General features: G+C 56.6%; 10 protein-coding genes and 3 long non-coding RNA genes across 31 annotated transcripts; 5 read left to right on the top strand and 8 right to left on the bottom strand.

The window, feature by feature from the left end:
- Nucleotides 1-3,933: 3,933 nt before the first annotated feature.
- LOC125183981 (uncharacterized) lies at nt 3,934-6,660 on the bottom strand. The gene is made up of 3 exons (XR_007166923.2): nt 6,371-6,660; nt 5,282-5,392; nt 3,934-4,150 (listed from the first exon to the last, which is right to left on the bottom strand). It is a non-coding gene; the product is annotated as an uncharacterized lncRNA (long non-coding RNA).
- Nucleotides 6,661-25,187: 18,527 nt separating this feature from the next.
- WSCD2 (WSC domain containing 2) lies at nt 25,188-39,611 on the top strand. Its single transcript, XM_066978942.1, has 8 exons — nt 25,188-25,866; nt 29,942-30,056; nt 31,300-31,484; nt 31,930-32,051; nt 32,649-32,823; nt 33,823-33,987; nt 35,327-35,527; nt 37,225-39,611. The coding sequence occupies exons 1-8, from the start codon at nt 25,503-25,505 to the stop codon at nt 37,575-37,577; spliced, it is 1,680 nt and encodes a 559-aa protein (XP_066835043.1). The 5' UTR covers nt 25,188-25,502; the 3' UTR covers nt 37,578-39,611.
- A 3,758-nt stretch (nt 39,612-43,369) lies between these two features.
- On the bottom strand, nt 43,370-52,919 carry CMKLR1 (chemerin chemokine-like receptor 1). Of its 7 annotated transcripts, XM_066978945.1 has the most exons (4): nt 52,549-52,916; nt 50,557-50,766; nt 45,378-45,454; nt 43,370-45,235 (listed from the first exon to the last, which is right to left on the bottom strand). In XM_066978945.1, exon 4 carries the CDS (start codon nt 45,182-45,184, stop codon nt 44,099-44,101), a length of 1,086 nt encoding a protein of 361 aa, XP_066835046.1. In that variant the 5' UTR covers nt 45,185-45,235; nt 45,378-45,454; nt 50,557-50,766; nt 52,549-52,916; the 3' UTR covers nt 43,370-44,098. The 7 variants fall into 7 exon arrangements, with proteins under 7 accessions (XP_066835046.1, XP_066835044.1, XP_066835047.1 ...); XM_066978943.1 differs by lacking the exon at nt 50,557-50,766 and having other exon boundaries at nt 45,319-45,454; nt 52,549-52,919; XM_066978946.1 differs by lacking the exon at nt 50,557-50,766.
- A 20,490-nt stretch (nt 52,920-73,409) lies between these two features.
- Nucleotides 73,410-76,469, top strand: FICD (FIC domain protein adenylyltransferase). Its single transcript, XM_066979087.1, has 2 exons — nt 73,410-73,650; nt 75,221-76,469. Exons 1-2 carry the CDS (start codon nt 73,458-73,460, stop codon nt 76,294-76,296), a joined length of 1,269 nt encoding a protein of 422 aa, XP_066835188.1. The 5' UTR covers nt 73,410-73,457; the 3' UTR covers nt 76,297-76,469.
- Nucleotides 76,470-78,792: 2,323 nt separating this feature from the next.
- On the bottom strand, nt 78,793-93,111 carry SART3 (spliceosome associated factor 3, U4/U6 recycling protein). 2 transcript variants are annotated; one of them, XM_048073866.2, is made up of 19 exons: nt 92,864-93,111; nt 92,062-92,188; nt 90,951-91,055; nt 89,731-89,915; nt 88,647-88,752; nt 87,772-87,896; nt 87,315-87,470; nt 86,873-87,011; nt 86,382-86,489; nt 85,895-85,972; nt 85,635-85,693; nt 84,408-84,517; nt 84,012-84,124; nt 83,517-83,593; nt 82,961-83,129; nt 81,796-82,244; nt 81,156-81,308; nt 80,380-80,567; nt 78,793-79,844 (listed from the first exon to the last, which is right to left on the bottom strand). In XM_048073866.2, the coding sequence occupies exons 1-19, from the start codon at nt 93,062-93,064 to the stop codon at nt 79,664-79,666; spliced, it is 2,829 nt and encodes a 942-aa protein (XP_047929823.2). In that variant the 5' UTR covers nt 93,065-93,111; the 3' UTR covers nt 78,793-79,663. The 2 variants fall into 2 exon arrangements, with proteins under 2 accessions (XP_047929823.2, XP_066835187.1); XM_066979086.1 differs by having other exon boundaries at nt 81,796-82,247; nt 92,864-93,109.
- A 178-nt stretch (nt 93,112-93,289) lies between these two features.
- On the top strand, nt 93,290-95,910 carry ISCU (iron-sulfur cluster assembly enzyme). The gene is made up of 5 exons (XM_048073867.2): nt 93,290-93,441; nt 94,021-94,134; nt 94,395-94,505; nt 94,881-94,959; nt 95,364-95,910. The coding sequence occupies exons 1-5, from the start codon at nt 93,358-93,360 to the stop codon at nt 95,453-95,455; spliced, it is 480 nt and encodes a 159-aa protein (XP_047929824.1). The 5' UTR covers nt 93,290-93,357; the 3' UTR covers nt 95,456-95,910.
- A 1,873-nt stretch (nt 95,911-97,783) lies between these two features.
- On the bottom strand, nt 97,784-100,762 carry TMEM119 (transmembrane protein 119). Of its 3 annotated transcripts, none has more exons than XM_066979088.1 (2): nt 100,547-100,762; nt 97,784-99,176 (listed from the first exon to the last, which is right to left on the bottom strand). In XM_066979088.1, the coding sequence occupies exons 1-2, from the start codon at nt 100,745-100,747 to the stop codon at nt 98,379-98,381; spliced, it is 999 nt and encodes a 332-aa protein (XP_066835189.1). In that variant the 5' UTR covers nt 100,748-100,762; the 3' UTR covers nt 97,784-98,378. The 3 variants fall into 3 exon arrangements, with proteins under 3 accessions (XP_066835189.1, XP_066835190.1, XP_066835191.1); XM_066979089.1 differs by having other exon boundaries at nt 97,784-99,138; nt 100,547-100,681; XM_066979090.1 differs by lacking the exon at nt 100,547-100,762 and adding an exon at nt 99,244-99,767 and having other exon boundaries at nt 97,784-99,138.
- A 3,295-nt stretch (nt 100,763-104,057) lies between these two features.
- SELPLG (selectin P ligand) lies at nt 104,058-106,698 on the bottom strand. Its single transcript, XM_048074011.2, has 2 exons — nt 105,914-106,698; nt 104,058-105,307 (listed from the first exon to the last, which is right to left on the bottom strand). Exons 1-2 carry the CDS (start codon nt 106,137-106,139, stop codon nt 104,139-104,141), a joined length of 1,395 nt encoding a protein of 464 aa, XP_047929968.2. The 5' UTR covers nt 106,140-106,698; the 3' UTR covers nt 104,058-104,138.
- Nucleotides 106,699-109,601: 2,903 nt separating this feature from the next.
- On the bottom strand, nt 109,602-158,641 carry CORO1C (coronin 1C). Of its 4 annotated transcripts, none has more exons than XM_013173223.3 (11): nt 155,867-156,020; nt 133,482-133,681; nt 123,928-124,050; nt 117,948-118,077; nt 115,754-115,935; nt 115,078-115,197; nt 114,419-114,523; nt 112,816-112,961; nt 111,573-111,630; nt 111,240-111,485; nt 109,602-110,453 (listed from the first exon to the last, which is right to left on the bottom strand). In XM_013173223.3, exons 2-11 carry the CDS (start codon nt 133,674-133,676, stop codon nt 110,334-110,336), a joined length of 1,425 nt encoding a protein of 474 aa, XP_013028677.3. In that variant the 5' UTR covers nt 133,677-133,681; nt 155,867-156,020; the 3' UTR covers nt 109,602-110,333. The 4 variants fall into 4 exon arrangements, with proteins under 4 accessions (XP_013028677.3, XP_066835186.1, XP_066835184.1 ...); XM_066979085.1 differs by lacking the exon at nt 155,867-156,020 and adding an exon at nt 149,351-149,484; XM_066979083.1 differs by lacking the exons at nt 109,602-110,453; nt 111,240-111,485; nt 111,573-111,630; ... (5 more) ...; nt 123,928-124,050; nt 133,482-133,681 and adding an exon at nt 149,556-150,800 and having other exon boundaries at nt 155,867-158,641.
- Nucleotides 122,859-123,921, bottom strand: LOC136786562 (uncharacterized). The gene is made up of 2 exons (XR_010825558.1): nt 123,121-123,921; nt 122,859-123,029 (listed from the first exon to the last, which is right to left on the bottom strand). It is a non-coding gene; the product is annotated as an uncharacterized lncRNA (long non-coding RNA).
- Nucleotides 124,173-130,396, top strand: LOC136786561 (uncharacterized). Its single transcript, XR_010825557.1, has 2 exons — nt 124,173-127,196; nt 127,894-130,396. It is a non-coding gene; the product is annotated as an uncharacterized lncRNA (long non-coding RNA).
- A 5,920-nt stretch (nt 158,642-164,561) lies between the features above and the next one.
- On the bottom strand, nt 164,562-197,077 carry SSH1 (slingshot protein phosphatase 1). Of its 4 annotated transcripts, XM_066979079.1 has the most exons (15): nt 196,900-197,077; nt 193,316-193,356; nt 180,231-180,334; nt 178,406-178,470; nt 177,674-177,795; nt 175,464-175,532; nt 174,972-175,037; nt 173,485-173,679; nt 173,138-173,231; nt 171,589-171,717; nt 170,414-170,460; nt 169,004-169,150; nt 168,118-168,318; nt 166,535-167,156; nt 164,562-166,075 (listed from the first exon to the last, which is right to left on the bottom strand). In XM_066979079.1, exons 1-15 carry the CDS (start codon nt 196,963-196,965, stop codon nt 164,798-164,800), a joined length of 3,246 nt encoding a protein of 1,081 aa, XP_066835180.1. In that variant the 5' UTR covers nt 196,966-197,077; the 3' UTR covers nt 164,562-164,797. The 4 variants fall into 4 exon arrangements, with proteins under 4 accessions (XP_066835180.1, XP_066835182.1, XP_066835181.1 ...); XM_066979081.1 differs by lacking the exons at nt 193,316-193,356; nt 196,900-197,077 and adding an exon at nt 192,460-192,628; XM_066979080.1 differs by lacking the exons at nt 193,316-193,356; nt 196,900-197,077 and adding an exon at nt 183,039-192,432.
- An 839-nt stretch (nt 197,078-197,916) lies between these two features.
- On the top strand, nt 197,917-208,185 carry DAO (D-amino acid oxidase). Of its 4 annotated transcripts, none has more exons than XM_048073862.2 (11): nt 197,917-199,958; nt 200,554-200,758; nt 200,934-201,048; nt 201,418-201,494; nt 201,853-201,918; nt 202,188-202,242; nt 202,622-202,726; nt 202,803-202,885; nt 204,089-204,206; nt 204,401-204,499; nt 205,925-208,185. In XM_048073862.2, the coding sequence occupies exons 2-11, from the start codon at nt 200,565-200,567 to the stop codon at nt 206,054-206,056; spliced, it is 1,044 nt and encodes a 347-aa protein (XP_047929819.2). In that variant the 5' UTR covers nt 197,917-199,958; nt 200,554-200,564; the 3' UTR covers nt 206,057-208,185. The 4 variants fall into 4 exon arrangements, with proteins under 4 accessions (XP_047929819.2, XP_066835293.1, XP_047929820.2 ...); XM_066979192.1 differs by lacking the exon at nt 205,925-208,185 and adding an exon at nt 205,270-205,888; XM_048073863.2 differs by lacking the exon at nt 204,401-204,499.
- The last annotated feature ends 2,076 nt before the right edge of the window (nt 208,186-210,261 follow it).

Here is a 210,261-nt window from a genome sequence, read left to right as displayed (position 1 = left end):
AGAGCTCTCTGCAACCACCTCTCCGGCACCAACCACCCCCTTCCTTGCCTTTCCTCCTCGTGTATTTAATTTATTTTAGGACCCCTATGACTGTGGGGCAGTCCCCAAACAGCAGGAATTGCCTCGCTCCCCTGAAAAAGCCTCTCCACGGCAATTCCATGCATCGTTGAGCTCTTTATGGGGCATCCTTGTCCTCCTGTGCAGCGTGCTTCCTTTCTGCTTTTAGGATGCAGGTGCGGGGTGTAACCGAGAGCACTGACTCCTCAATGCCCTTAACCACGGGGGGCTGGCGGGGGGCTGCCCTCTGCTCACACCTCATGAAGGGAGAGGGTGCTTTGAAAAGGGACTCTGCCTTCCCTTCGTGCATTAGGCTCTTCATGGGTAAGTGCCACATCCTGGAGGCCCCGAGCTGTGTCGCCCTCCGAACAGGCTCTGCAGAGGATCCGGGTGAAGCAACCCCTATTTTTGGGGTCGTTTCCCTGTGCTGGAAGCAATGCAGGGTGCTCACGGTGCCCTGCAGCAGGGGTTTGGCTGCAGGATGCTGCGTGATCCCTTCTGGTGGGCACAGCTCCCTCCCGAGTCGTGATGGGGAGACGTCTGCCCGGGGACAAAAGCACCTTGAAAAAATAAAACAAAACTCTAAGCACTTCATCCAACCCAGCTGTGCACAGCCAAGCCCCCTCCGTGTGTGCAGAACTATTAAATTAGGGTTGCTTTTACTGGGGTAGCTTCCTCCCGTGTCCCGTAGCGACGTGCTCTGCTTTGCCTTCAGACAACCGCTGCTCAAGTCATCCGTCAGCACCCGTGACATGAAGCGCAGCTTGCTGCTCCCCTTCGCCGTATTGTGCAAACCGCCCTCCTCGTCTCCACTGCCACCTTCCTCTGAGTTTTTCCGATCGTGATTTCTGCCCTGAATGACTTCTTCTCGTTGTAAATAGAGCATGCACATATGGATTGGGAATGGTGTATTAAAAAAAAAAAAAAAAAAAAGCCTCTTCTACCGCTGTTTGCATTCCAACTCGCATGCAGTGATTTTACAGCAAAATATCAGTTTACAAATATTAACGAAAAGAGAAAAATGTTACACAGGAACTAGAAATACTCCAGTCTTCCGCTGCATGCAGCACAACATCCTCTCTTGATGTGGTATCTAATAAAGTGAGACTATTGGAAAAGAAAAAAAGCAAAGTTTCTTGGCTTCTTTTTGCTCCCCGTGGGTGTAGGAACCGCGGTTCGGGGCCTGGCTGGGGTGGTCGGGGGGGGTCAGGAGGTGGCGTCGGGTTATGCTGGGTGAGGAGCAGCGCAGCAGGGCGGGGGGCTCACAGCATTTCCCGGCTTGGCTTTGCCCTCTGGTACCCCAAAAGTGCAGTGGGGCTGCTGTGGGGTTTGGGGAGACTGGGTTAAAAGCCGGGGCGACCGGCGGGCATCGCTCCATCGTGTGAGGCTGAGACACCCGTGGGCTCTCCCCGTGCCTCGGTGGGTGCTGGTGCCATGGGTGCTGCCTGTGAGCGGCACCCACCCTCTGCCCGCTGTGCTACCCCAGCATTTTTATTTTTATTTTTTTTCTATTTTTTTGGCATTTTTAGGCTCAGTTTCCAGCAGCCCGAACCATGCAGGGCCCAGGGGTGGGCACGCCGGTGCGCTGGCAGCCCGTGGGGTGGCGGCGAGCCAGGGCCCTCTGCGGGGACCATGCCCCAGCCCTGGGCAGGGGGACGTGGGGTGGTCCCCATGGGGGCACCCAGCTCCTCCGGGCACCCAAAAAGGGGCTCGGGGGGACGGAACCGGGCCCTGGTGGCCATGCCCAGAGCCAGCAGCAGGTGTCACTGCTGCTCCGTGCACGGCACGGGGCTGCTTGCCCGGGTAGTGCCCCCTTCCCCTTTTATTTTCTGCCTAAAAGCCAGCAGCAGGGAGCAGAAAGGCAAATATTTATATTTATATTATTTATATTTATATTTATATTTATATTTATATTTATATTTATATTTATATTTATATTTATATTTATATTTATATTTATATTTTTTATATTTACGTTTACGTTTATGTTTATATTTATATTTATATTTATATTTATATTTATATCTATATCTATATCTATATCTATATCTATATCTATATCTATATCTATATCTATAATGTGTTTTTTATTTAACATTGCCTCGGGGTGCTGGCTGCATGAGCAGCTCCTAATGAGGACCCCGAGCTCTCCCACTGCCCTGGGGTTCCTCGTGGTCTCATGCACGCCGGCAGGAAAACTGTCTGAGGTTCCCCCCTCTTCGGGGGCAAACTCCGAGGGAAAAGGGGAAAAATGGCATTAGCTCCCGGTGAGCCGCAGGAGTTGCCCTGTCTTTGTGAGACGGGGAGCACGGAGCCCTCCAGCTGCCCAAAAAGCTGGAATCGGGTTATTTTCCAGCAACCCCGGGGCTGTCAGCGTGTGGCTGTGGCGGGACGAAGAGCAAAGCTCCGTCCCCGTGACCGCTGTGCAGCGGGGCCCGCGGAGTTCCCCTTTTTCTCTTGCTTGTTCTCTTCCAAACCTCCAGCGGCAGGAAACAGGCAGCCCTTTGTCGTCCGAAAACCAGTTCCTGGAGATGTCTATCAGCCCCTTTTGGGGGCCGTAGCTCGTAGCTTCCTTTTTCTATCTTTGGTTTTCCAGCTCGAGAACTTTGTGCTTTCTCCTCCCCGTGCTCGCCCGCCGTGCATCGCAGCCGTGCCTTGGCCACCCCGTGTTCCCCCCCCCGGTGGGCACCCAGCGAGGGTCCCCGCGCCCTGGCACTGGGATCCCGCCTGTGCTCCCCCACCAGCTGTGAAGTCCTGAACGGGAAGGGCTTCAAAACAGAGGGAGACACATCTAGGGGGTAAAAGAGGGTTCTTTGTCCCCCCTGACTGATATTTCTGGTCCCGTTTTCTTCTCAGCCTCTCTGAAAAGGAAGCCCTTGGGTTGCGAATCGTGCTCGCTCGGGACCATTATTTGCATGTCCTGCTTTTGTAGGCAGCTTGGCCGTTTTAATTACGTCGCAGGACATCCGAATGGTTCTGCTGCTCCAACGAGCTTCCTTGCGTGCTAATTAGATTTAGGCCCTCGGTGCGATCGATAGATTCTCATCTCCGTACTGGCCGAGCCAGTCATGACCAGTAATTTACAGCTCTACTTGTTCCGAAATCAATACCGATTTGCTCCTCATTGAGAGGGCAGTAAAGCACGGGTGACAGCAGGCGCACTAAGCACTTGGCGTGGAAGAGGCTCCCTGGCTGGTCTTGGAGAGCAAACCGGGCTCTTGCCCTTCTGCTGCAGCAGGCGGTGGGTGCCCTGCATTATTTTCTCGGGGGGTCACGAGCAGCAAGCAAGGACGAGGTGGTGGGAGCCACGCAGAGCTGAGGACGCCCCCACGGCTCCCCTGGGGTTTGTGCGGAGAGGTCCCCAGGGTCCCTGCTTGCTGCAGGGCGATTCCTGGGCGTCCCAGCTCCCTCCCTTCAGCACACGGGGCTGCGATCCTCCCAGGGCCGGTCGTGTCTCACCCCTGTCCCCAGCCTTCCCGTGGACAGGATTGCCTTCTTCCCAGGAACAACAACAAAAAAAGAAAATAAATAAAAGCAAACTTTTACTATGTAACGCTCCACTTAAAAATAGAGAAGCTACAATAAATAAATCCCTTTTCTATCCACTTTCAAGCCCAGCTTTTCAAAATCCCGCAGCTAGAAATCTCTTTATCTCGTAGGGCACAGCTAACGATGTAATTATGAGCTAGGATCAATGGCTTTCATGCCATCGGTGCCGAGCCTAAAAATAAACCGCCGCTCTTTCACTTGGATGCACAGAGCTGTGGCTAGCACCTCCCCCGGGCTGCTGGCCCAACGCGGGGCCATTGATGAGTGGCTTTGGGGTTGGAGAAATCTGCCAGGGGCTCGGAGAGAGCAGAAAGCCTGAAGGAGGAACTCTGCACCTCCACAGCCCATCAGCATTTTATTCTCTTAAATCTAGCTCCGTTACCCATGTGCTCAGTGACGGGTTGAGCCCTGCGGGTCCTTGCATATGGCTCGGTGCTGACGGTTTCTTCTGGTGCTGGCGGTTTCTTCTGCTCTTGTTCCCCGGGGTGGTGCTGGCCCCGAGCAGGAGAGGCTGGGGAAGGTGCCGGGCGGGAAGCGGCAGCACCTGCAAAATACGGGGACACAATTTAGCAGCTGCGTGAGTTCTGGGGGCTTTCTTGGGAAAACAAAAATCCCGAGAATAAATATCATCCCCATTTTATTGCATGCTGCGTAATGGGAATATAACTTATTGCCATCGGAGAGCGGAGCGTTTGGCAGCCGCCATAAATCCCCAGTTCCAATTGACTCTGCTTGCACTTAAACAAAAGTGAAGGATGTACAGGCGAGCAGCAAGCACAATGGGAGCAGGGAGAGGAGTCCTTTGATTAATCACGGTTTGAATATTAACTGGGCGTAATGCTGATTTTCTTGTACAGAGGCCCCACAACGTGTACCTGTCTGCGGCTTACAGCTAACAAATGTGCTAAGCCCCGCTGTGTTTCAGCTGGGGGGGGGGATTTGGGGGGCTGGTCCTCCCCCGGGGTGGGCTGGTGATGCCCACGTCACCAAATTGCTGGGCAAAAGTGGCATTTAATTAGAAACATGCGTGCAGGTCTGGTCTTCCTCGCTGCGTGGGTCCTGGACAGCATCAGCCCTGGGCTCAGCAGCTCTGCCTGCTCGCAGGACACGGGCTTGGGCGAGCTGGTCGTCCCCGCGGTGCCACCTGCACCACAGCCACCTGGGTTCGGGTTTGGGTTCGATTCCAGCCCAGATTAAAAGGCCCTCCGAGCTCGAGCCAGGTTTGGGGGGCAGCAGCCAGCTGCAGGTGGGGCTGGCTTGGCAGGAAGCAAGCGAGCGGGTAAGGGAAAATTCTGACGGGGAAACCTTTGTAAGGCTAAAATTGAGGCCACAAGAGGAACTTGCGGCTGTGCTGAGTCAGAGGTGGTAAATTGCACCTTTGTGTGCTCCTGGTGGAGTTGAAGTTAGCTGAGAGCAGCTTGTTACGGATGGTGGGCCTCAAAGGAGGGGTGACGGGAGCTGAGCATCAGCGGGACCTCGTGGGGGCTGTGTTGGGGCACCACCGCTACGGGGGCACACGCAGAGCTGCTGTGTGTGCGCAGCCCAAGGGGCCGGCAGTGCACGGGGGGGGCCTTTCGGATGCTTTTTGGGGATGTTGGGAGATGAATGAGAGCAACTGGGGTCGGGCAGACGTCTCTGGAGCGAGCGCGGCGATGCACGGAGCAGGATGTGGCACCTGGGGCCGGTTGGAAACCGGAGCTGAGCGGGTTCTCTGGCTCCGTCAGGGATGTGGAGATAACCGGAGTCTCCTTACTGCTGGCAGCGCTGTGATAAATCCTTCCAGAAACTGTCAAAGCCAAAAAAAAAAAAAAAAAAGGCTCGTCTCGATGACACCAAACCCGGAGAAGAAGAAAAGCTCCGGCTGATGAAAAGCTGAAAGAAGGGATTGTTGCCGGGTCAAAGGGAACTGCCACGGAGGTGAAGCTCTGGGGTTTATAGGCAGGGTGGGCTGGAGCCGAGAGCCTAAGAAATTCACGGGTGTCTCTGTGGCTTGGCTTTGTCCCTGGGACCAGGGTCAGCATGATTAATTAAAGGGCAGCCAGGCAGGGCTGAATAGCCGATTGTTATCTACCTGATAAGAGCCCTGCCATGGAAACCCTGATTGCTGCAGAAAAGCTCTCCGCAGCCTCCGTGAATCGCTTCGGGGTGGTTTGTCCAGCAGGCTAACAAGGAGTGTGCCCCTGTTAAATCCGGAAGGTTCAGAGGTGCCACACGGATGCCGCCTGCCCTGGGGGGCAGCCGGGACCCCTGGGGCAGGATCCGGCCCGGAGCACGCAGTGCCGGGGGCAGCGGGGACATTGGTGCTGCCACCTGCCCCCCCCAGGGCTCGTGCTCATTTAAAAAGGTGCCGTCCACCACCCCGGCACCCTGCCGCGGAGCTCTGCCACCCCAATAGATGGGGTCGGGGTGGGGGGCGTCGTGCTGTGGTGCTGCAGCAAAGCCGCCCGCTGGGCACGGGGACACGGCCCAGGAGGGGTCACCCGCAGCTGGGACGGGGACCAGAGGGACCCCTTCAAGGAGGCGTTGGCACAGGCCGAGCCTCGGCCTTGCTGCGCTCCCAAAGGCCAGGATTTTGCTCCAGGCTCGGCCAGCAGATGGACTCGAATCGTTTCCAGGGCCTGGGGGCTTTGCTCCTGCCCCGTGCTGCGTGGCGAGGCTGGGACCCACGCTGGTTTAGGGCCGTCCTGGAGGCTGAGGAGGCTCTTCCCACCCGACCTGCGGATCTGTATCTGTTATCCCCACAGGGCACATCCTTACCACCCACCAGGACAAGAGACAAAGCCAAGTGATGCTCGTGTGCTGCTGGAGGTGGCGGTGTGCGGGACGTGCTCCTTGCACGGGGCCGCTCGCTCGGGCGCGCGCTGCGGACAAGGAGGTCTGGTCCCTTCCTCGCCCCCCCCCTCCGCCTCTGCCCATCTGCCCGTGCTGCTAGGAGAAAGGGAGCAACAATACGAGCGTGCCAGATTGTTCCTCGGTGAATGGCCCGAGCCGAACCGTCTGGAACAACGTCTGGAAAAAAAAGGAACAACGTTTCCCACAGCAGCGGCTTTTAAATATTAGTGCATACGGAGCCAAGTGTGAATAATTCATTCGAAGGGAGACATGAGCTCAGTTTTCTTATGCAACGGGCGGACAAAGAGGTGGAGTTTGTTCAGGGCAGGGAGAGCTGGCAGCGGGGGGTGGCACGGTCCTGAGCCCCCAGCTCACCCGGATCACTGATTTGGGAAATTCCTTCCCCTGCCGGCCACGGCAGCGCAGCCTGGCCCCAAAAAAACGCGGTGGTGTCTGCCCTTCGTTTGGCTGCCCTGAATTTGGAATTTGCTGACCCGCAGACACGCTGGGTGTCGCTCCCGCTGGGAAGGAGACGCGCGAAGAAAAGTGCAGGAACCCTGTGCCAAAGGAAAAGCAAAGCAAAAGGGACAAGAGCAGCCTCCGAGGAGGTCCCAGACCCGGAGGAAGGTGGCTGGATGGGGAGCAGGCTGCCCCGGCTGGCCGCTGCACGGTCCCCGGGGTTACTGATTGCTTCCGTTTTACAGCCGGTGTCGACGTGATAATATTTGGCAGCAACATTAACACTGAAATACGAGCTGCGCCTGGGCCTTTTTATATTTAATCGTTTGAAAAATGACCCGGGGAAGGCGCTTGTGCCCTGGCGATCTGCATAATTGGCTGGCGGCGCTGCCGGCGGCGCGGGGAGGTGCTCGGGGGGACGCCACGGGGGACGGCATCGGCCACCCCATGTCCCCCCGTGCCCCTGTCCTGCAGCCTCAGGGTGAGCCAGTGCTGTGAGGTCCTGTGCCCTCGTTAGGTGGGGCTGGCAGCATCCTGCACGGGGCAAAGGGAGCAAGTAGGACACGGCTCGAGCGCTGCCGGCACGGGGCTCTGTTAGTCGTCAGGCTGCAGGGAGAAGGTCAGCGGGTCACCGCGGCCACCCTGCCCACATGCCCACCCTGTGTACCCAGCATGACCAAAGCAAAGCGGTCCCTAAAGCATCCCCTGTGCCCCCAGGCACCCGGCAGAGCAGCCCCTGTGCCCTGACAGCCCTTGCACCTCGCTGCTGGTGCCACTGGCAGCGCAGCTCCCTCCGTCCACTTCATCTTAATTTTGCCTCCAAGATCTCCAATTCACGGTGGTTTTATTTTGCTTGCTCAGAAAACATCGCAGCATAAATCAGAAGCCGGCCAGCCCTCCGCTTGCTGCTCCCCACTGAGCTTTTTTTTTTAGGCTGCTGCTGTTTGGAGGGGCTGGGGGGTGGCACGGTGGCAGTGAGGAGTTTCCCTGGTGTCACCGGTGGGTTTGGAGCAGCCCTGGCTGACCGTGCCCACTGCTGGCAGACCCTCGTCTCGACTGATTTCCAAGCCTTGTGTGCCATCCATCGTGGCAGCATCCCAATAAATCCCGGTGGATGGCTGGCACAGCCGCTAGCAGCACTGGGGCGGTGATGCGGTGCATGCTGAGATGCCACCAAGGCCACCTTGACCTCCGGGCTGCCGCTGGCGATGTCCCAGCTCTGTCCTTCTCTGCAGGTCCTCGCTGCTGGGGGGAGGTCGGGCTCTTTCCGTGTGGGTTTGGTTGCTGGCCGCTTGCTGCTCCAGGGCAGTTCTGGACACAAGGGAGGAGACCAGCGGCGCGGTGCAAACCCGGAGCCGTGCCGCAGCCCGTGGAGAGGTCAGTCCTCGCCTGCCTGGGAACGCAGTGACCTAAAAACCAAACACCAGGGAGTTTGTGACACCAGCTAGAGCGGGAAGGCGCGCGTCAGCACCAGGGGAGTGCATCAGCGCGGAAAAGGGCATTTTTAATGTCGCTCTTGTCTTTTTTTTTTTTTTCCCCAGCTTTTAATTATTATTTGCTAGGCAGATGCTTATCGGGGTGAGGTGCAGCTGCTGCCCTGGATCTGTTACAGCTGGGCTCAGGGCACGGCTCTGGGAAACTCCAAAAAAACCTCGGCTGCGTCCGGCCACGCTCGCTGGCTCCGTCAGCGAAGGGGCCGTGCTGCAGCTGAATAATTCAGCTCTCTGCAGCGGCTCCGGGCCCGCCGAGCGCGCGGCACCGCTGGAGAATGCCAACGAGGCGGGAGCTGCAGAGCAGCAGCAGCCAGCCGCAGTTTGCACCCAGAAAGCCAAAAATTGAATTATTCCCCCCCCAACCTCCCCAACCTATGCCTGCAACTCGCCTGGGCCAGGATGCGGTGCTGGCACAGCAAATCCGCTCCTCGCTGCCCGCCGGGAGGTGGGGGGGGGACACGAGGAGGTTTTGGGGAGTACCTCGAGGGCTGGCAGGTCCCCAGGCGCCTGTCACCGCAGTCCAAGATGTCCCCGCGAGGCTGGAGGAGGACTGGGGACAGGCTGGGTGCTCCCTGCAGCATCCCCGTGTACCTGTGCTGCCTGCTGGGCGGCGGCTTTGTGTCCCTTTTTGCTGGGACAAGGGGCAGCTGGGGACATCCCCGCAGGGGGGACGCTCGTGGCATTGCAGGTCTGCTTCTGGGGCTGCTTCGTGCCCCCCCATTTCACGGTGCTCCCCCATTCGGCACCGAAAGCTCCAGGGGTGGCAGGCTCATGAATAACAGGCTGGGATGGGAGGAGACAGAAAGCCTTCCTGGCCCTTGAGGGTTTCTTTCTGCGGGGTCCCGGCTCCCCGTGTCCCTGTGTCCCCTATGGGCACCGAACGCTGCCCACCGCCCCGCCACCAAGCCCCTGCAGCAGCTGGCGGGTTGCGCTCCCTTTCCTGGATTAACCGTAGGAAATAATTTATGGAGACTCATTAACCTAACGGTGGAGGCTTTTGATAAACTGCTTAGCTGGGCTGCGAGGAACACGGGCTTAATAAGTGCACGAAAAAAGGGAGGTCGGGACCCACAAGTGGTACCCAAGCGCAAAGGATGCTCTGCGCAGGGGGACCCCCCCTGGGCATTTTGGGGTGTCCCTGGGGTGTGTTTTCCACCTCCCAGAGCCCCTGCTCCCCTAACGGGGACCCGGGCAGGGGCAGCACCTTGGCATCATCCTGGCATCATCCTGGAATCCTCTTGGCCATCATATTCCCGCATCCCCAGGGTGACCCCGCTGCCTGCTCCCCATCCCTAATGACGTCTCGCTCTAATTACCACCAGGGCTGTTCCAGCAGGATGCGAACGCCCTCAGCTCGCTTCTCACCTCCCCGCCAGTGCCGCAGCCTCCCCGCGGGCTCGCGAGGCTGCCGGAGGCTCGGCGGTGCCACGAGGAATTCGGAGAGCTTCCTTCGCCGGGTGAAGCAGAAATGAGGCTGGGGAGAAGGACGGCCGCGCACGTACAGGAATTGTGCCAGCCTAGCAGGTTTGGGCAAGGAGCTCTGAACATGCTCAGGGAAGAGAAACGCTGGTGGCGGCAGTGTTTATGTCTTTTTGCTACTTTTATGTCTGAATCGGAATTAACTTTTGAGCCGGAAAGGCGCTAACCTCTGATAATGAAGCCCCAAATGCGTCGGTCCCAATGTTAGGTGTCACCCACACACACGTGCTTGGTCCCCAGCCCTATTATTTTAAATTGATGCAATTATTCATCGTGCAGAGTAATATATTTTTTGTCCTCCGGTGCCCAGCAGACCTTAAAGCAGAACAAATGCTTTAATAAAACCGAGCTGGTGCTTCCTGGAAGCCGGAGCGCCGGGTTATTAAGAACTGCAGTGCGAGGAGCAGGTTTGGGGCTCTTTAATAAATTATTGCCTGATATTTCTTTGTTGCAGCCTATCTGTACGATCAGCAAACGTTTTCTGTTCACTGGTTTACTTTGTTTATTTCTTAATTAGGTTTAACGCCGCCTGTCTTGTGGCTAGGAAATAATTGTTTGATTAATGTGCCGGGGATTTACGTTTTCATTAAGCCCCCGGATGGGTCCTGCACCAATTAGCTGCACCGCACCACGCAGATCCGGGACATCAGAGCTACGGTTTTAGCCCGTTAGGTACTCACGGCGATATTGATGGGTGATAATGGAGAGCGGGCAGGAAATCCACCTCTGGGCTGAGCGGGGGCACGGGGGAGAGCCCCACGGCTCCTCCGGCTCCCTTTTGGCTCCGAGCAGTGATTAAATGGCTTTAATTGATTCCTTCAATTTGGGCGCCCGCGTTTGGCCGCTGCGGTGAGCTTGCGGTGAGACCGGGAGATGTTTCCAGCCGGGGCGGGCGATCGCGGTGAGACGTGCCAAAAGGAGAGCGCCGTGCCTTCCCGGGGGAGGGCTGGGACCTGCCTCTGCTCCCAGAGATTCGGGGCTTTTAATTAGCAATTAGTAACGAGGGTGAGGTTAACGCCTTCCTTTTGATAGGAATGAGCTGCCCGAGGCAGCAAGGTGACTTCTGCTGTGGGGGCTCCCATCGCTCTGTGGGATGGGGATGGGATGGGGACGGGAATGGGATAGGGATGGGGAGGGGATAGGGAGGGAGACGGGAATGGGGGGGATAGGGGTGGGGATGGGACGGGGGTGGGGATGGGGATGGGATAGGGATGGGGATGGGATAGGGGTGGGAATGGGGATGGGAGGGGACGGAATGGGATAGGGATGGGGATGGGATAGGGGTGGGAATGGGGATGGGATGGGGACGGAATGGGATAGGGATGGGGAGGGGGTAGGGAGGGAGACGGGAATGGGATAGGGGTGGGGATGGGACAGGGGTGGGGATGGGGATGGGATGGGGACGGAATGGGATAGGGATGGGGATGGGATAGGGGTGGGAATGGGGGGGATAGGGATGGGATGACAAATAGGGATGGGGACGAGATGGGAACAGATGGGGATGGGACAAGGACAGCAAAAGGACTGAGAATGGGAACGGGGACAAGGTCAGGCAGAGGAGCAGGGCTGAGGACAGAGAGGGGACAGGGACTCTGCCAGGTGCCTCCTCCCGAGGGCTGGTAGGCAGATCAGCTGCTGGCCCCGAAGGAGACGAAACAGCTGCGTCAGACAGCTACAAACGGGGCTGGAGAAGCTTTTTTTACTGGGGCAGAGCGGGGCTGACAGAGACCCCCCCTCTCCTGTTCCTCCTGGTGACGTGCCAGCCCCCAGGCTGTGCCCCTGGCACTGCTTCCCAGCCCGTACCACCGCGGGCGCCGAGCTGCTGGGTCTGCGCTCACCCCGATCGTGGCTCCTTTGCGCTGGGCTCTGCTCACAAAAAGTAGGACACAGCCACACACGTGTCTGCTCGCGAGCCGCAATAATCTCCGGGGCCAGGCGGCTGGGGGCTGGCAGCAGCTTCCCCGGGGCCAGCTCATCCCAGGGGCTGGGGACTCCCCCAGGACCACCGGGACGGGGGCTCCCCGCGAACGCGTTTCCATCCAGGTCTCTCCTTCCTTCCCCACGAGCCCTCTTTCCACCCATGGGAAGCCAGGGATGCAAAACACCCCCTCCCTTCCTCTCCTCTCCCCCCCCTTTTTTTTTTTTTGTATTAAACCGCTGATTAATTCCCTCTTACTGGAGGGGAGAAGCCGCTCCAGATGACGGCGTGCTCGTGGCTCATCTGTAACGCACAAACGAGGAAACGTAAACGGCAGAGAGAAATAACACCGGCGGGTTATGCAGCGGGGGGAAGCTCCAGCGTGTCCAGGACACAGAAATACGGTGGCAGCACCTAGAGAAAACCCGCGGGTGAGGCAGTCGCCGTCCTGAGTGCGCCTGCAGGTGCTGCCCAGCTCCGCCGGTGAGCCTCGTGGGGCCGTGGTGCTGTGCCAGGACAGGATCAGGATCAGGATCAAGATCAGGATCAGGACCAGAACCCGGACCAGGACCAGAACCAGGACCAGGAACGGGACCAGGACCAGGACCAGAATCGGGACCAGGACCAGGACCAGGACCAGGAACGGGACCAGAACCAGGATCAGGACCTGGACCAGAACCAGGACCAAGAGTGGGACCAGGAGCAGGACCAGGACCAGAACCAGGACCAGGAACAGGACTGGGACCAGGACCAGGAACAGGACTGGGACCAGGACCAGGACTAGGACCAAGACCAGAACCAGGACCAGGACCAGAATAGAACCTGGACCAGGACCAGAACCAGGACCAGGAACGGGACCAGGACCAGAACCAGGATCAGGACCAGAACCAGGATCAGGATCAGGATCAGGACCAGGACCAGGACTTGTGTAGATCCAAGCAGTTTGCAGCAGACAGCCCCAGGGCATCGCTGCTTTGGGAACAGGACGGCACCAGCAAGGCGGCTCGTGGCTCCGGCAGAAGGAGGGAAGCTCGGGGCTGAAGCTGCCGTCATCCAGGAGCTGCTTTTGCGATTCCTGCCGAAAAGCAGCTCCTTCGTGTTTTTACCAAGTGGAATTTTCCTGGCAGTTAATTTGCAATGTACCGCCGGCCTTTCTCACACCAGGGAATGGCTGAAACAGTCATTCCTTTAATACAGGAACAAGCAGACCCAGCCTTTATGGACTTTATTCTCCCTTCAACGCATTAACATTAACAGGAATTAGCTGCAGAAGTCTCCCTGGCGTCATTTGGAGGAGGGCAGCCCTTGTCGAGCGCTGCTTCAGGGCCACAGCTCCCAGCCAAGTGCCTAATAATAATAATAATAAAAATAATAATAATAATGATGATGTGCCTGCCTTTGAGGTAAGGGGAATGGCCCAGGACAGCACGGGCCAGGCTTGTTTCTTTTGCAAGGAGCCAGGAGAGGAAATTTTGCCCCGCAGGGAAGCCATGGCCCGACACACACAAGGACAAGGTCTGGGACGGTCGCATCGCCCACGAGCCGTACCCCACAGCCCCTTTTCTCCAAGGCTTCATCCCGTGATCTGGACGGGTCTGGGATCGCTCCTGCACAGACCCATTTCCCCTCACAGAGGGCGTTCGGCCCTCATGCTCTAAGCCGCCCTCTGCCCGCCGCAGAGGATGGTGAAACAGGGTGACGATGGGGATTTCTGGAGGCTTCCACGGAGGCTTTGTGCATCTTTGGTGCAAACGGGGCTCGGGGAGGGCAAGGAGCTTTGGCGCCGCAGCGCCTGGCTCGGCCCGGCAGCAGGCAGCTCAGGCAGCATCGAGCACCGAAGGAAGGTGCCGAAATCCCGCAGCAAAGCCACGTTTAGCAATTCAGCCTCCAGATCTGCTCCTCCACTCAAGCACCGGGATGCGCGCACGTGCAGGTGGTTTCTCCGTTCTTCCTAACCGCCGAGGAAGGGGTGGGGAAAGGACGTGGGACCCCGTGCGGGTCTGGTCCAGCGGGGCAGGACCAAGTCGTGCCCACGGTGATGCCCGGGAGCACCCACGGCCTCCAGCTGAGCCCCCACTGCTTTGGGAAGAACTAAAGGGTCACCAAGCGTTGCGAGCAGCCTCCCAGCCCTGCTGTACACCCGCCCCATCCGTGAGTTACTGCCCGCGGGGCTGCCCTGTGCCCGAGCCGGGCTGGGTGCTGCCGTGGGGCAGGGGGCAGCACCCTGGCTGTCCCCCCCGCGGGGACCTTCCCCATCCGTCGCTGTCCCACAGGGGTTTGATCACTCGTAGCCTGTGCCCGGGACACGCAGCGCCCTGATTTATTGCCTCACTGTGGAGAAACTGCTCGCTGGGAGCCCTCATGCACCACTCGTGCCTGCGGTGCTCAGGGCCTTAAATACAAATCCAGAGCCAGCAATTAGCGGAAGAAATACGGAATTAATCTTGTGCTGAAGTTTATCGGGTGGACCCGCTGCGGTGGGTTGCAGCAAGGAGAAGGGCAGAGGCTGCTCTCGAGGTCCCCGCGATGCTCACAGAGCCTCAGGACGCCCCAGAAGGATTTTCGCCTGCACCGGCCCCAAACCTTCAAACTCTGGGCCCAAAATCACCGCAGGGCTGGGGGCAGCCCCATCGATCCTGAAACACCCCAGGTCCCAGGGCACGGCAAGATCCAGGCAGATATGAAACGGTTGCAGATGTGGAGCTGCTGCCCACCCTCTGGCACGACCCCATCGGTCCCCTTGGCCCCCTCCGTCCCCTGGTGTCCCGAGCTGTCCCCTGTCCCCTCGTCCCCAGCCGTCCCCTCCTGCTGGCCCACCCCGGCGGAGCGGCGGCTCCTCATGATGTGTTTGTAGGGCAGGCTGATTTATGCCCTGCTCCCCCAGGACCCACTGACAAATGAGATGTTGTGTTTCAGGAGTTTATCCTGGGGAGCAAATAAATAAACAGAGAAACGGAAACCTCATGAATTTTTTAAGGAGCTTATCAAAATCTTTTCTTCTTCCCTTTTCCCTAAGGCAGGATGGCTGAAAGGGGAGCCAGCCCCTCGCTCTGCCTTCTCTGCACTCCTTTTCCCTTCAATCTCTTAATCGTCTTGCTTCCAGCTCTAATCCACATCGTTGCCTCTTACTTAATTATTTTTTTTTTATTCCCCCCACTCCAAATAATCACAAAAAAAATGCCAACATATGGGAGGCCGCGTTCGCCCTGGCCACGCCGCGTGCCTGTGTGGAAGGCTGTCTCACCCGTACAGCATCCCTCTTCCTTTTTTTTCCTTCTTCTTCCCCAAATTCCCCCCCAGTTCATGGCCAGGGGGCACTTCTTGCGCTCGCAGGCAGCCCACGCTGCCGCACTGCGAAGGACAGGAGATCCCATCACTCCCGGGAGGCTCCCATCCCCATCACTGGCATCCTGATGAGTTAATTAAGAAAAAGCAGGGCACGAGAGGTGCGAGCCCGTGGGGACAGCTCCTGGAAGATGCAGTCTCCGGGAGAGATGCTCATGGGTCCCAGGGGGGCTGCTTCCCAGGGGGCCGGGAGATGCTGGTGCTGGGGACGGTCCCCGGGGAGCCTCAGCTGCAGGATGCAGGGCTTGGGGTGCTCAGCTCGTGCCCACCTCTAACAGAACCCCCAAATTTCCCCCAAATTTTGGCATGCCCAGCCCCCCCCCAGTTCAGCTCCTTCGGCTTGCTACTGCTGAAGTCGTAACGATGCGAGATGGGAATGGAGAAGAAGAAGAGGAGGACGGGCATCTGCACTGCCGGCAGAAGCTCATTAGTTCGCGGCGCCTGGTTTTTCCAGGCTCTGTTTTTTTTTTTTCTGGCCCCCATCGCTCAGGTTGGCCGGAGCGGGGACAGGCACTGGGAGCTCGAGATCTGCTGGGTGTTGACTTTTCATCAGCTGCTCCCCGATAACGTGGCCCCGCTCCCCCCCGGCGTCTGGCAGGGACACCTCGGGGACAGCAGTGATTTCGGGGACATTTCCTACTCCCTGGTGCAGGCGTCCTTAGCAAGGATGTAAGGAGCGGGTGACTCAAACGGGTCGCCACCACCTTTGTGACCCCCTTATGGCATCACTGGAGGCTCCGGACTCATCCTCGGGAGGAAGGCAGAGCCCCCCCTGCCCCTCTCCAGCCCCAGCAGCCTTGGGTTTGGGCGTCCCCGGCCCCTCTGTGCTTCTGCTGTGCCACCGGGGAAGCGTTTGCTGCTCAAAACGCTGACATTTCGAAACACAAAAGGCCCGAACGTGGTGGCGGCTTCAAAACCAAACTTGTTTTTCTATATCCCGGCTCATTAGAGGCACAGAGCAAGAAGGCAACGAGCGAGCCATTTAAATTGGAGATTCTGACCTTTACGCTTAAGATCTTTTCAGACATCCTGTTTACAGCTTTTTTTTGTGTGTGTGTGTGTGCAGGCACTTGATAATCCTCAAAATGAGATTTTACGCAGCCTTTTTCGCTATTATAATGCACCACATCCTCTTTTTTTTTCCCCACTGAGGAGCCACCCCCCCCCCGAGAGCTTCTGGGCAGGGCCACTGGTCAGCGCCGCAGCCCGCGGCCGTGGTGGGGACCCTGGTGGCCTGGCCGGGTGCCCCCCCCCGTCCCTGTGCTCACGCAATGGAAGGTGTGGGCTCTGCTCCCCTCGATAAGGCTGTTTGTAGACACCTCAGCGGTTCCTTTTGGCTGCAAACCCTACGTCAAGGGGTATTTGGTGACATTGGTACTTGGGGACACTTCAGGGCAAGGTCAGACGTCCCCTGGCAATAGCCTAGGGGTGGAAAAAGCCCTTAAAAAACACCTGTGGAACGGGGCCAAGCCTCACCAGGAGCAGCTCGGAGACCCAGAGTGTGATCTGGAGTCACTTCGTTTATATCTGGAGTCACTTCATTTACATCCTCGGGGAAACTCCGCGTTTCAGCCTGGCCTCCCCAGCCCAGCATCCCCGGTGGCTCTCGGTGCAGGCCCAGAAATAAAAAAGAAAAAAAAAAAAAAAAAAAGAAAAACGAAACTCTTTGAGAGCTATTTTTTTTTGCGAGTGCTATTTTAAACCGCGGCCTCTGAGTTTTCCCACACGCCCGCCGACACGGCTGCGCTCGGCTCGCCTGCCGGGGCTGACCAAACGCCCATTTGGCCGCCCTGCGCAAGCTGCTGAACCCCACGGGGCCGCGCTTCTCCGGCCGCTTCCCTCACCGCAGCCCCCCGCAGCACCGAGCCATGCAGGGCGCGCACTGTGCATCCCAGTGGGAGACCTGGAATTGAAGAGAGGAGCTGCGGGATGGAGGCCCGGGCGTTACACCGCGCCGGAGCGGGGTGCTGGCCCCACGGGACGGGGGGCACGGCTGCCCCCTGAGCCCCCAGCCTTGGCTGCAGGGAGGGAGGCAGCGCCGGCGGGGTGTTTGCACGGGCAGAGCGAGCAGCCCGGTGCCGGGGAGATTAAAAATAGCGAGCGCAGCTCCGCAGCCCGCTGCATGGAGCCGAAGCAGCTCTCGCCAGGCTGGTTTCCTATGGAAACGCCGCCGCCGTCCCTGCCTGCGCCTGCCTGGGGCAGCTTCGGATGCTCCCTCGCACATGGATGCTCCCGCAGCCAGCAAGGAGGGAGCTGAGGCTGCAGTTTCCCTCTGTGGGGACGTCGCCAGGATCCGGCCCTCTCCCCGCTGCCGCTCGCCTGGAGCTCGAGGCCTCCTCGCCGCCGGCTCGGAGACCTCGTGGGGTGCCCTGAGCGCCCCGAGCCCCCGGCGTGGGGTCCACCGGCAGGACAAACCCCCTCCTCGGCCCCCGTACCCCTGCGTGAGACAAAGGCACTTTGCAGAAGAAGGGGCCGTGTCGCCGAGGGTCCCTGCCCGAGCGGCGCTGAGGCACAGGTACGTGCTCTGGATCCTTGTCTCCTCGCATCCTGGCTCTGAGGGGTGCCCGGGGGGCGGTTGGAGCAGCGGGGGCCGGAGGCAGTCCCCGGGGCTTCCAGCCGCCTGCGCCCCAAAAACTCCCCTGCACCCCAAAAACTCCCCTGCACCGGCACGGCTGGAAGTTGCTGAGAGAAGCGGGGGGGGGCAAAAAAATCCCCTCTTGTATCTGATGCCCGGAATTCTTCCTGCTTGAGGGAACTTTCCCATTGTATCATTTTATCCTTTTATTTTTATTTTTTAAAAAAATTTAAATTTTTTTTTTTATTGCTCTGGCCCCCAGGAAAAGAGTAAATACCTCCCCCCCCCGCCTCCACCACCACCCCCAGAGCTGGGGCTGACCCCGGCAAGGCGGGGGGGGGGAACCTGGGGGGGCGCAGCGCTGCGCTCGGAGCCCCGGCACCACCCGGAGAGGCGGGGGGGGGCCCTCGGTCGGGGCCTCCCGTAGCCACGGGGACTCCCCCCCTTCTCTCGCCAACCCCCCCCCCCAGCTCCTCCGGGTGGGGGCCGGGCACGGAGGGGAAGGAGTTAAGCGGCAGGGCCCCGGCGGAACCGGGCAGCGCCGTTAAAATCCCGGCGGCGGGGAGCGGCTGCGGGCAGAGCGCGGCGGCTGCCGCCGGGCCGCATCCCGCATCCCTCCCGCATCCCTCCCGCATCCCTCCCGCATCCCGCATCCCGCATCCCTCCCGCATCCTCCATCCCGGCCCCGAGCATGGCGTGGCCCCGGGGGGCCGAGCCGCAGCCGGTGCCCGGCGTCCCCCCCCCGGCCCCGCGGGCGGCGAGCGCACGGAGCGGGGGCGGCAGCGGGCGGGGAGGCCGCCGCCAGCAGGTAGGGGGGGGGCTGCGGCTGGGGGGGGGGGGCGAGATGCAAAAGGTGGTGGTGGGGGGAGGTCTGGGGGGTCCGGGGTTTGGGGGGTCGGGGGTTTGGGGGGGTCGGGGGGTTTGGGGTCGGGGGGTTTGGGGTGGGGATTTTGCGCTGCGGGGCCGGGAGGAAGGGGTTACCCCCCCCCCATTTAAAAAAGGAATAAAAATCGTCAAAAAAGCATAAAGCGCAACAAATGAACTCGGGGAGGGGGGGGGCGCTGTGCTTTCCCCCACCCCAGTGCTGGTGGGAACCCCCCCCCCCGCAGCGACCTCCTGGGGTCCCCGCGGAGATGCGCTCTGCGGGTGCGTGGAAGTTGTGGGGGGCTCTGGGGGGGGGGGGTGCTTCTCGGCGGGGGCAGGGGGCGTCCCGCTGCTGGGGCGAGGGGCTCCTGGCCCCCCAAGACGCGGGGGGCAGGCGGGGAGATGCTCTCCTCCTCCCCAGACTTCGTGCAGAAGCGTCCTCGGCAGGGGAAACTGGCAGATGGCGATCCTTTCCAACCAGCCTCCCCCGTTCGTTTTCTTCCTCCGGCATCCGCGCTGGCAACTTATCGGAATATTTTAATATAAAGTTAGAAAAAAAAAAAATAACAACCACAAAAAAAAAAAATAATAACGCGCGTGCATGTAAAAGCAGGAGGCGATTGGAAAGCGCGTGAAGGTTACCTTGAGCCGAGGGTTACAGGCGCCCGCCCCTGCCTCCCAAAAAAGCAGAATTAAATAAAGTTTCTCAGCAATTTGGAGCTGGGGAGCATGCTCTGGTAATGGGGTCCGGCCCTGGGGTGCCCCCCTGGACCCCCCCATTCGCACCCTGCCGTGCCGTGACCTCCTGCTGCTGGAGAGGTGGTGGACACGGGGCTGGCCCTTTTGGGTCCAGCACCAAAAACCATTTTTCTTGTCCCAGAGACAAAAACCTCGTCCTTAGCAGAGCCCCCCCCCTTGGCAGAGACTCTAACGCCAGCCCAGGCAGGATGGGGAGCAGGGGCTGACCCTCTCCACCATGGTCCTGGGCATTTTGGGGGGACCTAGGGGGCTAGGAACTGAAGCCACGGGGTAACTGGGTGTAGTGGGAGCTGCTGGATATATGCAGAGGAGCAGAGAGCGCGGCGTAATATGGCCAAGTGCAGCCGAACGAAGGCAGCCCCAGATGCAGTGCAACATTTTGGCACCGCACGCTGGTGTTCGCTTAATTTTTAAATATATTCCCTCCTGCCTTGCTGCTTCGCCGTTCTGGGCTGTGCTGCTGGTGCGTTGCAGAGCAGCAGGAGGGATTTTTCTTCCCGTTTCTGTCCTTGGATGTTCTCCCCGGCGCTGCGGGCTGCAGAGACGGGGGCTCTGCCATGAGGGGGTTTCTAAGGCGAGCTGAAATACGCGGGCTCTGCAGCGGCGGTGGGAGCTGGGGGGAGCCAGCAGCCGTGCAACGCCTCCACCCCGTGGGGACAAGTCGCTGTCCCCTGACCCGCCACCCGCTCCCAGCCCCATCCCCTCTGCCGGGCTCCCGCAGCCTGCAGCGTTCAGGGAAAATGCAGATTTCTTCCCAAAGTGTGCCTCCAGCCCCTGTGCAGCGGGATGTGAGAGTGATGGGTGTGCAGAAAAAGAAAGAACTCAGCCCCTCGGGAGTGGAGGCTTTGAAACGAGGGCTGCAAGAGCTAATCTTTCTCGCTGTATTAATTCGAGCAGGCTGCAGAAGGCATTGTCTGCTGCTCGAGGAGCTGGTTTTCTTAATTGCCCCAGTGATGTGAATAATCCCAGATTACCGAGGGCTGAGCAAAGGCCCCGCAGCAGAGACCTGGAGGAGCAGAGCGTGGGCTTCACGGGCAAATCCGGTTTGTCCCCTCTCCACAGGGGGTGCTGGCGGGGATTAACCAGGGACCGGCCACGCTGGGCCCTCCGGCAGCACCCACGGGGGGTGTTTTGGGGCTGAGGCACCTCTGGGGGGGACACACACCCGCCAGCCCTGCATGGTGACCCCACGGACCTGGCCGTGAGCTTGGTGGGATTTAGGCTGATCTGTGCACCACGACGGGTGGGCCTGGTGGTGCTGCTAGCAGGGGGCACCTGGGTCACCCTCTGAGGTTTTTCCTGGGGGGGGTCTGGCTTTGTCACCTGGTGTCGTCATCTCATCATCGCCCCTAAACCTCAGCACAAAGGTCTGGCTGCAGGATCCCTTCCTGATCACCAAGCTCAAGCGAGGAAACCCCCAGCACTGCAGCTCCCTGGGGGGCGATGAGCCCGGGGTCTGCGGGTGCCGGTGGCGATGGCTCGGGGCCGCTCTGCTGCTGCAGCACTGCACCGAGGCCGGCCCCTGTACCCCAAATCCCGTCCCCCGGGGCGAGCAGCGTGGCTAGGGGCGGAGGTGGCCCTGGGGATGCTTCGCTGCCCGGGATGCAGCCGGTCTCACGGGGGCAGAGGCACCAGCGAAGGCGGCCGCTGCCGAGCGCCCGTCCCCTCCGGTGCGTGTCTTGGCTCACCAAGGCTCGTTGAAAACCGTAACTGGATTTTGCAGACCGGGCATAAAAGACCTAGCACATAATGCGTATTAAAACTCATTAGGTTAAGCCAATTTCCAGATGCGGTGTCATTTGAATGAAGTTAAATCACCTTTTTTTCACAGGGCTTAAGTGTCGAAAGGGTGCCGGGGGCAAGGATGGCTTTTTTTTTTTTTTTTTTTGTGGTTTTGGGGACTGAAAGGAGGGGGAGGGAGGGAGCACAGGCCGGGAGCAGCGATTCACGTGGCCGGGATGGAGGCGACCTCTCCAAAGCGCTGGTGGGTGCTGTGGGCAGCACCAGCCCGGCCCTGTCTGCATCCAGGAAAACTGTAAGGAAACCGTGCAGATCAGCGAGGCGGTTGCAGGCGACTGAGGCGCGGAGATCCCGTTCTGGCCTCGCAAGGGAAAAACATGGCAATAATGGCAAAACCGAGGTTTGGCAGCTTTGCATGGGGGTGACGCTGATGCTGGGCCCAGGGTGCTCAGGGAGGGATGCTCCTTCCCCGAACCCACTCGGGTGCTGTGGAAGGAAACCCAAGTGCCCATTTGGAGCATCGCCCCCCCTCTCCCCAGTCCCCACATCCTCACCGTGCCCGGAGCTCTGGCACGCACGGCTGTTCTAAAAAGCGTGTGCTTTTTAAATGATTCACGGCTTAAAACATTTGTCTTTACGAGGCGCTTTCCCACTTGCAAGGGGAATTCATCGTACAGGAGGATGCAACGGGCTTTGATGTGATTGCGTGCGGAGGAACAGAGCCAGGCAAAAACCCCAACCTCGGCTGCTCCGCTTGGGCCATGGTGAAGCAAACGAGCAGGGAAGCAAACGAACCTCCGAGCCGCTTGGTGTGGGGCTGTTTGGAGTCCCTGCCTCTGCCCTGCCCCACAGAAAACCCTGCCAGCCCCTGGGGACCGGCATCCCCTGCATGGGGCTCGGGGCGTTCGGGGGAATTTGCAGCCCCAGCTGGAAACGAGGCTGGTGCACGGCGGGGTTTCGGCGCAGGGAGCCGGTAGGAGGCTGTGCAATTAGCACGGCACTGTTTCGGGGATCTCGAGGCCTTTTGCAAATGTTAATCAAGCCGTTCTGGGCACGGTGTCCCTGCGGAGGAGAGGAGCTGCAATACGGGTTGCCTCCCAAGCTCGGAGCTTCGTGCCCAGCCGGGCTTGTGGCACAATTTCCCCTCGCCTCGGTCAAGTGCTGAGGTGGTCAGCAAATCTCCTCCGGAGCAGTTAGAAAGTGGTTCCTGCCCGTGAGCAATACAGTCAGCTGCCCGATTTCAGCTCTAACCCTCCATCGACTCCCTGCCAAGAGGAAGATTTGCAAACCTTCAAACGTGTTTGGAAATCCTGCAAAAAAAAATAAATTAAATCTATCAGCAGACAGCCAAATCCTGCTCTGGATTTACAAATCAGGCCGATACATCCCAGGTAGCTTTTCCCTTTGCATGTCTCGGGGTCCTGGCCCACAGAAGGGGCTGCAGAGCCCACTTGGGCTGACCCCAAACCCTGCGTCGTGCTCACGGGGCAGAGCCACCGACCACGGCAGCGCTCCGTGGCTGCGCCGTGCACACATGCAAACCTTCCCTGCGCCCCCCTCCCGGCAGGGGCCTGTGCAGGCACATTTCTCAGCGGGATTAAGGCAGGGAGCAGCTGAATTCGTCAGGTTTGCTTCGGTCTGAAGGCAGCCGCCTGCTCGGTGCGCCCAGCTTGCCCCCGGCAGAGGCAGTTTTTGGGTGCTGGGTGCCGCAGGAAGAAGCACCCACGGGTGCTGCGAGCCATCGGCGTGGCCGCAGCAGGGCTGCAGGAACCTCAGCTGTTACCAGCCCCGTTCCGCTCAGCTTCCTTCCCAGCAGCAACGTTATTTAAATTCAGCCGAACGCATCTCATTTTCTGCTCCTGGTGAGCGGGACGAGCGTATGCCGCGCGGGGAGCGCGGGCGGCGGCAGGTTCCCCGGGGAGCTCGCGTTGCCCCACTCCTGCCGGGGCACCGAGGGGCACGACGTCCCCGTGCTGAGAAGCCACGAGGTCCCCCCACCCTGCTGGGGGCTTCTGGGGGACACCAGCTCCAGGGACCTGCTCTGGGTCCTGCTCCCCGTGTGGGACCGTGCCGCGTGGGTGCGTTGGTGCCTGCGCCACCGAGCACGTCGCCCTGCCCTGCCTGCCGGCCTCATCCCTCGCTATTTTAAAGCCCTATTCTTTCCCCCGTCCCGCTGATAAGAAATGCTAATGACGTGATGAAATTGGATAGTTCAATCGCCTGCTCCTCCTAATGGAACTCTTGTGTTCGTTAATTTGCTGTTTTTAATGGGCTGATTGTTCTCCGGTGCTGGGGGAGCCACGTGAGCACTCGAGCGCGTTTTGCAGTGGTCAGATGTGAGGTGGTGCTTGAAGGCAACTGAACCTCGGTGCTCAATAATTGCAGAGCAATTTGGAGATAAGGCCCAGATGTATAATTTATCGGCGCTCCGTCCACCCCGGTCACGAGCAGCCGCGGAGCACTGCGGGGCCCCGTGCCTCCCCCCCGGGCACCGGCTGCGTGTGGGAAAGGAGCTGTGGGACCGGGAGGATCCCTGCAGCGGGACGGGAGCAGGGCACGGGGTGCTGCCAAGCCAGGATCCACGTTCCCAAGACTTCCCGAAGGTTTCAGCTCTGGCAGGAACACGAGGGTGGAGGTAGGCGAGGATCCAGCCCCCCCCCTCTGCTGCTGCTCCCCAGGCTGGATCCGTCCCCTGGCACCCCGCAGCAGCAGGGACTGGGGGCTGCTGGGCGCCGCGGAAAACAAATTGGTGAGGGCTGGGGGATAAATAGCCCGTGGTGGTGCTGCTGCCCGTCCCCAGCCCGGGGTGGGTGTAGGAACGGGCTTGTTACGGGGCTGCTGGCCCCCAGCCGCGTCCCAAGCCCCCGCCGAGGCAGGATGCGGCCCCATTGCTGGCCCCGTTGGCCGCGCTCGCTGTTTGCAAAGCCCGGCCAGCCAGGGAGCAGTGAGAGGAGCGCATTATCTCCTCCAGACAATTAGCGGAGGCATTAATGGAATATATGCAAATGTGCGGTAATTGACCTGCGACTCCGCAGTTCATGATGGAGAAGGATGAGCTCCAGACGGCTTAATGAGAGCGACTGAAGCCCCTTCCTTCTCTCTGCGTGGTGCTGCCTCGCCATCGCCCGGCACAGCCGAGACGGGGCTGGGGGAGGCAGCGGGGACGGGGATGGGGACATGGGGACCAGGACAGGGACAGCGGAGCACGGAGGTGCCTGCTGATGCAGAAGCCTGGTAGCAAGTAGTCTCCTTGCTCAGCTGCTACTCCGAGTTTACTCAGCCTTTACTTACTGGGGCTGGGGAGGGGTTGGTCTGTGGGGACCCCCAGGGGGCACCCCGCAGAAAGCGGGTTGTTTGGGGGCTGCACAAAATTCACCCAAGAGGTGATTGAATAACTGCTCGGGGAGCCCAAATTAAAATATTTATGTATAATTCATGCCATATGTTCCGCCAATATTTTTTATTTAATCAACTGAAGACAGATGGCAGGAACATAGAGGCCATTAAACTAATGGCACTTTGTCTTCCCATTTATTTTTGCCTCCTTTCCGAAAATAAGACGAGCAAGTGACAGGCAGCAAGGCCCGGGTGTGGGACGGCGGCCACAGGTCGCGGGAACGCTGGCGGTGACACTTCCCGTGGTGACGTTCCCCATGGTGACACCAGGCTTGGCTCGCCCCTGGCCTCTCCGTGGCACGGTGGCTTGGGGTGGGCACAGCAGGAGGATGCTACGGGTGCCCCTGTCCCCAGGGAAGCTGCGGCATCGCTGGTGTAGCCCTGGGAAGGGGGGCAAAACCGCAACCCCACGTGCCCTGAGCCTTCCTGCAGCTCTCCCCTAGCACCCCCTCCGTGACTCACCCCAGCACTGCTGTCCCCAGCCCTGGATGCTGGTGGCTGTCACCGATGTCACCGCGCTGCCAGCTCCCTCATGCCCCCGGCGTCCCTGCAGGAGAGGGTGGCTGGAGCTGCGCCTCTCCGCTGGGCAGCTCCGGTATCAGGATCCGGCCCCGGCGCTGGGGAGGTGGGTTTCCACGGGGTCCTCTAACAAGCGCCTTTCTCTTTGGCTTGCAGGTGGAGCTTTCTTGCCCTGGGACCGAAATGAACGGGGCCACGCTAGGCAAAGGGCCCCAGCTGGCATCGCGGGGCCGGAGACGCGCCCGGGGGCTTCTCACTCCTCGCCCGGAGAGCCGACAGCGCCGCTGCCCCTAGAGATGCTGCCCCCAGCCGCCGAGCAGGGCTGCACCCACTGATCGGTCCCAAAACAGCCTCGACACCCCATGATCATCCCCCCTGTTGCCACGGCCTGGGGGGCTCGGCCGGGAGGGGAATAAAGCGGAGCCCCCCACCCCCCACCCCCAGCGCGCCCCTTTGGGATCCCACGGCGAAGGAGAGCGGCTCCCTGGCTCCCGCCCCGGGGAGGGATGAAGACGCCATGGCCAAATTCCTGGTGAAATTCCAGCGGTATTTTCGGCGGAGACCCGTGCGCTTCTTCACGCTGCTGGCCCTCTACCTGGCGGCCGGCAGCCTGGTTTTCCTGCACGCCGGCTTCACGGGGGAGCCCCGGGTGGCGGGCAGCCCGCGCGGCCCCGCGGCGGGCGAGGGGCAGGAGCTGCCCTACCTGGGGGTGATGCAGCTGAGCCGCGGCTTCCCGGCGGCAGCGGGGGGCCGGCGGCGAGGGCCCTGGTTCAAAAGCACCGCCAAGGAGCCGGCCGAGAGGAGCAAAGCGGGCGACTACGGCGCGGCGCGGAGCCGCGTGCTCAAGGGCAGGAGCGGCCGCGAGAAGGACGAGGACAGAGGTAAGGGCTGGCGGCGGGCGTGGGGCAAGCCTCGAGCTCCAGAGCATTGGTCCCCGAGGTGTTTTGGGCATGCACCCCCTTGGTGAGATGATTCTGAGTGCACGCTGCCAATATACGTGTCAGTATTTGCTTATAAGCTGTGTGCGTGGCATAATGAAATGTTATCTGCCCATATCCTGGGGTCTTGTGCACCCCAGGGCGCGCTCACACTGTTTTGGAGACCCCTGGTGCAGAGGATGATGCTCTCCCTCTCTCCCCCCCCTCCCCAAATACCAGCTGTCCGCCTCCATTTTTCCATTTCCTCCCACCCTCCGGGGCCGTGCCTCGCTGTGACAGCGACACGCACTTTCGGGGCTGCCAGATGGGGAGATGCTGCCGGCGGGGACGGCTCTGGCCGCTCAGCCCCCAGCAGCCGGCGTGCTTTGGAAGCTCAGCAGCAGTCCCCTCGGCCCCGGGGGACGTCCGAGCCCGGAGGTGCGGGGGCTGCGTGCGCCCTGCTCCGCGTGCGGGCAGGGCTCGGCCTCTCGGGCCAGGAGCTCCCTGCCCGCGGTGGGAGTGGGAGCGTTATTAATGAACACGGATAAGCGAATGCAGTAGCTCGCATTGATTTTTAAAATGTCATCTATTTATCCTGAAGGCAGCCCTGTGCAGAGCTCGCCGAGAATCTGCGTGGCCCTAAGCTGTCTGCCGGGGCTTTTCCAAGGCAGCCCGGCTCGTGCACCGTGTACCCGGTGCTGTCCCAGCCGCTGTCCCAATGCTCCTGCAGCTGGCACCCACGGGTGGCAGAGCGAGCGCCCTGCAAACCCCACCAAAACGCAGGGTAAAGCCTTCACCATGCCTCTGTGCTAGGGGTTTGGCAGGCAGCAGCCCCCAGCGTGCTCGCGGCCCCCGGGCCCCCTCTCCGGCAGCTCCGTGCCCCCGCGGCGAAGCAGTACCTCGCCTCCTCAGCCGAGCGTGAGAGCTGCTGCGATGTGCTGTCGGTAATAACGTGGGCTGGGGAGAAGCAGCAACACAGCCTGCTCCAGCACGGTGCACCCGTGACAGCGGCGTAATGGATTGCCTCGGTATTTAGGGCGATTATCCGTGGCGGGGAGCACCGAGCAAAGGCAGGAATGGAGCGGTGACTACTGGAGAGGTGCCCACGTGCCACCGGGCTCTCCTCTGCCCTGCTGGCGCTGGCGTCCTGCCCTGAGCCCCACGGGAGGTGCTGCGGGTGCTGCAGAGCGTGAGAGTGCTGGTGGCTGTGATGCATGTGTCTGGGATGCCCTGGTGCTCCACGTGTCCCCGCTCTCCTGCTGCCCACGGTGTCCCGTTTGCTCGAGCACTTTCGTGTTTCTGGCTGCCCACATGGGAGCCAGGCAAGGCTGCCGTGAGTGTTCGGGTCCTGGGGCTTTTAACGGGGAGGAATATTCACTTCAGGCACTTTCTGGTGCTAAAATGAGACAAGGAGGGGTTCCCCGTGGGTGACATTTCCACCCTGGTGCTCCCATCCCGTTGTGCACGGAGGGGCCGTGGGAGCCCGTCTCTGTGACACGTGTGGCCGCTCTGCCCCGTTGATGTGAAGTGACACTTGGCGAGGCTTCACCAGCTGGTGAAAGGAGCAGAAAGGAGCCGTCAGAGACCACAAAAAAAAAAAAAGCAAAAAAAAAAAAAGCAGTGCTCCCGTCCCTGGCCATACGCACCCTGTCCTCCACCACCAGCCTCCGTCCAAGCAATCCCATGCTGGCCACGGGTGTTGGGGCAGCAGTGGAGCAGGAAGGAGCGGAGGAATTGGGCAGCTCCAGATGTCCCCAAACCCCCACCTCACCTCCTCGTCCTGCCCCGAGGCACCCTTCCTGCAACCGCTGCCATCGCTGCCCGCCTTTTGCCATGCTCACGTCTGCCGGGCTGCGGGACGAGGAGCTCTGGGCTCGTCTCGGTGTACCTGGCTGGGTCCTCACCCATCGCCCGAGCTTTCCCGACAGCAGGCACCATCTGTACCGGTGCCGTGTGAGCGGTTTGGGGGAAAACATCTGCAAACGAGCTTCGCGGGGCTGGGGAACGGCTCAGCGCCGGCTGCGGCAGGCCTTTGATCAGCCAGCTGGAAAATCAAGGGCAGGTATTTGTTTTGAGCGTCGCCCCGCAGCACGGCCCCGAGAAAACGCCTCGGTTCTGCCTTTAACGGGGTAAACGGCACGGAGGGGGGCTAAACGGGCAGGGGAGGAGAGGAGACAGACAGACAGACAGAGGTGCCTGCCAAACTGTGTCCCTGGCTGTGTGCTCCGTGTGCCGCAGGCTGGATTTGGCCTCGTGCATCCCTGGGAACGTGTCCGGGACCGCCGGGGTCTGCGCGCACCCAGCGGGCTCCAAGGCTCCGCGGGGTCCCAGGGGAGCTGCATGCCGGAGCAGGTCGGCCTCACAGCTGGCTCCTCGTCCCCGTAGTGTCCTCGCCTCTCCCTAATTATTCCAGCCGCCTTCCTAATAAGTTGCAGCACGCGTATGTCAAGAGCGATGGATTGGACGTAATGCACATCAGTCGGCGGCTCGGCGGAAATTGCTGGAGTAATCCCGCACCGGTTAGATCTGTCACGGGCAAAAGTAGCTGACCTGCCGAAACCTGCTCAGCGCCGCGGAAATGCCAAGTTGCGCCGAGGGTAATTGGGAGCAGTGAGGGATGGCTGCCTGGTGGCAGCACTTAGCGGGCACGGCGCTCTCCGTCCTCCTCCACGCGAGGGCCAGGCTGGTGGGGAGCCGCGGGGGGGGGTATGGGGCAGGGGGTTTTGGTGCAGAGCCCCCCAGCAGGTGCGGAACGCGAGCAGGAGGTGGGAGGTGTTATCCCACGGGGTGTTTCGGTAGTGAGGTGCCCGGTGTGGAGGTGCAGAGGTGGGAGAAGAGGTGCTCGGTGGGGCGGCACAGCTGGACGGGTGCTCTGCGCTGGGATCTGGGGGCGTCTCCTTTCAACACCCACACAACCATTGCCTCGTTGCAACGCATCTGCCCCACGGAAAATCAGAGCGGGGTGCTAACGAAGGCACCTGATGAGGAAGCCTCACGGGGATTGGGGACGCACTGGCGGCGCTGTCCCGTCCCTAACATGAGCCCACCGTGGCGAAGAGGGGCAGCAGGGGGAAGGACGGCAGCCGAGGACGTGGCCGTGCGCTCTCAGGTTATTGGCAAAGGGTGCATTTGTCAAACGCAGGATTTCCTTGGAACTATTTGTTCAGCTCTGTTCCCTGCCCACCGGCATCTCCGTTTGCTCCCAGCGCAGGCATCCATCAGCTTTTGCTTTGCCGAGCGTTGGCACTGGGCAAACACCGTCTGCAGCGGGGTCTGGGGCAGGGAATGAGCTCCTGGCCGGAGAAAATTTGGTTTATTTTTCCATCCCAGCTCCCGCCGTGTGCCTGGTGGGGCAGAGCTGAGGACATCTTTTATTTTACCACTTCTCACCCCATGACTCTTGCCTCATTTTGGAGCCGCTTTGCTGAGTTTGAAGCAGGAGGACGGGAGGAGGACCGCAGAGGAGAGGACCGAGGCCAGGGCTGCTGGTGGTGGGAAGGCTTCGGTTTTGGGGTTTCTGCAGGGAAAAGGGAGAAAATCCTCGGTGCACAGCCACAGAACCTTTTCTACCCGTATCAGTTGTGTCTCGGCTTTCAGCACCTGTACTGGATGGCTCGCGGTGTTTGCAGGGGGCACTGCGCCCACCACAAGGGGGGGGGTCTCATGCAAAAAAGCAGGGGGCTCAGCTCAGCAGCCTGATTTAGGGCAAAATTAGGCAGGCGCGGGGTGGGAGGGCGGCCTGCTCCCAGTGCTCGGTGCCTCTCCAGCACCCTCTTGGGTTGTCCACGTCCACATCATCCTGGGGACTCCCCTGGTTCCTCCCTGTCCCCCTCCTGCCCCGAGATGCTGGGGCGCTGCAGCCCGTCCTCAGCAGAGGCATGGATAATAATAATAATAATAATGATAATGGTAATGATAATAATAATAATAGTAATAAATAGATAAAAATAATAAAAATAAAAATAAAAATAAAAATAATTAGCCACAGGCTCCGGGCTCGGCCCCGGTGGGCTCTGACCCCCATTTTTCACCCCCCCAGCGAAATACATCGGCTGCTACGTGGACAGCACGCGGCGGCGGACGCTGCGCGGCGTGTCCTTCTTGGACTACAAGAAGATGACAGTCTTCCGTTGCCAGGACAACTGCGCCGAGCGGTAGGGTGGTGGGCGAGCACCGCGCCTCCTCCAGCAGCCCCACACGTCGGGGCTGTTCTCCTCCCACGGCTCCCTGCCCCTCTCCTCTTCCTCCCCCTTTCTTTTCTGTTGATGTGTGTAATTTTGCTTTATTTATTTTATTTTATTTTATTTTATTTTATTTTATTTTATTTTATTTTATTTTATTTTATTTTATTTTATTTTATTTTGAATTTTATTTTATTTTATTATTTTATCCTGTCCTATCCTATTTGAATTTTATTCTATTCTATTTTATTTGAATTCTTCTCTTCTCTTTTCTTTTTCTTTTTCTTTTTCTTTTTCTTTTTCTTTTTCTTTTTCTTTTCTTTTCTTCTCTTTTTCTTTTTCTTTTTCTTTTCTTTTTCTTTTTCTTTTTCTTTTTCTTTTTCTTTTTCTTTTTCTTTTTCTTTTTCTCTTCTCTTTTTCTTTTCTTTTCTTTTCTTTTCTTTTCTTTTCTTTTCTTTTCTTTTCTTTTCTTCTCTTCTCTTTTCTTTTCTTTTCTTTTCTTTTCTTTTCTTCTCTTTTCTTTTCTTTTCTTTTCTTTTCTTTTCTTTTCTTTTCTTTTCTTTTCTTTTCTTTTCTTTTCTTTTCTTTTCTTTTCTTTTCTTTTCTTTTCTCCTATCCTATCCTATCCTATCCTATCCTATCCTATCCTATCCTATCCTATCCTATCTGACTTTTATTCTATTCTATTCTATTCTATTCTATTCTATTCTATTCTATTCTATTCTATTCTATTCTATTCTATTCTATTCTATTCTATTCTATTCTATTCTATTCTATTCTATTCTATTCTATTCTTTTTTAATTTGAGAAACCCCATTTTCCTCCCCAGGAAAAAAAGGGCAGGGGGCTCCGCTCCGTGCCGTTCTCCCACGGGGCAGGGGGTGCAGGGCTCGGATTTGGCACCTCTGGCCGCGCAGGGGGGTGGGGCCCCCCCCAAACTCCATCCTCACCAAACACCAGCCCCAGAGCTCTCCAAGCACACCCGTGGGCAGCAGACACCCCCCCCCCCCCCCCCAAGGAAATTTCCTGCAGCTTCCCCCATTCCCCAGCACCACAAAGGGGGATCTGCCTCCCGCGAGGACCCCCCCCCTGCTACAAAGAGCCATCCCTGGTGGCCGTGTCCCCATCCCCGGGCTCACCCCCCCCCCCGGTGCCACCTCCTGCCCCGTGTCCCCGCGGGGTGCTGAGCCCCTCTCTTCCCCCCCCCCGTACCCAGGGGCTACCTCTACGCGGGGCTGGAGTTCGGCGCCGAGTGCTACTGCGGCCACAAGGTGCAGGCGCCCAACGCCAGCGAGCCTGAGTGCGACATGCCGTGCAAGGGCGAGCGCAGCAGCACCTGCGGCGGGGCCAACCGCCTCTCCGTCTACCGCCTGGAGCTGGCCCAGGAGTCCGCCCGCCGCTGTGAGTCCGCGGTCCCCGAAAATGGGGACCCCCCCCGCCAACCTCGGGACCTCGCCGACCCCACCAGCAGGGTCGCGGCGCCGCTGGAGCGGCGATGCTGTTGGGGGTTGGAAGGATTTGGGAGCCCGGTTAGATATTGGTAGATGAGGGTTTGATCTCTCCCCAAATCTACGTTCCTCTTCCCTTCGCCTCTCAGCCTGCTGTTGGGTGGATTTGGGGGGGGGGGGTTCATTAGCAGGTGTTTAATTGCCAAAGGGCTGCAGCGGCTGCCCACATTGCGACCTCAGGGAAGATCCGTTTAGGGCCAGGCCGTTCTGGTTGTTTTCCCTCTCCAAACATCTCCCAGAGGCAAGCTAGCAAAAAAATAAATAAATAAATAAAAATAAAAATTAGAGAAACTCTAACGAACTGTACCCGAACCATCTCCCCCCCTCTCCCCCGGCAGACGGCAGCGCGGTGTTTCGGGGCTGCTTCCGCCGGCCGGACAACGTCTCCATCGCCCTGCCCGCCAGCCAGCCCATGCCCAACATGTCCGTGGACAAGTGCGTGGATTTCTGCACCGAGAAGGTACCGGGGAGGGGGGGCTGCGCCCGCGTCCAGCACATTTGGGGCTGATTTAGTAAAATCGGGATGCGTACGGATTGGATTTACCGCCCCACTCCCGGGGCTCACCAAAGGCAGCGGGAAGGAGGTTTCCCTCCCACCCTAATGCTTCGCCCGAGACCAGCAGGGATGCGGGAGGGGAAGGCTGGTCCCCGTTTTGCACCAAATCTGCCCAAAGTGACAGTCTGAGCGCGGAGCAGCTCGCCCAGCGTGGGCACCGCGCTGCCGAGGCACGCAGCGGGATGTCCGGCCCTGCCGGGCCGGGAGTGGGCATGGCTGAATTTAATTTATCCATTAAAAAATTAGGCGAATTATCCAGGCAGAGGATGAAAAAGCCCCACAGGTGAGGACCTCCCTTTGCAGCAGGGAAATAAACCGTCCCTGCTTAAATTGCCGCGAGCGGCACCGTGGAATGGGGACAAATCCGGATCCTTTGGGTGCATGCAACCAGCTGCGGGTGCCAACGCCCAGGGAGCACCCAAAGCACCCCGGTGCTGTGCATGGGGCAGGGGGAGGAGGAAGGCAGCAGGGACGGCTCTGCCCGTGTCTCCATCCCCGCAGGAGTACCCGCTATCGGCGCTGGCCGGCACCGCCTGCCTCTGCGGCTTCCCCACCACGCTCTTCACCCTGCACGAGCGCGAGGACGAGCAGCTCTGCGCCCAGAGGTGCCCTGGCGAGGAGTTTGAGAGCTGCGGCACCGCCGAGTTCCTGCTCGTCTACCAGACCCAGGTGCAAGGTGAGGGTTCGGGCGGTTTCGGGGGGCTCGGGGCAGCCCCTGCTTCCCGGCCCCTCCGCGCGGGCGCCCGGCTCCTGCCGCCCCGCGGGCGGCCTGCATAGCTCTTCTTCCATTAGAAATCGCCGTTTATTTTGATTTCCCGGGAAATAAATCCTCCCCTGAATAAACAGCTTTAATTACTGCTTAACTCCGACGCAGGAGATAGCAGTTTGCCATCTGCCTCCAGCGGGATCCCTCCTTGGTCGCGCTTTTTTCTCCTTGGCACCGGCGGCAGCCCGCGAGCTGCGGCGTGCGGCCGGCAGGTGAAGCCGCCGGGGCTTCACAGCCACGAGGGGTGGGGAAAAAAAAGGGGAAAAAAGCCACAAGCAGGCAGAGAGCCCCCCCGGGAGGGCTCCTGTCCCGTGCATCTCACAGCTGGTGGGGCACGGGATGGACATGGAAGCGTGATGTTGGCTGGCACGGGGTGGGGAGATGCTTGGGGAGGGCTCTCGTGGGGCTTTTCTCTGTCTGCCCGCAGGGCTTCTTTATCAGAGATAAAATTAACAAGGTCCAAAACTCGGCTCATTTTGTCTCAGAATGGCTTGTTCTCATTCCCGACATGGTTACTGCTTTTGTGGCCGTGCTGGCAACACTTTTGCGGTCACCGACACCAAAAGCAGCAGCGCTGCGTGGATAACGCGCCCTCATTACCCACTCTCCTAATTAATAAGCATGCAGCTGGTGATGGCACGGCACCCCCTTCCCTCGTCTGAGGTCTCTTTGGGCTGCTCCTGTGTGCCCTGGGCAGGGTACAAGGGTACCTTTCCCTGTCACCACCACCTCACACCCTGCCCTGGCATTTCCTGGGGATACCTGCGATGATCCGAGGCATCCCCATGGCACAAGCAAGCAGCCCCTGCCCGAAATCCTTAAGCGGCCCGGTGCTGTGACCCATTAGCCCTGCCAAAACAACCCCTGCCCCCCAGTGTCACTCTTCCCCCCCCCGTTTTCTCCTTGCAGACAACCGCTGCATGGACAGGAGGTTCCTGCCCACCCGCTCCAAGCAGCTCGTGGCCCTGGCCAGCTTCCCCGGGGCCGGCAACACGTGGGCACGGCACCTGATCGAGCTCGCCACCGGCTTCTACACCGGCAGCTACTACTTCGACGGGTCGCTCTACAACAAGGGTGAGCTGAGCGAGGGGCCGGGTACCGCTGGTGCTGCCCCGTGCCTGTCCCGGGGAGCGGTGGTTCGGGCAGACATAGCCTCCCGTGCTGTGTTTTAGCCTTTGCAAAGAGAGCAGTCTGGGGCAGAACTGCTATTTCTGCCTTGTGTCGGTGTTTTTCAACCCATGGTGGGTGCTGAAATTTTTTAGAGGAGGAATCAAAGTGGCTCTGACCGTGGCAAAAGAGGCAAGGCATTTTTCACCATCAAAAAGGCCGGGTTCTGAGCGGGTTTCCCTGGGAAATGTTAGGGAAAGCTGTTCAGGTCTTAGCTACAAAGTCCTCTTCTTCCAACCCCCCTGACCCATTCCCACCTTTGAGAAAACCCAGGAATAAAGCAGCACGCAGAGGTGGCCTGAGGAGGAAGGAGCCGTGGCATCCGTCCGTCCCTGCTGGGCCCCGGGCAGGGAGGAAACCCCCGGGAGCTGCCCTGCTGCCGCTGCCCAGCGGAGCCGCCCCGAAACGCCTGGGAGCACGAGCTGGGAACCAAAGCAATGCCACGGCCGTCCCCAAGCGCTTCCCTGTAGCTGCTTGGGGGTGGCTCTGCGTGGCTCCGGCCATCCCGGCTGGCAGCTAAAAATAGTGATGTGCCAGGGTGCGCAGGAACACCGACATCCATACTCGTGGGTGTCAGCGGTGCAGAAAGTGCTGAGGAGCCCAGGGGTGGACGGAGGAAGGAGCTGATCTCAGCTGCAGCGCTGTTCACACGTGGCGGGTTGATGCACGTATCCCTTAGATCTGCACCTGGCCTGGGGAACGGCCAGGAGAGGAGTCGGTCTGAAAACAAATGGTCTTGGTTCCCCTAATCCCACCTGAGTGCTGCAGCTCGGGGTGGGCGCAGCGAGCAGGAGGTGCTCGGTCGGGCACCAGCACCCTGAGCTCCCTCGTTGGGCACGAGGGTTGGGTGGGATCCGTCCTCTGCTCCCGTGGCATCTCCCAGGGACGCTTCTGTTCCCGTCGCTGCACCCACGATGGGGCCCAGCCCCGAGGATAAAGTTCAAAAGAAAAAAAATCCCAAGGCAGGCACGAAGCTGTTTCAGCTTCTCCTCCAGCCAGCTCCTCCTGATAACCCACACTGTTACAATGGGGGGGAGGAGGGAGAAACCAGTTCCCTCATTTTATCGTTTTATCCGTATATTTGCCAGCGTGAGTGCACATGTGAAGAGCCTCTGCTGCCTTGTGGGGTGGCTTCTTAATTCCCTTAATTCCCTTCTTAATTTGCTGGGAGAGCTCAAAGGCTGTGGCCAGGGCGAGGATGTAACACCACGCTATTCCTTCTCGCGTGTCTCCTCCATCCCGGCAGGGTTCAAGGGCGAGCGGGACCACTGGCGCAGCGGGAGGACCATCTGCATCAAAACCCACGAGAGCGGCCAGAAGGAGATCGAGTCCTTCGACTCGGCCATCCTGCTCATCCGCAACCCCTACAAGGCGCTGATGGCCGAGTTCAACCGCAAGTACGGGGGGCACATCGGCTTCGCCGCTCACGCCCACTGGAAGGGCAAAGGTAGGGGACGAGCACCAGCAGGACCGCAGCGGGTCCTGGCATGGAAAACCCGAGCGGCGCCACCGCCTGGGGTCCGGGTCTGGGCATCTGCAGGGCGAAATTAAACCCGTAACTCGTTAAGGCAAAATTATGGGGGCACCGGGTGCTGCGCGGCGCTCACCTGCCACCGTCCCCTGGCGCCTTCCCTTCGGCCGAGCCCGGCTGCTCGGGGGAAGGCACCTTCCCCACGCACAGACAGCTTGCGGAGGCTTGTTAATTATAGCAATTTACAAATTGCTGTTGTGGAATTGACTTCATTGGAAAGAGTTAAAATATTTAGCTTGATTGAACATCTGCTACCCTTAATTCAGAGTTTATTTAAGGGGATCTTTCTTTCCGTTGTTGCGGTTATGTGCCTGGATTTCGTTATTGCCATGTGCTCGCTGCTGGCAAAGGCGTTTTCGGCTGCGGGCTGAGCCCCCTCAGCAGCTCAGCACCCAAAGACCCTGCACCCATCCCCACCCAGGAGCTGCCACCCGCTCCTGCCTCCCGCTGTCACCTCTCCCATCGGGGCCGGCTTCGCCCCTGCCGCAGTGGGGTTCAGGGATTGCTGCTGGCTCTTACCCAAACCAAAGGGGACGCACGTTTTAATGTGCAATTAGCCACTGGGTTAATTGCCAGGTTAATTAACCATCGGAACGATTTGCCTGGAAAGATGGAGATTTGCCATCAGTTGGGGTCCTTTATGGGGTAGGGGTTCGCTGGGGAACGTGCGTGCCACCAGCGCGGGGCCGGAGACCTCGCTGCCCCCGGCACGGAAACAAAGCCTGCATGTGGGCATTCCACTTGTGCCAGGTTTGAAGTTAGTGCTTGGTTATTTTGTTAAATAAATCATCCCAAGGGCGAAAGAACAATGAAAAAAGAAGCCTGGGTGATTAAAGGTGGGGTCTGTCACAACACGCAGGGTGCCAGCTCCATGGCCACGATTGCTCCCATCACCGGTCCATGAGCCTAAAGACCCTGCAGGAGCACCCAGCCCCAGCCCATGGGATCCCAGCTCATTTCCCTCTCTAATTTTGGAGCGATTCGATGACGGAAAATGCTGCACCTCCCTCCTGCCTCGCCGGGTGCAGGACGCGGGCAGGTTTTGCCTCCCCCGGCTGCGGCCGTGCCGCGAGCAGGCGGAGGCTGGAGGCTCGGCGAACCCCGCGTTTTGTTCCGTGCCATTAATTTTACCGCGTCCCTGGAGCCGTTCCAAAGCAAAGTTTTATGTGATATGATTACACAAGGTGAATTGTCCTGTATCTGTTTAATGAAACAGATACCGTGTTTAATGATTCTCTGGGGAATTAAATGCAGTTAAGCTATTAATCAGGCATCAGTTTCTTGGGGAGGACAAGATGGAGAGGCAGGTACCCGGAGCTTTTACGCATCGTAAGCGTGCTGCCAGGAGTTGCTGCCTCTTGTCGACGTTTCATTTTCCTTTTTATCCCCCGATTTTCACGCGAGGATCAATTAGCCAGGAACCCGGGGGTAACGGTGATTTCGCAGCCGTCGATGCCCACACCTGCCTCCCCCGTCCCCGGGGATGACAACAGCTCGTGATGTCCCCAGAGGCTGAGCCATCGGAGAGGGGCTCTGCAAAGCCCCTCCAGCGGCCGTGCTGTGACGGGGGGGCATAGGGACACCCCCTGACTGTCCCCGTGCTCCTTTCGCAGAGTGGCCGGAGTTCGTGGCCAACTACGCGCCGTGGTGGGCCACCCACACCCTGGACTGGCTGCGCTACGGCAGGAAGGTGCTGGTGGTGCACTTCGAGGACCTCAAGCGCGACCTCTTCGCCCAGCTGAAGCGCATGGTGGGGCTGCTGGGCATCGCCGCCTGCGAGGACCGGCTGCTCTGCGTCGAGGGCCAGAAGGACGGCAACTTCAAGCGCTCGGGCCTGAGGAAGCTGGAGTACGACCCCTACACGCCCGAGATGAGGAAGATGATCAGCGGCTACATCAAGACGGTGGACGCGGCTCTGAAGCTCCGGAACCTGTCGGGGGTCCCGGAGGACTACTACCCGAGGTGACGGTGCCAACCGGGGGGGGGACCTGTCCCTGCCTGGAGAAGAAAGGCTCCTTTTCCTCTGCCTGCTTCCACCCAGTGGGTGGCTTTCTTTTAATTCTCCATCTGCTGCTATTAGCTGTTAATCAACCCCCTGCATGAGAAACGAACGCTCCCCAGCCATCGCTGAGCTTGCTTGGCCGACGCCTCCACGGAGCTGGGCACCAAGGGGCTGCACGGTGCCCTCCCCACCGCAACTTGTCCCCGTCCCCGCCGTGCAGGTGTCCTGCGCTTGTCCCCTGCCGTGCCAGACATCGGTCAGGACACTGAGGAGTGGGGAAACGTGGCCAGCGTGGGGCTGAGCAGATCCGTCCTGCTCCCACGTCAGCTGCTGCAGCACCCTTAGCAAGGCAACCGGTTCTTCGCGCATGTCCCGGGGGAAGGGGGTCACCGCGTGGATCCTGCACTGCTTGCGCCGTGCCCAAAGTGTCCCCGCGGTGCCTGCTGGCTCTGGGGGCTGTCCCCACACTCCCTGGCCACCCCTGGAAGGCTCCCGCTGGTGGGGATGGAGCCGATCCCAAACGAGGAGGAACGTCCTGATGGCAGGGGACTTGGCACCGTGGGGTGCAGCGGGGCGAGGTGGCCGTGTCCCCTGCTGGGCACCATCCCTGGGCTCTGCAGGGACCCTGCTGGTGCCCCCTGACTGCGGGCACACGTCCGTGGTGCTGGAGATGGGGACGCTGACCCAGGACAGAGGAGCGTGTGAGGCCCTACACGTGCACCTTTTCCTCATTCTAGAAGCTCCCAAGGCAGAAGAGCCCCCAGGAAGGTGTCTGGGGGATGGTGAGCGGATGGGTGCGGGGGAGGGGGACATGTTGTGCTGGGGGGTCTGGGTGCGACCTGGAGCAGGTCCAAGCTGTGACCGTGGGCACGACGGAGACCAAGGTGAGCGGGTGGCACGGAGCTGGGCGCGGGGCAAGCGCAGCCTCCGCTCCTGCCCCAGCTGGGCACGGTGTGAGCCCTCCTGTCCCTGGGAAGGGAGGAAACCAAAGGAGCTCCGTGCACCCCCAGAAGATGCCATTTGCAAATCTGGCTCCATGCAGGGCTGCATGCGGCCCCGGACCCTGCCCCTGCCCAGGCTTCGCCCCACACAGGCGCCCTCCTCCCGGCCCCGAGTCCCTCCAGGCATAGGTGCAAAAGCCATATCTTGTGCGCAGCCTTTTCTACAGTTAGGTCCTTAAGGATTGGCTTGGAACTCTTGATCTTGATAGAAACATGTGCACAGGCCGAAATCTATAGACACCTATCAATCTATATTCAAAGAGAGAGAAGAAAACTCCGCTGGCAAAAGGAGAATTTCAATAAATTATATTTTTCTAACACGCGTGCGGAGCTGACGCCGCCTAAGGGCGCAGGACGGGGTGCCAGGGCTGCGGGGACCCCCCCCCCCGGCTCCACATTTTCGGGTCTCTGGGCAAAGGGAGCCGCTCGCCCACGAATGTATTTTGTAAGGAGCGTGCTGGTTTTACCTCGTCCTTTGCTGGAGGTCTCCAGGAGCCCGGGCGCGCCCGTCCCGGCAGCGGGCACCATCCGGACCTCGCGCTCCTTGGTCCGCGGCGGCCGCGGGGCTGCCTACCTCTGTCCGAACAAATCCTCAGGTCAACCCGGCTATTAAAGGAGTTTTGTTGCTATCCCGCCTCCCCGTGTCTTTGTGGGGCCCCCCGGGGGTGACGCCGGGTCCCAGCCCCACTCTCGTCAGCATTAATTGCGTTAATGACGTTCCCCCATCCGAACCACTGCCAGGCGCCCGGGGCGGCCCCTTCCTGGCAGTTTTATTGCCCCTACAGCATCCTTAAAGGAAGTTTTATTCAGGAGCGTAGTGAGAGCTGATAGATTTACTGCAAACTTTATTTCCATCGCTTCTTATCATTCCTGGGGCTCTATAACAAGAACGGGCTTGGTGGGATTTATTCCTTTTCTCTTGGCCAGCCGCCCTTGTGGCTGGAGTTTCTGAAATACCTTTAGTTTTAGTGGCAGCAACGAAAGCACGTGTGGGACCTCGCTTGCTCTGATGGGCATCATGTGCAAAGAGGACAACTCTCCCATAACCCCATGGAAATAATTAACCCCCCCCCCAAGCAATTAATCTACGAGGCAGAACCATTCAGAGGCTCCGTCTCATGCAGCAAGCGCTCGCTGCTCCTGCTCCCCGGGGCTGGCATGCGACGGCAAAGTTTGCATTGCTGCTGGAAAGAGGAGCCGGCTCCTTCCTGCAGCATCTGCACACACAAAGCTCTCGACATTTTCTAACCACCCTGCTCAGCCGTGCCTGCGTTCCCAGGATGGTTTTTTAAAGCAGCAAATAAATCATCCCAGCCTCGGCGAGCACCCCGCTGCAGGACTGGAGGCTGCCGACGGGTGTCCCCGGCCCCCCCACATCCATCCTGCATTAAAAGCCCCTTTTTTAATGGTATTTTCAGGCTCCATCACCCCCGATGCTCTGCATCCCCTGCACCGCGCCAGCTGGGCTGGATGGGTTACTCAGCAGTTGCCCTGGCAACGGCGTCTGCACCAAAACCGCCCGCATTTCCCCCAATTCTGCGTGGGTTTGGCACTCGGCAGGCTGCTTGTGGGCGGTGGGAGGGGATGGGGATGTGGTGAGATAGGGATGAGATGGGGATGGGGATGGGGATGGGGATGGGGATGGGGATGGGGATGGGGATGGGGATGGGGATGGGGATGGGGATGGGGATGGGATGGGATGGGATGGGATGGGATGGGGATGGGGATGGGGATGGGGATGGGGATGGGATGGGATGGGATGGGATGGGATGGGGATGGGGATGGGGATGGGGATGGGGATGGGATGGGATGGGATGGGATGGGATGGGATGGGGATGGGGATGGGGATGGGGATGGGGATGGGATGGGATGGGGATGGGGATGGGGATGGGGATGGGGATGGGGATGGGGATGGGGATGGGGATGGGATGTGATGGGATGGTGATGAGGATGAGGATGAGGATGGGGATGGGGATGGGGATGGGGATGAGGATGAGGATGAGGATGAGGATGAGGATGGGGATGAGGATGAGGATGAGGATGAGGATGAGGATGAGGATGAGGATGAGGATGAGGATGAGGATGAGGATGGGGAGCAGCTCAATTCCCAGCCACACCAGTGACATCTCCTGGTGATGAACTGGGGACCCCAAGCCAGGCTCCTCTTCCTCCCAAACGAAATTGCACATGAAGCTCATGCTGGTGTTTAAATGAAAGGGGGGGGGCGGAAAAAAAAAAAACACACACACCTTAGCAGCATAATACAGAAGCTGCGACAGCACTTTTACAAAAGCTATAAAATGTATGGGAGATGAGGGTTATAAATCTGAGCAGCAGTAATATTCATCCGCTACAAAGAAAGCATGTTTATTTATCGTTTTTACTATTTTCTGTAAAATTTACAGTTGACAATCTGCCTGAATGCAGCGGAGATAATTTAAACATGGCTCCAGCCCGCCTGGCACTGAGGGAAGGGAAATGATAGCATGTTTATTCTTTTTTTTTTTTTCCTTAAATCCGATCCCAAATAAAGGGTGTGATTTATCGGAGGAGTAAAGCACAGCTTTATTTCAGGGCTGTGACAGCTAATTGAAAAAGAACAGTCATTAAGGACGGTAATGTGTTCCGCAGAAATGATTTCAGTGTATTCTGGAGTAATTTCCCAAACGCTCGTGAGAAATGAGCCCCAGCCCCGCAGTTACGGGGCACTGGCAAGAGGCAGGAATTTGGGGAGGGGGGGGGGGGTGGCGGGTTTGGCACACTGGGATGGTGCTGGGTGCAGCGGCACCGGGCTGGGGGCGCTGAGCCCCACAGAGCATGGGACACCCATGGGTGGGGAGAGCTGGGATGGCTGCGGGTGGAGAACGGGGTCCTGGGGTGGGGATGGGGGTCCTGGGGTGGGGATGGGGGTCCTGGGGTGGGGATGGGGGTCCTGGGGAGGGGAGGGGGTCCTGGGGAGGGGTGAGGGGGTCTGGGAACAGAGCTGGGGGTCCCAGCTCCCAGACCTGCCGCTCTTCTCTCCCAGCCAGCCCTGCATTACCCTAGAACCTTGACCGCAAATGCAGGACAGTGTGGGGGTGCTGGTGGCCCTGGTTCCCAACCCCACCACCATTCCCAGGTGCTATACCCAGGGCACCCCAGTCCCATGTCACCAATTCCACCAGGTCCTACCCAAAAAGGGGTTGCACCCCCCCGGCTGGCTTTTGCACGTTGACCCAGCTGCATTTCACCAGAGGCTCCTGCAATATTCAGAAAGTAGCGGGGCAATATTCGGCTGCAATATTTAGGCAATATCAGGGCAATACTCAGCTGCATTTCTTTGCAACTCGGACAAAAGGGGAGAAAAAAAAAAGGGGGTTTGGAAGTGCCTGCACAGAGTGGTTCTGCTGCTGAAGAGGTTCTGCAGCCAGGCACCAATACATGCTAGGAAGCACCTGAAAAGCTCTGGGCTCCTTCTCCTTCGTGCTCCAAGCTTCAGCGTGTGTTGGGGGTATTTGTATGTAAACCAGGCTTTGTATTAAGTAGGCAAACAACCAGGAAGGCGAGCTCAAATATTAGGTTTCCAAAGCTGTCATTATAACGGTGGTTTAACCCAAGGTTACGTACCGAGTCACCGCTTTTTGGGAAGCTATTGGCTGTAACAACAGATGGGATGGGCTCACAAAATCCAGCCACAAAGATCCGCGAGGAGCATCCCTGCTTGGGGCAGGAGCTGTGCCCGTGGGGACAGGGACGGGGACGGGCTGCGTCCCCCTGTCCTGCACGCACTGACCACGCTGTCTGTCCTGCCTGGCCGCCGTGTGCTGTGCTGGCTGAAGGACAAATCCTCTGCTGCAAACGCCTCCTGCCCTCGATATGTGAGGTTTTCACCCCATCCCATAACCCAAAACCTGGCTGCCTCTGTGAGCACTCGGAGCGTCCCCACGGCTCCGTGCTGCAGCGCCGTGCTTGGGCTTCAGGAATCGTTTTTTGTCTGCTCCCGGTTTGGTCTTTTTCCTTTCGATTTTTAAAGAAAAAAAAAAATTAATCCCCCAGCCTTTGTGTGCCCCTGTGAGCAGACTTGCAGTGGCCACAGCGGGTGATGCGTGGGGAAGCTCCTGGGGGCACCACGAGGGTTGGGACCCCCAGGGGCACCCAAAATGTCCCCTGGTGCCACAGGGGAGTGCCCAAAGCCAGCTTCCCCCCCCCGTCACCTACACAGTGGGGACGTGGTCCTTCCTCGTCCTCCCAGGAGTTACAGGCAATGGGGGTGACATGGAGAAATCAACCCATAAATAAGAGTGACACTGGTGTCACCCGTTTGTCACCATCAAGAAGCCCAGACCATGAATTATCTCCCAAATTAACTGTGCGTGAAATTGGATTGAGGTGCTGCTCGGCCATCCTTTACCGGGATGCTCTGCAAGGACCCACCAGGACTCACAGACCCAGCATCCAAGTGTGCAAAAGGCACAGGGCTCTGAGGCAAAGGGTCATTTTTTCAAAGAAAACTTCAAATGATTTTTTTTCCCCTTTATTTTCTCCCATTTGGTGAGAATCCCCCACCCTGGCAGGTGGCCCCTGGCCAAAAAGCCATGCTGGTTGCCTGGCTCCTCTGGTTAGGGAGAGCCAAACCCTCCTAGGGAGACACATCCCAGGGCCCTGTGGGATGTACACCCTCCTGGACCCTGCACCACTTCCAGCCCCATCCCATTAACCCAGTGGCACCGCTGTGCTGGGCAGACTGGGGCACGGACAGACCTTCCTCACCAGGGCTGCGCGGGTGTCCCACAACGCTCGGTGGGCACTGTGTTTATTCTGGTGCCTCTGCCGGGTACAGAGTGCTCACATCACAGTTAAAAACAAGTTGTGCTAGTACCGATACACCGTAGAACGTTAAAATAAGGATCTATATGCACACACGGGGCATGGGAAGAGTGCCACTGGTTGTCTGCAGTGGTGCCCACCCAGCCACCCCTCCGGGCAGCCGGGCAGTCCTCAGACACGTCCCCCGCCAAGGAATCCAGCTATTTTCCCCCCTTTTTGCTTTTTTTTTCCCCCTTTGTCACAAGTCTGTCCAGCACGTGGGCTCCTCGCGGAGCACCCATAACTCAGCATCTCGGGCCCAAGCGTCACGCGTGGCCTCTGGTCCGTCCACGCGTGGGCACCAGCACAGCCCAGTGCTGACGTCTCCTCCGAGCTGAAAACGTCTCTGAAAACGGAGCGGTGCCCCGGCCGGGGGTCACGGGCCACGCGGTGACACGATAGATAAAAATGTCCTGCAGTGTTTTTTTAAATAGCTGGGACAGCTCGGGGCAATCGGGCAGCACAAAGCGGGGGTCCCCAGTGCCTGGCATCTGCCCGGCAGCACGACCAGTCAAAGAATATGTTGTAGGACAACACCAGACCGTGCTCATCCCACACCAGTGGCCGCTGCAAGGGTGGTCACCATCCTCGTGGTGGGCGTGGGCAAGGCTGGAGGACTGCGGCCCTCCCCCAAGCACCCTAGAGGACTGTCGTCTCCTTCTCGGTCATCGAAGACATCTTGGAGAAGCTCCTGTGGACGATGCTGGAGTGGCCCGTCTCCTCGCTGAGGGCGTTCACCAGTCTGGAAAGGATGGTCACCTTAAACTTCTTGAAGTCCTGGCCCATGAAGACGTAGAGGACGGGGTTCATGCAGCTGTTGGAGGCTGCCAGCGCCGTGGTTATGGGGATGCCGATCTCGAACACGGAGCGCGAGACCATGTCAGGCTCTGTCTCCAGGAGGTTCAGCAGGTGGTAGGGACTCCAGCAGAGGAAGAAGGTGACTATAATGGTGACAATGATCTTGAAGGGCTTTTTGGACTTGGCAAGGCGGTTTCGCCGCAGGTTGAAGACGATGGCGACGTAGCAGAAGGTGATGATGGTGATGGGAAGGATGTACCCCGCGAGGAACCTGGTGATGTTCACCGTCCGGTGCCTCATTAGTGCCAGGGCTTGGTAAGACTTGTTCCTGGACAGGGAAAAGTTGCTAAAACAAATCACAGAGTTGCGGGCTTGTGCCGTGTCTCGGAAGACAAGAGACGGGCAGCTCATAATGATGCCGATGGTCCAGATGATGAGGCAGACCAAATAGGCCAGGTTGGTTGATCGATGGTTTTGGGACCAGACGGGAAAAACCACCGACACGTAGCGATCGAAGCTGATGGTGGTGAGCAGGAGGACGCTGGTGTACATGTTGAGGATGAGGAGGAAAGAGTTCAGCTTGCACATGACTGTCCCAAAGATCCAGTTGTACCGCATGGCCGTGTAGGCGATGTTTATGGGCAGGAAGATGTTGAAGAGGAAGTCGGCGACGGCCAGGTTGAGGAACCAGATGGCGTTGACCGACCTCTTCATCTTCAGGGTTATGATGGCAATGACGAGGCCATTCCCCAGGATGCCCAGCACGCAGGACACGCTGTAGATGACGACGGAGAGGATCCTGGCGATGTCCTTCGGGTCGTGGGATGGGCTGGTCCACACGCTGCTCGACTCATCGTAGGTGTAATCCAGGTAGTCGTTGTAGTTATCAAGGTCGTCGGAGTAATCGGACAGATTGGAGAGCGCCATTATCGGTGCACGGATCGCTGCCAGGTCAGTGCCAGCCTCTTGGGGTGGTTCCTGATGAGCAAACACATGGGGTTAGATCAAATGGCAGGGCCAGGGGAGCCCCGAGGTGGCCCTGCTGCTGTCCCTGCACGGACCTCTCCTGCCGGGAACAGCGGGGTGCTTGGGGAGCCAGGACCAGCAGCTCCCTCCTCACCTGCACCTGCTTCTGTTCGGAGCTGCAATATCACGGCTCGGATCAGACAAAATCTGTTCGCCCTCGGGCGGATGAGGCTGGGGAGGAAGCAGAATTAAAGAATTAAATCCATGAACATGCATGAGGTGGCTGGACTCAAATAGAGTTATTTCTCTGATTAAACCAGTGCCCTGGGTGTTTTAAAACGCTGATTGTGAGCGCACAGAGTGCCTTTTGCCATAATCAAAAGCCGGGCTCCTGCAGTGGGTTAAAGCCAAGCTGGCGAGGGGGACGAGCGCAGGGCAAGTCCCAGCCCCAGACATCATACCTGAGCTCGTCCTTTTGGGAAGAAGAGGGCTCTGTGTCGAACCCGGCTGCACGCTGCTGCGTTCAGGGAGTTTCAGCTCAAAGTCCCCACCGCACCGAGCATCACCCTCCCTGCCGGCACGGCTCTGAAGCCCGCGGTGTGTTTGTACGATAAGCTATTGTTTCTCCCTGGGCTTTTCCTGAGGTTCCTTCCCGTGCGGCCCCGCTGCTCTCTGCCCCTTCCTTCCCTCGCTGCCACTCCCATCGGGGACACGGTGGTTTGGGGAGCAGGGCCTCGAGCCCAGGAGCCCTGGGTGAGCCGAGGGCAGGAGCAGCTTTCGGAGGTCCCATCCCCACCCCCCCCCCACCATGGATTTTGAGGCGAGGAGGATGCTAAAACCCCTCCAGGAGTGATGCAGCTCAACCCCTTTGCTTCGCCCTGCGCCGAGCTCACCGGAGAGGTGCCCAGGGGACAATTCCCTGAGTGGTGCAGAGCCCATGGGTGCACACCCCGAAGGGCATCGCTTGTCCCGCATCCAACGCGGGTTCAGTGACCAGGGAAGTGGCTCTGGAGACGTGCCTGGGCTGGAGGTGCTGCTGGGGCTGCTCCCAGCAACAATTAATGCAGCTCTAGTGCAAAACTCGCCCTCGAGCTTGAGCTGGAAAAGCCTCGCCAGAGCAAACCCTTGATGGCCGAAAGGAGGAATTAAAGCTGATGACCCAGGGGAAGTAACAGGATCAGCAGAACCGGCGGCCGTGCCGCTGACTGGTAGTGCTCCCGGGTAATGAGCCGTGCCAGCCGCCACCTTCATGGCCCAGCGGCTCCCACAGCAGCGCCTTCCCAAAGGCAGGTGGCACGTGTGTCCCCCGCTGGTGGCACAGCTCTGCCCCCGGCCGCAGGGATCCGCTGGACCCCAATTCCCCCGCTGCTCCCAGCCGTGACCCCGTTCCTCCCCCTGGGGGGACCTGGGCAGTGCAGGCCCCCCGGTTGTGCCCACTCATCCATTTTTAACGTAAAAGCTGCTCTTCGCTGTTATTTTATAGTCCCTGAGCCCGGCGAGTGCAATGACATTCAGCTTGACATTTCAGAGCTGTGTTTAATGGATTATTTATTGGAATTGTCTGTTTATTTTGACCCTCCCTGCCCTCTTTCCCTTTTACTGGGTTTTAACGTTTCTAAGGCAGAGGTACGAGGCCGATGATGGGAAGGAAGCCCTCCAGCCCCCCCCAGGTGCAGCAGCGAGAGCCCTGGCATGGAAAGGTGCCCTGAATACAGTCCCCGCGGTAGCGGGTGCATGGCGAGCATCCTGCCCGTGCCAGGTCAGCGAGGGTCACCCAGTCCCACTCCTGCCAGCCTGGCCTCCGAGGCATCAAAGCTCATTTTTTTTCTCCATTTTGCACAAATCCTGCTTCCTCCCACACTCGTCATCCCCTGCCCTCTCGACGTCAGCGTTACCCCGACGCAGAAATGCGCTCCGCCAGCGGGAGCCTGGCTGCTGGCTCCGTGCACCGGGGGTGGGAGCTGGAGACCAACGCAGCCGGAAAAGTCGGCCAGCAAATTCCTACCTGCCCTCCCGCCCCGAAAAGGCAGAGCCCGAGGGGTGGCCGTGTGAACGGTCTTCGTGCCTCACTGCAAGAAAACCCGCAGACTCCGTCTGAGCAAAAACCCCCACGCAACCATGAGAGCGTTTCAATGTTCCTTCTGGGCTGCAAATACCTCGCTTGAGCCAAAACCATGTAACTCCCTGTTCCCTATTCATCTCTGTCCTCCTACCTCACCAGAAACCAGCACAGGATCTACCCAAAATAGCCCGCCAGCACGCAGCCGCCCTCCCCGTGATCCACACAGCTGTGCCGCTCCGGGGACCCCGGGGGCTGAGCTCAGCACCGGGCTGGGATCCCCCCAGGGGCCGCCGGCGTCCCCGGGCGCACGGCGAGGATGAGGTCAGGGCTGTTGTTCTTGGGACGGCAACAGGAAGCGGAGGGAAGAGCAGAAATGTTCAAATCCAGCTTTTCTGGGCGAAAGCGTTTCCGCGGCCGGAGGACGGATGTGACTGGGGAAGGGGGAGCGCGGCCGGATCCCACCGCGGGGCTGCCTCTCGCCGCGGGATGCTCACAAATGATTTTCAGCTGCTGGATGCAGGATGGAAACCAGCCTGGAATCAGCCTTTCCCCTCGCTGCCCTCGCTCCCCGGCCCACGGCAGCCGCGCGGCGACCGGTGCTGAGCTGCAAGGGACGTCCCCGCGTCCCCGGGGAGCCGGACCCAACGTGGGTCGGGGGCGAAGAAGCAGCTCCAACATCGCCCTGCACCTGCCCCACGGCGGTCCCCACAAGCCCTGCATTTCCTCCCGGCAGCTCCCAGACCCGTGCAGGGCACTGCCAGTGCCCAGGGGGGCGAGGAACGAGGGAAGGAACGGGAAAGCATCTCTGGGTGCCCAGCTCCAATTCACATTTCTTTTAGCTGGCAATTGCCATGGCAACAGCTCTGGCACAGAGAGGGATTGTATGACATCCCAGTGCAATGCTCCCAGAGGATGCCCCGGGAAGGATCCCTCATCCTGGGTGCAAGCTGGACACCGACAAAATGCTCAGAAATAGAGAGCTCAGACCATGCCACTGCTAAACCCCCAGAGGGAGGTGACACAGGAGCCGGCCAGGAACCACAAGCTCAAACCCTATTTTTAGATCAGGTGCATGCAGAAAAACTTTCTGGCGTCTCAGCGGGGCACCCTCAGCCCCACAAAATCCCCGCAGCATCACCTCCCGTCCCCATAGCATCACCGTGGGTCCTTGGGGGAGACCCCCGTGCTGCAGCCCCCCCCGAGCACCCCAGCCCCGGCACGGCACAGCCATCCCCGGCTGCTGGGCATCAGCAGGAACAGCAGCCCCTGAGACCAAGGAAGGGGACACAGGGAGCTCCCAGAGGGGAAACTGAGGCACCGAGCCCTGCCCGAGCCCTACCTGCATCCACGGTGCTCGGGTGCATCCCTGCTGCGAGCACCCCTGCCCCGCTCCACCGGGACCCCCGGCTCCTGCCCGCACAGGGCCCCGTGCCGAGGCTCCCTCCCCGGCCGTGCGAGCAGGGGAAAAAAAAAAAGGAATAACTGGAAAAGGCAGCCTTAAAAAGCCGGCTGTGCCCAGGGTGGGACAGAATAACAGCATGAGTCAGTGTTTATCTGGGCAGAGCTGCGCGGGCTGGGTCGGGACGGGACGGGTCAGGTCTCCGTGAGCTGCCCCCGGCTGTGGCACGGGGACCCGGGCAGCGTGCGGGGGTCACCCCGACAGCAAGGGCACCCCGCTCCGGCCAGAAACGGGTGCCTGGCCGCCCAACGCGATGCTCACCCTGGGGTGAAGGTGCTGCCGGAGCCGGGCGAGGAGAGGCAGCCTGCCCTGCACAAAGCGCTGGGGATGCTGCGAGGTGCCCCGGGGGGGGGGGCACGGCCCTGGCCCATCGCTCCCCCCTCCCGCTGTTCTCATGAAGGGCTCAGTGTTACAGAGAGAAAGCAGAAAGCTTGCAATGGCACGGGCAAAGATTTGCTTTAAAAAGGGCAGTTTATGCTCCTGCGCTGCTTGAGCTGCTTCCGAGATAATAAAAGATCTCTCCTCTCCTATTCTTTCTTTTATCTATATATTTTTATATACGTAGGCTGCTATTAATCCTAGGCCCTCCTGGCATTTAGCAGGCAGTAAAAAGGCCAATAAAAATCCCTTTTGCTGCAGGCAGAGCACCGCGGGGGACCCCAGCTCCCTCCAGCCCCGCGGGACGCAGCAGCACCCGGCCTTGGGTGCGGGCCAGAGGGCGAGGGCTGCAAGCTGGGCGATGTGAGAGGCATCCACCCCTCGGGGCACATCTCCCCACACCCTGCAGCTCCCGTCCCTCGGGGCACATCTCCCCATTCCCTGCACGTCGCAGCTCCCCGGCTCCCCGGCACGGTGCCAGCAGCCCAGCTGCACGGCACAGCCGTGGCGGCGGCCGCGGCGCCGCGTCCCCACGGTCCCAGCGTCAGCCCACGCGGGGGCAATAGGGCGTGAAATGGTGTAAAGGCGGGGGATTTGCATCCCACATGAGGGCTGCAGGGCTTGCCCAGGGTGCCCCGTGCATCACCGGGGCTGTTTGGGGACGAAGCCGGCATGGACTTGGGGACACCCTGCCGAGGCTCGCACGGCACCTGCGGAGCTGCCCCAGCTGCTCGCGCCCCTGCTCCCAACCGCTCGGGATTTCAAGGGTGAACAGAGGAAGGAAACCAAGAAAAGGAAACGGTCTGTCCCTCCTGCTGCCAGACAGACAGACGTGGCCGTGCTGGGCTGGGGGGGCTTTCAGGGTCAGGCAGAGCGCAGCTCCCTTGCCCTGCTTGCTCCCCGGAGCAGGAGGGGGGCACCCTGAAAGCCCCCGACGCACAGGAGCACCTCCCCAGTGCACAGCAGCAAAGCAAAGCACCCCGTTCTCCTTGTCCCCCCCAAGGGGATGCTTTAAGATCCCCCCTTCCCCAAATTACATCCATCAGCCCCTTGCTTGAGCCCCTCCACGCAGCTTTCCCACATGCAACGCTCCTTGCTGACGTGCAGGGTGCAGATTTCTTTTCTAAAAAACTTTTTTTTTTTAATGTTTTTGTTTTTAATGGAAAAGCACAAAAAATGAGGGTGGCGGTGACCTCCAGGACCCCAACACACGGCATGCATTGGGACCCCGGAGGTCACCGCCACCCTCTGCCAAGCCAAACCCCAAACCCACTTGATAATAACAGGGAGGAGAAAAGCCTCGGCTGGCTGCGTTGCCCTTGAGAAAGGAAAGATTTTCTGCTGGCTCCAGCAAAACCCTCCCCGCACCCCGAATATTGCTCCGCTCCCGGCACGGGCACCACCTGATGGATATAAAAACCCGGCGGTATTTACCTGAAGCTCCCAGCTCGCTAAGTCCCCGGGGTTTTGCACACGCAGAGGCTGGGTTACATCTCCCTGCTACAGCCCCGCTAGGATCCTGCCAGCAGCCCTGGGCTTTTGTCACTTCACCGCGAGCGGCCGGGGCCGTGGATATTGCTGAGCTTTCTCATCCCGAGGAGGACACGCACGTCTTGCCGACGGGAGAATGAGCAAAACCTCAGCCTGTGGCACAGCAGAACAGACGTTGCCTTGGCACGGAGCTGGCCCGTGCCTGGGAAGGAGGAAGCGATGCTCCGCGGCAGGATGTGGGGACACAGACCCTTGTTTAGAGGCTCTCGTGCACAGCCCAGCTCCCCCCCGTGCCGTGCCCACCCCCGGGTGCCGCTGCCCCTCGTGGGACCCCTCGGGCAGGATTTGGGCATCCCTCGGTGGCTCACAGCTGTGGGCTTGGTGCTCCCGGCAAGCGGCACCAAAGGGTCCCCGTGGGCTGGGCTGGGGCATCCGCACCCGGGCTGTCCGCTGAGCCGCTCCCCTTCGCCCCCAGAGCAGTGGGCATGGAGGAGGGGGACAGCCCAAAAATGTTACTCAGGGTGGACGGGGGACACCCCACCAGCAAGGAAGCCAAAGGGTGCTTTGGCTCCACGCAGAGCAACATCCGTGGCCAGCGCTGCCCCGAGGACACGCAGCAGAGTCACGGCGCGGCACGTGAGCGCGCGCACCCCAGGGCATTGCAGCCACGGGGCCAGGCACGTGTCGGCCCCCGACGCCCCCGGGGTGCGTGGCGGAAGGGGAACTCGTCCCCCTCCTGCTGCTCCGCGCCGCCCCCAGCACCGCGCTGGCCAGGTCCTGGCTGTCCCCAGCTGCTCGTCCAGCTGTGACCCACGCACTGAGGGGGGGGCCGGATCCGGCGGCGCGCTCCCGGGAGCGGATCAGCCCGTCCCGAATTGCTCCGGGATGAGCGGAGGTGCGAGGAGGCGGGGGGGGGGGGTGCCGTGCCTGGGAAAAATGGGGCTTCCCCATTGCCGGCCCCCCCCCCCCCCCAGCAGCTCCACGGCTTTGGGGGGGGGGGGTGTCACTGGGGCTCGTGAAACCATCCAGAAACGGGTGCAGAACTGCAAAGCCACCGCAAGTGTGTGACCTGGGACAGCAGGCGGTGCCCAACGAGAAGTGACACCTCCGGGGGCAGCCAGGGCTCCGTGATGTCCCACGCAGGTGGCGATTTACTCCCCCCCCCCGACCCCAAGTGGCCCGGGACGGGGTCGCACGGCAGGGGCTAAAAAGAGGAATTGGGGCCCTGCCGCGATCCCGGCTTTGCACAACGCCGGGTTACAAAACCGCCCCGCGGCTGAATCAGGAGGAAAATTGCTGATGCGCCCGGATCGGCGGCGCCCGGCCGGAGAAAGGAGAAGAGAGGCGAGGCCCCTGCAAAGCGCCTGGGCAGGGGGGGGGTCCGGCACCGTGAGCGGCTTGTGGCCATCGTGCTGGCGCTGCACTGGAACCGTCCCCGGCCGGGGGCTGGCAGGACCCTCGGGGTGACGGTGGCGAGGCAGAGCCCGGTGGAGCACGGCCCCTTGGCCACCCCAAGGTGCTTGGGCAGCGCAGTGCCCAGAGCAGCAGCAAGCACAATTCGCACCCAGAAGCAGTAAAAATAAATAAATAAAGTGAAACTTGGTCCTGGTGCGGGGGGGGGGGGGGCGCACGGGCTGGTGCTGTCCCGGTCCTCCACCGCAGCCCCATTTCCATGCCAGCAGGACCTGTCCTAACCTCTCCCGTGGCCCGAGACCCCAATTCCCCACCGCAGCCCCCCTCCAGCGACCCCGCCACCGCCCCACGGTGCCGGCACTCGCGCCGCAGGGGGACACCCGCTCGGCCACCGCCTGCCCGTGGGGACAGCACCAGGAGGCTTGGTTGGGAAGGAGCCCCCCAGCCCCGAGGGGTCCGCAGGGGACGGGGCAGGGGGGGGCTCAGCAGGGGCTGCTCCTCTCTTCCCCCTCTTCCCAATACCTGGAGCGGCGCCGCGCTCTCCCTCTGCCGCGGGCCGGGGAGGATGAAGGCGGCGGGTGGGAGCGAGGAAGAGGAGGCCAGAGGATGCTGGCGGTGCCGGGCCACGCGTGTCGCGGGGCACGGTGCCGCTCCCAGCCCGGTTTTAAGGGGAAGGGGAGGGGGAAGCAGCCGCAGCAGCATCCTCGGGGTGTTTCTGGCAGCGCTTTGCTCCGCGAGCAACAGCTGGGAGAGGGTGGGAAAGCTGGCGGGGATCCTGCGGTGAGCCAGCGCTCGGAAGCAGCGCGCTGCTTCCCGTGGGGACCCCTTTCCTGGCCCCCCCCCTCCGGCCGAGCCCTCGTGGTCCTAACGAAGCTCGGGGGCTGCGGGGAGATGCCGGGCGGGACCGGGGGGGCCCCGGCGGGGCCAGGAGGCTGCCAGCTGCCCCCTCCCCACCCCAGGTCCCCCCCCCACCCTCCCCGCCGCCCCCAACTCCTTCCAAGACGTTGAGTCACTTCCCCTGGCGAAATCTGGCTCCCAAACGCCGCCGCCGCTGCTGGGGCTGGTTCATCCCAGGGCTTTTATTACCCCCGGGGCTCAGCAGCTGCTTCCAAGCAGCCCCTCAGTGGTGCCTTTCCTGGGGGGGGGGGGGGGGGGCACACTGCATAGCAAGGCGAAATGGGGGGGGGTTCACCTGCGAGCCTGGCCCCGCTGCCAGCCGGGCGGAGGCTGCGCGGTTTTCCGGGGCTGTCCCTGCCTCGGCGAGGCTGAGCCTCGCAGCACGCCCCCGCGGCCCAGGAGGTTCCAATAACCCCGCTCTTGATGTGGCACCGAGCAGATCCCCCCCTTCCTCCCCGCGGCCCCCGCACCGCTCCGGAGAGGCTCGGCGCCCGGCGCTTCGCGTGCCAGGGATGGCCCCGGCTGTCCCACGCTTACAAAAAACGGCCGCTTCGGGACAAAATCAGTGGTGTCACCTCCTGCCCTGAGCCCTCCCGGCAGGGACACGCCTGGGGATGCTCTCCTCGTGCCCCCCCCCCCCCCGGCAGCTCTCACGTCTCCGAATTAGCCACCGGTGGGTTCCTTCATCAAGCAGCCATACGCCCCCCCCCCCCAAAAAAAATAAATGGGATTTATCATCAGATTGAACTTGAGGGGTGCCCTAGGAGCAGGCAGGGCAGAGGCTGCCTCTGCGGGTGTGCAGAAGGTGATGGGCAGCACCCCGGGGTGCACACCTTCCCCCTGGGATCAGGACCCCAGCGATGCGCCCCCCCCCCCCGCCGGGACCAGCACGTCCCCCTGCCTCCGGGTCCTCTCCCAGGCACCTGCAATTCCCACGGGCAGGCAGGAGGCAGGATGGGATCCGGCTCACACACGGTTATCCCCTGTGCTTAGCAGAACCGCGAAGGTAAAAAAAAAAAAAAGCAAACCCACGCTGACACGGGGCAAAGTCACGCTGATGCGGGGGTAAAGCAGAGGCCCCCGGTGCTTGCTCTGCGGTTTGGGGCTTCCCAGCACCGCAGCGCCGCTCGCTCAGCGAAACGCGGCCGGCGAGGGGCTGGGGAAGGACAGGCAGGCCTGCGGAAACGCCGCGGTGTTACGGGGGCTGCCACGGCTTACAGCCTCGAGGAACCCCCCCGGCCGTGCCGGACGGTGGGAACAGGCCTGAGTCACCTCCGAGCTGCCGCTGTCAGCGACCTGGGAGAGCGGCAGGAGGCTTCCCCTGCCCCCGGGGGCTTTCTGCGTGATCCAGCAGCGCTGTCCCTCGCCCTGGGCAGAAAAGCAGCACAGAGCCCCCCAACACCGGGGCTGGTTTTAGGTGGGGGGACACCACGCAGAGCTCCCCCTCTGATTTCCCATTTTTTTTCCCATTTGGCCCTGACGATGCTCTCAGCTCCCAGCCGGGGCCAAACTTCGCCCTCAGCCCCCTCATCCCTGCTCGTGTCGGGGGCCTGGACCAGGAGAGGTGGGAAACAGCCACAGCACGCGCCCGGGGCTGAGCTGCTCCAAGCGCCGTGAGCGATCAGCCTCTTATCCCTCCTGCAGCCTTCTCCGGAGCCAGCAAGGCTCAGCAGGTGCCTCTGCGCCTGCACGCCGACCCCCAGCAGCTCGGCAGCCCCCCGACATCCCCGCGGGGATCCCCAAAACCTCTCCCCGCACTTCCCACGCGTAACGGCCAGGAGCTCGCCCCGGGACCTGCGGCGGTGACGCGCCACGCTTCCCATGCCCGCCGCGTCCGAGTGGAAGCGAAAACTCCTTGCAAAAATAAAGAAGCCCGCATACAGGATGTCGGAGAGACTGCTCGCTTTCCACGTTTCGCTGATTTGCTACAACCACGGAAAAAAAAAAAAACAAAAAAAAACAGTCCCAGGCTTGTGCAACGCGCGGCTTATAAATAGCAAGGCAGCAGGGAAGCCCGGCAGGGCTCCAGGCGGACCCTGCCCGGCGCTGGAGTCGCGCTCAGGGCGAGGAGGATCACAGGCACAAGCAGAGCCCCCGGGAGGCCAAATCCCCGTGGATTTACCCACGGCTCAGTTATCTGGGGGTGCCGTGGGATGGCAGCTCCCTGGGACGGCACGGCGGCGATGGACGTGCCCGTGCTGGGTGATTTATCGGCGGTCCTGCTTTGTGCGGGGGCTGCCAGGTGCCATTTACAGCTCCCGGCACGGGGACGAGGGATTGCCGGGCACGGGGACTTTGTTCTGGCTCCAAGCCCCAGCACAGGACATCCGTTTCTGCATTATCCTCGTTCCTCAGCCCGCAGCCTCTCTGGCAGGTGATGGACAGGACATCACCCACCGGGGATTTACGGACAGAGGCAGCTCTGCACCAGCCCCTCGTTAGAGGCTCGGGGTGCTCGTTAAGCCCCCCCGTGGGAATTACAGGGTGGTTCAAGCAAGACATGAAGCGGATAGAGCACCCCGAGCCCTGGTGCTCAGCTCCGTGCCTCTGTTCCAGACGTGCACTGCCCCAGCCCTCCGTTAGCTGACATTTAATGAAGTCTTCCACCCACCCTGCTCTGCTTTTGCCCCTTCCCCGCTCTGTTTCAGCTTCCCAGGGGAACGTTCAGGGGGTCTCTCCTCCAGGTTGGGGTTTCAGCACCCCCGGGCTGCCTCCAGCACAGCCGCTGCGAGCCCCCACTCTTCAAAGTCCCCATTTATTTTACAGCCTGAGCAAAATTAAAAGAACGCGTGATTAAAACCGCTTGCGGCAGAAAGCGAGCGCCTGTGCCAGGGGCCGAGGGCGGTTCTGGTTGGATTTTTGTTAATTAAAGGGAAAATAGGCTCGGTTCTTTTTGCACTGAGGGGTTGGAGGAGGACGGGCAGACGCTGGCAGCTCCCCGCGAGCTGGGGCGGCCGTCGCAGCGGGACGTTTCGGGAAGCACCAGCCATGGACACGGGCACTGGGGCAGGACTGGGAAGCACCGGGAAAGCAAGGCTTGGGAAATGGTTTGAACGGTTTTTGGGGGACTGAATCCCACCTTTAGCCCCCGTTGCTGATGCCACATCCAGGCCGCTGCCGACTGCGGCGTCCCTCCGAGGGTTACTGGTGAGCTCCCAGTGCCTCAGCCAATTCACCCGAATTTCCCCTGGGACCCTCCCCACATGTTTCTTTGTGCAAGATTAATGGGGATGATAAAATTACTTTTCCTCCTCGGAACTTCACTACAAATCTGGGATAAAACCCACCTGGCAGTTTCCCGTACACGGGGACTGAAGGTGTTACCGGGCCCCTCACTGAGGGGATGTACGGTCCCAAAACAGTTTTCCCCAGGCAGTTTTCCCATGTGCATCCCAGAAAACAAACAAACAAATAACAAAAAACATGCAAGACCAAGGGTTTATAGAATTAGGGGATTCAGGCAGGTATAGATGTGTTTTGGTCATCTCACAGCAAAGCGAGGAGCAGTGATGTGACGCGGCCGATACCCTAAGACCCTCGGGAAGAACCCAATTATTAAGCCGCCAGCTGGATTTATCTGAATAACACCAAAGGGCTCTGAACTTTACAAATAATGTCAATAATACCTTCCCCTTTAGGAATCTTATTTTTTTTTAAAATCCAGTTTTCCTTGCAATAATTTCTGGGCAACCGCTTTCTGTTGTGGGCTCGCTGCAAGGCGAAGGGGGGAGCGCCACCGAGGGCCCCCCCAAGCAGGGCTCTGCAGACAGGGGCATTTCGGAGCTCGTCCAGCACCAGCAGGTCCCCATCGCATTCCCCATCTCCAACTGCCGGGAAGAGGCACGGATGCCGTTTGGTTTCGGGAAGCCTCGGCCCCGCTGCCAGCTCCCAGCGGCGGTGCCATTTTCAGGCTCATTTCTTCCCGAGCCCTGGGCACGGGTCGGCCCCTGCCCGGGTGATAAAAATAAAAATAAAAAAAAAATAATAAAAATATTCCCGCTGGGGCTGTGCCAGCCACGGGGCTATTTCTGGAGTGCCGTGCCCGGGGTGCCCGCACCCATCGCCGGGCTTCCCACCGCTCTGCTCCCCGGTGCCCGTGGGGCTCCCTGCTCCTGCTGTGTCCCAGCAGGGATCCCGCAGCACCTCCCAGCCCTGCTGAGCCACCATGGGCAGCTTTTCCTGGTCTCCTGTGGGCATTTCACCAGCTCCATCCATCATCCTGTCCACCGGGATCACAACAAGGGACAAGAGGGCCGACAGCCTGAATTCCACCCATACGGTGCAGGCACCGGGATTTATTCCTCTGCCAGGTCCAAGCGTGGCCCTGGCCGCCCAGATCCACTCCTTGACTATGGTGGGAACACGGGGTGCAATCCTGCCCTGGGCAGCTGCCCCCGCTTCCTAGATCCACGCATTATCTGAAAATTATTTAAAAAACGATAATAAATGTTGGAGTATCTAGAAGGGGATTAATTAGTGCTGTTGATGGAAGCCAGATCCAGAATTTGCCTTGGAAAGAAAACAAATCAGAGCCCAAAAGGGAGCACAGGGAGCAAAAGCTGCACCGGAGAGCCGCATGCAAATGTTCCGTGTCACATTATACAGAATTAATGCCTCGGTTTGTCTGCGCAGATGAAAAGGCTTTAACCTAAAGAATCAATTAAGTTTTCTCGCAGACAGCCTAATCTAACCCATGGGGGACTTTGGAGGGAGCGCAGCCCCTCGCCTTCCTTGATGGCAGCCGTAAATCTCCACCTGATCGCAGCACCGAGCCGCGGAGCGGGGCGAGATGTTTGCTGCGGGGCGAGCAGGGTGTAGGACAGGCAGCACCCAGGTGCACGGCGCGGCTCCGACACAAAGCACAACGCCCGTGCCGCCGAGGAGAGGAGATGTGCGCCCACCTTGGCTTTTTCGCATGGGTACCAGTGGCAAAAGGAGGTGGCTGGAGTGGAGCATCCCGGTGCCAGCTTGGCCTGAGGCTCTAGGATCACCTGTCTGGACTGCTCTCAGCCTGCTCGAACATCCAACAGCTTTTTGCTCCTATTTTCTATTCTTGTTTCCCCGCTACGAGCCTTGCAGCCCAGGCGCCCTCCGCCAGGTGGGAAACCGCGGCGTTCGCTCGATGGCGACGAATTCCTGGGAAACGCGCTCCCGGCAGCGCGGAAAACCTCCCTGCCTCTGCTCGTGACGGCAGCCGGGACCTGCCGGCGGTGCCACCCCGTTAATCGGGAGCAAGAGGGACCACGCTGATGGAGCACGGTGTTAATCGGGCCCCGAGCTCCTCCTGCCAGGGAACAAACGAGGTTTGTGCGTCGCAGCCCCTGTTGCAAAATGCGGCTCAGGAGAGCGAGCAGCGCGGGTCCCCGCGGCGGGACGAATCGAGGTCCGCTCCCGTGGCCTGCAGGACGGAAACGTCTCGGTGCACGGCCCGGCTGTCGGGCCCTTCGGTGGTCTCCAGGGACCAGAGGGCGAAAAAGCATCAGGGGAGCGCGGGAGGGAAATGGGGGGGGGGAGATGGAGGAGGGGGAGAGAAGTGGAGGCGCTCGGCCCATCGCCCGGGGAGGGGTGGGACGAGGCAAGATGAGGGTGCTGGGCACCCAGATGAGGCCTGTCGGCCTTGGCAGCGTGCCGGGGGGGGGGGGGGGGGTGGGGGGCAATCAAGTGGTGCTGATTTGCATATTAATGGAATCTCATAAATAATGCATACCCTGCCAAACCGAGCTGGCGATAGCTGCCGGAGCACCGGGAGCACAAACTGCCTATTTACATTACTTCCATTTGCTCTCTCTTTTTTTTTTTTTTTTAACCTTGGAAGAAAGGGCCCTACCCTCAGCCCTCGGGATAACAGGTGTCAAATCCTGCTGGTGAATAATAAATACATGAGCCATCGTCAGCTGGGGCAGAAAAGGGAAGCCCCCTGTATGATTTTACGGCTGGGGCTCACGGCTGCCTGGAAGGGTGGCGGAAAGGCCCCCCCCCCGCCAGCCCGCAGTGCTCAGCACCTCCGCGTCCCCCTGCGGGGCTTTCCCCATGCACAGCAGCCACCGAGCACCCAGGACCAGCTAACGGGCAGCGCTTTTGGGGCTATAGCCAGCACTGAGCAGCTCCGTGCCACGGCCACGCTGCGGCTCTTCATCTCCTTCTGCCATCGGTGCTCTTCTTGCCGCTGGGGTTTCCATGCAGGTGGGCGACGACGGCTCAGCGCAGGGAGGTTTTCCCTCCCAGCCTCTCCACATCCTGCAGGAAACTCACGGCAAATCGCATTTTAGAAACGGATCGCATCGAAAGGTGTCTCGAAATAAGCAGCCCCGTGCAGGGACGCAGGCAGCAGCGGCGCCGCAGGGCAGGAGCCGGAGCGGGGACAGCGCTGGGGCCAGCGCCGCCGGCACCGTCCCTCGTGCTCCCGGGGGACTGGGGAGACCAGCTCTGCTGAGCCTGCATGAACAGAAATACCTGCAGCCGGGTGCCTTCGGGGACCTCGCTTTAAAATAGCACCGAAACCCTCCCGGCCTCATGGAGGCACCGCTTGCCTCCGCGCTGACGTCTACCCTATTGATTATGGACCTTAAAAACAACCGGCGCGAGTGAATTCATCCCCGTTCTTCTGTCCGGGCAGCTTCATAGCAAAACAACGAGCACGCCACCCCCTTGCCGTATCGCCGGGTTTTGGTGCCCAGCCCCAGCCCCCCCGGCACCCAGCGCCGCCCGCTTTGCCAAAAATCCTGCTGCCGTGCCGCTGCGTCGAGCCCGTTTCAAATATTTCCTCTGGGCGAGTGGATCTCAGGCGGGCTGCGCCTGGGCTGTGTTTCTGACGGAAGGAGGTCGGAGCTGAGCGATTCGGATCCTCCCCATCCCCACCAGGCTGTGCTGGAGGGGCCGGCAGTTTAATTGGTGCTAATTTAATTAGGCTCGCCTCTGCTTTATGTCCCGTGACACGGAGACATAACGGAATTATAAAATGCGGTAATTTTACACCAAAAGATTATTAATATTCCGGCACTCGCTAGCAACAGAAAACGAAATGATCAGGCGGGAGCTGCCTCACGTTTGGGTGGATTTCAGAGATTTATGGGTTCGTGGAGCTGCTGGCATGGAAGAGGTTTCCACCCTGTGAGTGCAGGAGTGGGACGAGGGGGACGGGGGGACAGGGGCAGCCCCCGGGGGCTGGGATCCAGTGGTGGGGGCAGCCCTGGCCTCAGCCTTTCCCACGTCGTCCCTTAATCTCCGGCTCCCTCGGAAACCGCCCGACCACGCTCGCGCAATAAAAGAAGAGAAGGAAATTTAATAAGATTTCAAATTGCCTGCTCCCGAATTCAAATCGCTCCATATATTACGCTCCGGAGAACCCCCGCGCTTCCTATCCTCCTCCGGTGCTTTGAGAAAAAAATAATAATAATAAAAAAAAGACTGGTGAAGCTGGAGAGAGTGGGGCTGCCAGCTGCCGGCCCCAGCTGCGCGGGGAGACCTCGTCCTGCCGCACCCCTGCACTGAATTTGCCCCAATCCTTTTAATCCTCGCTAATTATCAGCGAGCTCTGGCCTCCAAAGAGGTGCATTTAGAGCTGGATTTTTCTCCTTTTGGTCCTTTGAGGGCTTCGCGTCGGGCTTTCTGATTGTTTGCTGATTTGAAAAAATGTACGAAGAGTTTTTGGGGGCGTATGGAAATAGCTGGGGAGGGCAGGTAGCGCTCAGAGCCAGGGCTGGGAAAGTTTCGGGAGCAGCCCTCTAAACGAGTCGCTTATCAATTAAACGTGAGATTTTGCCGGGCAAATTAAACCCCGTGCTCTTGTTTAATTAATAGGGCAGCTTTGTATTTGACAAATTAGGGACACTCTTGATGAGCTAATTTGTTAATTAATGGCAGCCTCGAGGCTCTTGTTTCATTAGATGTAGAGCAGCCTTTAATGTGCGGAGCTGCTCAGGACCCCCCCTCTCCTGCACGCCCAGGGGGTGCCTCCTGCCCGTCCCTGGCTGTGTCTGGACCCCACTGGGCTCAAACTGTGCCCAGAACAGCCCCAGCACCACCGCTCGCCTTCCTCGCACCCCGATTTACGGTCAGCTGCTCAGCACCGGGTTATTTCTCCTTCCCCCTCTTCCAGGAGGATTTAAGGCTGCTGTCAGGGCAGAGCGGGACGTGTCCGAGGTGCTGCCCACCATGGGATGGGGCGACCCTGGGGGCGTCCCCGTGGTGCCAGTGCCCGCGTCCTGCTCCCAGTTCGGACCAGTAAGATGGTGTGCTGCTGGGTGAGCATCGCTGGCCTGGAAAGGGTGCTCCAAGCAGAGCCATGGCAAGGGAGGCACCGAGCCGGGACCCAAACCAACGTGGTGGGACCAAAACCTCACCACCAGCAGGACCAGCAACACCAGTAAGAGCCCCGGCAGGACACGTGGGGAAACCCATGGTGTGCCTCCAGCTAGGTGCCTCGCTACGGCTGCTCTTCATACAGCACGGCCCTGCAAATTGCACTTCGCATTAACAAAAAAAGGAGCCTGATTTAGCGAGACTGCAGGATGTACCATTTTCCCCCAAACCTGATTAACAGAGAGCCCGAAGGAGCAGCTCCCTTTTTATTTTTAGATGTCGGTGCCTGCTGCACCAGCCGTCACGTTATCAAGTAAGTATGGGAAGCCAGGCAGCTGCCAGCAGAGAGGCACCCAGGGCCGCTCTTATCTTTGGTTTTAATGGGCTGTCAGTTCTGGGATGTATTTGCTTTCAGCCTTTCAGAGGAACACTAGTTTCTCTTTACGCTGCACAAGTTTGCCAAGTTTCCAGCTTTCACAAACTTCTTTTGCTGTATCAGGCCCGCGGTAACCAGAGAGCACCCCGAGGGAGGGCACAGCCTGTTCGGGCGGAGAAAGCAAGGATAAAAAAAATCAAAAAAAATCACATTAAATGGCAACCGCCTGTTACAGTTTCCACTAATACTTGGCAAAAAAAAATAATGTCCAAGTTCAAGCCAGCCCTGCTCGCATGCCTTTTGGTGGTTTGCTCTCTGTTACTCAGCCAACACTTGCTTCTGCGTGCTGTGGTCAACAGGGAAGGGAAAGCTGGAGCTCGAGCTGGGCAGAAGCACGTTGCCAGAGCTCTTCTCAGCCACACGCTAATTGTGGTTGGAAGGGACCCTGGGGACCTACTCGTCCCAGCTCAACGCAGGGCCAAAGCGTGCCGGATCTGCCCTGCAAGCCCCCCCAGAAGCTCAGCCCCAGGGAACGTTGGCTCCTGGTGGGGCCGGGGCAGGGAAGCCCCCCGGGGGCTCTCTGGGCTCTGTGAAGCCCCCGTGGTGCCGATCCCCCCCCGGTGCCATCCCACGCAGCACGGCGAGCACCTCGAATCCACGCAAGTCACCGCTCGGCCGCCTCTAATAGGGTCGCGTGTTTGGGCACGGAGCGCCGCCGGTTGTTTTTCCCCTCTATTTTCTAACACTCCAGCCTCAGATCAATAAATTAATTCAAAATCATCTAACGAGCACTCAGCCTGTAATTTATTTTTCATAAGTGTTAATCCAATTCCTTCCGAACGTTGTGCCTTTGGGACCCTCACAAATTAGGAAGCCATTCAAGACGCTTCCCCGGCATTACTTAGGCAGAAAACAACATCAGGCTGAAAATAATAATAATGCTGAGCTCTTGCTAAAGATGGTTTTCAGTGCCCCCAAACATGCTTCGTTTTATTTGATCCTCTGCCTTCTCCATTTACTGATGCGCCCGGGGGCCCGTCCCCAAGCAGCTCACTTCAGCCTTTAATAACCGCTATAAAACGAGTCCTGCCAAAAGCCCCGATCTGATGCGGCTTTTATTGTGAGCCAGCATAATACTTATCGGGGGAACAACTCCTGCATTAGCTGTCGCAGGACCATAAAGCACACGCCAGCTTCAATCTAGGGCTTGCGAAGGCTTCTGATTCCTGCTCGCATTGTTGTGGCTCTCGCTTAGGTTTGGAAAGCCAAGCAGACTGCAGGAAATACGAAGGGCCGATTCCAGGCTATTTTAAGCTGAAAAACAAGAAATAGCACAGCTTCTCCGAGGTCTCCAGGAGCCAAGAGCTGCCCAACCTCAGGGCCTCGTTGGGAAAATCAAAATTGGAATGGGAAGGGAGCTTCTGCTGGGCGAGGAGCTGAATCCCCCCCGGCCAGCCAGCCCCACGGCCACGGGAGGACTCCTGAGCCCTCCTCGAGCCCCCTGCACCGTGCTGGTGGCCGTGTGAGCTCAGCACCTCTGCCCTGTGCCAGCTCTGGCCATGCGAACACCAGGAGGGTGCTCAGCTAAGAGCTGAGGGAGCTGAAGCAGAATCGGTGCCATCCTGCCTCCTTGCTGGAGCTGACGCCCGCGATGCGCCTCGCCTTCCGCTTGCTAACGCGGCGTGCTCGGTCTACAAAAGGAAAAAAAAAAAAAAACAAACCTGCAGTAATATTTACAAGGTGATTAGGCACAGGACTGACTTGAACTTTGATGGAATAGTGGAAAAAAGCCAGTTGGGCTGGGAGGGCTTTTCCTGATTTTCCATGGAAATTACAATTGCAACAGGCTGCTGCTGGGCACGCGGGGGGGCTGGGGCCGTCCCTGGGGCTCTCGGAGCCCTGCTTGTGCCCACCCTGAGCCCCCACCCCGACCTCCCACCCCGATCTATCTCCCACCATGAGCCCTCACCCTGACCTCTCGCATCCAAGCTGCCAGTGCTGGTTCTATGCCCACTAACGACGCCGGCGAGCGCCCTCCGGGCTTGGGGAGGTTGGCACCGCTGTGCCAGGAGGGACTGCAAATAAAGGCAGCTGCTGCAGAGGGAATTTAGGGAGCACAATCGAATTCCCCAGGCCCCGAGCCTGAGTCCCTGCCCGCCATTAGCAAGCTCACTGGAACCGCTCAGCTTATCTCTAATTCTATAAAATGACTGCTGGGAGAGGCAGGGCGAGCAGCGTCTTCTTTCCCCACAAAAGAACGGGATTTGAATTTCTGTGCCAAGGGATTAGGGAAAAATTAAAGCTATGCTTGAAAGAAAGGAAGAACAATTGCCTTTTATTTATACTTAGCAGCACTCCTTGTACAAACCCCAGCCAAAATGCAATTTACAACAACACAACCAATTTTACAGCACATAACACCGTGCGCCACGGCGGGTGGAAACGTGGCAAGGAACCTGCTCCAGGCACCACGCCTTGGGTCCCACGAGGGGTGCTGGGGCTCGGCAGGATGTGTCCCTCCGTCCCCAGCGTGGGGAGGTCTTTCCCTCCCCGCTGGGCTGATTTATGGTGTGCCGGGCGGAGGGAGTGCCCCATGCCAGCAGATCGCCGGCCCCGCCATCACCCTGGTTATCCATCAGCCAGCAGCTCGCCGCTCCCCTGTCACGCCGGAGTTATAGAGCTACCCAGCCAAGTCGCGGGGAAATAATTGTTTGTTTGCTGCTCGGCCCTCAGAAATCCAAGGAGAAAACGAGATTTTGCTCGCTTGCTTTAGATCACGGGGTTTTTTTTCTTCCTTGCTGTGCTGATTTCCACGTCCCCACGCCTCCCGTTCGGCAGCTGCGAGCAGCGTTGCAGCGGGCAGCCCTCGGCCAGGGACTCCACACCGGGAGGGCTTTCATGAGCCCGAGGGGGAAATTTCAGCCCCACTGCGGGCCAAAAGCGAGCGATGCTGCCCACGGAGATGCAGATTTGCAAAGCCTCACGGCTTCAAACCTGGATTTAAATAGCGCCTGGACGAGAAACACGCTCCAGACAAATGGAGATGTTCCGCTGGATACGTTTAATCTCATTAACCCAGGAGCTGTTTGTGTGCTGCTGTTCAATCATCGCAGAGCGGGGAACCCACACCCAGCAGCAGTCAGAGGCAGGAGCCAGCGGGGAAGCTGCATTCAGGCACAGCTGAGATCAACCTGTCTGCTTTTACCTCCCCCTGAGCAGCAAAAATGCTGCAAAATAAATTACCCTTAGCAAATTAGTCTTTCTTTGTAACGACGCGAGGAGCTCTCAGGAGTGCCAGGTCCTGGGGCAGGCGATGCTCGGTGCTGCCCCAAAAAGGGATCCGCACGGCCTGGGCTATGGGGGTGGCTGGGGCTTGTGGTGCCGGGCTGGAGCTCACAGTGGCCCCATGCAGAACAAAATGAGATCCGAGGGGCTCCCCCGCAGAAGGCGGCTGCTCTGACATCCTCCTCCCCTCCTGGAGGAGACCAGACGCGAGGGCAGCAGAAGGGGCTGGGAAAGGGGCTTGATTTCGGAGAAGGGGAAGGCAGCAAGTGCAGGGCTGGCTCCAAGAAAGGAGGATTTACAGCCCGCTGCTGAAGCCTTCCGCTCCCGTACCGCGTCTCCGCCCAAGCCCTTTTAATTGAATTGATTTCTTGAGACGAGCAGCTGCCCAAGCCGGGAGACGTATTTACGGCTGGGTCTTGCAGGTGGCAGCTCTAATAAAGGCCAGCGAGGAGGAGGAGTGTGGGATCCCCCCGGAGCCTTGCAGGGATGAAGGCACAGCCCACCGCTGCTACAACTCGCTCTTCTTCCCCAGACACGACTTAGCACCCTCTGTGCCCCCCCAGGCCCTTGCCAACAGCACCTTCCAGCACCCCAGGTCCAAGGATGAGCCTGCCCAGCACTACGGGGCCTTCAGCTCCTCTCTTGGCCACGCTCGGTGGCAGGAGAGCCTCTGGGAGCAGCAGCAGCGCTGCGTGAGCTGCAGGCCCGCCGCTTCTTCATGCCCCCGCCTGATTCCTTATCCAGTCTCTGCATGGCTTGCCACTTTAAAGAAAAAAAAAAAATTAAAAAGCCAACCCCAATCTCTGTTCCAGATGGTCTGGAGGAAAACTCACATCATTTGCCAGCAGCCAGAAAGCTAGGATTTTGCTTTCTCAGTCCTGAATTTCAAGCTCGGAAAGGTCAGACCTCCCATGGAGGCAACTGCAGCGCGCTCTGCGCTTTTCTCATCGCTAGGCTCGCAGGGTCTGCGATTCCAGCGCGTTGCACGAAGCCAAGGCTGCCACGCTTGTCGGATCCACTCCTGGCTGCTGGCTCCTGCCGCTCGCCAAGCGGAGCCCACGCACATGGAGGGACGGGGCCATGGCAGCAGGGCACGCAGGGCCAGCAGCTCTCTGCCCTGTCAGACGCCTTCTCACCGCTCACTTCGCAAGACGTGGAGCCTTTCTCACATCTCTCTCTGCTGCAGGCATCGGAGCACTTCCTTTCCAGTGCTACGTCTGCATCGGGGATTATCCAACCCACCTGTGTGTTCCCCTGCCACCACCCGCTCCGGGCACGGGCGGCTTCCATCTCAACGCCTTGCACGGGAGGTGAAGAGAGGACCGAAAAAAAAAAAATGAGTATGAACAATGCAGCGCAGTTCTGGAGCTGGCTCTGTGGCCCGAGGACAGAAGGCTCAGAAGCAACCCGTGCCACTGGTGCCATGCTGCTGCCCAGGGCCTGGCACCATGGTGCGCTGCAGGGCCCTGCAGGCCCCAGGGATCCCGGGCTCTGGTGTCAAAGAGCTTGCAAAAGAGTGCAAAGATCTGCTCTAATTGCTCGTCCTGGTGAAATAGGGGGAAAATAAACTTTTAGGAATCAAAGGCTAACGCATGGAGCAGATGTGCCAGCAACGATAAGGCGAAGCCGTGCCTTTAGAAACCAAATTTGTGCTTTGCACAGATTAGACATTAAAATGAACTCGCTTAATTTCATGCCATATGCAAATCTTTGCCAGCTGTCAGCTCTGTAATCACTGGAGACTCGATGTAATAACTAAGCAAGAACAAAAATGCAAAGACTGGGTCCTGCAGAAGCCCCTGTATTAGCAGCTCGTGCTCTGGGAAGCCAGGAGCTTGCCTGGCCCGCGGCTGGCGGTCACGTAACCCAAATGTCAGCAGGAGCCTCAATAAACGTCTGCAAGGAAAGTAACTGAAAAAGATGAGGCTACTGCTTACTCCTGACATTCACGGGTTCCCAGACGAGCTACAATTACAGCTTTCTGCGTGATCCGACTCTTACTAATCCGGTGGCTGGGCTGAACGAGTGACCCAGACCTCCGGAGGAGAGGCCGGGCTGTCAGCAGGCACCTCCCCGGCCCACATCCGTCGCTTGGATGTAGGACACGGACATGCCATCAGCCAAGGGCCCACGAAGGCAGAACAAGGAGAAATGTTCCCGTTTCCCTCTGGATAGGAAAGCCCGGAGCGCTGATCCCCACCCAAGCAGAGAGCATCGTCCTGCCTTCCTCCCGGCGCCGAGCCCGGAGGAGCCGCTCTGAGTCATGGCCCAGCCCCGGACGTTTACTGCGACACTCGGCCAGCATCAGCTCGACTGGAGCGCTCCCACAGAGCTCCCAGCTCTTGCCTGAAACCATTTGTTGTACCCAGGAGAAATGGCAAGCTTAGAAGTGCTTCCAGAATGGGCAGACCTCTGAGCAAAGCTCCTAGCTGCAAGGAGCTCGGGTGAGAGCTGCGGAGCCTGGAGGAGGCGAAAGGCAGGCAGCGGAGATTTAACATCCCATCTCCCGAGTAATTAAATCCAGCCACATAAAGTGAAATGTTTAACAACTCCCGACTTTTGTAGAGTGCTGGAGGAACCTGATAAAGACGGAGTTATGCTGCCGGTAATAAACCGGGGCTGCTCTGTGCACCATCACTGGCAGGGGGAGAGGAAAGCTGGGGTTTTAATTCGGAAGAATTTCAGAGGACACATTTTACGAGAGCCGCCAAAGGCCATGAACTACACGTGCTCTGAGCTCTGCCCCACATGCCGGTGGCACAAAGGAGGCTCCAGCCCTTATCCAGCCTCCGCCAGGGGAGGCAGGAGCCTCCTCGAACACACAGGAGGCTGTGTAATAGTCTAGGATCCCTCCCCGGCATCCCTGCGCCCGCTGCAGTTGCCACGGAGACCGAGCATCTCTGCAGGCACCTCTAAGGAAAAACGTCCCCTGCTTGCAGCCACCACCTCGTAGCACACAGCCACCCCCAGACCCGCTGCTCACGGCTTCTGCCTCTCCCCGGCCGAGGCTGCCCAGGGCTGGGCCTCATCCTGCCCCCGGGGCTCTGGCAGGCAGCAGGAGGTCCTGATCCCCCAGGCTGAAGGATGGGGACAGCTACCTCCGAGGGAGAGCCTCCAGCCAGACGATGCTGCTGGCCTCCTCCTCCAGCTGCCAAGAGCCTCCTCCAGCTGAAAATAAATAAATAAATAAATAAATGCAAAACAAATGAGAGACCTTATTTCATTTTATTTATTTATTTTGAAGTCAAGTCCAAGAGCCGGGGGGCATCCAAACCTAGAGGAGCGCCCCCGAGCAGAGGCTGCTGGTGGTCCCCGCTGCCTCCAGCTACGGCCGATGGTGAAAGCCTCTCCCCGGGCACACGCGGGGCTGCCACCCACCTTGTCCTCCCTGCTGTCACGACAGCAAGGAGAAGTGCCACCTCTGAGCCTAGCAAGCCGCTGCCTTGCCCTCCCAGCCTCTGCGGGGCCTCCTGCCGAGCTCTGACAGCTGTCAGCACCTTCGCAGGGGGAGCGAGCTGAGAGCCTCGCAGGGGAAAACAGCTCCTTTTGTGATCAGCTCCCACGAAACACCTACCTCTTGCCTGTTTTAGACCTCCTTGTCCTAGATTGCGAGCCCGGGAGGCAGCGAGCGTGCCGGAGCTGTGGCTGCTGGCTGAGGCGAGTCCCCCAGGAGCAGAGGGCTCCACAGCACGGCTCTCCCCCCTGCTCCACCACGGCGCCTGGAGAGGAGCAGGAGGCTGGTTTCACCCCGCCTGGCTATCGGGCAGCCACATGTCAGTGTGCCACGTCCTGTGTGGGTTCCCTCACCCCCTGGCACTTTGAGGCTGATGGAGGGAGCGGGAGCAGGAGCCCGCAAGGGTTTTGAAGCTAAATCCCTCTCGAGAAGCATCGCCGCTGCGCGTTTTTAGCCAAACACCCCCATCGCTCAGAGAAGTGGGGAAGTAAAGGCGAGATAAGCTGAGATCTCACCCCAGACGGCCTTGTTATCCCAGGAGGGCTCGGCTGGCTCCTGGGACAATTAAACGGATGGAGCTGGGCATACCTGGCGCTTGGCAGGATAAAAGCCCAGAGGGGAGACCGTGGGAGGCAATTTCCCCTCTGATATTGACATGCAAATCATCCCCGCAGTAGCTCACGGGTTTAATATATTTCCAGATTGCCTGGCGTGGAGTCACATTAGTCAAGTATATGTGGCAGTCAGTCCAAAGTGACTCTTCTTATGGAGTCAGCACTTCCACATCAGCCTCAAGGACAGGCTGGAGACGAGCGTGCAGCCACTCGCCTGCGCCTCTGCTCAGCCCCCCCGGGGCAGGGCTCCCACGGATTTTGGGGGCTGCAGGAGCCCCTGGTGAGGGGTGGCGGCAGAAACAGACCGGGGGTCCCAAGGGACGTCCTCAGCCTTGGGAACACGTACGGCTGCGGCTTTCCACACCCGCTGACTCCTACAAACCTGATGTTTCTCACTCAAAGGCGGGGTGGCTACCGCGATCAGGCACCGCCGTGAGAAACAGCGCTCTTCTCTCCCACAAAACGTGTAGGGTTTTTTTCCGAGATTGCTCAGCTCTGCTCCCAGCGCTCCATGGCTCCCAGGACCAGAGGTTCTCCATGGGCAGGACACTGAGGGAAGTGTGCCAGGCGCTCGGCCCAGCAGTGCTCAGCTGCTCGGAGAACTGTGCTGACCACAAGTGCAATAACATAAAGCTCTTCCTCCACGCAGCTGGGACTCCTTATTCCCCTCCTCCCCCTAAAATTTCGTTTCTCATTAGAACCAGACGTTCTGCGTGGGCTTGCTTGGGACCGGCCGGTGGAACCAAGCACGCTGCTCTGCTGGTAACACAGCTCCACACGGCTCCGGCCCGGCCTAGCCGAAATAACCCAGCTCAGCTGCAGTATCGCTTTGAAAGTTTCCCTTTTGTCCATTTATTCCCAGTGCTGCAAACCAATCTGTCTGAGAACCTCGTTCCTCATTATTCGTCAAGAGAGCCAACAAAGCCCTCTGTTTCTGCACCCTCTCGGAGCTTTGTTTTCGGCTGCCTATTCAGGGCTGTGTTTGTGCTCCCTCAGTGCTCACGCTAAGAGCTTTAAATTGTTCACTTAGCCTTGAACCCCCTCGCTCAGTGTCTTTAGTTGCAGCTAGAAGTAATGAGACAATGCAATCTTGCTCTTGCTTTTTGCTTACCCTTCCATCTTCTCTTTAATTAAAAATCCCTTTGGTCTTCGCACTGCTCGCTAGCACTTGGATCCGGGATATGGTTTCCATTTGCCTTGCAAGCGCTGCAGCTGAGAATGTCAAAACCATTTTTCACAAACAACCTTGCTTTGACCCGGGTGACAGCTTTACCACCAGGCATTTGATCTCTTACTTGCCCATCTGTTCATTGATTAAAATCCCACACTCCGATATGCAGCTCTGCCTCCGCAGCCAGCGGCTTCTCCCCACAGCACAGCCCTCGAGCAGACAACGCGCCTGTCCCGGGGAACCTCTCGGAGCAGATCCTGATGTCCTCAGTGTCTTGGTTTAACCCCACAACCTGGGGGAACCGGCTGCTGGCCAGGCTCTGCCACACTGCCCAGGAGCAGGGGAACCAAGGAGGAGAAGGGCAGGCCGAGAGGGAACGAGACCCTGGCAGCCGTGGCCCTTGGGCACGCCACAGCCACATGCTCCCGGCTGGAAAAGAAGGCCTCCATCACACAAGTTTTCTCCTTTTAATGTGTTGCCCACACCGGTACTGCTGCCTGTCACCTGAAGGCACTGGGGAGGCGCAGGGACAGCAGGGATCAGCAGCATGGTCCCCGCAGACACAGTGCTGTGAGCTTCGGGGACATGAGATCCGTGCCGTCAGCAGCAGTGCCACCAGCGACAGATCCCCCAAACCTCCCCAGAGCACAGCACGGCAATTTTACCCCAGGGCGAGCAGTGCCAAAAGGAAGCTAGAGCCTTACTCAGCCTTAAAAATATCTTTTGCGTGATCACTGCCTCTAAAAGCTGAAGGTATCGCGGTCCAGGCGAGAGGCTGCAATGCTGGGAGGCTTCTGCTGAGCAGCGAAATGAGTCGCTGCCACCTACCGGCTCCAGGGATCCCTCTGCTTCCACCTTCACCCAATTCGGCCTCAAAGTTTTAGTAACAACCGGCCACTTATGTGGCTTCTCCTGTGACACAAGGACATCCCAGCGCCCCTCTGCAATGCATAACCCATGGCACCTTCGGAAGAGGCCCAGGGTGCCAGGCAAGCCCTCCTGGCAGCTGCCAGCCTGCCCCAGGGCCCCAGCTCCATCCTTTCAAAGCCCTTACTCTTTCCTACAATCTGCTTTGGGATCTCCCTTTGCTCTCCCTGACAAAATCATAGATAATTGCAATGCACGATGTGCTGGAACAGCAGCCCTCGAGCTGGCCCAGATTGGTGCGGCGGAGATGCCCAGCAGCCGCAAAGAAGGAGCGCTCCCAGCTGCCAAAAGCCGGGACGAGGTGCCAGGCATTTTTTGTCTATCCGGGTCGTTCTCCCCCGATATATCAGGTTTAATTGGTTGTCAGATTCTAAACGGGCTTTGCACCATTTTGAGAAGGAAAGTACCTCATCACTCTGTAATCCTGAAGTTAGGCTTCATTGGCACTGAAGAAAACACACGCTTCTGTTGCAGCTTCCTCTCGGAGGGCAGGTGTATTTGCTCATCCTTCAAATGCTAATTATCCCCCAAACTTATCCTCCAGCGTTAATGGGCTTTGTCAGGCTCCAAATGGCTGGAGGACATGGTAATTGTGCTGCAGGAATCGCCTTGGGCTCCATTTGCTGCTGAGTGATCTCAGAGCCGAGGTGCTGTCAGTGTCTTTTTAGGGATGCTGGTTGAACCAAGTTCATCAAGCTGCTTTTGTCAATCCTGGTAACATCAATAAATGTCTGAAAGAGCACTAGCAGTGGTTTCTACCTTCCCCACCGCTGAAAACAAGCGAGGAAAGGAAGACTGTCTGGCCACCTTGGTGTAACACAGCAGCAGCTCCTGTTCTGAGTTGTTTGCTCGGCACAGGAGCAGCATGAAACTAACCGGGACCAGGCTGTCGCACCCCGTCCTATGCTCGTACTTCAGCACCTGCAGCATGTTCCTTGGCTGCTGGGAACTAAGGCGGCATGCCTTCACCCCTGGAAGTCACCGAGCAAACAGAAGCCACAGACAGAGGCATTAGGGACAGCGTAGTTGTACTGTCCCCAGTAGGGTTTGTTAATTAGTGTTGTGAAAAATGTCCAGTTTCTGCTGTTCCAGTGTTTAATATCCCTTAGCCACTCTTACAATTATTCTCCCTTTGTACCAGTTACAGCCACCCCCCGCTCTCTTCTTTTCCATAAAAAAACAGGACTTGCTTCAAGCTTTCCTCCCGAGCTGTGTTTTGTGGCTCTCCTGGCCCTGTGGCTATTTCCTGCACTTCCTCCCGCCCAGCTCCGTGCCCAAGGCTGGACCCAGCTCTCCCGCAGCCCCAAGCACCGCACCTGCCTTACACCGCACTCACCCACAGCCCCGAGCAGTGCTGCCTTTTGGCACTGCAGCATTAACACATGCTCAGTTCCCGAGTGCTTATAGCCCCAGATACCATCCTGCACGATTTGTCACCCTCCCACAATTCCTTTATATTTATTTTAGGCCCGATATCATCTTCTGTGCACGTCACGCAGGGGAGCGCCAAAAACTCCCAACTCCTGAAAGCTGCATTTACTGTAAACTTTTTTTTTTTTTTTTTTTGCTAAAATCAACCACACAGAGAAAAAACAGCTTAAATTGCCACAGTTTATTTATGATGACATGTCCTGTGAGTATCTGGGGAAAAAAAAAAACATCTATTGTCCTGCTAAGGACTGAAATCAGGGTGAGTTCCCTGCAGCCCCCTGGGACGTCCCCTTTTCCTTCAGCTTTTGCACAACCTCCCTCTGCTCCTGCCCATTTGTGCAGAGGAGCCGTGCAGCCCTGTGTTCCCTACAGGACCCCCAAGACCCCCCCAGGACCTCCCCAGGACCCCCCCGGACCCCGCAGGACCCCCCCGGACCCTCAGGACCCCCTCAAGGCCCCCCAGGACCCCCCCAGGACCCCCCCAGGATCCCCCAGGACCCCCCAGGACCTCCTCAATGCCCCCCAGAACCCCCCCAGGATTCCTCCAGGACCCCTCCAGGACCCCTCCAGGACCCTCAGGACACCCCCAGCCGAGGCGCGGCCTCCGCAGGCCCAGGCCTAGGCCCAGGCCGCAGCCGTCGCCTAGCAACAGAGAGCGGCCTCGTCAGGCCCGCCCCATCCCAAACCTCCCTTCTCATTGGTTACTCCTCCCAAGATTGACGTGCCCCCTGACCAATTACCACCCTCCACGAGCCTCTCCCGTGCCGGCGGGCGCGGCGCTACCCGGAACCAGCCGCAGGAAGCGGAGCGCGGAGAAGGGGCGGGACACGCCCCAGCGAGCACCAATAGGGAGGGAGAACCGGCGCCGCTCAACCAATGACAGAGCCGAAACCGAGAGGGGGCGGGGCTTGGCGGGGGTGGGCTGCCGCCGGGTCCGGGCGGACGCCGCAGGGTCCTAGCGCCCGCCGCCCCGGGATGTGCCGGGCCGCGGCCCGGCGGCGGGCGGCCCCGTGGGGCCCGGCGGGGCGGGCGGCGGTGCTGGCGGCGCTGCTGGGCGGCCTGGCCGTGCTGGCCGCGCTGCCCTTCGTGCGGCGGGGCTGCGCCGGCCTCAGCGTGGCCCCCCGGGGGCTGAGGCTGCTGCCGCCGCTCAGGGCCGAGGCGACCCCCGGTAAGCGCGGCCCGGTGGGGGCCGGTACGGGCGGGGTGCAGCCGGGGGGGGGTGTGGGGGTACGCTGAGGTACCTGGGCTGTCAGCAGCTGGGGATTTTGGGGAAAACATTGGGTGTTTCAGTGAAACGCTTCTGCTATCAGCAGCTGGGGATTTGGGGGAAAACATCGGGTATTTCAGTGAGACACCGGTGCTATCAGCAGCTCGGGGTTTGGGGGAAGACGTTGGGTATCTCACTGAAACACCTCTGCTAGCAGCAGCTTGGGATTTTGGGGAAAACACTGGGTGTTTCACTAAGACACCCATGCTATCAGCAGCTTGGGATTTGGGGGAAGACGTTGGGTATTTCACTAAGACACCTCTGCTATCAGCAGCTCAGGATTTTGGGGAAAATATTGGGTGTTTCACTGAAACACCCGTGTTATCAGCACCTTGGGGATTTGGGGGAAGATATTGGGTGTTCCACCAAAACACCTCTGCTATCAACAGCTTGGGATTTGGGGGAAGACATTGGGTATTTCACTGAGACACCTCTGCTATCAGCAGCTCGGGATTTGGGGGAAAACGTTGGGTATTTCACTGAGACACCTCTGCTATCAGCAGCTCGGGATTTAGGGGAAGACGTTGGGTATTTCACTGAGACACCTCTGCTATCAGCAGCTCGGGATTTGGGGGGAAGACGTTGGGTATTTTACTGAGACATCTCTGCTTTGAGTAGCTGTAATGTTGGGGGTTTCACTGAGACACCTCTGCTATCAGCAGCTTGGGGATTTGGGGGGAAGACGTTGGGTATTTTACTGAGACACCTCTGCTTTGAGTAGCTGTAATGCTGGGGGTTTCACTGAGACACCTCTACTATCAGCAGCTTGGGGATTTGGGGGGAAGACGTTGGGTGTTCCACTGAAACACCTCTGCCATTAGTAGCTTGGGATTTGGGGAAGAAGTTGGGTATTTCACTGGGACACTGGTGCTATCAGCAGCTCAGGGACTTTGGGGGAACACGTTTGGTATTTCACTGAAATGCCTGTGCTATCAGCACCTTGGGATTTGGGGGGAAGAAGTTGGGTGTTTCACTGAGACACCCGTGCTATTAGCAGCTTGGGATTTTGGGGAAGACGTTGGGTATTGCACTGGAACCCCTGTGCCATTAGCAGCTGTAGCGTGGGCTCTGCTTACAGCGAGGGAAGTGGCACGATCACCAGCAGAACGCATCCGGAGCTCTCTGCCCTGCCATGACCACAGGCAGAACATGCTCAGAGCTCTGTGCCCTCCCACGCAGCGCAGCCTGGTCACCGCAGCGAGCTCGGCCACGATGACAGCCCGGTCTGCGTGGGCAGCCTGGTCACAGGCCCTGCCTCGCCACCCGGCCTGCCACGAACGGCTCCGCGGCCGTGCTCGGCCTCTAAACACGGCCTAAAGCTCTCACGTCCGTGGCCGGAACGCACCTTCTCTGCTGCGCTTCCTGCAGACCGGCTTTATTTAATTTTTGTATCAGCAAACACTGATAGTCTCCAGGCTTTCGCCTTAACTCCCTGCCCTGTCACCTAACCGCTCTCCCTGTTGTGTTTCAGAAGTGAAGTTCGAAGCCAAAGCGGCTTTGAAGCAAGCCCTGGAAATGAAGCGCCAAGGAAAGCGAGAGAAAGCTCACAAACTCTTTGTATACGCCCTCAAAATGGACCCCGATTACGTGGACGCCCTGAATGAATTTGGTATCTTTTCTGAAGAGGAAAAAGATATTCTTCGAGCCGACTACCTGTACTCCAAAGCACTCACCATCTCCCCCTGCAACGAGAAGGCTTTGATCAACAGGGACCGGACGCTGCCTTTAGTAGAAGAAATAGACCAGAGGTATTTCAGCATTATTGACAGCAAGGTTAAAAAAGTGATGGCCATCCCGAAAGGCAACTCCGCCCTGCGCCGGGTGATGGAGGAGTCCTACTACCACCACATCTACCACACCGTTGCTATCGAAGGGAACACTCTGACGCTGTCGGAGATACGACACATCATCGAGACCAGGTACGCCGTTCCGGGGAAAAGCTTGGTGGAGCAGAACGAGGTGATCGGCATGCACGCGGCTTTGAAATACGTGAACACCACGCTGGTGTCGCGGATAGGCTCCGTGACCATCGGCGACATCCTGGAGATCCACCGCAGGGTGCTGGGCTACGCCGACCCCGTGGAGGCAGGGCGGTTCAGGACTACGCGGGTGTTTGTAGGGCACCACATACCGCCCCATCCCCAGGACGTGGGGAAGCAGATGCAGGAGTTTGTGCAGTGGATGAACTCCGAGGACGCCATGGGTCTGCACCCCGTGGAATTTGCTGCCTTAGCCCACTACAAGCTGGTTTACATCCATCCTTTCGTGGATGGCAACGGGAGGACCTCCCGGCTGCTGATGAACCTCATCCTGATGCAGGCGGGCTACCCCCCCATCACCATCCGCAAGGAGCAGCGGGCGGAGTATTATCACGTCCTGGAAGTCGCCAACGAGGGCGACGTGAGGCCTTTCATACGCTTCATCGCTCAGTGTACCGAGACCACGCTGGACATGCTGATCATCGCCACCACGGAATACTCCGTGGGCTTACCCGAAGCAGACGGCAGCACTGCGGGATGCAAACAAACCATCCCTGTCAAGACCTGAGTGCTCTGGGCACGCAGGAGCCAGGGAACGTGGGGGAGAACAGAAAGCCATGCCGCTCGGTATCCTTGCTGGGAAGGAACTTGACAGGAGGTGTCGCTCTTTGGCATTTCATTTATTTAAAGTCTCTTCTGTTTGATTAAATTAATATAATTTATTTATGTACGTTACGCCAAGCTGAAATGTGAACTGTCGATGTTGACTGTATGCTATAACCTGTGTGCTACAGTAAGAAGGTGGGGAGAGGTATCACGGGCTCAACAAACTGAAGTAGAAGTAATTCATTTCTCCTTAAAATGAAGCTTTGAGGAGCTGCTTCCATCACAGCCCTTCACCTAATCACTCAACAGCCTTGTCTTACCTGGGCAAGGAGCTGCTAGGCCAGCCAAAGCCTTAACTGAGTTGCTGCTCTCACGTTACCCCTTCCCCGTTGTTCAAAAAACCACCGCCAAACCCTTGCGGTAATAGCGCACTCCCAGCAGTGCCAGTCAGATTCTCCCCCTTCCCTCCTACAGTTTTGTTCTCCTCTTGCTTCAGCCAGACCAGATGAGGAGGAAGGAGGCTTGCTGCAGTTCAGCGACGGCATTTCTGCCCTCCTATTCCTGGTCTCAGCAGCACTTTGCATATTAATTTCGGTTGCCTTTCCTAGGGGGAGCTGCGTGCAACAAGCAGCAGGTGTTTTGTGTGTGATTACAGAGCAGGTGAGTGGAAAGAGACAAGAAACACCGACTTACTTCACTGAACTGCAAGGTGCTTTTGCTGTGCTTTCAACAGAAGTACTAGTTGGTGCCCGGAGGCCCTGCCTCAGATCCCACGTCACCAAGCAGGTTCCCTGGGAAACGGCAGCTGTCTTGGTGTGTTTCTGTTCAGGGTTTGGGAAGAGCTCGCTCCTGCAAGGCTGCGGGCAGAAAAGGTGGTTATGCAGAACCAGAAGGCTGCCTTTATCAGTTGTGCCATTTTGGTAAGAATTCGTTTAGCACCTTTGCCGAGAACTTGAGTTTCCTTAATCTACATACAGAGCTTCTCGCTATAGCTCTATTAATTACCAGGTCGTGTTATTGCTGTGATAAATGCATACAGAATCACAAGGCCTCTCCATACTGCAGCAGCAGTATGTTGCACCCAGAATTGCCACCCAATTCAAAGTGTACCTTATCTTCTGCAGCTTTACAGACGGGAGGAGCTGCCTACGCCCTGCTGCCAGTTGCACAGCAGCCAAATCCCCTGTGTCTTAGATCCCAACACCTCCAAGTTCAGAAAATGTGGATCAGAAAACATGGAAGCAATCCCAATGAGTACTGTAAAGCTTAAGCCCTTTGCAAAGCAGTATGGGTTGTTGTACTGTCCCAGGCCCATTTGTATTTCATCCCTCTAACTCTCTCTTACCTGCAATGTAGTTACAATGTTTTATACAAAAAACAGACAACGGAACAAGATTGGGAGGTACCTGTGTACTGCAGCACCTGCCCGTGCTCATGTACTGATTACTGCTGCCAGGAGAAGCAAACAGTAAGGGAGGAAGGGTGTTCTGTTTTTACAAAACATGCTTATTTTTGTAGTGCAAGGTGAGCATAAAGATATTCTGCACTTTAGAGCTCTGGAAAAAAGATGTTATTTTAGTAACAGATTAATAAAGTATTTTAATATTAAAGTCTGGTTGGACTAGGCTGTTGTCACGCTTTGCTGCTGGCAGCAAAATAAGCAGCGCTCACAGCTCGGTTCCTGGAGCGGCAAGTTACAGGAGCTGTAGGAGCTGTTAGGCAGCGCACATCCTAGCTCCCTCAGCACTGCAGGACTGGAGGACTTTGAAGCAGCAAGTCCAGCTCTAGCAGCCAAAAAAAAAACTTAATTCATCACTCATACATCGTGCCTGATGTCAGGGCGAGGTAAGCATCCTTCCCCACCCCCTAATTAAAGCTTCTTCATCTTAAAATGGCATTAGAGTGACGAAGCAGATGGAGCTACGCTGTTGTTGCATCATTACAGTGCTGAAGGGTTGGCCCACACTTGTTGCAGAGCAGATGCATGCTGTACTGTGCACAGGCTCCACAACAGGAATTTGGGCCCTTGCTCTATTACCCCCAAAGCCATCGCTTTCAAAGCTATGAAGCAGACAAAGTAAAGCTAAAGTAAAGCCAAGTCAAAGGAGCACAGAAAGTAAGCACTGAAAATAGTGTTTATTCGCAGCAGTGCTTGTGTTGTACAAGTGAGCTCAGCCCTGCTGTCCCCCCTCCCATCCCAACCCCAGGTGCTGACTTCGAGTCAGCAGCAGTTTTAGGTAAGCAGTAATATTTCTATCCACACTCGTTACCAGATTATTCTCGAGGCTGAGGTGATTACTGAAGTGGTTCAAGCTACTGACCCTAAATGGGATGAGCTACTTACAGGTACATGACGACACTATCTCAGTGCACCTGAGAGCGGAGGTACATCAGTATTACCTAGCTGCCGTAGGGTAAGTGCAATTCCAACACCCACATTTCAACAAAAGCAAAAGTATTTATAGAAAACCTTTGAGAACTTGAGTTTAATAAACCAGGGAACTTCAGCTTGCACTTCACATTTGTACAAAACCATACAGAAACCACCTGCCAGAGACGTATGAGCTAGCTAGCAAAAAAAAACAAACAAAAATGGTCCTCAGCAAGAGCATGTACAGCTTTCATGGGGAAAAAAACAAACAGAGCTAATATCATCCATGACACTTAAAAATAATTCCAATGTCTTTTACAAATACACAATATAAAAAACAGGTCAACTCGAACAGAACGTCAACTGAATACATATATATGTATATTTGTGTATATACATATACACACAAATGTATAGAAACTCTCCCAATACTAAAATAGGCCATTGTGGTGAAGTTACTAGCATTTGCCATTTAACTCTTAATGGAAGGAGATGAATGTCCGTGCGTGTGAGAGTGTTTTGGTGGAACATGGGTTTGTCGTCAGAGAGAATGACTGCAATCACAATCTGAACTTCTGACCAGTGGAGCTCGACCAGGTTATCGCTAGGCTTTCACATTGCGTCTCGTTCGTTAATGAAAGAGAAATATTTGTAAAGTATTCAGGAAAAAAATGACGTGGCATCCAACCTGTACAGGAAGTATTTCCCCCCTCATTACCCTCAATATGAGGAATCACATAATGCCATTTTACCAGAACATAGTATAGCTCTTTGCTCTTAAAAACAGAGGAAAACGGATTTGTACCATCCTACACTGATCTTAATGAATGCAGTAGTCCAGAACAGTATTTACACGTGATTGTGACTGGCGTTCTCTCCTTGCTAGCATAAGGACACAACATGGCTTCCATAAAGGCATTTCACATTTTACCAGACCAGCTGATTGCAGACTTTTCGCTCACTTGTTCAGTAGCATCTTGGCAAAGTCAGCATTGGACATCTTTTTCGGCTCCTCAGCAGGTTCAGATGAAGTTGCTGGTGAATTCTGGACCATCCCGTTCTCGGCCTTAGCCACAGGATTACTCTGGCGCTGCAACGCACGAGGCATCATTGACAGCTGCGTCCTTCCCTTCCCTCGCCTGGAGAGGGCAAAGTGACACTTATGAATATCCCAATGCTCTTTGAACATACTGTTCTAGCTTAGGAAAAGAAAAAGGGCTTTGTTCACTAAAAGGAACACCCCTTTAAATATTATTCTTGTCATTTGTTTCAGTAGTAAGTAGTGCGAAGCTTTCAGCAGACGACCTTTGAAACAGCACACCTAAGTCCTGACAGAAAACAACCTCCCAACAGCCCCCAGAAATTGAAGCTCTGTGTTTTTATCTACAGAGCACGTACAATGCAACGCCAACTGTAAGCAGCGGGAGCACTTGGAAGGAAAAAAGAACAGCTTCAGTCCAACACCACTGTATATACTCAGTCACTACAAACCTGTTCCTATCGGTAATGTATGGAGAAATCTGCTTTTCCTCAGCAATCCATCGGTTCAAATTTTTTTGATTGAGTACCTTTCAGATCTTCCCTCATCTTCTGGACGATGCTCCCTACATTGTAGCCTACAAATAATCCCAGTGTTTGCTTTTTAAGCAGTGGGAAACACTTGCTAATACTTACGCTCCATAAATCTGCCGTGGTGCCGCAAACTGTGAGGCTCTGCCTGCCTCAGGCTTGTCTGGCAGCTTTCGGAGGGGCGGGTTACTGATCGCCACCTTGATGACGTGATCCTTAATTGTCAGGCCATCCATTTTCAGCACAGCCTGCGAGGCCTGAGCTTCGTTTTCATATTCCACATAGGCCAGGCCCTAAATAAGGGAAGAGGTAACCTAGTTTTAGTCATTCTCTCTCTGCGTGACAGAGTCTCTTATTTAACAAGCACCCATTTATTGCAAAATGGAACTAACAAACCCTGTCAGAGAGGTGTCTCATTTCACACTAGCAAATCCATTACTGCAGCAGGTGTTATGCACAATAGCATGAAGAAACTGAAGATAAAGGAGGATGGGGATCAGTTATACCAGGTGAACCCCAGCCAGCCAGCTAGTTTAGAAACAAGCGTTCTTTGCAGACCTACTGATGCCTCTTTTTACTATGCTGAAAATGCTGCAGGTATCTCTTCCTCCATCCTTTTTATATCACGTTTTTCTTATGTAATTTAATAAGTATTTCAGAAAAAATTTCTTTCCCCTCCTATTTCTTATTTGTTGGCACAAAGACACACCAAGTTACATAAATCCATGCATTTCTACAAGTTTTAATGCAAAGCCAGTTTGGCAACAATAATCAAGTCATTTGCTTTAAGTTACAAAACCTATTTTTTATATCCAAATCTCATGAAGAGTTTCCTGCTGAAGGATTTCATTGAAGTTACCAGTGTGTTAAAGGATGCCTACCTTGGGTTTTCCTGCTCGGTTGGTGACCAGCCTAATGTCTTTCACGTTCCCATGTGCTTTACACACATCTTCCAGCTCTTCCTTAGTGCAGGAAAACGGCAAGCCAGATATAAACAGTTTGTGTTTCTCCAGTGTGGTGCTATACCTGAACACCTGAACAAATAAAAAAGGCTGTTAGTTCTCAAGCCAGTCAGAAACAAAGAGGATTTCAACCTATTATAAAGCACTCAACCTTCTGAGTGAAAAGGTGAGATTAACAAAAAAACACCCACACCATGAAAAAGCCATTAATAATATCTTGAAAGATATTTGCATATAAACACAGTCATCCACCAAGGATGTGCGAGGAATTCTTAAAGTGAAGTTTTTAAACGTTCTCTGTTTCACAATGAAGAGAACCATTGATATATCCATCTTCTTCCTCAAGCGTCGCTATTTGAATACGGAGTTTTTCTGCATATAACCCAATAAAGTAGAAAAGCACAGATTATACAACTTATATCAGGTACACACCATTAACTACGCCAAACTAATACAACATGAATTTGTTAGATGCAGGAACTCAGGAAGCGACACGTCCTGAGAGCTTTCCAATGCAGTCCCACTGTTCAACCCGCTTCTTGAGTGAGTAAAAATTTACCTTAAAGTCCGGATTCTTGTTCTTGTCAACACAAGGAGAAACAAACATCGGTCTTCCCTCCACAACTTTACGATCCAACCCAAGAGCTTGGAGAGCAGATTTCTCATCCTTGAATTCTACGTAGCAGTAGCCCCGGAATGTCCCCTTGTTACTGAATACCGGACGGATCTGCTCTACCTCCCCGCAGCTCTCAAAAAGCTCTTTCAGTTTCACTTCGGGTTCTGCCATGTTATAGGAAAGGTTGCTGACAAAGACGGTAACGTTATCTTTACTGCTGTCGTGCAAAACTTTGGGGATGTCTTTTCGACTGGTAGATGCCTTTTGCTTTTGGTTTGCTGGACGATCCGGCTTTTCAGGTCCACTTCTTCCAAAGAGCCCAGTTTCTAACTCCATGTCTTCTTCTAGAAGTAAACCATCACCGTCTCCCTTGTGTCTCTTGCTGGGCTGCTCTGCTGAGTAAGGAAATTGAAAGCCTTACTAGAACAGTTACACCATTTCATTTCATTCACGACTCAAATTAGACTGCTCTTCGCTACCACCATGGAATCATGAAATGGCAAATAGGAATGAAATGAAAAACACAATGACAGCTTAAAGGCAATAAAGACCTCCCCCACGTTCTTAATAACGAGAAACAGATTACTTGACCAAGACAGCAAGGATTAAAATGGAAGCACTGACAATATTTGGTTTTGTCAGTTACAACTACTGACTCATGCTCTCTTTGTCTAATAGGATCTTTATTAGAAAATAAAAAACCTAAAAGCTCCCCATACTCCCAGTGGCAGCAATCTCAAAATCTTCTGGTACCACCTTCCAAGAGACTACTATAATACCGAATAACCAAATTTAGATTCCTCATGCTTCAGCATCATTTGATGAGTCCGGAAAATTAATTGAAAAGAAAAAAATCACAATATTTCTCTGAAATAAGAAATCTACAAAAAAACCTCTAGAAGTTCTTTTAGGCACATACTTCTGCTAGCAAAAAAACACTTCATCTTGCTTTCATTTTGCAAATACAATGAAGGCCTCTTGGGAGAAAAAGGCCCTGAAAAAAAACAGCAGCTCTGAAGACAGCGAGGGCACTTCATCTGCCTCTAACTGCAGGCAAGCACCTGGTAACCCCTGGTGCCAGAGGACTGACGCTTTTTTTTTTTTTTACCTTCTTCTTCTCGTCCCCATTCACCTTCATCATCATCATCTGCTTTGCGTTTGTCTCCAATTCTATTTTTTTTAGCCTTTTTGGAAGCTTTCTTTTCTGCCCGAGCCTGCTTTCGTTGCTCAGCTTTCTCCTCCTCCTGCTTTGCCAGAGCAGCTTCTTTCTCAGCAACCTAAGAACACGAGATTCTTATTTCAGTGACTGCATGCTGCAGGGCATTCTCATGCACTGTTTCTACAGTACTGAACCTGGAGGGTTTTCTCCTAAGCTATATAAACACAAAACTAATGGAATCACCATTTAAAGCGCATGTCAATTATTTGCTCTTACAGCTTTCCTAGAGCACTCCTGTTACTCTTTTATCATCCAAGTATCAAAAGGTGAAACATAAAAAAGCATTAAAGAAATTAAATTATACTTTTAAACTAAAATCAATAGTTCCGAAGCTTTAAGATGATTTAGGCTTATCTGCACAAACCAGCATTAGAAATTTGACATTCAAGGTTGATCTTAAAATAGGTATTTCCTATAAAATGCTTATAGTTCACAAAGTTCTGACCTTTGCTCTTTGTTCATTAACTCGTGCTAATCTGTTTTCTGTTTTCTGCACAGCTGCATCCCAGTCTTCTAACGTTCCTAGAGGGTTAAGAAATAAAAGCCTTGTATTTTGCCTTCCCATAGTTTGGAAATACAATTCTAGGAAAAAAAGACTCAGTGAAGTCATAGACCTTACTCTTACTATTAGCCATTATACACGAACATTTAATATAAATTAAATGAATGGCCTTCAAAGAAAACAAAATCCAAGCAAAACAAAACCCTCTTTTTATCATACAGTGCCCTCAAAAGGCATGGAAAAAACAAATTTCAGCAGGCTCTAAACCAGGCCTGAAAAGGTGAAGAAAAGAAAATAAAGATCTGCTTGCATATGCTACAGTAGTCAAAAGAAAATGAGCCTGCGCCAGAAGACAAAATACTGGATCAAAGCTCACTCTGTACTAAGGACAGTGAAATGAAACTAGACTGTAAAATGAAACGACTTGCAGTTCGCTACCTTCTATCCTCTCCAGCGTGAGCAGCACCTCGCAGACATGCTCTGGATAGTCACTTGTGCACTGCACGGCTCGATGCAAGGCCTTCCTGCAGTGCTGAGTATCCCCATGGGCTCTACAGCAGGGAAAACACAGCAGTAAGAAGCCAAATCCTCCACATCATGATTACAAAGCAGTACGGTTAATAATATTCTATACAAACACTTCTCCTCTATCCGTAGCTAGCTCACACTAAGCTTTGTTGCTGTATTATTTCTGAAACACTACACGGACCTGCACTAAGAACCTCAAAAGCACATTATGAACTCCTAAGGAGCATACCAACACCGAGCATATCAGCCTTGTGTCACACAGATGAGGACACTTACATTAACTCTCTCACCCAGCCAAGCTCTCACCTTTCCAGGTTGTAATACTCCAGCCACATGTTTGCGTACTTGGCATTCCCTTTAGTCATAATGTTGTCCCAGAGCTCCCTGGCCTTCTGCATGTTGTTACATAAGCGGGCCTGTAAAGCAGCACTCGGCACACTCAGTACAGTTCAGGATTATTTGTTCCAACACCACCATCCCCTGGCATCCCCACCGCTTCTTCCCTCCCCCACACAACTCCAAAGCTTATGCATGCAAACCCAGAGGACAGAAGTGAACACCTAATGTACTCCTATCACTGAGTAACACCTCCCATGCCCACCCGTTGCATCAATCTTGGTTTCTAGCTCCCACAGACGCTTCGTTTTGGTCATTATAAGGCATTTGAGACAATTGCTTTTGAACTTTTCCTTCTGTCATTATTCATTATTGTACCTAACGTGGCAGTTCAACACACAGCTCTCAGTCTAAAACAATTACTTCATTTCTGTTACTAAATGGTAGAGGGTGGAGAAGGGGGAAAGTGGATTAAGAACCTGAGGGAAGTTCACCTGAACTCACTGTAGAGAGGTCTGTGGGTACACGAGACAGCTGACTTACTAAAACTGCTCTAGCATAAGCTGAATCACACCTGAAGCACCTACTTCTCCCTCCAGGAGCACACACAAAGTGAGAAGTAATTAATTCAAATTCTGGGCCAACTTTGGTCAGAATAATTACAAGATTTGAGACTTTGGCAAGCCATCCCATGCATCATACCCAGAGAAGTTATAGCACAAAAGTAATCTTATCCAGGTTCATACGAGCCTGGGGCAAAGGAAGGTTGAGAAATCATCATGGCACCAGCACGCTGATACCTGTACTAGTTTGAAACTAGTCGGTATAGGCAGCACTAAATTAGGTAGAATTCAAAGCAATTTCGAGGCATAAGTACTCAGTTCCATGTCACTGTGGCCAGCCAGCTGCCCAAGTTACTCCCACATCTGTACCACACCGCAGTCACAGCAGTATAGACACGCTAACAGTCCTCACAACCTTCCCTAAGAGAATGCTGTCTCTCCTGAGATGTTTTGCTTCGAGCCTGAAGCTATGCTATGTGCTTGACCAGCCCAGACGCAGAAGAAGAAAGATTTACTCCTTGAAGTTACAGACAAAATGCCGAAGTACAAGAGCACTGCCTCCTGTGTGGCTGGAATGTCTAAAGAGACATTTCCTCTACTCTAGCAATTAAAATACAACAGATAGAAACATCACCTCAACTCTTGCCCAGTTCTGCATGATGGTGCAGGATGGATCTCCACTTTCACTAAAGCCTGGGAATAAAAATAAAGTACTATTTGTGAATGGCTCTTGGAAATAGGGCATTTATTAAACAAGTTTCAGGTCACAGGTGAAGCATTCATCTTTTTCTAAAATGTCTGAGACTCCTGAAGTTAAACATTATACGGAAAACTGCTCTTGTGAAAAAGTTACTCTGAACAAGACAAAGCAATGCACAGGACGATTTCACTTACGCTCTTCGACTTCTTGTTTCAAATACTCCACAGCACGTGCGAATGCAGATCGCAGCTCTTCTAATTCTTTACTTGAGTCTTTAAAAAAGAGAAAGGAAATGAAAATTATTATTTCAAGGTGGTTCTATCTACTAAAGCTTCTTTACTCACACCCCCGATGTTTTTATGTCAGGGGGAAATAAAGCTTGCTACTTCAGTAAAACTCACTACATGCATACCAAAACAAACAAACAAAAAAAAACCACCACCACCAAGTACCTAAAATATAAAACAGGTCGTTTTTGACAGCACAATCTATTTTTTCAGCAAAGAGCTACTCTAAAACAAGTATGTTCTTTTATTTTATACACACTGACAGGCAAGAAAGTAGTATTTGTGAAGAATATGAAACTAGTGTTGATTGTATTTTATTTTTTAATTAAAGTAACACCGCTGTTTCAGACATACACATAAAATTTACATATTTATTCAAACATCTCATACGTACCTTGTGTAAAATCCACTCTTCTTCTTAGGTAATCAAGATATGCCTGCCAGATTTCTACGTAGTCCGTTGCCTGAATAAAGCCTGCATTCAGAGCCTTTTCAAACATTTCTGAAAGAAACAGGAGTGGGTAAAAACCCATAGAAATACGTATTTGCTTTTCATTTCCTGACAAAATTAGCAAGCTACAGCATACAGGGCAAAGAAAACACAAGAAGCCCTAAATATAGTAAACTGGTTAAGGAATTCAATGTAAAAGCCCATTTAATTCAGCAACATTCAAGCAAAGTTGAAATAAAGAGCTTGCTCAGAAGTGAAGCTGCTCAACCCTAACAGCTGTGCCCTAGAAGCACGCTACTGTAAATTTCATCGGCTTTAAGACTGCTGTAGAAGGGTTACACCAAATCCTGCAGGTCGCCACTTGTCACACATCATTCATAGTGCCACAAGAAGCAGTTCTGTAAAGAAGTTTTGCTGAGATAGTATTTCTTTACCAGAAATAATGCAGTGGTCAACTCCGTGCCTCTCCATTGCCAGAAGATAGCGAATCCAGAGCCCAACTGTCCAGGGACAGTTCCTAACAGCGCGGTCGTGAGCAGACAAGACCAATTCTTTCACTCTCAGCTGCCGGTCCTGAAACAATCATACCAAGTTTTAAGTACCTTGGAGCCAGAGAGCCCAAGACAAATTCTGCAGAGAAAATACACAGCTGGGGGAAAAACTGAGCAAACGTTCGCTTGATCAATAAATACACCACTGAAAACAGGACAAAACAAAAGGTGAAGCAGAAATCAGCTTCCGGAGAATTTAAAGACAAAGCGACAGGATTGAGAGAACACTTACCGGTTATTTATCAACCACTAAGGTATTAAAACAAAAGACAAACAACAACAAAAACGGAAAATAGAAACCCAAAAGCTTTTCTGTTTGCCTTACCAAATATTGATTGTAGCGTGCCCAAAGATCTGGTACAAGGCAGTTCTCAGCCAAAGCCCTCTCATAGATCAACTGAATGCGAGCTGGATCACCTGCTTTCATTTCAAAATCGATGTAAGCTTGGTACTCTGCTAGCTTTGGAGTCTCAGCACCCAGCTATAAAACAAATAGGAACAGGAAAAATAAAAATCTGCTCAACAAAGCATGATTCAAACAGCCCAACTGTCACTCTGGGTAGGTCTCAGGCAAAATTTCAAATACGAGCTTGGCCTCTAAATATCAACAGCTTCAAAAGTTTCCAGTACATCTGATTACGAAGTGCCTTGCGTACTGCTCATAGCTGCCGGTCAGCTAACCATGCTCAAGGGAGCTCCCTTATCTCAGAGGCTAGAGAAAAAAAATCACCACAAACCAAATAATTCTTATTTTTACAGGAAGATGAAAGTAACAGCATTACCAGTGCCTCTTCATATGGTTTACACTTCTCCAATTGCTGCAGAGCTTTTTTGTAGTTCTTAATTATTGTTTCTGGTATCGGCTCTTCTGACCATTCCTCGTATTCAGCATATGAGGCCTCCATATCTGTTAAAACAGACACGAAAGCCCATCACTAACGCACTCAATGGACTAAATAATAAGTATGCAGCTTATGTTTGATTCTAATACAGGCATTTCTGTTTGTGTTTACATCTTAACTGTTATACTACTACACCTCTAAAGTGTTCCGATGCTTTATCTTATATAGTGTAATCTGAACACAAGCTCAGGACAAGTTATTTTAGAGCTAATGATTTTGCTTCAGAAAAACAAGAGTCCCAAGATCTTCCAAGAAGAAACCAACCCAGATTCTTTCAATACATAAACGAACAAGTCAAAGAACTGTGCTTAGCTTTCTCCTATAAGGAGACAATGAAGCAAGAAAAGGGACTCAAGGAGTTTAAAGCATGAACCTGATATGGCAGGACTAACAGCCCAGCTGTCAGCATGTATTTATTTACCTACCAACCAAGCTTCTCGTACAGTGAGCTTCACAGCTGAATTCCTAGCTCTGATGGTCATGTTTCATGCTAATTATCTGTACTTTAAATGGCCTAAACGATCGCAAATTATGCGCCGAAGAAACAGATAAACCAAGTTTCAATTAATATTTCTGAATAAAAGGGAAACGCTCATCATTCAAGGGACCCCAAAGGCAGGCAAATGTAACCGAGTAAGGAACGTTCAAATATCCCAGCTGCAATTTGTGGGGCTCTACCAGAGGAATGATCACAACTAATGCCATGCTGTAACACAGTTTCTTCATGCCACCTCCCCAAGTGCAAAGGCTCTCACCTAACAGCGGGATCCCCAGCTGGCGCCTGAACAGCGTGTGGATCCTCTCAAGCTGGCTGCAGAGCATCTGCTGCTGCTCGGGCGACGGAATGCTGCCAGGAGCTGGCTACAAACAAAAGGATTGAAATGTCATCAGTTCCCTCAAGCCTGAGCTGAGGAACACGAGGGGGTATTGTTTATGGGCTGGGGATCTGGGCTCCGAATGACTACGCGAGCCTTGACAAACAGACGTAGCCAACTTGCATTTCAGGTGGCTGCTGTGAAAGCTAAAACTCGGAAACCGCTGGGCTTTGAAGTTGGTTGAATGTAAAAAACGTTCCTCAGTGAAAGCTGACACATACATCGGGAAATCAAAACCTGGGGATAAACAAACAGCGTGCGACCACGCCATTTCACAAACCCACTGGGCTGCCAGAGAGGTTTTCAATAAATCCCTGCTGCTCGCACAGATGATTTAAAACCTCCAGATTCCTTTCCGTTTATTACTGGAAGGGTGTTCTCCCGTTACTCCTGTGTTAAGGCACTTCACTACTGATTAACTTCCATGTCTTAGGTAGTAAGCTGGAAGGAAATGGAAACATTCACGTTCTGGGCATCTTGTAAAGGTATCTTTTGCATACATCAAGCCTGCATGTTCCAGGGGTAATACACTAGAACCCATAAGTTGCAAAAAGGGTGAAACAATGAATGAGCTCAATGCTGAAGTGGAAGACAGCCTAGATATGTAAACACGATCGATTATGGGCAAAAGTATTTAATGGAAAGAATAATAATGCTAATAATGAAGCTGCTTAATAGTAAGGCTAGTTGGTTTAACATTATTCTTGTCGGTTCAAGCTAAAGCATGGAAATTGTGCTTCCAGATGTGAGATTATGATCTTATTTAAGCCCAGACTCATTATTACACCAAGAAATGCAGAGAACGTCTTTCCCAGACCACAGGGCCAGTTTCTACAGGTGAGAAGTAACAGCTGAGCGACACCACAGCCTCTTCCCTCAGCAGCTGATGAAGGGGCAGCACGAGATGACTTCAGAAGCAACACCACAGCTTTTTACTTGCAGCAGCCCAGGGGACTGGCCTTACCTGCGCTGTTTCCAGGATGGCATTCTCAAACTCGCGGTACGCTTCCCACAGAGCCGTTCCTTTTGTCACGTGCAGCCCAACCGCGGTTAACGCTCTCTCAAATATTGAGCGAACCTTCTCGATTCCTCCTTCCTGCCCGATGCCGCCAATTGAGTACTGGGCATACTCTAGCCAAATTTCAGGACCTAAACAAAGTTAGGAGAAACAGATGAGCTAACGACCTTGAAAACCAGAAAGGGATCTCTGCTCCCCAAACACCTAACATTCGCAGCATTAAGTAGACCAGGACACAATTTTCTTTACCACTTTATATAGTAAAGAAAAAATTATTTCAGTCTATGCTCTTGGTTCGATACCAACAGCTACAGTTTATCTTCTGAAAGAAGTCACTCTCGTGGTCCTTACTGACAGCAGATCCAGAGGGCACCTCCTCTCAGTTCCTCACTTTCCTGCTCCTTCTTCCTGAACCAACACCCGGCAGTGCCAGCTATGCTAATGCTGGGACATTTTACATGAATTTTCTGGAAGAGATTCCCCTCTGATGATACCAGTCCTTCTCTGCTCCTTCCAACACCACGTTTTCAGCACCTTGCCACAACACCCAAGGAGCACACAGCGACCCAGTGCTCTGAGTTGCCGTACGGCTGCAGGCAACTCCTGACAAACAGAGACAAGCCACCACGTGCTCCCCTGGCTTTAACAAGGGCGATCGGAGCTTGCTACTGCAGCACGGTGAGGTTCTGCCATGTCAGAGCATTTCAGGAACGCCATCTCCAAGACAGCAACTACGAGCTGTTTTAAGAGCTGTCACATAACGGAAATGACAACAAAGACAGCGCTAACCAACACAGAAGGTAAGGGCAGAAGTGAGCATCTCAACGGCATTCTTTCTCCTCAAAAAAGAGCTGGAGAACGTACTGTGGGTAACGCAGAAAGCATTCCTTAACTAAGCACAATACTTGCTGCTTGTAGATATTAGAAAAGCGCAAAAAATGCATTTAAATTTTTTTTATAATGTTAGCTTAGACTATCTCAGACTGCAGTGGCACTTAAAGCATTGCCTTTAAGCAGCCTATAACTCTAACACTTCAGCACAAAGTAAGGATCACTCCACACTAACATTTTTGACGCAATTTCAGCATTAGAACGAAAGATATTTTCCCAGAAAAAGAAAGCCATAATCTGAACAATACATTTTATAGCACATATTAAGAACTTACAGATGTAGTCTTTCACGGCTCTCTCAAACAGCTCGTAAACTTTCTCTCGCTCCGAGTTTTCAGAAGCCATTTTTATCTCATCCTTCAACCAGTCCAGCCAAATTTCTGAAACCAACGAGTTTAGAACCCATCACTAAGAGCTCAAAAAATGATTTAAATTGTTTGTTCAAGTTTCTGGAGTTTCTAGTAGCAGACTTAAAAACACAGAGAGGGACAATGGGGGAAAAGAAAGCAACTTCAGCCACCACAATTAATTTGAATGAAAAGCTTGGCACAGACCTCTCCAACTGGGTACTAAACAAGCACATTTCTATTTAAAGAAAGCTGAAGTTGCAAGCAGCAATTTGTTGGTAGCTTGCACAGAGGATCGGTGTGCACCAGTAACCAAAGAGCCATCATGTGGCACACCTTCCCTCCCATTTTACAGGAAACAGTAAATGGCTCTAGAGGCTGCTAGTTTCCACACGCATAAAAGGAAACTTTCCCTTGCCAAGGCTAAAAGTACACTGGCGGAACAGCCCCTGTGGTATTTACATTGCCTCTGGGTTTATTATGAATAAAAAGAAATACATGCTTTAAGGGCTACCCACAACTTCTGCCAACACAGTATTTTTTGCTGCTTGCCTGTAAAATTTAATTTTTGGCAGCAGTTTGTCTGGGCTCTGAGTCACGCTCGCTGACTAAACGACTGGAGCCATTTCTGTGCTGCCACCCCCCAGCTGCACATTAGCAGCCCTACACCAAAGGGCTGCACAGGCAAACCTGTCTGCCCCGAGCTACGGCAAGTCCCGTTCCGAACTGGAGCACCAGGGCACGTAAAACATCCCCTCCCACCAGTTCCACCCTACAGCAGCAGCCTCTGGCAGGGCGCAGGGCAGCTGCAAGCACCAAAAACTCGAGTTCCTGCACGCCTTACTGCTCCACACCCCCCAGAGACAGAGCTCAATGCTGGCTATTAACACCAGCTGCGTGCAGAGCTTAGATCTGTTCTTTTAGACCTCAGACTGGAGTCTGAAAGCTAGCACAAACATGTTTTGCTACTGAAACGAGGGCATTTCACACTGGTGATCCCTGACCAGCACCAGCTGCAAGCCGAGAAGACGCTCCATACCTTCAGTCAGCGGAAAGAGCTCGCTCATCTTCTGACGAGCTCTTCGCAGCTTCACCAGCTCTCCCTCCTGCCGGAGCAGCTTTATCAGGTCCAAGTGGCAGTTATAGTCAAAAGCATTGATAGAAAGCTTTAGAGAAAATAAAAAGGGATTTTTTTAAGGCATGATAAAGCATTAGACATACAAAAATCAGAGAACATTTAGCAGAACACCAAACACCCTTTCGCAGCACGTGAATCTGATGAGGACATCAATTCATTCACCCAGTCCAACACCCTCCTCCCAGCGCACAGTTGCCCTAGGCTCCAGTGCTGCCCACAGGACGCTTTCAGGCCACGGACAGTTATAAAAAACACTTCAAACTTAACTAAGCTTTAAAGCTCTGACGGAAAGCCGACTTAGAGCTCTACAGCCTGCTCAGCAGCTCTGGCGCTGAAACCCGGAGCGCGGCAGAAAATTGCTCGGGCGTTGTAAGTTAGGAAGGACCACCCCCCGCGATAAACCTGAGGCGCTTTGGGTGTCCCGAAATCAACGAAAAACAAACGGACCGGTCCCGAAGCCTCCTCAGCGAGCGCCGCCTGCCCGCTGGGGCTCTCCCAGCGGCTCTCTGAGGAAAAATCGCTCCGTGCCCCCCGCCCAGCCCCGCACCACACCGGGGACCCCCAAACCCCCCCCCCCGGGAGAGCACGGCTGAGGCCGGGGACGCCCCGAGCGAGCCCACAGCAACCGCGAGGGGGTCTCTCGGGTCCCTGCGGCCGGGGTCCCCTCCCCTCACGGCTCAGCCCCGGGCCGCCCCCGCCTCACCTGCTCCTCCAGCCGCTGGATCTCGGCCTCGTTCTCCTTCTCCTCATCCTCGCCGTCCCCTGACGAGTCCGAATCGCCCTCATCCTCCGAGTCGCCGCCCGACTCCGGGTCCGCCCCCGGCGGCGGCAACCGCCGCTTCTCCGCCGCCTCCTCCTCCTCCTCAGCCGCTGCCGCCGCCGCCTCGGCTCCCGCCGCCGCCATCTTATGCAGCTCCCCTCGCCGCCCGCCGCGCTCCGCCACCCGCCGGGGCTGGCCGCGCCACGCCTGCCTCAGAGCAGCGCACAGCCGCCGGTCAACCGCCGTGAGGAGGGAGCCGTGCAGCCTCCCGCACCGTTCCCGGATTCTCACCGCTCCGCGGCCGCCCTGCGTTGAGCGGCGCCGGGTTCTGCCCCTCGGAGGCTCGACCGAGGAGCAGGCGGCGCCGCGGGCAGCTCGGGGCCTCGCTGCAGAGGGGTCCTGCGAGGCGGGCCGGGCACGACGCCGCCAGACGCAAGATGGCGGCGCTGGGGAGGGCGGGGGCGGCGCTGCTGCGGAGCGGGCGCGGGGCGGCGGGGCCGGCGCTGGGCTACCACAAAAATGTGAGGGGCCGGGGAGGGTCGGGGGAGGGTTCTGTACCCCGAGTGCCGTGTTTAGTTTTGGGCCCGTTACTACCAGAAGGATATCGAAGCCCTGGAGCGTGTCCAGAGCAGGGCTGGTGCAGGGCCTGGCGCACAAGTCCTGTGAGGAGCGGCTGAGGGAGCTGGGGGTGTTGGGGCTGGGGGAAAGGAGGCTCAGGGCAGACCTTATTGCCCTTTACAGCTACCTGAAAGGAAGGTGTGGGGTGCTGGGGGGTCGGTCTCTTCTCACAGTGATAGGACCAGAGGGAATGGCCTCAGGTTGTGCCAGGGGAGGCTCAGGTGGGAAATAAGAAAACATTTCTCCTCAGAAAGAGTAGTCAGGCATTGGGACGGGTTGCCCAGGGAGGTGGTGGCGTCACCGTCCCCGGGGGTGTTCAAGGAGAGGTCGGACATGGTGCCTGGGGACATGGTTCAGTGGGGGACATTGGGGGTAGGCGGGCAGTTGGACCAGGTAGGTGATCTTGGAGGTTTCTTCCAACCTTTATGGTTCTGTGCCGGTGGTGGCTGTTGGTGACGCGCTGCTCTGCCCTGTCCCGCCAGGTGGTGGACCACTACGAGAACCCCCGCAACGTCGGCTCCCTCGACCGCAACGCCAAGAACGTGGGCACCGGCCTGGTGGGCGCCCCGGCCTGCGGCGACGTCATGAAGCTGCAGGTGAGGGGACCTCGGGGCTTCTGCTGGCACGGGGGGAGCGTGGTAGGGATGCTGGCATGGGGGGAGCGTGGGGACGCTGCGAGGCCCACGCCTGCTGCTGTCTCCCTCCTCTCATCTGCGGCAGTGACGCAGCTTGCCCCTGTCAGCACGTTCAGATCTTAAAACGTCCCCTGGAGTCTGGGCGGGGCTTGTCCCTGCTTACCTGGGCTCTGCCTCGTGGAGCTGAGCCCTCCCCTGCAGCGCCTCCCGTATTCTTCCAGGTCGAAGTGGACGAGAACGGCAGGATTGTCGAAGCCCGCTTCAAGACTTTCGGCTGTGGATCAGCGATTGCTTCCAGTTCACTGGCAACGGAGTGGGTTAAAGGGAAGACGGTAAGGAGCTGGAAGTGGCCGGGGTTGGAAGTGGCACAGTGGAAAGTATTTAAATATTTAAGCTGACTGTTGGGACCGTGGAGGAAACAGTCCCTGCAGTGACGCTGGCACGCTTTGGTTTGTTACCACCACTGCTCTGTCTGAGACAGTCGTTAAATTTGTTACTTGTTAGGTACAGAAGAAAGCAGGTAACGTTGAGAGGCTTTTCTCACGTTAGCGTGCTGTCAGCATCTTTTACTGCCCCTGGCAGTTTGAGGTATTTTTCCATGTCAATCCGGTTGGCTCTGGAGCTTTAAAGCACGCTCGTGGTGAATGCCTTTGTGGTGTGTGTGCGTGCGTGAGGTGACTGCTGACCACACATTTACTGCGTTTCAGGTTGACGAAGCGTTAAAAATCAAGAACACGGATATTGCGAAAGAACTTTGCCTTCCTCCGGTCAAACTGCACTGCTCGAGTAAGTAAAGGGCTGACCTGTGAAAGTTCAAACACGTTTATACTTGAGAGCGAGGCTCCTGGAAGTAGCGCAGAAGCTTCTGCGTGTTCTCCAAATAAAGTTTCTGCACGTGGAGCAGCAAAGATTGGCCTGCAAGAGAACCTCGCTTACGTTCAGACTTTGGTTAAGAATTTTCACATCAATTCCATCTTTTGGTGTCTACGTAGCTCAGAAAATTAGAAATGAGGAGGTTTATATTCTGACACTGTAAGGCACCACGCTCCCAAATTTTGCTAACTGCAGTGACGGTTGCTGCTGGCTGCTCCTGCTTTTAATGCCACTTTTGTTGTAAATGGCATGTTCTTCTTGAAGTATTTGTAAAAAATAAAAAAAAATAAATGTGTTTTCTTTTTTTTTTTTTCTAGTGCTGGCTGAGGATGCCATCAAGGCTGCCTTGGCCGACTACAAGTTGAAGCAGCACCCAAAGAAAGAAGAGTCGGAGCAGAAAGCCAACTAATCCCTGCAGGGACTGCGGAGGTTGTCCTCGTTCCAGTTCAACTTGCCGTGCAATTACTCTAGCTATTAGTAGAATCCCGCGCACTACTAACGAAGCTGTAAGATACGCACAACTCCACGCACAACCTCTCACTGTTCTTGTGTGTACAGCCTCTCGTAGCGCTGGAAGGACTGGAGTTGGGTATTTCAGCGGCCCGTGTCCTGTCCTAACTGGCCTGAAATGTTGAGAGGGAAGGGACTGTTCGGCTGCAGGGAGCTCCAGCGGCCTCTCTGAGAAGAGCAAACCCTGCTGTTGAGGACTGGAAGGGCTGCACTTTGGGGGAAGATGGATGGTTTTGCCTAATGTTTTTCAGAGTTTAGTGGGAAACGTTGCCTCGGTCTTAATGTTTCTGTAAGAAGCGCAGCTCGGTTTGCGTGTCGGTGCAGTACACAAATTTTGGGTGGTTTGTCTGCGGACTGCGGCTGTGTCGGAGTTTTATTTCGCAACCTGCGACCTCTCGCACGCTGTCCCCTGCTTGGGGCTGCTCTCTGGGCGGTGCTGGGGTGCCTCGGCGGGCGCTAGAGGGCACTGACCGCGAGGGGAGCGCGGAGCTCCGGAACAACCCTCGCAGGGCTTCTTCCTGCTCGTTCCCTCCCGGCAGAGGAGCGGGGTTAATTTGGGAGCGTCCGTTCAAAAAACGCTCCGTTAAGAGGGATTAAATGCACCCCGAGGCTCTGAACGCAGGCCGCGAGTAGCGGAGCTGTTCGCCGAAGCCCCAGGGGGAAGCTCCCCGGAAGGTTGGGGGCTCCGGCTGTGCCCCCTGCGTCGCCCCCTCCGCCCCACGCTTCGCAGCTGGCAGCAGAGTTCTTGGCACCGGGTCGAGGGAGGAAGGGGATCCTTTGGATATGCTGCAAGAGGTGGTTCGGGGGGTGATTTCGTGGCAGTTCGTTGCCTGCTGAGGTGGCAGGGGGCTCGCTTCTTCTCTTCAGTCGCGGAAGGAAACTCAAACCCACGGCCTGGCAGACATCTCCCGAGCGCCTCGCTGTGCAGCGTGCGGCCAGGCTGCTCGGGTGGCTTTGCTGGAGGTTGCAGAGAGAGCGTGGGCGACGCTCACCTCAAGGATTTGCGCGCCAAGCACCTGAGCTGGCTCCCTGGAAGCTTGGGGCACGCCAGCACGTGAAAACTAAATGTTTTGTGGCGGCACAGTGTGCGTTACCCTGCCCGCCAGGCCGCCGCGCTCCCCCCGTGCCTTCTGCTGATTGCCGTTTTTTCACGGGAGCGTCGCTGTGGATTTTCCAAAACCAAAAGGAAACGCGCCTGCAAGCTTTGCCCGCTCTTGTCGATTCTTATCCCCCTCTGCACTCCACCTGGCTTTCCCGTGTCTGGACGTGGAAAGTTCCTCAGCTGCATTAAAAACAGCGCCTTTGGAAGTAAGCGCCTCGTTCTGGTCTCTGTCTGCGACTTCATTAGCGCCCTAAATGCAAAGCAGGGCGCGAGTTCCTGCTGCCATGGGCTGCTGCTGGCGAAAGCCGCGGCTTCCGCAGCACCTCGGCTCGGCACCACCTGGGTGCTGCGTGCGGGGCTCCCTTCCCCGGCCCCGTGGCCTTGCTGCTGGGAGAAAGCGGCCGGGGAGCGGGTCGGCGTCCCTGTTTTGGGGAGCCCCCGGGCTCCCCGCAGCTAAGCGGTTGCAGGGACACCTGAGGTGCAGGGTTTTGGGGGGCTGCAGCTGTGGGGGTGCACAGCTGGGGGTCACAGGGGTGTGGGGATGTGGGGATAGCGGGGACGCGTCGTCTTCTGGGTAGGGAAACCTCTCGCCCTCGTGTTTGACTCCACATTGTGGGGTGCTGCGAGGGACGGAGGCGCCCCAGCTGCGGCGGGGACGGCACCGCCGCGCTCTGCCTGCCCCGCTGCGGGTCGGGACGCGCGGCACGGCGGCGGGCACGCGAGCGTGCCTCGAAGCGAGGCGCTGTGACGCCAGGGCACCAGCCCGCCTGCGGCCTCCCCGCGGGCAGGAGCTGCTGCGGGCCGCGAGATAACGGGTTCCGAGAAGGCCGCGCGCCGGCGAGCAGATTTTTGCCGGCGATAACCGCGTCCCCGCTGGCCCCCGGGGTGTCACCAGCCTGCGGGGGCTGCGGCTCCGGGAAGGGCTCCTCTGTAGGGTGCTGAACACAAACGCTTCGCCGTCCGCTCCAGCACGGGGGGCTCCCCGCGGAGCAGGCGCCTCCCAGCCCGTCCCGGCCCCGGGGACAGGGTCCTGGTGTCCCAGCCAGTCCCCGAGCGGGGAAGGACGGCACCGAGCGCGCGGGGAGCCCGCTCCGCCAGCCTCAGAAACACACAGGAGAGGAAACGTGCGTAGGAAATGTCTTTATTAATAGCCGAGGGGGTTAAGAAAGTAAGGCAAAACTCTCCAGCTCCGCTCCGAGCTCCGTTCCCTGTGCTTTGCAAGGGGGCTGTGACATTCAGGGCATAAAAACAAGGACGGGGTCACTGTCACCAAGTCCTCCTCCCTCCTGCTGGCCAGGCACTGTTGGCTTAGGCTTTCCTTCTCCTTTTTCTTGGTGGAGACCTCACCAAAACACCTCCGGGGGGGGCCACGGCACCCCTCCGGTTACCACCAGGCACCGCAGGTGGTGGGCGAAGCCGGCCGGGAGCGGTGTGTGCCCCCCGTCCCGAGGGCTGGGACGGCCCCAGACCCCTGCAGAAGGTCCCAGCGACCGCCAAACCCTTCACCGGGCGCCTGGGGTCGTGGCTCATCCTGGCGGGCGCAGGCACGGGCCGGCGGGCCCCGAGGGAGAGGAGGGAGCGGGGCTTCATCGGGGCTTCGGCGAGCCTCTGCGTACGGGTGGCGAGCGGGACCGGGCGGGAGCCCAGCTCTGAGTCCGTGGCGAGCGAGCCGGCGGCGCGGGCACGGCTCCTCCGGCGCCAGCTCCCTGCGTTGGCCCCGCTAGATGCCGGGGGGGCCGTCCTGGGGCACCCCGGGGGCCTCCTCCGTGCCCCCTGCACCCGGCGCCGCTCCTGCAGCATCTTGATTTTGGGGAGGGGGCTCGGCGGGATGCTCGCCGCCTGCCGGCTCGCTTCCTTCCTCCTCCTTCTCTTCCTCCTCCTCCTCCTTCTTCTCGTGCTCCCCCCGGGCGCTGGCCCCGTTGGCCAGGGGCGTTTTGGGGGGGGATTTGAGGCTCTGGGCGGCGGCGAGGATGTCAGCCTGCAGCTGCCGGCTGCAGTCCAGGGGCTCCTCGGCGCCGGGGTCCGGAGCCTTCTCGGGCACCTCGCTGAAAGCCCGGGTCCCCCCCGCCTTGTCCCGCTGGTCCACGTACTTCTTTTTGGGGAAGGACGAGGGGTAGTAGGCGGAGGCCTTGTGCTTCTGCCTCACGATGACGGCGGCGCAGATGATGAAGAGCAGGACGAAGGCCAGCGAGCCCACCACCACCACCAGCAGCATGTACTCCTTGAAGAAGTCCACCAGCCCGTCCAGGACGTTGCCCGGCGCCGAGCTGTTGGTGACGGCTGTCCCCGCCGCGTCCCCCACCGTGGGGCCGGGCCCCGGCGTCACGGGGCGGGCGGGCGGCGCGGCCGAGACCTCGTCGCCGTCCCCGCTGCCGCCGGCGTCGGGCAGCACTGCGGCGTGCCGGGGCGCCGCTGCGTGCACCGGGGCCACCGCCAGCAGCAGCAGGAGCTGCCACGCCGCCATCGCCCCGGGACTCGTGCTGCAGAAAGCAGGGGGGAGAACGGCAAAAATTAGAGCCTGACGGAGGAAAAAAACATAAATAAATCCCAAATTCTGCCCTGAGCAAAGCCCCCGATGCGCCCACCCTGAGCTGGGCACCCGGTGCCGTCCACAGCGCAGAGGGCCAAGCGTGTGCCTTGCTGCTCCCACACACGGTTATTCACCCGGGTAAAATTCGTTAAGAAAAGCAAAAAAATCAGCGTTGGTTTCCTCGTCCCGCTGACGGCGAGGCCGAGCAGGGGTTTGTGTTTGTTTTGCAATGCCGCGCTGTAAAAATAGCTGGAAACCGGCTGGCTGGGATTGCTCAAGTCCTGGGGACGCTGCGAGCGTGGCGAGGTGACCGGGGCAAGAGCCAAGAGCTGGCTTCCACCAACGGTCGCTTGGCCCATTCGAAAATTCCTGAAAATTGAGGTTTCCAGTGGAAACTCTGACACAAGACGGAGCTGCGGAGGGGCCGGCCCCCGGCGCGAGCGGCGTTTCCCAACGCTCGCCCCGGCTGCAAACCGTTCCCGGCTGGAGCTGGCTATAAATAGGCTGGCGGCTGGAGCTCGCCACGGGGCCACCACGAGTGCCAGGACACGGAGCAGCCCCACGGGGACCCCTAGACCTTCCCCCCCTCTCTCCTTACACCCCCAAATCCCAACCAGCCCCCCAGTTTCTCCCCCCCAAAAAAAAGCCAGCAGCGCCGCAGCCGCAGGACTTGGCTGGCGGACACGCTCCCGCTGCAGAAATCTGGTTTGCATTAGGGCAGAGCGAGCACGGGGCGCGAGGCGGCCCCCGGCCCCGGCTGAGCAGCCTGGCCGCCATCCCCCCGGGCCCCCGGTGGGCATTTGGGGGACGTGGTTTGGGGTCCGGGGCTTGCTCCTTCGTCCCTCTGCCGCCTTCGCCCCGTGGAGGGGCCCCTGGGGGAAGGCGGCGGCGTTGAGGCGCCGTTAGCGAGTGGAGCCGACGCGCAGCCGCTGCCCCGGCCTTGGTGGCAACGAGCAAAGCCCAAATGGATGCCGAGGCCATCCCCACGGCCATCCCCATGGCCATCCCCAGCCCCCCGTCCCCCCCGTCCCCATCCCCGCCATGCGGCCCCATTCCTGGCTTAGCCTGGCCCAGCAAACCCAGCTCCGCTTTCCTCCGCGCAGGAAATTCCAGGTTTGATGTTGTGCAGGCGCGGCATCCTCCGAAGCGTGCACGCACGCTTGTGGCTGCATCCCCGTCCCGCCGAGCCCTCACCGCGGCACCCGAGCCGTGCCAAAAAGTCAGGGTTTGAGCAGAAAAAGGTGGGGGGGGGGGGGGGGGGCGAAAAAGAGCCATGGAGTGCAGGAAAGCGGGAGTTTTGGGGAGAGTGGGCCCCACGCCACGTGCCCGGAGCGAAGAGTGGGGCTTGGGGAGCTCACCTCGCCAGGAGGGTGACGGCAGGACGGGTCTGTCCCACGCACCTCGCCTCTCGCCCCTTTCTGCTGCCTGCCTGGATGGAGCCCTCGTCCCTCTCCCTCCTCCTCCTCCTCCTTCTTTCTCTCCTCCTCCTCCTCCTCCTCCTCCTGCGCCGCAGCCCGGAGCTCACTGGCTGCGAGCGCCGCGGACCAGCTTGTTCTCATTAGGGCCGCTTTGGGGAGGGAGCAGGGGAGGCCGGCGAGGGGCAGGCGGCCCCCAGACCCACCACGGCCCCCTCCAAGGGGGGACAGCCCACAGCTGGGGGCCTCTCAGCATGATGGGGTGCCCCTCTGCATCCCCGCATCCCCACACCGCTTTTTGGGGTGCAGGAGCAGAAAGAGGGGGCAAGGGGAGGGCTTTGTTGCGAGGGCTGGAGGTAAAAGCGTGGCTCCTGCAGAGCCGTGTGTAGCCCCACAACGCAAGGCCCAGCCCCAGCTCCTGGGCCCCAGCACCCCAGCCCGGGGCCAAATCCTGTCCCTGTGCCCAGCTCTGCAAACCCAAACCCCGCCGCAGTGCGGGCTGGTGGGGCGCAGCCACCCCGTCCTGCAAGGCAAGGTCACGCATCTGCCCCGGGAGCAAAAGGGACCCAAAACCCACGTGGGGGCTCTGCCCATCTGCCCCATCGATCCGTCTATTGATCCATCGATTGATGGATCCATCCATCCATCCATCCATCCATCCATCCATCATCCACCCAGCCATTTCCCCATCCACCCGCCCACCCCAGAGCCCTAAAGGTAGGGACAGGGATGAGGATGGGGACAGGGACAGGGATGAGGTGAGGGATGGGGAGGGTTTGGGGCTTCGTTCCCCAGCACTTTAAAGGCCTCACGATGTGGCATGGGGGCAAACAGGGCTTGGGACCAACCCCCCCCCCCTTGGTTTTAGGAGCCTGTTTCCTAAACCCACGGCCTGGAAAAGCTCCTGCACAAGGAACTCATTCTTGGGGTGCAGCAGCGGTGGGGAAAATCACCCCTGTGGGTCCCCGTATGGGGGCACGGGCTCTGGGAGGGGGGGGGGGGGATCACCCCGTCCCCCCACCCTGGCCACGCTCCCCCCGCCGCCCGCGCTGTCTGGGCTGAAATTGCTCAAGACGCTGGCGGCCGCAGTGACCTCATCCCCTTGCTATTCGGCTCCGCGCCTCCCCGGGGACCCTGCCAGAATCCCCCCTAAAAAGCCAGGGCTTGGGGAGAGCGGGCTGGGGGTGGGGGCGGGCGTCCCTGTCCCCATCCCCGTCCCCGTCCCCGGTTCGCGTTTCACCCGGCGTCACCCGGCGCAGCCAGACCCCTCGCTCCCAGAAATAACGCGGCCGTCCGTCTGTCTGCAGCCGGCCAGCTGCTTGCAGCTGCCGGGATGGCTTTTCCCGGCCTTAAATTATCTTAAAAGCTTAGAGGGAAGCGGGGAGAGGAGCGGGGGGACGGAGCCGGGGCCCCTCCGAGCAGCTTGGAGGAGCGTCAGCGGCATCCAGCCCGGCCTCGCCACCATGACAGAGGGGTAACGGTGCCCGGGGAGTGGGGGATTAACAATTTTTGGGGGCGTAACGGCACCCATGGAGCACCAAAACGCCTTCCCCAGCTGTGGGAGACCCCCCAGGGACGGGTGGCAGGGCCACTGCCCCTCGTGTGATGTCTTGATGCTGGGGATATGTGGCCCTCATGGTCCTGGTCCCCTCAGCTCCTTGTCTGGGTCTGGGGTCCCTGTCCCTGGTCCCCGTCCCTGTCCCTGTCCCTGTCCCTGTCCCTGTCCCTGCCCAGCAGCGGGTGCCAGCACCCACCAGCCATTACGGAGCCGTTTTTGCCGCCGGGGAGGGACGCCTCAGCCCCTCGGCGCTGGGCAGGGCCGCGCCGCCCGGGCCCCGCTTTGTAATTTAGGGCAGATGAAAGGGGCGGGGGGGGGAGCCCACAGGGCTCGGCTCTGCGGGGCGCGGGGCACAGCCAGCCTCCAACCCAAACCGGCAATTTGGGAAATTTCGGCCTCGCTCTGCCTGTAATTTGCTTTGCTGGGGCAGCAAAATGCTGGGGTTTGGGGGGGGGGGGGGAGGAGGGCCTTATCCTGCAGGGCTGCACCTCAGCGTGCTCAGCGTCGTGTGTGGCACAGCACAGCCCCGTTCCCCGCACGGCCCCGTACCCCACAGGGCCCTGTCCCCCGCACACGGCCCCGTACCCCGCAGGGCCCCGTCCCCCACCTGCCACCCTCTTGGGGCGGCCCAGAGCGAGCAGGGCCGCGCGTGCCGGCTTCCTGCAGATTCCTGGGCCGTGAGCTGGGCCGTGGCAGCCCGACAGGCCCCGCTGCCGACGCCAAATAGGGCGATCCCCGGCCGCCGGCAGCCGGTCCCGATCCCAATCCCAATCCTAATCCCACTCGGGAGGAAAGGCTCCTCGCCCAAAGCGAGGCACGCCGAGGAGCTCACTGAGGGGGCATCAGGGCGCCGCAGGACCCCCCCGCACCGCCCTCCTCTTCTGGGAGAGGGCTGGGGTGACAGGTCCTCGCGGTCCCCACGTGTGTCCTCGCTGTCTCGGGGACACACAAACCTCAGTGCAAGCAGGACAGCCGTCCCAGCCGGGACGTGACCTCCTGTGACGGGTTTTGGCACGGGGCGGGGGGGGATTTGGGCTCTGTGGAGGTGTGGGGGTGGCAGGGGCGATGCCCACCCTGCGGTGCCACCCTGGTGTAGGGGACCCCACAGGTGACAGTCACCGGTCCCCAAGCGTGGATCAAAATGTGACACCGAGTCCTGAGGAGTGTCACCAGCACAGGACACGAGCAGCGTCCCCCCAGCACGGCGGGGTCCCTCTGAGCGGCTGCGGGGCCGGCCGCACGGGCTCGCCGTAAACATTTACATTCACCGGGGGCCCGGGCCCGGATGGAAAATATTTGAAGCGGAGCGTGAATGTAAACACGCGGGGCCGGGGACACGGCCAGGGCTGCTCTCGAGGCACAGGCGCTGCGATGCGCCTCAGCGCAGCTCGGGGACAGCACCGCGGGGGCCACCAGCACGTGCCGAAACGCTTCGGTGCCCGAGTGTGGGTTGTGAACCACAAGGGTGGTGTAAGCAGGACGGTGGGGTGGGGACGTGGGGACACGGGGACAGCTGGGATGGGGTGGGGACACGGGGACAGCAAGCCTGGGGGGGACAGGGATGGGGACATGGGGACGCAGAGCTGGCAGGGCAGGGACAACCCTGGGCTGTTCCTGCTCCCCGGGGCAGGTCCTGGTGGCATCCCCTCACCCCTCTGTGTGAGACCGCGATCGGGACCATCACACCACGAACGTGCCCACCCCAGCCCCACCGGTGTTTCTGCCACGGCCCCACCACCCTTTCCACTCCTGCCATGAGGCTGGGAACCCGCAGCCGCCGTCCCCAGCTGCTCAGCACCCAGGGAAGGGGGGGTTTCGTTTCTGCTGCCGCCAGGAGAGGATGGAGAACTGAAATTTCGGGAGGGGGATGTGGGCAGGAGCCAAGAGACCACCACGTCCGGGTAGGAGAGGCACTTTAATGGGGTGGCCGAGTCCGTTCCAGGTGGTTCTGCTGTGTGGGGTCACGAAGCCCACGGCTCAGGAGTGCTCCGGCAGGAAGCTGCTGAGCGTCAGGTTGTCGCCATCGGCTTCGGAGCCGCCATCGGCCAGCAGCTTGCGGTGCCGGTGGGGGCCCAGCCGGGGGCCGTTGGCGGCAGCGGGCTCGCCGTCGGGCAGCAGGGAGGAGATGCAAACCATTTCGGTGGGGGTGAGCTGGTGGCGAGCCGTGCGCGCCCGCCGGCAGAGCAGGGCGGCCAGCACCCCCGTGCACACCATGAAGGCGGCGGCCACCAGCGCCAGCAGCAGGATGGCCAGCAGGCACTTGTTCATCAGCGCGCTGTCGTCCCAGGGGATGGCGGGGGCCTCCTCCGCCGCCTTCCCTCCGGGTTTTGAGTCCGAAGGAGCCGTGGTCGCCTCTCCCGGGTGATTCAGCACCGGGGGGTCCCCGGCCTTTTTGTAAATGATGCTGGTGGGAGCAGTGGTGGTGGGGAGAGCTGAGCGTGGCTCCGTGGAGATGTCATCCATGCCACCAGCCAGGCTCCCTGTAGGGATGTCATCCATGCTGCTGGCCGTGGTCCCCGTGGAGGAGATGTCATCCGTGCCAGCAGCCGCGGTCCCCTCCGTGCCAGGCCCCGCAGATGACATGGGCCAGCCGGGGATGGCGGTGCTGTTATTTTGGGGCGCTGCCTCTGTGCTGGGCGCAGAGCTCAGCAGCAAGTCGGGGTCGGGGGAGTCGGTCTCATCCTGCGGATCCGCGGTGGTCAGCACCATCTCCCGGTGCAGGCTGGCGTTGGTGCCCGCTTCCAGCGGCGGCTCCGTGCCCGGCAGCAGCGAGTCGGGCTCGGGGGAATCGGTCTCACCCCAGTCCGCGGGCAGTGTGGTGAGCTCCTGGGGCAGGCTGCTGTTGGTGCTGAGCCCCGGTGGCAGCGTGGAGCCCAGCAGCAAGTCGGGCTCGAGGGATTCGGTCTCGTTGCTGCCGGGCGTCGCGGTGGTGGCGTGGCCGTGCCCCGGCATCGCGGTGGTGCTGGGGGGGGGCTGCCCGTTGTCGGCCCTTCGCCTGCGGGAGGGCAGCAGGGGCTCGGCTGGAGCCTGCTCTGCCGCCCCCCAGACCCACTGCAGGCCCCTCTGCTCCGGGGGCCGGGCCCCGCATGCCCGCAGGGTGCTCAGCACCAGCACCACCAGCACGGCCCAGCCCGGCGCCATGGGACCTGGTGGGGGCGGAAAGACAGAGGGTAGGTGAAACGGGGGCCCCTCCACCTGCGGGAGGCTCTGCCCGCGCGGTTCCGCTTTGAAAAGCAAATTTGCAAAAGGAAGCTGAGAGCCTGGAAATGGGAAACGAGCCGTGATGGAGACGGCTGCTGCGAGACGGGCGGTTGCAGGATGACGCCCCGCGTGGAAATGAAAGCGCGGGGATGTCGCGCACGCTTCGGCTCGACCCCACCCCGGGGTGCCCGTCCTCCCCTCCGCGGGTGGCAGCGGGCCACCATGCTGCCAGCGGGTGCCCCAAAAGCTGGGCCATTCGCTCGGAGCGGAGGCGAAGCCGCCCCAAACCTCCCCACGGGCAGCCTGTCGCTCGCAAGCAGCCCTGGCGGTTGGAGGCCAGGGAGGGCCCCGCACCCAGCCCCAAAAACCGACCGATGCCACCCCGCCATCCTAACCCCCCAGGGACCAGCACGGAGCAGAGAGTGGCACCCCCTGGGGACCCGTGCGCACCCAACGCACCCCCGAGCATCCCCTCAGCACCCGCTCCATCCCCGGGGCCGAGCCCCAGGGGTGCCGGGACCCAGATCTGGCACCCCCCGTCCGCGGCTCACCTCTGCCGGGGGACGCTGTGGGACCCCGAGCTGCAGCACCGGTGGCCGTCACCGCCGAGGGCCCGGCAGCCCCGGTACCGGGAGAAACCGGAGGGGCGTCGCGGGCTGCGCCCCGCCTGCACCTCCCCGCCGGGGCGGGCAGGAAACACGGCTGCGGTTTCAGAGAGCCCTGCGGGGGAAGGACGTCACGCTGCCAGCGGGGGCAGCTGAGGGCTGGGGGCTTCATGCACCCGTTGGGGTGCACCCCTAACTCCTATCCCCCCTGGGGTGACGGTGGAGGGTCCCCTGGGTGCCCCTGTCCTGCTCCTCCAGCTCTGTGTGCCGGGGCTGACGCTGCCCCGAAAGCAGAAGTGGAGGCAAAGGCGGCCCCGGGGGGTGGCAGCAACCTCGGCACGGCGTGGGCATGGCCAAACGGGGGCAAGACACAGCCCCCAAAAGAGGTGACCCCGTAGGAGGACCCCCAACGCGGGAAGCAGCCTTCGCATGTGGCGAGGAAGAAGAGGAGGAGCGCGAGGGCTTGGCGCGAGGCATTTGCAGGGCCCCCCGTGCCCAGGCGCGTCTCCTGGCCCCCCCCCACGGAGCAGCCGTGGGGCACTGTGGCAGCTGGGGCACGGGGCCGCGGGCGTTCCCTGGGCACCCAGGGGTGCAGCAGCTCGGAAGGAACCCGCCCTGACCGCAGGCACCGGCGCAGCAGCAGGCAGGAGCTGCAGCCGCAGGAAGGGTGCTGCAAGATCACATCCGCAGCGAGCGCTCTGCGGCTGCCGCCCGGGGCCGTAAACAACCCCACCGCATCCCCCTGCCCCCGGCACAGCCCTGAGCACCGCGGGGATGTTTGGCTGCGTTCAGCCCCTCTGGAATCCCCCCGGAGCCCAGGGGACTGGGGGCTGGAGGACGGTCCTGGTCCCCTGCAGATCACTCGGGGGGAAAAATCATGGTCCTGGTCCCCTGCAGGGAAAAATCACGCACGGAAAAATCCCGTTGGGCTGCGGATGAGCCTCGCTGGGACAGGTCCAGGGCGTGCACGGGCAGCAAGGGAGCAGCTCCTCAAGAGCATCCCCATCCTGTCCCTACCTGGGCTTCCTCAGGGACCCCCACCACACCTGGACGAGCCCGGGGTTCACTCGCTGGGAAACCTCCAACCTGCTGGGCCGGAGGAGCACAAGGGAGGTGCCGCGGGGGCTGTGCTGCTCGGCCGCAGTCTGACACGCTCGGGTTCCCATCGCCGCGCTTACTGGTGTCACTTATGACACTGGCTGGCCATGAAACCTAAATTGCGGGCGCTAACGAGCCTCACCTACCCCACACAGAGCCCAGAGCAATGACGGGTGTCCTGGGTAGCCAGGGCACAGCTTGTCCCCGTCCCTGTCCCCGTCCCTGTCCCCGTCCCTGTCCCCGTCCCTGTCCCCGTGCCCGGCCGCAGGGCTCGCAGTGGAGCTGAGCAGCATCAACCCCCGCGGCCCCTCCATCTGCCCGGGCCGGGCTCCAGGAGGGGACCTGGGCGCACGTTCAGGCCGTGACGTGTCCCCACTCCTACGCCTTCCTGAGCAGCTGCCGCCGCAGCTCCCGGCCCCGAGAAGGGGCGAGCAGCAGCCGTGCCCCCCGCCAGCCGCCCCGGGCAGCGCCGACCGGAGCCAAAGAACAAGCAAACAGAGGAAGTTTGTAATCAATGACTTTTATCTCTTGAAAATGGAAGCAAATATTTGGACAGATACTATGGCCGCTCTATAAGAGCGCATCTTTCAGGACGTCGCTGGTTCTCTTCTGGGATATCACGGCTACAAAAAGCTTCAGGCACTGACTCGGGCTGAGCCTGGCTAGGCATCATCAGTTCGTTTAAATTAAACACAAGCTACAAACTCCAAACCACGGCGGCGCTTCCTCCGCCCTCCTCAAACCGTCCACCACACCAATCTCATCTGGGCATCTCGATCCGGCAGTTCAGAAACTTTGTTCCCTCCAATTAGAAAATAAAAAAAAAAAAAAAAAAAACCGCAAGGTCCCCGAGCACACAACCCTGAAGTCACACGTACAAAATCAACACAGAGATCACCGTTTTGGGGGAGCAGTACGTTTGGTTTTGTTTTCCAAAAAAAAATAAAAAATAAAAACTAATACAGACAATCTCAGCCATTTACTGCGATACAAAACCAGCACCGAACATTCAAACAACCCGCGGCTGGGCTGGGAACCCAGCACCAGCGCTCATTTCCCCCCCCCTACACCAGCACCCAGACGGGGAAAACGTGCCCCGTCTGCGATGCTCACCACTTAAAACGAAGAAAACCCACTTTTAGGAAGCTTTCGTGCTATGAACTGTTAACACCTTCTCTGTCCTTCGCACCCCCTCCTCGTGCCTCTCCAGCCACTTCGCCCAGCTGCGCGGCCGCACGCCCGGCAGCACCGACAGCCCCTCCAGGGCAGAGGATCCTCGACCTGTAAGTTGTGAACGTGCAAACACTGAAGAAAAAAAGAAAATAAAGACCAAAAACGGGGAATTTGCGGACTTGGAGGCAGCCTAACGGAGAAAGGATGGCTTCGGGCGGGACGAAGGGACGCACCCTGCTCTGCGTGTCGGCTCCAAGCACACACACGTGCACGCACACCACGGTTGCAGGGAGCTGGGCCGAGGACCGGAGCCCAGCTGGGAAGGGTATTTGGGGCTCAGCAGCTGCCAGCTAACTCCTGGACATCGTTCGGACCCCCCCCCCCCCGATAGCTTTATCCAAATCTGGATTTAACAAGGGGTGCCGGCACCTCCCGGGCACTGCTGGCGGGGCTGTCCTGGCGCACGCAGCAAACGAGCGAAGCCCGAGCTTGCTGGAGCAGCCCAGGTCCCATCGCACCTACGTTGACACACAGGGCCGGCAGGGAACGCTCCTGCCCCAGCCCCAGCACCCCCCTTTGGCAGCGCAGACCCCGCACGAGCAGAGGTGGAGAGGAAGGGATCCCGAGATGAGCTCTGTGAGCCCCACACGCCCCCAGGGGCTTTGGGGGGAGGACCCTGAAGGAGCAGGGGAGAGCAGCGCCTCCCCGAGCCGGGGGCACAACCTGCCCCAGCCCCGTCCCCTCCCAAGGGCCGGGACCGCAGGGGGCGAGGGTCACCGAGCTCACCTGGGAACAAACCCTTCCCTGCGAAGTTTGAAGGTCAAGGTGGGGTGATGAGGCGGGGAGGTAAAAAAAAAATAAAATAAAAATAATCGGAAACATTTTGTTTCTGGAGATCCCTGGTGCCAGTCCCCTAGCTACTTCTAAGGGTGCTTTGGAAGCAGAGTCAAAATTTCTAACATCGGTTCTAAAGTCAAAGGCCAAAGAAGTGCAAGCTCAAAGGATTTTAAAAGCTTCTGAAAGCAAATAAGCCCCAGAGGCTGACGGCAGCTGTGGTGCAGCCCCAGGCATTTACAGCGACGCGTACAGCCGCAACGGACACGAGGGAGCACCCGGTCAGAGGGGAGCAGCCCCCTGCTCGCAGCCTCGTGCGTGCCTTTTGCACACCTTGAGCTTTACGCTCCAGGGATAAACGTAACGCAGTCCCTGCAGGGAGTAACTTCCGCCTTAAAACCAAAACCAGCAACTGCAACGTGCCCCCTCGGACAGGGCTGGAGTAATCCAAAACACGGCGTGATTTTACGAGGGGGAGGTGGTGCTCATTGAAAAGTTCTGCAGGGAGTAAGAAGGAGAAGAGGCAGTCTGTGGCATGAATCACTTCATTCAGCACTATATATATATATTTTTTTTTTAAAACCGTTAGACAGCGGTCATCAGAACACATCAGGAAGGCAGGAAAGTCAGCTCGTACGGAACCTCTGAGGGAGCTCAGCAGCAGCCTCGGCCACACTGCAGGGGGAACCGATCTGATTGTTCAAAATTGGAGATTTATACAAAATAGCTTCAGTTTTGATCTCTAAACAGTATAAACACCCACCACACGCACACACGCGCGCACACACACACAGTGCTGTCCCTTTAAATTTTAAAACACAAATACTGCAAAGTGGCAAATAAGAAAAATAAAAAGCAACTTTTTTTTGTTTCGTTTTTTTGGCAACTTTAAAAAATGGTTAAGAACAATGTGGCATTGGTCCCTAAATCTAGAAAAAGGTATTTGGGCACAACATTGAAAGTCATAATGGGTTTGTTTTCAAGAATTCATAACATCTGGAGGAGGAAAAAAAAAAAAAAAAAGACTGTCAAAGTAGCACTTATTCTTTTTGAATTTTTTGACACAGTCACATAAATTCATTAAAACATCAGAAAAAAAATATTTCACTAAAAAGCTTGGCTTTTAATCATCGGCTCTCGTTGACGTGAATTTGGGAGAAGAGGAAAGCTCGTACTGGAATGCTGCACGCTGCTGCTTGCCGAACCGGGGAACTGGAATGTGTCTGGGCTGGCAGCGCCCGCCAGCGCCCGCTCGCCCCGCTCAGTCTGCGATCTTCGCCATCTGCTGCTCCAGCTTGGAAATGCGCTCGTCTTGGTTGGTGATCGTGTCCTTTATGGATTTCAGCTCTTTCAAAATCTCATCCAATTTGGCTTCGTTTTGCTGGAACGGAAGACAAGAGGTGTGTTGGTTACGAGAGCCGTCGGGATCGGTTCTGCGGGAGGGAGTTTTCGAAGCAAGGCACCTCGCCGGGGGGGGACTCCCCAAAGCCATACGGTGCTGGGGCGCATGGGGCAGCGGGGTGAGCGTGCTGAGGGTGCCTGGCACACGCACCAGGACAAATCCTGCTTTTTAGACGCATTTCAGCACTTGCCCGAGCTGCCCTCTCCCTGTCTCCACACATCACTACACCATGCATTAGCTGCCCCCCCAGTCGGGATTCTCTTTAACCTCCTTCTGGACCTGCGTAGCCTGAGGTTAATTTGTCCCACCGGGTTTTGCACACACACAAGAAGGTGCCCAATTCAGGGTCTTACGTTTCTCTGTAACGCATGGCTTTTGCTAACCCCCTGCAGGACGTGGCACGCACAGCCTGCAGAGATGAGCAGCCAGCCGGCTGTTTATACGAGGTGTCTCACGCCCAAACGACCCGGCGTTGTGCAAACCCTTGCTCACAGGAAGCCTCAGGCTGAACAAACACAAGCAGGCGTGTGCCCGGGCCGACATGCCAGGCTTTCCTTTGCACCACAGCTCTCGGCCGCCCTCGGCAGGTAGAGAAACCTGCCCTGCACCTGTAGCACCTCGGCTCCAGGTCACCCACCTGCACCTGGTCCCAGGGCGCTCAAATCGTGCACACTTGAGCTTTGTTACAGCTGTTTCTGAAGATACGGCACCCTGACGATCAAAGTCTCAGGCCACCGTCCCCAAAACCTCAGAGATTTTACTCACAGTGTCTGAGGCATCAGCTGCTTTCTTTGGAGCATTTATGAGATCACTTTTCTTGTTTGCGGCAGGCTTGTTGTCCAGTATATTCTTCTTGACCACCTTGAGATCCCTGTTCTTGCCAGGAATGTACCCATGTTTCAAGGAAATGAGCAGGGGATCGGCGTTCTTCCCCTCAAACCACTCCTCTGCCTCCAGAGCTGCCTCTGGGCCAGCTGTATCAGGGTACAGGTCATCCTGGAAGAGGTCCGACTGCAAGAAGAAACGAACCGGTCAGGTGCTGCGGGGCTGGAAGGCACGAGCGGGCTTCAAACCACGCAAGCAGCGGGCTGTGCTCACCTTTCGAGGGACCGTCATGATGATGGGCTCACATTTCCTCTCGTGAAGCTTGAAGAACCTTTCCAAAAAAAGAGAAAAAAGAAAAGAAGTGTGACTCAGGGAGCAAGGACAGGCACCACGCCATGCAAAGGAAGCCTCGGTTCTGCTGCTCATGCACAGCAGCGTACTGCGAGACAGAGGCAGTGGAAAGTGAGCAATCCTAAGGAGTCACAGCTGGGCTGCGCTAGGACTTGCAGAGCCCTTGCAAGGGCTGGAGAAAACTACCTGTGTGCGTGCAGAGCTCCCTCTTAGGTACTGGGTGACTTCAGAGAGTCGCACTTTGGCCAGAAGGGGCCGTCAGAAAGGCACAGCCCGCTGCTCGGACTGTCGAGACAAGCACCACACAAGTAATGTTCAGGTAACGTGCTAGCCAGCCTGCTGCTCGCGACACACCTCACACCTCAGCTCCACGCTCCGGTCACCCCTTCCAGCCTTCGCCTGCACGGCGCCACGAGCTCCACAGCCCTCAGCTCGGCCACCAGGCGCTGCGGCTGAAAAATTCACGTGCTGCAGGCAGGTGCGAGCCGTACGCCCTTTCTCAGGGGCTCCTGCTCTCGTTAATAACAAGGAGCAGCAGAGGGCTTCAGGGCACCAGCCAGCACATTCCCCACCACCAGCCTGCCAGGAGCCGCCGCAGCGACGGAAGCTGTTCCCTGCGGTGCCTTCCCCTGCTGTGCTTGGCGATTCTGACCTACGCCTGCGCTCTGGGTTCTGCACCACCGCTGTGATTACTGAATTCCTGCCACAGCTTCATCTCCGCTTGCTGTGCACAAGCTGGAGATGGGCGCCGGACTTCAGCCCAGAAGTTTATCAGCGTGACGCTGACAGTGTGCTGTAACCAACCTGGTGCTCAGCATTCTGCAGAGGGTTTATTCCGCTGGCTATCACTGCCCTTTACAACAGACTCGGCCTAAAGCCCGTCACATTTTCAGGCGGTATCACGTTATGCCCAGCAGAAGCGCCCCCCAACAAGCACTACAGAAGCACTGGCGGAGCAGAGGTCTCTCAGGCAGGGTCCCCGTGCCCAGCAGCTCCCGGTTTGCCAGCAGGGAGCGCACACAAGTTTTGCGGAGGGCTCCCAGCCCCTTTGCCACGCGAGGTGCTGGGTGCAGCAGCCTTCACATTCCTGCACGGCTGCACTCAGGGGGAGGCGGGCTGCTAAAATGAGAGCACACATGGGGGCATTCACAGCCTCTGTCCTTACCTGGCAATCTCACACTTGTTCACGTCAAGGCCCCTCTTTGGCATGAACCCCATCCCTCTCTGCGGCTCCTTGCTGCTGAAGGTGTTGAGGTAGTGAACGTAGGGGGATTCGTCCGTGATCTCGAAGTAGCGAATGCTGCTGTCGCCCTGCAAGACACGAACAAGGACCCCTCCGGAGGCTGTGGGGACAGCATCCTGCGCGCCCGCGCACCCATTCCCTGCTGGGCTGGGCAGATACCGCTCTCACCTGACTCCCTCTCCTTCCAGGAATGCCACCACAGAGCAGCACACAGTTTATGTACAGCTTTCTCGTTCCCTAAGCTAAAGCTTCCGCTGCTTACCAGTCTAACGTCTCACCTGCGGCTGCTTGCAGCACGCTGCTGTCCTCTCCAATATCCGTACGGCACGAGCAGGACTGCCATAAAGCAGATCCCTGCTGTCGTCCAAGTACGTTATCAGAACAGCTTCCCAGTGATAGGTATTGTTCTTACACACACTGCGGTGCGACAGCCTGAGCTCGTGCTTCAAGGCTGGGGATGTCAACCTCCACATTTTCTCTCGTGAAAAAGCTAAACTTGCTGCCTCCGTTTCCCCAAAGTAAGGAGAAGATTCCTGCTTTTCAGCAAAGTCAATAAGAGCTTTTTTCTTTTTTTTTTTTCTTTTTTAAAATTTGTTTTAAAACATTTCGAAAAGGAAAAATAAACATATTGGTGCTGAGTGCAATTTAGCAACACGACAGGTGATCATGCACAGAAGATAATTTTAAAAACGGTGCACAAGCAGGAGATTTATAACACTCAGCACTGACAAGGACAGGAAGCTATCTGCACGCCCAGTTAGAACTAGAGTCAGGCAGAAAGGCTATAAAACCAAGTCCTTTGTTTGACTCCAGAGGATCCTACTACGTTACCATCTCTGCAACAGCAGATGAGGTAGCAGAGATACAGAACAAGTATTTCTCATTACAAAGACAGGGTTGTTGAGTTTTCTTTTATGGATCCTCTTTTTTTTTTTTTTTTTTAAAAAAGTACTTGTTCATCTTGTCTTGTCTTTAGCTCCTGGCTGTACCAAGTCCAAAGCCATGGCACTTAGAAGTGGGCACTTCAGAGCACTTAATGCCTACAAATTGCTTTTACAAAGGAGCACACGTGATTGCAGTTTTCTTTTATTTAACCCCACAAAATTCGAGTGAGTGTTGCTACATGCTCCATCATCATCAAGAGCAAGAATAACATCCGCTGAAATGCACCTTCCTCCCACATTAATGCACAACCTTTCAGGTCAACGACAACAAAAGATGTTTTAATGACAGTATATGACTCGCTGCATTAAGAGCAGCTTTACCCGAGTAAATCCATCTCAGAGAAACATCAATTACATACCAGACCTTCACGTCTCTGCATAGTGCTGCAGAGCGAGGATCAAACTGATTTCAGAGCAGCCTGGATTTTTTCAGGTTTGTCCACAACCCTCGCCATCACTGCGGCACTGAATTTCTAGTCCTGCCACTTTCAGTGAGACACTTGGTGAACACGTCCTCGGCACTGTTCACTCCATCAGACTACCTCTAAACAAGCCTAGTCATCCTAAAAGGTTCCCCTTACCTTGCCACACAAGTAAATAATGTTGGTATCCGGGTCGTAGAAGGGCAGCAGGACCCCATTGCTGGTGTCCATCTCATGGAGGGCTATTGGTTCCTCCATGTTTTTCTGGAAACAAAAAAAAAATGAATCTGTTGTTAATGAAGAAAAGAAAATCTCATGTTAACATGAGATCTGTATTATTGACAGCTCTTCGGAGCTAGTGGAACACTCAGCAGTGGCTTCCCCACCCTGAAGGCTCTGTATGTTAGGATAACAAATGCTGTAGATGTTTCACCAGCTCATTCACTCCCCAAGGATGTTTTCATCACAACACACGTTGAAAACAGGACCCCAGGTCACGAAGTCAAGAGAAAGACATGACACAGCCATGCTAGTAGTGAGTGCCTTGTGCCAGTGTGATGAGCTTGCTGCTGTCTTGCTCCGTACGTAAAACGTTTAGAGAGGAAGAAGTGACCTTCGCACAGAATTTCCTTTACTGAGTGAACATCAAGCCCAAATAACATCAAGATGTTGTGGCGCAGGAAGTCTGAGCAGGATCAGACGTAGACAGAAGAGGGAATACCCTCAAGTGTACGAACTAGGAGCGCAGCAGGTGACGGCAGGCCCTGGTTAGCAGCTCAGTGGGCGCTACAACAGGTAGTAGCAGGGCAGGAACCTACCGGATTCCACAGGGCGAGCTGCCGTTCGCTCATGCGGCTGAAGCCGGTTGTGAAGATGTTTCCATCGGCGAGGAAAATGGCTCGCATGGGCCGGGCTCCCTCGTGGGTCTTCTCTTTCTCCTGAAATAGATTTACAAATGAGCCTCTAGCAAGGCACAGAAAGCCCAGGTGGTGGCAACTGCTCTTCTGGCTGCACAGAGTCCCTGGCACATGCCGCTCCTCCACGGAGGATGCTGACTACATGGAACAACATCCAACTATCTTTGCCTGATGCTCGAGGGAAGAAACCAATTATTAAACTACAAAAGTAGTCACAGCTGTTTCATTACAGCTTCACCTGATTCTTACAAGGTTGAAGGAAGACTTCTTTGCAAGCTACAACACATATGCGGGCTGCTAAATCTCCGTTTTGCATACACAACTTTGAAAGCGTAATTATGCAAAAGGATTAGATGTGGAATTACACTCCTGCAGGTTTTAAAACTGAGCCCTAAAATCCTAGTTCAAACACTAATTCCAATAAACCCAGACAAATCCTTCAACTGCTGCTATCCTTTTTGTAATTTCTTCCTCGCTTTGAACAACGTGACTAAACGCGGCACGCACTGGGCTAAAAGGCTCGTTCTTCGTTCGCTCTTGCTAACTCTGCTGTAGGGAAATTACTATGCACACTTACGGCAACAATTTCTTGTTTCCTGGGGTCAATAATTCGAACTTTTTTGTCTTTGGAAGCTGTACAGATTAGGCTGCCGTTGCGATTCCAGCTCACGTTGTAAATCACATCCACGTGCATGTCGTCCAGGTTTATGAGGGCTTCGCCTGTCCCCACGTTCCAGATGATGATTGCGTTATCGCAACCTGGAAGAGAAAACAGCAGTTCAAAATCACAGCCGTGGTGTAAAGAGAAAAAAAGCCAGCAGCAGAGAAGGAGGACTAAAACCTGCTGCAGCTCCAATGCCTCAGGCACTGTCTCTTAAACACGCAGTTATGTATGCAGAGCCCCAGGCAGGGCTTCCTTGCTCAAATGCGGGCTCAGAGTGGGGACAAAGCACCCAGAGAGGCACAAAACTCCTTCCTTGAAAGAGTGGAGCACCTCTCAGCGGTGCTGTAGCTGTCCCAAACAAGGGCAGCTTTTGAGGGAGTAGCCCAGGGCTACTACTGGGAGAGCCCAGGGCTCCCTGCGGGGAGCACAACGCAGCAGAGACGCCTGCGGAGCCTGCACGGAGAGGAGATGCAGGTGGGCTCCGCACGCAGGTGGCCCAGGGCTGGCAGCGCAGGGGAGGGCTGAAAACATCAGGGCAAGAGCAGTGCAGCAACTTGAGAAGGCTCTGGGGCAGCGTGAGAGGTCCCCAGCGGAGAAGAAGCTGAAGGTAAGGCAGGAGAGGCAGCGATGCAGCTGAAGGAGGTCCGCGAAAGCGTGCCCAGGACACCTCTGCTGCCGTCCTCGCGCGTTTTGTGCAGGAGCTCTCGGGTCTCAGCTCAGCTGCAGGACCGCAGAGTAAGAAAGCCGAGGGCAAAGAGGCAATGTTCTCACACCTCCGCACATCGAGTACTGGCTGACAGTCACTGTCTTCTCGGGTTACAGAGATTTGTAGCAGGAAGAGTAAGAGTGGCTTTAATGGAAAATCAGGGAAGCGGCAGCATCAGTAGGGGAAACGGCAGAACAAAGGTATAAGAAGAATGGCAGACATCAAAAAGCCGAGGTCAGCAGATTCACAAGGACTGCAACCATTAGGCGGGCGGTTCTGCTCAAGGACCAAACAGCAAAGAGACAAAGAATAAAGCCTCAAACAAGACGGCAGCAAAATAAAAGAGAGGACTGGAGCCGGAAGTTCACCGGGGAAGGGAACAAAGCCCAGTGCTGAGCTATCCAGCTTCCCTAATGCTCAAGGAGGGGTGAAAACACGCCGAGGCAAAGATAATGATCACCGTGCGCTCCCAAACAGCCCAAGGGACATCCAACATCAGTTTGTCGCCACCAAGAGGAACCCTGGGGACCACAATGACCTGACGGCACCTCGCTCTGGACACACAGGCCTGGACACACACATCCTGCTGCTTGTGAGTACAGCAGTCTGAAAAAGCTGCCTAGGAAAAACAAGCCCCTCCTCTTGTATGTTCTCACACTGAGTTTCATTAATTTCACTGCCACAAGGTCTGCAATCAAAGCATTTTTGGGGAAACCAGATCAAAAGCCAACCAGCACCTCAGGGGGCATTTACACCCCCCCAAAACCCCACAGAGCTCAGCTGACAGTCAGGCCGGAACGATTTGCTTCTTTTATTAGGCTCCAACCTAAAGGTCATGCCATGAAAGCCTCGGAGTGAGCTAATGGATAATGACTTTTCCATTTTATTTCCATAATGATTTGACTGTTTTTCAGTGGTCAAAAGAATCTCACTGCATAGACCGTACCGGTCAAGGAGACAATTTGGAAAATGCTGAAAGCTTGGGGATGGACCACCGGGACACCTTGCAGAGACCAGCGAAAAGGAGAAACACTTGGGGCTTTTATAAATAAAACGAAAACATGAAAACAGGGATGAGGGGAGCGCATGTGTAAACGGCTATCAGCTGACGAAGCTTGCAGATCAAATACAGTCTGGGACGATTTCCATACAGTAATTCATGCCTTCAATTTCCTGGTTCTCGTCCCTGTAAAACCGAGGACGATAAAAGGCCGGGACACGGAGCGGGCTGCGAGCCACGTGTCCCAGCCTTCCGAGGAGCTCTCACGGGTTCGTGATTCACTGGCCCCAAGCCGCCGGGAGAGGAAAGGAGGAGCCAGGCTCCAAACCTCCGCTCCAAAACACGGCGCAAGCGAAATGAGGCGAAGGTGGCCGGGAGCACACGGCGCTGACGCCCCGTACCTGCGCTGAGCAGCACGTTGCGCGCGGTCGGGTGCCAAGCCACGATGCCGACCCGCTTCGAATGGCCTTCTAGAACCACCACCGGCTCTGTCAAGGACAGGGTGAGTCCGTTCTCGGGAATCTGCCACACCTGGAAAGGGGAAAAAGGGAAGACGGTTAGCCGAAGGGCATCCCCCCTGCGGAGCACGTTACTCATTTGCTTCGCACCCTGCGCCAAGGCAGAGCAGAAGGCCAGCTTGTCCCTCCTCGATATAAACAGGAAAACGGGAGCAGGGAGGGAACTGCTGCACGGCACCAGTACGCGTTGGGCTGGTCTGTGCGTGACACCCTGCCCCGCTCACGGCGCCAGGCACGCTGCAAATCCCCCGTTATCTCCGTGTCCAGGGAGCCATTCGTGTCACAGTTTTTTTCCATCCTCGTGAAGGATTCGGGAAAAAACTGCCCTGCTGCTCACGTTCCGGCCGGCCGAGCTGCTGTCCTGCTGCCGAGCTGCCGTCCTTTCCAACCGTGCCCGTCCCTCGCAGGGAAGAAGCAGCTGCAGCCGCGCTGGGGCCGACTTTTCACTTGGTTAGCAATGCTGGCAGTCAGCTCGCCCGCTGTGTTTACGGCCTCCCTTCTGATCCCAGCTAACGGGAAGAGCCCTTTGGTCCTGGCGGAGGTCAGAGCAGCCCGGGTCAGCCCCGCAGGACCTGCCCGCAGCCAGCAGGCTGCCCGCTTGGTGCGCAACCCTGCCGCTGCACGGGTCCCCCTGCGGCCGGGGAAGAGCCGTCAGGAGGAGGAATGACCCCGAGGGCCTCCGGTTACGCCTTCGCCACGGCATCCGCAGGGCCTGGCACTTACCAGCCCCAGGAGGCGGCTTCTGCAAGCAGCAGAGAGCGGGGATGGGAGGGAGGAAAAACCCCCACGCCCCAGGGCAGGAGCGGCCCTCCCAGAGCTACTCCTGCAATTCAGCATCGGACAAGCGCCTCTGAACTGAGCCTGACCTACATACGGCGTATTAAAAACTGAAATAAAGCCCATCGCCGAGCAGTTAGGGCTACCCACGGGTAGGTGGCAGCATCAGAGCACGTTTCCCTCGCCTCCTATTGTTTGCTTTTCCCGGAGGAGCAGAGCAGGGGCCGCCAGCCCTGCCCGCAGCACCCAGGCAAGGGTTTTGGGAGCGAGGCACGCAGACGCGCGGGGATTTCCACGCTCATCCCTGGTTCTCTCTCCTCGCAGGGATGGCTGCTGCTGCTGCTCAGATAAAAACCCCTGAGATGTGAGAATCCCCGGGTGTCCCGGCTCACCTCTAACCAACCCTGACGGGGTTCCAGCCGCCGGTGCCATGCTCTGGGCGCTGTCCCTCCCTGCATCCTCAGCACCGGCCACGGCCCCACCGGCCTCCGCGGAGGATTCCTGCTCCGGGCTTTCAAACCCCTTCTCCTCCTCCTGGCCGATGGGACCGTACCAGCGACGAGGTGACACGTGCCGCGGCTTTTTTCCAGTGGTCAGGCTTTGTAAAAGCAGAGCTGGGCACTCCGAAGAGCGGCACATGGCCCCGCTCGCCCCCGGCTGCGGCCACCGCCTGCCATCGGAGGATTGTGTTCAAACCCACCGCTCCTCGCACACCGCAGCAAGGCGCCTCGCCTGCCCGCTGCAAGGTAAAACCGGGTTACGAAGCTGTCAGTTTTCACAGAGGCAGCTTTGTTCACGCCAGCCAGGGAATAAAAACCTGACAGCAGCAACAGCTCGAAGCGCGGCTGCTGACAGGAGCGGAGAACTTGAAAATCGGCCTGCTAAAAGCGGCGCCCGCGCTCAATGTAATTATCGTTACGTAGGTCTCACAGGAACCACCTCCAAACCCTTCACAGCCCTGAGCGCTAAGGCAACGCTGCAGAAAATAGGTGTTACCTAAACCGGGGAGACGGCTGGCAGAGGAGGGGGGCCGGGAGACGGAGCCGAAGGGACCCGCGGGGGTGACGCGGGTGGCCCCCGGGGCCGGATCCAGCAGCCTGGGGGCAGGCACTGGGCACAGCCGAGATGGGTCCAGAGACAAAACCCACCCGAACCACTTCTCCTCTAGATGAAAAGCCCCTGGGAGTTAGGGCTGATGCAGGCAAGCTGGTGTTACGCCAAGGATTAAGCAGGGAGCCAGACATCTGCTTACCCCAGGGTCCCGAGGAGCCCTTCGAAACAGCAGAGCCTCGGTGAGCGCAGCATCTTTTTCCCCTCGGGGAAACAAAGCTTTTCTTCTGCCAAGCGGCCTGCCCCGATTCACCCAGCCTCACCCCGAGGGCAAGGCTTTGTGGGGGGCGGCTTCGAAAATTGGATTTACTCACGGAAAGCCAGAAGCAGCACCAGCCCCTGCCCGAGCAGAAGCTGGCACAAAGGGGCAGCAAAGCCAGAGCAGCTTTTCAACCCACGGCTCTTTTTAAACCATGGCAGCACAGACTGCAGCTTGAGCTGTTGGAAGGAGCTGGGTCCCCTTTCCCAGACATCCCCCTTTTTATTTTTTGGGGTCTGAGCTGGGGAGTGGGCCTTCGGTGCGAGAGCAGCTCCGCTGCCAAGCCCTCCGCGTGCCGGAGGGCTCCAGGACTGGGTTCAAACGTGAGCCAGCGAGCGCAGGGGGGTGGGAGAGGAAAGGGAGGAATTACAGACAGAATACCAATGGAAAGGATTTTTTTTTTAAAGAGCCTCTGGAGGACAGAGAGTTGTTTTTTTTTTCTTCAAGGGAAAGAGGGAAAGCCCCTATAGTTTACAGCAGCTGCAGAGCAGTGTAATCCTCTGCAGATTACAGAAACTATTGACCTAATAATCCTGCTTGGTATTGCAAAAAAAAAAAACAAAACACGAGGAGTGTAAAAGGTCAGGGGATGCTCCCAAGCGACCTGGCCCCCTCATTCCTGCCCGGGGTGGGGTGCCTCTTCTCCGCGTGGGATGCAATCGGACTCACGGGGCGAAGCGAGGAGCTTTGGGTTGGGGCAGGACCCAGCCCGCTGGAGGTGAGGGCTCAGGACGAGGGCACAAAGGAAACCTTACTGCCCCGCAGGATGAACTGGGCACCAGAAACAGTTTATCGCCTCTCCCACGCGGTGGTTTTGAAGCTAACGCCTGCTCTGTTTGCGATAGAGGAAGCGGAGGCGCACGTGGTGGTGCCCGGAGGTTCGGCTCTCAGAGGAGCTGCGGGAGGGGAAAAGGTTGTGCACAAACAGCATGCAGAAAGGAAAATAAGGCCAACTTGTTTAGCACCGCTTTTTCCTACCCTTTAAAGAGAATCAAAACCCGTCTCTTCCACCAGCCCCGCATAAAACCACAGCGTATATTGAGCCGATTTCTAGAAATGCTCTCAATTCCTGCATCCACGTTACAGGAGGGAATGAACGAGCCCTGGGGTTTGTCTACAGCCCTGCTCTCCCGTCGCTGCAGGAACAGGCACTTCGTGCATCCTTTCTTAGCCCAGCACGGTGCCCGAGCAATTCACCCCCCGCGGGACTGCCTGGTGCCAGGCTGCTGTCTCGGGTCGCTGCGAGGGCCCTGGTTTAACCTTAAAACAATTTGCTCAATCAAATGAGCCCCTCTCTGCCCATTACAATCACGCTCGTTAGTATTCACCTGCTGACAGAGCACATCTCCCGTACCTGAGAAAGGCCAGCTGATGCCGTCTGCGCGTCTTTACACAGCCATTTTCCAGCTGAATTAAAAAAGCTGCAGTACATCCCAGTCATTCAGCGGAGCACCGGGCATGAATATTTAAATAATTCCTTATTTGTAGGCACAGGAGAATCTTTCCCCAAAGGGAACACCAGAAGGAGGCCACAGAAGGTATCTGCGCGCCACGGCGTTCTCAAGGAAGTCCTGCTGAGAGCAGTTCAGAGCAGAGGAGACGGGGACGGCCCGTCCCGCTCCTCTGCAGCAGAGCAGTAAGGGGCCACGAGGCGGTTTTGGTGTCCTAAGTATTGCCACCCATCGTCTTCTCTCCCTCCAAATGATTTCTGAATGCATCAGGTGTGGCAGCCAAAGCACTGCCAAAGCAGGGACTGCTAGCACTGCAGACAAGGAAACGCGGCCAGAAAACCAGAGGAGAGAGGGGAGGGGGGCAAAAACTAACAGGCAGGCAGAAAAGATGGAAAACCTGGAGGAGCACAGGGCAGAAACAGCGCCAATGAACTGATGGCCTTGGAAAACACAAGTTTTTTTGAAAGCGGCTGCCACTTCTGCAGAAAGCCACACGATTTTCCTCCCTCACATCAGTACTTTTGCATTTCTTGTGGCTAATGAGGAGGTCAGAGCTGAAGACCAACTACAAACCCTTTAACCTACGTCAGACGAGTTTATTCGGTGACAGGCCGTTCAGGAAGCAGGCCTCCGAAACCTTTACTGAAGAACAGCAAAGCAAACAGGATGCCAAATTACTTGTGCCGAGAGAGAAAAGCAATTAAAGCTGGGAGGGCTCACCAGCTCGGCCAGTTCCCCTCCCGGACAGTGCAGGCATGTTCTTTACACGCAGCCTCCGGCTCTGTCCAGCCCAGCTAACACGTGTCCCAAGCGACTTGGGATGCATCACTTCCCGTCACAAAGGACGTGACACCCAGCGAGAGACTCCACTCGGTCCTGCGCTCCGTGCCCGTGAGCAGCAGGCTCGGTTCTTGGGCTCACTTTGTGTCTGCGTCGGGAGCACCGGGCAACTTGGACGCTGTTGGGTTTTCTACGTACCCCAATCCCTCGGGAGCCTCGCAACATGCTTGTCATTGCACTTGGATTAGAGGCTTATTTTGCCTCCGGAAAGGCAGCCGTGGACCTCGGCCTCGTCTGCTGCTGCTGCTGCTCGTGTTTCACTCTGACTCACGGGCTTTCTGGATTCTGCTTTCTAGAGGAACATTAAGGCATCCTTCAAAGCTCAGCTCTAGCCCAGTAGCGACTGCTACAAACACAGAAGCTTGTTGTTTTGTTTAATATTAAATATAGTACATTTTGTTAACATGCTTCGGCTTCCAAGACTGGGAGATCACGGGCAAGAGCTGTCCCAGGATAAGCCTCTTGGGATGAATCCCCTCCCAAACATTTTAACGATGAGCAGAAGCAAAGGAATTTATCTGACATGATCTATAATAAGATTTCAATATAACATTCAGCCTACAGCATTTCTAAATATGGCCAAAGATCACTCAAGTTATTTGGCATTATTTCATCTTACAAGGATTTTCTTTCACTTATTCTGCTGCATTTGCATGCACAGGATTCCGCATCCATCACCGAGCAAGGTCGTCTATTGTTCAGTGGGCCCTGGCAGAGGTGAAATAGGACTCAGGACCAAGGTCGGCAGGTGCAGAATTTGGATCACTGTTACTACGTATTTTAAACGTCTGATATCTAGGCACAATCTGTAGATAGAAGAAGAATGGAAGTAGCACCTTTAAATCGAGGGCTGAAGCAATTCTGAAAGCAGAGGCGCTCGTTCCTCTCCAATCCCCACCTCCTTCCAACACGCACCACCAAATCTGCTAGGACATCTGAGGTAAGGAACCACCTCTGCCTTCCCTAAAGCACTGCAGATCAAAACAAGTCACCGCTGACTGGCACACCTCCTCCTCTTCTCAAACAGCCGACGAATCCCCAGAGGAAGGAAAAATGGAAGAGTAACTCGAGAGAGAAAACCAGAAAGCTGCAGGCCAAGCCAATTCTACCAAGCGCGACCTCAGTGCTGGAGAGATTCTCCTCTCCAGAAGGAAGAACCAGGTGTGAGGGTCCAAGTTCTGTTACACAGGTACCAGAGCTGGTTTTGCTCCAGTATCCAGCTGGCTCCTGCAGGCAAGACACCATCAGTTGTTGGGCAGAGCCAAAATGTGACGCAGAGAACGCCCGTGACTTCTCACACCAGGAAGGGCTGGGCGCTCGGTGTCGGGACAGCAGATGCCCGTTTGCCTTCAGAAACACAAACGCTTGCAGCACCCCTCTTGGGCGAAGCAAGCCGCGCTCCGCGAGGAAACCCCGGGCCGCTTACCATGACGGTGCAGTCCTCGGAGCCGCTGGCGATGACCTGGTCGTTGTGGGGACACCAGTCTATGTCCAGCACCGGTCCTGTGTGCCCGCACACTGTTGGATAGGACTTGTCGATCCGGCCCGTCTGCAGGGAAAAACAAGGAAGAGAGCTGTAAGACCCCAACGACCCAGAGCACAGAGCACAGGAAGATGCCTCCTAACACTCCCAAGGCGTTTTGACATCCACGGCACGAGCACCTCGTGCGCCAGCAGAGGAAACAAACCTCTCCCCGGCACCGGTGGGGCCACGCTGGAGCCTTCCCCGGCACACGAGGGCTCCATCCTCTGCGAGGCACGGATATATCCTGCCCCTGTCCTGCTGGCGGAGGCAGGGCTGAGCCGCCGGCCCTTCGGCCGGCCACATTTTCGGGAGGAGGGCAGGCAGCACGAACGCCGTGCCCACACGAGGAAGCTCTGGTTTTCTCTGCGCTTTACGACGGCGGCCAGCAACAGCTAAAGATAACCAAGCCAGCTTTCTAATTGAAGGGTGTTGCTGCTCGTTGAGTTTACCAAGTCTGCTTGCTTTCATCATGAAAGCATTTTGCTCGGGCGGACAGCTTTTAAGACGTGGTTATGCAGAGCAAATGCTATTTTCAGAAATAAATGCTGCCGACACACAGACGGCGACAGCAGCCCCCTCCCTGACCCCCACACCTGCCTCTGTGGGCTTCCCAAGAGACCAGGCCCAGGAGATGTTCCCCCCTGAACCGTCCTGGAGGGACCCAGCGATGCCAGTGCAGCTCTCGCACTGTCCCCGCTGGCAGGACCCACGGGTTACCAGCAGCACCCCTTTAGCATCCTGAGGCTCCCGGCCCGAATCTCTAAAATATTGCTCAAGAGGAAGCAAAAGTCACTCCCTGGCTTATCACCATTCTCTCTCTTGGTCAGGTCTCGATGCACACCAGGGAGACAGTGTCTAAAGCAATGAAAAAATGGGAGAACAAAACCAGAGCGAGCGGGACAAGCCCGTGCCGCAGGGCCAGGGACCGCTGGGACCCTGAAGGGTCCGGCGGCCTTTTTACAGGACCAGCAAACCACGGGCGATGGGAGGAGAGGCAGGGAGGGCAAGTTCTGGGACAGAGGCTTCATCCTGTGTGTTTAAAGCCGCGTTTCAGCTCTGCCGTTTGGTGATCTATTCCCCAACCACTCCGAGGCCGGGGATTACGTCTCTTAAAATACGCCTCCTGATCTACGCCTCCTGCTGACGGCCACGCGGAGGGCTATTCCTTTTCCTATTCCTGCTCAAAGCTGCCCTGCGTGCAAAGGATCAGCATAACGCTGGACGTGGGCTTTCGGGGAGTGCTGACCTCGAGACCTCTACTGCAAGGAAACAAGATACAGATTTAGATTACAGAAGGAGAGTTATAACAGATATAGAGTTGCGTTACAGAAACAACACGACAGCCGTCTCCTAATGGGTCAAATTATGTTTAAAAAAAAAATCAATGCATCGCCTCGGTGACTCAAACGGTCTTGGAATTATGCAAAGTGAAAACGTTGTAGGTGAAAAGCTACAAACCAGACATTCAGAAAGCGAAGTCTGTGCGATTCCTCCCGCACGCCATAATGTGCAATTGGATTCTACACGTTAATACGCCTGATACACATAGCCCACCCAATTTAAATGATCTAATTAAAGAAGAGTCATGCAGAGCGTATGCACATGAACAGGTTATGAGGATATTTCAGAAGTCACGTTACAGGTCAAATACAAATACAGAGCTCAACCCAAAGGGAAAAAGGAAACTAAAGCTGCGACGTGCCGGTGACTACCTGCTCCTGCTCCTAGGCAGGGCTCAGAGTAATCCTCTGCGAGGAGTCCGCGGTAATTATTTGCAGGCTGCAAGAGTGCCTGTCAGCTCAGCTTAGAGTTTTTACAGTAATTTATTACTGGAAGGAGGTGGAAAAAAATAATATTCAATTTGAACAAATGAAACCACAAACTTCACCTTTCTGTTTTGATCACGATGAACCTGGGCAGCACGAGCGTGGGGAGCCGAGCGAGCGTGCCAGCCGGCTGGCCGCGGGGAGCAGGCGTGCTTTTGATCGCCTCACACGGAGCTCGTTTTGGAAACTAGCTCTCTCTAATACCTTTAAACTCGCCACCTTGTGCTCCCATCAGCTCCCCAAGCGGCGCTGCTCGGGGGGGCGGCCAGGAGGAGGAGAGGCGGAGGCTCCACCACCGCCAGCGCCCGGAGGACCGGCCCCGGCAGCATCTCCCAGCCCTGAAGCCTCCTCGCTCCTGCAACAAAAAACAGCCCAAAAGCGGAGCGGGGGAGGCAGCCCAGTGCCTGCAGAGGAGCAGGTCGCTTCCCCCGGCCACCCAGGGAAGCGGGACAGCGAGCGAGCACGGAGCTCGGCCTCGCCACCGAGCTGAGGAACTTGAGATCTACCCGGCGCGGCTATTTTTGACCAGAAGGGCAGGCGCTTCTCAGGCCAGCGGCATCTGGAGCGTGAAGAAAGAGCAGATGCACGAAGGAGAAGTTGAACGAAGTGGAGCAGAAATAGCTTGGCGCCCTGCGACAGGTGAGCCGCAGCTTGTGCCTGCCACTGGTAACGTAACGCGCGCCCCTGTCCCGCCTGGGTGAGGGCAGTGAAAAAAAGATCCCGAACAAGGAAATAGAGTAAGGAAGGGGAGAACGAGACGTCGTTTAGAAGCAGCGTGGGAGACGCGGCAACCTGAAGCACGTTTATTCACAAAATCCAAGCACAAAGAAGGGCAGGCGATGGCCCACGGGTCTGGTGGAGCAGGATGCTGCCGGGGCAGAGGCGGCGCGAGCAGCGTGGTGCCAAGGGGCGCATCGGGCACCGCTGGTGCTGCGGCCCCCCCAAAACTGGGTGGCCAACTCAGAGGTGGGGTGTAAAGCCAAACCACGGGCAGCGCGGCCGTCCAGGCAGCTGCAGCGCCGCTCAGGGGAGGAGGAAGGCTCCCTGCTGTCGCAGGAGGTGCCGACTCGCGGTCAGAAACAAGAAACCGTTCGTACAGGGCAGGAGAAACCACAGCGCTCTCCTAAGCACCCCCAGCAGAAAGCAGGAGCTCTCCTCCGACTTTCTGAAGGCATTTCATCTTTTTTCCCCTTCTTTTTCTTCCTTAGAAAGCATTCCCCTCCCAACGGGACCGCCACACGACCGGAGCGGGCGTCCCCGCACGGCACCAACCCCGCAGGGTTTGTCCGGGGGGCTCTGCCCAAAGGGACCCCTCACACTGAAACGCCGACGTAATCCTCCCAGGTTTGCTCGTATTTTTTTTTTTCAGGTAATCTTTTAATTAGTTAAGGATTTAAAACAAATCTCAAGTGTTGATACACAGCTTAAAATTAACTCGGTATGACTTCCAGAAATTAAATCCTTCTCCTAATCCACGGCTGCTCTGGCTGAGCAACGTAGCGCAGCAGCAGCTTTCGATACCGTAAGAGCTGTAGTTGTAAAAAAAAAAAAGTTATAAAAGCCAAAAAAAGGTGAATTTGAGGATTAGTTTTAGCATGCTGGGTGATGTTGACTAGGAGCGCGCTCACTGTTCAGGTCCTTCAACAGGTGGGAGGCTGACCTCACCACGGGAATTCATTTAGAAAAACCAACAGGTGAGGGAAAAAAAAAAAAAAAAGCTCCGTTCTTAAACCCAGGAGGGTCGGACAAGCAGCACGGGAAAACCGTTCCCCAAAGCAGTAGTTTTATGAATTAATATGACTGCCTTACAATCGCTTCTTTGCCAGAAAGGGGCAATTGGTTGCAGGAAACAGCTTACGGTAAAAATATCGCGGGGAACAGCTGCTTCCCCCAGCTCGCCGTGCACAAAGGGGGAAGCGGCATCGAATTGCACAAGCCAAGGCGATTTCGCCACCCTCGCTTTGCAGAAGTTTGCAGGAGGAAATGGGGGCGCAACCGCTCAGTGTGAAATCCACGCTGACCGCTACCTTTTTCTCCGTAGAGGGTGCTCCTTCTCCCTCAGCCGAGCCGTCCGCGCCTCTCCCCTACGGCAAGCTCAAGTTCTGCAGGCTCCAACGGAGAGAAGTTCGACGCGCTCTGCCCGCCGAACCTCCACCTCCGGCTGCACCAGCTGGCCACACGGGAGGCGGTCGGGAGAAAATGATACGCTCGGGTGTAATGAAAGTGCCCTGCTCTCCCGTGACCGTGACAAACAGACGTTAGTCACCCGGTACGCCGAGCGAGGCATCCGTAGCTAATTCGGAAGATTAGGAAGAGCGCTGCTCCCAAAAGGTCCGCTGCAATGCCGTGCAAGAAGAGATCCGAGGCACGCGAAGCCACGCAGCTCTTCCTCCTACGAAGGTCTCTTGCAGCCCCCCCCCGAGCCCCCCAGCACTGCGATCACCCCGGCAGCTGCACGGCGCGAGCCGCCGCCGCCGTCTGCCGCGGAACCCAGACGGCGGTCCTTGTTCGGGGGTGCCCAGACGTGAAGGAGACACAAAGAGGAGGGAGGTAAAAAAGGCAGTGACAGGCAGGAGTCTTTCATGCGGCCGGCCCAGCCCGAGCTGCGCCAGCCTGCAAGGGGAACGGCCCCGCAGAGCCGGCACCGCTGCTCGGGGCGCACGCGGGGGCTTCAGCGTCCGTGCCGCGCGCTTCCAGGTGACCGGAGCCAGCTGCAGGGGTTTCCAGGCGTGCTTTACACGGGAAGGGTGGATGCTCATCTGCAGAATCCTCCGCAAAATCACAGGCAAAAGTCAGCTACTTGCTGGCTTTAAGCAAAAAAAATAAACAGCAAAACCCTATAACACACGGACACACAACCCCCAGCTGCTAGTGCCCTGGGCTCCACGGCTCCTGCATTTCAGCGGATGCCCTTCCCGGCTTCTAGCAGAAAGCTCTGAACGAGCTTCAAAACTTAACCTCCAGCCTCAGCCAACTTCCAGCTGAGGAAGTCCTTTGGGTAGGAGATTCAGAACAAGAGACCTGTTGCCCAGGAATTACCCTACGGTTAACAAGATACAGATCCGCTCCTTCCTTCTGCCCCCCGAGTGCGATTTCCCCAGCAGTTAACTCCCCTGCTAGCGAAGCGGGGAATTAATCCTACCTGTCTGACCGCAGGAGAACTCACCGGGGCCGTAAACGTCTCGGCTCTTGGGTGAGATGCTCGAGGGAAGTTCCAGCTGTTAGAACTGATTTTGTCCCTGGGCTTCAGATTTCAGTTTAGCTGCGAGTTTCAAACGGCTAGCTCAGGATTTTACCCTCCTTTTCAGGTCCACCCGCAGCCCTGCTCTAAGCGTGCTTACGTACACGACTCGCACCTACGTAAGCTGGTGACACGATGCCACGGGGACAACTCAAATTCGCGCTGCTGGCGGAGCAGCGCCGCCGCTCCCCTGCCTGTTGGACACCTCCGCGGCTTACCAGGACCCTCGCTGCCACGTCCGAGCCACGGCACGTGCCGCAAGGGGACGGGGAACGCTGCGTGCGATCCACAGACACATCCGTCCCCTCTGTACCTGCTCGCAGGCAAAGCCATCGGGCACGGCTCCCGTCCTCGGCGTTGCGCAGGGCCTGAAAAGCTGCAGCAACCTCGCCTCCACCTCGGGCAAGCCATCGGCGGAGCGCGGGGCAGGGAACGGAGCTTGTCCCTCGGTTTCCTACGGACGCGAGCGGCGTGTAGCCACAGCGCCTGCCCTCTTGCTTCATACGCCACCAACCTGACGATCCGCTGCCGTCGGGCTGACGGCGATAAATAAAAACCACGGACGTCGCGGCTCGTTTGCCCAGCTGCTGCCTCGAGCTCTCATCTCTCCCACCTAACGTACAGAACTACCTGGGGAACCAGGCCACGAGTTAGGGAAGAACCTCCCCGTGTGGTCTTTAACCTCGCACACGTTTGTGTCGCGGGGACGCCGCTACGAGGACGACGGGCAGCGCTAGGGCTGGCAGGGGCTCCTCGGCAGTCAGGGAAGCGGCAGCTCGTGGCCGTCCAGACCCCTTCCATCCAGGCTCCAGCTGAACCGCTGGCAGGGCTCGCGAGTGGCTCCCCGTTTTATTCTCGGCGCGGTTCTCCCCCCCGGCCCTTCCCGGAGGCTGCGCGCCAGCTCATTAACAGCTCGCAGCGGGGCCGAGCGCGGAGGCACGTCGCTTGCAGAGCAACACAGTACTTCGAGGGGATCGCTCCTCCGGCGTGCACGCACCCACCCGGCCGCTAATCGCCTCCCGGGGCAGCCGGCCGACGGGAACGCGCAGAGGGTGCGGGGAGGCGGGCGCACGAAGGGAGAAACCGCGTCCGAAGGGGGCTGCGCGAGCACAGGGCAGCGCTTCGCCTCCCGCGGGCCTTACGCGGGGCGGCTTCGGGCTGCGGAGACCCACGGCCGCAACGAAGGGCTCCTCGCGACGGCGTCAGTCTGCCGGAGCGAGCTGCGGAGGGGGAAACCCCGTCCCCGTCGCCCCAGCCCCGTGCTGAGGCAAAAAATAAAATAAAATAAAATAAAATAAAAAAATTCAGCTCAAAAAAAAAAAAAAACCAAAAACCCAAAATACCAAATTTTCAGCTCAAAAAAAAAAAAAAAAACCACCAAATTTTCAGCCGTGGCCAGAGAGGGATGGCTCACGGAGCAGGGTGAGAGCATCCCTCCGGATCGCCTGCTTGGGGCCCGGGAGCTCCCCAGGGGGCTTCCCGCGGCCCCCCGGGTGCTGCAGAGCGGGGCGCCCCCACCAGCACCCATGGGTGCGGGTCACCCAAACGTCCCATCCTGGGGCTCGTCCGGCTGGGACCGGCTCCGGGAGCAGCTCCCAGAGCCCGCAGGCTCCTGCCCTGCCCTGCCCAGCCCAGCCCCGGCCACCCGCAGCCCCCAGGGGCCGCCCCGAGGTGCCGCAGCCCCCGGGCAGGGCAGGGCAGGGCAGGGCAGTTCCCCGCCATAACCGGCTCCGCCCCGGCAGCGCAAGGGTTAACCGGCGCGCACTTGCCGCGCCTCGGCTCCGCCCCCGCCAATCAGCGCGGCGCCTGCCGGCGGCCCCGAGCGCTGCCGTGACCATATATGGTAAAAAAGCCGCGGCCGCCGCAGTGCCGCTGCGGCGGGCGCGGGAACGCGCGCGCGCGGCTCGGGGAGGGGCGGGGGGAGCGGGGACGAGACACGCGGGGGCGGCCCGGGGGGGGGGGGGGGGGGGGGCGGAGGGGTAAGGGGATAAATGCTAAAAAATACCCAAAGCCACCCAAAAGGAACAGACGCACCCAGAGGATGCTCCGAGGCAGAGCGCTGGGGGCATGGCCGGGTTAACGGGATAAATGCCCAAAAAGCCCCAAAGCCACCCAAAATGAACAGAAGCACCCAGAGGATGCTCCGAGGCAGAGCGCTGGGGCACAGCTGGGTTATAGGGGTAAACGCCCAAAAAGCCCCAAACCCACCCAAAATGAACAGAAGCACCCAGAGGATGCTCCGAGGCAGTGCGTTGGGGCACAGCTGGGTTATAGGGGTAAACGCCCAAAAAGCCCCAAACCCACCCAAAATGAACAGAAGCACAGAGGATGCTCCGAGGCAGTGCGTTGGGGCACTGCTGGGTTATAGGGATAAACGCCCAAAAAAACCCAAACCCACCCAAAATGAACAGAAGCACCCAGAGGATGCTCGAACGCAGAGCACGGGGGCACAGCTGGGTTTAGCGGGATGAATGCCCCAAAATCCCCAAACCCACCCAAAACGAGCAGAAGCACCCAGAGGATGCTCCGAGGCAGAGCGCTGGGGGCACGGAGCGATTAACGGGATAAACGCCCCAAAAACCCCAAACCCACCCCCCATTTCTAGGGATAAACGGGGCGCAGCTGCACGCGGGGCTGGGAAAAAGGGCAGGGCCGGTAACGGACCGGGGACATTTTCTGGGGTCGAGGGAGGCTCGAGGGTCACAGACACACAAAATGCTACGGAGAAAGAGTCTCGGGAGAAGGAGCACCAGCCTTTCCTTTCTCCTTACTCACGCGGGAGCAAAATACCGGTTTGAACGAGAAAAAGGAAGGTTTTAAGGGAATGAGGAAACACCGCGAGGCTCCTGCGCCGCAGAACTCGCTTCCTCATCTTGCGCTCCTCGGTTGGGAAGAACCGTTTTGTTCGAAGCGCCGCGACCCACAGCGCGACCCAACTGCTTACTGCTGCTGTGAAGCAGCACCGCGGAAACACTTTCCCCGGGCTCCAAGTCTGAATTAGAATCCCTTTGCGTTGGACTACCGATTTTACCCAAATGGGAATAATTTACACTGACCGTGTACGTGGAGCCGGGCATGATTTTAGAGGCACCAAGCGTGCAGAATTGAGGAGAGCAAGACGCGCGCTTAACACGCTCCCCTGTCATTCCTAAGGACATTTCCCAAGCTCTCTGCCTTACGAATTGTGACGTTTCGAAGGAGAGGAAAATTCCCGTGGAAAGAAGTCACTAAAAGGAAACCACGCGTCTAGGGTTATTCCTCGTTTTTGTTTTGAACTCTGGACCCACAAAGGGATCGGGGCTGGCCGAGCGCCTGCCAAAGGCTTCCCAGGCAGCATTAGGGGCTTGCGACGGGGCTGCAATAAAAGCGCGGCAGAAAGGGAGATGGGAACGCTGCCCTCCGCCAGAGGTGAAAGGAAGGATGCTCCGCGGCTTTTCCGCGCAATACCTGGGGGCGGAAGGAATTCGTTGCAGCCCGAGACGCCGCTCCTGCTCATTCGCGTGCTTTTGTACCACAGAACTGAGAGAGACTGCCAGGGAGGTTTCTGTGCCCACTTTTGGCTGCGTCAAGTATCTGGAGGAGGCTGAGTTCTCCTAGCTGGTGGGCAGGATCCTAACCTTTCCGTGCGCCTTACGAAGCGCACCCCTGGGGTTCTGCAACACTCAAAGCATATGGGGAAGACTCAGCGTACAGACGGCCCCGCTGCAAGATCATTTCTTGGAGCCGTGGCAGCATTTTGCACGGTACAGAACATACGGGATGTCTTCCTTGTACGGGCTCAGCTGGAGCACCGCTCCTCTCCGTGCCAGGTGCTAAGTGCTAACGAGACCTATAATAAAGCCCAGACACAGCCACGTGCCCTGGGAGAGCTGCGGAGGTCCCGGAGGAGCCGTTTCCCTACCGAGGTTGTTCCCGTTGCACAGCACGTAACGGAAGCGTTACCGACAGGACCAGCGGCAGCCCAGACCAGTTCCGAGCCCGTGGCCGCGAGGGCTGTGCAGACGCACCTCCTGGAAGCAGCGCCCGGCGGTGCCGCGCACCCGATCCCGGGCTGCACGGAGCAGTTTGGGGGCGGGCGTGCTCCCGAACGAAGTGATCCTCGCCGAAACCAAGTCCCTGACGGCTGAAAAGCTTCGTAGGGAGCAGGAGTTCTACCGAGACATTTCTGACGTGAGGAATTGCTTTAGATTAGCCGAGCAAACCGCTTATTTACCGCGTGCAACCTACAGGAAGCATTGTTCTGATGAGAGACACATAACACGGCACCGCCGAGCTGCGTTTGTCACAGCACGGCGGAGACTTCACAGGCGTAATATTCACGAACAGGCGCTGAAGTGACAGCAGAAAGCCGAGCACGTGGCAGCGAGGAACCCCCCCGAAGCACTCACCTTGTGCAAAGGCAGCACCAGGAACGCTCCGCCGCCGCTGGCGTCCACGATTATTGCAACGAACCTGGGGTTCACGGCACAGAAGGAGCTGTCCCAGGTGACGCGGGAGACGCGGATGTCGTCGTAGCACTGGTCATTTTTCACCGCCTGGCCGAACACGTGCCGGAATTTGCTCTGTCGTACCACTCGCCTCATCGTGTCTGCGGGGAGGAATTTCAAAGGTCAGCAGCGCCCCGGCACCTCGCCGTCGCCCAGCTCCCACCACCACAAAACCCAGTTTCAAACAATGGGAACTTCCTCTAGACCTGTGAAGTTCTCAGTTTTACCTTTATTAAAAAAAAAAAAAAGGGTCTCAGACCGCCTTGTACCAAACACGACCCCACTGCGCTTCCAAGGGCGTGCTACAGAAGGAGGTCGCGGGCTGAGCGGCGGCGCTGCTGCTGTAGATGTGCTCTCTTTCAGCAGAGAAGGAAGTTCCTAATCCTAAAAGCAGTTTTTAGACAAGTCTCCACATATTTTCAGGGATAAATCTGGGCTCGGATTGAACTTGTTTACTTTCAAGTCAGACGGGGTCCAGAGGATGTAAATAAAAATGCAAGCTCTCAAAATCCGGTGTTCCTGTGAAGTGGTTCCACATGTTAGCTAGCTTCCACTTCTTTCTTCTAACTCCAAAATCTCGCTAAAAAAATAATAAAATTAAGTCTCCTAGGCAGAAAGGAGTAATGGAAATAACCTAATGACTCAAATTAACTTAGTGTGTCCGTAGCACTTCTCTTGAGAAAAGGATTTTCAAGAAGGCTTGAGTTAAAATAGAGGGAAACCGACCGGCGTGGAAAATTCCAGCGCTCGAGTCCTGGAAGACGACGGGTACGGGACCTCGTGCGGGTCCCGGCCCTGGGAGCGAGCGGCATTTGGGTCTCATGACCACGATATTGGCGTTGTGGCCTTACGGAGCGTGCACGCCTGGGGCGGTGAAGTTTGCCTGTCCTACGAGGCTTTCTCCCTCCAACTCTGCAGGAAAAGGAGGAGCCTCCGCCGAGCATCTCGCTTCGCACGTTTGAGAAAAACGCTTCTGCCCCAGACTCTAGGGAAAGCAAGAAAAAAACCAGAAAATATCAGCGTCCGCTTTCTCCTCGCCTCCCGAAAGGTCCCCGAGCACAGGCAGAGGCTGGGAAGAGCCGCGCTGCCTGGCGGAGCTGCTCGTGGCAGACGCAGTGCTCGAGCGAGAGGCTTTGAGCAGGGCTCGAGGGCATCTCCCCTCGCACGGCCTGCCCGCGGGCAGGAGGGATAAAAGGCCGCGTGGCCGTCTAACGGCAGCGCCCCTGCACGAGCGCGTAGCCAAAGGGACTTCGGAAGGAGCGCTGCTGTCATCCCTGAGCATCGGCAGCGCCTCTCGCACCGGGCTGCTCGCGCTCGGAGCCGTGCGAGCTCCCTTGGGGACGCAGGGAACGCTGTCCTGCTCCTGTCCCCCGCAGGTGAGGAGCAGGGCAGGGCCCCGAGCGAGCCCCCCCTGCTCCGGCACAGCTGAACGCGGCGCACGAGGCCCTGCCAAAGCATACGCTGCACGGACAAGGGCCGTTTCTGACCGCCCTTTAAGTCTCCTGAGTGAACCCAGTCACTTTGAAGCTACAGAAGAGCTGCAAGCGCCATTTCGTTACAAACTCGTGCAGCTTTACCAAAAACAACCATCGTTTCTCAGTGCAAAACGCCGGGGTGCTCAAGAGGTCCAGAGGAGAAAAGCCCCATACAAACCTCTCGGCGATTGCCGTCGCATGACAGGGGAGCTCAGGCTTCCCCCGTATACTCGCTGCAACGGCGCCACACACGTTCTGCCAAACGTTTCTTAACGCAAAAACGCGGGGCCCGGCCCAGCCGGACGCACCCAGTGGCACCGCAGGGAAGCGGTGGAGCAGGCGCTGCTCGTCAGCGCCGGGCGCCGAGAAGAGCAAAGCCCGGCCCGCGGGGCTGCGGCCCAAACCGCCGTGCCACCGTCTCGTGCCCGTCCACTGCTGCTGCTCCGCCAGCAGCGCTTCTGCTCCGTTTGTGCACGGAGGAAGGGGCCGAGGCACGGCAGGGATAGGAGAGGCCGGGCGAGCGGGCGGCGCGGCCACGGAGGGACCGAGGAGCAGCTCCGCTGGCCCCGGGGGGACGCACCCCGCACCCCCGTCCCATCCGGAGGGGCCTCGGCCTCACCAAAAACGCACGCGGAGCCTGAAGAGGTGAATTTCGGCCCTGCGAGAAATGAGACGCCACCCCAGGCCTGATTAGGACGCATCGTGAAAAAAAAAAAAAAAAAGGCAGTTCCATGCCCAGCGTACCGCGTAGCCTCGCCGACGGACCCAGCAGACACCGACGGACCTGGGAGTGTCTCCTCCCGGCTCGAGTCACGGCGGGGCAGCACGGCGATACCTCCGTGGCTCCGGGACCCGCTGCCTCCAGCCCTGCCCTCGGCTCTCAGCTCCCAGCCCAAGGCAGGGCTGTCCCCGGCCACCCCGGTTCCTTTGCCGGTCACACCGGTAGGGCTGGGCTGGCGGCAGCGCTTTGGGGCCACGTCCCCCGTCAGCAGCAGCCCCCGCGGACGCTGCCCGGAGCGCTGGGAAGCCTGCGGCCGGCTCAGCCCTTTCCCTCTCGAGAAGAAAAAACCCCGCGGGTCTCCGGCGGCCAAATCCTACTCACTCAGCTACCTGGGGTCCATAAGGGTAAGGCAACCCGCCTCGTGCACCGGCGGGTCAATTTCCATCACCGTTCCCATCCCGCTGTGCACCAGGATTGAAATCCGACGTTTTAGGAGGAGGTAAAGCCAGGGCTTCCCCCCGCCTCGCGGAGCTAACGCGCAGCAAACTGCCCAGCGCCAACGTCCCGTGTACACGGGGGCTTTGCAGTTTGTCCGCTTTAAGGCCGGGAACGCGGACCTGGTGGTTAATAAGAAGGATTATTTGTGGAGCTCGGGTAATTATGTCTTTCCTTCGCTCGCTCAACACCGGAGCGCCACAAAGAGAACGCTCCCTGCAAACGTCAGATACAGGAGGCCTGCCGCTCCCGTGGAAGGGAAACGTTTTCATCCAACGGTGATATCCCACCGCCTTGTTTCCCATTTGATAGAAACAGTCATTTTTTTGGTTTGTTTTCTAGGAATGACTCTTAAAAACGCAGAGTCGGAGTACCCCACAATACCCCCCTCTCGTTCCAAGGCGGATGATTGTCCGGGCGCTCCTTCGCCGCCCTCTCCCCCCAGCTCCAGCTCATCCCTGCGAGCAGGAGCTCTCCACGCGAACACATGGCGAGCAGCCTCCGCTCCTCATTTCCATAGCAAAGGGAGTGATTCTTGGCTTTGGATCACAGCCATTTTGATCTGGCTGCTCTCCAAAGAGAAGGGGTGGGGGGGTGGGGAATAAAATATGCGTGGGCTCCAGCTAGGCAGAGGGGCGAGCGCGGATCTTTCGGCACAGCACAGAAAGCGAGCAGGTGGAAAACAACGCGGGGCTGGTTTGATCCCCAGCACCTCCAGGAGTCATCCCCTGCCTCTTGCTAGAAGGGAAGAGCGTTCAGCATCCCGATTTGTTCTCGGTACTGAAGCCCAAAGGATCCTCTCCTCCGCCGTCCTCAAACCCAGCAGAATTTGGGAGCAGGCTGCAGGCGAGCAGCGGCCGGCCCCGCTCACCTCCGGGATTTTGCGGAGAAGCGACGACACCCACCACGATTTGCCGTCCAGAAGAGCGGTTCGGCCTCGGCACGGCAGCACGGGCTGGCGACGGGACACCGCGACGGGGCTCAGCTCTCGGCGGCCAGGCTGCAGGGCGACGTTTCGGAGCGTGAGGCTTTAAAACGGGACGGCTCATTACATCACTGTCTCTGCTGCTACGTCCGAGACGAGGAGCTGGAGCGATCTTCGTACACTTGCTAGACAGGAAATGCTTTTTTTTTTTTTTTGGGGGGGGCGTAAAGTACAAGTTTGGAGGATTTAAAGCCTGGCTGCTGGGAGCTGAAAAGGAGTTTAAATTTTGCCAGAGCTCCAGCCCTCAGCACAATTAAAACGGGAGCGCCCGCCGCCCTGCAACGGCGGCTACAATAGAAGTGCTGACAGCTCCGCGCCGGCGCTGATCTCCTGGACCTGCCGCGTGGCACCGGCACCTTGCCTGTCCTGCACGGGGGCGCAGCAAAGAGCCTGCTGTTCGTTTTCATTAATTCCCCCACCCCACCCCTCAAATGTCAAGTGACTTCCAGCTGAATCGCACCTCCCGTTCCGTTCCGTCTCCCGCTGCCTGTGCCCGCCATATGGCTCAGGCTCCGGCCCCTGCGTCAGCGTTTAAAAGGATCTCGGATGCCATCAGCCGCGCTCGCACAGTGCTACTTTTCATTCCGTCCCTTTCTGATCTCCCATCATGATGTGTCACAAGAGCTACCATGAGCTTGCCCATTTTCCTGTTTATAAAGGATTTATCTGTCTAGAGAGGCCAACAGATGTATTTCTGTGGCTTCGGAGGGTTTTCAGCCTGCTTATGCAAGAGGAAACGCATCCTGCTAGGGAACACTTACAGGAAAACCCCCCACTAATGGCAAAATCCTGCTCAGCCCATGTGACTGGGAGCCCTTCTGGAAAGGGCGACGCTTGAAATAAAAGGCCGGTTTCAGTCCCAGCCAGCCGGAGGCGACTGCTCGGGGGGGAGGGAGAGCCAGTCCACCAGACTGGGAGAACCGTGCTTCCTTCTGACACGCTGGTATTTGGGGCTGGAGAGCAGTAGGGCTTCTCCTCAGACGGAAAACCCGAAGAAAAGCACGTTGCAATGGTTATGGTAGGCCCCCAAACGCCATTCAACATTGGCTGTATCAAAGAAGCTCCGTGAGCTCCAGTGGCAGCTCCGAAATAAATTTGGTCTCAGGTAACGATCAACAGACAAGGAGAAAGACCAAGGCACCACAGGTGATGCCACCGGGGTGGGTTACCACCGATGCCTGCTGTAAGGGGACACCTGCCCCGCACGAAGGGTTGGACGGGGCGGGCGGCCGGGCTGGCGACATGGCCGAAGGGTTCCTGGGCCGCGGAGGGGGAAGCCTGCATCCCTCGAGCATCAGCCGCACAGTCCGAGGTCATCCTAAAGTCACCTGGGGTGAGGCTCCTGGGCCTAATCTGCAAAAGCGATGAGTGCTCAGAGCTGAAACCTTTTCAAAAATACATCAGAAAGGACAGTGTAGTCCTAAACCCGTAACCAGGCCCCAGGGGTTTCAACCAGAGGCCCAAGTCCTGCGCACGGGGCCGAGGAAGCGCCCTCGGTGCGGTGCTCAGCCACGCGCACGAAGCAGCTGGCCGCCACCAAGAAGCCCATGAGGAACCCCAGCGAGTCGCCCTACAGATGGTTTTGGGCATCGCACAGCGGATAAGGCCCAGAGCCACGCATGGAAGGGGGGATGCGAGCACCGGGAGGCCTCGAGGAGACCCCGTCCCGCTGCTCCTCCCGCGTGCGCGGAGCCCTGCCCGCCGCCGGCACCGCCACCAAGGGGCCGGGGGACGTGGGACTCCCCGGACGGCCTCGTCCCAACGCACGCGAGAAGGGGAAGAGCTGAGCGCTACCCAGGTATTTCCCCATCGCTTCACGCTCGCGTTTCTTCATCTTGCGGCGCTCGGTTGTGCAACCTCAGCACGTTCCCTGCAGCCCACGCGCGCGCATCGCGCACCAGCAGCGGCGCACGCGCGGCTGCCTGCAGCCGTACCCTGCCTTACGCTCAGCTCAATCCCACACACACGTCCCTTAAAATGCTTAAATGTTCACAGCCTTCCCATACTAACCACGGCAGAACCTTAGAAGAAAAGTTCATCTAGAAGACGAGCTCGCCAGGTCGTTTTAAGGACAGCATTTGAGGAGCAAGGGAAGTGAGGAACACCCAAAGGAAGCAAGCAGGCAAGCATTTGCTGGCACCCACTGTCGAGGCACGCTGATAGCAAGGATGGCAAAGGCAATCGGCTCTTTGAAAGCAAACGGGCATGGGTCGAGAAGCCCCAAAGCAGCCCGCAGGGGACTTTGGGGTGAGGACGTGTTCCGCAGGCGAGGCCAGGGCTGGGACCAGCCTCCACACGCAGATTCACAGCGGCTCTCGGGGCGGAGAAGCAGCGTGGCAGCGGCAGGGCTGCGGGAGGACTTCGTCTCCCTCTCCCAGTATCGAGGGAATCGGCGGGCTCAGTCTCACCGTATCAAGTCCTGCGATATTTGGGCAGGGAGGAAGCGAAGGGGGGGGGGGGAAAAAATAAATCGCGCGACCACAAAAATGCAGCTCTCCCCAGCACTTCACGTGAAACCTCTGGTAGGAAAGGGAACCACCACGAATACCTTGCCTCGGTGCTATGCTCTTAAACATAAAGCCATTCCCCCTGTGGAGTACCATTTCAAATCCATTCACTTTGAGTCCGCTGCTGACAGAACTTTTGTTTTCAGATGTTCAGAGTTATTTAAACCACGGGCGAACACTACTACAGATGGTCACAATTCCAAAATACATCATATTTGTGCACAGATTATTTTCAGTCTTTGGTTACTTTAGCCTAGGTTGAGCAAGACCCTGCCATCTGATTTCACTTCATTTTAAAGACAAAAAGCTGGAATCTGAACTTAATACTGAAATTTCCAGCTGCTATACCACTGGCAAGATTCTATTTTGGGATGGGAACCTAAACCACAAACTACCAGGGAATTCGATTATATCTCAACTGGGGAGCACAGCACATTCAAAACCGTAACACAACCCCAAACCTAAAATAAGCTGGAATCGCTGTTTGGGACGAAACGCAAGGTGTTGGTTCTAACTTGTGAAATACTCGATAACGACTGTTTTTCAGGGCTGCACCCCAAAACAACCACGCTGTGACTGACAGTAACACGAAGAGCTCCGAATCAGAAGTGCCTGTAACGCCCAGAGCTCCCAGGCACCGAGAGGCATGGATTATTTCGGCAGAGGCTGCCCTGCACGTGCTCCTCTCACCTGCGTATCCCCCACGCCGGGGCTCCTTTCGAGCAGCGGATATCTTCGCTTGAAGACCCCTGGGTACGCAATTCACCCCCTTCGGTACGCGGTCCCATTGCTCACGCCGCTTTGTCGCTTTTACCTTACCAGCTGCCGTTACATCGCTTACCGCAAGCTACGGTGACAGAAGGACACCGCGGTTGGAACTCGTTACCCAGAAGAGAGAGCGCTGTCTGGCTTCGCTTAATCTGTGTCGTCTGCCATGAAGCCATGGCAACGAACGCACACAAAAATCCTGACACAAAACAATTTATCAGGCGGCTGCAGCGGGACGGGTAGCTGGTAAGGAGACACTAGGGCAGTGGCGCAAACACAGACCCGACACGGCGAAGCACCTGGTCGGAGGGGCTCCGAGGAGCCAAGTGGGTGCTCTCCGGCTGCCCCCACACAGCGACCACCCCCAGCAAGTCTCCCCTCCTGGGGTCTGCATCTTTGATGGCACCCTCAGCTAGCGATGGGCAATAATCCCCCAAAATTGGGTTATTTGGATGGTGGCAGTTTAGCACAGATTGGGCACAAGCGGTTAGCAAAGACGAAAACGGTGTAATAACCAAGGACGGAGGGGAGAGCTAAGCAGAGCAGAAAGCGCTAAAACCCAGGACCAAAGCTCACAAGGGCACACAGCACGCGCAGGAGAGCACGGGGATGGACACCTGTGAATGAAGCATCCCAGATGCCCGAGTCCATCCCTACATTTCAGCTTCTACTTCTGCTGCCACCAGGGACAGTAACTCAGCCGCGAGCACCAGGCAGGCAAGGGGAACCCTGCCCTGGAGCAGGCGAACTCTCACCCCCAGGCACCGCCACAGCAGCGGCTGCCCGCAGAAGGCCTCGCTCTGCCTTCCGCGTGCTCCCCTGCAAGAGCCTTCGTTCTCCTCCACCGGAATAAACACCAGAGATTGCCTCTTCACACACTGTATGCTCATCTACTGCCAAGAGACAGAGCAATATCCTTCCAACGCTGAGCAACAGCCCTATGAACTCCAGCCAGAGACATTACACCAGCACGATGGAAGATGCTACTTACAGCCCCGGGGACCGACCGCATCACCCCTACAGTAAAAGCAGCACAAGGCACAAAGGGGAGAGCCGCAGGGCTCCAGACCACGCTCTGACCCCGAGGAAAACACGAGACAGAGAGCACACCCCCCTGTGCAGAGCTGCAAATCAGCAAGCCTGTTAGGACGGCCAAGCTGCAGGATTCCTGTTAAGAGAAGTATGCAGATAAAACGCTTGCTCCATACAGCTGACCTAGTTCTCTTATCAGCACAGCCGAGCTAACGAGGAAGTATCAATCTGTTCGGAGCTGCTACCCCAATTTGCGGGGTTCTGCTCTCTTGAAGGCTGCACGCAAGCTTCTTCTGAGATCATATTCCTGAGTGACATGTCATAAGCTTTTTTTTTCCCCCTTTCTCCTTTTAATCTGGGAAATGAGCTTGGGGTGAAAGCCCAGTACCAGCTAAGGACGGTGGTTATGAATGCAGGAAGAGCTCCTCTCCACCAGAGCTTCGTTAGGTTCTTCCCAAATCACCGTCTCAAACCCGGCTGGAGCCCACCACGTCCCACCGTTCCCGAGCGATCACCTAAGGCACGGGCACTTCTTTCGAACACGACCGAGTCCTAGCAGCAGGAAAGGGCTGTATTTTCCCCTACAACTTGAAGCAATCCAACATGCCCAAATGAAGTAAATGGCAAACGTAGTCTGTGTCTGAAGCAGCTCCTGGTCCAGGGTGCAGACCGTGCCCACCAGCGATGAGCCCAAGCGGTACCTGGGTGCCGGGAGCCCAACACAAAAGCACGGAGAGCAACACGTGCAGGATTTCCCCTTCTGCACCAGTCAAGAAGAGGTGCAGACACGAAGATAATTCGGTTAACACGGTATTTTCTAAGGTAAGCACGCTTCCTGCTGAACTCCAGCGGCTCTAAGATATTCCTGGAAACGTCACGCTGCTTCTCCTTGCTGACAGTTAACCGAATCACGCCTTAAAAAAAAAAAACGGCAGGAAGATTTATCAAAAAGAGAAATCTCCAAAGGCTTTGATAAACTGTCTTCTATTCCTCCTGAATCACAACACGCCGTGGCATCCACAGGAAGAAGCTATAAATGCTTCTCACAGCGTTGGGTACCGGCCCTGAGGCACCGTGGCCTGAGCCCCCCCCCCAGGAAACCCAGGCCTGCAGAGAGCCGCGCCGCTACAAACACGGAGCCAGCAGGGCCGCGAATTCCTCCCAGCTTCGAAATAAAGCAGAAACAACGGCTCAGCACAGCCCAGGCTCGCCAGCAGAGCCGCCAAGTGTGACTCAGACTGACCAGGCGGGGATGCCGAGCTCTCCAGATGGCCCTGCCTGACCGCAGGCCCTCCGCCGGGCGGCTGCGTGGCCACGAGGACGACGGCTCTGCCTCGGGGCCAGGCCGCACAGCAGGGCCTCTCGGGCTCACGCTGTGGCCGTACACGGTTATGGTGTCCACAGGGTCTGCTTCTGGCCCCGTGACAGCAAACACGATGACCCTGACGCGAGCGGTGTCAGGCTGCAGCCCCAAAACGGACCGGCGCGGCCGGCCGTGCCCTCACACCGCACGTCGGGATGGAGACACTACTCCAAAAATTAATAAGAGACTTAGTCAGCGCTCTGAAACACCTTGACCCGCATCCTATCTACGCCGGAGCCCCATCTAGTGACTCTCACTGCTTGCTAACACCCACCCGACAGGCGAGGCGCTCAGGCCTGGAGCTGCTTTTGCGGTTCTCCAAGTTAAAACGGCGACCGCTTGTCAAAGGCAAGGCAGCGTCCTTGACAAAGGAGATGCAGAAGGTTCAGGCTGGACGGCGTGAACACATTTCAGATTTTAATGCTGTACAAATAAGCTGCGAAATGGATCTCAATTCTCACAGTTGGAACTGGCACGTACTTCTCCAGATTTCCATTTGCTGTCCTGCCAGCTCTTCTGGCCAAGCAGCCTATAATTCAAAGCGCACCATTGTCATTCTGTCCCATTTCCGTAACGTGCAATTTGAAATCAGGGTTGGGGGGGAGGGAGGGAGGGGCTGGAGGAGGCTAAAACTCAAACCCAGATAGTTCGATCTGCTAACTCGACTTCAAACCCCCTATCTCGTGGTACCAATTACGGCCCCTCGAACATCCGCTTCAACAAAGGGCCCCGAGTTCAAACGCATTTCCTCTGTCCTACAGCTGCTCTTCGGCGCGGATCCATCCGGGACCGGAGCTGCCGCCCCGCGCCTCGGCTCAAACCCCAGACCACGCTTCGGGGCAGAACCCGGCATCGGGAAGGGGATCGAGGGATTGCAGCCTGCGTCTGGTGACCTTTAAGCTTTACTTACCTGTTGCCTCGACCGGCACGGTGCTGCGCACACAGCCTCAGCTTTCACCCCTTTGACGGGGCTCCTGTGGCATTCACAGCACCGCTGGAGGAGAGCAGCCGAAACAACAGGCGGTATTACACCCAGATAAGCCCCAGCTGGTTTTTATGTGATCTTTCGTAGCGCTTCAGAACTCCCCTAGCAGACCAGAAGATCAGTGTAGCAAGCGCTACATAAAAAGAACAAAAAGATAACCTCTGCCCCCAGAGAAACATCAGGAAGCAAAGCGAAGAGCGTAAAGATAACACACACGCATCCAAAGCGCGGTGCAACGGGAGGCCAAACCTGGGCAGCCTACTCCTCCAACCACATCTTGAGAGGCCTCGCAGAACCAACAAATCGCTCCAGAATGCGGCAGCAGCCAGGAAAAAGATGCTGGGAAGCACAACACCCAGCTAGGAGCGTTTTGTGCAAGGACAGCTATGCCTACACGTCACGCTGCGCTAAAGCAGAAGTACGTCTGGCAACTCGCGTTCGTCTGAGCTGGCTCTGAAGTTTTTCCTGCCTCGCAAACCCATCTCGGCAGATCCAAAAATGAATACGAACCAAAACAAATAAAAAAATAAAATCATCTCATCCTCCTCCTGTTCTGAACAGGACAGCTTTGGGGCTGTTCATTCCCCAAGACACCGATACTTACGCCACTCACACTGCAAGGAACTAACCGGCAAACGCCCAGACCTCGACGCGTGCTGGGGCAAACACGTGAGCCGCCTGCGTAACGCGCGTGCTTACCCTTCCCAGCGAGAAGTACTCCCAGCCTAGTACCTGAAGAGCCGAGCAAAACCGCTTGACCTCGCACTTCCCACTTGGAAAGAAGAATACCAGTCTGCTTCACCCAGACAACTGCAAGAAACGGTTGCGACGCGGCCTCGGTAGGATGAAAACTACCAACCCAACGCCACGCGTACGCCCCAAGCCGTCGCGCGTTTAGGATTCCAGCGCGAGATAACGCACGGTGAAGTTTCTGAGCATTTCAAGCGAGGGGAAAAATTAAAAAAAAAAGCGGCTTTGAGACCTAACGCGGCGCTGCGGCCGCTGGCGGGGCTGCGCTGATGCCTATCTCCGTATCGAGTGATCATCTGCCCAGACCCGCCAGCCTGCCCGGCTCCCCGGGGACAGAGTGCTTACTACGGCTTGAATTTGTTATTGCCTGCTAATCCCTGGTGGTGCTAATTATCCCCATTATCAGTCTGCCTGACGGTGCCTGACCCACGTCCAATATCCGAATTCGCAGTACCGGAGGATGTCGAGTCCCTGCCAGGTTTGCACGGAAGAGAGCCCTTGGAGAGGCAGTATTTGGAGACGGCACTTTTATACGTTTACGTGCGATAAACAATGGGTTTTCAAGGACCGAAGAACACAGTCACTATGGCAACTATATGCAGAACCAGGGGGCGGAGGGGGAGGGAAGGAAGTTCCCACATTTCAGAAGGCTGGGACCAGGGTGAGCCGAAATGCGGTACCCAGGCTGCTGGCGCTGGGAGCCGCAGGCGAAACGCAGCGCCCGGGTTCATGGTGGATGCAAAGAGGGCTTACGTCGGGGCAGGCCGCCCCCTCTGGCTTTACGACATCTGGAGCAGACACTTTTGACAGCACTGCAGAAATGGTCGCCTTAATATTCGGCTACGGAGAACGTACATGGAGTGAATATATGCAGAGGTTCCACGGCCAGCCAAGGTTTGCTGAAAACTTGGCACCTCCTCTGGAGAGCCACGGGAAGGCCGGGAACCTTCCGAACGGGAACACGGAGCGGAGCACAGATCTACCGAGCTGCAGAGGAAAGCTGCTAGCTCATCTCAGTGCGTCTGACCCCATCAGGCTGGACCTTAATCACTTTAAGGCAGATCCCACCACTACCCTAATGTCATTTCCACTGCTTTTCCAAATTCAATTATTAAAAGGGAAAACAAGAGAAACCTAATTATGAAGGACTGAGAGGCCCAGCTCAGAGGCGAGCAGCATCACGATAACTGATGCAACCACATCCAGCTTCCCCCACCGAGAGCCAGACCTCAACAGAGACATTACACGCTGCGAGCAAGAGACGTATTAGCTATCGCTTGTTATCATCAGCAGAATTCGTGCAAGACCCAGCAAACAGCGTTCAAAAAGCAAAGCGATAACGCTGAGGAAATGCCCCTCTAAACCAAGGAGACCTCTTCTTTCGGTGGGCACCAGCAGGCCGGCAGGCTTCGACAGAACTGTTGCTTTTTCCCCTTAAGGAAGGGATGCCATTTCCAATAATTCTGTCAAGTTCCTTGCTAGCTCCTGACCTGCAGAGCAGGATTTTAAAGCTTCTGTGGTATTCCATCACACGAGCCTCCTCCATTTCAGGAGCGCTTTGTGACCTTCTACAAAGATGACCGCTCTTAAGAGATTACAACTGTCTCAGTAGCGTGAAGAATTTTATGGGAGAAAGGTAAAAAAAAAAAAAAAATTATCTATTTGAGCAAGCGCGCAACAGTGCCTGAACAGACACCTTCCATTTTATGCTAAATCACTGCCTCCACTCACATCCTGCCATTAATTGTGACCATTTTCGCATTCACTACACAAACCTACGAGGCACGTAGAATGCTAATTCACAACGGAATGAAAGCAACGATGCCGTCAACAGGAAGAATTTTACACCGCTTATAATCGAGGAGCGGCCTTCGGCGCAGAGACCCGGGCGTCTGAAAGGACGGCACCTGCCGGCTCGCTGGCACACGCTGGCGGCTCCGCTCCTCCGAGGGGCACCGGCGCGGGCCGCAGCACCCGTCCCCGCTGCTGCACCCAGAGGCTGGGCGCCTCCTGCGTCACCCAGCACGCTACGTGCCGATGCCATCGGCTTAAAGCACACGCAAAATCACCTGCCGAGCAATTATAAACCTCGGAAAGAAACTAATAATCCATTTGAGCATAATCATTCACGCGGGAAAAGCAGACCGAGACAATCCTACTCGCAGATAAAGCGCCCAGTAACCGATTCCTACCCATACCGGTGGAATTATCCCAACACGGCTGGGATAAGCAGCTTCCAGCCCTAGCTTTCCTGAGTCACACCACTCAACCTAAACGCTCCTGCCTTAGTTTTGACGTGGCATTCACCCCGGTAATGTCAGCATCACCTGCATTTGTGCATGTTGTGACAGAAAATAACAGCTCATCTCCTGTCAGCACACAGCCACCGACGATCTGACTTTTCAGAGAGGTCCACGTAACCCGTGCAACTGTAAGCAGTTTTTAATCAGACCAATTTCGGCGTTAACAGCCCGAATTTAAACACACCAACAGTATTAGGTGGGGGAGGCTACAGGGAAAATACTAAAGGAGAACACAGGCATGTAGCTCTTGCTCATGTGCCCTGTAAATGCTTAAACTGGGGCACTCGAAATCCTCAGCGAGTTGCTGTTCCAACGCATCCTCACGGAAGGCCTGCGATTACCACGAGAGCCTCGGCAAAACACCATCAAAACAAACAAAACCAGACTTTAAAAGTCAAGCGAAATGTGCCTGCGAGTTTGCATAAAAGGACATTCCTAGCCCTGGGAGTGGTGCAGCGATGACCTCACCGAGTCGAAAACTCAGGCCAGGAAGTGTTTTGCTCATGTCTTCAAAATAGGAAGTTGGCATCCGAGCTAAGTATATTCCGAGGAATCAATAATCAAATTAAGAACAATAACATAAATCCTCCTCTAATCAAAACGCAACTTGGTGCTTTAATGAGCCATTTTATGAGACAGTCGTTAAAGTCTCTACTATTAAATTCGACATGATGCCTGTAACAGTTACCGAGAGCAGATCTCTCATAGCCCTTTGCTGTATCAGTCAAGAAAGCTGATATTTTACCCTTCTGTGCATTCCATCTCATTGCCATTACACTGAATCCCTGCCTTTCGCTTGGAGCGAATCCCAGAAGTGACAGATGCAATAAGCATGAAGATTTAACTTGAAAAATCCAATGATGTTTGAAAAGGCAGCTCACTAGAAGATAGAGCAGTGCCAGCGGAGAACATAAAGAGACACACAAACGCTGATTAAAGCAATCTGTAGGAAAGCCTACAAGTGACCATTGAAAAATTACTACCGTGAGGCGCTACACGAAAACAAACGCTCCCTGAAATACACCTGAGCGTGTCAGGTTTTACCGTGCTCCGGAAAAATAATAACACAAAACAAACAGGCACCGACTTTATCACAACAGCATCTGAGCTCCTACCTTTGTGTACACAGTCTCCGGCGAGCGTGAACGTTAGCTGCCGCGCACTCACCGAGACGTTTTACTGCGATCTGCCTTTTCCCCTTGAGCAGGGCGGATGATTCAACGCCTGCTAAAGGGAAAGCCGAGCGCCTCCTGCCCTGCCCCACGCGGGGGGACGAGCTGCCCCCTGCTCCGGCCGTGCGTGCCGCCCATGGGGGCGCAGGGTGCCACTCATGGGGCGCAGGGTGCCGCTCATGGGGCGCAGGGTGCCGCTTCGCTCGCTCTCCCGCGGCGGGCACAGGGCTGAAGGAGAGGATGACGCCCGGCAGCGCGGCTGCAGCCCGGCCTACGATTAAACCGGAGCCGGTAGCAGCGAGCCGAACGCCACGCAGCGCTGCGGTGGAAGTGTCGCTCGTCCACGTCGCCGACGTCCCCGGTCGCCGACACCGCTCCCCGCACGCAGCTGCAGCAGGGTGCTGGACGCGCTCAGAGCCCCACGGGCAGGCTGCACCCGCAGCTGTTAGCGCAGAAACCCCGCACCCACGGGCACCCCTCCGCGACGGACCCACGTCCGTGGCTCTCGCTGCCGTCCCCGGACCGCTCCCGGTACACGGGGGCACCGGGGGGTCGCCGTACCGGAGCCCCCCCCGGGAGCAGCCCGAGGCAGTACCGGGCCCGAGGCCACCCGTGGGGGGCAGCGCGGCAGGACCCGGCCCCAGCGGCCCCCAGCGGCCCCCAGCAGCCCCCGGAGCCCCGGCTCCTTTTGTCCGCCCTCCGCAGCGCCCCGGGAGGCGGCGGCGGCCCCGGGGGCTCCGCGCTGCCAGCGAGCGGGGCCCGGCCGCGGGACAAAGGGCGGGCGGCACCGGGCACCACCGGGCACCACGGGGCACCACCGGGCGGCACCGGGCGGCACCGGGCACAGGGCGGCGGCACCGGGGCGCTGCCGGCAGCCGACCGGGGGGGAGCCGCGGCCCGGCCCCGCTCCGCCAGCGGCCGCCACCTCCGCCGGATGCCGGAACCCGCGGCGGGGCCGCGCCGCTCCGCTACCTAATAAGGAGGCGAGCGCGGAGGAACCGCGGTCCGAGGCCGCCCCCGCTGCCCCCGCGGGCCCGGGAGCGCTGACAGCCGCTGCCCCGCCACGGGCCGGGCGCTAACGGGCGGCCCCGCCCGGCCACCGGAGGCTCCCGGCTCCCAGCACCCGCTCGGCCCCCGCCACCCTCCCGCCCCGCCGTCCCACCGGGAGCCCCCCCCCCTGCAGCCCTCCCAGCCCCCCACGGCCAGCCGCGCACCGCAATCTCGAGCTGCAGCCCCGCGTCCGCTCCTCAGCCCGGCGGAGCCACCCCCGCCGCTGCCGCCGCCGCCGCCGCCGCCGCCCGACTGACCGCGGCCCTCGGGGGCGGGACCCGCCCCCGCCTGGCCCCGCCCACCCGGCCGGCAGGCCCCGCCCCGCCCCGCCGCTACTGGCCCCGCCCCGCTCGGTGCTCCGATGACTGCCAGGGCGCTGAGCCAATGGCGAGGCAGCGCTCGCCTCCACGCGCGGTCGCGCGCTCTGTCCGCCCCGCCCCTCTGGTGGGGGCGCCCATAAAAGCCGTGCCGTGAGGGAGGGGGCTGGTGGCTGTCGTGAGGGGATGCCGAGGGGAGGGCACGGTCCCTTCACGGCCCCGGCAGGATGGGGACAGCCACGCTCCCCTCAGTCACCTCACCCCAGTACCTCCACAAACGCTTAGCCCCTCGCTGAGTCCATGCCCACAGTGGTCCCTGCTGCCCCTCAGAGCCTCTTCCCTCACAGCATGGCCGTGCCCAGCAGCAGCTCCCTCGCATTCAGCCCCTTTGCTGTGCTCACAGCCAGCCCCAGGCCGTGCTTTCATCTACAGGGTGCACACAGATGGGGACACGGAGGTGCTGAGCGCAGGATGGGGTGGGCTGGGGACACTCCGAGCACAGCCAGGGTTGCTCGTTCCTCATGAGCCCCTAGACCAGTTTCTCAGCAAAAGCACCAGAAAAAAAAAAACAGAAGTTCTGCAGCAAAAGCAAGCGTTGCCTCATCTGTCATGGTGGTTAGCTGGCGGGAAACAGCACGACCAACAAGACGGTGACAGAGCAGGAGCTTGAGCCTCTTCCCCAAACCACACTTCAGGGGGGGAGCACAGCAGCTGCCTCGAAACCAGAGACTTGCACGGTTGCCCCAGAAGTAAAGCAAGTTTTGGGGCAATCAGCTCGTATTTGCAAAGAGGGTTGTCTTCCTCGCCGCCATCCCACGGCAGAGGCCAATTGTCACTAACAGAGAGCAGCCGAGGTAGCGCGGCGAGCACCTCAAGGCGCCGCGCTTCAGTTCCTCCAGGAGCGCGGCGGGGCCGGTGACACCAGGCCTGCGCCCGCGCTGCGCGGTATTTACCATACATGGCCAAAAACCCAAAGCTAGTCCGACTTCCTCACACGTTTTGGCCAATATTCTCGAGTGCATTTGCATGTGGTTAGGTGCTTAAGGGGCCCAGTTTTTTTTTCGGGGGAGAGGCACGCCCGTGACTTCCTTTGCAATAGTGCAGAGTTTGGTGAAATTGTCGTGGTGAGCTAAGAGCCTCCTCTTCCCCCGTGAAACTGCAGCAGGAGCGCAAACCACGCCGCGTGAGGTGGTAGCTGGGTGTAAAAGCACGCAGAAGGCCTCTGAGAGCTGCATTTGTCGTGGTTTTGCTGGTCTGACTGGATGGCAGCTGATGGAAACACCAGATGCCACAGTAGCTACAAATTAAACAAACAAATGCTATTTAACGTTCGCTGAACCTTTACACGAGTTTAACCACCGCTTCAATAAGCAGGAAAGTCTCCCTCACGTACCGAGCAACACCTTGATAAAAAACGATACACCCAAAGATTAGAGCGGCAAGGCTGCGTCCCCGCCAGGATCCGCCCTCAGCACCGATTACCACGAGCTTAATGTCTGCCTTCTGAAAGCCAGCCCAGCACGCTCACACTCTGCCCTCATCCCTCAGACAACCTCTCTGCAGCTAAAAAAAAGAAGAAAGGCAGTTTGGCAGCCTCGGAGCAGACCCGTAGATAATCTGTAGTTTAGTGGCTTTGGATTGTGATTCATATTTTCCGTACAGGTACGTGACTTGCTGAAGGTCACATAATGAGTCAGGGACAGAGCTGATGTCTCGATTGCTGGTCCCTCTGCTGTCAGTTTGATATGTTTTGAACCTGTGCATCTGGGTTAAAGCGTTATTAAAACTGTTCGTGCACACATATACAATAGCACTTGTAATGCTGTGGTACTGCATGTGTACAGCTTTTAGCTCAAAACAGTGGGCAAGCTTGAAATGATGTTGTCATCACATAGCAGGCGATGCTTTCCTTGGGTCTGAAATACAACAGCAAACGTAGAAGTGCCCGGCGCTACCCAACAGCTTAGAAATAAAAACAAGTGAGATTTTGGCATCCATTTAAAATGGGAGTGATGAAAAAGAGAGGAAATGATACCTGTTGAATTCTCACTAATGCTTCATTGAACGTTTGGGTGGAAATGTTCCAAACATCACTCAGATCCCGACCTGGATTAACGAGCCGTGTAAATCCCAACAGATCGCCATACAAGGCGATGAAGAAATGACAAATATTTCGGGCTGAAGTCTCAACAACAGAAATAATGGCTGAGGATTTACACATGCTCTGTGGTTCCTCTGTAAACAGTAATCTTCATCACTTCAGCTGAATGAAATAATTCTAACAAACAGTACTTAAATTATAGCCAGTGTGATGCAAGCCCAACAGCTTGTCAAAATATGTCACAAATTCTAATTTTTGAAGAGGAAAATATCCAATTACCAAATTCTTGCAGCTACAAGGAATCCGACAACAGATTTTGTCCTTCTATTTTATCGGCACGAGCACGCCGGATGATTACATTTTGCAGAAAAGGCTGAGAATTTGTTCAAAAGCACATCTGACTGGTTTAAGCCATCGCGCATCTTACCCTGCGCTACGCTGATGCACGATTGCTGCAAACAGCCCATCTCGCAGCCTTTATAGGGAAACAGCACCGTGTCTACAGACTCCACCTCTGAAACTTATGTCAGCAGCTAAAATTAGCTTGCTTGCAAATATGCATCTATTCCATCCATGCCATAAATTACTAAGACGATCTTGACATGCCTTATAAGTAACGCATTCGGTATGCCTGCAGCCTTCTTTGCCAGCCCAGTATCATCAGCTCCGGTTTAGAAAAGGTGAAGGAAGAAGCACCAGAAGGTACAAGGGTGATTTTCAAAGGTGTGGAGCACAGCTCCTCGTCACCTGCCCGAGACGGACTCCCAGCACAGCACAGGGCAAATCCTTAGCGGAATCTGAAACAAACCTCAAGAGTTTGCGTCCGTGCGAGTCCCCTCCCCTGATGCTGGGTGGGCACCATGCTAACAGAAGCAGCATTTTAAGACAGCTAAATAAGACATTCAAGCATACCCTTCATGGAAAGCAGTGACTGTCTGCTGGGGTGGGTCTCATTAGGGCCTGAGCAGCTCCCCGGGGCAGGGCAGATGTCGGTGCTGAGTGCGGCACCTCTCCGAGGAGAAATGTTTGGGCTTGGCTGGCGTCGTGCAACGTGGCCCGGGGTGGCTCAGCAAGCCAGGATGGACAGCAACCCAGGCAGCCTGCCCCAGGAAAGTCACTCGGGGGATGACTTTATCTCAAACATTTCAATTTGCTTAAATCCTCATGGCTAAATATATTGTGAATGAAGGAAAACGGCTTGCGGAGGGTTTAGAGAGATCAGCAATTTAAAGTCTGGTTGTTTTGCAGCTTAACTGCTAAGTCATACAAACCATGCCAGACATGACAGTTTATCTTTCAGATTTCGGGACTGCAAGCATCCAAGTTATGCAACTTTTCCAGAACATTTGCGTCCGCTATCTTTCTATTTATTTCTTGAAGCCTTTGGATTTATTACTCTTAAAGAAAAAAAAAACCAGAGGGAGCGGAGCACCAGGCTGTCCTACCTGAAGGCTGTGTTTTTATATTTCTTCCCACAGGCTCTCTTGGTGGAGTTGCACCAGGCCAGACTGAGCAGTGATGAGAGGAGGTGCTCCCTTTGGCGTGGTGCTGTTTCACTTAATGCTGCTGGATGTGCCTATTTATTTATGTATTTCTTTTTATTTTATGTAAATCTGAGCTGATTGCAATGAAAAAAACCAATGCTTTCTACGCAAGGCATGGCATTCGATCTGCTCTCCCTGCCTTGCTTCCTCACCGGCCCATTAGGCTCACGCTGAGAGGCGAGGGTGGCTTTACCACGCTGCTCACCAGCCTCATATTTCAGGGCTATGTCAATGACCATCGAACGCCGAGAGCTGCTGAGGGCCGGTGGCTCTAAGAGGTGCCAGCGGCCAGCTCGCGGCGGTGGCCTCGCAGCGCTCGGCTCCCGGGCCCAGCACCCGGCTGGGAGAGCGCGAGCAAAGCCCGCTCGGCTGGGCCTTATTCAGTCCTCGGCCAGAAAGGGGAGCTGTGGAATTAGGAAATGAAGATGACGAGAGCGATACGCTCAGCTGGGTTTTTAAAACAACACGGCTGGGAAGGGCGAAGTGTGAGAGCGCGTCGGAGAGGTGGACGGGGAGGAAGGATGAACGTGCGAATTAAGGCAGAGGGCGAGGAGTCAGAGCCTTGGTTTTAGCCCCAGATCTGCCCCCCCTCGTGCCCCACCGAGGCCCAGCACCGCTTCCCGGCACAGCAAAGGGGGTCGCAGCTCCAGCCCCTTCCCCGCAGCGCGGCCAGGGACCCCCGGGGGCGGCAAGCAGTAAGGAGGCAGCATTAGGCCGGGGCGGTTATCAATCATTTATGCTGCTGTTATAAATGATTTAACACACATTTCATAAAGCGCATCTCACTACATGTGCACGCCCTCCTGCATGCTGTGTGCAGTAATACAGACGTCAGACACATCCATTCCAAGTGCTCTGTAGGAAAGGCGCAGAAATGCCTGCTGCCCGCTGCCTTTACACTGAAAGGAAATCTTGAAATGAAATCCTAGCTAGTCTTTTTCCTCTCCATCCCCATGTATTTTTCTTCCCCATCATTGCCCACGATCATGAAATACATCTTCCTTTTTTTTTTCCCCCCCATTTTTCCGCTAAAGGGGAGGTGGTCCCAAAAAACCTCATTAAGATGTCGGGACACCGAATAAAAACGAAGCAATTAGGTGCAACAGATGGGATTGTCTGCGTCGCCGTCTCCGCTATACCAGATGATTAACTAGGAGGAGAGTGAGACAAGAAAGCAGAACACAAAAAAAAAAAAAAAAAAGGATGAAAAAAGCAAGCTGTATTTTATTTACAACATGAATTTCCCGGGGTTGACACTTCCTATCGTTCTGAATGGCAGGAAAAAAAATCGGCCAGGCACCACACAGTGAGCGGGGGCTTTGAGCGTGGCCAGTAAGGTGAGGCTGGGCGCTGTGGTTCCTGCGGCACTCCATGTTACACTTATCACATATCCTAGTCTCGTCCTCATTATTCAACCAGTTTTGAAGCCTTTTGTCATCTTGCTCTGTTTCTCTCCCTGCTGTCTAGGACCAAGCTGGACTCAAGGTGCTGGAAAAATCAGAGGTATAAGAAAGGAATCACACAGAGGTAAATACAAGCAGGGTGCTCTTGTGCAGTCAGGCGGCACGAGGCGTGGGAAGGTGCCCGGTTAGAAGCAGATACGTTTTAAACGGACCACACCACAGCGAGAGCAGAGTGAGAAGCTGCCCCTGCCGTTCTCTATCGCAGCACCTCCACAGCTCAGCACCCAAGAGACTGCCATCGCTTCCCAGTCCTATTTCTTTACAGCGTGAGAGGGCTAACGTGTCTCCAGAGGCTTCCTAAGAGGCTAAGATCCGTTCCTCCTGGCTGTGGGCTGTCTGTTACCGCTGACACAAGCACAAACCCCACGTCAGTGTTCTTGTTCTGGCTCGGTGCTGTGGCTGCTTTCAACGCAAGTCGCTGACAACGCAATGTACCCGGCCTGGTGGGATAATCACACCTATTTCTTAAGTAAATGTGTTATTCAACCCAAAACCGGCATAGATTTCCCGTGCCCGAGCGTGTGTATTTTCCCTTATAAGGAGCTCCGCCGCCGCAGATGGGCAATAAGCGGGAGGTGCAGGTGAAGCACGGGGCTGACCCGTCCCTGCAGGACCCGAGCGTTCAGGTCTCGCCTCTCCCCATCCCTGCACCACGCTGCTGTTCCGCCAGCACGACTCCAACGAAGTTCAGTTATTTTATTTTTTTTTGCAGTGAAACGGCTTCCAAGCTGGTGCCGTTCCCTGAACGCCTTGTTCAGCTAAGTCACGGTGCGGGAGGGAAAGAGCCCGAGGAAAATCATGCCTCCTCGCGGTGCCGTAATTACACGGAGATAGACGACACTGGGTCGCCCGGCGGCTGGCTGGACAGAGGCAAATGAGCACACGTGAAAGTGGGAGAGGGTACAGCGCAGGCACTTCGGCACCGGCTCTGTTCATGACAAGCAGCACAGCTGGATATTGCACATCCTTGCGGCCAGGAGAGCCTTTGCCCAGCAAAGCCCCTTCCCGCAGGACAGATTCACCACCAGAAGTCTTTTCTCGAGGCTGCCGAACTCGGACCGACACCTGCTTTCCCTCCTACCTCGACAGGACCGTAGCTCGACCCAGCCGTGCCCCGAGCGGCTCCCAGCTGCTCCGGGCTCCTTCCAGCACCGCCTTTCTGCGAAGCTCCGCGCCCGCACCGCGCCACCGCTGCCCCCACCCCGCGCTGCTCCAAGCCCCCCCCCACCCCCCCACCCCGCGCCCCCTGCCTCACCTTTCCTGGCGCTGCTGGCCGCCGCCTTCCCCTCCGCTGCCTTTGCCTTTTCGAAGGTTTTCTTGGCGTCGGCGACTTTGAGCACTTTCTCATCCTCCTCCTGGCTCTTCCTCCCCTTCCGCTCCTGCTCCTCGGGGCCCCCTCCTCCCGGCGCCCTCCCTCCCGCCGGCTGCTCCGCGCCGCACTCGCCCGCGGCCGCCCTCTGCTCCTTGTCAGGTTTCGCCAGGGAGCTGCACGGCTCCAGCAGCGCCTCGGTCAGCGCCACCGTCTTGCTCATGCTCAAAGCCAAGCTCTCTTTGCTGTGCGACCTGACCGGAGGGGCCGGAGGGGTTTTTCTCATGCTGTACGAATCCAGCATCTCCAAATCTATTTCTTCGAGCCATTCCCTGCTCTCCAGGAGCTGGCTGCTGTTCTGCCTTGAAAGCTTCCCGGCGTCTCTAGCCGCCGCCGCCGCCGAGACCATCCTCTCCAGGCTCTTCGCCACCTGCCAGTCCACCTCGGGCTTCCTGACCGCGTCCTCCTCGCCGTTCTGGCAAGGGTCCGGCGTGCCGCCGGGCGGCGGGGCGAAGCCCAGCGCCTGCCTGAAGCCTTCGGCTGCCTTGCCGCCGTCCCTGGGGACGTGGGATACGGCTGCCGCTGCCTCCTGCTTGCTTTGCAGGATGTAATCCATGAGCAAGGCGTTGCGCTCGAAGCTGTCCGACCTGATGGGGACGCTGGGTTTGTTCCCCTCCGCGGGGCAGCTCGGCGCGGCTCTGCTCACCTGCCGGTTCTCCAGGCTGCTCTCCGAGTCCGAGCGGCTCAGCTGCCCGCGCAGGGCTCCCTGCAAAGCGTTGATCCTCTTGAGGCTCGGGCTCGCCACCTTCCCGTTCCCCGGGTAGCTCTCCTGGAGCACAGGTACCTCGTACTCCGCTTCCCATTCCTCGTCAGGCTCTGCTTCTGCCTCCTGCAGCAGCCGCCGGTACTCGCTCTCCTCCAGCCGGTACACCACGGGCTTCACCGTCCGGCTGGAGCCCGGCCACCTGTGCCCGACCTGCATCTCGTACACCTTCGGAGGGGCTTCTCCTTCCTCCCCTCTGCCCCGCGCTGCCCGTGCGGCGCCTTCATCCGAGCTGCCGCTCATCGGGGCCCCGGCAGGGACGTGCGCCTCGGCCGCGGGCTGGGGAAGGTGCCCCAGGCCCTCCTGGCCGCGCGGACTCTGCTGCAGCAGGGCGTAATCCTGGCATGCCACTGCGGAGGCTGCCCGGGACGTGGCGCAGTCTCTGCCTCGTGCCTGACTTGTGTCATCCCGTAAATATCCGCAGGACTGCCAGGTGGATGCTTCCATGGCTGCCAGCTCGGTCCCCGTGATCCCCGGTCCACCCGCCCCGCAGCCGGCCGGGCTCCCTTCCCACCTTGGGTCTCGGCAGACCGTCGGCACCGCCTTCTCCTTCCTCCGGCCGCCGGGAGAGACACGGGGGCAGCTTGGAAGCCTCCGAGCCTGGGTCATGTGAACCGGCGGCGTGCAGCCTCACGGCCGGCCCGGGCTGGGAAATGCACGTTGGCACGGTGGAGCCGGCGGCGGGGCAGGGGGGCTCCCTCCCGGCACAGAGCTGCTCCCTGCCCGGGGGCAGAGCCCACCCCGACAGCCGCAGAAGCTTCTCGGCCGCTGGCCCGTAGCCCCTCGCGGGCAGGACTCGCTGCGCGTCTTTCTCCGGGGGCTCTCCTCCTTCCCCCTGCCCGCTGCAGCGACAACTCCCCGAGGTCCCGCGCAGCGAAAAAACCCCCGGCTCCCCTCCGCTCCGGCTGCTTCCACCCGTTTGCTGCCAGGCCAAACGCTGCCGCTGCTGCGGGCGGGATCGCCCCCCTCGGCTCCGCCACGGATTTTGGGCAGCGCCTGGCACCCCCCCCCCCCGTGCCCCCAAGCCCTCTCCTTGCTGGGAAGCGGCGCGGTGCTGGCATGGGGCCCCCGGGGCCGGGGCCGGATACGCTCCGTGTAAAGCTTGTGGAGACACGGGCCGGCTGCGCTTCTCGGCAGGAATACGTTATTGCTCAGGGAATTACCGGGGCATGAGGAGTACAGCCCGAGATAAACAGCGAAAACCCAACGGCAGCCTCGGAAACAAGCCCCCCCCCAGCTTAGGAGCCTGCAAACCCTAACTCATCGAAAATCCCCGCTAACGTGCCGGGTGTTTCTCCAAACGAGCCCCCGAGCAGAAAGGGCCTCCCTTCGGATGCTGCTGCCGCCAAGCAGGCTCCTGTAAATCCTCCGGCGGCTGCGGAAGGGGGGGAAGCGGGGGGCCGCGAGGCTCGGGCCCTGGCCGCGCAGCCGTGGATGCCTGGCATGGCAGCGGCCGCGCCGGCTGCGTCGCCAGCGGCTCCCCGGCGCTTTGCCTTTTATGGTGCAAGCGCTGCCGGCCGCCCTGCCCGGCCCTGGGGAAGAATCCCGAGCCGGGATGCAGAAAAACACCTAAATCGGCCCAAAGGGCACGCGAGCGGGTGCCGCTTCCCGCGTTACCCCCCCCCCCCAAGGGTCAGCATCGCGAGGGACGACTGCTGTCCCGCTCCTTATCGGCCCGGCCGGCCCCTCGCGGGGAGATTTCTCGCTGCACGCCGTGGAGCCGCTCCGCAGCGAGACAAAACACCGTTTGTTACCGCTGGAAGGGCTCAGTCCCCGCCGAGGCCGCCCAAAACAAACCCCTCAGGGTCGCCAGAAACTTGACTGATAATTCATTTTTTTTTTTTCTCTTTGAGGCAATGCCCTGGCTGCCCATACCAAAACCAACTTCATTTTCTCTTTCCCACAAATTACGAGACGTTGTCTTGATTTTGGGGCTGGCAGGTGCGCAGCAGGGCTGGCACAGCCTGAGTTTGTCACCCCCCCCCCCCAGCCTGCCAGGAGGGGCTCAGCGAAACCAAGCCGGCGGCACAAAGCTTCTCCCCAGCTCTGCGGGCAAAGCACGGAGGGGAAAAGGCCCTGAGCCCACGGCCGAGCCCAGGAGCAGCCGCCAGGGACTCAGGGCCGCCCTGCTTTTCCCTGGGAGCTGCTTATCGAGCTCCACGGAAAGCCCAGCGGGGGAGCAGCGCCGTGCCTGCTCCCGGGCTGTCTGCATAAAAGGAAATGGCAACCACGGCCGCGCCGCTGCCGCCCGTCCCTCGAGCCGGAGAGGAGGGTGCTTTTAGGGCGGTGGCGGTGCCAGGGCTGGGGCCGAGGCTGGCACGAACGCGGCGAGCTCAGCCACGGCTCCCCGGGGCATCCTCGGCTGCTGCCGCCGGGACAAAACGTGGGCGCCTGCAGGCTGAGCCCCGCCGCCCCTTCCCACCTCTGCCACAGAAGCCGTCGCGCTGCTCCTGGGCAGTGCCACCTCCAAGCTTCTGCTCTGGAAAACATCCCCGTTTCTACCTCTTTGGACAGGCGGAGCAAGGTCCGACTGGGACCCAGCGCGAACAGCCCCAGCGGCACCGTGCTGGGGCTGCGGGCAGCCCGCGAGGGGCACCAGCGTCTCCTGGTCGTGGCGGGGGGGGGCTCGGCCTTGCCTTGCTTCTCTCTCTTCGCATTGCCTTGGCCACCGAAACCACCCTCGCCCGCCTGCCAAGCCCCAGTTCTCCCCCCCCAGCAGCACGACGCCCGCTCTCCACCCCTGCGGTCACCTAAATGTGCAGCCGGGACGGGCTGGGGGGGGGAATGGTCCCAGGGGAGCCCCAGCCACGAGCTGCCCACGGGGGCTCCGCTATAAATAACGCCCTGACGGCCCTCGGAGGGAACGCCGTTGCTCCAGATGTTGCCCGGGTTTGCCATAGCAACATCACAACAGGATGTGACATTCGGCCGTAAGGAGCGCGGCGCCGCAGAGGGCCGCGGCTCCACCAACGCCACAACAAAAAACCAGAACTTGGGGGCCCGGGTGGGCTCTGACACCGAGCCCGGGGCTGGGGCAGGGCTCCGTGCCCACCGAGCCGCTCTCAGGGCCGAGCAGGCCAAAACCTCCCCAAGCCCACCGCGAGGAGCCCGAGGCTCGCTCCTCCATCGCTTGCGGCCGATTTGCCCGGCTGGCGAGCTGCCGCCCTCGTGCCCGCGGCGCTGCGAGCGCAGCCCGGAGTCGTGCCTCCCGTGACATGCACCCAGCCCTGCTGGGGGGGAAGCTAAATCATTTAATTCACCCCCCATGACTCCGCGGACACCCTGCTCCTCACCCTGTGCACGTGAGGAGCGGGGCCGTTAGCACCGGCGAGGCGTGAAGCCAGCAGCAACCATCGGCTCCTTCCCTGGCCTGCCGGTGCCCGTGGGGTCAGATCCTGCGCCTCGCCCCTGGTGCCACGGGGTGGAGGAGGGCAGGCAGGACCTGGGGCTCGGCTGCCCTTGGCAGGTGGGCGGCAGACGCTGCCCACCCGAAGCCAAAGCAGAAAACCCCCTAAAAAGCAAATATTTCTGGTGGTGGTGGGTTAACAACTCGTCGAGGCAATTAGCAAAAGGGTGCCAAGAGCGGAGAGCATCCCCAGCCTGCGCCTTGCTCCTCTGCCAAGGTAAACACTGACATGTTCCTCCCCGAAGCGGCTCCGAGAGCGAGAACAATCCCGGGCAGTAACAAGACTCCTCGCAGGGCTGCGAGGCCGATGCTCGCTGTTTGCCTTTAAAGGCAAAATTTGGTGGATGCCCAGGAAGGGCTGGGCTCGCGCCGGGGTGGATCGGGGGGCGGCAGCAGGCTCGGCTCGGGGCAGAAGATTCGGCTCCCCGGCTTCCAGGCTGGGTTTTGCTTTTCGGAGGCGAGCGTCGGGCAGGTCGGTGGGGATCGCAGAGCCCCCGGCGCTGCCGGAGCACCGAGTCCCCTCTCCAAATAAGTCCTTTCCCCGCGCCGCGCGGGGCCGGCTCGGCACGGAGCAGGCGTTGCTGTCGTGTGACTGCTCTGCTGCCGGCGCTGGCTCCCTGCGGGTCCTCAGAGCCAGCCTGGGGCTCTGAAACGAGGCTGGACAGAGAAACACTGATTTCTGTTCTGCTTCTGTCTCCGGGATTTAAGCATATTTCTATTTTGTTCCCTTTTCCCCTGAAAAAAAAAACCTGCAGGTGAGCCCATGCCACAACCCGGGTGCGTTTCCGTGCTGCTCGCCGTCCCAGAAGGGCAGCTAAAACACGTCCAGACCAAGAGGGACAAAGGCTTCTCCCAGCCGGGCCTTCAGGGTGGAAGAAGAGAGCCAGGACCCAAAGGAAGCAGAGAGCAGCCGGGAGCACAGCTGGGAAGAGATTTCACAGGGCAGGGGAGATGGGAGCCGGGGGGCGGCCGCTGCTCGGACATTTCGCGCTGGTCGCATCCTTCTCTTTCCACCCCGCCCTTCCCCATGGCCGGGCTGATCCTTCCCCACCCCCCAAAACCACTGCAAACCACATTTGCAAAAGGGGGAAAAAAAAAGTTTATTTTTCTCACGAGAAGCACATAAAATATACAGTACATTTTTACAAACCAAAGTAAAAAAAAAAGTGCATTATGCATCCCCTACCGCGAACATACAGTACAAAAGATACTGCGTATTTAAATATAAAACCAGAATTAAGAAATACGATGAAATAAGAGGAACACTGTTATCACAGAGTACAGCAATGCACTGGGACAGCTCCACGTTACTCCCCCACCCCTCTCCTGCCTGCGGCCGCTGCCGGGCCGACCCCGTGGGACGGGCAGGACGCCTACGGGCATCACACGGACCGACAACGCCCAGACTGGAAATAAGGTGCCGGTTTTGTGCATTTGGGGTTTTCTGTCGGGATGGGGCCGGGTTGGGACCATGCCCGGCAGTTGGCTGAGCACCCCCAGGCCCCCCCCATTTCTGCGCTTCGATAAACAATGCATAGATAAACGGGGGCACCGCGCACGGCGCTGCCTTGCCGTGGCTCTGAGCCGGGCAGAGGGGAAGCATCGAGCAGCGCCGAGCCCCGCGGGCCGGGAGGTCGACGTGCGGAAGTGGTAACGGTCTCACTGCCACCGGATACACCAAAAGCACCAAAGAAAAATGAACAGCAAACAGCAGAGTTTAACAGCTCAGCATAAATACACAGTATTTGTAAACTATTCTTAAGGCACTCAATTGTAAAAGAACAATTACGATACGTGGAAGAGGGGAAAAAAAAAAAAGACATCTACCTTCTCATGCAACAAATCTAACGAAGTCTGCGAGCGTCAGGTTTGGCTACAAACCCCCCCCGAAATGGCACACGAGTGCTTCTAGCGCACGTTGGCCGCGAGCACGGCTCGTCCTGAGCTACGCCGCTGCCCGACGGCGTCGTGCCGCACAAGGGCTGCGCGGGGGCATCGGTGGCAGCGCCGGGCTCCAGCAGCAGCAGCGGTCTGCGCTGCACCGCGCCGCGGTTTGTGCACAGCGGGGCTTGGCAGGCACTCGGGAAAACAGGAAGGAAACGAACGTGTTCGCTTGCATCAGCTAAGGGCGTCTTCCCGAGCTTCTTCAAAGCCGAGCCCCTGCTTCTTCCCTGGCCGGGCAGCAATGGGGAGCGCAGGAAGGTGTCCGCAGGGCTGGGAAAGGAGCTGGCAAAACGCGCGGTGTCGAACACGAGCGACCACGCGAGCAGCCTCTGCAAGCCTCAAGGCTGCCGGGTGCGCCGGGACCGGAGCCGAGCACAGCACCAAAACGGGCCCTGGGCGGCTGCACGGAGCCTGCAGGCATCAGGCACAGCCCCGGCCCCCCCCCGCTGCCCGTCCCCTGCCACCCAGCAGGCATCAGAGGCCGGTACAGACGCGGACAGCACCAACGATACGACTGCCAGCCCCCAGGGCCAGGCCACCTCGGGCAGACGCTGAGCACGGGGGAAGGTCGGGCTCCAAAAATGAGCCCCCGTTTTCCCACCCTAAACAAGGCAAGGGCACGCGCATCTCCTCCAGGGTTCCCTCCCGCCGAGCTTCCGCTTCCAAGCACCTTTCACGGGACAATAGGAAACGTGCCTTTAAAAAGGTCCACGAAATTTAAGACTCTTAACGAGGGACGCTTATTTACTGGTTCCCAGTCCCCGTAATTCCTTACGCTGTTAATATAAAAGGGTAGGGTCTTCTACTCGAGGAAAAAGAAGCAAGTTCTGGGTTTTAGGGCAGTAAGACACAGCTCCCTTTCTCAAGGCATCGTTTTCGATTAACACAGGCTTGGAATGACGGCTTGCGGTCCTGCTTCCTCTCTCACCTCAACGAGGGGATTTTTAAGAACGGCTTCGACGGCGCTTGCACAGGTTTGGAGCTCACGCTCCCAGCCTGCGCGTTCACGAGCGGACACATCGGTCTGCCAGCCCTGACCTCCGAGGTCTGTTTTGACCCCCAGGCCTGCTTCAAGCTACGGCCCTGAAGGAGCGGGCAGCTGTCACGGTTCTGGGGGGGGACGTGGGGAGCCCCGGCACCGGGAGCACGTCCCCTGTGTGCTTCCCAAGCTCTTCGCTCACCCGCACCCTCGCTGCTCCGGTCTCTCCGCAGTGAGCCCGTTTTTCTGCTTGATGTTCAAGGCCTGAAGCCCGAGGCTCGTGCCCAGGTCTGCAGGGCCCTCCTGGGGGACGCAGCCTTTGAGTCGGCCTCGCAGGTCGCGCAGGCAGCGGGTCCGGGGTGATGGAGGAGGCAGCACGGTCTCTGAGCCAGGACTTGCCCTCCAGTGGCCAAATCCGGGCAGCTGCAGCACCGCGGGGAGGAGCCCGATGCTCTTTAACCACCCTGCGCGGCTCTGGCTGCTCGGGGAGGTGGAACCAGCACCCTGGGCCCCCAAACCCTGTGCGTCCCACGGGCCGTGCGCCCCCAGGGAAGAGCGGGATTCACCCCCTGGCAGCACCGTGGGAGTTTCCCCACTGCCACAGCCTGCTGGGAAAGCGAGGGCAGAGGAACTGATCCTCATCCGAAGACAACAGCGCTCATCGCAGAAGACGCACGCTCACCTATTGCCTGCTGGGGTTTCAGCGCACCGGGAGAGCCACCGCTCCTCCCCAGGCATCGCGTGCCACCGACAGCCTGACCAAGGGTCCCCACCGCCGACACAGCACCACACAAAGCTTCACCAGGGTCCACAGCCACTTACTGGCCAGGCTCGTCATTATTACCGGGACATTACAAACCACGACGACAGCAAGAACACCCAAAGAACGAGACACCTCTCCGCGCGGGCACGAGCCTCCGACAGCAGCACAGTCCGGACGCCATTCCGTCACCGACATGAGACAACGACAATTCACCTGGTCACGCAGCAAGGGACTAACGCCAGCAGGTCACACCGTCGATACGAACACAGCTTTACACTCCTTCACGTGACGAGAGCGCTCAGCGCAGTAAAGCCCGTCTCCGCTCCTCCGGGACTTTACAGCTAACAGTAAGGGAATACCTTCGGTCAGCGGTAAGCACTGTGGGAAAAGCCTCTCAAAAAAAAAAAAACAAACAACAAAACAAAACTAAACCCAGACTAAAAGTCAGCAAGAACAGAGGTAGTGTTCGTGTCACCATTTTAAGGATTTTTCCACAAGCGCTTGCTTTAGCTAGAGACTTGTGTTTGTTCTGTAAAAAAAAAAAGTCATAACTAATTATTTTGCTGAGACTTCGAAACGGAGCATTTCAGCATTTTATATATATAGATAGACGAAGAGATGTAAGGATCTATCTATATATAGACACACGCACAACACCACATTATTATACTTGGCAAACAGTACTAGAAATAGCATCCTGCAGGACAACAGGCAATTCACACACAGTCCTCTTCTAAGCCATGCAATACATTTTATTTTCCCTTGTGCCATTCATCATGACCCATCATGTTTCTTTTTCTCCCCACGGAAGAGTACACGGAGGGGAAGAAGAGGCGGCATCGGATGAACTACTGCAAGTCGGATGGTAAAACTGCATCGGTGCAATGAATAAACGCCTTAAAAAAAAAAAAACAACAGAAACCAGAAATCCAGCCTCCCTCTTACTCCCCCCACAGAAGGCATCAACTTTTGCCCATCCAAAGCGTATTCTTCAAGTTTCCGACAGCCGGCTTCGCCGCCAGCTTGGAGCTGGCATCCGCACTCCTCGGAGTGGGCTGTGGCTCACAGAGCACGGAAGACTCGCTGGAAACGGCCTCTTTCGAGTCCGTTACGGTTGACACGTCCATGTCGCTGGACAAGTCCTCGGAGGACAAGTTAAGACACCCCAGCTTGGCGAGGGAATTGGACCTTTTCAGAGGAGACGAAACAGTCAAACCAGCCAGCCGCAGCCGGGTCTCGATCTCCTGAGTTCGCTGCTTCACCAGGCCGGGCTTGCCCCGCACGCTGTGGATGCTGTCGCTGCTGGAGCTGCGCGTCAGGTTGGAGCTCCGGGAGGACGAGGGGGTGTAGCAGATGGTCTTCAGGAAGTCCTTGGTGAAGCTGCTCGTGTGCTCCAACCTGCACACGACCGGCGTGGAGGTTTTCTGAGAGATCCCCTCCAGCAAGCGCCTGACCTCTAACTTCACTTCGTTTTCGGCATCTTCGGGTATCAACGGGGCTGGTCTCAGAAGAGGGACGAGGCCGTGATGTGAAATCAGGTCTTCGCTTTCCTCCGCGATGCTGGGCTCAGCCCTGCTCAGGGAGCCCTCTCTGAGCAGGGACGAGGCATCCGAGGGCAGGCTTTTCAACCGCTCTAGTTCTTTGGTATGTTTTCTGACCAAGCCCGCTTTCTGCAGCTGAATGAGAGACTCCTGATGCTGCATTAAGTAACTGTTTGCGGTCGGCTTTTCCAAGTCTTTACTGAACAGCATGTACTTCAGATCCTTGGTGGGTTTGCTGTCTTTCCTGGCTAGAGACTCTTCTTTCACCACTTCTGCACTAAGGAGGCTCTTGTCACAGTGCGAGTTTCTCCTGGGCTGCAGGGTTTTGACCGGGGTTTTTGGTGCATCCTTTCCTTTCTCTGAAACGTCGCACTGCTGATCAGCCACCGATCTACAAGTACCAGCTTCCAAAGTGCCAGTTCCCGCTGACAGAGGAAGCGGAGCCTCGTTATTTTTAGTTCTGATTACCTCCTCTGCGCGCGCCTTGCTGGGCAGGTGGTCCGCCAAGCCGGAGGGGATGTGGGAGAGGAGGGCCGGCTGCGTGCAGATGGCGGAGCTGTGACGCGCAGAGCCGGGGTTCAGCTTCTCGCACTGCTCCCCAAAGGAGTCGGGAGACAAGCTGGCCGAGGGGTACATGCAGTCAGCACAAGACTGATAGGGAGGTTTGACTTTACTGAGGATCCCAAATACGGCATCGTGCTGCAAGAAAGAAAACAGGTACAGGTAAATGTGCGCAGAAAGCACACGGGCAGAGCGAGAGGCACAGATCGTAACACGCATTTACAGCTAGGCAGCTTTGGAAGGAAGCCCATTTCACTTCTCTTCAGGCCCTGCAGCAGGAACAAAAGCCACGTACTTTCCCAGCAGACAACATTTTCAGTGGAAGAATACCTACCGTTTCGAGCGATGGTCATGCAAGCAAGTTGCCCAAAGCAGCTTACAGTGCACTCACACCTGTGTGCTCTCTCTCTGGCATCTAAATCCATAGCTTGGGCAAGCAAAGCCATGTTCAGAAGCACTTCGAAAAGGAAGCAGCTCATCATGGAATGAAAGGCTTTATCCAAGTCAAATGAAACTGTGCTATGAAGATGAGAAGAGCAATTTCACTTGCAGTAGAGTCAGCCATGCTAATCACCTACGTTTCAACTCCATACGCACCTCAAAATCCTCTGGGCAACTCCTTTTGCTGTTGTTGTTATTCAAGTTCTCTCTATTAAGCCTGCTCTCCTCCTTGTGCATGGACAAACGACGCTTCCACTTCTCCATTGGGTTTTCCTCCCTGATACCATCCTCCCCTGGCTCCCCGGGGCCCAGCACCAGCCTTGCCTTCCGGGGGCTGAAGTCCAGTTTCTTCTTCACCTCCTGGAAACCGCTCAGCTCTGACAGCACCTCCGCTGTCTCCAGGCCCTTCGCCACCTCCGGCCTCCCCTCCGAAGGCACGGACGGAGGCTGCCTCACCAGCGAGGTGGCGCGCTCCGCAAGCGCGTCCCGCTCCAGCTCTTCCACGTGGAAGAAGCTCTCCCTCTCACCGGGCACCTTGTTCTCCAGCAGCGTGTCCGAGAGGCGGCGGAAGCAGTAATTATACCCCACAGGCACTTCTGGGCCGGCTCGGTTGTCCAGGTACACCGACTGCGACGGGGTGTCCAGGTCAGCCAGGCGGTTTTCGAGGTCGACGTCTAAGCTCTCGAGTAAGAAGTCGCCCGAGCCCGTGCTGCCGTCTGTGTTCTGAGGGAGGTTGCTCTCTGCCTGCTGCTTCCACAGCTTGTTGTGGCGCTGCTTGCTGGGGGAAAGGACAGAGAGACGAGTGAGAACAGTCAAGCTGCTGCTGACAGCCACGGCAGAAGCTGAAGGCTGCTCGGCTGCAGGAGCATCCCTCCCTCTCTCCTTGTGGAGAAGATTCACGACCCTGAAAAGCCAGGCTGGTTGGCAAATGCAGCCCTGCACTCCCATCCAGGCAAAGCCATCTCTAGCATCAGGACTTCGCCCATCACGCCTGCCTACTCCACCACCTCTTTGGCTCAGACGACTCCTGGCAGGGCCCTGCACCACACACACGATGGGAACAGAGACGTCTGCCAGTGCAAAATGCCCCGCACCAACGCCTCTCCACACCTCACGGCACAGTTTCTGCTGAACCAGAGTGAAAATTTTCCTCCTCTTTCCCCACTAGAGCAGAGGCCAAGTCGAGCATGCAGAAACCCTTATTAGAGACTGCAGCACTTGCAGCGACAAAGCCTCATGATTGGCGTGGTCACCCAGAACCGCGAACGATGTGCCTCCAACACTGCCTGAGCTCAGTTCTGCCTCATAAAACAAGAACAATGTTTTGCTGAACAGCGTTGGCTGCTGAGAAACACAAACACGCTTCCCAAGCACAGAGAAACCCTCAATGAATTAAACCAGAGCAGATCTCCCTAGAAGACAGCTAATTTCCATCCGCGGAGGCCTGGCATAGAAAAGGTTTAGAAAAGCACAATTAGCCCAGGCTTCTGCATCTGCCCTTCAAAGGGGAACCCCTCTGGACGGCGGTCTGCCTTCAGACTGCTCCACCACGCACGCTCTGTCACCGTCTTTGTATTGCAACACACGTCTTGTGCTCAGTGGCAGAGGAACCTACTGCCCGAACAGAAATCCACGGAACTCCACTAATATTCCGTGATATACTGAAACACCAGAGGCGTTGCCTACAACCAGGTCCTTTTGTTTCCTGCAAGCCACCTCTCCATCCGTTGTCACCTTACCTTGCATCTAAAATGCCTTCGTATTCCAAAAGCTGTCTCATGAAGCCTGCATTTGGTCTTGCAATGCTGCGTTTCTGCTTCACGTAATTGTAAGCCTTTTCCAGCGACCAGCCAAATTCCTTCATTGCATAAGCTATAACAGTAGATGCCGACCGGCTCACGCCCATTTTGCAGTGCACCAGGCACTTGGAGTGATTCTTCCTGCAGGACAAAAAGGACAGCGTCTCATCTTTGTGGTTATTTTGTCTGTTGTTAGCATGTAAATGGTAGAGGGGCAGTACTTCATCCTCCTGACCACCCTAACGCCTTAGCTAAGCAGGTGAGAAATGTTTTGGACTAAGGTGGCCACGAGAAGAACCCTGCTCCAGAAAAATAAAGAGGTAGAGAAGGGCAGCCTCAGCCGTGCCACCATTTCAGAGACCACCACGAAGCCCCCTGCCTGCCTGCCCAAGTCTTTGGGCACAGGAATAAGCAGGAACAACCTGAGTATAAAGGCCCAGCAGTGTTTCATGGACTTTGTCACCATGTCTTGGGCTAGTCCAACACGGACACGTGTTGGAGTATTTCCAGAACACCTCAAGCAGAGGAAGCGTCCTCGTTTCCTTTTGGAAGCGAGACAAAATAATAGTAATAAATAAAAACCGTAGGCTAGGAGCGGGTTAATGCCTGCGCCGGAAGAGACAAAGAACACGGAAGCTCCAGGGACACAGAAAACCCCTGGGAAAAGATGTGACACAAAACCCAGTTGCCACCTTCAGCTGTGGTGTGGCTTGAGGAGGGTCCAGCACGCGGGGCACGGTGTCTCTCTCGTCACCCAGGCCTGGAGCAGTTTCTGCTGGGGCTCGGCTGCGCCCTCGCACTAAGCCACGTCTCCCAGCCCACTTACTTGGCCTTGTTGATGAAGTGATACGCCTCGTTCCAGTGAGCCAGGAGGTCTGTGGTCTCCTCGTCGTACACCCGGATGTTGTGATAGGCGAACAAACCAGGAAAAAAGTTATCTATTTCCCTGGTCACATTCAAAATGTAGTCAATGCTGTGGAGAACGAAAGATAGAGATGAACCACCATGGTCACGGAAGGGGAACCAATACACACGAAGTCCATGAAATCTGACAAAACGTGAGCTGTAAGATTTTATCTGCAGCCTTAACCCTGATCTCCCGGGACAGGTTATGACAAATCACACACAAGACATGCAGGGCCTGTCCGGTCACTCACCTCTCACTACCAGCATATCCCATTCAACAAAGCAGGACCGGGAGCACGAGAGAGAGAAGTTTATTTTAGCCTATCTGCCAAGGCTTTGTAACCTACTCAAACTCCCCGCTGTCTGCTGCACACTTTCTATTTCAGCACCCCAGAAGTGCAACAGCACTTGGGCAAAAGCTGGGAAGAGAACCCAGGAATCACAATGTTCAACTGCAGGCTTTAACTATGAAACCAACCTTTCCTCTTCTTTCTGATCAAAAATACGAAATAACAGTCGCATGGTATCCCCTGATTCCTGCCAAATATTACAGCAAGGTTTACGATGTACCCTGGGAGAATGAGCGCCCATATCGATTTATTACTTTACACCATTCAGGCAAATCAAGGGCACAGGATGTTTCTTTCAGAATTCGTCCAGCTTCGACTTTTAGACACTGCACGTCAGAATACCCTCACCACAGAGCAGAAGTATTAACATGCCGGTCGATTTCCTTGCTTAAAGATGTTCAGACATCTGTTCCCAAGGACTCCGAACTAAAACATTTTTAGTCATGCTCTTGAGCAATAGTTTTCAGTTTCCCATGTCAGGGTTGGTGCACGCCTTGGGCAAGCAGCAGATATTTATACGCTGCAAAACTCTCACTCGTCCAAAAAGCGTGAAAGTAAGTCGTGCCAAGAAGCGGTGCGGTGATGAGAGCGTGGTGAAAGACAGCCCTGCAGCTGCCTGCCTGGGCAGGTGAGACGGAGCTCGCTCATCCCCAGGAAGTTCTGCTCCATTTCGATAGAGTTTTTCCTAAGCGCAGCGCTGTAATTGCTCTTCCACAGCCTGCAGGAACTCACATCTGACACAACAGTACGTGCGTCCGTTGCACACTTGGCTGCTACACGCTGGGGAGTGCGTGTGTGTGTGTGTGCCAGACATCCTGACACACTTCAAAAATGAGAAGTTTTGTTATTTCCACTCCCCCTGTGATGGGAATGAGTTAGGAAAGACTTCCTAATCAAGGTCCCGATGATAAGTTACCCACATTGCTAGGAACGGACCCAAAGGACTGGAGGATTCAGAGCCCGAAAGGAGCGGTACTCACCCCGAGCCCTGCAGCTCCTCCAGGTTAGAGGCGTTCCACTCTGACCCCTGCAACAGCCACGGGTAAGTCACATTACAAAGGAGCCCGAGACCCTCCCCGTTTTCTAAGATTTTGCAGTGCCCCAGCCTCAGCAATATTCATTCCTTAGCCGTCAACTGAAATGCTGCTAGCAGCCTCTGGGCACAGTTAGCACACCAGTTTCGGGACGTTGCGGGGAATGCAGGATGCTGCCTGGATTACTTTAGCAGCCCACCCAGGCTCATCCTCAAATGCAGCACGAGGACAGTTCCCAGTCCCTCTGAAATCAGAAGAATTAAGGACAACCAGGCCGAGGGGCCGTGCAGGAAAAAATCCTGTATGACATGAGAGTCAGAGACAGTTTCTCCCATGTCGTGGCCCGGACACACTGGATTTTTAACCACAGAGATAAATAGTGCAGAGAAAGACAAGTAACAAGTAATTACACGTGGCATGACTGTGATCACAGGTATACGAGAAGCGAGGCAAATCTTGAAAGTTCTGGGGGTGATCACCTTGGATCTCACCCTATCCACAAAATGGAAAGCTAGGAAAGGTTTAAAAAAGCAGGTTTTTGCCCCCAAACATCAACACTTCCTCTGACTCTCTCCAGGAAAAACAAACTAGAAGTGACCCAAACATAATGGGCACAAATGTGCTCATCTCAAGCAAGCCTTTGTTCCAGATGGCAGCGCCTGGTTTTGCTTGCAGTACCATCTAGTGGCAAGAGATTACACACAACGCACACCTTCTGCATAAAACTCGAAGAGCACATCACCCGCATCACCTTCAGCATTGTTCTTTTTGTAGTTTTGGCCATGCACACACACAACTTGATAGGCTCTGTTGAGAAAACCAATGTAGTGACCCTCCCCAGAGCCAAAAAGCGAACAATTGTCACACAGGGCAGCACTCACAGCTAGATCCCTTCGTTCAAATTATCTCCAGTGATAAAAATATAATATAATCATTGCTTTTACAAGCAACATGACTCCTCGAGTATTCCGCATGGAGGGCTGGATAGCAGGCTGTAATCTTTTGCTCACACTGCACTATTCAGCCTTGACGCCAAATCCAGATCCCCCTGAGCCCCCGACTTGTCAGCTCACTCCCACTGAGTCTCCAGCTCATCTGGAGCTCCTATTACAGCAACTTACCAGATACAAATGATCAAAAATCAGAGACGGTTTGTCCATCTGACCCAGGATAAGCAGCATTTCATTGTCTATAAATTCCTTGAATTCTTTCAAGTTGCAATTCATGTGTTTCTCTAGCTCGTTTCGTATCTGCAGAGCAGAAAACAAAGGATGCCACCTAGAATCTCGTCTGTTCAATAGAAACATTTATTGGCACTCCTCTACAAAATAATTTTTCTATACTTCATTAGAGACGGCAGCAGGGATTTGACCTTTTGGAGACGAGGAATCCCACTACGTGGCATCTCTCTCCAAGCATGTTAGGCCCACAAATTTAAGATCTGTACAGAAAGCTTCAGATAACATCCAGGTACAAAACAATTTTTGAGGTACCTGCTTCTTAAAAAAAAAAGAAACACAAAACTTGAAATAAAAAAACAAGACCCTGGAGAACAACTAGGAAACAAGAAGCCCATCAGGAGCAAGAAGTGAACAGTAGCAATACTGGTGAAGAGAAAGCTTTCTAATAGCCTTTCTTTTTCAAGATGTCCTGATGCACACACATACAGTCCTTTCACTACACCTCAGCTTCAAGAAGGCGTAATGCAAAGCAACACAGCTTTGTTGAACCCACCTTGGAAAACGGTAGAAAAAAAAAAATCATACCATCCTGACTGCACCAAGAGTTAACAATACATAAACAGACAGACGAGTTCTCAGCTTACGCCTACAGCTTGTAATGCTGCTGTTACACAAGAGTGCATCCAAACCCTTCAGTGCTAAGCTTTAGGAAGGAAAGCCCTGCAGTTTAACAGCCTTCCTTGCAAAACAAACAAAAATCAAACCCAAAAAGAACTATTACCGTTTGCTTTGAGAATGCCTGCACTGCGGATGCAGGCATTTACATCACCCTGTGGGACAGATCCAAACTAGTTTTAGCCTTGACTTGTGATTCTTCATCCAGAGACTCACCAGCAAAGTTTTGCCTGTATGCCTCTCTGACATTGTTCAGGAACAAAGAAAATAAAACGTTAAGATGAAGCCAACAAAGATAAAGACGCTGTTTTTAGCGCACCATTTGCTCTGTGCTGTCTCTGAGCAAGTCCAGGATAGTCATCTAAAACAGCCGTGTATACTCACAGTGGTGAGGGCTGAACCCACCAACTGCATCTTTTGAGAGTGCTGCCTTGGCTTGTCTAATTCACAAGGACGTACTGAGGAGTAAGGGACTGCAAATTCATTCCTTGGACATGCCTGCATCAGCTACAAGCAGCTGTAGTGCAAGGATCACCTCGGATGCCACTCTGTTGGCAAAGATCAGACACCTTACACTTTGAGAGTCACATACTGGTTACCAAGGTCTTGAAAAATACACTCTGATACTGGTATTACCCTGTTTTACCTGCTAGAGAAACAGAGGTACAGCAAAGAGTAAAATCTGCAAGGGTCAATTGGAAATACACCCTCTAAAGCCAGCGGCACCCAGTCATCTGGTGTCTCTGTCAGTACAGCACTCTTTGGAAGAGGAGCCTAGCAGGAAGAATTAGGTAGCAGGAATTTTTATATTTACCTCCTTCGAAGTCACATTTTCCAGGTCTTTGCTCATCATGATGCTCCGGAGTTTGGCTTTAATGAGCCGTTCTGTTCGTTCCCTTTCAGTTGGCCTGGAAGGTAAGCAGAGAGGAGGTCTCCTTCCTGAGCTGTAAACATGCTCTCCAGGGACGGTGCAACTTGTACGGGACAGAGGGATGGTGGGAAGGACTTGCATTACAAGCAACTTGACCAGAATAATGGAAGAAAAACACTTGAAGGTATTTATGAATAGAAAGGAAATGAACTGCCAGGGGAACAAAAGGGAGAAGGTGAGATTTCTTTTGTGAGCCAAGCCAACTTTGTCTAGTAAAATTGAGAACTGACTTGTCAACAAACAGAGCTGGAGAGTCGGGGCGGGTGGACTCCAGGTCCTGCATTGCATTCCACTCGTTGATGCAGCTCTGGTCGGAGCTGATGCAGCTTTCGTAGTACGTGGCCCAGACCAAGGCCATCCCACCAGGGAAGTAGTTGTACCTTCTTGCAACTTCGCAGGCTTTATGGAGGATCTGTAAAGCAGACCTGCAAGTTCGGAGAACAAATGTGTGCAGACGTGAGCAACAAACAGAGAGAGCAGGATCTCAAGTGATTTTTCACTGAGGGAAAAGATTTTCACCACTGCTTGTTGCGGTTTGCTTTCTGAGAGCAGCAGCTTTATTGTATCAGAGTTCAGAGGAGGCACCTTGGAGGCCTTCTAAGAGCTGAGCTGAGGCAGAGGCTGACATTTTCTCCTGATTAACAGGCAAGCACAAGGCACAAGCCACTCTGGGATCTAATCATTAGCTAACTTGTAAAGCCAGACCCAAGAAAAATAAAGAATACAGACAATCTTCAAACCACCTTCAGCAAGGAGTCAAATGCCTATTTACCAGCATTCTTGGCCCCTGACACGCTCCAGGGACAGGGCCAAATCGGGTCATTTGTTTTTGTAAATTCTACCGTTACTTTTCCCTTCATTCCCTCCTCCTTTTTTCCTTTTTTTTTTTTTTTAAAAGGCTCTGCTCTGAAGATGTGCTTGTAGTGAAGCTATTAACCACATCTAAGGTTGCCAACAGGAGGGGCTGAGCTCAAAAATGACAGGAACAAGAGTTTCACCTGTTTCTGTACCAAATCATCCCTAGCACGTCACCCTTCTCTACATCTGCATCTTTTTCCTATCGCATGCCCCAAGGAGTAGGATCTCATGAGGCTCTGACAGGAGCCAGCACATTGCCCAGGCCAAGAGCCATGTTCTGTTTGGGGCAGGGTAGCAGCCTCTTCAAGAAGGCATTCGCTGGCACAGCCGCTGCTGATTCAGCCCTCTCCGCTTCAGTGTTTTGGAATCCCTGCACATGGGAGGGGTGACAGGAGCTGAAAGGTGAACGCGATCGCAGAGTGGCACGGAAAATTTCCACGCGGCAGGAGCCCCAGCAAGGAGGCAGAGAACTGGAAATGCCGTCAGATTGGCAATGGGTCGTGAGACTCCTTCAGACAGCTAGAAAAGTATGCGCAGGGAGGAAAGACTGGGTTTGCAGCCTGATGAATTCAAGTTGGGCTTTTGTGTTTATACATTTCATTAGTGCCATTTCCCATCACCCTTGTGTTAAAGAGCATGCAGCTGCTCCAAACAGAAGCAGGAGAAGATGCTGTTTTCACATCTACTCCCAGAGTCCCTTTATAGTATTGCTACCAGCTGACACAGGGAAGCAGCAACTCTGCTTCAGCTCACTGAATTCCAGTTACGGAGAATGCTAAAATGCAGTTTGTTTATTTGTTTTTAATTTATTCACAGAAATGAGAGTCTCTTTTTCAATAAGGCTAATTAGCATCCATACCACATGGCTTGCACCGACACTGGCTTGAAGATGTGCATTCTCCCTGCAGTGCTCACGCTGAAGCCACTGAAAGAGAGGGGAAAAAACAGTCACAAACTGCTCTTCTCTGCATCTCAAGCTGTGCTCTACAAACAGCTAATGCAAGACAGCTACAAGAGCACTCAATAAAAAAAAAAATCAAGGATGAGAATTTCTATCACTGATTTTCCAGCATCTTCCCCCCCAAAAATGGCAAGTGGACACCTTTCCCTGCTGTACGCTGCCAGGAATGGGAGCTCCACCCTTTGAGCAGGATTTCAGAAAACATTTTCTGGGTATTACAGGTTCCACTGAGCAGTCTGAGAGCAAAAAAAACCTCAGTGTCTGAATAAAAAACCTGCAGATATGAATTCCAAATTGGAACTTCATTTGCACAGTGATAGAGAATCTCTCCGAAAGCAGCCCCCAGAAGGGAAAGACATTCACATCTATCCTTTTAATGTGGTTTCTTACCCATCACCATCAAGATGGATTTTAGTATCACTCCACAGACGAAGAACCATTCCTATAGTGCAGCTTTTACTGGAAGAGAAACGTTAAGGATGTTAAATATAGGCCACAATGCGGTCATGCCAATATCCTCAATTATTAATACTCGTTAATTTTTAAAATCCTCAAGTCTTGCTCTAGTAATTCCTCGTAATATCGTAGGCCATCAAATGCACAACACACAAGGAGACCGGCAACTGAAGTCTAAAGGTCTACTCTGACGTTAGCATGCTGATTGCTCCGCTGAGCTGGAGAACCAGGAATGAGAATCCCCAGCTCTTCTCTTCCCCCACACTGCCTGCCAGAAAGCACTACAGGATTTCCCCCATCACCTTTCCTGCTCGTAAGCTCATCACCCCCTTAAGCTCGGTGCAAGGAAGCTCCCTAGCAGTACATAAAAGCAGATCCCAGCGATCTGGCTGCAGAGATTCAGGTTGCAGCAAGGCAGAAAGCGAGCCTTGTAGGTGGCAGAGCAGCCGCCTGCCCTCTCCAAAGAGGACCCCAGGGGCCTTTCAAAGGATTGTGCGTTCAGTTTGCACTTCATCGCTTTGGCTGGTAGAAAAGACAAAAAGGATTTTATGAGTATACCTAACCCAAAAGAACACTCTTATTTCAGAGATGCAATCTGGCAAGAAAGCTGTACTATAATGGGGGGGAAGTAACTTTCAACTGCTAAATAATTAAGCTGCTGAGATATTAAAGTTTTAAAGGAAATCAAGATGCACACAACAGACAGTTAGCAAAGAGTACAGGTTTGTTTTATTCTTTCCCTTTTTTTTTTTTAAGCCTTCAGCCACTTTCTGCAGCAGATCAAAGGCTTTGACAGGCCAGTTTGAACACACATGTGGACAATGTGCACTCTAGAGCTCTGCGAGGAAAAGTGTTTTCTATTAAACACATGTAAAAGGAATAAAACCCACAAAAGCGCCTGACTAGTCAAACTGTCAGCAGTCAGAACACTTACAGCTGAGCAGTGACATTTCATCCCCAACATGGAGCCACGGAGTCCCTCAATAAAAGTCGCTAATGCCAACAGACTTCTTTATGCATGAAACTTTTCCTTAATTTACAAAGCCTCCAGCTTTCAGGGGAAACTAACTGAAAAAGCAGCTAACTTTACGTTTTGTCATAACTTTTGCATCTTTCCTCTTGTCTCCCACCACTCACCACCAGGAGCAAACTACTGGCAGGTCACCTCGGACTTGGAGAGGACATGGCCAACACTCCCTGCTGCTGCACGCTAAGTGTGCCATAAGGGAACGCTACGTTAGAATTTCCTCCCTAACGCCAGCAGCAGTAATTAACAGCAGACACAGAAGCAGCATCAAAGCCAGTGACAATAATCTTCTCAGGAAGGCACTGCTAGGAGTTTACCGACAGGACTCACTGCAGCGCAGAAGCTCCCCCCTTCCACTTAAATCCTCTGAGGTTTCCCAGAAAGAAAACAAAAGAGTCCCACCTCAGCACAACATGGCAGCGTGCTAAAATCACCGGAGAACAGAAAAACAGTCTGGAAGCTCTGACTTCTAACTCCAGCTCTGCCAAAGCAGCCCCACCTCTCTGAGCCAAGAACTTTTCTGCCTTGGTTTACTCACCTATAACTGGAACGATGTGAGAGGGTCTGCAGTAACAAAATATTTTATTTGCCTTTCAAAATATTCTGAGCCCTTATCAGTTAGACAAAGGGAACAGCTCATTACTGACACATTTGTTTGTTGTTTTTGGAGGTGCTTTTGCAGGATTGCTGTCGAGGCTATTTGGCAACTAACCTTCCCGAAACAGTTCCATTGCATCATGCCATCACCAGACGTGAAGTCCGATGGATCAAATAAGTTCCAGTTTTGCAAACGTGTCTGCAGAAGTGTTTTGTAGTGAGGAGACAGCAAACTACCACAGATGAGGTAAATACCACAGCCCTACAGATGGATTACAATTAAATGCTTTGCCCGCAACTGCGGAGAGAGCCCAGAGGTTCTAAGGAGACTGAAAGCTTTCTGGAACAATGAGTACCCTCTCGCCCTCACGACGGTCAGAAAAAATAACAATTGTCTCTCTTTTCTTCATAGAGTATGCAGATACATGAAAATTAACTGCTCAGGACAGTTTGTTGTTGACAAGCTTTCCCTAGAACCCAGCCTACCCGATTTCCAAGCCAAGCCTTGCCTTAGACGTACCTCTCCTTGCTGGAGAAATCCACGCCCAGCAAAATATTCTCTTCTGTGTCCTGCCGCCCGTTGCTGTACACAACCACCATGTACCGGACTCTGTCTGTCCACACACTTTCCAAACGGACAGCCTAGGAAAAAAAACAAAAAAACAGTCAAGCTCTGCAAACCAGCTTTTGGATAATTATCACTTCCATTGCTGACCAATATTTTTTAGGTGTAATTGTGCCCAAAAGTTGGTGAATGCACTGAACAAGAAAGAGAGACAAGCTCAGAGGCTTCCTGAAACGTCAGATGTCAGCCATGCTAGAGGGGATAATTAACATAGACTTCTCTGCAGTGACTTTTATAGCCTCTGCACATTTCTTTAAAAGAAAGCTAAAGCCCACTTGGATGTAATTTCAAGACTGACTTAAGCCAAGGACTGACTTAAGAACAGTTTAAGTGCAGAGCACCCACTACCATCACCAAGCTCCTATCTCATCTCCTGTATTAGTATTTGTCGGCTGACTGGAAAATTAAACTTAACACATTTCAGAACAGTTTCCTGATCCAACTCACAGCCTGGACGTAGGGACCAGCCCAAGAGGAGCAGGCAGGAAAACCTGGTGGGGCTGGCAACCAGCATGGCAGACTTTAACTGTGAAACCTAAGATTTGCCAATGCTTTTTGTCACCCTATAGAGGTTTGTTCCCAATGCCTCCAATTGAAAGAAGGGCAGAAAAATGCATCTTTTCTTACCAGTTTGATTCTATCCTCACAGCGAAGGAGGTTGATCATCACCTGGAGGTGCTGGGGCAAATCACCTGCAGAGAAATCATCAAGGGTCTCTAACTCGTTGTGCTAAGAATAGGCAGAGTCTGGACTTTTAATGAAATTGGACATCTCTTAAAGTGAAAACAAACAAACAAAAAACATTTAAGGCAGGCCAATTAACTTTGGTTAGAATTCTCTGGGACAGCAAAGTGAGCTGCTTGGAAGAGTGCTACCTGGCTGGGGTATTTGGGGGCTACCAAATACATCGAGACCACCTGTGAAGGGCATAAATGATGACACTCTTCCATTTACAGCATCATACAGAAGGCACAAAGTTACGTGCCCCAAGGACAGGGGAGGAAGAGGCAGGAGGAACAATTCTGATTAAAGAAGGAACAAAGGAGACAGGGCCTTATGGAGGGGATAGCTGAACAGGGGAAACTTCTGAGGAGGAAGGGCTGCAGGAGGGGCGCGATTCGGGTGATCCCTTCTGTCTCAAATAAAGGGCTGTTCGTGCCACAAGTCACTTAGACTCTAAGGCAGTGGGTACATTTCTGTTCGGTGAAAGCAAGCAAAGGGAACAAAGGCTCCACAAGAAAACAAAACAAGTTCACATCTAATAACTCGGTAAGGCACTCATAACTTTCCATACAAGATAAAATGCCGTCCGTAGGATGTTTGCTGGGTATATGAAATTGCTGACAATCAAAGACACCCAAAGCCAAGCTTGGCATTCAAACAGCCTCTTTGTGCTTGGAGTGTTTACTAAGCAGCAGACACACAGTACCACACTGTGCCTTTCCCACGTGCTCCTGCACTCAAAATGCCCAGATGATTTTATTTCTTCTTTCTTAGTAATCTCTTATTCCAAACCCGTCAACAGTAGAAGGCATAAAAATACAGGGCGAGCAGAATCCACCTTTCTTAACCCCTTATCTGCTTACTGATCTTTATGTGCGTTCACCATACAACTTTCTTCCCACCCTTTTGGGACACCGGAGGGGCGTGCGAAGGAAGGACAGGCTGCTCTCAAGCCACAATAAATGCTTACAGGCCAGATTTAGATCAGTTAACTGAAAGGGGGATTTTCTGAGACCAGAAAAGGGGATGTAAGGAGCTACGAAACGAGTCTCTGGACAGACACCTAAATCCTATTTAAAACGTGCCTCACTTTAAAACGCAGCATTGAACAAAACCAGCAAGAGGCAGTTTAATAAATAAATAAATACGTAAGTAAATGCTGTCATCTGTCATATAAAGTCCCAAGCTTCAGATTACTGGAGGCTGGGAGAGCGCTCGGGAGAAATATCACTGCCACGCTGAATCCAGACCTCAGTAACCACAGAAGAGGTGCTAGAGCCCCGTGACAGCCCATTGCATTTGCCTCCCCATGGACCAAAGGAGAAGGCAAAGATCAACCCACCAAAGCAGAAGCAAGTGACATTTCTTTGTCTGAGGCTGCAGAAGACAGGGATACATACTCAGCAAAGACTCTCTGGCTCAGAAGCCTTCCCTGGCTACAGAACGCCGTGCTGAATGCCATAATGCCTGCAGAGAATACATTTCTACTCCAGTTACCCTTCCGAGGCAATGACAAAAGTTTAAACAAAGACACAATAATCATATGTTCCCATTCAAATCAAGTGGGCTGAAAACCTGGTTTTCCTCAGCAGGTTGTTCGAGGCCCCCCCCCGGTGACAGTCAGAGGAGTCATCCACCCTCCCACGCCTGCTATTAGCCTGTCAGCGTGGAGGAGATGAGCAGGGAAGCAAGAGGGAGCAGAAATTCGGTACGCGGTTTCAGCCACTACCTGCATGTTTGTGAGGATGCTGGAGGCTTCGCTGGCCCTGGGAACTGTTTCCTTGCTGTAAGAAAAGGGCCGCTCCTTTCACCATGAAAAAGCTCTCGCTTAGGCTGGAAAACAAACGACAGAGGAAGTCAACGGAAAGGAGGTATCAGCAAAGCGTGTGCTCGAGTCTGTACACCTGGGGAAGGAAGGGCTTCTCGTCCTTAAAACACAGCAGGATTTTGCCACGAGAAGCTGTTCCCAAAGGCTGATCCTGCCACTTGCAAGGCATGGCTCCAGGATTATTCATGCAGCGTTGTGTCATTTTCCACCAACATTTTATTACTTGGCCATCGCAGGAGATACTTGCCTGAGCTGTCACGGACTGGAAATGGCTTTATCACTTGATAATCAAATTCTGCAACTTAAAAACAGTAGCGGGAAAGGCTTTTTACAGGCTTAGACCTGCGAAATGACTTAAGATCAGGTTCCGAGTCAACCGGTGCCTACTAATTCCAGTTCTCAAAATTTCTCTGGAATGCAAGGACAAGAACATGCAACTATCAATCGTCTGTAGATTTACAGGGGAAGGGAGGGGAGAGGTGAAACCTGTACAGCTCAAGAGAAAGAGCTGCCCTGAAACTTCAGGGGAAAAAGCAAACCGACACAATAGCGAAGGCTTTGCTCTGCTCTGGCTAGATACAACCAGCTGGAGAAACGCTGCCGATAAGAAGGAAGGTCACAGTATGTGCACACACAAACTGTATTTCCAGAGTCATCTGAAACACAGGCCCGAGAACACAGCTAACGAGAAGGCTGAACAAAACCAGCAGTTACAGTAAGACCCGGCACGAGCCTAATTACACGGTACCGTAATGCCCTCCGAGCCTTTTAGAAATAGACTTGGACATAAGTGGTAAAGTTCGCATTTCCCACAAGGCTGAAAATCAACATCTACTAAGCTACCTTTTAGTTGCCACAGTAACTGCTTACGCGGCATTTCCTACCCCACTCAAAACATCAGGCAACGACCGTCACAAGAGGCATTCCTTGTTACAAAGCCGAATTTTCTGCTGTCCTGCACTTCCAAACATAGATCGCCGTTAATTACGGTCTGCTATCAACTAAATATAAACGCCCCATTACGAGCCTGTGCTGCCCGGGAGTTATTTATGCTACAGAAAACGATCCCACAGGAGGTTCTGCTCCCAGCACTCGTCTGTTCTGTGCTTTATCTGGGGTCTTCGCCTCTGGGTAGAAGCGAGCGCTGACGCTCCAATCTACTCCAGTTTTTCTGGGAGACAGACATCAGTTTCATATCTCTTCAGCTTCTGCTGCAAGTTCAGCTCTTCTCTCCTAGGAGAACAGAGCCAAGGCTCCCAAAGTTTCTACATTTTTCAACCGAACCTTCAAGCCGGATCAGGTTTAGATTTGAGATTTCCGTCTATCTTAGAAAGCAACCTAAAATTTTAGCCCAAGTTCCAGGCTCCCTAAGTCATATATCGGATCAATCAAGTGCCAGCAGGACAACCGCGCTAGTTAAAACCAGCTCTCCTCCATTTACGCTCCCGCAGCATCCTGGCACTCACCGCTCGGCTCACCAGCAAGCTGTGCCTCAACGCCAGCCCCGCAGCCTGCTCGCGATCCCAAACCCCAGCTCTGATCTGCCCGGCACACACTAGCGGCAAGAACTGCTGCAGACAAATGCTAGTTCGCTCCATAAGCGAGCCAGGAAGAGTCTTGTTGCCTCCTGCCCTCAGATCTAACAGGAAAGCGTTAAAAAAAAAAAAGGCCGGGAGTTACATACCAGCAGTGACACCACCACAATGTATAGGATATTCAGTCAGATAGCAGCCTCACGCGCACTCAGCTGGTTTTTCAGCAAGAGGAAAGGAGCGGTCAGATAACGCACAAGGAAATCGTTCACAGCATTTCTGTCTCGAGAATTTTAGGAAATACTTTGCTGGGAAAATGGAAAAATATCCCCAAGGCTGTTCTTTGATCCCTAGGGAATACTGACTGAGGCTGCTACAGCAGGACGAAACGCGGACGAGACAGGACTCTTTCCCCAAGGCATCGGTAACGCCTGCTCCAGCAGTTCATCTGGCCTGACATTCGCCCTCATTGCAGGCAGGAAATCTTCTACAGTGAGGCAGATTATTCCCAGTTGTAGGCAAGTGAGAAAGCTGTGCTGCAGGAGCAGAAGAAGCAAGAAAGACAATCCTCATGGCAATTTTTTTTGCCACCATGTATGTATCCGCATGGAAATGAGCTGGAAAGCAGAGCTAAAGAAACAATTGAGAACAAGATTTCTAATTTAAACGTTGTTTCCCAAAACACACGCAAACCTTACAAAACGCAGCTTTCCTTAGGTCAGACCGCTCGGACTTCCCCAGCCCCACTTGTGCTCCCCGATTTGCTCCTGTTCGGAGGGGACCAGCGCGGGGCTGTAGGGAGAGGCAGCACACCCCAGTGCCTCGCTGCCAAGGCTGGGGTTTTCGTTACCCGACACTGTCCCTTATCTCCACTCCAGGAACACTTTACCACCCTCAGTCGCTTCATAGAACTGTTCTAAAAGACAGCTAGCAAAATAAAAGTGAGAAAAAGGCAAGACGCGATATTCCAACCCAGTTTAAAAACAAAAAAACAAAAACACTTAGATCCTGCAGTCCCAGTAAACATCTAAGCTCCATTTTTTAAAAAAATCTCCCAAAGAACAGAAAAAATACTACCATTAGAGAACACCCCCCGCATTTGACCCCCAGCAGCAGTGATAAATGCCCAAGCAAGCAGCGTTTGTTAGCAGCATAAAAACGAGTGGTTTATACATACTAATTTGGACTGGGTTTCTTTGAACAGCAGAAGCATTGTGCTGGCCCGAGAGTCAGACAGAAGTCAGTAAATTCGAAAAGATTCATAACTAGCCGTAAAGCTCACATCCTTTCGCTTCTAAACCCATTAAAAAAAAAGAAAAAAAACAACAGAAAAAGAAAAGAAAAGGTTGATCGTATATTCTGTGCGGAGCAGAGAAGTCGCGTCTGTTGATGCTACCCAGGAACTGGATGACTTTTACGGAACACTGTGTCTTCCACTGATATCCTGGCTTGAGAAAGCACTTGTCCTAACATATCCTGATGAAAGAAGGCCATTCAGCAGGGGAAAAAAACAGCTGAAGCTCGTCTAATCACTTCCCTCCTACAGGCTGGTGTTGTTTGTTTGTTTCCTCTCGCATGCTCTGAGCACGACGCAGCGCGTATCAGAAACACGCAGCACACCAGCCGGGCGCTCTGGAAGGTCCGCGTTCACTTGGACGGGACGAAAAGCATCATATTGACTGCTGCCTGATTGCGGTTTACAATTAAAACCCTGCGTGCCGGCGCTGTAATGTATATGTGACAAAGGCAGTAGCTGCCAAATTAAAATACTTCCTCGCTTACGGTGCAGCCGCCGCATCTCGGTGTGCCGCGTCGCGGTGACTCAGGCGGTTCCGAGCTCCTACCCAACAAGAAACTCTTTCAGGTGGCTCGGTATTTATCTGTTAGCGGCTGGCTATCACCGGATTCGCTGAAGACTTGTTTCTTACAGACCCCTGACTAATTCCTTCTCCAGGCACAAACCACGATGACACGCTGGCGCTCCCCAGGCACCACCAGCCTCGACGGAGGAAGAAGCAGCTCTCTGTTCCACCTTTACCCTGCCTCACTGGCATGCACAACAAAAACCACCGATTCCCTGGATGCCCTTCCAGGAATCCCAACCAGCGCAGTATCCCAAGAGCCCCTTTCAGCTCTCAAATAAACGCCAAGCCCAGGGGTTTCATCATGGCCTGGGACATGGTGCTATCTCAGCAGGACCACACCAGCCCCTAAGGGGGGTAAAATCTTACTCTTACAGGCACCTGGGGGAGCCACGTGTGAGCAGGAGGGTACTAACAGCTACATTTCTTTGCTGTCCATGAAGTAGAAGCCCTTCTGCACCTGGAGCTGGGCAAGGAGAGGCCACAGCATTGCCAAGACACGGTCCAGCACCTCCTGACTTCACTGTCCCTCGCCCCATCCGCTGGCTCTGCGCTGCTCGGCTTTAAAAGGAAATATTTCTTCCCCTTTGGGAAAACTCCAGAAGAACGCGGCTGCAACACACATCAGTCACATTTCAAGTTGCTTAAGAACACAATAGGCAGTGCCTTTTAATCATTTCAAAATGCCGCTCCCTGGGTCCGCAAAGGCAAACAAGCAGCCTGGTAAAAAAACACTGGGATTCGGAACAAGAGGCAGAGCTGCTCGAGTTACCGGACGGACAGACCGAGCTGGAAGCCGGTTGCCAGTTATAGAACGATTTTCCCTAAGCAGCTTGCTTTGCTGTTGTGGCTTAGGCAGTGGTACGTCCCAGGAATAAAACTTGTATGCCTTGGGTATTTGAGTTCCCTGCTTCAATGGGAAATCTCACATAATACGTAATCATCATCACGCATTGCAGGATACAAGAAAGCACTCCGTTGGTGTTTCTTATAGCTACTTAACTCATTTCATCCCAAAATAAACATCCGTACACAGATGTTAGTACAAAGAACACCACTTTCAGCGGGAAGACCCAGCCAAGCTTGGGGCTGATTCAGCAGCCTCTTACTAGTCTGAGAATTAAAATATTTAACTAAGACAGGCAGAGCACAGAAACAACATGCTGCCCAGGCACCCTGCTGCTCCCCAAACTGCCCTGCGTGCATGATGTAGCCCGTCTCATCATCACACCTGCAATGACCCTTCCTATTTCTGGAGCTGTAATGAACTCGTTACCTTTGTGTTTGCTGCTCATCACAACCGCTGTTGGGATCTGCTCGTGCCCCAGCAGGGGAGCAAGGCACCTACCCAGGGGCTTGCTTCAGCTACTGCCTGGGGCACTCTTCTAGCTAGATGCTACCTGTAAGCTAAATCACCCTCTCTCAGACACTATTCCAGATGCCCTTTCAAAGAACCTGCTCACACGGGAAGCTCTCTCTGCTTCTATTTAACCTTCCATCTCCAGCAGTCCCTCTCCGTTGACCTGTGCTGTGCTTGCACGGTTCGGGTGCCGTGCTCTGTTGCAGCAAAGCTCTGTAACGGAGCCTTGCCTAGGCACAGGGCCACGCCATGCTCTCCTGCCACTAAATCTTTGTCAAATTAAGTTCCTTAATTTCCCCCTCATTAACGGAACAAAACGTACATGTGGTGTGGGGGCAGAGGAGGTCATCCATCAGGGCTGAGCGGGAGCTCTCTGGGGACAGAGATTGCCTCTGGGCCCCTCTAACAGCAGGCTCCCCGAGCAGCAGCGTTAGGGCAGGAACACCCTCCTGCCCCAGCACAATTACTTTTGGCATCCATCAATGCAACGGGTAGCAGCAGCCGTGCTCTTCACGCGCTTCCTCCACGTTACACAGCAGGTCTCCCAAGCGCCATCGAATTAAGAACACATCCCTTTGCCCCCAGCTTTTTGGGTAAGGTGGGGAGGAGAACAAATCCCCCCGCCAACATTTTCTGCTCAGCCTGGAGAAAGCCCAGCCGGCTCCAAGCAGTCGTGCAGGAACACGAAGCAGCCCTGAAGGCCCCGAGCGCAGAACCGGGCCCGGCCCCAGGCCGCTCCCACAGCGCAGGCCCGGTGTGGTGTTAGGACAGGCTGTAAACGCTGAGGGCAGTCATGGAGCCGCACCGAAATAGCGACATAAACTGAACTGGAGAGCAGCACATCAGACGGAGGGGAAGATTTGGGGCGACACAGAGCAGGAAGACAAAGCAGCAGCTGCACGCCCCTGCTTCCCAAGGCAGGGCAACAACCGGAGCACGCCGGCTGCTTGCTTTGGCTTGACAGGAGACGCAGAAGATAGCGTTTCCTGACCGAAAGGGGCCTTCGGAAGGGGTCTGAGCAACACCAAACAGCGCCAGGGAAAAATTAACTTCAAAGCTGCTTGCTGAGGCGCTACTGTAAAACCTGAGAAACAGAACGGGAGCCTTCCGAGGCAGCAGCAGGTCATTTCTCACGCTTCTAATAAAAGTACTTCGTGTCTTTCCAAACGGCCTTTGCTCTGTGTCACACAGCAGTCACGGAGAACCCAGGGCCGCAGCGAGATGAGACAAAACACCACAGGCACCATTACCAACATGGCCGATGGCACCGCCATGCTCACTCCACACAGCCCAGGCCAAGCAGAGCGCTCCCCATACAGCGGGGCCGGGAAAGGCCCAGCACCAAACGTGGCGTTAAAACAAGGCATTACTGTAGATGTGAGGAGGTTTTGTGATGTGTTCACAAACCACCCTGTGGTACGAGCCGGAGGTGCCCAGCACACCTCGGGCATCGGCGAGTGCTGCCAGCATTGCTGCCTTGCGGTGCTCAACCTCTGCCGAGATCTCCCCGATGCACCCCAAGTTGAGGCAGCTGCCTTCAAGGGAACTTTTGGAAATGTTTCTCTTCTGAAGTACTATTTTATTACAGAAAATGTGAGGCAGGAAAGCTCCTTCCATACTTGTGGCCACGTCAGGGTGCGGCTCTGATGGGTTATGGAGTCCCTGCTCTCGGCCTTCCCGAGCTGAAGACAAGTCACTCGGAGAAGAAACCCAAACCGTAGGCTGCGAACCACAGCAAGGTCCAAAACTCCTTCGGACACACGGGGAACATCTCCCCGTCCCAGGGGGCAGCTGGGGCACCAACAAGTCACCAGGGGGGCCAGAGCAGCAGCCCCCAGAGCTGGGGCAAGCATCTCCCCATCCATCTCAGGGACAGTCGGACTGGCAGGAAGACCCAGCGGGCTTCCCCCTCATGTTTCTAGCGCCGCAGCAACAAAAGGAGAGTCTAAGCATGTATTGTTTGGCTGCAAGGCTTGGGCCACATTCACAGCGCAAGAATGCTGAGAAGGGTTTGAGACACTGCAGGGCATTCACAGCGCCAGATACAAACTCTCCTCCGGCACAAAGAGGAAAAAGAAAAATGAAATCAATCACGAAGCCCACAAAAGCTAATTTCCTAACATAAATAGACTGCTAATGATGTGCCTCCAGCCGCTGCTGCCCACCCCACGCACGCAGGGCCCTCCGGCTGCCTTCGCCCCAGCCCCGCGCAGATGCGGGGCGGGCAGACAGTGGCTGCGACGCTCTGCAGGGTACAGAAAGGGCCGTGGACACCCCGGCTCCATCCCCACCCCAGCTCTATCCCCACCCCAGCTCCATCCCAGCACATCAAGTGGCTGCGGCGCAGAGCGTGACCCGGATAAATGGCTGGAGCCCTGTCCAAGAGAGAGGGCAGGAAGAGGGAAGCAAACCCATTAGCAGGCTCGCTCCCCGTTCCAGCAGAGACTTGCGCAAAATAAGCGAGCAGAACAACTCCCAAACGGCCAGGAAAGAGAAAATTCTAGGAATCCCTAGTACTTGATGGTGAAAGGCCAAATAAAATAAGAGATTGTTTCACAAGGAAAAAAATAAATCCTTTTTGCTCATCCCATTAATCGCAGAGTTCAAAAAGGCACACGGCTGATCACAGCATCATCCAGCTATGCGACGGACTCGGAGCTAACGTTTCAGATTGCAGTGAGCATTTCTGAGATTCCCACTGCAAAATGATGTCATTTCTCTGATAGCCACGGCCTCACAAGGCCAGGGCCAGATCTACGAACCTCAGCCGGCACGACTGCCTGTCCAACGGCAATAAAGAAACCTTTCTTTCACTCCTGGGAAAGGGCTTTTTGCTGGGACCCATGGGTGGCTGCGCTTGCCCCCATGCGATACCAGGGGAGATGGCAGCTGGTGCAGGGAAGCGAGAGGAGCACCCACATGTCCCAGCTGCTGCGGCCACGCATCTGAGGCAGAGCCTCCAGCTCCTCAGGGAGGAGCTGATCCTGCCCCCATCCGTCCTCATCCCCAGCCGAGCTGTCGGCACGTCCACCGATCCTCCTGCATTCCTCCTGTCAGCTCATTGTTTTAATCCTTTAAACTATTTTATTAAGTCACCCTGCTTCACCCACTCAGCAGTGTCGCCCGGAGACGGGCGAGAGAAGCAGGTGGAAGCTCTCCAACGGCACCGCTGGAAAAAGAAAAGGAAGGTGAATAATAGATTCAAGGATGAAGAAAGCAGCTTCCAAACGGAGCGAGCGGAGGTCAGCCAAGACACAGGCAACAGGATGGGAAGCAGGGCTGAAAACTCTACAGACAACAGTGGCGCAGCAACCCAAAAAATAGCTTAGCCGCTGGGTTTCAGAATGACTCCAAAAAAGGCAGCAGAGACCAGGGAGTACTTGACACATTGGTAATGCGTAAAAATAAAATAAAATAAATCTCAGCGGATCACACAGGGTAAAAGCAGGTCAAGAAGTTCTAGCTCAATCCAGACACCCCATCTAGTGTTTAGCTAGAGGCAGCCAGCCTCCCCAGCTCCCCTGAGCGCGTGCAGCCAGCACCCCATGGTGAGGAGCACCCCAGAAAGCAAGGAGGCTGCCAGCCAGGGGCAAAGCTAGCTCTAGAAGAAAAAGGCTTGGTAAAACCTTAGGAGCATTCATCTTTTCCCCTTCCCCTCCAAACCTGGCCACCTTTTAAAATCGGTGTTGCACGGAGAAGCAGACAGCCACAGCCCCAAAAGTTCTGCAGATGCCCACACGCAGGCACTGCGAGCAGCCCCACAGGCAGCCATCTCCGCGCGGATGTGAGCGTTGGAAGCGATGGCAGACAGGCAAACAAGCAACCTGGCAGCTTTCCGGAAAACCTGAAGGGAGATTTTGTGCCATTCCCTGCCTTTCTGGATGCCTTGGCCCCCGATGCTAAGCTCCAGAGGTGTTCTGCCCGGCTGTCAGCAGCACATCACCGTGCATCCCCTTGCAGCTGCCTTCATTCCTGATCCTTGCAGCGTGGATTTCCTCAAGAAACATAGGTGAGCTGGTGTGGTTATGGCAGGTTTGTAACCCAAGGACTGCCAAACAAACAAAAAGGGTGCATGGGAGGCTCAGCTGTGCCACCTGGAGCCCCTCAAACCTTCCATCTGCTCTCTTAATGTGGCAGGGGGAAGCTTAAGCTTACGAGGTTTATAAAAACTTACCGGTGCTGCAAGGTTTATTTAAGATCTTCCTACTGCCACCTCCTTAGCTCCATAAAAATTGCTTTGAAAACACATAATCAAATAAGAGCTGGCTTCGTGCAATCAAAGTTAATTCACTCGTGCTGAGCCCCCAAGCATTCCCCTCACTGCGGGAGGATGATCGCATCTCCGCCAGCCAGCTGCACGGGGTCTCTGTACCACTGAGATGGGTGGTGGGTACAGACTTGGGGCCCTACAGCAAGCCTTAGGTCTGTCCTAGGACGATGGGGAGAGCCCGGTACAGTGGGAGATACCTCGGAGGTGCGGACGTACCGGTGGCTGGGACAGGCTGGTGTCCTGTGCACTTCACATCCTCCAAAAACATCTTACGAGCACTTGTCAGGCTGGCCACAGCTCTGATTTGTATGAGAAATCCTTGACTCACAGATCTTGGCAACTGATTATCAAAGATTAAGGTATTTAAAAATCAAGAGGCATGTGGAACCAAAATATTTTTCTGACCCGTCTCTTTAACGCCTAAATAAACAGAAACCATACTGGCCTTTTCCAGGAAAAAAAAACAACAAAAAACACAACAAAAACAAGAACCAAAAAACATTCAGCACAAAGCCAGTACCTTTGATAACAGGGCCAGTGGTACTTTTTCCCTTCAAACTGCTGAGGCTTTAGGAAAAAAAAAAAAGGGAAAAAGATTTATATACAATTCCTAAACGGTCTGATCACCACATCTGCAAACTGGCAGGCCTCCTGCTGTTACCCTACCTACAGCCAAATAAACTCATCGTGTTGCTCAACTTCAAGTCAGCAACAGTTTCCTGGAAAGGCCAGGCCTTCAATAAGTGTCAAATAAGTGCACGCTTCCTCAGCTCCCCGCTCTTTGAACGTCCCCACACAACCCACCGCAAGATGTAAAGGCCTAATTATATCTCCAGCGGCTTCCACGGCCACACCTACCGGCCAGCAAGCAGCCGAGGGTCACAAGCCTGTGAATTTGCCTCCCCATTGTATGGAGCACGCTAAGGCAGGATGCTGCAGCCTTGCCAGGATGTGATTCAGCGTCCTGTTTTGAACAGTTAATAAAGTCAGCAGCTTCTGCCCCGCCATCTCCCACCAAGGAGCTGTGAGACAAGAAACGCGGCAGGGAGCAGGACCTGCCGAGTCCAAAACGAACCGTCCCCGCAAATAAATCCCGCCGACGGCCGCCCCAGCCCCGTGTACCTCCCCGGTACCAAAACACGGCCGCAAGCCGTTCGCTCAGTGCCGCCACCAGTGAAACGTGCATAAAAATCCCTAAAAAACGTTAAAGACCGAGGTAGTAAGAAGTGTTTTTGTGCGCTGGAATACAACAGAGTGCAAACAACCAGCTGCAGCGGGACCTTGGTGCAGCGCAGGGCTGGCAGCTCGGGCAGAGCCGGGCCAGGTCCGTGTTCCTGTCCTGCGGCTGGGAGAGGTGCACAGCAAGCAAGGCGAGGAGCCCGAGCAGCGTTGCTGGATGTGCACAGCTCCGAGTTTCCACAGCGCCAGCCACGAGTCACCTTTATTACAGCGACTTTAACCAAACGGGCTCCGCGTAGCGCGGCCCTTCGTGGGCCGATGCTCTCGAAGGAGCCTGTCCGCAGCCGTTCCTCCTCCTGCTGGTGACAGAGCCGTGAAGGGAGCTCCCGTAAACCTGAAGGCTCCCCCTAACTCCTGCAGCAAACACCTGGTACAGGTCCACGACCTTCAAAGGAGAAAGTCACTTCATTAAGCTACAACAAAAACGCAGTAAGAAAAGGAACTGTACCGTTATCAAACCTGGCAGACACGCAGAACACTCTTCCACCTGGTGAGCGAGGCGGGAAGCGGGGGGACGCAGGGCCGTCCACCCTTCCATCACATTTCGAAAGCAGCAGCAGGCCCCGCGGAGCTGAAAACCCTTGCCTCTTACCACCGAAAGGTTTCAACGCTGAACCGAACCACCCAGACGCAACACCGCCTCGGAGCGTTTCAGAACAGGAGGAAATAATGTCAGCTGTAGGCAGCAGATGGGAACTGGAGCAGAAAGGGGCTCGGGAACATGCAGTGACTTGGCGAGACGCAGAGGATGGCACTGGGAAGGAGAGGAAGACCCTAGTCTTTCACCCCCCGGCAGCACGCCGGTGCTCCAGGCAGCTCCCTCCACGTGGAAACCACTAAAATTTGGCATTTTGGAACGACAGAAGCCATAAGGAAACTTAGACCAAAGAGGAGTAAAATGCGTGGCTGGTTCTAAAACTTGGAAGAAGTGGTTTGTGTCCCAGTGCTTCAGAGAGAAAAAAATAAAAATAAAAATCGATAGTTCACGTAACCGGATCCAACGATGCAGTCCAGAATGAAAATCCTGGAATTTTTTTTAGAGTGAATGAAAATCATCTGTTCAGCAAGTGGATGAAGGAGCTATGCCATAAGTGTGTAGTAGCACATTCATCTCGTACCAACAAAATGCAGTTTGAGCCGGCAGCAAGCTGGGCTCTGGTTTCCAACGACCCTTTCTCTAACTATTGGGACCACTGAGGTCTACAAAGCCGGGCACTGGACCGCTGATCCCTGCACCCAGGGCACGTGTGCCAAAGCACAGCTGTCACCTAACTCTCCAGCAAGGCTAGTCCAGGGTCTAAAGATCAGCAAATAACATCACAGCCTGCTCCTGGGTTTATTTCGGAGGAGACAACCTGAACCCCCAGCCGCTGCAGAAGCAGCACGGTGAAGTTGAGCAATCCTGCCACCCCATGGGCACCGCGTAAAGTCTCCGGGAAGCGGCCCGGAGCAGCTCAGCAGGAAGGGGAGGTGGGATCCATCCAGCCCCCTGCGCGGAGGAGCTGCATTTACCATCTAAGCTGGGTCTGTGCCGCAGGTCTTCTCCAGTCCTCGGCAGCGTTTCCCCGAGTACAGCAAAGGGCCAGCACAAAAGCCCCCCTATTCTCTAGGCGCATCCAGCGATTTAATTACCAGATTCTTATCAGGAAAATCGTACGTGGAAAAGAATCCTCAAGGGGCTCCCGGGACTTCAGTACCTAGTGTTGGTGTAGCAGCACTTCTCAGTGGCCAAAAGAAAAGCGTCAGATTTTAAGCCCAGTCTCAACGTGTCCATCCCCCCGTGACCACTCTGGCCAGCAACACAAAAACACCCAACATCCATCCACCCGCCCGCTGCTCCCAACTGCAAGGTAACCCAGACCCCAACCCGAATCTGCTCTGTCCTCGTCTCAGCAACCGATCCACCAGGCTGAAGAGAAAGCTGCCGCCAGCATCTCGTTCGCGTAGCGCCGCAACGATGCGTCTCAAAGCACACAGCGGGGTGGAAATAGCAAGAACGAACCCCGCGCGGCAGCGTTAAGTGACTTCGCTCTTATCTGAAACAGGATAATTGAAGTAGGAAGTAGCAACAAGAAGGGAACCAGCCTGCCGAAGCTCTGCTGTGATTTTTTTTATACTTTATCTCCCGAATTGTGGTTTACAGGTTAGAGGGTAAGCGCGGTCGGCAGCAGCTGGATTTAGAGGGGACAACCCACGTAATTACTCGGCCCCATTAGGCGGGTGTCCCACCAGAGCAGCTTTATCGCTGCTGCTTCTCGTGTCTGCAGAGCGTCAGCGAGGGCGGCCTTTCCCTTCTCCAGCGGGGCATCCCAGCCTTCTCCTCCCCCTGTATGAGCAAAGCAGCCCTATAGGATCCCAGCAGCAAGGAAGCAGAATTCCTATACAGGACGGCTGCATAGCCAGGAGGGAGCAGAGCTCTCGTCCCTTCCCACCCCAGGAGCACACCCCCCCTTCCCTGCAACTTTCTGGTTTCTTCACACCAGAAAAATAAGAAAAAAAAAAACCACCAAACCCTCTTTTATGCTTTAAACACTGGCCCCAAACTTAAAGCGATAAGGGAAAGGCCGTCCCCCAGAGCTCAGCTCCGGCAGGGCTGGCCCCGCAATCCCCCCCGGGCGTGCGTGCGTGCTCGGGCCAGAGCCCTGCGTGGGGTCAGGGCCGAGATGCGTGGCAGGCAATTAACAGCAGTGGAAACACGCTTAGAGCCAAACAGCTCCGCTTACCTCACGTTTAATTTGCGCTCTTCATCGCTGCCAGCCTCCAGCTGAGGGGAGAAAAGAGGGATACAGAGAAAGTTACACGCCGGTAGCTTCCACGGGACAAGTTAAAAAATAACAAACACGTGTTTTTTAAACCCGTCGCAGCAGTGACAGGCTCGGGGTGGCCGTCCCCGGGCCATACGTGCAGGCAGCACCCGCTGCCGGGTGACAGAGGGGCTCACGGGGCTTGTAAGGCTATTAGGGCCTAATCCTGCAGCCGGTCCCGGAGCGCGGATCGGTTTGAAGATCGCCGACCCGGACGTCACCGGGAGCGCACGCACACGTGCGGGCAGCGCCCGGCCCGAGCCGGGGGCTGCCGACGGGAGCCGAGCACACCGGAGCCGCTTCGGGGCACGCAGGGACAGCGCTAGGACAGGGACCGTGGCAGGCACCGGCTGCAAGCGCCCCGGGAGCTGGTTGATCTGGGACAGGCCCTCCGGCTTTTCGTACTTTCCTCAAAACAGAGGCGCGCGGGCTGACCTGAGCTTACTCGCAAAGAAAAGCGCTTTCGTGTAACCTTGCTCTCCAGCCACCTCCTTCGACTTCTCCGCTGGCTTTTGGACTAAATTCCCTAACAAAGAAAAACGGAATTTGTGGCTAATTGCGTCCAGAGCTGACGGGAAGAGCAAGGCTCAGAGACGGTTCTCCTCTTCTGTCCCTGCGTAACCAGAGAGGGCCGGGAGCATCCCTCAAAGGGCCGGGTTGCACTGGGGACCCAGGACCTTAAGGATTGCTCTGAAAAGGGAAAAACCTTCGCGGAAACTTGCAGCTCGCTGGACACCGGAGCCTCGTTAGCTCGGAGACACAGACTTCGGGCAAGCGTGCTCCGTTAGGACTCGGAGAATATTTTGTTATTTACTGCAACATTGCTTCAAACCCACATCAAACCGGGCCACACTACGGGTTCCTTCTTTCCACGTGGTTTTGCAGAACTCAAAAATAAGCAAACAGTTTCATGCAAAACATTCGAGCTTAGAGTTTTTGAGTGAGCGAGCGTGTGTGTGTGTGTGTGCAGGGGCTGGGTTGTTCTGCAGCCCCCCGAAATTAAGGCTTGGGAGGTTGGGAGCTCGCAGGAGCAGCCCCGTTTGCGATCTGCCGGAACCGGTGGTGCCCAGAAAAAAACCCCGAGGCAACCACACGGCCTGGATATGAGACGTACAGCCACCCGGGGGAAGAGAGAGAGAGACACAAATCCCATCTAAAACCGCCGCAGCTGACGGAGATCTGGAGGGAGACATACCAGCCCTATTTTTAGTTTGTTTACACCGCGCGGCCGCAGCCAGAGCGGCCCGGGCAGCGCCCCGCAGCACCCCCAGCCCCCTGCCCGTGGTCCCCCAGCCTCGGCGGGCGTACGGCCCGGCCCGGGGCAGGTCCCCGGCCTGTTTGTTTGGGTCCGTCACACAGCAACGGGCCGGAGAGCCACCTTTTTTTTTGTTTAAAAACAAACGCAGCCGTGAAATCTCAGCTGACGGTGGCTGTGATTCCGCAGCCGGGCCGGCCCCGACGCTGCTTGGGGTTCATCACCCCGACCCGGGCGCGAGTCCGCTGCCTCTCTCCTCGCCGCTCAACGGCTGCCGAAAGGCCAAGACAGAATCGCTCGGCACCACAGGCGGCATCGAGCACTGCCCTTCGGGCTGAGCATCCCTCTCTGCCGCCAGGTTTCACGTCCGCTGCCAGCTCGGGCGCTGCGGCACGGAGAGGGCAGCCCGGCCAGCAGCACCCGTCGGGGCTCACCCACGCTCTCCATCCGCAGATAAAACACCCCTACGAATTTACGGCCCGCCACGTTCACACGACAGCAAGCCCCTTGCAGGCAGCAGCATCCATTTTATAAATTCCCTCAGCTTATGAGTGAGGGGAGGCTGCAGCAGCTTACTCACAGCAGGAACACTTGGTCATCGCTTTCCATTAAAAAAATAAATAAATAAATCTTCTGGTAATTATTCACGTAGGCTAACAGCCCCGAAGAGCCTGTAAACCCATCCTTGTGAGATCACAGAAGGCGAGGGAGAGCTGGCACTTTTCGGTGGCACTTTGCTGCGAAATCAACTGCATAAAAAAAAAATGCCGATTTTTGAACAGGATGGTTGAAAGCCGTATGGGATTTCCTGCCAGAAGGGACCGCTCACACAGGACGGGGGATGATGGCTTCCTTTAGGAGCCACCGAAGCACCCTGGAGACACGGAGGCCCACGGGCAGCAGTGTCCCACCAAACGTCTGGGGCAATGCCACCCGGGGAGGACTGCGTGGTCACCCTTCCAAAATCTGCTTCATCAGCCCCCGCACAACACAACGCCTACCGCGGGTACGCACGGAAAGGTAAGGGACAGCTCGGGCTCCTGTCCCACCCGCACCAGTTAAATCCAGTCTCGCTGCACTGGCTGCAACTGGGCCGCAGCCCACTTGTGTCTGCGGGGATCGGGCGGCCGCTAGCTCTTGTCCCCTTCAACGCAACGCCAGGTTCCTCGGGGAATGGGGCCCAGCTTGGTCCCTGCAGCTTCAGGAACCCGAAGCAGCACCGCAGCTGTGGGAAGGGCTGAGGATGAGGATGGGGAGGGCTGAGGATGAGGATGGGGAGGGCTGAGGATGAGGATGGGGAGGGCTGAGGATGAGGATGGGGAGGGCTGAGGATGAGGATGGGGAGGGCTGAGGATGAGGATGGGGAGGGCTGAGGACGAGTCACTGCCCGCCAGCACACCGCCAAGCAGCCCGCAGGCACCTCAGCCCTCAACCCCACGGCTTATCGGGGGGTCGCCGCGACCCGGCGGGGCACAAATAGGATTGTTTACCCGGCGGGGAACGGAGGCTACGAGCGCCCGAGGAAATAGCGGGGAGAGGGATGACGTGCGGGAAGGATACGGAGAGAAACGCCGGGCCTGTCTTTGGGGGTCACCAAAGAGTCGGGTTAGGAAGGCAGAAAGGAAGCGTGGGGAAGACGAAAACAGAGCGGGACGCATCTGGGCGGCACGTGGGAGCTGCGGGGAGGGACGGCGGCTACGAAGGCTGGGGCAGGGAGAGCGGGGCCGCAGGAGGGGCTGCGGGGGTACCGGGGTGCTGGAGGAGCGCAGCAGAGCTGGGACGGATGGATGGATGGGGACCTGCAGGGTGCGGGCATGATGCGGCCCATGGTGCAAACGTGGTGTGGGGACGGGGCGCAGCGGGGACAGGAGCTGCTGTGGGGCGCAGTGGGGACAGGGCACAGCGGGACTGGGAGCTGCTGTGGGGCAGAGCAGGGACAAGGCGCAGCGGGGTGCAGCCGGTGCCAGCCCTACCGCAGCGCGGGGCCGGGGGGGCGACGCCTTGGGTGCCCCGTGGCTGCTCCACGAGCACGGGCCCACCCGGCGGGGACCCACGGCCGAGGCTGGGGCAGCCCCACGGGGCTCCGAGGACCCGTCCCCGGCTGCCGCGGGGCCCTGCGGGAGCCCGAGCCCGGGACGCGGGGCCCACCCCGGGCGGCTGCGGGAGCCCCGGCCCGCCCCGCTCCCGGCCCCCGGAGCCCTGCCCGGCCCCGGCCCGGCCCGGCCCGGCCCGGCTCGGCCCGGCTCACCTCGCTGGTGCTGGCCGATGAAGCTGCGCTGGGGGTCGGCGAGCGCTGCAGCGTGACCAGCGCCATGGCTGCGGCGGCGGGGCCCGCTTACAGCGGCGGCTGCGGGGCTCCGGCCGCCTCCATCCGGCCCCGGCGGCTGCGCAGCCCCGGCCCCGGCGGCGGCCGCCGCGCTGCGGGGAGGAGCCGGGAGGAGCCGGGCCGGGGAGGGGACGGGACGGGGACGGGGCGGGAGGGCCGCGGGCAGGGCCGCTGTTAAATAGCGCCCGGTGGGGGCCGCCGGGGGGGGTGCACGGGTAAAGGAGCCGCGGGAGGGTCGGGGGGGGGGGGGGCTCTGCGGCACTCGGTACCGGGGGGTGGCTGAGGGAGGGGAAGAGGAGAAGAGAGGAGAGGAAAAGGGAAGGGAAAGGAAAAGGGAAGGGAAAAGGGGGAAGGGAAGGGGAAAGGGGGAAGGGAAAAGGGAAGAGGGAAGGGAAGAGGGAAGGGAAGGGAAAAGGGAAGAGAAGGGAAGGGAAAAGGGAAGAGAAGAGAAGAAAAGGGAAGAGAAGGGAAGGGAAAAGGGAAGAGAAGAGAAGAAAAGGGAAGGGAAGAGAAGGGAAGGGAAAAGGGAAGGGAGAAGAGAAGGGAAGAGAAGGGAAGGGAAGAGAAGGGAAGGGAAGAGAAGGGAAGGGGAAGGGAAGAGAAGGGAAGGGAAGAGAAGGGAAGGGAAGAGAAGGGAAGGGAAGAGAAGGGAAGGGAAGAGAAGGGAAGGGAAGAGAAGGGAAGGGAAGAGAAGGGAAGGGAAGAGAAGAGGAGAGAAGAGAAGAGGAGAGAAGAGAAGAGGAGAGAAGAGAAGAGAAGAGAAGAGAGAGAAGAGAAGAGGAGAGAAGAGAAGAGGAGAGAAGAGAAGAGGAGAGAAGAGAAGAGGAGAAGAAGAGGAGAGAAGAGGAGAGAAGAGAAGAGGAGAGAAGAGAAGAGGAGAGAAGAGAAGAGGAGAGAAGAGAAGAGGAGGAAGAGAAGAGGAAGAGAAGAGAAGGAGGAGAGAAGAGAAGAGGAGAGAAGAGAAGAGGAGAGAAGAGAAGAGGAGAGAAGAGAAGAGGAGAGAAGAGAAGAGGAGAGAAGAGAAGAGGAGAGAAGAGAAGAGGAGAGAAGAGAAGAGAAGAGAAGAGAAGAGAAGAGAAGAGAAGAGAAGAGAAGAGAAGAGAAGAGAAGAGAAGAGAAGAGAAGAGGGCCTGGGGGGCTCCTCATTATGGGTGTAGCGATAGGCAAGGGGGAAAGGCTTTAAACTGAAAGAGCAAAGACTTTAGGTTAGACATAAGGGAGAAATTCATCGCTCAGAGGGTGGTGAGGCCCTGCTGCGGGCTGCCCAGGGGAGCTGGGGGTGCTGGATGGGGCTGGATGGGGCTGGATGGGGTACTGGGGGCTGTAAGCAAGCGGTCCGTAAGGTCCCCTCCAGCCCACACCTCTCCGTGCCGGAGGGGACCTGCTGGGGGTTGGGGTCCCCCCAGCCTGCTGCCCTAGCTTGAAGCAGTGCAGCCACCCCGCCCGGTGAGCAGCGCTGCTGATGGCACCCTGCACAGCACGCGTGCAGTCACAGAACATCTTCCCGTGGTCCTGGCCGCCCCAAGGAGGTGCCGTAGGGGCGAGACAACACTGGTGAAGCACCAGCAGGGCCTCAGCTGCACGGTGCAGCAGCAAGGAGCCATTTGATAACCGGGCTGAAGAAAGTGTGAGGGGTCAGCGGTGCCAAAAGCAAGAGGCAGACAAGTAATAGGGTAATTAGTATAAGAGGCTTTGCTGATTGTACGTAAAGCCCTTAATAATTTAGGCCTTCGAATGACTGCCTTTTCCCCCCTGCCTCTGCAACACAGCAGGGAAAAATGGGGAGGTGTGAAGACGGCCTGGAGCCCGCAGGGGTGGGCATCGCGATGAGGAACCAGCTCTTTCCTCAGCCCCCTTCCTGGTGGCGCTTTGGGGAGGAGGTGATGGTGGGGCAGAGCAGGCGGCACCCGAGCTTCTCCCATCGGAGCGGGACCCCTGGGTGGTGTCTTCACTCGTGGTGACCCTTGGGAGCTCAGGGAGTTCAGGCGCCGGGGATGGAGGCATCACGTCGCTCACCCCGTGGCAGGAGGGAGGGTGGGAGCCCCCCAAAACGCCGCTCGGGGTCAGAAACGTGTGCGAGCACTGCTCTGCTAACAAAAGCATTAAAGGTACCAGGTGCTTAAGCCGTGTGAGCCTGTGGGCTTAACGCTCCTCGCCATCCCCCTGACCTCGGGGTGAAACATCCTGCTGCTCAGGCCAGCTCCTGTCTGCCCGTGTCTCTCCCCTGCCTTCTGTGGGACCCAGTTCCCGCTGCCTGGGCCAGGCCGTGCTGCACGGCTGAAATCCTGGGCCCCGATACGCATTTCCAGCCCGACTGCAGAAGATCTGTTCCCGTCTCTTGTATCCTCAGCACCTCTTTTGTAAAAGCTTTAGGCGGTTCTCTGCCCAAGCACCGCCTGCGCTCCCGGGGCTGCCTCTGCCGATGCTAACTGTATCTGCACGGAAAAAAGCCTGTCTTTTCAGCCCAGAAAATGGGAGACGAAGCCCTCTGACTTGGGCAGCACAGCCCCTGGGGTCTGTCTAGAGGGATGCAATGCTGTTTTCTCTCTTACGACACAAAAATTGAGACCGAAGCGTCCGCTTCTCACAGACCCCCTGATATCCTGTGGCTGGGGCGTCCCGCCCGCCGTGTCCCCATCCGCCAGGCTCCCATTTTTTTCCCCGTCCAAGCCAGCAGTCACCATGGTGACAAGTGGCAATGACGGCACTTTGCCATGGACCACGGTGACCCCGCGGGCTTTTCAGAGGAGGGGCTGCGGGGCTGGCTTCCAGCCGCGTGCGGGGCACGGGGGCCTCCACCTCCCGGGGTCCCGAGCAAAGACTTTGGCCCCATTGCCCAGCTCGGGGGGGCGGCTGCGAGCCCTTGGCACTTGGACCTTGGACCGCGGGCGGCTGGCTGGGCTGTAAACAAGCCGCAGCGAGGAGCTGGCTCTGCTGAAGCCTTTGAAAACCGCAGGGGCTGCCCGGAGGGTGCTCGGCAGGTAAGTTGGTGAAAAATGGGTGTCTCTGTTGTTCAGCGACCAGCTGGAGACCCTTGGCTTGTGCTGCGGGGGCTCGCTGCTGCCGCGTTTAGAAGAGGCAGCCCCGATTCCTGCTGCCTGCAAGCTGCAGAGCCACGGCAGATGGCAGGCATCCTGGCCCCGTCCTGCTGCCCGCGGTGCTCCCCGTCCCCGGGACTCATCCCAGCCCAGGCACGTGCCAGGCCCACCGTGCCACAGAGGTGCCGTGCTTCCAAAAAAAAAACCACGGTCCAGAATGTATTAATCCTGCCCCAAACCAGGTCTGGTGTGGTGCTGGCTTCCTTCCCCTGCCTGCTCGAGTGACCTGCCCCGTTCCACCCCCACTCCCTCCTTGCACCAGGCCTTGGCCATTTTCTTTGACCGTGGGGCTCTGTCCGAGCTGCAGGGCAGGGAAGCTCCCGCGAGGAGCGGCCGTGAGGGGACTGAGGGCGGCTGCAGAGCCGGGATCACGTCGGGGCCTGCAGGAGCCAGCACCAGGAGGCCCCAGCCCCACTGCACAGCTCCCCGGCCCCGAAACTGCCTTTCAGGCATTTTCCCCCTGCGTCTCGCCACGCAGGGGCCGCGGCCATGCGCGTCGCCGTCATCGGGGCCGGGGTGATCGGCCTCTCCACCGCCTTGTGCGTCCACGAGCGCTTCCACCCCCTGGTGCCCTGCCTGCAGCTGGAGGTCTACGCGGACCGCTTCACGCCGCACACCACCAGCGACGGGGCGGCGGGCCTGTGGCAGCCCTACCTGAGCGACCACGGCGAGCTGCGGGAGACGTGAGTCACTTCACGCAACCCTCGTCGTCCCCGCTGCTCCTCCGAGGCCGTCCCCGCCTCGTGCCGTTTCTCTCCGCCGTGGTGCCGCCCGGCGCGGGGCGAAGCGGCCGGCCCTGCCCGCCGGCTCCGCGGGCAGGGTGCTGGTGGAGCCGGTGCCGCCGTGTTTTCCCCGCAGGCTGTGGAACAAGGAGACCTTCGATCACCTGCTGGGGTACCTCGGCTCGCCGGACGCGAAGGAGATGGGGCTTTTCCCAATTTCTGGCTACAACCTGTTTACGAGGCCCGCCCCGGTAAGGAGCAGGGCACAGGCGGTGAGGAGCCTCCCGCCCCGAGGCTGCCCGGCGGTGGGCAGGTTTGTGTGTTTCTTCCCCAACAATGCTCTAACCGCTTCCAAATCGCTCCAGCGGTCTGTCTTGTGACAGTTCGCCTGGAACTCGGTGTTTTCTGGCTCCCTCAATGCAATATTTGTCCAAAGGACGGGCTGAGCCCTCTGAGGGTGGAAGCTGGCAGAGCCGCGCTGCCCACAGCAGCGCTCGGGATGCCCTGGGACGGGGCTGGGCAGGGGGGACACCCCCCCGGCCACTTCTGTCCCCTGCCGTGGTGGCAGTGCCAGCTGGTTCAGGTTCCCTAATGACACGGGACCTTCTCCCCTTCCTCAGGACCCGTCCTGGAAGAACATTGTCCTGGGATTCAGGAACCTGACACCGAAAGAGCTCGAACTCTTCCCTGGTTATAGGTATTTTCAGTCCCTTTTCCGGCGGGTCGGTGATGGGCTTTCCTCTGCCGGCCCATAGGGGAAATGAGCTGGGCTTCATTGCAGCTGCTTCCCTTAAAACAGGGGGGAGTCACTGCAAAGAAAACAACAACGGCGCATGGAAACCATGCCAGATATTGTTGAGCTGGGGGAAGAAAATCAGCAGGAGGTGCTAATGCTGTAAACGGGGGAAAAAATAGCACCCCATTTGTACCCTGGGGATTCGAGTCCCGGAGCGGAGCTGCAGCAGCCACCGAAGTGCTGCTGCACGGGGCAGGATGCGGCCGCCCTTGGGAAGCTGCTGCGGGCCCTTATCGCTTTTTGTCCTCGTTGCTTGCAGCTACGGCTGGTTCAACACGGCGCTGATGCTGGAGTGCAGGAGCTACCTGCCCTGGCTCACCAACAGGTGAGTACGGAGCCGGTGCTGCCGCTCTTCCCTGGCGAGCTGCGGTCTGCTGGAGGGAGTAGCAGGGCTGGCCGAGCCAGCAGCAGCCCTGGGTCGGTAGGGAAACGAGCTAATAATAATTGGAGACCATCTAGGAACCACCGAGGAGACCACAGATGCTTATTACAAGGAGCAACAAGCCGTACCTACTCTGGGCATCAATTACAGGCACTCATTTGGATGGTACATTTGCTTTTATTTGCTGGCAACAGATGAACTTGCTCTTCCAGGCTGGCGCAGAGAGGGGTGAAGTTTTTCCACAAGAAGGTCGGCTCCTTCCAGGAGGTGAGCTGGGGATGGGGGCCATGGCAGAGCGGGGGGAGCATGGGGTACGATGCTGGGAGGCGTGGGGCAGGGATTTCTGCCCTGACCCGGCGCTGCAGCACAGCAAGCAACTGGCCGGTGCACAGCGAGGAGCCACCAGGCATGGGCAGTACAGCTTTGCCTTAAACTGCAAATACTTTCCTTGCCCATAGCCGTGGGGTCTCAGCGGGGGCTGTGCCGGGGAAGATTGTGAACAATCTGTGTTGGATTCACCACCAGAGCCCCGCACCGACCGCTCGGCGTGGCCTTGGTGCAGGAACCTGGTGCTCCCTGGGGCAGCGCCCTCGGAAAGCATCGCTGCCTGGGCGCTGCTCACCGCGCCGTGTCTGTCTTTTGGCAGATGTTTGCCCAGGGCGTGGATGTGGTCATCAACTGCACCGGGGTTCGTGCCGGGGAGCTGCAGCCAGACCCGGCGTTGCAGCCCGCCCGCGGGCAGGTCCTAAAGGTGAGGCTGTGCCTGAGCCGCGCGTCCCCCCGGCCGGGCACCCCGCTCCCTCTCACCTCCTGCCTTCCTCCCCCAGGTCCGGGCCCCGTGGGTGAAGCACTTCATCATCACTCACGACATGGACTCCGGGATCTACAACTCGCCGTACGTCATACCGGGGTAGGTAGCAGGGACACGGTGTTAGCGGCAGTACTCGGTACTCACAGAGCACCAACACCAGCGCGGCTCCCTGCTGGCATCTGCCCTGCAGAGCCCTTCTTACAGCAGCCCTCCAAGATGACTTTAGCCGTATAAACCTGGCCTGGATTCATACCTGGCCTGATGCTGCTTTTATTTGCTGCACGGGAGGAGAGCAGGAGGACGAGGGCACTCAAGCAAGGCTCAGGCTGCCCGCAGGGAGCCTGCTCCAGCCCGGGGCATGAGGGAGCCCGGCTGCTCGGAGCAGGCAGATTCCCAGAGCCCTGCTTTCCCCAGCCCTGTCCTTTACCAAGGACCAAACCCATCCCAAAACATGAGCAGCGGTGGCAGTGCCCAGGCAGAGCCCAGCTCCCAGCACTTACCTTGCGCTGCCTGCCTGCCTCCCACCGGGGGCTTTCTTAGGGGAGCGGGGATCTGTGTGAGATGGCAGCATACGCTCAGAGAGCTAAACTGCAGGCTGAATTAATACGTGTCTGCTGCCCATCCTGCCTGCTGCCCCCGAGAGTGGCTGTCTACCCTGCTTTGGCAGCAGAGAGGGGTTTTGAAGCTGGAACTCGAACGCTGCGTTTCTGGTACCTCCTATTGTGCTGTATGTCAGGGTTAGGCAATAAGCCATTAGGCAAATAGGGACTTTGAATGCTCGCGGCTCCCAAGCAAAGTATTCCAAGCTGATTGCTTATCGCAGCCCCAGCTACACAGCAATTCCTCTCCCCGTGCGCGTTTTGCTGGCGCTGGCACGGCCGGGCACCGGGCTGGCACCCAAAGGAAGCCGCCAGCTCCAGCGTGCAGGCACGGGGATAGCGACAGGGCAAGGGGAACGGCTATAAACTAAAAGCGGGGAGATTTAGATTAGATATAAGGAAGAAATTCTTCCCTCGGGGGGCGGCGAGGCCCTGGCGCAGGCTGCCACTTGTTCTGCCCAGGCATGGGCCCGTTGGGTGCTCATAGTGCTTAATGAACGACTTGGGCTAATTACCTGTGGCAGGAGAGCAGACACGCAGGCACCGCTCTCTTGCCTGCTTGGCACGAGGGTCTCTCAGGCAGGAGCACGCTGCAGGCTCGGGGCACGGCAGGACCCAAAAATCACACCCGCACCGAGTCCCTGTCTGCTGGCCCCACGAGGAACCCCTGGGGACCGTTCATTGCCTTGTGCTCTTGGTGCAGGAGTGAGCTCACGGTCTTGGGTGGGATATTCCAGCAAGGCAACTGGAACGAAGAGAACAGCGCCCAGGACCACAAAACCATCTGGGAGAAGTGCTGCAAGCTGCTGCCCGCGCTCCAGGTGGGTGCCCCCAACCCAGCGCCGTGGCACCGGGCAGGGGCGTTGAGGACAGCCCCCAAAATCCGGATCTGCGGCAGGGCACGCCTGCCTTCAGCAAGCCGGGAGAGCTGGCGGGGTTTCTGTAACCCCGTCGTGCCTCCAGCTGCCTAACGTGGAGGACTGCTGGGCAGGGGCTGACGGGCTTTGGGTTTCAGAAAGCAAAGATCGTGGAGGAGTGGAGCGGCCTGAGACCGGCGCGCCCCAGAGTCCGCCTGGAGAGGGAGACCCTCCGCCACGGGCACTCGCAGGCAGAGGTACCGTGCACAGCCCCCCCAGTGCTGAACATCGTTAACCATGGTGCTAATTATGTGCTGGTCACAGCACGACATCAGCACCCAGCCAGAGATAATTAGTCCCAGCAAACGCTGCTGCTCAGCCGCGCTGCCCCGCTGTCAGTCCTCGCGCCATCTCCCCCTTGTAACGGGGAAATCCTTGGGCTGCTTTCAGCCCTTTTTTTTTTTTTTAAAATATATTTATTTATTTATTTTTTTTAATGGATTTTGTGGGGAGAGTGGGCAGGGAGTGCTCCTGCCAAAGAAAAAGCTGCAGCTGGAGCTTAGTCCTTCACAGACACGCATACACACACCCTAAAAAAGAGATGGGAGAAAAACGTGGAGGCACCGAGCCCCCTGGCCCTGCTGCTCCCAGAACCACGAGGCGCACGGGAACCGGGCAGTGGTGGCGGTATTTGTAGTGGTGCGATTTTAACAAAGGGCAGCACAAAAGGGATCGTGGTGAAGGCAGAGAGACACCAGTGGGGCTGTGTGGGACTGATAAATCCGTCTCAGCGCAGGTAGAGCCAGGTGTCTGCCTCAGACACAAAGGTGATGCGCTGCCAGTATCTCTTTTAAGAGAAAGGAGACCGGGAATGGCACGAGTTCAGTGTGCCAGCTGTCCCTGCGCCCTCAGCTCAGCGCCTGCTGGTGTAGGACCGCGTCGCTCCTTGGCGCTTTTGTCTGAGGGCCCAGCAGCAGACCTGCAGAGGGAATCCGTGATTTGATTGCCTGCATATGTCTCTCTACAGCTTTGAAGAAGAGATTAAAGATCCAAAGGGGGCGGTGACTGCAAAATGTAATTAAATGTGGTGAAAATATATTCAATTTTTAGCTGGAGAGGCTTGGAAAGGACTCCGTGTATTTAGGCAAAGCCCAGAGCATGGTTCAAAGCAATGCCGTGTTTGAATTAATTTACGGATCGCTCCGTTCCTGTATCAGCACGTCGTATCTACACTGCCTCGGCGCAGGAGAGGTGTAGCTATCGATCCCAGCAGCGAGACGGGCTCCAGCTGAAGCGGAGTCATTTCCCTCGGCAGGAGCAGGCGCTGCGCAGGCACCAGCACCTCGTGCTCCGAGCACCACGGCGGCGAGCGGCGCCGCTGCGTTCGGGGGGCAGCAGCTTCGGGAGGGAGGGAGCGAGCGGAGGGCGGCGGAGCCGTGCTGCAGGGCCGAGGCAGCCCTGGGGAAGGTGTGGGCATCTGCAGGCTGGGGGCAGGCACTGGGGCGGCGAGGAGGGTCGGGCTTTGGGTGGACGAGCAGCAGGAGAGCTTCCCTTGGCACCCCACGGGGGTCAGCCTGAAGCCAGTAGGGCTATTTCTGGGCACCACAGCGGCTCCTTGCTGCCTTTAACCCCAGGGGCTCCAGCATGGCTTTCCCGGCACTGATGCCTTCTCCTCTCCCCAGGTGATACACAACTACGGGCACGGCGGCTTCGGGATCACCATCCACTGGGGCTGCGCCATGGCAGCGGCCAGGCTGTTGGGGAGCATCCTGCAGGAGAAGCAGCTGGCCAGGCCGCCCCAGTCCCACCTGTGAGTTGCTGCCTGCTCAGCCGGGATTATCGTGACAGCAGTAGCTTAGAAATCACAGCAGAAAGACGCGAATAAGGTGGTGATGCACACGTGGGCTGCTCGACCCTCCTGCCAGCTTCGCCGCTGCTTCCCGGTGTCTCGTTTTCGGGCTGCTGCCAGTTCTGTCGCTGCCATTAGCCAGATGGCTGAATTTCCTCCGCCGTGGCCTCGCACAACCTGCCTAAAGGAAGTGCTTCAAAACACGGACTAATTATCTGTGGCAAAGTGCACTTCTGTCCCAGGGATCAGTCTGCAAAGGGCAGGCAGGGTTCGGCTGAAATCCCGGCAGTCCTGCCGTTCGTCTGCGCGACGGGACGGGATCTGAAACCGAGCCGGTGCCACCCGAGGTCTTCACCGACTGCCCAGACACCCAGCGCCTAATTAGATTTGCAGGCTCCCCCCGGGAGGCAAAAGCTCCTTAGTAGGAAGAAGCTCTGGAGCTCCCAGGGAAGTGACAGCCGCTCTAAAGGCGCGTGCTCCGGCCACAACAGCTTTCCTTACGCTCGTGCCAGGACCGAGCACGGGTCTACGGCACCTGGTTAGTGTAGCTGGCAATAGACAAGCAGCAGTTACCTAAAATGGGCTTTCCAGATGATGTTTTTAGTAACAAAAGCAACATGTTCCAGCCCCGTGTGCTTGCCAGGTTCTATATATAGCGGAGAGCATACGCAAAATAGCCGTTCTTGTCCCTAAAACTCCCACGGGCCCTTCGGTTCCTCGTCTCCTTCGGCCGCGAGACGGGGCTGGAGCAGCAGCGCTGCGGCCGGGGGGGCTGGCGCTGGGGGCACCTCTCCGAAGGTTCGGCCCCGCCAGTTTTCCCGTGCCGTGTGCCTTTCCTGCTCTGAAACCTTCCCAAAGAGAAAGGGTCGAGCAGCGTTAGTCTCAAACCCAAAGGCAGGCGGTGGCCCCACGCCCAGCACGCGGTGCCTGCCTCGCTGTCCTCTGCAGCCCAGCCGGCTCCTTTCTGCCGCAGCTCCTCTCCCCCTGGATGCCAGAAATAGCCCGGCTGGGGATGTACGAGGCAGCTGCCGCTAGTGAATGGGAGAGGCGGCCGTGCAGCCGGGCTCGCCTCGCCTCCTGGGGCCCTGGATTTGAAGCAGCCCGTGGGAAGGGCACGCTTTGTGGCCGCAGCCCGGGCACAGCTGCGCCCCGCCGAAGGACCCGGCTCCCGATGGGCTGCTTCGGGTTCCCCAAGGAGAAGAGCGGTGATGAGCACTCCGTGCTGCTGGGGTGGAACGCGCACAAGGGATCTGCTGCCCCGTGGGCGCAATCGGGGCTTGTCTCATCTTCCACCGCGCCACGGAGGTTGCTGTGCCAGCAGCCGCGGCCCTGGGAGACCTTCCAGGGGCACGATTTTCCACCGAGCACCGTGCGACTGTCCGTGTTGTGCGCTTCGCAAGTCAGAACGCCCTGAAAAGCTTTGCAGAGCGCACCAGCTAACTGCCCGCCCTCTTACCAATGCTGGTAGCTGGTGCACCTCTGCAGCCTGTTAAAAAAAAAAAAAAACACAAGACAGGCATAGGAAAAAACAGGAGCCCCTGTCGCATCCAGCCTGTCTGCCAGGAGGGTTTCCCACTTCACCTGGCAGCTCACCTGATACGTTGCAGCCACGTTCGGAGGGTGATAGTCCAGAAAAGGACGGTGAAAAGATGACGATGGATGGAGAAAATTTACCGTTGATTAGTGCGAAACTTCATGGTCTGTGGTGCCTCTCCAGTAAAAGCCGTTCAGTGCAATAGCATCCGCTCAGTTTCATTCATTCCAAAAGTGAGATGCGAAGGACCGTATTCTCCCCCCATTTGCGCTGCCGTAAAGCCCAAACCCCTTGGCTGATTTCAGAAGAGTTACACTCGGGAGGCAGGGGGGTAGCAGCAAGCAATAAGCAAGCTCGCAATAAGCTTTTGGTTCCTCTGATCTTAGAGCCGTTAGGAGCAGCCGTCCTGCGTGGGCCAGGAGACAAATGCAATCTTACACAGCCTCTTGGAAAACAAACAGAAGTGATTAGGTGTTTAATTTTATTTGCAGTCTAATTTTGCTTATTTTCTAAAAGGTCACAATTTAATATGTGTGCACAATAAAGGTCATACTCAAGCACCTCGTGTGTGATGCTTTCTCTTACTAATGATAGCACGGACAGGGCCTCAAATGCTATTTTAATAGAAACACTTCAGCAGATCATCAGTCCGTCTCCCCGGTGTTTAACTGCACATTTTTCCGAACGTTTCATCCCGTGGAAGGAAAAGCCATCATTTCACTTTCTGAGTAGACGTCTGAACCCGAAATACCCCAGTGTGAAGTGATGTGGTTGCCTGCACGTTGCTGCTGATAGCCCCCGGCCCGCTACGAACTCCCAGACCCGGACAGAAATGTTTGGGACGCTCTCGCTTGGCTCAGCTGAGCGCTCTGTTTGGAGGCCAGGGCCACAGGAAAGGTATTTTACGCTGCTGGAAGCCACAAATGAAACACCGTGGGGTAGAAGTCACGGAGATTTAAGTCCGTTTTTGTGGCAACGGTAAGGTAGGAGAGAAGCAGTGGGAAGCCTGGACAGCTACTGCAAAAACTTCCCTGATAAGCAAAAAATGCCATCTCCAGAGGCCAGCATCAGCACATTTTACGAACTCACAGTTCCCAACAACGATTGCCTGTGACACAAAACAAAGCTGGAAATACATCAAGTATCAGTAAAGTTATCCTCTGTAAGCAAACAGCAGCTCTGGCATTTTGGAAAGCAGAAAAGAGCTTCAGAAATGGCTGAGGGTGCCAAAAAAAATCACAGCAAACACAAGAATGAATATTCTCCCCAAGCATCGCTTCCACGACGCAATCGCATCCGCAGTTACCGACTGTTTCCATTCCCAGAAATGAGACTTTTCATCCCAGCGGACTGTCAGCGGCTGCGCAAGCCGTGAGAGGGAAGATTGCTGCACGCCGGGACGGGAGCACGCCGAATTAGCATCCAAAGTATGTGCGGCTCGTTCGTCTTTTTGACTCAGACATGAGCAACCTTCTGTTTGTAAATGCCTGGACTTCAAAACAAGAACGTCATTTAAAGGGTAGGGGAACACAGGGCTATGCACTTAATTACATTTTATAAAAACGAGATAGGTAAAAGTTTACATTAAAAAGTTAATAAGCAGAAAGGACCCTCCCTGCCCCAAAGTCCAGACACGCGAAGCCACCTCCTCGCCCCGAACGTGCCCGTGTGATATGCAGCCATGTGCTGCAGCATTAAAGGCAGTGCTAGAACAGCCCACGGGCAAGGAGCAAAGCTGACTGGCTTTTATTGTCCAAATTAAATGAAATCCAAGAGGTAACTAAAGATTGTAAGATAATTTTGAAATTATTTCGTTGTAGTAATCTGTGAGGTTACGTATAAGGCAGACGTGACTCCTGTGACTTTTCTCCAGGTCCAAAGGCACAAAACGCACACACGTAGCCAGGTCTGCAGAGCTCTGAGCCCTTGGGCATCCAGCTGAGTCCCCAGAGCTGCGCATCTCAAAGAGCTGAGCGCCAAGACCAAACAGCCCAGCGAAGTTACTTACCCTTTGTAAGAAGATACGACATCAATTTTACTGAAAAAACTATTTATTTGTTTAACATAAAATATCGAGTGTGGAATTAAACTATCCAATGTTGCATCGGTAACATAGGAACAAAAGGAGTATTTTACAACAAGCCTGATATACACAAAGTTTTTAAACATTAAAATGTATCCAGCTTAGAAACTGTACATTCAAACACAAGAAAACATTCAATGTTCTTTCGGCAAGCATTTAGGAATACTAAATCATTCCATCAAAGCACACTTGGAGAATTATTTTCCCACAACAGCTTTGCACATAAATATACTGGACAGTTAGCAAAACTCCGAATCCCACAATTCCGTTTGCTCTCAATTTTAATCCAAAATTATCTCACTTTATTTTTTTAAACGAACTAGCTCTATTAATTCCTCCATCAGTGAAAAATACTCGACGGTGTGTAAAACAATCTTTGGAAGCTTATTATATACATCAATGGTGTTGCCATATTAACAAAATATGACTCGTGATCATTTGTAGGCTATCGTGTATCAAGCCAAATGTTCTTCCATTTCTCAGCGAACTACCTAAAATGTCCTCCCATTATTAATAATATTCAAGCACCTGCAAAACCTGAACCTCGGTCTCC

This window comes from Anser cygnoides, chromosome 17 (assembly GCF_040182565.1).
Source record: "Anser cygnoides isolate HZ-2024a breed goose chromosome 17, Taihu_goose_T2T_genome, whole genome shotgun sequence".
Lineage (NCBI taxonomy): Eukaryota > Metazoa > Chordata > Aves > Anseriformes > Anatidae > Anser > Anser cygnoides.
The sequence above is the reverse complement of the archived record's forward strand: the minus strand, read 5'-3'. Positions and strand labels throughout refer to the sequence as shown.

What these genes read in the sequence shown, in the direction of transcription:
- ISCU (XM_048073867.2), top strand. Translation starts at nt 93,358, where the DNA reads ATGGCGGCGCTGGGGAGGGCGGGGGCGGCGCTGCTGCGGAGCGGGCGC. An exon ending in GCGACGTCATGAAGCTGCAG is followed by an intron (nt 94,135 to 94,394) that starts GTGAGGGGACCT and finishes GTATTCTTCCAG; the next exon opens with GTCGAAGTGGACGAGAACGG. An exon ending in AGTGGGTTAAAGGGAAGACG is followed by an intron (nt 94,506 to 94,880) that starts GTAAGGAGCTGG and finishes ACTGCGTTTCAG; the next exon opens with GTTGACGAAGCGTTAAAAAT.
- DAO (XM_048073862.2), top strand. Translation starts at nt 200,565, where the DNA reads ATGCGCGTCGCCGTCATCGGGGCCGGGGTGATCGGCCTCTCCACCGCC. An exon ending in CCCGCGGGCAGGTCCTAAAG is followed by an intron (nt 202,727 to 202,802) that starts GTGAGGCTGTGC and finishes TTCCTCCCCCAG; the next exon opens with GTCCGGGCCCCGTGGGTGAA. An exon ending in ACGGGCACTCGCAGGCAGAG is followed by an intron (nt 204,500 to 205,924) that starts GTACCGTGCACA and finishes TCCTCTCCCCAG; the next exon opens with GTGATACACAACTACGGGCA.
- CMKLR1 (XM_066978943.1), bottom strand. Translation starts at nt 45,184, where the DNA reads ATGGCGCTCTCCAATCTGTCCGATTACTCCGACGACCTTGATAACTAC.
- TMEM119 (XM_066979088.1), bottom strand. Translation starts at nt 100,747, where the DNA reads ATGAGAACAAGCTGGTCCGCGGCGCTCGCAGCCAGTGAGCTCCGGGCT. An exon ending in GCCGTCACCCTCCTGGCGAG is followed by an intron (nt 99,177 to 100,546) that starts GTGAGCTCCCCA and finishes TTCCTCCGTCAG; the next exon opens with GCTCTAATTTTTGCCGTTCT.
- SSH1 (XM_066979079.1), bottom strand. Translation starts at nt 196,965, where the DNA reads ATGGCGCTGGTCACGCTGCAGCGCTCGCCGACCCCCAGCGCAGCTTCA. An exon ending in GATTTCTCCAGCAAGGAGAG is followed by an intron (nt 175,533 to 177,673) that starts GTACGTCTAAGG and finishes TTTCTCTTCCAG; the next exon opens with TAAAAGCTGCACTATAGGAA. An exon ending in GAAGGCATTTTAGATGCAAG is followed by an intron (nt 167,157 to 168,117) that starts GTAAGGTGACAA and finishes CCTTTCCCCCAG; the next exon opens with CAAGCAGCGCCACAACAAGC.
- SART3 (XM_066979086.1), bottom strand. Translation starts at nt 93,064, where the DNA reads ATGGCGGCGGCGGGAGCCGAGGCGGCGGCGGCAGCGGCTGAGGAGGAG. An exon ending in AGCCGTGAAAGACTACATCT is followed by an intron (nt 89,916 to 90,950) that starts GTAAGTTCTTAA and finishes AACTTTGTTTAG; the next exon opens with GTCCTGAAATTTGGCTAGAG. An exon ending in CCATCCTGGAAACAGCGCAG is followed by an intron (nt 88,753 to 89,730) that starts GTAAGGCCAGTC and finishes TTTTGTTTGTAG; the next exon opens with CCAGCTCCTGGCAGCATTCC.
- SELPLG (XM_048074011.2), bottom strand. Translation starts at nt 106,139, where the DNA reads ATGAAGCCCCCAGCCCTCAGCTGCCCCCGCTGGCAGCGTGACGTCCTT. An exon ending in CACAGCGTCCCCCGGCAGAG is followed by an intron (nt 105,308 to 105,913) that starts GTGAGCCGCGGA and finishes CGCCCCCACCAG; the next exon opens with GTCCCATGGCGCCGGGCTGG.
- CORO1C (XM_066979083.1), bottom strand. Translation starts at nt 157,352, where the DNA reads ATGACCCAGGCTCGGAGGCTTCCAAGCTGCCCCCGTGTCTCTCCCGGC. An exon ending in GGCCAGCAGCGCCAGGAAAG is followed by an intron (nt 150,801 to 155,866) that starts GTGAGGCAGGGG and finishes TTTAATTTGTAG; the next exon opens with CTACTGTGGCATCTGGTGTT.
- FICD (XM_066979087.1), top strand. Translation starts at nt 73,458, where the DNA reads ATGTGCCGGGCCGCGGCCCGGCGGCGGGCGGCCCCGTGGGGCCCGGCG. An exon ending in CAGGGCCGAGGCGACCCCCG is followed by an intron (nt 73,651 to 75,220) that starts GTAAGCGCGGCC and finishes GTTGTGTTTCAG; the next exon opens with AAGTGAAGTTCGAAGCCAAA.
- WSCD2 (XM_066978942.1), top strand. Translation starts at nt 25,503, where the DNA reads ATGGCCAAATTCCTGGTGAAATTCCAGCGGTATTTTCGGCGGAGACCC. An exon ending in CGAGAAGGACGAGGACAGAG is followed by an intron (nt 25,867 to 29,941) that starts GTAAGGGCTGGC and finishes TCACCCCCCCAG; the next exon opens with CGAAATACATCGGCTGCTAC. An exon ending in TGGATTTCTGCACCGAGAAG is followed by an intron (nt 32,052 to 32,648) that starts GTACCGGGGAGG and finishes CCATCCCCGCAG; the next exon opens with GAGTACCCGCTATCGGCGCT.